Below are 281,124 nucleotides of genomic sequence, written 5' to 3'. Positions count from 1 at the left end.
CGCGAATGTTACCTGTAATCCATGGATTCTGGTTGGGGTATGTACGTACAGTCACTGTGGGGACGACATCCTCGATGCACTTATTGATGAAGCCAATGACTGATGTGGTGTACTCCTCAATGCCATTGGAAGAATCCCGGAACATATTCCAGCCTGTGCTAACAAAACAGTCCTGTAGTTTAGCATCTGCTTCATCTGACCAATTTTTATAGACCGAGTCACTTGTGCTTCCTGCTTTAATTTTAGCTTGTAAGCACGAATCAGGAGGATAGAGTTATGGTCAGATAAGCCAAATGGAGTGCGAGGGAGAGCTATGTGTGTGGGGTAAAGGTGGTAAATATTTTTTCCCTCTGATTGCACATTTAACATGATGATAGAAATGAAGGAAAACTGATTTAAGTTTTTCTGCATTAAAGTTCCCGGCCACTAGGAGTGCTGCCTCTGGATGAGCATTTTCCTGTTTGCTTATGGCGGAATACAGCTCATTGTGTGCGGATTAAGTGCCAGCCTCGGTCTGTAGTGGTATGTAGACAGCTACAAAAAATACAGATGAAAACACTCAAGGTAGATAGTGTGGGCTACAGCTTATCATGAGATACTCTTCCTCAGGCGAGCAAAACCTTGAGACTTCCTTAGATATCGTGCACCAGCTGTTGTTTACATACACTACCGTTCAAAAGTTTGGGGTCACTTAGAAATGTCCTTGTTTTTGAAAGAAAAGCAAATTTTTTGTCCATTAAAATAACATCAAATTGATCAGAAATACAGTGTAGACATTGTTAATGTTGTAAATGACTATTGTAGCTGGTAACAGCAGATTTTTTAAATGTAATATCTACATAGGCATATAGAGGCCCAATATCAGCAACCATCACTCCTGTGTTCCAATGGCACTTTGTGTTAGCTAATCCAAGTTGATCATTTTAAAAGGCTAATTGATCATTAGAAAACCCTTTTGCAATTATGTTAGCACAGCTGAAAACTGTTGTGCTAATTAAAGCAACAATAAAACTGGCCTTCTTTAGAGTGGTTGAGTATCTGGAACATCAGCATTTGTGGGTTCGATTACAGGCTCAAAATGGCCAGAAACAAAGCACTTTCTTCTGAAACTCGTCAGTCTATTCTTGTTCTGAGAAAAAAAGGCTTTTCCATGCAATAATTGCCAAAAAGCTGAAGATCTCGTACAACACTGTGTACTACTCCCTTCACAGAACAGCGCAAACTGGCTTTAACCAGAATAGAAAGAGGAGTGGGAGGCCCCCGGTGCACAACTGAGCAAGAGGACAAGTACATTAGAGTGTCTAGTTTGAGAAACAGACACCTCACAAGTCCTCAACTGACAGCATCATTAAATAGAACCCTCAAAACACCAGTCTCAACGTCAACAATGAAGAGGCGACTCCAGGATGCTGGCCTTCTAGGTAGAGTTCCTCTGTCCAGTGTCTGTGTTATTTTGCCCATCTTAATCTTTTCTTTTTATTGACCAGTCTGAGACATGGCTTTTTCTTTGCAACTCTGCCTAGAAGGCCAGCATCCCGTAGTACTCTACGGGATGCTGTTTTGAGGGTACTATTCAATGAAGCTGCCAGTTGAGGACTTGTGAGGCATCTGTTTCTCAAACTAGACACTCTAATGTACTTGTCCTCTTGCTCAGTTGTGCACCGTGGCCTCCCACTCCTCTTTCTATTCTAGTTTGAGCCAGTTTGCAATGTTCTGTGAAGGGAGTAGTACACTGCGTTGTACGAGATCTTCAGTTTCTTGGCAATTTCTTGCATGGAATAGCCTTAATTTCTCAGAACAAGAATAGACTGATGAGTTTCAGAGGAAAGTTCTTTGTTTCTGGCCATTTTGAGCCTGTAATTGAACCCAGAAATGCTAATGCTCCAGATACTCAACTAGTCTAAAGAAGGCCAGTTTTATTGCTTCTTTAATCAGAACAACAGTTTTCAGCTGTGCTAACATAATTGCAAAATGGTTTTCTAATGATCAATTAGCCTTTTTAAATGATAAACTTGGATTAGCTAACACAATGTACCATTGGAACACAGGAAGGTAGATATTCCATAAAAAATCAGCCGTTTCCAGCTACAATAGTCATTTACAACATTAAGAATGTCTACAATGTATTTCTGATCAATTTGATGTTATTTTAATGGACAAAAATTTGCTTTTCTTTCAAAAACAAGGACATTTCTAAGTGACCCCAAAATATTGAACGGTAGGTTAAGTATTTTAGGCATATCATGTAGATTAGGCCTCATGTAAAATCATTGTCAAAGCGCAATAAATACTGTTGCATGACGAACAAGTGCTGTTAGATTACATTATTGTTCTGCCTGTTTGGAAAAGTGTAAACAACACTTTAAATGCATTATTATCCAAATTTTGAAAGTGCGTGGGCGACAGAGAGAAACAAAATTGTGCAGTTTGAGGCCAAGTGGCAGAGAGTGATGGGGATATGAGCAGGTGGGTCTGGGCAGGTGTGATGTAGTTATCGATTGTATGTAAACGTTTAGTATTGTCCCCCCCAAAATTTGGTTCCCCTCCGTATCCTCGCTGGACACTCTTTCATTCAGTTTCTTCTTCACATCAGCAAAGAAGGATTCTGTGTTTCAGAAACTCAATTTAAATAGAGGAGCTACCACTTGTGGTAAATATAGGCAGTTTGTTTTTAGAATGATTTATTTCTGGTTTTCAAGGTACAGAAACCAACAGCATAGCCAAAAGCATAATCATCGTTCTAATTTCCCCTTGCCATAGTGTGGCGCAATGACAGAATGACACAATTTACCACAATCTGCCACCATCTACTACAAACATGTCACGGCATAAGTTTGAAACTTTTTATTGAGGAACCACTGTATGTAGCTAGTTATCTAGCTAGCTAGTTAATCATTATATGTGTATCATACATTTTACTGGTTAAACAGCAATCCTGCAGCAGCCCTCGCTTGTGGCTTGCTAGCTAGCTACAAACTGAACGAGACACCAGCCAGTTAATTTGAGCTTTTAGCTAATACCAATGACAAATGCTCCTCATATTGTCAATATGAGCATTTTATTTTGTTCAGTTATCAAAGACCACATTAATAATCTGTCAGTTTAAACTAGAGATATTGGCTGCGTCTCAATCCACCGCATCGCCTATGTCGGAATTACGAAGTTAATTTCACAGACTCATCTTAAACATTCTAAAATTTAAATGTAATTACCAACATAAAAATTAATTGTACACAGTTTCTTACCTTAAAAATGTTATCCTGGTCTCAAAGACAAAGCTGTAAAAGTTGTGAGAAACCTGGTCCACTGAACCAGGTTCAGTGGAGGCGAGGCACCTCCCGGTGGCAGCATTCACTTTCAGTCCCCTGAAAAACCCACAATTTTCTCTATCCTGCCAATGACGCATTGGCGTCAGTCATTACAATGGCAACTGAAGATGCCATAGTAACCATAAACCTCTCATAAACAGTGTTCAATATCAAAATCCCAAAATAGAGATGTTAAATGCACATGTTTAGTATTAGAGGATGGAATACATACAGCAGCATCATTGTCACCAGTATCTTGTTGCATCTGCAGCATTGACCATGCAGACTGCAAGTGGTTGTGATTCGTGGTAGAGCACAACTGCTCTCCTTGAGTGACAGGGGGCGGGAATGTGTGTGTGGGGAAGGAGAGAGGGAGATGACTCAAGTAGCAAACGGAGTAAATTATAAAAATTGACATTACATGGGGCAGAGCGGTGTAACACAGTCAACAAACCAAACAGGTCAAATTGACCTGTTTTTTAATATTGGGCAATATTGGGTCATAACTCCTCGTCCCCCCCTACAAGGACATTTTACACATTCTTCCTTTAATGAATGGTTTGGAATGCAAGGTGAATTATATATTAGTGAGTCATATCTGTGCAGCACATTCATCAGCCCCCCCTACAAACCCCTGCTCTACAGGTCCTGTGATGTAATGACTGTAACTCTATCTGTTTGTATATCTACCACAATAATGTGTTTTCCCCTACATGCAGAGCCGCCTCTAGCCTTTTGGGGGCCCTAAACAAGATTTGGTTGGAGCACCCCCCCCCCCCCCCCCCCCCCCCACAATGCCGCCACAACCTTTTTGTGGCCACCCTCTTGGCAGGAATATAAACTCAACATTCAACAATTTCAAAGATTTTACTGAGTTACAGTTCATATAAAGAAATCAGTCAATTTAAATTAATTAATTAGGACCTAATCTATGGATTTCACATGACTGGGAATACAGATATGCATCTGTTGGTCACAGATACCTTAATAAATAAGATAGGGCACATCCCAAGTTAAGCAGCGGTCTAAGGCACTGAATCGCAGTGCTTGAAGCGCCACTACAGACCCGGGTTCGATCCCAGGCTATGTCACAACCGGCCGTGACTGGGATTCTCTCTAGCGACTCCTTGTGGCGGGCCGGGCGCCTGCAGGCTGACTGGTCGTCAGTTGAACGTGTTTCCTCCGACACATTGGTGCAGCTGGCTTCCGGGTTAAGCAGGCGGGTGTTAAGGAGCGCGGTTTGGCAGGTCATGTTTCGGGGGACACATGATTCGACCTTCACCTCTCCTGAGCCCGTTGGGGAGTAGGCGATGAGACAAGATTGAAATTGGGAGAAAAGGGGGTTAAATACCAACAATAATGTTGTCTCACTCCTCTTCAATGGTTGTGCGAAGTTGCTTGATATTGGCAGTAACTGGAACATGCTATAGTACAAGTTGATCCAGACCATCCCAAACATTCTCAATGGGTGACATGTCTGGTGAGTATGCAGGCCATGGAAGAATTTGGCCATTTTCAGCTTCCAGGAATTGTGTACAGATCCTTGCGACATGGGGCCATGCAGTATCAAGCTGAAACATTAGGCGATGTCGGCAGATGAATGGCATGACAATGGGCCTCAGGATCTTGTCACGGTATCTTTGGTCATTCAAATTGTCATTGCTAAAACACATTTGTGTTCGTTGTCTGTAGCTGATGTCTGCCCATTACATAACCCCACCTCCACTATGGGGCACACTGTTCACAATGTAGACATCAGCAAACCGCTCGCCCACACAACACCATACAAGCTGTCTGCCATTTGTCCGGTACTGTTCAAACCGGGATTCATCCATGAAGCGCACACTTCTTCAGCGCACCAGTGGCCATCGAAGGGGAGCATTTGACCACTACGCCGAACTACAGTCAGGTCAAGAACCTGGTGAGGACAATGAGCATGCAGATGAGCTTCAGTGAGATGGTTTCTGACAGTTCTTGCAGAAATTCTATGGTTGTGCAAACCCACAGTTTCATCAGCTGTCCAGGTGGCTGGTCTCAGGTGATCCCGGAGGTGATGACGCCGGATGTGGAGTTCCTGGGCTGACGTGGTCTACGGTTGTGAGGCCGTATGAATGCACTGCCATATTCTCTAAAACAACGTTGGAGGTGGATTATGGTAGAGAAATTGACATTCAATTCTCAGGCAACAGCTCTGGTGGACATCCCTGCAGTCAGCATGCCAAATGCATGCTCCCTCAAAACTTCAGACATCTGTGGCATTGTGTTGTGTGACAAAACTGCACATTTTAGAGTGGCCTTTTATTGTTTAGATAGTTTAGATAGTTGGCCAGACTAAGTTACCGAGCAATCTATAAAATATTAACTGACATGGGCTAATTGAGTGACTGTCAGTGACATACATAACAAGAGGAAAACTTCTGATGCAACACCAAATTTCGAAATTACAACCTTGTGCACTCTACTATTCTAACTCCCAAGACCTCGACTGAGTCCCCCCCTCCCAATTTTTTACTCGTAGTGCCACCTCTGCCTACAGTATAGGCAGAGGTGGCACTGTCTGCATGTAAGCCCTACAGTAGCCTACCTGTTTGCAAATGCATTTTTTGGTTGTTGCATTGATTGTGACTTCATTATTAAACATTGTTCTCTTAATGTTAATTGCCCAGCGCAGTCAAAACGTGATTTTCCTGTATTTTATATACACTGAGAATACCAAACATTAGTAACGCCTTCCTAATATTGAGTTGTACCCCCCACCCCACTACCATACCCCGTTCAAAGGCACTTAAATCTTTTGTCCTGCCCACACCCTCTGAATGGCACACATACACAATCCATGTCTCATTGACTCAAGGCTTAACAATCCTTTAACCTGTCTCCTCCCCTTCATATACACTGATTGAAATGGAATTAAGAAGTGACATCAATAAGTGAAATAAGGGAAATCTTATTTTGAAAGTTACATATCCTGAAAGCTTGATTGCTGACAAGCAAAACATTTTGGGACTATGTTAACAATAGACTATTGAAACAAACACCAAAAGATAGTTTTTGGGTGGAATTTTCCTTTAAGGGCTCATAAGTAAGAATTTCAAGGTAAGGTTTACCTTTTGTATTCAGTGCATGTTACAAATACGATTGGATTTTGATTTGATTTTATGAGCAGTGTCATTTTTCCCCCCTGCCTTTTCTTCACCTGACAGTTTGATGCCCATCTGACACTGGCCCATCGAAACAACACCTAAACTATATCTAATCTAATTTCACACATATGATAATAGTGGTAGTTTAAAGACAAGATTACATTTACAATAGTCTGATGGGTGACTATATTATCAATTGGCTTGTGAATGAAGAAACATGACGAACAGCGCAGTGTGTAATTAACAAATATGGGAACAGAGCTTACCAAAAATCAACTTTTTCAAATCAACCTACAGTGGTTAATGCAGGTCAGATGTTTTGATTTGTAAAACCTATGGGAAAGAGCAGATTGTAAGGTTTCTAAAACACCTACATTTCTAAAACTATTCTATTTCAAATGTATTTTTTGTTGTTGTTGCTGAATAACAGCAATTCCATGCGTCCATGAGTTCCACACGTGAGGGGGGAGAGGGGTGTGGTTAGTAGACCCAATGATTCTGGTATACAGGAGGGCCAATGGAGGCCCTTCACCTTTAATGATGATGCCATTCCCAAAGGTGTCTCGCCACTCAGAAGGTGTTGATTAACAATAGCGGTGATGTCATTTTTTGGCAGTTTGTACTCATTTAGGCTCTGATCATGCATCTTTAAAGGGGAAATCTTTGATTAAAAAAATAACACCCCGCCACTTGTTTTGGAAAACTGAGGGATGACGCTGTAACAATGTAACCATTCTTCAATTTATAAACTAAGCTATGAATGCAAGGACTGAGCATCAATGAGATCAAAATGATAGTTTGAAGTTAAATTGAGCTGAACCCCTTCTTGATATGCCACACCTATCAGGTGGATGGATTATCTTGGCAAAGGAGATATGCTCGATAACAGTGATGTAATCAAATTTATGCACAACATTTGAGATAAATAAGCTTTTTGTGCATATGGAAAATGTCTGGGATCTTTTATTTCAGCTCTGGAACACCCTAACCCTAGCTTCATGCCCATTCTAACTCTAGCCATAACCCTAACCCTAACACTAGAATGGTATTAATATGTCCCCACATCTGTAATGGTAACACCAACCCTCAACCCTAACCATAACCCTACCCTTGTTGCAGATGAACCAAAAGCTCAATCATGTATAATACAGTATATTAAAATATAGGTCAATTTACATCAAGAACATGGAGAGTTATGCGTCTTGAACATCTTCATATTAGTTTAAACAGATTATATTTGTGCTCATATCATATAGCCCACTGAAGAAAGGTTAAAGATGGGAAAACAAATAGGAATATCAAACATCTGAGGTATGAAAATGTGATCAAACCTACATTTTACATTTGAGTAATTTAGCAGATACTCTTACCCAGAGTGACAATTAGTGGAAATTAATCGAAAAACAAGGCTATTAAAACATTTGCCATTTCCCCAGTCATTCAATAACGTAATCAGTGCAAACGTACTACACACCTTGTTGCATCTCAGATACAGATGGAAATCACAATGTAGAGACATGAACCAAAAACAGGTAAACATTTATATGCAACTCATTTGTAAAAGAGAAAGTATAATTATCACAATCTATCCTAGATTATGGGACAGTTTCACAGACCCAGATTTAATGAATCTGTCACGGCCGTCAAAAGAAGTAGAGCAAGGTGCAGCGTGGTGAGCATTCATATTCCTTTATTTAAGTGAATACGCCGACAAAACAATAAACACTACAAAATAAACCGTGAAGCTAAAGGCTATGTGCCATAAACAAAGTCAACTTCCCACAAAGACAGGTGGGAAAAAGGGCTGCCTAAGTATGGTTCTCAATCAGAGACAACGATAGACAGCTGTCCCTGATTGAGAACCCTACCCAGCAAAAACATAGAAATACAAATAATAGAACATAGAATACCCACCCCAACTCACACCCTGACCAAACCAAAATAGAGACATAAAGGATCTCTAAGGTCAGGGCGTGACAGTACCCCCCCCCAAAGGTGTGGACTCCGGCCGCAGAACCTAAACCTATAGGGGAGGGTCTGGGTTGGCATCTATCCGCGGTGGCGGCTCAGGTGCGGGACGCAGACCCCGCTCCACCACTGGCTCACCCCACTTAGGTGGCACCTCTGGTGCGTGGACCCTCTTTGCCGACCCCGGACTGGGGACCGTCGCTGCGGGCCCCGGACTGAACACTCTCGTTGCGGGCCCCGGACTGGGCACCGTCGCTGGGGGCCCTGGACTGGAGACCGTCGCTGGGGGCTCCGGCCTGGGGACCGTCGCTGGTGGCTCCGGACTGGAGACCGTCGCTGGTGGCTCCGGACTGGAGGCCGTCCCTGGAGGCTTCGTGCCATGACTCCTCACTGGAGGCTTCGTGCCATGGATCATCACTGGAGGCTTCGTGCCATGGATCATCACTGGAGGCTTCTTGCCATGGATCATCACTGGAGGCTTCGTGCCATGGATCATCACTAGAGGCTTCTTGCCATGGATCATCACTGGAGGCTTCTTGCCATGGATTATCACTGGATTGAGGAGACGTATGGGCAGTCTGGTACTTGGTGCTGCCACAGGGCTCACCAGGCTGGGGAGACATACAGGAGGATTAGTTATGGGCGCATGCACAGGACTCACCATGCTGGAGAGACATACAGGAGGCCCTGTCCTTGGCAGAGGCACCGGATACACTGGGCCATGGAGGCACACTGGAGGTCTCGAGCTTGGAGCCTGCACAACCCGTCCTGGCTGGGTGGTTATCTTCACCCTGCAAATGCGGGGTGCTGGCACTGGACGCACTGGGCTGTGCAGACGTACTGGAGACACAGTGCGCAGAGCCGGCGCAGGATATACTGGGCCGAGGAGACGCACTGGAGGTCTGGAGAGCAGGGCTGGCACAACCCGTCCTGGCTGGATGCTCACCCTAGCCCAGCAGATGCGGGGAGCTGGAATGTAGCGCACCGGGCTAAGAACGCGTACTGGAGACACTGTACACTCCACCGCATAACACGGTGCCTGACCAGTACGACGCTTGCCACGGTAAGCAGGGGGAGTTGGTTCAGGTCTCCAACCTGATTCAGCCAAACTCCCCGTGTGCCTCTCGAGCTTCCTTGCTAGCCGTGTTCCCTCGTTATGCTGCCGCTCTGCTTTCGCTGCCTCCAGTTCCTCCCGTGGACGGCGACTCTCCCCAGCCTGCCTCCAGGGTCCCTTACCGTCCAGGATTTCCTCCCAAGTCCATTAATCCTGAACATGCTGCTACTCCTTACCACGCTGCTTGGTCCGTTGGTGGTGGGAAGTTCTGTCACGGCCGTCAAAAGAAGTAGACCAAGGTGCAGCGTGGTAAGCATACATATTCCTTTATTTAAGTGAATACCCTGACAAAAAAATAAACACTACAAAACAAACTGTGAAGCTAAAGGCTATGTGCCATAAACAAAGTCAACTTCCCACAAAGACAGGTGGGAAAAAGGGCTACCTAAGTATGGTTCTCAATCAGAGACAACGATAGATAGTCCGGAGCTGTCCCTGATTGAGAACCCTACCCAGCCAAAACATAGAAATACAAATAATAGAACATAGAATACCCACCCCAACTCACGTGACAAAATCCAGGTGTGGATTTAATTTGGGTTTATAAACCTTCAACAAAAAATTGGATTTTATAAACAAAATTCAAGATTGCCCCTTTAATAACCTTGGATTAAGCGATATGGTATGTGATACATTTTTTTGATGAAGATTATTAACCAACCATCCAGGAATACTTTAGGCCAAAGTATCATTACAGTAAATACATTAAATACAACTGGGACGCTTATAAGAAATCCAGCCACGACTGTATACAGTGATAGAGTGAGGATTGGAACCAGGCGTGTGTAAAGATGACGAGACAAGTCCGGGGTTGATGAGTGAAGGGCGTTTGCCAGCAGTAGGTTCGGCAGCAGTTAGAAGGCCGGAGACGCCGAATGCCTGAGCTAGACAGGAGGGGGAGCCAAAGCGAGGGTGCCGCTGACCTTGGGGACAACCTCTGAGATGCGGTGCGGGTCAGTCGGGACGATGCCTGTGGGAGTCCCGAATGAGAGAACCATCCAGGATGTCTTGCGCCGGGAACTCAGCACCGCTCTTCGGGACCGTGCCCCTCCCAGTCGACCAGGTAATGGAGAAGCCCCGCACGATGCCGTGAGCCCAACAGGCTGCAGACTGAGTACGCCAGGGCCCCCTCGACGTCCAAGGGAGGGGGAGATGCATCATGGGGTACAGCACTAGCCAAGGGACCAGCTGCCACCGGCCTGAGGAAAGACACATGAAATGAGGGTGCGATACAGTAATTGACGGGGAGCTGTAATCTGTACGTCACCTCATTGTCTCTACCCAGGACTTTCAACGGCCCCACAAACCGTGGACTCAGCTTCCGGCAGGGCAATCGGAGGTGCAGGACCTTCGTAGAAAGCCAGACGCTGTCACAGAGGTGAAAGACCGGGGCCACACTGCAATGACGATCGGCCTGCGCCTTCTGCCGGAGGACGACGCGCTGGAGACGGGTGTGCACGATGTTCCATAACTCATCGGCGCGCGAACCAATCATTTACCGCAGGAGCCTCGATCTGACTCCAGTGCCAGGGTGCCAGGGCCGGCTGATAGCCTAGAACACACTGAAAGGTATTGAGGTTAGTGGAGGAGTGACAGAGGAAGTTTTGTGCAGCCCACTCCCCCGGCCGGTCCTGACAGTAACTACGGAGGTAACTACCCAGTTCCTGATTTACCCTTTCCACCTGCCCATTTGATTGGGGACGGTACATGGAGGTGAGACTGACCGTGACCCCCAGTCGTTCCATGAAGGCCTTCCAGATACAGGAGATGAACTGAGGACCATGGTCAGACACGATGTCCTCCGGTATCCTGTAGTGCCAGAAGACGTGAGAGAAGAGAGCCTCCATTGTCTGCAGGGCCGGATGGAGACCAGGCAGAGGAATCAAACGACAGGCGTTTGGAAAACCACTCCACAATGACCAGTATAGTGGTGCCCTTCCGAGGGGGGAAGGTCTGTGACAAAATCCATGGAGAGTTGGGACCAAGGTCATTGTGGAACCGGCAGCGGGTGGAGTTTGCATAGGGGAGGTGTCTAGCTCTGCGCACAGGTGGAGCAGGAAGAGACGTAAACCCGGACGTCCCAGGCCAAGGTGGGCCACCAGTACTTGGCGGAGAGACAGTCGATAGTATGGGCTACACCCGGGTGCCCCAACACAGGTGCTGTGTGTGCCCAGGAAAGGAGACAGTACCGCATATCAGAGGGCACGTAGATACACCCCTCTGGACAGTGGGCAGGTGAGGGCTCAATTCAGGACAGCGGAATAATGGGTGTCACTTTCTCCATCCGATCCTCTGTGTCATGCACCCGGGACAACGCATTGGCCTTAACATTCTTTGATCCTGGCCGGTAGGAGAGGGTAAAGTCAAACCTGGCGAAGAATAGGGCCCACCTGTCCTGACATGGGTTCAGCCTCGTCTCTGCTCAAATGTACTCCCAAGTTCCTGTGGTCCGTCCAGACAAGGAATGGGTGTTTATCCAGCCAGTGCCACCATGCTTTCAGCGCCTTCTTGACGGCCAACAACTCACGATAGACTGAAGAGTTTCAGAAGAAAGTGCTTTGTTTCTGGCTGTTTTGATCCTGTAATCGAACCCACAAATGATGATGCTCCAGATACTCAATTAGTCTAAAAAGGCCAGTTTTATTGCTTCTTTAATCAGAACAACAGTTTTCAGCTGTGCTAACATAATTGCAAAAGGGTTTTCTAATGATCAATTAGCCTTTTAAAAGGATAAACTTGGATTAGCTAACACAACTTGTCATTGGAACACAGGAATGATGCTTGCTGATAATGGGCCTCTGCACGCCTATGTAGATATTCCATAAATAATCTGCCATTTCCAGCTACAATAGTCATTTACAACATTAACAATGTCTAAACTGTATTTCTGATCAATTTGATGCTACTTTAATGGATAAAAAAAATGCTTTTCTTTCTAAGTGACCGGTAGCGTAGTTGTAACGGCAGCCTTCCCTCTCTTCACGAGAAGAGAGGGTGTAACAGGGATCGGACCAAGACGCAGCGTAGCTCGTGTTCAACATGTTTTTAATACGAAACTGTGAACACTTACAAATAACAAAATAATAAATGTGGCAAACCGATACAGTCCTAGCTGGTGCAGAGAAAACACAGAGACAGGAAACACCCACCCACAATCCCCAACACAAAACAAGCCACCTACATATGATTCCCAATCAGAGACAACACAAAACATCTGCCTCTGATTGAGAACCATATTAGGCCAAACATAGAAACGGACAAACAAGACACACAACATAGAATGCGAACCCAGCTCACGTCCTGACCAACACTAAAACAAGCAAAACACACAAGAACTATGGTCAGAACGTGACAGTACCCCCCTCCTGAGGTGCGGACTCCGAACGCACCCCCTAAAACTCAAGGGGAGGGTCTGGGTGGGCATCTGTCCGCGGTGGCGGCTCCGGCGCAGGACGAGGCCACCACTCCACCATTGTCTTTGTCCCCCTCCTTAGCATCCTTTGAGTGGCGACCCTCGCCCCCGACCTTGGCCTAGGAATCTTCACCAAGGTCCCCACTAGATTGAGGAGACAGCTCAGGACAGAGAGGTAGCTCAGGACAGAGAGGGAGCTCAGGACAGAGAGGGAGCTCAGGACAGAGAGGTAGCTCAGGACAGAGGGGCAGCTCCGGACTGAAGGGCAGCTCCAGACAGAGAGGCAGCTCTGGACTGAAGGGCAGCTCCGGACTAATGGCAGCTCCGGACTGAGGGGCAGCTCCGGACTGAGGGGCAGCTCCGGACTGAGGGGCAGCTCCGAACTGAGGGGCAGCTCCTGACTGAGGGGCAGCTCCGGGCTGAAGGGCAGCTCATGACTGAAGGGCAGCTCATGACTGGAGGGCAACTCATGACTGGAGGGCAGCTCATGACTGGAGGGCAGCTCATGACTGGAGGGCAGCTCATGACTGGCAGGCAGCTCATGACTGGAGGGAAGCTCATGACTGGCAGGCAGCTCTGGCAGCTCCTGACTGGCGGGCGGATCTGGCAGCTCCTGACTGGCAGGCGGCTCTGGCAGCTCCTGACTGACGGACGGCTCTAGCGGCTCCTGACTGATGGGCGGCTCTAATGGCTCGGGACAGACGGGCGGCTCAGATGGCGCTGGGCAGGCAGGCAGCTCAGATGGCGCTGGGCAGGCAGGCAGCTCAGATGGTGCTGGGCAGGCAGGCAGCTCAGACGGCGCTGGGCAGGCAGGCAGCTCAGATGGCGCTGGACAGGCAGACAGCTCAGACGGCGCTGGGCAGACAGGCAGTGCAGGCGGCGTTGGACAGACGGCCGACTCTGACCTGCTGAGGCGCACTATAGGCCTGGTGCGTGGTTCCGGCACTGGTGGTACCGGGCTGAGGGCACGCACCTCAGGGCGAGTGCCGGGAGAAGGAACAGTGCGTACAGGGCTCTGGATACGCACAGTAGGCTTGGTGCGTGGTGCCAGAACTGGAGGTACTGGGCTGGAGACACGCACCACAGGGAGAGTGCGTGGAGGAGGAACAGGGCTCTGGAGACGCACTGGAAGCCTGGTGCGTGGTGTAGGCACCGGTGGTACTGGGCTGGGAGGTGGCGCTGGATAGACCGGACCGTGAAGGGGTACAGGAGCTCTTAAGCACGGAGCCTGCCCAACCTTACCTGGTTTAATGCTCCCCGTAGCCCGACCAATGTGGGGAGGTGGAATAACCCGCACTGGGCTGTGTTGGCGAACCGGGGACACCATACGTAAGGCTGGTGCCATGTACACAGGCCCGAGGAGACGCACTGGAGACCAGACGCGTTGAGCCGGCTTCATGGCACCTGGCTCAATGCCCACTCTAGCCCGGCCGATACGTAGAGCTGGAATGTACCGCACCGGGCTAAACACATGTACAGGAGACACCGTGCGCTTTACATTTACATTTACATTTAAGTCATTTAGCAGACGCTCTTATCCAGAGCGACTTACTTTGCCACATAACACGGTGTCTGCCCGTACTCCCGCTCTCCACGGTAAGCACAGGAAGTGGGCGCAGGTTTCCTACCTGACTTCGCCACACTCCTCTTTAGCCCTCCCCCCCAATAATTTTTTGTGGTTTCTTCTCCGGCTTCCAGCCACGCTTCCGTGCTGCTTCCTCATACCACCGCTCCTGGGCTTTAGCTGCCTCCATCTCTTCACGAGAGCGGCGATATTCTCCAATGTTAGCCCAGTGTCCTTTTCCCTCCAGAATTTCCTCCCATGTCCAGGAGTCCTGTGTAACGGGCCGCTGCTGCTGCTGCTGCCCGTTGCTACGCTGCTTGGTCTGAGATTGGTGGGTGGTTCTGTAACGGCAGCCTTCCTTCTCTTCAAGAGAAGAGGAGGTGTAGCAGGGATCGGACCAACACGCAGCGTAGCCAGTGCTCAACATGTTTAATTAAACGATTAACAGAGAACACTTACAAATACAAAATAACAAAAAGTGGCAAACCGATACAGTCCTAGCTGGTGCAGAGAAAACACAGAGACAGGAAACAACCACCCACAAAATCCCAACACACAACAAGCCACCTAAATATGGTTCTCAATCAGAGGCAGGTGTTTTGTGTTGTCTCTGATTGGGAATCATATATAGGTGGCTTGTTGTGTGTTGGGATTTTGTGGGTGGTTGTTTTCTTTCTCTGTTTATCGTTTAATTAAACATGTTGAGCACTGGCTACGCTGCGTGTTGGTCCGATCCCTGCTACACCTCCTCTTCTCTTGAAGAGAAGGAAGGCTGCCGTTACAGTAGTTAAAAACAGCATGACTATTTAGTTCAACACATAATTACTATTTAGTTCACAACAGCATGACTATTTAGTTCAACACATAATTACTATTTAGTTCACAACAGCATGACTATTTCATTTAAGACAGCATGAATATTTATTTAACACAGCATTTTTTTGTGTGACCAACTTTTAATTTAGTTTAGTAAAAGAAATTCTGAGAGGGGGTTACAGGTACAAAAACAATCAAAGAAATGCGCACAAAGATAATCCCAACCTATTCCCCTCTCAGTCCCACTAGGAAACCACGTTTCCCACCCGCCTAATCGAAAAGTGGCTGGTTCTAACCCCGAGCTGACTCTGCGAAAAGTCTATTGATGTGGCCTTGAGCAAGGCACTTAACCATAATTGCTCCTCTAACTCTCTCTCTAGTTAAGAGTGTCTGCTAAATTACTAAAAGGTAAATTTAGTCAAGTATATTTGTTCAGGTCTCAATTGTTCCTTGACTAGCACCATTCAATTCTAATCTTATAACTTCTAACAGTAACTGTGTCCACTGGATATGAGAGAGTGAGGTAGTTGCCATCTGAGAGCCAAAACATTTTTCACAGCAGGGCTGCCTGCCAGCAGTAATCTTCTCTGATTGAGATTCAAGGGGCTATATTCGCTAAGTAACATAATAGATGCAAAGCACTGAATATTTAAATTCATGCACTTCAAAATGAATTGTGTAACTTTACCCCAGAAGCATTTAACTACAGGGCACTCCCACATCATATGAAGGAATGTGCATGTCTGATTTAGGGGACACAGTGAACAATTGGGAGTTGGGGTCAATTTCATCATAAAACGTTTAGTTGGTGCTAAATACAGTCTGTGAACAAACTTAAATTGTATAAATTGACGGATCGGGTTACGGAATGCCGAGGTCATATTTTTCCAGAATCTCTTACAAACAACATATTCTGAGCTGGCCATTGAAAACGTATGGTCCACAGATCTAATTGAATCTGAAGGGTTGTACATTTTCAATGGCCAGCTCAGAATATGTTGTTTATATATTATAGAGATGAGTCCTTTCGGGAGCCCAGATAATGTCTTTATAAATCCCATCATTGGATGGTTCGGTAGTTGGGTTTCCCAAGGGACTCGATAGGCCAGCATACCTGACCTAAGTCATAAATATAGTGTAGTGGATTTTTACTGTGTCTCTTTCTGCTTACAGTGTCTCACACTTGTCATACATATTTGACCTTTTGCATACTTAGAAATGCGCCTGTTGTAGACAGACAGGGTGTCTGAGGTTTGCTCTCACAAGGTTGGCTTGGCAGACGTGGAACAGGCTGAACGCCCAGACTCTGTAGTTGCCATGTATTCTTCTGGGCAGCCACTCTCTGGGAGCAAACACTTTGCTGAGAAAGAACACACTTGGCTATCTTTGTGTAACCCGTTGTGATAGTATAAATATGCTGAGGGGTAAGTACCTCAGAGTTTCTGACTAACTTGTACTGTGAAGTGCTGTTTGTAATCTCTCCGCTGGCGTGAATAAACATAAATGAATTTAATCTTGACTTTAGGGTCCTTAGTGGAAATTTCCACGACAACAGAAAAAAGGAGTTGCCTGGTAATGTGTATGTATTTTTCAAATCTTGGAATAGTCTCATACCATTACAGTCCATGATGTCAGTAAGGGTATGGATTCCACATTTGGACCATACGGGGGATACCAACGGCTGCCCTCCAGAGTGCAAGGCATGCAACATTGTGTAATATTGTAGTATTGGTATGCCATTTTTATCAGGTTTCAGGTAAGACCCAAGTGCAGACTGTGTTGAAGTAACAGTGTTTATTGTAACCACCGGCGCAGGCATACGACAGGTCAAGGCAGGCAGGGGTCGATAATCCAGAGTAGTGGGGCCAAGGTACAAGATGGCTGGCAGGTTCAGAGTCAGGACAGGCAAGGGTCAAAACCAGGAGGATGAGGAAAAAGAGAGACTGGGGAAAAGCAGGAGCTGAGACAAAACACTGGTTGACTCGAACAAACAAGACAAACTGGCAACAGACAGACAGAAAACACAGGTATAAATACACAGGGGATAATGGGGAAAATGGGCAACACCTGGAGGGGGGTGGAGACAAGCACAAAGACAGGTGAAACAGATCAGGGCGTGACAATTTTGATTCCCAGTTACATTTTTTTTCAATTTTGCACCAAATAAAAATTGTGTGAGCAAAAATAGGACCAAAGCGTAGTTTACATTATTTAAGGGATATATCAGTGAAGACCACCTCTTCCAGGACAATAGGAGACACCATATTTCTCTCTATACTCAGCCAGGGAAATCTATACTCAAAATGGGAAATGAATGGGATCCCTTAATCCAATCGCCGTGTTAGAATTCTAAAAATAACTTCATTACGACGTCCAGCTTAGGTATAGCGAGAGAGTACCCAAAAGCTGGGCGCAAATGACTAGTTCACATGTACGACAGATATATGAAATAACATCATAAAATGGGTCCTACTTTTGTTGATCTTTCATCAGAATGTTGTACAAGGGGTCCTTTGTCGGGAACAATCGTTGTTTGGATTTAGAACAGCCTTTTTCCCTCTCGATTTAGCAAGCACACTTGCCAAGTGGCGCGAATCTCTCCATGTCAACAAACGGAAGAGAACGGAACACGGCAAAACTCCCGAAAAAATTTCAATAATCTGATTAAACTATATTGAAAAAACATACTTTACGATGATATTGTCACATGTATCAAATAAAATCAAAGCCGGAGTGTGTATTAGTCATCCATAACGGCAGCTTATCAGAAGGCAAATCCAGGTCCCTGCTCGCGCTCTCCAGAAAACAGGAAACTGGTGACACGTCATGCCAAGAGCTATAATTCGAGGCCAGATCAAGTTACACACTCAATTTCTTCTCTCACTGCTTGTCGACATCTAGTGGAAGACGTATGAAGTGCATCTAAACTAATAAACATCAAGGACTTTAATAGGCAGCCCCTAGAAGAGTGCATCGATTTCAGATTTTCCACTTCCTGTCAGGAAGTTTGCTGCAAAAGGAGTTCTGTTTTACTCACAGATATGATTCAAACGGTTTAGAAACTAGAGAGTGTTTTCTATCCAATAGTAATAATAATATGCATATTGTACGAGCAAGAATTGAGTACGAGGCCGTTTAAATTGGGCACGATTTTCCCCCAAAGTGAAAACAGCGCCCTCTGTCCTCAACAGGATAAGTACAGATGGAGTCCTTCATTGGGTTCTTGAGAGGCAGCAGGGCTGATTTGCTTAGATACATTTTTATAACTTGAGATTAAGCTGAATTTATCTATGATCTTCAATGTGTTTGGGAGCAATTGAGATACATTGTATAAATATTGTAAAATATAATCTGCATATAATGAAATGAAGTGATCCATAGATTTGAGTGAAATTGCTGTTATTGCATTTGATTGACGAATTGTCTGGGCCAGGGGTTCCATGGATAAGAAGAATAGCAAAGAGGAAAATAGATAGCTTTGTCAGCTGCTTCTAATGATTCTGAATAGATCAGATATTGTCTGTTATAACTATGGCTGAGGGATTGGCATATAGTGTTTCAATCATATTGATGAAATTGGAGCCAATTCCCATATGTTCCAAGACAGACCAGAGATATGACAATTCTAGTCTATCAAAAGATTTTTCTGCATCGAGAGATAATACAGCACAAGGAGCTGTTGTTTCTGATGAAGCATCTAAGATATATAATAGCTGATGGAGGTTATCCGAGGATAAACGCTTTTTAACAAACCCGCTTTGGTCCGTGTGGACCAATTTGGGTAAGTAAGTCTCAAGACAGGATGAAAACATTTTGGAAAACAAAATGTGTTAATAAAGGATTGGGGGTGATATTAGTGCTGTATTCACATCTTTCCAAAAGTAACCTTTATAAATGGCTGTATTAATCATTTTGAGCAGTACAAGACCTAATTGATTCCAAAATGTTAAATAGATCTCAGGAGGATTTATTTTTATTTTTTAAATGCACCTTTATTTAACCAGGTAGGCCAGTTGAGAGCAAGTTCTCATTAACAACTGCGACCTGACCAAGATAAAGCAAAGCAGTGCGACAAAAACAACAACAGAGTTACACATGGGATAACCAAACGTACATTCACTAGCACAATATAAAAATATGTGTACAGCGTGTGCAAATGTAGTAAGATTAGGGAGGTAAGGCAATAAATAGGCCATAGAGGCAAAATAATTACAATTTAGCATTAACACTGGAGGAATAGATGTGCAGATGATGATGTGCAAGTAGAGATACTGGGGTGCAAAAGAGCAAAAAAATAGATAAAAATAAATAACAATATGGGGATGATTTAGTTGGGTGTGCTATTTACAGATGGGCTGTGTACAGGTACAGTGATCGGTAAGCTGCTCTGACAGCTGATGCTTAAAGTTAGAGAGGGAAATATAAGTCTCCAGCTTCAGGAATTTTTGCAATTCGTTCCAGTCATTGGCAGCAGAGAACTGTAAGGAAAGGCGGCCAAAGGAGGTGTTGGCTTTGGGGATGACCAGTGGAATATACCTGCTGGAGCGCATGCTATGGGTGGGTGTTGCTATGGTGACCAGTGAGCTGAGATAAGGCGGGGCTTTACCTAGCAAAGACTTATAGATGACCTGGAGCCAGTGGGTTTGGCAACGAATATGTAGCGAGGGCCAGCCAACGAGAGCGTACAGGTCGCAGTGGAGGATAGTATATGGGGCTTTGGTGACAAAACGGATGGCACTGTGATAGACTACATCCAATTTGCTGAGTAGAGTGTTGGAGGCTATTTTGTAAATGACATCGCCGAAGTCAAGGATGGGTAGGATAGTCAGTTTTACAAGGGTATGTTTGGCAGCATGAGTGAAGGAGGCTTTATTGCGAATAGGAAGCCGATTCTTGATTTAATTTTGGATTGGAGATGCTTAATGTGAGTCTGGAAGGAGAGTTTACAGTCTAACCAGACACCTAGGTATTTGTAGTTGTGTCCACATATTCTAAGTCAGAACCGTCCAGAGTAGTAATGCTGTTCGGGCGGGCGGGTGCGGGCAGAAATCAGTTGAAGAGCATGCATGTCACGCTTGTTGAAATGAGTGGACCAAGGCGCAGCGTGTGTAGAGTTCCACATTATATTTAATAGTGAAACTTACAACCAAAACTACAAAGAATATAACAAACATGCAGTCTTGCAGTGCTCAAGGCAACTATACAAAAACAAGATCCCACAAACAACAGGTGGGAAAAGGCTGCCTAAATATGATCCCCAATCAGAGACAACGATAGACAGCTGCCTCTGATTAGGAACCATACCAGGCCAACATAGAAAAGGAAAAACTAGACTACCTACCCGAGTTACATCCTGACCTAACCAAAAGAGAGAAATAAAAGGTTCTCTAAGGTCGGGGAGTGACAGTATCCCCCCCCCAAAAGTGCGGACTCTCTGGTGTGGGGATCATCGCCGGGAAGCGTCGGACCGTGGATCGTCGTCGGAGGCTCCGGACCGTGGATCGTCGCCAGGGACTCCGGACCGTGGGTTGTCGCCGGAGGAACCGGACCGTGGATCGTCGCCTGGAAGCTCCGGCCCGTAGATCGTCTCCGGAGGAACCGGACCATGGATTGTCGCCGGAGGAACCGGATCGTAGATCGTCGCCAGGGAATCCGGACTGTAGATCGTCGCCGGGGACTCCGGACCGTAGATCGTCGCCGGGGACTCCGGACCGTAGATCGTCACCGGCAACTCCGGACCGTAGATTGTCGCCGGAGACTCCGGACTGGGAACTCTCGCTGAAGGCTCCGGACTGGGAACCCCCGCTAGAGGCTTCGGACTGCGGATCGTCTCTGTAGGCTCCAGGCCGTGGATCGTCACTGGAGGCTCCGGGCCATGGATCATCACTGGAGGCTTCGGGCCATGGATCTTCACTGGAGGCTTCGGGCCATGGATCCTCACTGGAGGCTCCGGGCCATGGATCATCACTGGAGTCTCCGGGCCATGGATCATCACTGGAGGCTCCAGGCCATGGATCATCACTGAAGGCTTCGAGCCATGGATCATCACTGGAGGCTTCGTGCGTGGAGCTGGCACAGGACGTACCGGGCTGGGGAGACACGCAGTGGAGGCCGGGTGCGTGGAGCCGGCACAGGACGTACCGGGCAGGGGAGACGCACAGGAGGCCTGGAGCGTGGAGCCGGCTAAGGATGTACTGGACCGTGGAGGCGCATTGGAGGTCTGGAGCGTAGAGCTGGCACAACGCGTCCTGAACAAATGACCACCTTCGCACGGCAAGTGCGTGGAGCTGGCACAGGACGCACTGGGCTGTGAAGGCACACTGGGGACACAGTGCGTAGAGCCGGCGCAGGATATACTGGACCCTGGAGGCGTACTGGAGACCAGGAGCGCTGAGCCGGCACAATCCGTCCTTCACAGATACCCACTTTAGCACGAAACGTGCGGGGAGCTGGCACAGAACGCACCGGGCTGTGGAGGCGCACTGGAGACACGGTGCGTAGAACCGCAAAACATGGCACCTGAACAGTGACCAACTCCACACGGTGAGTACAGGGAGTTGGTTCTGGTTCCCACCTTGGCACGGCCAACCACCCCGTGTCCCTCCCCATTTTCTTTTTGAAGCTGCCTCTCGGGCTTCCGTCGTGGCCGCGAACCCCGGTGTCGTCGTTGTTGCTCCTTCGCTGCTTCCACCTGCTTCCCCGGCAGGCTTTCGTGTCTTGCCAAGACTTCCTCCCAAGTCCAGGATATTCTCTCCTCGACTTCCTCCAAAGACCAGAATGCCATCTCCTCCCGGGCACGCTGCTTGGTCCAGTTGTGGTGGGATCTTCTGTCACGCTTGTTGAAATGAGTGGACCAAGGTGCAGCGTGCGTAGAGTTCCACATTATATTTAATAGTGAAACTTACAACCAAAACTACAAAGAATATAACAAACGTGCAGTATTGCATTGCTCAAGGCAACTATACAAAAACAAGATCCCACAAACAACCGGTGGGAAAAGGCTGCCTAAATATGATCCCCAATCAGAGACAACGATAGACAGCTGCCTCTGATTGGGAACCATACCAGGCCAACATAGAAAAGGAAAAACTAGACTACCCACCCGATTCACACCCTGACCTAACCAAAAGAGAGAAATAAAAGGTTCTCTAAGGTCAGGGTGTGACAATGCATTTAGTTTTACTAGCATTTAAAAGCAGTTGGAGGCCATGGAAGGAGTGTTGTATGGCATTGAAGCTCGTTTGGAGGTTTATTAACAGTGTCAAAAGAAGGGCCAGATGTATACAGAATGGTGTCGTCTGCGTAGAGGTGGATCAGTGAGTCACCAGCAGCAAGTGTGACTTCACTGGTATATACAGAGAAAAGAGTTGGACCGAGAATTGAACCCTGTGGCACCCCCATAGAGACTGCCAGAGGTCTGGACAACAGGCCCTCCGATTTGACACACGGAACTCTATCTGAGAAGTAGTTGGTAAACTAGGCGAGGCAGTCATTTTAGAAACCATGGCTATTGAGTCTGCCATTAAGAATGCGATGATTGACAGAATCAAAAGCCTTGGCCAGGTCGATGAAGACGGCTGCACAGTACTGTCTTTTATCTATGGCGGTTATGATATCGTTTATGACCTTGAGCGTGGCTGAGGTGCACCCATGACAGCTTGGAGATTCAATCCAGCAATCTTTCGGTTACTGGCCCAATGCTGTAACCATTATCAATCAATCAAATGTATTTATAAAGCCCTTCTTACATCCGCTGATGTCACAAAGTGCTGTACAGAAACCCAGCCTAAAACCCCAAACAGCAAGCACTGCAGGTGTCAGAAGCATTGAACCTATTTGGTTAACTATAGCTAGCTATCACAATCAGTTTGTATTGCTAGTACTCTATGAATTGGGGTTATGGTTCATTGTTTAGCTAGCTAGCTAATGTTAGCTAGCTAGCTAACCCATCAAGTTAGCCAGGTGTGTCTGACGGTGATTACGGCTATCTATTGTATAATAATGCTAAAATATTTGTATCTGAAATGTGTCTTTCAGCATCAGTAGAACACGCCTGACTCTCCTCCACCAGTCATACAAGAAGAATGGTCTAATGCCTCCCATCAAAAAGAGAGCTGGCCCAAGCAAGCACAGGTTACACCTGAAGCATGAGGACTTGCAGCAAGTGGTGAACTTTATATACAACTACACAGAAGATAATGCAATAGTATTACCAGGACGCCACCCAGGACACAAACACTTTGGTGGATAGCTGCTGCCATCCCATGTGACAAAAGCAGCAGTGTGGCGTCTGTACAAGGAATCGATGACAACACTTGGTATGTAAAGCATAAACACGTTTTGATTATTTAATTGACCTCCAACATGATTGGCAATACTTTTATTGATCTCACATTGTTTCTGTATTTTCTAGAGGTATGTGTAGTCAGGCTGTCTTCCTTCAGGAATCTGTTGAGAGAATTGCTGCCCCACATCTCAATTACTAAGCCGAGGACAGACCTGTGCTGAACAAGCAGGAACAACTATCAGGCCTTCAGATCTGTCAGAAGCTGTTAAGTCAGCCAAGGAGAAGAAGCAAGAGCAGCATTTCCTGCTTGTTCAGAGTGAGCGGTCTGTCTACCAGAAGATGGTTGCTGACTGCAAGACTAGCTGTCAAGACTTGCAATTGTCTCAGGGGGCCCCTACTGAATCAGAAAACAAAGACATCAGAAGGCATTACAGCTTTGATTTTGCTCAACAAGTAAGCAACATTTCTCCTTTATACTGATTATGGACATAGATATATATATACATAAAAAAATGATATAAAAATATAATATACAGTACTGTGCAAAAGTTTTAGGCAGGTATGAAAAAATGCTGTAAAGTAAGAATGCTTTCAAAAATAGACATGTTAAATAGATTCTATTTACCAATTGACAAAATGCAAAGTAAATGAACAGAAGAAAAATATACGACCACCCTTTGCCTTCAAAACAGCATCAATTCTTCGAAGTACACTTGCACATAGTTTTTGAAAGAACTCAGTAGGTAGGTTGGCCCAAATATCTTGCAGAACTAACCACAACTGTGGATTTAGGGAACGTCAGGTGGTTCTCTCTCTTCATGTAATCCCAGAGAGACTCGATGATGTTGAGATCAGGGCTCTGTGGCGACCATACCATCACTTTCCGGACTCCTTGTTCTTCTTCACACTGATAGTTCTTAATGACTTTCGCTGTATGTTTGGAGTCATTGTCATGCTGCAGAATAAATTTGGGGCCAATCTGATGCTTCTCTGATGGTATTGCATGATGGATAAGTATCTGCCTGTACTTCTCAGTATTGAGGAGACTATTAATTCTGACCAAATCCCAAACTCCATTTGCAGAAATGCAGCCCCAAACTTGCAAGGAACCTCCACCATGCTTCACTGTTGCCTGCAGACACTCATTCGTGTACTGCTGTCCAGCCCTTCAGCGAACAGACTGCCTTCTGCTACAGCCAAATATTTCACATTTTGACTCATCAGTCCAGAGCACCTGCTGCCATTTGTCTGCACCCCAGTTCCTGTGTTTTCGTGCATAGTTGAGTTGCTTGGCCCTGTTTCCAAGTCGGAGGTATAGCTTTTTGGCCGCACGTCTTCCATGAAGGCCACTTCTGACCAGACTTCTCCAGACTGTAGATGGGTGTACCAGGATCCCACTGTTTTCTGCCAATTCTGAGCTGATGACATCTTCTGATTGCGAAGGGAAGTATGCTTGATGTGTCTCCTTTGCTGCAGTAAGTTTCCTTCGCCGACCACTGCATCTACGGTCTTCAACGTTGCCCGTTTCTTTTTGCTTCTTCAAAAGAGCTTGGACAGCTCATCTGTAAACCCCTGCCTGTCTTGAAATGTCTGCCTAGGAGAGACCTTGCTGATGCAGTATAACTACCTTGTGTCTTGTTGCTGTGCTCAGTCATGCTATGGTGTATGACTTTTGACAGTAAACTGTATTCTTCAACCTCACCTTGTTTGGCTGTTCCTCACCCAGTTTTATTCCTCCTACACAGCTGTTTCTGTTTCAGTTAATGATTGTGTTTCAACCTACATATTGAAGTGATGATCATTAGCACCTCTTTGGTATAATTGTTTAATCATACACCTGACTATATGCCTACAAAATCCCTGACTTTGTGCAAGTGTACCTACAAGAATTGATGCTGTTTTGAAGGCAAAGGTTGGTTACACCAAATATGGATTTGATTTAGATTTTTCCTCTGTTCACTCACTTTGCATTTAGTTAATTGATAAATATAATATATTAACATGTCTATTTTTGAAAGCATTCGTACTTTACAGCATTTTTTCACACCTGCCTAAAACTTTTGCACAGTAGTGTATATATATTTGGAAGGCAGGCAAATGCCTTTCACTGAGCTGTGTAAAGACAGACTGACAGGGGTGAGACAATTCATTTTAATTATTTTGTTGTTTGCAGGTGCACTATCCTTCTGACCCTATGCAGCCAGGTCCCATCTACTTTTTAACTCCTCGCAAGTGTGGCTTGTTTGGTGTTTACTGTGAAGGAATACCACAACAAGTCAACTACTTGATTGATGAAGGCTTGTCATCCAGCAAAGGCAGTAGCGCAGCCATCAACTACATGCACCATTCTTTCACCAACTACGGAGTTGGGGAAACATGTATGGACCTGAATTGTGATAACTGCAGTGGCCAAAACAAGAAAAATTTTGTGCCCTGGTATTGTGCCTGGCGGACCATGCACAAGCATCACCACAGTCTGGACCTTCACTTCTTGATCACAGGCCACACCAAGTTTGCTCCCCGACTTGTGCTTCGGCCTCATCAAGCAGCGCGTCAGAAAGACCAGAGTGAACACTTTGTCTGAGATTGCTGGTGTTGTGTAGGACAGCACTGTGACAGGGGTCAACATCCCACAGCTGGTTGGACTGGAGGATGGTACGGTGCTAGTGGAAAGCTATGGCTGGCAACAACATCTGACTCCGTACTTCAGGCCGCTGCCTGAAGGTCGCTGCCTGAAGGTGAATATAATTTTCATTGCATTGTATGAGGTTATTCTTCTTATCTAAACTTGGGAGGTGAATTGATGTTGTTGTAATGTCTTCTCCATTTTTTGTTGTTGTTATTTCCTGTTTTACAGCTTCGATGCTTTGGAGCCTGGTGTTATTGTCACCAAGGAGTGGTCGGACTAAGTCGGGACCAGGTTTCAGCTGCAGCGCAACGCTGACCTCCTTCCTCCATAGATGGAGGCAGAGCTATGGATGTGAGAGACGCAGACTCAGTCTTGACCTTTAAGTTAGTAGGTCTCTTCAGTATGTCCTATGATTGAATCTGGCCCAGGGGTGCAAAGGTGAACGGTAAGGCACTGGAATGACCCTCAAAGCAGGGTTCATACATAGTACATTGGGAAGTCAAATTCAAAGGACTTTCAAGGACTTTTTTAAATGGAGCATGGAGCATGGAGGCGCTACCAGGAGACAGGCCAGTACATCAGGAGACGTGGAGGAGGCCATAGGAGGGCAACAACCCAGCAGCAGGACCGCTACCTCCACCTTTGTGCAAGGAGGAGCACTGCCAGAGCCCTGCAAAATGACCTCCAGCAGGCCACAAATGTGCTGGTAGCGCCTCCATGCTCTGGACACTATGCTGACAGACACAGCAAACCTTCTTGCCACAGCTTGCATTGACCATCATCCTGGATGAGCTGCACTACCTGAGCCACTTGTGTGGGTTGTAGACTCCGTCTCATGCTACCACTAGAGTGAGAGCTCCGCCAGCATTCAAAAGTGATCAAAACATCAGCCAGGAAGCATAGGAACTGAGAAGTGGTCTGTGGTCACCACCTGCAGAATCACTCCTTTATTGAGGGTGTCTTGCTAATTGCCTATAATTTCCACCTTTTGTCTATTCCATTTGCACAACAGCATGTGAAATTTATTGTCAATCAGTGTTGCTTCCTAAGTGGACAGTTTGATTTCACAGAAGTGAGATTGACTTGGAGTTACATTGGGTTGTTTAAGTGTTTCCTTTATTTTTTTGAGCAGTGTATATATATATATATATATAGGGATGCAATGCGCTGTATCCCCACAAGGAAGCAACCCCAGTCTGTATAACACTTCAATATATTGCTCATTGTTCATTCATTGTGTGCTGGACTTGATGTGCTTCTCAAATAAGTCTTGAGACTCCTTGGCGGTGAAAAATGTGTGTGTTGTGTTTTGGAAGGTCAAGATGAGTTAACACAACATTTCATATAAAAACAACAATGTATTTGGCTCAATGTCCTATAAAACTGTGATTGTATCATCCACACAACTTCAATGATCTTACAGCCTTGGGGTTTGAGACAAATATCAGCTGCCCTCTGTCTGAAACCAGACTGACTGATACCAAGGAATACAAAGTTAACAAACATGTACAGAGATGGCTGTGGTGGTGAAACTATTATCATTATCATCAAAGTCTGTACTAGGTGAAAGTTTTGAGGTGTATAAATACATGTAGATCCACAGCACATTAAGGTTCTATGTATGTATGTATTGTCGTAGAAATTCTACACAGGGACACGCAAAGTCAATCTGAAATGAATCATTGTATATTAACAGCAAGCTAGAGAGGTCACAGTTAAACTTAGATACGTAAAGTACCGGTCTGAAATGAGCTCCATCGGGGAAGTCCCGTTAGATCTCTTACATACTGCTTACAGACATGTTACATAGGCATAGTTCATAAGGTTGGTCCCGGCATGTGTCTAGCACCGTCTCCTATCTTAACTTATAGAACATATTCTGGCGTTCCGCCAGATGGTCCTAAGGAGGGGTCATGTCCCCCCCTCATTTTTGTTATTTAAAAAAAATGTATTGAACCTTTATTTAACTAGGCAAGTCAGTTACGAACACATTCTTATTTACAATGACGGCCTACATATCTTTATCAAGCACAGGCAGGAACCAAGGATTATTTAACATTTTCAAGGCTGTCTCTTCACATGACACAATTTTCCATCACAGCATGTATGTATACATGTACAGTATGTACTGGATATGGGATAGGAGAGGCTACAGTAACTCTCACTGGTATATTTGCTTTGGATAGGCCTACTGCAGTCTCACCCATGTTCAAGTAAAATGATGTTATTAATAAATAAGGTTTTGGATTGTAATTGCTTTTGAATACTACACACCTGTGTCTGATGTGGTTTAAGAAAAGGACTGAGAGCAAGGCACATATTTGTCACAGTTCTTTTTTTTCAGGCTTTGGATATTTTTATTTTGAAAACAATTCTATTATTAAAGAGTCAGGTTGAAATATTTCACCAGAAATGATCATTCTAAACCTGCTCCTGAACCAACTGTAATAGAATGCATATACCATGGGATTAATAGTTGAATTCAAATAGCCAATCCAGATAAATGTTAAAAAGAAAAGTGGTGTGGTAGAGTAACTAATAAATTGATCAATGCTGTTGGAGACATGAAAGGGTGTCCAGAATTATAGAAATACCCACATAATGATAGCAAGTGTTTTGGTGGCCTTTTGCTTACAGAGTTATGATTGGTTGTACCCTGAATTAAGTGTGCCTGTCTCAGTGCTATAAGGAAAATATTTAGATACATGCTAATCTTCCCTACTCCTAGGATGTAGAATGAGATCACCGAAGCCAATGTACTCGACCATTTGATTTGAAGAAAGCACATCCTCCCTCACAGTGTTGTGGAAATATTCAGCCAATAATATTTCTCAGATACCAGAACTTGTGAATTCAAATAGACTTTATTACAAAGTAACAAGTCGAGCTGGCCCATGGACCAACTGATCTTTCCAGTCTCAGCACTCTCCTTTTATACAGTTTTACCCTTACATAACATACATAGTCCCTCCACTTTATGTAAATGATTAATACCCTTTAGCCTTTCACCACCATTATCTTTCAGTCTCACTTCTGACTTGTTTACGCCCACTTCTGACTTATTTATGCACATCTTAGATTATATTGGTGGCGTCCCCATAGTACTAATACATAAAATTATACATACATATGTTCCAAATATATGTGCATATCTAATAGTACTTAATTAATACAAACATACCTTCCTAATACAGGTACATGTCTAGTGGTGCCTTTAAATGATTTAATGTGCATGTCCAATGGTCATCATAAGTCCAGGCCTATGGTGCCTATAAATAATTAACCAATGTGCCTGTCCAATGGCCTTCACAAGACCAGGCATGACCCTAAACGGTTAAGTCTGTATTAACTCAGCTTTGTAAATTCACATGGATTCTGATTACATTTTGCGTACACGTGTCTAATGGTTAACCCGAAATTGATTCAGCTTACTACTTCTAAGAAACTGTACAGATACTGGAAAATCCCCGAAGTACTGGAAAATCCAATGTTGACAACAGTCAATATATTGATAGTAAAACTCCTCAATGCCCAAAATATTGAGCTCCAGAAATGCTATACCAAACCCTACTGTGGCAGGAACAGTCCATGTGAATACGATCATAATCACAACAACATGAGAAGTTATTTTAGTTCTATAATGGAGAGGGCGACACACTGCATAATATCGGTCAATAGAAATAAAAGACAAATTAAGAATGGATGCACTGCACAACATAATATCAGTACTGCTGTGGATTTTACAGAATACATCTCCAAAATACCAGCAGCTTTCCACTAAATATACCATGCTGGAGGCATCACTAATACCCCTAAGAGTAGGTCTAACACAGCCAGAGAGAGGATGAGGTAGTTGGTTGGTTGGGGTGTGGAGCTGTTTGAAGTGAATTATGGGGATGATTACAAGAAGGTTGCCACACACTGTGAGAACAGACATTGAGCCAAGGAAGAGATAAAGTAATACTTGTATTGTTTCAGGAAAGATTGATCTTTTGCAAGACCCATTCACTGATTCAAAACATAGAAGTATATCCTCAACAATATCAGTCTTGCTGAGACTGATTCCTGGTTCCATGGTCGTGGTTGAAAGAATCATATCATTATTGTCACATTAGTTATTAATATACACTTAAACATTAACTACAGAGTATTAGTTGTAAATTAATGACATTAGTCATGGTTACATTTTTTAAATTCAAATACTGAATTATAGTTGCACTTTGTTAATTATCCCATTAAGTTAACTGAGAAGATTGAAAAACTGCTTGTTTTTAATTAAAAAGTATTTCAATGTTCTTGATTTTCCAGATTGGATAATAAGATAAATAAGAGTACAGCAACACCTTCCATCACTGGATTGATGTACATTTTCTAGCCACATCTCACATTCATCACCACAGTGCAAACATTAATGCTAAAAGTGCAAACATTAAGGCTAAGCGTCGTTTCGACTTGAAGGGAGAAAATGTACTTACTGCTAAGTGATCACTTGCTACTGTAGTCACAGGTGCAGATGTGTGAATGGTGCTGAATCAAACACAGTTTTCTTAGAAGAATGATAGTGTTTATATACTTTTTGGGGCATATTTTTGGCACATCCCTTTCCATGCTGCCAACCACTTAGATTAGGTTATTTATGTACATTCAATTATATATGTTTTGTTGTCACATACACTGGATAGGTGCAGTGACATGTGTTGTTTCACAGGGTCAGCCATAGTAGTACAGTGCCCCTGGAGCAAATTATCATTAAGTGCCTTGCTGAATGGCACATCGACAGACTTTTCACCTTGTTGGTTTGGTTATTCAAACCAGCAACCTTTTGGTTACTGGCCCATCGCTCTAACCGCTAGGCTACCTGACGCCCTGAGAATTAATGTACAATGATGTGTAACCGACTGGCTCGATTGGATTTTATGTACCAAAATTTGAAATTGTGTTTTTATTAATTGGATAAAGTAGAGACAGAGCTAGAAAATTGTATATCATACACTACAGTTGAGAAACAACGGGGAAGTAATTATACTTTGAAAGTTGATAAATGTGTAGCCCCACTTTTGAGAAAATGGCCCTTGAATATTTTGGTACACCTACTGGAGAGCTCTTCTTTGTCTCCACCAATGCCTTAGCCCCACCCATCTCTTTAAGGATTCACATGTGAGGCCATGTGCTAAACAGTGAGTATGGTAATATACCAAAAAACAAAGATTTCAAGACTTAAGACTGGTTTATACTACATCTATCGACATGTCTGTAGCTATACAGTTGTCGCAGTGACATCATGAACATTTTATTGTCGTCTGACCATATCATATAGCTGACAAAGTTTTAACTTTAGCTAATTTGTATTAATTATTACAGGAAAATAAACTCACAACAAGATCATTATTTACAAGTTAATTGTGAAAGCTAGGCATTCTACCGGAGAACTTTAGAACGTAATGTTATATCGTAATTTGACTTTGTAGCAGGTCATGTACTTCACATTACCGTCTCTGGTAAACACACACTATATCAAATAAAATCAAAGTTTATTTGTCACATGCACAGGATTCAGAAGGTGTAAACAGTACAGTGAAATGGTTACTTGCATAGTGGAGTTTTTTATCTAGACACGTAGCTAGCTATCTAGCTAAATAATGAACCATAATTCAAACTTTTAACGTACTACCCTGCATGAATCTACAGGTAGCTAACCAACAAGGTTCAATATTAGCTAGATAGCTAACATTAGGCTATAACTAGCAATGCAAATGGCTCTGAGATACAAATAATATTACCACACAGATCATGCATGTAACGTTAGCTAGCAAGCCAGCCAGCTAACATGAGCTAGCTAGCTAACAGTACACTTTAACCTGCAATGAAAATGACTTTCTGACTAAATTAGAAACGTATAATGTCTAAAAATGTAGCTAGCTAGAACGCTTCTCCCTCTCTGTCACAGATGCCATGATTGCCCTTAGTTTGAAGATGTAATCCGGAGACAGGTGTTTTATACAACAGGCTTTTGTGTTTTCTTTTCGACTCCCTCCATGTTTGCAATCAAATGCCAGAATTTTCTCCATCTCCTTAGCTATCATACTCTGCTTCCGCCAGGCATTCCACTGATTTCAAACCTCAGTCTTTCAGAAAGTGGAGAGCCTTAGCAACACTTTTGCAGTTCTTCATGATATCTTTCAAAAAAGCCGTGTTAGAAAGGATTACCTACACGTACTGAACACCTCATGTTAAACAGAAGTGTGCCATATGGCAGACCAATCTGAACTCATCTCTTGGCATGTCCAGTCCATCCATTATATCAGCCAGTCATGACTAGCGGGAAGGTTCCTGACTTTTCGGTGGCTAAACCAATAAGGCTTGTAATTGAACAATTGTATTCGTATTTACAGATGGCATACAAGTTTGTTATTAAGGCACATGAAAGTTCACATGTTCCAGAAGGCATTTCTGCCAAGAAACGCATTTTGATAAAAAAAAATGTTTATGATCAAATACATCACCTGTGAAGAAGTTACACGTGACATACCCCTAGTTTCCTGTCCAAATTAGGTCAAAAATCATTTTGGGCATATGCACGGTCATAGCAGTCGCCAGGTCACAAATATGTAAAATGTTTTACTATTAAACCTTAAGGTGAAATTCAATGTACAGTCCTTTGGGGAGACTCTTTAACATTGCCCAGAGTTTCAAGTTTACATTAAGAATTTACCATTCTACAGAGGATGGAACTGCATCGAGAGAATGAAGGACCATGTTGAGGATGAATTTACTCCACTTCCTATTGCCACAGGAAGCTGAAACTCAACACATGGCATCCCTATAAGGTCATGATGAGTTGTATGCAAGAATGGTTAGCTAGCTCAATCGCTGTCCACAGGAGCGTCATAGTTATGAAAGGGCTATAGGTAACGCTTTTCTATGGATAAAAGCCCTTGTTCTATTTGGGACCAAGTTTTCACTGTGAAGCGTTAATTTCACATGGTCAGATGTCGACTTGCGTTCATCGGAATCATCTGCTGAACGATCCCATACGTGAATTGTGTTTCTAGCCTCAACCGTTCTAGCGTTGTCACTCGAAAGCACTTCAACTTTAGGGTTAGGGTCAGGCTTCAAGTGAGCCCTACCTTTTTGACATGTAGTGGGGGGAAAAGCAAATTAGGGTTATGGTTATGTCTAGGGTTGAGGCCCTAACCCTAGTTTTATGTCCATATTCTGGCTCAACCCTCACCTAACACTCAACCCTAACCCTCAACCATAACCCTAACACAAACTGAACCCACTGGCAGCCAAATTAATTGACTACTTCCTCAAATCCCATCTCACAAAGGCACCCTAGCTATCTTAAGGACACATACAGTGGCAAGAAGAAGTATGTGAACCCTTTGGAATTACCTGGATTTCTGCATAAATTGGTCATCGAATTTCACCTGATCTTCATCTAAGTCACAACATTAGACAAACATAGTTTGCTTAAACTAATAACACAAAATTATTTTATTTTTCTTGTCTATATTGAATACAAAATGTAAACATTCAGAGTGTAGGCTAATGATCTAATTGGAGTCAGGATTCAACTAACCTGGAGTCCAATCAATGAGACGAGATTGGAGATGTTGGTTAGAGCTGCCTTGCCCTATAAAAAACACTCACAAAATTTGAGTTTGCTATTCACAAGAAGCATTGCCTGATGTGAACCATGCCTCAAGCAAAAGAGATCTCAGAAGACCTAAGATTAAGAATTGTTGACTTGCATAAAGCTGGAAAGGGTTACGAAAGTATCTCTAAAAGCCTTGATGTTCATCAGTCCACAGTAAAACAAATTCTCTATAAATGTAGAAAGTTCAGCACTGTTGCTACTCTCCCTAGGAGTGGCCGTCCTGCAAAGAGGACTGCAAGAGCACAGTGCAGAATGCTCAATGAGGTTAAGAAGAATTCTAGGTTGTCAGCTAAAGACTTACAGAAATCTCTGGAACATGCTAACATCTCTGCTGACGAGTCTACGTTACGGAAAACACTAAACAAGAATGGTGTTCATGGGAGGACACCACGAAAGAAGCCACTGCTGTCCAAAAAAAAAAAATTCTGCCATCCTTACAAATCACTTAATGTAAATGTACATTACTGTATTGTACATACGCTGGTCATCTAGGTTTGTACCTGTAGACTTTCCATCACCATGAAGAAAAACAATGAAAATACAGTAATTGAGTAAATTGAGACATCAAGTGGTTCATGATGATGTGACGTGATGATGTGGCTCAGTTGGTAGTGCATGGCGCTTGCAATGCTAGGGTTGTGGGTTCAATTCCCATGGGGGACCAGTATGAAAATGTCACTATTGTAAATTGCACTGGATTGGAGTGTCTTATCAAATTTAAAAACAGACTGGACACAGGAGGCATCCATGCCCAGGGGGCTCTTGTACTCTAGCAGTGGGATGTTTGTTCTGAGGCAAACTACTTGTGGGTGAAGTCTCCATTCCCCCAAGGGCAGATTCTGACGTGACAAGAAGTCTGCCACCTTGTTCACCTTGTCTGTGAGATGAATGGCTTGTGGGGAAGCCAGATGTGGTAGGGCCCATATCAAGTTGTTGGGCCACCTGTAGGGAATGTACAGACCTTGTTCCCCCTTGATGGTTGATGTGGAACACTGTCAATGTATTGTCTGATCGTATCAGGACATGTTTGAGAACCGGCAGAAAGTGATTCAGGGCTAGGTAAACTGTCTGAAGTTCTAGCAAGTTGAGGGGCTCTTTCCTCCAGCGGGGGCACCACTCTCCTCGTATTAACCTGTGTTGCCACACTGCTCCCCAGCATGTTAGCGAAGTGTCTGTTGTCACTACCGTATTTTGGTATTTCTGTCTCGCCCAAGCAGAGGTCGTTGAACCACACTTGTAGTGGTCGTAAAGACAGCAGGCTTAACGGTGTCACCACGGAGGCCGCCGCGATCATGCTCATCAGTTGTTGGAACGTTCGTACCTTCACCAATGCATTCAACTGAAATTGTTGCAGAAGAAGAGGAATGCTGTCCACGCACTGAGAGGTTATACATGCCCTCATAGTGCGGGAGTTCAGAGCCATGCCAATTAAGGTGACCAATTGGCTTGGTGTGAAGTTGCTCTTTTTGTTGTTAACGGTAAGACCCAGTGCGGTGACTTGGTTCAGTGTCAGTGCTGTGCCCTCAGCCACACACTTGGGAGAGGGGCGCAGTTGAACCAGTCAACGAGGTAAGGAAGGATCTTGATCCGTGGTAGGTGAAGGGAGCTCAGGGCTGCGTCACGCATCTTGTGAAGATGCGAGGAGCCAGGGAGAGACCGAAGGATAATACCGCAAACTGGTATGCCTGGCCATTGAAGGTGAACCGCAGAAAACGGCTGTGTTCCGTTAACACAGGAACGTGAAAGTAAGCATCCTTTAAGTCCAGGAACGTGAACCATTCCCCTTTGGCTATGGTCTGGAGAACGTTGATCGTCCACAACATGTGAAAGGGGAGAACTTTTTACGAAAATATTGAACTGTTATAAATCTAGAACTGGACAGAAGCCTCAATCTTTCTTTGGAACCAGGAAATAGGTTGTGTAAAAGCCATCTTGCTGTTCTGATGCTTTTACTCTTGTGATCGCGCCCTTCCCCAGGAGGGATGTAATATCCTGGTTGAGGGTGCAAGCTTTCAGGGGTTCTGTGACTGAAGTCATTCGGATCCCTGAGAATAGTAGGGGCCGGTGTTGGAACTGTAGCCTGTACCCTTGTGAGAGGATCATCACCACCCATGGGTCTAAGGAGTGGGATGCCCAGTAGGTGAGGTGCTGCTGGGTAAATCGGACGACGGCCGAACCCTGCCATTCAGTTTCTGCAGATAGCGTCTTACTGTACTTGCTGTGGTGGGCGAGGGCCCACGGGTCGGCCCAGCATTGGTTTAGTGGGCTTTCCCTCTTTTGGTGGCCCTGGGTGGGCCCTGGCGAACAATGCCGGACGCTGGTAAATTATCTGTGAAAACCAGGCCCTCAACTCTGGCTAGCCACATTTCCCTCAGCGTCACAGGCAGGATGGAGCAGTTAACGCAGGAGTCAGAAAGGGCCTCATTCAGGTGGCCATCGCCTAGTCAGGCAGGGCACAGATCATGACCATCTTCTACTTGTAGTTCAGCTCCACGAGAGGAGCAGCAAATAAATTATAAAATATTTCTTATGCAATACACTGATTCATCAAATTAACTAATATATAGTAACCGAAGACTGCACAGCACCTGCAAAAAACATTTTGAGTGAGCCTAGCTATGACCACAGGGCTGGAGCAGAAGAGGTAACATGTTTAAATGTATGCTTATTTATGAGAAACATGCACAAATGGCCGTTGTTTGATAAGCCAAGCTGACAACACACGGTGGTAGCTATGTGGAGTTGGTCAGCTAGCTGATGACACACAGTGGCATCTAGGTTGAGTTAGTAGCATGCTAGCAATGCTAGGGGAGAGAGATGCCTAAGGGAGGCAATCCGAATCTCATGTCATACAGCTGCCTAGGCTAACAATCTTCCTAGATGTCAGGAAGTGACCCATTCAAGTTTTAAATAGTCGAGGGCCGAGTTGTGCCCGGTTGCCTCGATAACGAGCACAGCAGTGGAGGATATCTTGACAAGGTTAGCACTGGAGTACGGTGGCCAAGACAAACACTAGCTGGTGGGCTAAGTCAGCACAAGACAAGAAAGCCCAATATCCTCCGATTAAAGGTATAGGTAGGGAAGAGCAGTCACACAGCCTTGGAGGACGAATTTCACGCTCTGACCCACAGGTCACAGGGTGTTGGTGACAGACTGACAGTACACACAACTCACACAGAGTTTTGCTTACCCTACCGGGACCTGGGAAGATGCAATCCAAAAAACGGGAGCAGAGGAAACAGTCAACTTGCACGATATGGCTAAGCTTACATTTCTAGAAGAAATAAGAGACAGTGCGTAGTTTGACGTACGGTTTTATAGGAACCGCGGGGCACGTCCTACCACACTGTCACATCACCGGTGTGACTTTGTTGTTATTATTACTGGATCTGCGCGGCGCGGGAGGGATATGATTCATTCTTTCAACCGTACTGACGGTCTGAAAGGTATAAAGTAGAACCGCACTACACACAGCTTAATGGACCAGCGATGGGAAAGAATTTTGCTCTGGCCTATTGGAAAGGGGGGTGCCTAGTCAGTTGTACAACTGAATGCACTCAATTCAAATCAATTATTTGTCACATTTGCCAAATACAACAAGTGTAGACCTTACCGTGAAATGCTTACTTACAAGCCGTTAACCAACAGTGCAGTTCAAGAAGAGTTAAGAAATAAAAAATAAGAAAAATGAACATAACAATAACGATCTATATACAGGGGGTACCGGTACAGAGTCAGTGTGCAGGGTGCAGGTTAGTTGAGGAGGAGAGGACTGGACATGGGAGGACATCCTGGACGGCAAGGGATCCTACACATGGGAGGAGTCCTGGCTGGAAGGGATTGCCTCCCATGGGAACAGGTGGAGGCAGCCAGGAGAGCGGAGGCAGCAGGAAAGGGGAACCAGCGGTATTAGGGAACACGGCTGGCAAGGAAGCCCGAGAGGCAGCCCCTGATTTTTTTTGGGGGGGGAGCACACGGGGAGTACACGGGGGAGTGTGGCAGAGTCAGGTTGGACACCTGAGCCAACTCCCTGTGCTTACCGTGGCGAGGATGGGACTGGTCAGGCCCCGTGCTCTGGGGTGATGCTCACCGTGTCGAGGCGGGGCATTCACAGGCCGGTGTGCTCGGTGCCAGCGTCCCGTATTGCCGGGTGGAAGCTGGCATCCAGCCAGAACGAGTGGGGCCAGCTCTGCGCTCGAGACCGCCGGTACGCCTCCACGGCCCAGTGTATCCGGTGCCTTGGCCAAGGACAAGGCCTCCTGCATGTCTCCCCAGCCTGGTGAGTCCGGTGCCTTCTCCCAGAGCCAGGCCTCCTGTGTGTCTCTCTATTCCAGTGATGATCCATGGCAAGAAGCCTCCAGTGGTGATCCATGGCACAAAGCTTCCAGTGATGATCCATGGCAAGAAGCCTCCAGTGATGATCCATGGCAAGAAACCTCCAGTGATGATCCATGGCAAGAAGCCTCCAGTGGTGATCCATGACACGAAGCCTCCAGTGATGATCCATGGCACGAAGCCTCCAGTGATGATCCATGGCACGAAGCCTCCAGTGATGATCCACGGCACGAAGCCTCCAGTGATGATCCATGGCAAGAAGCCTCCAGTGGTGATCCATGGCAAGAAGCCTCCAGTGGTGATCCATGACACGAAGCCTCCAGTGATGATCCATGGCACGAAGCCTCCAGTGATGATCCATGGCACGAAGCCTCCAGTGATGATCCATGGCACGAAGCCTCCAGTGATGATCCATGGCACGTAGCCTCCAGTGAGGAGTTATGGCACGAGGCCACCAACCCGTCAGTCCGGAGCCTTCAGCGACGCCCTTCAGTCCGAAGCCTCCAGCGACTCCCTTCAGTCCGGAGCCTCCAGCGACGCCCTCCTGTCCGGACCTGCCAGAGTCTCCCTCCTGTCCGGAGCTGCCAGAGTCTCCCTCCTGTCCGGAGCTGCCAGAGTCTCCCTCCTGTCCGGAGCTGCCAGAGTCACCCTCCTGTCCGGAGCTGCCAGAGTCACCCTCCTGTCCGGAGCTGCCAGAGTCACCCTCCTGTCCGGAGCTGCCAGAGTCTCCCTCCTGTCCAGGGCCCGCTGCGAGGTTCCCCAGACCGGGGTCGGCGGCGAGGGTCCCCGCTCTAGAGGCGCCACCAAAGTTGGCCAAGCCAGAGGTGGAGCGGGGTCTGAGTCCCTCACCATAGCCGCCACCGCGGGGAGATGTCCACTCAGACCCTCCCATATAGGTTTAGGTTTGCGGCCGGGAGTCCGCGCCTTTGGGGGGGGGGGGGGGGGGGGGGGGGTGCTGTCACGCCCTGACTTTAGTTATATTTGCTTTCTTTATTATTTGGTCAGGTCAGGGTGTGACAAGGGGTGGTTTGTTTCGTTTTTGTATTGTCTAGGGTTTTCTTGTCTAGGGTTTTTTGTTATCTATGGGGATTTTGTATTGTCTAGCGGTTGTAGGTTTATGGTGGCCTGAGTGGGTTCCCAATCAGAGACAGCTGTTTATCGTTGTCTCTGATTGGGGAGCCTATTTACGTTGCCATTTTCCATGTTGGTTTGGTGGGTAGTTGTCCATGTTTAGTTGCCTTTGAGCACTACGTTGGCTTCACGTTTCGTTTGTTATTTTGTTAAGTGTTCTTTGTTGAATTAAAATATGTATTCCAATTGCGCTGCACCTTGGTCCACTCCTTTAAACGGCCGTGACAACAAAACAGTCTATGACTTGGGTGACTGGAGTCTCTGACAATTTTATGGGCTTTCCTCTGACACTGCCTAGTATATAGGTTCTGGATGGCAGGAAGCTTGGCCCCAGTGATGTACTGGGCCGTACTCACTACACTCTGTAGTGCCTTACGGTCAGATACTGAGCAGTTGCCAAAGCAGGCGGTGATGCAACCGGTCAGGATGCTCTCGATGGTGCAGCTGTATACATTTTTGAGGATCTGGGGACCCATGCCAAATCTTTTCAGTCTCCTGAGGTGGAAAAGGTGTTGTCGTGCCCTATTCACAACTGTCTTGGTGTGTTTGGACCACGATAGTTAATTGGTGATGTGCACACCAAGGATCTTAAACCTCTCGACCTGCTCCACTACAACCCCGTCGATGATAATGGGGGCCTGTCCGGCCCGCCTTTTCCTGTAGTCCGCGAACAGCTCCTTTGTCTTGCTCACATTGAGGGAGAGGTTGTTGTCCTGGCACCACACTGCCAGTTCTCTGACCTCCTCCCTATTGGCTGTCTCATCATTGTCGGTGATCAGGCCGACCACCGTTGTGTCGTCAGCAAACTTAATGATGGTGTTGGAGTCGTGTTTGGCCATGCAGTTGTGGGTGAACAGGGAGTACAGGAGGGGACTAAGCACGTACCCATGAGGGGCCCCTGTGTTGAGGATAAGTGTGGCAGATGTGTTGTTGCCAACCCTTACCACCTGGGGCCCGTCAGGAAGTCCAGGATCCAGTTGCAGAGGGAGGTGTTTAGTCACAGGGTCCTTAGCTTAGTGATGAGCTTTATGGGCACTGTGGTGTTGAACGCTGAGCTGTAGTCAATGAACAGCATTCTCACATAGGTTTTCCTTTTGTCCAGGTGGGAAACTGCAGTGTGGCGTGCGATTGAAATTGTGGATCTGTTGGTGTGGTATGTGAATTGGAGTGTGTCTAGGGTTTCTGGGATGATGGTGTTGATGTGAGCCATGACCAGCCTTTCAAAGCATTTCAGGCTACCGACGTGAGTGCTACGGGGCGGTAATCATTTAGGCAGGTTACCTTCGCTTTCTTGGGCACAGGGACTATGTTGGTCTGCTTGAAACATGTTTGTATGATAGACTCGGTCAGGGAGAGGTTGAAAATGTCAATGAAGAGTCTTGCCAGTTGGTCTGTGCATGTTTTGAGTACATGTCCTGGTAATCCGTCTGGCCCAGCTGCTTTGTGAATGTTGACCTGTTTAAAGGTCTTGCTCACATCGTCTACGGAGAGCGTGATCACACATTTGTCGGGAACAGCTGGTGCTCTCATGCATGCTTCAGTGTTGCCTCGAAGCGAGCATAAAAGGCATTTAGCTCATCTGGTAGGCTTGCGTCACCGGGAAGGTTGCAGCTGGTTTTCCCATTGTAGTCCATACTAGTTTGCAAGCCCTGCCACATCAGACAAGCATCAGAGCCGGTGTAGTAGGATTCAATCTTGGTCTCGTATTGACGCTTTGCCTGTTTGATGGTTCATCTGAGGGCATAGCAAGGTTTCTTATAAGCGTCCGGATTAGTGTCCCACTCCTTGAAAGCGTCAGCTCTAGCCTTTAGCTCGGTGAGATGGTGCCTGTAATCCATGGCTTCTGGTTGGGATATGTATGTAAGGTTTCTGTGGGGATGACATCGTCAATGCACTTATTGATGAAGCCGATGACTGAGGTGGTATACTCCTCAATGCCATTCGATGAATCCCGGAACATGTTCCAGTCAGTGCTAGCAAAACAGTCCTGTAGCGTAGCATTCACGTCATCTGACCACTTCCATATTGAGCGAGTCACTGGTAATTCGTTTTTGCTTGAAAACAGGAATCAGGAGAATAGAATTATGGTCAGATTTGCCAAATGGAGGGCAAGGGAGAGCTTTGTATGCGTCTCTGTGTGTGGAGAAAAGGTGGTCTAGAGGTGGTCCACTCCTTTCCCAGTTAAAGGCACTCTCTTTTGATATAATTCAATCCAAACTATCACAGAATATGTATGAACTAATGACAATGTATTGACATAATTTATCATAATGTGAAGTGCATTTTGGCTGTTTTAACCAAGTTTTCCTTGCTAAGTCTTTAGCTACAGTATGCTAGCTCTCGTCCTGTTAGCCATGTACACTGTGTTAGCTGTGTTGTTTTCAAACCTAGACGGTTTGACATTTTTGTTGAATTTGTAGGAGTGTGAGAGAAGCCACAAGTCAACTAACACGTCTGTGTGTGTTATTGGCTGTCCCAGGAATGTGACTGAATGTGTTGTCTATGGAGAATTTGTATTTGTTCTATGTAATTGTTATTGTACATTTGTATTTGAAATGGAACTCGTGTGCATTATGAAAGAAAAAAATACAAATACTATAAAATCAAAACAAAATGTATATAACAGACTGTTCAGCCACGCTCAAGGTCCTAAACGACATCATAACCGCCATCGATAAGAGACATTACTGTGCAGCCGTATTCATCGACCTGGCCAAGGCTTTCGACTCTGTCAATCACCACATTCTTATTGGCAGACTCAACAGCCTTAGTTTCTCAAATGATTGCCTCGCCTGGTTTACCAACTACTTCTCTGATAGTTCAGTGTGTCAAATCAAAGGGCCTGTTGTCCGGACCTCTGGCAGTCTCTATAGGAGTGCCACAGGGTTCAATCCTCGCGCCGACTCTCTTCTCTGTATACGTCAATGATGTTGCTCTTGCTGCCGGTGATTCTCTGATACACCTCTACGCAGACGACACCATTCTGTATACTTTTGGCCCCTCTTTGGACACTGTGTTAACTAACCTCCAGACGAGCTTCAATGCCATACAACTCTCCTTCCGTGGCCTCCAACTGCTCTTAAACGCAAGTAAAACTAAATGCATGCTATTCAACCGATCACTGCCCGCACCTGCTCGCCCGTCCAGCATCACTACTCTGGATGGCTCTGACTTAGAATACATGGACAACTACAAATACCTAGGTGTCTGGTTAGACTGTAAACTCTCCTTCCAGACTCACATTAAGCATCTCCAATCCAAAATTAAATCAAGAATTGGCTTCCTATATCGCAACAAAGCATCCTTCACTCATGCTGCCAAACATACCCTCGTAAAACTGACCATCCTACCGATCCTCGACTTCGGTGATGTCATCTATAAAATAGCCTCCAACACTCTACTCAACAAACTGGATGCAGTCTATCACAGTGCCATCCGTTTTGTCACCAAAGCCCCATACACTAGCCACCATTGCGACCTGTACGTTCTCGTTGGTTGGCCCTCGCTTCATACTCGTCGCCAAACCCACTGGCTACAGGTTATCTACAAGTCTCTGCTAGGTAAAGCCCCACCATAGCACGCGCTCCAGCAGGTATATCTCACTGGTCACCCCCAAAGCCAATTCCTCCTTTGGTCGTCTTTCCTTCCAGTTCTCTGCTGCCAATGACTGGAACGAACTGCAAAAATCTCTGAAGATGGAGACTCATATCTCCCTCACTAGCTTTAAGCACCAGCTGTCAGAGCAGCTCACAGATCACTGCACCTGTCATAGCCCATCTGTAAACAGCCCATCTATCTACCTACCTCATCCCCATACTGTATTTATTTATTTATATTGCTCTTTTGCACCCCAGTATCTCTACTTGCACATTCATCTTCTGCACATCTACCATTCCAGTGTTTTAATTGCTATATTGTAATTACTTCGCCACCATGGCCTATTTATTGCCTTAACTCCCTTATCTTACCTCATTTGCACTCACTGTATATAGACTTTTTGTTTTCTTTTGTTCTACTGTATTATTGACTATGTTTTGTTTATTCCATGTGTAACTCTGTGTTGTTGTATGTGTCAAATTGCTATGCTTTATCTTGGCCAGGTTGCAGTTGCAAATGAGAACCTGTTCTCAACTAGCCTACCTGGTTAAATAAAGGTGATTATTATTTTAATTTTTTTAAATAAACTGTTTTATGCTGATGGGATTAATGGAGTGTGAGAAGCCATACATCAACTAATACTGCTGTGTGTGTTATTGTCTGTCCCAGAAATAAAAAAAAGATTGCATGAACTCCAGTACCATCATGTCCATGCCTGCTGATTGGTTGCCTTGGAAAGGAGTTTGAACAGGAAGGTTACACAATGTATTGACTTCTGTGCATCAACATCCAATCTGTGGAGGTGGGAGAGAGGAAGGAGAGGTGGAGGTGGAGGTGGGAGAGAGGAGGGATGAGAGAGAGATAGAGAGAGAGAAGGAAGAGGGGATAAAGTTGACGTATGGCTTCTCACACTCCATTAATCCCATCAGCATAAAACAGTCTGTTATATACATTTTGTTTTGATCTTATAGTATTTGTATTATTTAGTTACGTCATGCCATAAAGCGAATTGAATTGAGAGAGGCAAATAGAGGGAGAGAAAGGAGGGAGGGAGACAGAGAACAGAGAGAGACAGAGAGGGGGATTAGAGAAAAGAGAGAGAGAGGGGGAAAGAGAGAGAGAGAGAGAGAGAGAGAGCGAGAGAGAGAAAGGGAAAGAGAGAAAGAAGGAGTGAGAGAGGAAGGAGAGAGGACGGAGAGGGTGGGAGTGGTGAAAGAAGGGGGATGGAGAGAGAAGAGGAGGGAGAGAGAGAGAGACAGTGGGAGGCAAAGGGGGGGAAAGAAGAAGGGAGAGAGAGGGAATGGAGGAAGGAGGAGAGAGAGAGGGGTGAGGGTGAAGGAAGGAATGAGGGGGAGAGAGAAAGGAGGGAGAGAAAGAGAGAGTCTGGGATAGGGAAAGAGGAAATAGAGGAAGTAATGAATAGGAGAGAGAGGGGGTTGAAATAAGAAGGGAGAGAGAGAAATTAGAAATGAGAGAGAGGGAGAGAGGAGGGATAAAGAGAGAGAGAGAGAGAGGAGGGATAAAGTGTGAGAGAGGGAGGGTGAGAGAGAAACTAGAGAGATGGAGAGGTAGAGAGAGGGAGAGAGAGAGGGAGAGAGAGAAGAGGGGGAGAGGGTGGAGGGGTGAAAGAAGTGGGAGAGAGAGAGAAGAGGAGGGGGCATAAAGAAGCAGTATAGAGAGGCAGAGAGAGGGACAGGTGAGGAGGGAGGGAGGGAGGGAGGGAGGGAGGGAGGGAGGGAGAAGGGGGTTAAGGTACAGCTATATAGAGAGAAAACAAACAAACCAATAAAGAAGCAGTATAGAGAGGCAGAGAGATGGACAGGTGAGGAGGGAGGGAGGGAGGGAGGGAGATAAGAGAGAGGGAGAGGGGGGTTAAGGTACAGCTATATAGAGAGAAAACAAACAAACCAATGCAAATGACCATCAATTACTTGAGGCATATCTATCTAGTGTGTGACCTTCATGACCTATGCTTTGAGGTACCCATGGCAACCACTTTATGGTATGGCCAGCAGATGTGTCTTCTACCATAGTAATGATTCTGGTAAACAGGACAAACCACAGGGCCCTGCTAGCACCTTTAATGACTTTCCCTTCAATGATGATCCCATTCCCACAGGTGTCTCGCCACTCAGGTGTTGATAAATAATGAGGATGATGTTTGTACTCATTTTGATTAGGCTATGATCATGCAACTGTTTTTGAAAACAACTGAGGGATGGGGCTGTAAAAATGTAACCGCTCTTCAATTTATAGAACAAGCTATGAATGCAAGAACTGACCATCAATGAGATTCAAATTATAGTTTGAAATTAAATTGAGTTTATCCCCTAACCCTAGCTTCATGTCCAGCCTAACTCTGGCATAACCCTAACACCAACTCTAGAATGGTATTACAGTACATTGTCCCTACAGCAGTAATGGTAACAACAATCCTAACCATAACTCCAACCATAACCCTAGAATTGTCAGACCCTGATCTGTTTCACCTGTCTTGTGCTTGTCTCCACCCTACTCCAGGTGTCGCCCATTTTCCACATTATCCCCTGTGCATTTATACCTGTGTTTTCTGTTTGTCTGTTCGTCTTGTCTCGTTCAAGCCTACCAGCATTTTTTCCTGTGCTCCTGTTTCTCGTTACTTCCTGTTTTCTAGTTCTCATGGTTTTTGACCATTCTGCCTGCCCTGCCCCTTACCCTGCCTGCCGTTCGGTACTTTTCAGACTCTGCCCTGGATTACTGCCCCTGCCTGCCCTGCCCCTGACCCTGCCTGCCGTTCTGTACTTTTCAGACTCTGCCCTGGATTACTGACCTCTGCCTGCCCTTGACCTGTCGTTTGCCTGCCCCTTGTTTTGTAAATAAACTTTTGTTATTTCGAACTGTCTGCATCTGGGTCTTATCCTGAGGTCTGATAAGAATGGTATACAATGTCCCTACATATTGCCCATTTATCAATTTGTTAATCTGTATATTATGTGCATTCTGTTGGTAAATTGTTATGAGACGTACGAAATGATATCAAGTGAAGTATTAAGTACAATCTGCAACAAAAGTATCACAGAAAACATCACACATTATCTCCTAAATGCAAACATGTTTTTACCATGTCATTTAGACATTTGTATTTATTATGGATCCCCATTAGCTACTCTTCCTGGAGTCTTTTTAAACATTTTTTAAAACATTAAATACTCAGGCCCCTACTCTACTACTAAATGAGGAGGTCAAAGGGGGATGAGTGTAACCAGTGTGAAATGGTTAGCGGGGTGCTCGCTAATAGCGTTTCAATTGGTGACGTCAATCGCTCTGAGACCTTGTAGTAGTTGTTTCCCTTACTCTACAAGGGCCGTGGCTTTTGTGGAGCGACAGGTAATGGTGTTTCGTGGGAGGCAGTTGTTGATGTGTGCAGAGGGTCCCTGGTTCGAGCCCAGGTGGGGGCGAGGAGAGGTTGCTTCACAGTCCCCGCTGTTCCATAAGGTGTACTTTTATCTGTTTTTTAAATCAAATTTTAGTGCTTGCATGAGTTACTTGATGTGGAATAGAGTTCCATGTAGTCATGGCTCTATGTAGTACTGTGTCCCTCCCATAGTCTGTTCTGGACTTGGGGACTGTGAAGAGACCTCTGGTGGCATGTCTTGTGGGGTATGCATGGGTGTCCGCTCAGCTCGGCTCATTCAACATGTCAATACCTCTCAAAAATACAAGTAGTGATGAAGTCAATCTCTCCTCCACTTTGAGCCAGGAGAGATTATTATAACATTATTAATGTTAGCTCTCTGTGCACATCCAAGGGCTAGCCGTACTGCCCTGTTCTGAGCCAATTGCAATTTTCTTTGTGACACTCTTTGTGACACCTGACCACACAACTGAACAGTAGTCCAGATGCGACAAACTAGGACCTGTAGGACCTGTCTTGTTGATAGTGCTGTTGAGAGATAGTGCTGTTGCAGAGCAACGCTTTATTATGGACAGACTTCTCCCCATCCTAGCTACTGTTGTACAGTATTAATATGTTTTGACCAAGACAGTTTACAATCCAGGGTTACTCCAAGCAGTTTAGTCTCTTCAACTTGCTCATTTACCACATTATTCATTACAACATTTTGTTAAGGTTTAGGGTTTAGTGAATGATTTGTCCCTATAACAATGCTTTTCGCATTTCAAATATTCATTGCCACCCATTCTGAAACTAACTGCAGCTCTTTGTTATGTGTTGCAGTCATTTCAGTCGCTGTGGTAGCTGACGTGTATAGTGTTGAGTCATCCGCATGCATAGACACACTGACTTTACTCAAAGCCAGTGGCATGTCATTAGTAAAGATTTTTAAAAGTAAGGGGTCTAGACAGCTTCCCTGGGGAATTCCTGATTCTACCTGGATTTTGTTGGAGAGGCTTTCTTTAAAGAACACTCTCTGTGTTCTGTTAGACAGTTAACTCTTCATCCACAATATAGCAGGGGGTGTAAAGCCATAACACATACGTTTTTCCAGCAACAGACTATGATCGATAATGTCAAAAGCTGCACTGAAGCCTAACAAAACAGCGCCCACAATCTCTCAGCCAATCATCAGTAATTTGTGTAAGTGCTGTGCTTGTTGAATGTCCTTCCCTATAAGCGTGCTGAAAGTCTGTTGTCAATTAGTTTACTGTAAAATAGCATGGTATCTGGTCAAACACAATTTTTTCAAAAAATATACTAAGGGTTGGTAACAGGCTGATTGGTCGGCTATTTGAGCCATTCTTAGGTAGGGAAATAACTTTTGCTTCCCTCCAGGCCTGAGGGCACACACTTTCTAGAAAGCTTAAATTGAAGATAAGACAAATAGGAGTGTCAATATTGTCCAATAATATCCACAGTAATTTTCCATCCATCAGTCCCCGTTGGCTTGTCATTGTTGATAGACAACAATCATTTTTTCACCTCATCCACACTTACTTTATGGATTTCAAAATGACAATGCTTGTCTTTCATAACTTGGTCAGATATACTTGGATGGGTAGTCTCTTTTGTTTGTTACTATCATGTCATGCCTAAGTTTGCTAATCTTGTCAATGAAAAAAATTCATTAAAGTAGTTGGCAAAATCAGTGGGTTTTGTGATGAATGAGCCATCTGATTCAATGAATGATGGAGAGGAGTTTGCCTTTTTGCCCACAATTTCATTTCAGGTGCTCCAAAGCTTTTTTTTTACTATCATTCTTTGTCATTTTTCTTTGCCTCATAGTGTAGTTTCTTCTATTTTGTATTCAGTTTAGTCACATGATTTCTGAATTTGGAGTACGTTTGCCAATCGGTTGTGCAGCCAGACCTATTTGTAATTTATTTTGCCTCATCCCTCTTAGCCATACAATTTTAAAATTCCTCATCAATCCATGGGGATTTAACAGTTTTTACAGTCATTTTCTTAATGGGTGCATGGATAAGCAATTTCATAACTTCGTCAAGTGCAATGTCTGGTTGCTCCTCATTACACACCATGGACCAACAAATGTCAACAACATATAGGAGTCACTACAAAACGTATTGTATGACCTACACTATATTAGGCCCAGCCTTTTGAACTTTAGTTTTCCTAAATATGGCTACTATGTTATGATCACTACATCCAATGGATTTGGATACTGCTTTCAAACAAAGTTCTGCAGCATTAGTAAACATGTGATCAATACATGTTGATGATTTCATTCCTATGCTGTCTGTGCCCTGGTAGGATGATTGATAACCTGAACCAGATTGCAGGCATTTTTACAGTTTCAAGCTTTCTCTTGAGTGGGCAGCCTGATGAAAGCCAGTCAATATTTAAATTACCCAGAAAATATACCCCTCTATGATATCACATACATTATCAAGCATTTCACACATGTTATCCAGATTCTGACTGTTAGCACTTGGTGGTCTATAGCAGCTTCCCACCAGAATGGGCTATAGCCATATTACTTAGCCATATTACTTCAACAATCCTCTCTAAGCTTTATAGAAACGTGGTTCTGGATATAAACAGACACACCTCCACCTTTGGCATTTCTGTATTTTCTGTAGATTTTGTCACAAGCCGGCTCATAGCCTGTGACAAAAATGAGGGGACACGAACAACAGGTATAGGCCAATTTAAAAAGGTTCTTTATTCTACAACAAACTATTAACTTAAACTAAGAAAAAGGAATGAGGTGTGGAAGTATCATAATGTAAGGTGTATGTAAAGTGCATGGATGCGTGAATATGTGTGTGTGAACATGACTGAGTGAAAACTATGCAAAACTACAAAGGAACAAACAAATCATGAGCATGCCTGGAGGAGCAGAGAGAGAGAGAGAGATAGAGGTGATTAGTGAAACAGTTTATAAATACCCTGAGCCCAGGTGACTCCAATCACTAACGACCCTCCTCTGCCTGCAGGAGGAACCGCCCCCTGCACTGCAGAGGAGGAGCCGTGACAATGTTATAACCATGTATTGCTACCACTGTATCATCAAGGTATTATCTAAGTGACTTCCGCCGAAGTTGGTCCCTCTCCTTGTTCGGGCGGCGTTCTGTGGTCGAAGTCGCCGACTTTCTAGCCATTGTGTCACGCCCTGCCATAGAGAGATTTTTATGTCTCTATTTTGGTTTGGTCAGGGTGTGATTTGGGTGGGCATTCTATGTTATTTTTTCTATGTTTTGTATTTCTTTGTTTTCGCCGGGTATGGTTCTCAATCAGGGACAGCTGACTATCGTTGTCTCTGATTGGGCACCATACTTAGGTAGCTTTTCCCCACCGATGCTTTGTGGGTAGTTATTTTCTGTTTTGTGTTTCTGCACCTGACAGGACTGTTTCGGTGTCGTGTATTCTCTTTGTTATTTCTGGTTAAGTGTTCAGTTTCAATAAAAGTCATGAACACTCACCACGCTGCGCTTTGGTGCGATTCCTCCTCATCCGACGACGACACCTGTTACAGAACTACCCACCACCAACGGACCAAGCAGCGTGGTATGGAGGAGCAAAGGGTTCAGGACTCCTGGACATTGGAGGAGATATTGGACGGAAAGGGACCCTGGAGACAGGCTGGGGAATATCGCCGTCCGAAAAAGGAGCTGGAGGCAGCCAAAGCTGAGAGGCGGCGATATGAGGCAAGGCAGCGCAGCAGGCACACGGGGAGATTGGCGGAGTCAGGCGATAGACCTGAGCCAACTCCCCGTGCTTACCGGAAGCAGGGTGGTACTGGTCAGGCACCGTGTTATGCGGTAAAGTGCACAGTGTCTCCAGTGCGCGCTCATAGCCCGGAGCGCTATATGCCAGCCCCCCGCAAATGCCATGCGAGAGTGGGCATCCAACCAGGGCGGATTGTGGCAACTCAGCGCGCTTGGTCTCTGGTGTGCCGTTTCGGCCCACAGTGTCCTGCGCCGGCTATGCGTACTGTGTCTACGGGGCGCTGGGACTGCTCAGTTCGTCCTATGCCTGCGCTCCACCCGTGCCGGGCTAAAGTGGGCATTGAGCCAAGTGGAGAGGTGTGAGTGGTAAGCACCAGATCTCCAGTGCTCCCCCACAGCCCGGTTCGACCTGTGCCTGCACTCTGGAGGGGCGGGGCTAAAGTGGGCATTCAGCCTGGAGGAGTGGTGCCAAGGCTGCGCACCAGCACCCCAGTGCTCCCGCACAGCCCGGTTCACCCGGTGCCTCCTCTACGCACCAGGCCTCCTGTAGGTCTCCCCAGCCTGGTGGGCCCTGAGGCAGCCCCACGTACCAGGCTGTCTCTGCGTCTCCTCCCTCCAGCAACGGTCTCCAGTCCGGAGCCTTCCGAGTCGCCCTCCAGTCCGGAGCCTTCAGAGTCGCCCTCCAGTCCGGAGCCTCCAGCGACGCCCTCCACTCCGGAGCCTCCAACGAGGGTGCCCAGTCCGGGGCTCACAACGAGGTTGCCCATTCCGGCGCCCGCTATGAGGGTGCCCAGTCCGGCGCCCGCTATGAGGGTGCCCAGTCCGGGGCCCGCCACGAGGGTGCCCAGTCCGGGGCCCGCTACGAGGGTCCCCAGTCCGAGGCCCGCTACAAGGGTGCCCAGTCCGGGGTCCGCTACGAGGGTCCCCAGTCCGGGGCCTGCTACGAGGGTCCCTAGTCCGGGGCTCGCTACGAGGGTCCCCAGTCCGGGGTCGGCGGCGAGGGTCCCCTCTCTAGAGGCGCCACCTAAATGGGCCAAGCCAGAGGTGGAACGGGGTCTACGTCCCGCACCAGAGCCGCCACCGCAGAGAAATGCCCAAACAGACCCTCCCCTATTGGGGAGTCCGCACCTTTGGGGGGCTGGGTTTGGGGGGGGGGGGGGGGGGGGGTACGGTCACGCCCTGACCGTAGAAAGCTTTTAATGTCTCTATTTTGGTTTGGTCAGGGTGTGGTTTGGGTGGGCATTCTATGTTCCTTTTTCTATGTTTTGTATTTCTTTGTTTTGGCCGGGTATGGTTCTCAATCAGAGACAGCTGACTTTCGTTGTCTCTGATTGGGAATCATACTTAGGTAGCTGTTCCCCACCGATGCTTTGTAGTTATAATAGTGGGTAGTTATTTTCTGTTTTGTGTTTCTGCACCTGACAGGACTGTTTCGGTGTCGTGTATTCTCTTTGTTATTTTTGTTTAAGTGTTCCGTTTCAACTTTGTTCCGGCCAACTTTTGATAACAGTCCGCCAGTGGCTGCTGCTCCCAGTTATGTACAGTGCACATGGAAAGTATTCAGACCCATTGACTTTTTCCACATTTTGTTATGCTACAGCCTTATTCTAAAATGGATAAAATAAATGTTTCCCGTCATCAATTTACACACAATACCCCACAATGACAAATCAAAAACAGTTTTGGGGAATTTTCTGTCCCTCAAGACAAAAAACAACCGAAATATCACATTTACATAAATATTCACAACCTTTACTCAGTACTTTGTTAAAGCACCTTTGGCAGCGATTACAGCCTTGAGTCTTCTTGAGAGTAACACTACACGATTGGCACACCTGTATTTGGGGGGTTTCTCCCATTCTTTTCTGCAGATCCTCTCAAGCTCTGTCAGGTTGGATGGGGAGCGTCGATGCACAGCTATTTTCAAGTTTCTCCAGTGACGTTCGATCGGGTTCAAGTCCGGGCTCTGGCTGGTCCACTCAAGGACATTCAGAGACTTCGCCCGAAGTCACTTGTGCATTGCCTTGGCTGTGTGCTTAGGGTCGTAGTCCTGTTGGAAGGTGAACTTTCATCCCAGTCTGAGGTCCTGAGCGCTCTGGATCAGGTTTTCAAGGATCTCTCTGTACTTTGCTCTGTTCATCTTATCCTGAATCCTGACGAATCTCCTGGTCCCTGCTGCTGAAAAACATCCCCACAGCATGATGCTGCCACCACCATGCTTCACCGTAAGGATGGTATTGGCCAGGTGATGAGCCGTGCCTGGTTTGCTCCAGATGTTACGCTTGGCATTCATGCCAAATAGTTCAATCTTGGTTTCATCAGACCAGAGAATTTTGTTTCTCATGGTCTGTGAGTCCTTTAGGTGCCTTTTGGCAAACTCCAAGCCGGCTGTCATGTGCCTTTTACTGAGGAGTGGCTTGCGCCTGGCCACTCTACCATAAAGGCCTGATTGGTGGAGTGCTGCAGAGATGTTTGTCCTTCTAGAAGGTTCTCCCATCTCCACAGATGAACTCTGGAGCTCTGTCAGAGTGACCATCAGGTTCTTGGTCACCTCCCTGACCAAGGCCCTGACTAAGGCCCTTCTCCCCCAATTGCTCAGCTCTAGGAAGAGTCTTGGTGGTTCTAATCTTCCTCCCTTTAAGAATGATGGAGGCCATTGTGTTCTTGGGGACCTTCAATGCTGCAGAAATGTTTTGGTACCCTTCCCCAGGTCTGTGCCTCGACACAATCCTGTCTCAGATCTCTTCGGACATTTCCTTCAACCTCATGGCTTGGTTTTTGCTCTGACATCCACTGTCAACTGTGGGACCTTATATAGACAGGTGTGTGCCTTTCCAAATCATGTCCAATCAATTGAATTTACCACAGGTGGACTCCAATCAAGCTGTAGAAACATCTCAATGATGATCAATGGAAACAGGATGCACATGAGCTCAATTCCGAGTCTTATAACAAAGGGTCTGAAAACTTATGTAAATAAGCTGTTTATGTTTTTTATTTTGTATAAATTAGCAAAGATTTCTGAAACTTGTTTTCGCTTTGTCATTATGGAGTATTGTGTGTAGATGATGAGGATAAAAAAATATATATTGTAGAATAAGACTGTAATGTAACAACATTTGGAGAAAGTGTGGGGGGGTCTGAATAATTTCTGAATACAAATGTATTTATGTATGTATGTACTAAATATGGGAGTGGAGAGACTACAGTATCTCATTAGTGAATATTGCTGGATTTGCTGTGGATAGGTCTACTGCAGTCTCCCCCATGTTCAAATAAAATGTTATTAAATTGCTTTTGAATCCTATAACCCTGTGGCTGATGGTTTAAAAAAGGACTAACAGCAAGGCAAATATTTGTCACACTTATTTGTCAGTACCGGTTTTGGACATATTTATTTGAACAATTGTATTATTGAACAATAGGTTTGAAATATATTTCCAGAAATGATCATTCTATACCCCTTCCTGAACTACCTGTAAAATAATGCATACACCATGGGATTCATAGTTCAATTCAAATATCCAATCCTTATAAATGTTACAGACAAAACTGGTGGGGTAAAGTAACGAATAAAGGGATCAATGCATTGGAGACTGTTGGAGATAAAAGGGTGTCCAGAATTATAGAAATACCCCCATAATGATACCAAGTGTTTTGGTGGCCTTTCTCTGTGATTTGCCTACATAGTTCTGATTGGTTGTACCGTGAATTGAGTGTGCCTTTCTCTGTGCTATAAGGAAAATCTTTAGGTAGATGCTAATCATCCCTACTCCTGGGATGTAGAATGAGATCACTGAAGACAGGGTACTCAATACTTGTGAAACAAAAGAACCACACAGGCAACATATTTATAGGAAAACTTCCAATTCCCCAAATATTGCACTCTGCTTCCTGATCTGCATGTCATGCTTTTCAGTCACATGATCCACTCTATGCTCTGCTTTACAGCAAAGATCCAATTTCAAACGGGCTCAAACCCGGGTACCTGCTGTTTAGTTCAACATCAGCCATTAGACCAAAAACTGTTTAGCTCAACAGCAGCCATTAGATCAAAGATGATTGAGTTCAAATAAAATCCAATGATACATTTTGTGTTCTTTATGAAAATGTATTCTAAGGTAGGCCTGTGCTACATTCAAAATATAATAAAATGTAAATAAAAGAGATAGAAAGGATTTATAAGTTAAACACAGTTACACGAAAAAGACCTGGCAAGTTTTGACAGCAGTAGAATGAGCAGAAGAGGTTTTGTCAAATGCTTCTCTTCATTTGCCTCCTTGAACACATTAACCAATGTGGCCACATTACTGTTTATGTTTTAAAAGTTAAGTGCATACTGTTCACACACAGTTTTGAATTATGTTAATGTAGCTTTACAATAGATCATGTAGTAGCAAATACATTTATATAGGAAGAATTTCTATTGAATATTTTCAATGTGACAATAAGATTAAGACATTTTCGAAACCAAGGATAAAACAGTGCATAGATGATTGGATTTGCAGTAGAATTAAAGTAACCCAGCCAGATTAACACTTCAAAGAGAATAGGTGGTGTGCTAAAGTTTGTGTATGGATCAACTATGGAATTAACAAAGAAAGGCAGCCAGCAAAAGATGAAAACACCCACCACAATGCCTAAAGTTTTAGCTGCTTTCCGCTCTGACCGTTTAGACACCACACCTCTACCTCCCTCATTGGAATTATTTTGGCTGTCTTCAATCTTCCTTAGATGTTCTTTTGCCACCAAAAATATTTTGGTATACAAACCCACCATTACAGAGCACGGAAAGAAAAAGGCTATCAATGTGTCTAGGGCGCCCCACAGAGCATTAAGGAAAAGATTACAACTTCCCAGGCAGTATATGGATGCAATGAATTCATCCAGTCCTCTTACATTTGCTTTTGAATATAGTAGGCAATAGGAGTACAATGCAGCAACTGCCCAACTGGCAAAAACCATGAGCCATGCAATTGGTATTGTAATCTTGGTGGAATAGCGAAGTGGACTGCACACAGCCTCATATCGATCTATGGCTATGAATACCAGGTGGAAAATTGAAACAGATGTGAGGAACATATCAAAACTAGAATGCAGCAAACAAAAAGCATCTCCAAAGTACCAGCAGCCCTCCACAGCCCTCATTGTACTAAAAGGCATCACAGTCACTCCAAGCAGCAGGTCTGCAACTGCCAAAGACATTATAAGCATGTTCGTTGGCGTGTGGAGCTGTTTTATGTGAGCAATGGAGATAATGACCACACCGTTCCCTAGAATAGTGACCAGCATACCTGAAACAAACAAAAAGTATAAAGCAATTTGAACTCCTTCACTGAAGATTTCTCTGGTGCAGGAGGCATTTGATTCTGGATAACAGAACATCTTTGGATCCAGATGTTGATGAGATGAGATATCCATTGCCAAAAACAAAAAGACATTCAAGTTAGAGCTGATCACTTGCTACTGTAGTCACAGGTGCAGGTGTGTGAGTGGTGCTGAATCCAGCACAGTCTTCTTAGAAGAATGACAGGGTTTATATACTGTATTGGACATATTTTGGTCACACCCCTTTCCCAGCTACCAGCCAGTTATAATAGGTTACATGATTTACATCTGTTTATATTATATGTGTATGTTCAAGTAATGTATACCAACAGTATAATAGTGTACAAAGATAATGATGTCATGAGCTCGAAGTTCATTTCAGCCACACAACACAGACTTACTGTTCCAGCAATAGGCACTAGGAGGAGACAAAGAACACTAGTCAACAAGGTGACAGGCACAAGTATCACAAGCATTGAAACACATTTATTTCAGGCAAACAGCTTTATTTGAAACAGGTTAAAAGCAGCGCTTGTTACATTTTCACTCAAGCTTTATAACTTTGAGTTGCATAACTGTCACATGTTACATCCCACAATAATTCATATATTTATTTGAACACACATCATACAATGTCAACTGAAACTTTACTCAGAATACAATGTAAATCTACAAGAACCCCTGTGAAAGATGTGACCACTGATGATGATTCTTAAAGCCCTCCTGAACCAAAGCACTTCTCCCCCAATTGCTCAGCTCTAGGAAGAATCTTGGTGGTTCCAATCTTCCTCCCTTTAAGAATGATGGAGGCCATTGTGTTCTTGGGGACCTTCAATGCTGCAGAAATGTTTTGGTACCCTTCCCCAGGTCTGTGCCTTGACACAATCCTGTCTCAGAGCTCTTCGGACTTTTCCTTCGACCTCATGTCTTGGTTTTTGCTCTGACATCCACTGTCAACTGTGGGACCTTATATAGACAGGTGTGTGCCTTTCCAAATCATGTCCAATCAATTAAATGTACCACAGGTGGACTCCAATCAAGCTGTAGAAACATCTCAATGATGATCAATGGAAACAGGATGCACATGAGCTCAATTTCAAGTCTCATAGCAAAGGGTCTGAATACTAATGTAAATAAGCTATTTATGTTTTTTATTTTGTATGAATTAGCAAAGATTTCTGAAACTTGTTTTCGCTTTGTCATTATGGAGCATTGTGTGTAGATGATGAGGATAAAAAAATATATATTGTAGAATAAGACTGTAATGTAACAACATTTGGAGAAAGTGTGGAGGGGTCTGAATACTTTCTGAATACAAATGTATTTATGTATGTATGTACTAGATATGGGAGTGGAGAGGCTACAGTATCTCATTAGTGAATATTGCTGGATTTGCTGTGGATAGGTCTACTGCAGTCTCCCCCATGTTCAAATAAAATGTTATTAAATTGCTTTTGAATCCTATAACCCTGTGGCTGATGGTTTAAAAAAGGACTAACAGCAAGGCAAATATTTGTCACACTTATTTGTCAGTACCGGTTTTGGACATATTTATTTGAACAATTGTATTATTGAACAATAGGTTTGAAATATATTTCCAGAAATGATCATTCTATACCCCTTCCTGAACCACCTGTAAAATAATGCATACACCATGGGATTCATAGTTCAATTCAAATATCCAATCCTTATAAATGTTACAGACAAAACTGGTGGGGTAAAGTAACGAATAAAGGGATCAATGCATTGGAGACTGTTGGAGATAAAAGGGTGTCCAGAATTATAGAAATACCCCCATAATGATACCAAGTGTTTTGGTGGCCTTTCTCTGTGATTTGCCTACATAGTTCTGATTGGTTGTACCGTGAATTGAGTGTGCCTTTCTCTGTGCTATAAGGAAAATCTTTAGGTAGATGCTAATCATCCCTACTCCTGGGATGTAGAATGAGATCACTGAAGACAGGGTACTCAATACTTGTGAAACAAAAGAACCACACAGGCAACATATTTATAGGAAAACTTCCAATTCCCCAAATATTGCACTCTGCTTCCTGATCTGCATGTCATGCTTTTCAGTCACATGATCCACTCTATGCTCTGCTTTACAGCAAAGATCCAATTTCAAACGGGCTCAAACCCGGGTACCTGCTGTTTAGTTCAACATCAGCCATTAGACCAAAAACTGTTTAGCTCAACAGCAGCCATTAGATCAAAGATGATTGAGTTCAAATAAAATCCAATGATACATTTTGTGTTCTTTATGAAAATGTATTCTAAGGTAGGCCTGTGCTACATTCAAAATATAATAAAATGTAAATAAAAGAGATAGAAAGGATTTATAAGTTAAACACAGTTACACGAAAAAGACCTGGCAAGTTTTGACAGCAGTAGAATGAGCAGAAGAGGTTTTGTCAAATGCTTCTCTTCATTTGCCTCCTTGAACACATTAACCAATGTGGCCACATTACTGTTTATGTTTTAAAAGTTAAGTGCATACTGTTCACACACAGTTTTGAATTATGTTAATGTAGCTTTACAATAGATCATGTAGTAGCAAATACATTTATATAGGAAGAATTTCTATTGAATATTTTCAATGTGACAATAAGATTAAGACATTTTCGAAACCAAGGATAAAACAGTGCATAGATGATTGGATTTGCAGTAGAATTAAAGTAACCCAGCCAGATTAACACTTCAAAGAGAATAGGTGGTGTGCTAAAGTTTGTGTATGGATCAACTATGGAATTAACAAAGAAAGGCAACCAGCAAAAGATGAAAACACCCACCACAATGCCTAAAGTTTTAGCTGCTTTCCGCTCTGACCGTTTAGACACCACACCTCTACCTCCCTCATTGGAATTATTTTGGCTGTCTTCAATCTTCCTTAGATGTTCTTTTGCCACCAAAAATATTTTGGTATACAAACCCACCATTACAGAGCACGGAAAGAAAAAGGCTATCAATGTGTCTAGGGCGCCCCACAGAGCATTAAGGAAAAGATTACAACTTCCCAGGCAGTATATGGATGCAATGAATTCATCCAGTCCTCTTACATTTGCTTTTGAATATAGTAGGCAATAGGAGTACAATGCAGCAACTGCCCAACTGGCAAAAACCATGAGCCATGCAATTGGTATTGTAATCTTGGTGGAATAGCGAAGTGGACTGCACACAGCCTCATATCGATCTATGGCTATGAATACCAGGTGGAAAATTGAAACAGATGTGAGGAACATATCAAAACTAGAATGCAGCAAACAAAAAGCATCTCCAAAGTACCAGCAGCCCTCCACAGCCCTCATTGTACTAAAAGGCATCACAGTCACTCCAAGCAGCAGGTCTGCAACTGCCAAAGACATTATAAGCATGTTCGTTGGCGTGTGGAGCTGTTTTATGTGAGCAATGGAGATAATGACCACACCGTTCCCTAGAATAGTGACCAGCATACCTGAAACAAACAAAAAGTATAAAGCAATTTGAACTCCTTCACTGAAGATTTCTCTGGTGCAGGAGGCATTTGATTCTGGATAACAGAACATCTTTGGATCCAGATGTTGATGAGATGAGATATCCATTGCCAAAAACAAAAAGACATTCAAGTTAGAGCTGATCACTTGCTACTGTAGTCACAGGTGCAGGTGTGTGAGTGGTGCTGAATCCAGCACAGTCTTCTTAGAAGAATGACAGGGTTTATATACTGTATTGGACATATTTTGGTCACACCCCTTTCCCAGCTACCAGCCAGGTATAATAGGTTACATGATTTACATCTGTTTATATTATATGTGTATGTTCAAGTAATGTATACCAACAGTATAATAGTGTACAAAGATAATGATGTCATGAGCTCGAAGTTCATTTCAGCCACACAACACAGACTTACTGTTCCAGCAATAGGCACTAGGAGGAGACAAAGAACACTAGTCAACAAGGTGACAGGCACAAGTATCACAAGCATTGAAACATTTATTTCAGGCAAACAGCTTTATTTGAAACAGGTTAAAAGCAGTGCTTGTTACATTTTCACTCAAGCTTTATAACTTTGAGTTGCATAACTGTCACATGTTACATCCCACAATAATTCATATATTTATTTGAACACACATCATACAATGTCAACTGAAACTTTACTCAGAATACAATCTAAATCTACAAGAACCTCTGTGAAAGATGTGACCACTGATGATGATTGTCAAAGCCCTCCTGAACCAAGTGTAAAAGAAAGCATAGACAATAGGGTTAAAAGCAGAGTTCAAATATCCAAACCAAACCAGGGTATCCCCCAACAGCGGGGGGATAGAGTACTGTATGAAAGGGTCAATGATGAGGCACAAGGAAAAGGGACTCCAGCAGATTAGAAACACTCCAACTACTATTGCCAGAATATTTGCCCCTCGTCTTTCTCTACGTCCAGAGTCTGCCTCTTTAAACTGACGAGATAAATCTTTAATGGACCTGGCCTGAGCCCTGGCAACCCAATATATCTTGGAATATATACAAATCAAGATCATGCCTGGGATGTAAAAACAGAAGGAGGATACTACTACAGCTGCCACTGGACTAAAGAACACCTGACAGCCTCCAATGCACTTGACATGTGTTTCATAGAAATCCTCCCTGCCTTTCAGATTGATCTCAGGGAAGATCATTCCATAAGCAAAAATGGCAGGGACCAGCCAACTGGTGGTGATCATGATCAATACAGTGTTATTGGTGATGATCAGTCTGTATGATAGTGGTCTGCAGACAGCAAAGTAACGGTCAATGGAGATGAAGGATAGATGGAAGATGGAGGATGTGCTCAGCATAATATCAGTGCTGGTGTGGAGCTTACACAGAAACCCTCCTAGGTACCAACAGCCCTGGACAGAGCGCACAGCACTGCACGGCATTACAAACACTCCCAGAAGGAGGTCACACACAGCCAGGGAGACGAGCAGTTGGTTTACGGAGGTTTGGAGCTGCTTGAAGTGTGCAATGGAGGTGATGACCAGAAGGTTCCCAATAACAGTCACCAGTATGGCCAACACCATCGATGTGAACATCGGAACCTGAATGCTCAGGGGTCGAGCAAACCTCACACACGATCCACTCAAAGACTCGTAGCAGAAAAGAGTCTGTGATTTCACAGTGCTGTTGAGGTTCGAAGTATTTGAGAAGTCCATTCCACCTGGTGTTTTAGGCCTAGAGACAAGGAACAATTTGATCACATCTTTAAATGTGTTTTTCAACATTTTTCATGTTTTCATCTACATTTATGTTTGCAAAAATTAACTGGACTTACGTTCAATGAAAGTTTTGCAAGAATTGTGTTACTGTAACAGACGGAACACTGAACTGCTAGTCGAAAACATTGTCTGAGTAGATTATTGGGCTTCTGAAAATACAAGACATCCTGCTGATAATGCTTCCCATCGGAATCCAGTTTATTTCTAAAAATAACACAAATGAGGACAATGCACTTGAGGGAAAAATGGCTATGGTAACACATTCCCATATAAATAGTAAGCCATTATTATCTTCATGAAATATTTACACATTTAATAAACACAGTTTTTATCAAACCTTTATACTATATATTTATAGTACGTAAATGTAATCCTGCAACTTGAACAACTACTTCCATACGTAACTAGTATCATCAACATTTTCACACACCAATAGTTAATGAAGCAAAATTATGAAAGCATCAAATAGTCATATGTGGTTCTTGTTTGAAAGGTCACAAAGAAAGAAAATAGTGTTGGAATGTCATCTTTCTTATTCTTGTTCCTTTGAAAATACAAAAAAGTAGTGTGACTAAAACCTCAAACCCATACTCACCTTAATATCTACAAATATTGTGCATGTATTTCATTAGTTCTCAGCAATCAATACCTCAATCCGTATTTGTCCATGGGAAGGACTCAGAACGAAAGGTGGTTGATTTTGAGCTCTGGTCAGGATCCTTTCAGCTGAGGGAAACAAAGAGACAAGTAAACACTGTAGTCATGTTGACTTGTTGAACAATTGGTTATGAAATGATGGTGTGTAATATAGATCATTCACATGAAAAGTTTAATCTCACCTAATCATAGTCAGCAAACCATGCACGACCTCCTTCAGTCTCAGGCTCTACGAGCACCTAGACTTTCCTCTGAGCATTATATAAACAGACGGATGCTGTTAAAGAGACGCCCCAAAATTGATCACAACAACATTTTGGAACTGTTTAGTATTCTGTCTGCTCCACAGCCAATGAAATCATGGTTTTATTCTGTGGAGACTCCTACTGTATGTTGTTCACTGTGTCTGATGAGTCCACATGATTCAGTTGGCAACAGATATTCAACAATTATGGGCCCAGTTGTAATAAACAATTAGCATTGTAACAATGCAGGATTGTGTGTCATAATCTGCCAAGATGGCAATCAAGCGTAAGCAAGGATAGCACATCTAATTCTTCAAGAATAAATGAGTTTACTTTATACTGCATGACCATGACCAAATTACAATTGAACAACAGAGGTAGTATGTGACCTCTATGACCTGTGTCATGGCAACCACTTTATGCCACGGCTTTCAGATGAGTCTTCTATCAAAGTAATGAGTCTGGTAAAAAGGGGGACAAATGCACGTACCAGAGGGCCCTGTTAGCACCTATAATCTGACTTCACCTTTAATGATGATGCCATTCCCACAGGTGTCTCGCCACTCAGAACGTGTTGATAAACAATTGTGGTGATGTCATGTTTGGCAGTTTATACTCATTTTGATTAGATTCTGAGCATGCAACAAAGAGGCAATGTCGAATTTGAAAAAACAACAAAGCTGACCCCCTGCCACTAGGGCTGTGGAAATGTAGACCCTCTTCAATTTAATTGAGCAGAACCCCTAACCCTAGCTTCTTGTCTAGCCTAACCATAACCATAACCCTAACCCTAACCCTAGTTAGCATTGGCTCGCGAAACTACCTCTAATTTCATTCATACTGGACACAGATACATAAAAATGATATCCACAAGTTAATCTCACTCTGGAAGTAGTTGAAGTGCCTAATTGCCAAAATCCCAAAGTATCAATTTAACCTACTATATGATATTAGCACAGATTTTACTTCAACAAATATAATCTGTTTAAAATAATATGAAGATTTTTCAGATGGATAATTGAGCATGTGCATGCTGTAAATGTAGCTACATTTTAATATACTGTAGTATACATTATTGTGTTTTTGGTTCATCTGTAACAAGTTTTCAGTTGTTTAAAAAAACATGTGTGACTTAGCTTTGTGTACCAAATAATTAAATAATATTCCAGGTTCTGATTCATTGTTTCGCAGCTCAAGCAGCAGGAATTATGTTGTTTATAAATGACATTGTGAAAACATGTGTGCATTAAGGTGATATTCATACCATTACAGATTTATGGACTTTGTGATACCATATAGATGATGTAATGCATTATAGATGACGCCAAGGGAAATACTGTACTATGACTATTGACTGTTTTTAGTGTCTCAAAACTATATTTGAGTGTTGTTGTTTCTTTTTATTGTTAACTATTATATCATTGTGGAGTGACACTAAAAGGTTCAATGCAGCCATTTTTAGCTCAATATCAAATAATTTCTGGGTAACAATGATGTACCTTACTGTGATTGATTTAAATTAAAATGGTCAAAAAGAACTTCTTACCGCAGAGCATTTTCTCAATCAAGATTTTTGCTAGGACTGTCTGGGAGTGGTCTGAGTGGGGAGGGGAAAACTGAAGGCTAGCTGTTATTGGCAGAGAGGTTTGGAACTCTCGTATTGGTTAACTAATAACTAATTATTAACTATTAACTCATTTGGAGATGTCACCAGGCAGGCCAAAACTCAATCCCATCAAAACAGAGATAAAAATGGCTGTATTGGGCCATTAAGAAATGTTTCTAACTCTACCATTCTGGGGAAGTAGATATAGGGCCTCATTGCCAAAATCATGAAGTATCCCTTTAAATATGGGAAAACAAACAGGAATATCAAACATCTGAGATACGAAAAACTGTTCAAACGTGCTACACACCCTGCTTGCATCTCAGATACAGATGCAAATCAGAATGTAGATACATGAACCAAAAAGGATAAAATGTATTAATAAATAGAGAAATAGAGAAATAAATACATAAATAGAATATATGACTCATTTGTGAAGTAGAAAGCATAATCATTGCATTCTAGCCTACATTATGGGCCATTTTCACAGACCCAGATTAATATGTGTATTGTATGCATGCTGTTGGTCAGTTGTTATGAGACAGAGGAAAATTAAGCAATATATCATGCGAAGTATAAAGTACGATCTGCAAAAATAGTCAAAATATCACAGAAAACATAACACATTATCAACACAAATAATATTTAAATAATCTTTAAATAATTTAAATAATATCTCGTAAATTAAAACATCGTTCCACCATAGATAACATAATTTATGCTGCTTGAGTTGCATAACAAATTGTATGTATGTACATACAGTAACAGTCAAAAGTTTGGACACACCTACTCATTCAAGGGTTTTTCTTTATTTTTACTATTTTCTACATTGTAGAATAATAGTGAAGACATCAGAACTATGAAATAACACATATGAAATCATGTAGTAATGAAAGAAGTGTTAAACAAATGAAAAAATATTTTATAATTGAGATTCTTCAAAGTAGCCACCATTGCCTTGATGACAGCTTTGCACACTCTTGGCATTCTCTCAACCAGCTTCATGAGGTAGTCAGCTGGAATGCATTTCAATTAACAGGTGTGCCTTGTTAAAAGTTAATCTGTGGATTTTTTTTCTTTCTTAATGCGCTTTAGCCAATCAGTTGTGTTGTGACAAGGTAGGGGTGGTATACAGAAGATAGCTCTATTTGGTAAAAGACCAAGTAGATATTATGGCAAGAACAGCTCAAATTAGCAAAGAGAAATAACAGTCCATCATTACTTTAAGACATGAAGGTCAGTCAATCCGGAACATTTCAAGAACTTTGACATTTTTGTCAAATGCAGTCGTAAAAACCATCAAGCGCTATGATGAAATTGGCTCTCATGAGGACCGCCACAGGAAAGGAAGACCAAGAGTTACCTCTGCTGCAGAGGATACGTTCATTAAAGTTAGCAGCCTCAGAAATTGCAGTCCAAATAAATGCTTCATAGAGGTCAAGTAACAGACACATCTCAACATCAACTGTTCAGAGGAGACTGTGTGAATCAGGCCTTCATGGTCGAATTGCTGCAAAGAAACCACCACTAAAGGACACCAATATGAAGAGGAGACTTGCTTGGGCCAAGAAACATGAGCAATGGACATTAGACCGGTGGAAATCTATCCTTTGGTCTGATGAGTCCAAATTTGTGATTTTTGGTTCTGAACGCTGTGTCTTTATGAGACACAGAGTAGGTGAATGGATGATCTCCGCATGTGTGGTTCCCACCGTGAAGCATGGAGAATGAGGTGTGATGGTGTGTGGGTGCTTTGTTGGTGACATTGTCAGTGATTTATTTAGAATTCAAGGCACACGTAATCAGCATGGCTGCCACAGCATTCTGCAGCGATATGCCATCAAATCAAATCAAATCAGATGTATTTATATAGCCCTTTTAACATCAGCTGATATCTCAAAGTGCTGTACAGAAACCCACCCTAAAACCCCAAACAGCAAGGAATGCAGGTGTAAAAGCATGGTGGCTAGGAAAAACTCCCTAGAAAGGCCAAAACCTGGGAAGAAACCTAGAGAGGAACCAGGCTATGAGGGGTGGCCAGTCATCTTCTAGCTGTGTCGGGTGGAGATTATAACAGAACATGGCCAAGATGTTCAAATGTTCATAAATGACCAGCATGGTCAAATAATAGTAATCACAGTGGTTGTTGAGGGTGCGACAGGTCATCACGGCCAGGTGGACTGGGGACAGCAAAGAGTCATCATGCCAGGTAGTCCTGAGGCATGGTCCTAGGGCTCAGGTCCTCCGAGAGAGAGAAAGAAAGATAGAAAGAGAGAATTAGAGAGAGCATACTTAAATTCACACAGGACACCGGATAAGACAGGAGAAATACTCCAGATATAACCGACTAACCCTAGCCCCCCGACACATAAACTACTGCAGCATAAATACTGGAGGCTGAGACAGGAGGGGTCAGGAGACACTGTGGCCCCATCCGATTATACCCCCGGACAGGGACAAACAGGCAGGATATAACCCCACCCACTTTGCCAAAGCACAGCCCCCACACCACTAGAGGGATATCTTCAACCACCAACTTACCATCCTGAGACAAGGCCGAGTATAGCCCACAAAGATCTCCGCCACGGCACAACCCAAGGGGAGGCGCCAACCCAGAAAGGCAGACCACGTCAGTGACTCAACCCACTCAAGTGACGCACCCCTCCTAGGGACAGCATGGAAGAGCACCAGTAGGCCAGTGACTCAGCCCCTGTAATAGGGTTAGGGCAGAGAATCACAGTTTAAAGAGGGGAACCGGGCCAGGCAGAGACAGCAAGGGTGGTTCGTTGCTCCAGTGCCTTTCAGTTCACCTTCACACTCCTGGGCCAGACTACACTCAATCATAGGACCTACTGAAGAGATGAGTCTTCAATAAAGACTTAAAGGTCATGACCGAGTCTGTGGCACTCAGTAAATCCTTAATCAGCCCTAGCCTTAACAGGAAGCCAATGCAGAGAGGCTAGCACTGGAGTAATATGATAATTGTTTTTGTTCTAGTCAGGATTCTAGCAGCCATGTTTAGCACTAACTGAAGTTTATTTAGTGCTTAATCCGGGTAGCCGGAGAGTAGAGCATTGCAGTAGCCTAATCTAGAAGTGACAAAAGCCTTTTCTGCATTATTTTTGGACAACAAGTTTCAGATTTCTGCAGTTACAAAGATGGAAAAATGCTGTCCTTGAAATATTCTTGATATTTTCGTCAGAAGAGAGATCAGGGTCCAGAGTAATGCAGAGGTCCTTCATAGTTTTATTTGAGGCGACTGTACAACCATCAAGATTCATTTACAGATTCAACAGCATATCTCATTGTTTCTTGGGACCTACAACTAGCATCTCTGTTTTGTACGAGTTTAAAAGTAAAACAGTTGCCTCCATCCACTTCCTTATGTCTGAAACACAGAGGACAAACCATCCACAGAGACAAATTGATATCTTTCAGACAGATAATATCTAAACCAGGAAAGAACTTTTCCATGTAGACCAATTAAGGTTTGTAATCTCTCCAAAAGAATGTGGTCATCGACGGTGTCAAAAGCAGCGCTAAGGTCTAGGAGCACGAGGACAGATGCAGAGCCTTGGTCTAAATCCAGACTGAAGCATTTCGTATACATTATTTGTATTCAGGAAGGCAGTGAATCCCCCATTTAAAAAAAATGGGGGATTCGATATAAGCAGATAGTTTTTTATATTTTCCGGGTCAAGGTTTGGCTTTTTAAAGAGGCTTTATTACTGCCACTTTTAGTGTGTTTGGTACACATACGGTGGATAGTGAGACCTTTATTATGTTCAACAAAGGAGGGCCAAGCACAAGAAGTAGCTCTTTCAGTAGTTTAGTTGGAATAGGGTCCAGTATGCAGCTTGACAGTTTAGAGGCAATGACTATTTTCATGAATGTGTCAAGAGATACAGGATTAAAAAACTTGAGTGTCTCCATTGATCCTAGGTCCTTGCCGTTCTGTGCAGACTAAGGACAACTGAGCTTTGGAGAAATATTCAGATTCAAAGTATGTCCGTAATTTGCTTTCAAATGATCATGATCTTTTCATCAAAGAAGTTCATGAATTTATCACTGCTGAAGTGAAAGCTATCCTCTCTTGTTGAATGCTGCTTTTTAGTTAGCTTTGCGACAGTATAAAAAATAAATTTTGTATTGTTCTTATTCTCCTCAATTAGGTTGGAAAAATAGGATGATTGAGCAGCAGTGAGGGCTCTTTGATATTGCACAATACTGTCTTTCCAAGCTTTCCAAAGAAGACTTCCAGTTTGGTGGAGCACCATTTCCGTTCCAATTTTCTGGAATCTTGCTTCAGGGCTCTGTGTTTTCTGTATACCAGGGAGCAAATTTCTTGTGACAAATGTTTTTAGGGGTGCGACTGCATCTAGGGTATTACGCAAGCTTAAATTAAGATCCTCAGTTAGGTGGTTAACCAATTTTTTTACTCCGACGTCCTTTGGTGCTTTTGCTGATCCTTGGGGTCTGAGCAGACTATTTGTTGCGATTGCAAACGTAATAAAATGGTGGTCCGATAGTCCAGGATTATGAGGAAAAACAGTTAGATTCACAATATTTTTTTACACAGGACAAAACTAGATCCAGGGTATTACTGTGGCAATGAGTAAGTCCCGAGACATGTTGGACAAAATCAACTGAGTTGATGATGGCTCCGAAATCGTTTTGGAGTAGGTCTGTGGACTTTTCCATGTGAATATTAAAGTCACCAAAAATGTTAATATTATCTGCCATGACTACAAGGTCCGATAGGAATTCAGGGAACTCAGTGAGGAACGCTGTATATGGCCCAGGAGGCCTGTAAACAGAAGCTATAGGCAGAATGTTTATGTTTGGAAAAATAACGTTCCCAAGGTAAACGGACGATTTCTCAGGCTCAGATATTAGAATATGCATAGAATTGACAGATTAGGATAGAAAATACTCAAATGTTTCCAAAACTGTCAAAATATTGTCTGTGAGTATAACATAACTTATTTTGCTTTTTTTTAAATCCCTGTTCCATAGCTTGCCCCTCCTCCATTTAAAGGCGTATCAACCAGATTCCCTTTCCAATGGCTTCCTCAGGCTGTGACCAGGCTTTAGACATAGTTTCAGGCTTTTATTTTGAAAAATGAGAGAGATTTATCATAACGCGTCAGGTGTCCTTTGATTAGTTCCTGCGCAGGAGAGATGTGGCTCGACATTTTCTTTCTCTGTAGTATTGAACAGTTTACCGTCCGGTTGAAATATGATCGATTATGTATGTTAAAAACAACCTGAGGATTGATTATAAAAACCTTTGACATGTTTCTGCGAACATTACGGATAATTTGGGGAATTTTCGTCTGCCCTTCAGGACCGGAACGAGCTTGTGGTTTTCTGAACATAACGCGCAAACCAAATGGCGGTTTTTGGTTATAAAACTAATCTTTATCGAACAAAAATAACATTTATTGTGTAACTGGGAGTCTCGTGAGTACAAACATCCGAAGATTATCAAAGGTAAGCAATTCATTTTATTGCTTTTCTGACTTTCGTGACCAAGCTAATTTAAGGCTAGCTGTTCTAGCTGTTCTTTTGTTCTTTGTCTAGTGATTGATAAACTCACAAACGCTTGGATTGCTTTCGCTGTAAAGCATATTTTCAAAATCTGACACGATAGGTGGATTAACAACAAGCTAAGCTGTGTTTTGGTATATTTCACTTGTGATTTCATGATTATAAATATTTTTTGTATTATTTTTGAATTTGATACTTTTTGGAATTTTCGTCTGCCTTTCAGGACCGGAACGAGCCTGTGATTTTCTGAACATAAGGCGCAAACCAAATGGCGTTTTTTGGTTATAAAACTAATCTTTATCGAACAAAAATAACATTTATTGTGTAACTGGGAGTCTCGTGAGTACAAACATCCGAAGATTATCAAAGGTAAGCGATTCATTTTATTGCTTTTCTGACTTTCGTGACCAAGCTAATTTAAGGCTAGCTGTTCTAGCAGTGATTGATACACTGCTTGGATTGCTTTCGCTGTAAAGCATATATTCAAAATCTGACACGATAGGTGGATTAACAACAAGCTAAGCTGTGTTTTGGTATTTTTCACTTGTGATTCCATGATTATAAATATTTTTAGTATTATTTTTGTAAATAAAGATCCATAAAAGGGATCCGTGCGGCAAGAAGTGATTTATTTTTTTTACATTTTTTGTCATGAATGTTAGCAACACCTCCACCTTTGCGGGATGAGTGAGGGATATGGTCTGTAGTGTAACCAGGAGGAGAGGCCTCATTTAATGCCGTAAATTAATCAGGCTTAAGCCATGTTTCAGTCAGGCCAATCACATCAAGGTTATGATCAGTGATTAGTTAATTGACTATGGCTGCCTTGGAAGTGAGGGATCTAAAGCTTCTTATGGAAAGGGGGCAGCATTTTCACATTTGGATGAAAAGCGTGCCCAGAGTAAACTGCCTCCTACTCAGTCCCAGATGCAAATATATGCATATTATTATTAGTATTTGATAGAAAACACTCTGGAGTTTCTAAAACTGTTTGAATCATGTCTGTGACTATAACAGAACTTATTTGGCAGGCAAAACCCCGAGGACAAACCATTCAGAATTATTTTTTTGAGGTCACTCTCTTTTCAATGAGTTTTCATTGGGAATCCAGATTTCTAAGGGACCTTCCTGCAGTTCCTATCGCTTCCACTGGATGTCAACAGTCTTTAGAAATTGGTTGAGGTTTTTCCTTTGAGAAAGAAAGAAGTAGCCCTGTTCAGAACGAGGGTCGAGTGAAGTGTACTGTTTGTTAGAGGCGCGTGACCAGAAAGCATGCTACACATTGTTTTCCTCCGGTATTGAACACAGATCATCCCGTCTTCAATTTTATTGATTATTTACGTTAAAAAATACCTAAAGTTGTAATGCAAAAGTAGTTTGAAATGTTTGGACAAAGCTTACAGGTAACTTTTGAGATATATTATAGTCACGTTGTACAAGTTGGAACCAGTGTTTTTCTGGATCAAACGCGCCAAATAAATGGACATTTTGGATATATATCGACGGAATTAATCAAACAAAAGGACCATTTGTGATGTTTATGGGACATATTGGAGTGCCAACAGAAGAAGCTCGTCAAAGGTAAGGCATGAATTATATCTTTATTTCTGCGTTTTGCGTCGCATCGGGAGGGTTGAAATATGATGGTCTGTGATTGTTTGCTGGGGTGCTATCCTCAGATAATAGCATTGTTTGCTTCCGCCGTAAAGCATTTTTGAAATCTGACACGTTGGCTGGATTCACAACAAGTGTAGCTTTAATTTGGTATATTGAATGTGTGATTTCATGAAAGTTTAATTTTTATAGTAATTTATTTGAATTTGGCGCTCTGCATTTTCACTGGATGTTGGCCAGGTGGGATGCTAGCGTTCCACATATCCCAGAGAGGTTTTAAGGAGTTTTGTTTTTGGATGTGAGGTGTTAGCACAATATCTTTCAAAAATGGGAGGAATGGAGGAGGTCTTTATTCCAGTGAAATTGCTAAGGCGAACATCGCCATGTTTAGTTTTGCCCCAATCCTGATCGATGCACAGACACGGTCTCAATGGGGAAGACTGAGCTGACTACACTGTCTGTGCTGGGGGCAGACTCCATTAAGCTGGCAAGCTGTCTAACAGCCTGCTGCCTGGCCTGCACCCTATCTTATTGTGGAGCTAGAGGAGTTAGAGCCCTGTCTATGTTGACAGATAAGATGAGAGCACCCCTCCAGCTAGGATGGAGTCTGTCACTCCTCAGCAGGCCATGTTTGATCCTGTTTGTGGGTGAACCCCGGAAAGAGGGAGGTTTTACAATGCCTCACAAAGAAGGGCACCTATTGGTGTATGGGTAAAAAAAAAGCAGACATTGAATTTCCCTTTGAGCATGTTGAAGTTATTAATTACAGTTTGCATGGTGCATCAATACACCCAGTCACACAAATATATTGTACAGGCGTCCTTCCTAACTCAGTTGACGGAGAGGAAGGCAACTGCTCAGGAATTTCACCATGAGGTCAATGGTGACTTTAAAACAGTTACAGAGTTTAACCAATTTGACAGAGCTTGAAGAATTTTGAAAATAATAACTGGCAAATGTTGCACAATCCAGGTGTGTAAAGGTCTTAGAGACTTACCCAGAAAGACTCACAAAGGTGATTCTAACATGTATTGACTTGTTTATTTGGGACAATTAAATCGATATTAATCCCACTTTGTAACAACAAAATGTGGTAAAAGTCAAGGGGTGTGAATACTTTCAAAAATTTGTGAAATTACATTATTTTATACTAAAACAATTGCTCAGAGAAAGCGATTTTGTTTATCAAGTAATATTAGTTTTTCTCAAAAAGGTTGGGGCCATAATTATTGACACCTGTAAAGATTCTTATGAATAAAGTAGTCAAAAGTTAAGTATATGGTCCCATCTTCCTAGCACACAATGACTACATCAAGCTTGTGACTCCAGTTGTGTTTCAGATTATTTTGTGCCCAATAGAAAATAATGGTAAATAATGTATTGTGTCATTTTGGAGTCACTTTTATTGTACAAAATAATATAATACATTTCGAAACACTACTACATTAATGTAGATGCTACCATGATTACAGATCATCTTGAATTAATTGTGAATAGTGATGAGTGAGAATGGTACAGAGGGTCAAAGATCATACCCCCCCCAAGACATGCTAACCTCTCACCCGTACCAATAACAGGGGAGGTTAGAATGTCTTGGTGGGGTATGATCTTTGACCCTCTGTAACATTCTCACTCACTCATAAGCATCTTAAGGGGTGTCAATAATTTGGACCCCTACATTTTTTTCAAAAAAAGTATTACTTGTTAAACTAAATCTCTTTCTCTGAGCAATTGTAGTAGTATAAAATAAAACTATTTCCCATTTTTTGGAGCATACTGTAGCTCAGTATTTTAATTATTTATTTTATACAGTAATTTCTGCTAATCTTTATCAAGGGTGTCAATCATTTCGAATCCCTCTGTATTTACTTGACACCCCTGTTTCAGACCCCACAAAATTATTGACACCCCTGTTTTCAATACCTTTCAATATCTCACCTTGCGAGGATAACATCGCAAAGCCTTTTTCTAAAATGTTTTATGAGATTAGAGAATGTGTTGGGTAGAATCTTAGATGATTCCTTAATACAGAATATTTCCATATCCTTTGATATCCTTTGTCTGTGCTTATGGACTGCTCCCTTCAATTCAAGTCCGGATACTGAGATGGCCATGTCAATAAACAATTTCTTTGTGGATTTTAGTATTTAGAGTTATTGTCTTGCTGGAAGATCCACTTGCGGCCAAGTGTCAATCTCCTGGCAGAGGCAACCAGGTTTTTGGCTAAAATGTCGTTGTACTTAATAAAGTTCATTATTCCGTTGACCTTGACAAGGGCCTTAGGACCAGCAGAAGCAAAATAGCTCAATAACCTCAAAGACTCAGAAGTGTGGCTCCTGAGTGGCGCAGCGGTCTAAGGCTCTGCATCTCAGTGCTAGAGGCATCACTACAGACCCTGGTTCGATTCCAGGCTGTATCACAACTGGCCGTGATTGGGCGGCGCACAATTGGCTCAGTGTCGTTAGGTTTTGGCCAGGGTAGGCTGTCATTGTAAATAAGAATTTGCTCTTAACTGACTTAACTGCCTAGTTAAATAAAACACTTTTTTTTATCACCACCATATTTTACAGTAGGTATGAGATACTTTTCTACATATGCTTCTATTTTTCAAGGCCAAACCCATCACTTGTGTGCGTGGCCAAAGATATCTACTTTCATTTCATTTGAACATAGCACTGGTTCCAATCGAAGTGCCAATGCCGTGTATCAAACTCCAGGCGGTGCTACGGTCAGACGACATGTTCATTTTAAAACTTCCACACAGTAGAGTGTTACTTCATAAAATTTATTAAAATGTACTTTATTGTTGCTTATTCATGGAAAATATTTTCAGAAATACCCAAGGGGATGTGTTTTGCCATTACAAAAGATGGTGAAGTACATTTTTCAATTCAACTCATCAATATGCAGATTTTTTCAATTCAGCACACAAGTATGATTTATTTTTATGGTGTTTCATACCCCACCTCTCAGCCATGCAGGTGGTGATATAACCACTCAACTCAGCACCACTGAGGATGATCAAACTTTGAAAAGTATAATTCCAATTTTAAAGTTTGTATGTGAAGTAATTAGTTCTTCCCTGTGTAAAGTAAGCAATTTTATCAATAATACCAGCAGAACTCTTCTGTGGACCCTACAGTAAATCACAACACTGCATTGTTCTCTATGGGGACTGGAGAGAGCCTGCTCTTTTACAGACATGATAAGGTCAATGATCAGAGAGATTATGTCATATGATATGATTGCCAATTTCATTTGCCACAAGGCCATCCAATCAGTTAGTTTACTTTCAAATATGGGTGATCCAAATGCACCTTGAGCCTGAACAATTTATATTTACTGATGTGGTAGTAGATTACACAGAATACACAGAACATCATTGCTCATCCCTTTCGAGTTACTAGGAATTTTATCAGATGACTCAAAATCTAAAGAAGAAACACTCATCATGGACACAACGTTTTTTTGTAGGTTATTTTTTGTGGCAAAGGTTATACTGTTGGTTAGATAAATGTGTGTAATGTACCTTGTGTATTGTTTAACTAGGTACAGTGCATTTAGAAAGTGTTCAGACCCCTTGACTTTTTCCTAATTTCATTATTCATTTTTATTCTAAAATATATATTGTTATATTGTTTTGTGTAGATTGTCCCTTGTCAATCTACACACAATAACCCATAAACACAAAGCAAAAACTGGTTTAAGAAATGTTTGCTAATTTATAAAACAAACTAAATATTATATTTGCACAAGTATTCAGACCCTTTACTCAGTACTTTGTTGACGCACCTTTGGCAGCGATTACAGCCTCGAGTCTTCTTGGGTATGATGCTACAAGATTGGCACACTTGTATTTGGGGAGTTTCTCCCATTCTTCTCTGCAGATCCTCTCAAGCTCTGTCAGGTTGGATGGGGAGTATCGCTGCTTAGCTATTTTCAGGTCCCTCTAGAGATGTTCAATTGGATTCATGTCCGGACTATGGCTGGGCCACTCAAGGACATTCAGAGACTTGTCCCAAAGTCCCTTCTGCATTGTCTTGGCTGTGTGCTTAGGGTTATTGTCCTATTGGAAGGTGAACCTTCGCCCCAGTCCGAGGTCCTGAGCACTCTGGAGCAGGTTTTCATCAAGGATCTCTCTGTACTTTGCTCTGTTCATATTTCCCTCGATCCTGACTAGTCTCCCAGTCCCGGACGCTGAAAAACATCCCCACAGCATGATGCTGCCAACACCATTTTTTAAATACATTTTTTGATTTCACCTTTATTTAACCAGGTAGGCCAGTTGAGAACAAGTTCTCATTTACAAGATACATGGCCAAGATAAAGCAAAGCAGTGCGACAAAAAACAACAAAACAGAGTTACACGTGGGATAAACAAAAGTACAGTCAATAACACAATAGAAAAATCTATATACAGTGTGTGCAAATGTAGTAAGGTGGTAAGGCAATAAATAGGCCATAGTAGCGAAGTAATTACAATTTAGCAAATTAACACTGGAGTGTTAAATGTGCAGATAATGATGTGCAAGTAGAAATACTGGTGTGCAAAAGAACAAAAAAAGTAAATAAAAACAATATGGGGATGAGGTAGGTCGTTGGATGGGCTATTTACAGATGGGCTGTGTACAGCTGCAGCGATTGGTAAACTGCTGATGCTTAAAGTTAGTGAGGGAGATATGTCTCCATCTTCAGCGATTTTTGCAATTCGTTCCAGTCATTGGCAGCAGAGAACTGGAAGGAAAGTCGGCCAAAGGGGGTGTTGGCTTTGGGGATGACCAGTGAGATATACCTGCTGGAGCGCGTGCTACGGGTGGGTGTTGCTATGGTGACCAGTGAGCTGAGATAAGGCGGAGCTATACCTAGCAAAGAGTTATAGATGACCTGGAGCCAGTGGGTTTGGCGACGAATATGTAACGAGGGCCAGCCGACGAGAGCATACAGGTCGCAGTGGTGGGTGGTATATGGGGCTTGGGTGACAAAACGGATGGCACTGTGATAGCCTAAATCCAGTTTGCTGAGTAGAGTGTTGGAGGCTATTTTGTAAATGACATCGCCAATGTCGTGCTTCACCATAGGGATGCTTCACCATAGGGATGGTGTCAGTTTTCCTCTAGACGTGACGCTTGGCATTCAGGCCAAAGAGTTCCATCTTGGTTCCATCAGACCAGACAATCTTGTTTCTCATGGTCTGAGAATCTTAAGGTGACTTTTGGCAAACTCCAAGCGGGCAGTCATGTGCCTATTATTGGATAGTGGCTTATGTCTGGCCACTCTACTGTACCATAAAGGCCTGATTGGTGGAGTGCTGCAGAGACAGCTGTCCTTCTGGAAGGTTCTACAGCCGTGTTTGTCAGACCATGAGACATCCCGAAAATCGGTCTTCTCACGAAAATGTATGTAGTGTTTTTGTGAGAAGGGGAGACTCTCAGGAACACGATTCTGTCCTCCGTTTTGCTCTAAGACCCCCACAAGTGTCACGGGACTTGACTGAAGGTAACCCATACAAATGAATGGAAGTATGGAGGTAGTTTTGTGTGAACTAAAATAAAGGGTTAAATATGTGTCCAAAAAACTAAAATATATCCTGAGCTTTCTTATATCTCCTAGATATAGGACAGATACTTCAAAACCTTATTCTTTATTAATTTGTTTTTGACTGTCTTTTTTGCCATTTTTGATAGTGTTATTGAATGTGTTTCTATGGGCTATAGCAGTAAAGATCAAATTCAATACTTTATCAAATCCTTTTTTATATATATTTTTTTTAATAAAATTCAAAACCTAATATTCAAAATCAAGTATCTAAATGATCCATGGTATGACCATCTTAAAACAATTTCCATATGTCAAGTTAGTACCCCCAAATATGTGTTTGTTATTCAAAGACATATGTAATGGTGTGATGCAATAGAAAGTGGCAAATTAGAGAATGTTAACTTGAGGCCACTCATTAGGTCAGTCCCTGTGTGCAGTTTTTCCAATGGTAAACTCTACCTCTGGCCCTCACCAGTCATGATGTTCACACCTTCCCAACCAGGGGACTCATTAACTCGTAACACAGCCAGATGTCTAACTGTCTGTTTTGACAACAGGGTGCATTAGCCACGTTTCAACCAACACAGTTGAATGAACAAACATCTAGTTTTGCTCTTGAAGCTGATCCTTCCCACAGGCTTTTTAAAAGTTGTTTGGACAACTTTGTGTATATTGCATCACTGAATAAATAAAGTGATATGTGTTCTATGGTTAATCAACAATGTTATCAATCTACACTTGATTTGCCTAACATAACAGAGTGTTTCCCATTTAACTAAATGTTCTAGCTCCATCTTTCAGTGCCAGGCAGCACATCATCCACAAGTATATGTCTGTATATGTTGCACATACATTTAACAGCAGCACAGTCAGTTCACTCTGGGAACCCCAAGCCCACATGCAGGACAGTTTGGCTCAGTTTATCCTAGAGACAACAGTGTCTACCCTCACATTTATCTTAGCCTAGCCTACTGTTAGCTGACCTTGGAAAACATTGCAAAGTATCATAGACAAGCATTAACAAACGGGAATCACACGGGGGAGTAAAAATCTAATCAAATCAAATTGTATTGGTCACATACACATATTTAGCAGATGTTATTGCGGGTGTAGCGAAATGCTTGTGTTCCTAGCTCCAACAGTGCAGTAGTATCTAACAATTCACAACAATACACAAAAATCTCAAAGTACATTTTTTTAAATTAAGAAATATATACTGTAAATATTAGGACGAGCAATGTCTGAGTGGCATTGACTAAAATATAGTAGAATACAGTATATACATATGTAAAACAGTATGTAAACATTATTACAGTGACCAGTGTTCCATTATTAAAGCGACCAGTGATTCCATGTCTATATACATAGGGCAGCGGCCTCTAATGTGCAGGGTTGAGTAACCGGGTGGTAGCCGGCTAGTGACAGTGACCGAGTTCGGGGCAGGGTCGACAATGGCAGGCCAGGTATAGACAATGGTCGCCTTCCCCTGCTCTGACGTTGCATGCATCAACCAATGGTTGCCTGCCTTGTCATCGACTGTGTCATTGACTGACAGATTGCTATAACATATGATCAGTGATGTAAAGTACTTAAAGATGCACTATGCAGAGAGCGCTTCATCATTTCCTGGTTGCTAAAATTTTACTCCATACTTTTTCCCTGACACCCAAACGTACTCGTTACATTTTGAATGCTTAGCAGGAGAGGAAAATGGTCCAATTCACGATGCACTTTTCAAGAGAACATCTCTGGTCATCCCTACTGCCGCTAATCTGGCAAATCTTTGTTTGTAAATGATGTCTGAGTGTTGGAGTGTTCCCCTTGCTATCCGTAAATAAATAAAAAACAAGAAAATTGTGTCCTCTGGTTTGCTTAATATAAAGAATTTAAAATGAGTTATACTTTTATTTTTGATACTTAAGCATATTTTAGCAATTACATTTACTTTTGATACTTAAGTATTTTTAAAACAAGAAAACTTTTACTCAAGTAGTATTTTACTGGGTGACTTTCACTTTTACTTGAGTCATTTTCTATTAAGGTACATTTACTTTTACGCAAGTATGAAAATTGGGTACTTTTTCCACTATTGCATATGTGGTTAGCTGATACTTAAAATACCTATCCAGGCGTTGTAAGATCAGGCATGCGTCAGCAACCCCTGGGCAAAGGAACGTGCCCATGGTCTTTTAGAATAATGATGATGCAATCACTGATGAATGAATGAAGCCTCTTCCATCTCTATAGATCACATTTGCTGATGGCTGATGCCTCTGTCCATCTATGAACATTGATTGGTTGTTTCTCTGACTTCTGTCCTATGGCTCTTCAAAAGTGCAGAGTGGACAGAAAACCGCATGATAAGAAATAGTGATTACAGTGGATTTACCCCCACTGATACCACTTCTCTATCATGTGGCTTTGTAAGTCCAAAGTGCATTGCCCAGTCCAGTACAAAAGGGGGGGATCTGTTACTTATTTAGGTGTGCAGTTAATAAGGTAGCCAGCATGCAGTGCATCTGGACCCTCTCCCTGCTTCAGCTAGTTGCCCTGTGGGCCAACGCAGCAGTGATCACTGAAAATGGCCTCCCCATCCTCTGGGACCAGGCACCCAGCCAGCTGTCAGAACTGACTCAGGTGGACAACGTGGTCACAATCAACCCCTGGAACTACCTGCAGAGGATGAGTCTGTATAGGACACTGGTGGGATCCACAGACAAGTACATGGCCTCCATGGGAACCAATGAGACTGACAGTCTGTTCTGGGGCCTGCCTCTGCAGATGGGCTGGAAACTCAGATCAGGTATGTTGGGCAATGATTAAGTTGCTTTGGAAAGCCAAATACAGTGGAGTCTGAAATGATTGACACCCTTGATAAAGATGAGCAATAATGACTGTATAAAATAAGTAATTCAAATACTGAGCTATATTGTATGCTCAAAAAAATTGGGAAATTATATTATTTAAACCAATGCAATTGCTCAAAGAAAGATGTTTAACAAGTAATACTTTCTTCTCTCAAAAAGGTATGGGTCAAAATTACTGACACCCTTAAGATTCTTGTAAATAAATATGTCAATTTTTTTTGTATTTGGGTGAAAGATCATACCCCAAAGACATGCTAACCTCCCCTGTTATTGGTAATGATGAGAAGTCATCATGTCTTGGGGGTATGATATAACATGCTAACCTCACCTGTAATTGGTAATGGGGAGAAGTCATGTCTTGGGGGTATGATTTAACATGCTAACCTCCCCTGTAATTGGTAATGGTGAGAAATCATCATGATTTGGGGGTATGATATAACATGCTAACCTCACCTGTAATTGGTAATGGGGAGAAGTCATCATGATTTGGGGGTATGATATAACATGCTAACCTCACCTGTAATTGGTAATGGTGAGAAATCATCATGATTTGGGGGTATGATATAACATGCTAACCTCCCCTGTTATTGGTAATGGTGAGAAGTCATCATGTCTTGGGGGTATGATCTTTGTGCCTCTGTAACTTTCTCATTCATCATTATTCACTATTCATTCAGGATTATCCATCGTCATGGTAGCATCCATATGTAGAAGTGCTCAGAAACATATTCTATTCTTATTTTGGAGTCACTTTTATTATACATGACACAATACATTATTTACCATTCATTTCTCAGCATTTTAATTTTTTATTTTATACAGTCACAAATCTTTATCAAGGGTGCCACTGTACATGCACATTGTTATGTAAACACTATATGCACATTGTTATGTAAACACTATATGCACAGTGTTATGTAAACACTATATGCACATTGTTATGTAAACACTATATGCACATTGTTATGTAAACACTATATGCACATTCTTTTTGTGGTGGTACAGTACACTAATCATGTTGACTTTGTTCTGGGGCAGGAGTGAATACGTTTCTCAAAGGTTATCATGTGGAAATGAAAAGCAAAAGTCATGTGACCGGATGCGCTTCTGTTCCTATAGGGCGGTTGGTTGACCCTACTGGCGCTACAACATGTGGAAAGGAAGGAGATCCCATGTGCATTTCTGCTAATAGCTGGTGGGCCTGTAAGTACAGTAGTGTTACACATATTCAACCATGCAGGCCATGTGTGTGGCCCTACATGTGCAGTTAAAGGTCCAATGCAGCCATTTTTTTTCATATCAATATCAAATCATTTCTGGGTAACAATTAAGTACCTTACTGTAATATCTTTCCATTAAAATCGTCAAAAATATACAAAAATGGCTTTTTAGCAAAAACAATTGCTAGGACTGTCTAGCAGAGGTCTGAGTAAAAATGAAAACTAGCTGTTATTGGCAGAGATGTCTGGAACTCTTTTTACTATACTGTAGATCTATTAACTAATTTACCTCTTGGTGATGTTACCATGGAAAGCCGACACTCCCGCACTTGCAAACCTGCTGATTTAGAAGGTCCTGTGTAGATTGTACTTTCAACGAGCAACTATCAGGAAATAACACTTTTTACTCATACTTTTACAGTGTTATTTTCATTAGCTGCTGTACTGGCCTTTAACATTTACAGCTTGTCAATAAAATGCCATTAGTAACCTCTCTGTCTGTCTCTGTCTGTTCAGGTGTGAACTACTACCTTTCAGTGATCCCGTTCCTGGCTGCTGTGCAGAAAGACGTGATTGGAGATGGTCTCATTCAGGTACAGGCACCAGCTGAGGCAGCAGAAGACTACTGCACCTCCTACACAGACTGCTCTACTAAGTACCCAGGCCTTATGGCCAAGTGGGAAGAATTCTTCCAGGTATTTAATGAGCATCTACTTTTCCTTTTTCCCTATAGGAGGCATTTTCCTTCTTGCCATAGGAGGCCAAATCTGTATGTACCTTTAGTTGTGTAAGTCACTATTCATAAGTGACTCATTGGTGATTTCATAGAATTACTTGTTGGTCTTGGTTTTTAATATGCTACCATTCCATTCTAGACTCTGAAAGACGTGAGTGCATCTGAGATTTCTGACTTTGAGAAAAGGGACCAGATTCTGGGTGTCTATTGGGCAGGTCAACAGCTCTCTTTGAATACTGCCTCAACCAGCTGCAAGGCAAAGTGAGTATTAACATACAGTATCATTCTGCAGGTCATCACCAGTTGTCAATGCGCTGTTTGTCTTCCTTCATTGTTGGAACTCTGACAACTAATTTTTGTTTCATTTAAACATATGATTCTCAGTTCAAACTGTATGCTCTGTCCTCCTATCAGCTTTTGCCTCAATCTAACAAAATAACATTATTGGATGCAATCACTTTGAGTCACAATTGAGTCCTTACTGTATGTCCAAATCAAACCTTTGAACTTTATAGGATGAGCTACTATTCCAGCCCAGAGGTTTCATTCGCCCAAAACTGGATGAACTCTGCAGACTACGTAGCAGCAACATACTTCCAGTCCAACCTGAATAACTCTGTGCTGTTCATGAGCCCTCTGCCCAGCAGGGTGCTTCAGGAGGGGGATAGCGCCCCTAACATAGCTGACCTCAGCAAGGAGGAGAACCACACCCTCTATATCTTCGGCTGGATGACCAGAATGAACAGGATTCTGAGTAAGTACTTTTAGTCTCCCAAGACAAACATTCAGAAAATATGATATTTTTTGCTTGTATGAAAAGTAGAGTGAAATATACATTTCAGAGTCAAATTGAGATGGTAGACAGATGCCAGTCTGTGACAATGTAGTCCAGGGCTCTTCAACCCTGTTCCTGGAGAGCTACCATCCTGTAGGTTTTCGCTCCAACCCTATCTAGCGCACTTCATTCTAATAATTAGCTGGTTGATAAGCTGATACAGGTTAGTTACAAATGGGGTTAGAGGGAAAACCAACCTACAGGAGGGTAGCTTTCCAGGAACAGGATTGGAGAACCCAGATGTAGTCTGTAGTCTCCCTCTAGTGGTGAAATGTATGAAGTGCATTTCAATTGAGAGATCTACAGTAACACATCACTTGCATCAGGTTACACCACATCCTTACACATTTTCCTGTTGTTTTCCTTATGACAGTGGGTTCTCTGGTGAGGATGTGGCGCTCGGCCATGTGCTCTGACAAGGCTCGGGAGAAGGGCCGGGAGCTCCTACAGGATCTGGTCCATGACCCTAAGTTTGCTGCTTCCACCTTCGTCTCCATTCTCAAAGAGATGACACGCAGCTGCTGAGGATTCAGCAAATCAGTCCGACACTCCAACTAGCTCAGTTTCAACCTGTCCCAAAGTTAGCATCAGATGCCATTCATAGTGATTCATTGTTAAACGTTTCTGAATACATTTCACACAGTAGTATTTACACATCCTGTGTTTTTGTAATTATTAATTTTCCACAGTAGGCAAATGTCCTTATTGATTAATGTACAAACAATTTATTTCTTGTATCATGAATATAATAATATATTTAAATGGAAGAGTGGCTCAGTATAAAGAGCATAATAGTACATATAGATATACATTTTGCTTGAAATATGAACATTACAGTGCCTTCAGAAAGTATTCACACCACTTGACTTTTTCCACATTCTGTTGTGTTTCAGCCGGAATTTAAAATGAATTAAATGTATACATTTTGTTCACTGGCCTACACAAAATACCCCATAATGTCAAAGTGGAATCATGCTTTTAGGCATTTTTACAAAAGTAATAAGTATTCAACCGCTTTGTTATGGCAAGCCTAAATACGTTCAGGAGTAAAAATGTGCTTAACAAGTCACATAATAAGTTACATGGACTCACTCTGTGTGCAATAATAGTGTTTAACATGATTTTTGAATGACTACCTCATCTCTGCACCCCACACATACAGATAATTGTAAGATCCCTCAGTCGAGCAATGAATTTCAAACACAAAGACCGGGGAGGTTTTCCATACCAAGAAGACAGTGAATGTTCCATGGCCAAGTTACAATTTAAATTTAAATCTGCTTGAAAATCTAATGGCAAGACCTGCAAATGGTTGTCTAGCAATTATCAACAACCAATTTGACAGAGCTTGAAGTATTTTGAAAATAATAATGGGAAAATGTTGCACAATCCATGTGTGGAAAGCTCTTAGACTTAACCAGAAAGGTGATTCTAACATGTATTTACTCAGGGGGTTGAATACTTATCTAATCAAGACATATTAGTGTTTTATTTTTCATGAATCTTTAACAAATTTTCACATTTTTCTTCCATTTTGACATTACAGAGTATTTTGTGTAGATCTTTGACAAAAAAAGTGACAATGAAATGCATTTTAATACCACTTTGTAACTCAACAAAATGTGGGAAAAGTGTGAATACTTTCTGAAGGCACTGTACAGTATATCTCACATGCCAACATTTGTATTGATCTTTACACTTAAACAATACGGGGGTAAACTTTGAGCTTGGGTTAGATATGTATTAGATAGTCATCAAAACCAATCATTCACTTCTATACTAAACCTGTTTTGCAGTCTGCATGGCATATGTGTTTTCTGATTTCTTCCTGTCTGTTATGTGAATACTTTGGTCATTCAATTTTCTCCTGATGCTGTCAAGTTCATCCTCATCAATGTATTCATAATCATGAGTGTATTCATCATCCTGTTCAATTGTATTGTTGTGAGGACTGTTTTCTTCAACGATGGCTGGGGAGAGAACATAAACACAGCAAGGCAAAAGAATCAAAGGCAAGATTTTGACAGAGAGATAAATATATTGCAGATCTATAAGCATTTTTATCCTCCTGAGGCCCAGCAATTAATTTTTGTCCTCTCTAGTGGATCAGTTCTTGGTCCGTATTTCTGAGGCCTTATAAGTAATGTCCCTTTGACAGGACATTCTGGGCTTTTCAATGATATCACATGTGTGGGGGTGTGACCTTGACAACTTTATCTTCCTAGTTCTTATAGAAAATGGCTGCAGTAAAAATTTGCACATTTGATGGAAATTTGATTCTCAAATTGTTTCTATTAAGTGAATACATCAGGAATAGTTAAGTGAGTTGTCATGACTATGTAATGCTTTTTTCACATGATATAATAGCTAAATAAGAGCTTATCAAGATATGTCCTTTGTAGTGGACACCCGGATACCATAACTATGTTTTCACCTACTGTACCCATTGACTGTAATGTTTTTTATATAAATATAATGTTATAAAAAACACTAATGTTTTTTATATAAATATATATATATATATTTTTTTAAATATATATATATTTAAAAAATATATATAATAATAATAATAATTATATATATATATACACATACATATACATACATATTTACGTCCTAATGACCACTACAGAGGACAATTTTGCACTTACAAAAATAGATAAATAACAACAACAAAAAATCTTGGAACACAACTTTTTTTCATAAAATCCCCAACATTTTTGGGGTGGGGGGGTCTCAGAAGGATATTGACAGTTGAGAATAAAGTTTAGTTGCAAAATAGTCTGCTGCAATATTTCATACTACTATCCCTCCAGCATGTTGAATGACATTAAATTAACAAAACTATTTTGATGGAATACAGAAACATAGACAAACCTTTTTGTGGGCCTGGTTTAGGCACTGCAACCAGATTTGTGTTGGACGTTTCATTTCTTGGTATAGAGGTGTTCTGTTCTGCACAATCAAATGAACTAGGGCTAGGCATGGCTGGTTTGGCTGTATGTGGGCTCTTCAATATAATAACACAAATCATTAGTACAGTAATCAATTGAATATAACTTTTTATTTAAATAAATCTGATAGCTAATGTTGTTGTGTTATAGATAATTTATTAATGCATAAAATATGGATGACTGATTCACCTTTGGAGAGGGGGGGCCTGGCTTCTTTGGCCTGGGAGGCTGCAGTTTCAATGTGTCTTCTAAGGGCTGTTGATGTCTCTTTGGTGGTCGAGGGGGAGGCAGCACACTGGCGTTGACGTACCTCCTCAGGGTAAAATAGCAGTCCTCTCCTATCTCCTCCACAGCCGAGCGGACAGCCTGGCCCTGGGTCGGCTCTGGGCCGCTCCACTGCTGCAGGAGCTGCAGGGTCATGTTGATGCGGTTGACAGGCACCTCCCAGCACTGGGCCAGGTCCGGGGTGGAGACAAGAAGGTAGGGGTCAGTGATCTCCTCCTCCAGCTGCAGCCCTGTGGCCCCAGCCAGGAGGTCCTCCATCACTGAGAGGTCCCTCATAGACACCTTGACGTTGAAGGGCAGGGAGAACCTGTGGCAGACCTCTGAGAGCATGTACTGCTTCTTGTCGTGGACCACCTCCACAAAGCCGCCGTCCAGACACATGGGGATCAGCACGGCCTCGTACTTCTTCCCCACCATCTTCTCACAGGCCAGGGCCTCCACCGTCTTTCTCCTGCCGCCGTAGATCACCTCACTGGTCTCCCTTTTGTGGACCAGGTACTGGTCTCCCACCAGTACTGAGGACAGACCCTCGTAGTCGGCCTCAAAGGCCCTGGTAGCCACCACGTGGAGCTGCTCCATGTCACTCTTGGCTACCTCTAGGTCATACGCTGTGGGGAACATCCGGGGCCTGCGCTTGAACCTGCCGTTGTAAGACACTGGAATGAGGAAGCGTCTTTGGGCCTCGCTGCGGATCTCAGACGCTAGGATCCTCTTGGTCTGGTAGGCACCGTGGACAATGACTTGCTTAGAGGACTTCAGGAAACCCAATTCCTCCTGAACTTGTGATGGTGGCTCTATGATCTCAGCCCTGAAGGGGAAGACCTCGCTCGGCTTGGCAAAGACATCACGGAGTGACAGAGGCTGCATGAAACAGGCACCGTCACTCTCCTCGGTTACGTCCAACACCTCAACGTCAAGGGTCGATGGGATGAAAACAACGTTCTTCCCAACTGTGAACAAAAATCAGATTATTTCTGTTTAGTATGCCAGCAAAAGTGAGGATGGTCTACTATAGGCCAAATATTCTCATTTAAGACTTTTCTTATAAAAAATGTTTTGCCAAAAATAAATACATAATGTATTACATTTTTAAAAATCAGATAATTTATCTCTGAAGCTCTGACATTAGTACATCTGTTTAACTTCTGGTTTGAAAAGTTTCATTTTTGTTGTGTTCTACAAAGTAAAAATTCATTGTAATTCCCTGACCAGAACGATGACTACTACACTTCAAAACCCCCCTCTATTTTCATGTCTGTGCTTCTGAAACCAAAAGTTAATGACCCAAGACCAGTGTACTGTAGTTGTCATGTTCATTAGTTGGCAGTATTACAATTTGTTCTCTTTAAATAAACCGAGATAAGAAAAATGTAATTATAATATGAAAAATACAGAGAATCATTGTGTGACTTTATTTTATCATGGTCTTCATTCCACATAATTGACGTAAAGTGAGAATATTAATGGGCTGTTTGTGTGACACTCACACTTGGACACAGTCTGGAGCTCGTAGACAGGTGTGAGAACCAGCTCTCCACTGTAGTCCTCTGGCAACTTAGACACCCACTTCTCCTTTGATGGCAAAGACTTGGCCCAAGTCACTGTCCTTTTCCTTCCTTTGGGCATTTTCCACTCCACCAGCTCCCTGAGGGTGTAGAACTGGTCGTCGGCACACTCATAGAACTCCCCAGTGTGCGAGAGCTTCACAGTGAAGATGTGCTTGGAGTCTTTCCGCGTGACCTCACACTCAACATGGCTGTCTCCGTGCTTCGTCCTAAGAGCAGTGAGTCTGAAGCTCTCCTCAGCATGGATGGTCCCCTCAGCCAGCTGTAGTTCCTCAGGGCAGCGGAACTCTGGCTGGCCCAGGCACTCAGGGCTGATACACACTGCCTCAACAATCTCCTGTATACTGGTGTATGGGCTCTTGTCGGCCACGATCCTGAAAAGGCCTGAAAATACAGGCAGGAAAAGCAATATATGACATTGTATTTATTGGTACAATGCACAAAACCATATGTTGAGAAGGTCCCTTTCTAACCCGAGAGAGAGGTTTGGACATTTACATGTATAACGTAAACTGCAGTACATGGCAATGTGGTGGGTAATCTCTTCGTTCGCAGGACTTTACCCTGCTAACGGTTCCAAATGTCCGAACTGAATTTGGTAAAAGGGATTTTATGTACTCTGCGCCATGGGCTTGGAACGCCTTACAAAATACTTTTAAACTGGAAGAACTTGTCCCGATTGTGTTTTTAAATGAGTGATGAAGAATTTTCAGACTGATTCCCTGACCTGTCAATGTTTTTTAATTTGCTGTTTTTGATATTGTTATACTCTTGTGAATTCTATGGTTTTTACTAAATTACTTGTAGTTTTTCATGTTGTCTGTCTGTAATTGTGTAATGACTTGGTGCTGCCTATCTTGGCCAGGACGCTCTTGAAAAAGAGATTTCAAATCTCAATGAGCCCTTCCTGGTTAAATAAAGGTTAAATATATATATATATTTTTTTAAATGGTAAAGGACAAGAATTAAGACAATTATTAAAACATTTAAATCTGAATATATGAATCCACATACGTTTTTATAAAGGAACAAATGAACAAAAAAACATTTAGATTTCATGTTCAAGGTACAGTTTAGATGTTTCGGGACTTACCTGGATAGTCGAGAGATATATCTACTGTCATAGATTTGGAACCCTCAGACTGAAGTTCCACATTGAGTCTGGTGACACTGATCCCAATGATCTTCAGGAGCTCTCCATAGGAGAAGCTCCACTCTCTTCCAAACAGTTCATACACAGAACCTGGTAGAAAGACATTTCAATGGATCTATTCTTTTGGCAATGAATGGACCTAAGTCGATGGTCTATTCTCCTTGAAGAGTAACAGATCCAAATAAGTAAGTACATAAGTAAAGGGTGGTAACTCTATAATTACTATGCATGAATAATTCATTTATTAAGAATTGAAAATTATTATTCATGAAAATGTATACATTTTACCAAACAATATTTTTTCAAAGCTCCAGTTAAAAATAATAATCGACATCAGGTATACGCTGAATTTTGTAACATGAAATACCTAATGTTTATATAATTGTATAGTAAAATACTTCATAGCCACTTTAAACTCAAATTATATTATATTCCAGTCCATTGAATAAGGACTTAAATTAGGGCTTCTTCAGTCTTACCTTGGAAATAATATCCAGATTGTATCTGCAGTACTCTAGGGAGAGACGTGGCATCAAGAGAGCGGGTGAACTTTTCCAATGTCATAGCCATCCTTTCCATTTGGACTCTGGGTGACCCAGACTATGTATACCCTAAAGGAAACCTAGAGAGGAGATGCCATCTTCTCCATGGATCAGCAAAAGGTTGACCAGAGGTTTTGGTATAACCTAAGTGCCAGTGCTTATACTTTAGTATGAAGGCTCTCTATATTCTACAGTGAACAATGCAACTCAGTGACACAGAGAGAGAGCAGCCATCTATGAGTCACTAGGGCTGCAGCAGGTGTAACAGGAGCACACACACTGCAGCCGGAAACCAGAAACAACTAACCACAACTCACTAAGTAGCTATGAGAACAACGCCACAGAACAATGATATATCAGTCACAATACCTATGATTCACATCACACCAGAAATGACACTTGTAAGTGTTTAGTGACTTGCAGTTCTGCAAAGCACTGGAAAACAGCAGTGTCTTCAGACAAAAAATATCTGTATCTAATATGTAGTGATCAGATTAAAACAATAAAGTGAATAGTTTGTGAACAGCTAACATATCACACATCACGTGACCAAACTATACATCATCTCACCTGTAATGATACTAACGATGTCTTACACAATGACATTTTATTCAAAGATGTTTTATTTTTTATTACAGCCAATAAGCCAACAGTTACGGACAAAATAATGTATGAAACATGACTAAACTCCACATGATAATGACTTGCTTCCTTTTCTCCAGGAGGTCCACTCATGTCCCACATCAGTATGGCTGGCTGCACACCTGCCTCTGCTGCGTTGGCTTACATCCTAATAAGCTGTATCTAATACTGATTAGAATTCCCGTTTTTTTCTCCGCCATGTTCCTTTTGTTTTTCCAAAATACCATTGCAGGTTGAGTGATCATCAGAAAAAAATATAACTATTTTATAGTCACCACATGACCTTCTGATATTCTATCTGCATGGGTAGAATTCACAAGCATTATTTTACACAAATAAACCACTAACATCACATAGAGAATAAGAACAAATTGAAAACAAGATATACTACTGAAATTGATTCTAATACTTAAAAACAACAATAAATGTTTACGTTTTAAAGTCATAGCTAGGTAAAAATGGAATGAAGATGATTGTTTTTAGCTTTCAAAAAATAATACAAGTAAACAATAAATACAAACAATATGCTTTATCCATATAGACATATTTACATAAGTCTTTGGCTTATGATTAAGATTTGCTACAAAATAAAACCAAAATGAGTCAGCCATCAGAGCACGATACAAACATTACTAAGCCAATGTCACGTTAGCACTTCTATTCATGTATAGAGCGCAGTATTTTTTCTTTCACATTTGTGATGGACTTCTATAGATATATATATTGTTCGTTGACAATAATGCTGATAATATAGAAGAAAAAAAAGTTTGCTTTTTTTGCATGCAACACCTTGGCATTAGTGTTACCCCTTCTACAATGGCTGCACATAAAAATAACTAAATCTGCAAAAGACATTGAAGCAAATGTGGCCTAGTGGCCGACATTTGTTTCTGTGGCACTGAATACGGTGAAGTACTGTACAATGGAGACATTTACAAACCACTCACATCATACTCCCAGTACAACTAGAAACATTAAAGATTTCTCAAAAAATCCCAAACCATCTATAGCAGTCTGTATGGGCTTAGTGAATGATGTCCGCCTCCACCCAATCTGTAGCGGTGGAATGGTTGCCAAGATCCAGAGTTCTGTTCCGTCCCGTCTTCTTGGTTAAGAGGTCTCGATGAACTCCAGAGCAAGGTCGTAGCAGAAGCGGTACTGATCCTGTTCAGATGAAAACACATCGAGTTAACCGCTGTGGTGCTAAACATGATGCTACACTACAACAGTATATGATGAACAATACAGTAATAACATGGTGATAACAAGTTTAATCACTACTGAAAGGCATTTTCAATTCTTAACATAAAAATATGTTCTCTATTCTCTGGCAGTGAAATTAAGAGGTAACTTTAACACAGGGCTGCATAGGCTGTGTAAAGGATGAGGCGAGGAGTCTTACATGTTAGCCCACAAACAGTTTATTTTATATACTCAACAGACTCTTCTGTTCACTTCTCAGTGATCCATAACATTATCATTGTTGGATAGTTTTGACAATATTGCTTGGCTAAAATGTATTTAAACACAATCTGCAAAACAAATCTAATGTGAGGTGTTGCTATCTGTTCTCTAATACCTCCATATTATTACCCGACTTCTCCAGTGAATATCACCAGAAATGAGAGGTGGCGTAGGCCTATGGTGATATATTAGCACCATAATGAGTCAGAGATACGTCTGTCTGAAACTCAGTTTGACTGATCTGGAGTCAGTTAGTTGGCCTGTCTTACCGGGCTGTCCACCATGTTGGGCTTGCTGTTCCTCAGGCTCTTGACTGCATGGAACACGTCCACCACATTCTGCCTCTTGATCATCTCACACACAATGCTGATAGCACAGAACATCCCACTGCGCCCACCTCCGTTTCTACAGCACAGGAACACAAGGGTGGAAGTGTGAGGTTGGCTGGGTGACTTTTCTACTGAACTGCCAAACTTGTGAAATATAATAGGTGGGTGCAGGTGGAAGAGAGATGATCAATTTTTTGTTGTTGAAAGCATGCATGTAGGTGTTAGTGTGTGGGAGTGGGGGTGGTAGTGGAGGGTGTGTGTACACTCACAGGCAGTGGATGATTGTGCGTCCCTCTCCCTCTTCACACTCCTCCTGCCACTTGTCCACCTGCAGTATGAGCTTCAGGAAGGAACGCTTTGATGCTGGGACTTCTCTGTGGGCTGCCCAGCCCAGGTACTGGAACTGCCTCACCATCAGATAGCCCTCCTGAGGCTGTGGGGAACACAGAAGCACACATCAGCAACAGCAGCCATTTTGGCTCTTACTCTCAACTTCATAGCATTATTCTCATCGAACCATCCACGTACTATAACCTTGACTGGTATCCTTACCTTGAGTTGTGTCTGAAGGCCCATAGTGACAAAATTCACAGCCAGGTACTATCATAATTAGCATCCTCCAAATTCAAGCATGTAAACAGACGATTAGATGTTAGCAAAGCTGCATTGCAAGCAGAAACTTTCTCAAAAGCATTTCCAACTAAGTTTGGTGGTTGGATGAGTTTGCAGGAATTTTGTTTACGTGCATAATACTGAAATAGTCGCTGAAATTGTATCACTCAAAACTCTGTTGTTTGCTGTAACATGGACAAAAAAGTTGTATTGTATTCCATTGGGCACACACACACGTGGATTGATTTAGCAGACGTGAACAAACTCACCGGTGGCTTGATGGAACTATCAGAGAATTGGAATTTTCAGATATTACTGCAAAATTAACCACATTCTCACGAGGAAGAAAACATGGACAGGTTCTTCATGAGTATCGACGCTACCAAACTTAGTTTGAAGTGCTTTTGAGGAAGTTTCTGCATCCAATGCAGATTTGCTAACATCGGTCCGTCTGTCAACATTCATGAATTCAGACGATGCTAATTATGCTAGCTCCTGGCTGTGGAAAAAGTAAACAATCGATTATTGTGGATTCTATCACAATTGGCCTTCAGACACAACTGAAGGTAAGGTGAATACATTATGGGATACTAGCTACTTACTCTAGTGAGGTTACATATTCTGAAGAGACGGCTGATGACGTCACAATCCATGGAGCAGGACATGCATTCAACTTGGACAGGACCGTAGCGAAGCATCCCCTCTTCAGGCCAATACTGAGGGCAGCCCTGATTGACAACAACAACCTTAGCAATGACATGTACAGTGGGGCAAAAAAGTATTTAGTCAGCCACCAATTGTGCAAGTTCTCCCACTTAAAAAGATGAGAGAGGCCTGTAATTTTCATCATAGGTACACTTCAACTATGACAGACAAAATGAGAAAAAACATTGTAGGATTTTTAATGAATTTATTTGCAAATTATGGTGGAAAATAAGTATTTGGTCAATAACAAAAGTTTCTCAATACTTTGTTATATACCCTTTGTTGGCAATGACAGAGGTCAAACGTTTTCTGTAAGTCTTCACAACGTTTTCACACACTGTTGCTGGTATTTTGGCCCATTCCTCCATGCAGATCTCCTCTAGAGCAGTGATGTTTTGGGGCTGTTGCTGGGCAACACGGACTTTCAACTCCCTCCAAAGATTTTCTATGGGGTTGAGATCTGGAGACTGGCTAGGCCACTCCAGGACCTTGAAATGCTTCTTACGAAGCCACTCCTTCGTTGCCCGGCCGGTGTCTTTGGGATCATTGTCATGCTGAAAGACCCAGCCACGTTTCATCTTCAATGCCCTTGCTGATGGAAGGAGGTTTTCACTCAAAATCTCACGATACATGGCCCCATTCATTCTTTCCTTTACACGGATCAGTCGTCCTGGTCCCTTTGCAGAAAAACAGCCCCAAAAGCATGATGTTTCAACCCTCATGCTTCACAGTAGGTATGGTGTTCTTTGGATGCAACTCAGCATTCTTTGTCCTCCAAACACGACGAGTTGAGTTTTTACCAAAAAGTTATATTTTGGTTTCATCTGACTATATGACATTCTCCCAATCTTCTTTTGGATCATCCAAATGCTCTCTAGCAAATTTCAGACGGGCCTGGACATGTACTGGCTTAAGCAGGGGGACACGTCTGGCACTGCAGGATTTGAGTCCCAGGCGGCGTAGTGTGTTACTGATGGTAGGCTTTGTTACTTTGGTCCCAGCTCTCTGCAGGTCATTCACTAGGTCCCCCCGTGTGGTTCTGGGATTTTTGCTCACCGTTCTTGTGATCATTTTGACCCCACGGGGTGAGATCTTGCGTGGAGCCCCAGATCGAGGGAGATTATCAGTGGTCTTGTATGTCTTCCATTTCCTAATAATTGCTCCCACAGTTGATTTCTTCAAACCAAGCTGCTTACCTATTGCAGATTCAGTCTTCCCAGCCTGGTGCAGGTCTACAAATCTTTTCTGGTGTCCTTTGACAGCTCTTTGGTCTTGGCCATAGTGGAGTTTGGAGTGTGACTGTTTGAGGTTGTGGACAGGTGTCTTTTATACTGATAACAAGTTCAAACAGGTGCCATTAATACAGGTAACGAGTGGAGGACAGAGGAGCCTCTTAAAGAAGAAGTTACAGGTCTGTGAGAGCCAGAAATCTTGGTTGTTTGTAGGTGACCAAATACTTATTTTCCACCATAATTTGCAAATAAATTCATAAAAAATTCTACAATGTGATTTTCTGGATTTATTTTTCTCATTTTGTCTGTCATAGTTGAAGTGTACCTATGATGAAAATTACAGGCCTCTCATCTTTTTAAGTGGTAGAACTTGCACAATTGGTGGCTGACTAAATACTTTTTTGCCCCACTGTACCTTCACTCAAACCTTAAGAACCGTATTCGAAAATGCACAATAATGACATTTGGAATCAGGGTCCACAGCAGTGAATGCAGGAGGGTGAGGTGGTCAGGTATTACCTGCGCTAGGTCAATCTCATTGAGCATCACCAGGGAAGTACAGCCATAGTCATACACCAGCCTCCAGAAGTCCTTGACTGTGTTGGGCAGAGGGTGCTGGGTTACGATGAAGGCTGCTGGCTGTCTGTAGCTCTAAGGTGGACGAAAGTCAACAAAGAACCATGTAACATCTAATAGCACTGAGTCTGCAGACATACAGAGAACACATACTAGAAAATATGGTACATCTGTCACAATGAACAATGTGTAGATATATGACCATGCAAGGAATGTGGAGAACTTTCACATTTGAATGACAAATGTATTCTGAAAAACAAGGTCAATCCTTGGGGTGGGCATGCTTCTAGCAACCTTATATCAATTCAATGAAGTTATGCTGACATACATCTTAATTAAGCCATGAAACAAATCCAGTATAGTTAGAAGCATTTCATTATTGAGAAGGGAAAAGTACAGAAATTACCTGGTATTCTTCTGACGGCTTAGTTAGAAAAAGTCCAAAAGTTTGTAAAACGTACGAGGAAGTGATTTAAAATTGCCCTCCAAATAAAAAAGCTCATAATCTGGCAAAACTCTGGTTCTCTGTGAACATGAAATACCATCTCCCAAGGTCTATGTCAAGACGTTTTTATTCATCGAGGTTTGTCTCATTCAAATACTAATTTCTAATTTCTATTGGAGTTCTAGCAAGGACTGAGAAGAGGATTTGAATTCAACCTCTTGCATAAAATATACTGTATAACACAGAAGAAAAAAGCATGGTCATGTTTAGTAAGGTCACCAACCACATTATCTCTGCTATATGCAATGTATTGCAAGGAGGGTACAGCTATGGGGTGTCTTCTCATCCTTCTATCAAGTACACATCTATGACAAGATGACTCCCAGAAGATGGATTCACTTTCTGGCACAGATCCTGATATCAAACCAAGATAATCCTGATCCAAGAGTTCTAATAGTGATGTAATATGTTGTAATATGAGGATACGGTTGTAATATGAGGATACGGTCGTAATATGTGGAGACTGTTGTAATATGTGAAAACTGTAGTAATATGTGAAAACTGTTGTAAAGTTACCAGCTGGACTATTGTTTGAACTAATAATAAAATATAATGTGGTTATACACTGCACTTGTTTCACTTACCCCGCTCTTCTATCAGACGGGTCAAACTTATTGGGGGGACATTTGATTTATTTGAAAATCCAAATGATTAAAAGCGCAAGTGTAATTTAGGTCCACATGAATAGCCATCTTGAAGAATAATGTCAGCGTGATATAGTTGAAGAGTTAGATGACCAAACATGTTTTTTTTTAAAGTATTAAAATGTAGCATTTTTTTGGTTATTTTCATTAACATCACTATTTGCAATGCCAGAAAAGAATAGAAGGATTGCCGAAAAATTTACTAAAAGCCTTGAGTACATATTAAAGATACAATGAATATCAGTCCTTCTATATTTTCCAAAAGAGTACAGAAAACAGAAGTATACACCTGGATTTGTCTCTAGCTTTCTGTCTCTAATACACATTCAGATAACATCTCGTTCACTTAGTAAGCCGAGTGAGTGTGTGTGTGTGTTTGCGTGTGTGCATACAGTTGAAGTCGGAAGTTTACATACACTTAGGTTGGAGTCATTAAAACTTGTTTTTAAACCACTCCACAAATTTCTTGTTAACAAACTATAGTTTTGGCAAGTCGGTTAGGACATCTACTTTGTGCATGACACAAGTAATCTTTCCAACAATTGTTAACAGACGGATTATTTTACTTATAATTCACTGTATCACAATTCCAGTAGGTCAGAAGTTTACATACACTAAGTTGACTGTGCCTTTAAACAGCTTCGAAAATTCCAGAAAAGGATGTCATGGCATTAGAAGCTTCTGATAGGCTAATTGACATAATTTGAGTCAATTGGAGGTGTACCTGTGGATGTATTTCAAGGCCTACTTTCAAACTCAGTGCCTCTTTGCTTGACATCATGGGAAAATCTAAAGAAATCAGCCAAGACCTCAGAAAAAAAATTGTAGACCTCCACAAGTCTGGTTCATCCTTGGGAGGATTTTCCAAACGCCTGAAGGTACCACGTTCATCTGTACAAACAATAGTACGCAAGTATAAACACCATGGGACCGCGCAGCCATCATACCGCTCAGGAAGGAGACGCGTTCTGTCTCCTAGAGATGAACGTACTTTGGTGTGAAAAGTGCAAATCAATCCCAGAACAGCAGCAAAGGACCTTGTGAAGATACTGGAGGAAAAAGGTAAAAAGTATCTATATCCACAGTAAAACGAGTCCTATATCAACATTACCTGAAAGGCCGTTCAGTAAGGATGAAGCCACTGCTCCAAAAACCGGCATTAAAAAAGTCAGACTACGCTTTGCAACAGCACATGGGGACAAAGATCGTTTTGGTTTGATCTCAAGACATCAGTCAGGAAGTTAAAGCTTGGTCGCAAATGGGTCTTCCAAATGGACAATGACCCCAAGCATGCTTCCAAAGTTGTGGCAAAATGGCTTAAGGACAACAAAGTCAAGGTGTTGGAGTGGCCATCACAAAGCCCTGACCTCAATCCCATAGAAAATGTGTGGGCAGAACTGAAAAAGCATGTGCGAGCAAGGAAGCCTACAAACCTGACTCAGTTACACCAGCTCTGTCAGGAGGAATGGGCCAAAATTTACCCAATTTATTGTGGGAAGCTTGTGGAAGGCTACCCGAAACGTTTGACCCAAGTTAAACAATTGAAAGGCAATGCTACCAAATACTAATTGAGTGTATGTAAACTTCTGACCCAGTGGGAATGTGATGAAAGAAATAAAAGCTGAAATAAATCACTCTACTATTATTGTGACATTTCACATTCTTAAAATAAAGTGGTGATCCTAACTGACCTAAGACAGGTAATTTTTACTAAGATTAGATTAAATGTCAAGAATTGTGATAAACTGAGTTTAAATGTATTTGGCTAAGGTATGTAAACTTCTGACTTCAACTGTACATGCATGTGTATATGCATTTATATACTATGTCTGTGTGTTTATGCGTGCATGAGGGGAGAGGACACTTACATCCATGAGGGCAGCATTGATGTAGTTACTGCTCTCCCCGTCGATAGTGATGAGGAAGGGCAGACAGCGGTCTGGAGGCAGCATGTCCATGAAGCGGTTCTTCTCGTGGTTCCTGGGGAGCAGGGCGATGCTGCAGTCCTCTGGCTGGGGCTGAGGGGTCACCGAGTTCAGTGTCTGAAAACAACACAAATAACATGAAACCACAAGTCAGGGAACATTGTTTGTCAGGAGACATGGGATATGTCCCAAATGGCACCATATTCCCTTTAGAGTGCACTACTTTTGACCAGAACCCTGGTAGTCCACTCTTTTGGGAATAGGGTGCCATTTGGGACGTAGCCATGATCTATTTCCCTGTTTTGATTGCCGTTTTTTATTGTTGTACGAGACATGAAAGCCTGAGGAGTTAAACAGAACTTTATGCCCCAATAAATATGGAAGGCCTCCGGTACCTGGAATTCATCTTTGAGGTGTGAGGAGTTGCTCTGTGAGTCTATCCTGATCATGTCGTAGTAAGCTGCTTTGTACTCGCAGGCAGGAATGGCCGTCTCGCCACACAGACAGGCCTCTAGGATGGCGTCATGGATGAAGATGTACTGCTCCTGTGGCCGGACCACAGACACACACTCAGCAAAGGGAAGGCACTGCATCTCCAGACAGTCCATACATACAGTAGCATGAAATGCACAGACGGACAGCAATGGTGAATGGTGTTAATGTTAATTGGCGAGGTGTGTGGCGGTGGGGTGGGCCTAGTAGTCACCTCAGTCTGTACCATGTTGATGCGTCTGGAGCGCAGGGCCTTCACACAGTTGTAGATGTCCACCACGCCCTCCCTCTCCGCCATGTCCAGCATGATGTCGATGACGATGTAACAGCCTGTGCGTCCGGCTCCGGCGCTGACCAGGGAGAGAGGGCAGCGAGAGGATCGGAAGGTGAGCATGGCTGCACAGCACTACACTTCAACAGCCTACATATCTAACCATTGTACAGTACACACAACATTGACGCTCAATCCATACACTTCCCCCCCACCCCCCCTCCCCCAATACACGTGTAAATATTGGACTATAAATTGTGTCTCCCTGTATTATACTGATGTTTATTCTATTCTACTGAGCCATTTACTTTATGTTCCTATTCTTATCTTGTATTATTTCTTATTGTTGTTGCATTGTCCAGAAGGAACCTGCAAGTAAGCACTTCATTGGACGATGTATACCATGTGTATCCTGTACATATGACTAATAAAACATGAAACTTGAACTGTGCACAAGACTAAATTGACAAGCGTGTGCATTGTTCAACAACATCCACAACAACCACTTCCTGCCAAGGGGCACGGTGAAATCGTATCTACAGTAGGCTAGCTGTGGTTGATAATATTGAAGCATGCTAGCTAGTCCGGGTGCACACTTCACATGTGAGAGATCAAAGAAAAGTGAATCGGAAGCACCTGTTTTCTCAGAATATCTGGCTGTGAGAGCGTAGAGGAAGTGACGTGTTAGGGGCTTACCTGCAGTGCACCACGATGGGCCCAGCGCTGGGGGGGTTGGAAATCTTGACCCGGCGGATGAAGGAGAGGAGGCCCGTGGCGTGGTAGGGCACTCCGTGGTCAGGCCAGCCAGTGAAATGAAACTGCTTCACCTCGCGCAGCTCGTTAAAGCCTCTCTGATGACAGAGAACATACAGGTTATTAGTTCACAACTGGTCTGGGTTCAGTCTGAATTCCACATTTGTAATATGTGTTGATTTTAAGGGCCAATCAAACAACAACAAAGTGGTGGATGTACCAATCCCAGATTGCCCCTAGGCGTGAGGAGTGGATAAAGGAATGACTCACCCTCTCCAAGGTGAACGTTCTGACCACATATTCAGCAAGGGGCTCCACTTCCACAAACGTCACTTTGAAATCACCATAGACCTCAGCATCATCGGGCCAGTACTTGTAACACTTCACCTACAAGAACATGAGTATTTAATTCATTTAAAACAAAAGACGTCTTTAAATACTACACACACATCAATACACACAATAGATGCCCAGGTATACAGTATGTAAGATTAATATATGAAGACTGATCAAGGGCCTACAGTACATTGGCCTCCTGTGCTTTTGGATCTGACAGTAATATGGCACTATCACCTACCCGTCCAACTTCCACGAGGTTGGTGACCATGACGATACAGGCAGACTGCTCTTGCCAGACCATCCTCCAGAAATCATAGACTGTCTCATGGACAGGCCCTGGACAGGACAACACAAATCCATCCATCAATCAATCAATCAATCAATCAACACAAATAAATACAATATGTGAACTAAATACAATACAATCTGATAACTATATGAGAATCAAATCATTCTTTAGGTGTGGGGGGGTACTTATTCTTACCTTGAGTTGCAATGTAATGACTTGGCCTCTGATACCCCTGAAAAGTGCAACATCACAATGTTAATATCATTGGGTAAGACTTTTATATCGTGTAGCAACAACAGCAGACTACTACATACCACACCGTGCCTCAACCCCAGCTTGGACTACATGAGATCAATCTTCATGAACGTCAATGGCTTTATGTGCTAATATGCACAGAGCTGTTCTCATGTATCCATTAATTCACTAATAGAAACGTTCAATGAGAGCACATTTCCTTGTGCTTTGAGTATCTGTCAATTAAATTGACATTTATTGCTTTGTGAAGCTCAACTCCGGTGTACTTTAATGCCAAGAATGTTTCACTATTGATTACTTCGTAGGAATTCTACATTATTGTAATTGGCTGCTTATTACAAAGTTCCTTTATAGAGTCAATAGGTCTAACACTCCAAACGATCCCTATCAGATTTGATCTGGCTGGGTACAGGCACAGTACGGGAGGCAACAAAAGAAAAACACAGGCGGCCACCATCTTGTAAATACGACAACCATTCCTATCGAGAACAATAGCACACAGATCAGGGATGTACACGTCGGGCATGAGGACATGTGAAATGAGAGAAGCTGATGAACAACAGAATGGCAGGATCAAATCAAAAAGGGGGGAGATGGGAGAACATCTCATGCGTTTCCGTGCAGATGTTGTTAGAAGTAACCAGAGGTGAACGAGGAGGGAGAGTGGGAAACATGAGGTGTGGTGAGGTCCCCTACAGTGATACTTACATCCCTGTACAGCCATATCTACAGCCCAAATCATAGGCAAGAGTGAAAGAAAGCACAACAATGTCAGTGAGTACAAGCACTTTGACTGAAGGAGGGAAATAAAAGCTGTATTCATATTGTTGACAAAGACATGCGTAGAAGGCCTCACATACGAGAGAAGGACGGTTGTGTCGCACACGTTCGCCAATGGAGGAGGCTGCGCCACTTACGTCAATGTAGTTGGCGTTGATGTAGTCAGAGGAAGGGTCGTCTTCCATTGGTTGCAGGATCACTCTAGAATGATCGTCTGTAAAACAACAGGGGTTAATAGGCTGGCTAGTTTCATTGACAGCAAGTCCAATCCAAATTATTCTTCCAAATTTCCTGAGATTAAGAGGAGTCAGGCAAGGATATGATAACATACCGATTTTATGGTTTGCCATTTTAATGAGCTCATTCCTAAAAGAGGACACTAGCCAAAAGGTCATCAACACCTAGAAACTTTTTTAGAAGTTAAATACAAGACTTACATGCAATGATGTTTCCATAGCGGTTCTTGGTTCTGTTAGTGTCTTTCTTTGCCACGTCCCAGGAAGCGGACTGGCCTTCAAAAAAACTCTGCATACCAAACAGAATGGAACAAAGTGAGTGAGGCTGATCAGAAAACACATTTAGCAAGTACGTACAACACTACTGTCTAGACGGTGGGTAAGGCACTGCAATATAATCAAAAGGCAGTTTTCTATTGACTTTTCTTTTGTATGTCTGTCGAAGAACCATCACTTCAAAGCTCGATGTCTGGCCTGTTGGGTCTCAGAAAACAATAGACACACAAGGTAGCAAAAGCGACAAATTCCCTGGCAACAATGTGGCCAATAAAAAAAGGGCTGGAGAGTAAATGCAGTGTGGGGTTTGATGCTCAAAACCTCTACATTTGGTCTTCACCAATGTGATCATTATCTAATACTACAACAGGACGTCACATTTAAACAGACACAATTCCACTTGAATGAACAACAGCACAATTGTGAAGAAATCTATGGGGAGATGACTATCAGAGCTGAGCCATAGAAGTCTTTGCCTGTAACTTTTTTCACAACACTCTAAACTAAGCCTTTGAACTTTCAAAGGCTGCAGAGCAAGAAACTGAACGTCCCTAAACCCCTGCAAGCAGTGTAGAGCGTCTCACTGGCAAACCGCCCGCTGACAGGAAACTCTCTCTGTGCAGGGCTGTGGTCGCCCATCCAGTCTACACAGCGAGCGGTGCAGAACTACGACAGGATGTGACATAATCCCTATTACATTTTAGCTTGTTCTTCACTGAAGGAAAATTGTATTTTTAAGAACCTCCCAAAAATGGAGTTGTATGTTTCATTTGAGCCAGATCAGAATTGTATGAAGTTAAAGGTGTGTTGACGGTTTGAATAGCAAGACTATGAGTAAGACTGTCTTGAGGACCACATTCATTTAGCTAAACTGTATGGTGGCCCTAAGGGTCTGTCACTTAATTTTAAAAGCTACTCTGCCATTTAGGACCACTGTAAATATGTTATGTTATAAGTATAGACTAGAGTCTTAGGGCCTTGTGTTATGTCATGGGTATACTGTAGACTAGAGTCGTGGGGTCTGACCTCATATTCCTCCTTGAAGCCGTAGCTGTCGGAGGTCTTCATCAGGTTTATGTGTTGGAGCAGGTCAGCCACCCTGATGGCTGGGTGCAGCTGACCGGTCTGGTAGGGCGACTCTGTCCCCTCACAGTGGTACCGAGGGACGTCCAGCAGCCGACTGGACTCTGCAGCAGCTGCTGCAGTGTGGTTCTCATCTGTCCAGTGAAATCACAGGCTTGTGAAGGACCATTATCATTCAACATCACAAACACTCACAGAGCACATATCTGACCTGTGTGCAAATCATGACGAATCCTTATTATAACCACATTGGGTGTGCTTCTCACAACATGGTTTTCTTGCAAAAATGGCAATGAACATAGCATTTTCTTTCTGGCAAATAACATGACTCCTGCCAGTACACTATGTATCTAAAGCAACTCCCCAGTGAAACAGCTAAGATGTGAGGGATGTAAGCCACATGGCAACTGGCAGTCACTGACGTGGGGAGTCAGCTTGGTGAGTGGAAAAGACGGAGGTTGATATAGCCGAGGAGTGGTGTGCCTGCCTTTCCTAGCAGACAAACAGACGGACAGACACAGGGGCTTCACTGAGAGGCAGTGTGAGGGTAGGACACTCTCAGGCCTGACAGGCACCATATGTGCCCTTTAATGTCTTATCTGAACCATGTCAAACCCTCAGACACACAGCCATTTAACAGCCTGCCTGGGAGACAGGAGATGAGTGTGTGTGTGTGTGTGTGTGTGTGTGTGTGTGTGTGTGTGTGTGTGTGTGTGTGTGTGTGTGTGTGTGTGTGTGTGTATCTGTGTGAGTGTGGCGCGAGTGTGTGTGGGTGTGCGTGTGGGAAAGTGAGGTGGTTGGCTGTTGAGTCCCAGGTTCTCCTCAGGAAGAATCTACACCCCTCTAAAGCCCAACATGATCTAGCGGCAATCAATCACATGACCTACTGAGCCATGAGCTGTACATCCTTCTTGCTTGGCTAGCTCCTGAGCTACTACCACCCCCCAGATGTAGGTTTAGGGGAACGTTAAGTCACGGTTTAAGGGCCTGTCAGTGGAGGGGAAGTTAGCTACTATTACGGACACACATCCATTTAATGGATAAATCATCCAGTATATGTTTTCTGGCAATCAATTTATTTTCATTTCATTGAGCACTTTGGGACACTTTCCACACACACTGGTCACATGCACTTACCGGTAATTGGCACTTTACAATTAGGACAGCAAGAAAAGAAAAAAACAAGAGCTTTTAGCTAGGTCAACAGTTAGCACACAGGGTTTGTAGTACATATATAATACAAATATATATATGCGCACACACACACACACACACACACACACACACACACACACACACACACACACACACACACACACACACACACACACACACACACACACACACACACAAATAAATATATATACAGTTGATGTTGGCAGTCTACATACACTTAGGTTGCAGTCATTCAAATTCGTTTTTCAACCACTCCACAGATTTCTTGTTAACAAACTATACTTTTGGCAAGTCGGTTAGGACATCTACTTTATGCATGACACAAGTCATTTTTCCAACAATTGTTTACAGACAGATTATTTCACTTATAATTCACTGTATCACAATTCCAGTGGGTCATAAGTTTACATACACTAAGTTGATTGTGCCTTTAAACAACTTCGAAAAATTCCAGAAAATTATGTCATGGCTTTAGAAGCTTCTGATAGGCTAATTGACATAATTTGAGTCAATTGGAGGTGTACCTGTGGATGCATTTCAAGGCCTACCTTCAAACTCAGTGCCTCTTTGCTTGACATCATGGGAAAATCAAAAGAAATCAGCCAAGACCTCAGAAAAGAATTGTAGACCTCCACAAGTCTGGTTCATCCTTAGGAGCAATTTTCAAATGCCTGAAGGAACCACGTTCATCTGTACAAACAATAGTACGCAAGTATAAACACCATGGGACCGTGCAGCCATCATACCGCTCAGGAAGGAAACGCGTTCTGTCTCCTAGATATGACCGTACTTTGGTGCGAAAAGTGCAAATGAATCCCAGAACAACAGCAAAGGACCTTGTGAAGATGCTGGAGGAAACAGGTACAAAAGTATCTATATCCACAGTAAAACGAGTCCTATATCGACACCTAAAAGGCCAGGAAGAAGCCACTGTTCCATAACCGCCATCGAAAAGCAAGACTACGGTTTGCAACTGCACATGGGGACAAAGATCGTACTTTCTGGAGAAATGTCCTCTGGTCTGATGAAACAAAAATAGAACTGTTTGGCCATAATGACCATTGTTATGTTTGGAGGAAAAAGGGTGACGCTTGCAAGCTGAAGAACACCATCCCAACCGTGAAGCACGGGGGTGGCAGCATCATGTTGTGGGGGTGCTTTGCTGAAGGAGAGACTGGTGCACTTCACAAAATAGATGGCATCATGAGGCAGGAAAATGATGTGGATATATTGAAGCAACATCTCAAGACATCAGTCAGGAAGTTAAAGCTTGGTCGCAAATGGGTCTTCCAAATGGACAATGACCCCAAGCATGCTTCCAAAGCTGTGGCAAAATGGCTTAAGGACAACAAAGTCAAGGTATTGAAGTGGCCATCACAAAGCCCTGACCTCAATCCCATAGAACATTTGTGGGCAGAACTGAAAAAGCATGTGCGAGCAAGGAGGCCTACAAACCTGACTCAGTTACACCAGCTCTGACAGGAGGAATGAGCCAAAATTCACCCAACTTATTGTGGGAAGCTTGTGGAAGGCTACCCGACACATTTGACCCAAGTTAAACAATTGAAAGGCAATGCTACCAAATACTAATTGAGTGTATGTAAACTTCTGACCCAGTGGGAATTTGATGAAAGCTGAAATAAATAATTCTCTCTACTATTATTCTGACATTTCACATTCTTAAAATAAAGTGGTGATCCGAACTGACCTAAGTCAGGGAATTTTTACTAGGATTAAATGTCAGGAATTGTGAAAAACTTTGTTTAAATGTATTTGGGTAAGGTGTATGTAAACTTTCGACTTCAACTGTGTGTGTGTGTGTGTGTGTGTTATATTATATATAGTGACGTGACATGACTGGAACGTTAGGGTGGTGGAGGTGATCACCAAACAACGACGACAGATTCGACTATAATACATGACCAACACCCAACACTGACTTTCTTACACATTTGTAAATGACTTTCTAGAGAGCTATGGCGAGACACACAGACACTTCTGCAGTGGGCGGGATCTAAGCTCGTGAGAACTGCTGCACTCTAGTGTAGAGACTATCTAAGCTGACATTTTTACTCATTAGCAAATTTGTACCTCTTAATTCTGCCCTAACATGATAGATTGAGTCACGGCTTGAACTGCACCCTTCACTTCCTATTACCAAGCCCAGCGTCAACACAGAGCTAAAATAAGATATTTTCACAGCAAGCACACTGGCCTGAGGGGGAATTTTAATTCCCCATCAAACTCAGGTTTTCAGTAAGCCGTAAAGACCCTCAGCAGTTGCTTGCTTGTTCTGTCAGTGTGGACTACACCGTATCTAGTGTCACCGTGTCTAACACTTTCCTTCCTGATGCCATGAGTGAACACTCATGGCATCAGGAAGGAACTCCATTACATAGGAACTCCATTACATAGAAACTGTCAGATGTGTTTTTTGACTCTCCACAGACAGTGACAAGTCCCAGAGAGGCTGAGGATGTGGTAAAATGGCACCAGCTCACAAAGTCTGACTCTAAGGACTTACACACAATAACAGGATGACTGGTTTCATTCTATAACAGTGTTATGTAGGAGGTTAATCTTCAGGTTGGGGCTCAGGTGAATGTATCTGTCATATATCAATCTTCACTTGAGTTTGAATTTGTTTTCCCTCTTCATCTCTACACCAATGCCCTGAGCTGGATTTGGAGCTTGTAGACAGTTGTAATGCATTCAGAAGTGTGAGTCTCTGATTGGGGTTTAGCTTCAATTCAACGGCTCATGGGTGGGTCCTAAACCCTGAAGTGTTGCTCATCTGTTCACTGGAGGACTGCCACGTCTCCACTCTACCATGGCTGAGGGCCAAGTGCTTTATACTGGCAGCCAGGGGAAATCTACAATCTGGAAACAATTCCTATTTTATCCCCTTTACTGGATAAGTGAATATGGAGGCCAGTCATTCTGACAGTGATACATTCTCAAGGCTACCATGAATTGTATGTGACTGACTACTCAGACCTAACACAGAGACAATAGTTTACAATGGAACGGCTACAGGTTTACAATGGAATGGCTACAGGTTTACAATGGAACGGCTACAGGTTTACAATGGGCGGCTACAGGACTGTGACAACGACATATGCATGAGGAACACAAGCCATGGCAGGGCAGATGACATAGCACCAGGGCCTCACCTAGCACTGCCGTTGGCACTAGTGGATCATTAGGCACTGTAGGGAAAAAAATCTTATGAGGAACATTCCAGAAGGCTTGAGTAAGCTGCAGCACACTACAGAATGATAAAATACCAGGGTCAAGATGAACAGAGCATAAGAATAGAAGTCATTCTACCAAAATATCCTGCGACAACGGTTCAAATCATTAATGGCATTTATTCAAATGTTGGGAATTTCCTTTTATGCATTTTAAAGTAAAAACATGTAAGGTTTAACTTAAGGCCTCTCTTCAGAGCCTGACTTATAGGACACTTCTCTGTGCTAAGGCCTTTTCCATTGTAAGGCAGAGGGGTTATCTAACTGTCAGAAGGCTGGTGGGAGGAGCTATAAGGGGGCAGGCTCATTGTAATGGAATCAATGGAACAGAGTCAAACACGTTTCCATGTGTTTGGTACCGTTCCATTGACTCCATTCCAGCCATTACAATGAGCCCCTCATCCTATTGCTCCTCTCCCATCAGCCTCTTCTTTTCTCACTGTCGGTAGGCTTTCTCACATGAATCATGTGTCTTTGGAGGGAGGTGTTCCCCAGGGATCTGCGGAGGGACTATTATACTTACATCTGTTGCTGAAGTTGTGGGAGTCCATGAATGTGACGGCCATGGGATCCTCAGTGTGGAGCGTGCTCTGATCAGCATAACTGCGGTCCATGGCATTCACCATGTGAGTCATTTCCTGACGAGTATTCCCAATGGCATCTTTGCGCTTCTTGGCCAGTTTCCTGAAGGATCAAACAAGCAGGTTTAAATATCACAAAAATACCTTGTTTTCAATTATTTACACACAGCAGGTAAGACTAAAGGGAAATAAATGAAAGAGAAAATCGTATCACCATGACAACAGACCATTGGTTTGGCTTCCACATATGGCCTTTTTAAAATTGTGTTTTCATCCAATAATGTGCAAACCCCACAAATACTGTGTTCTTAGGGTCAAGTATCATTAGGTACATACTGTAGCAGAAATATAGGGGAAATCCAAAAGGGTCCAATTTCAAGCATTGAAATCATGCAGTAGTAACTTCTGCTTCGAGGGGGAAAGGCATATGCTTCATGCTAAGGTGAGAGGTAGCCGCATCTCATCCCCAATCTGGGCTCTGACAAGACATTCTGAAAACTGGGGACTCACTGTCTGGTTGATTGTCTCATTATCATTTCCTCTGGACAGGAGTAGATAGGGTTTATAGATTAACGGGATTGATATACCAAATGGTTTGACCGATTTAACTGATTGTGTGCGCACTCCCTCATTGGCCCCTGGTTGAGAAAAACTGATTGAACACCTGCAAGACTGGGAGGCTTTTATTTCAAGGGCAATTACGACTGTGCCGGTTTCTCTACATTTGTATTGTAAAAAGAAGCACTGCGATGAAAACACATACCCACTCTATTCTATTCCTAGTTCCTAATTCCACTTTGCGAGCACCCTAAAGAAAGGTGCTGCAGTACAAATTATCCTCTGATTGCAGTTCGCAGTTAGATGAAAGCATTGAGATGAGGTTATTAAGGAGCCGCTCTAGTGAAATTGAAAGGAGGTCTCTTTGTACTAGAGAAGAGACAGATGGGTGGACAGCAGGAGAAAGATGTCAAATTGTATAATTTCATACAGTTCTAGTAAAATGACAATTATAGGCAGAATATACTCATTTCTGCCCATCATACATTTGAAGTGGGTCCAAAATAGGTATGCACAGCAGGCTCAATTTTATCAAGAGGTGTGAGAAAATGATCCAGTTCCCATGTTGTACCTTTTAAGGACCTTTGATAGTGGCAAACTGTGGGATACCTCTCTTTCCCGTTGGTAAAAACATTGACCATTGACCATTTTAAGGTTCATTATTGGTAACTTTCAGCTGTTCAATTATTCCAATTTAACAGGATATAATTGGCTAAATGTCCCCCAGGGGGGGCTAAGAAATCTGATATCCTAACATTGCTTGAAGGGACTATCCGAAGCCAGCATAAGATGTTCACTGTGCAGCTGATACAGTCTTTCATTTTCATGGGAGAGAGAGAGAGAAAAGTATTCTCAGTCTGGGGGAATAATCTCTGAAATTCTGACAAGACTCATTCACTTGAATTCACTTGAGGTTGAGTGTCAATTCTAGGTATGAAATGAAACATGATTGTGAGAAATACAAAAATGAGAGGAGTGGGGAGGTAAATGCGAGGCCGGTGTAGCATAAAAAAACCACTCACAGAGGCGAGGGTGAAATGGCAAGCATGTCGAATGGGAGAGCATCGGCAGACTTGTCAGGACAACAGATTGGGGAGTTTTATTTTTCAGCCCTTAGCAAGTGGTAAGCACCACAGTGTGGAGATGACTGTCTACTGTCTACAGCAGCATCACAGCAGAAGAACCTACACCAAACCAAAGAGGGAACCTTCTGCAACCAACATTCAGAGCAACCAATTGGAAAGGGCTTATGAAATATAAAAGACATACAACACAAACAGTGTGCACTTGTAGAGGCACACAGTTTACCCCGTATCCTTTCAATGGACAAAGGAGGTCCAGGACATGAAGAGTAATGAAATACATGAGTTACTGACATACATACAACCACATGCACGCAGATTGAATACAGGACACAAAGTGCAGCATTCTTTTTTCAAATAACACCGCTTTTGGTCATCATGACTTTGGTTTGGAGAGTGTTTCGAAGCATGTTTGAGCTGGTCAATGGCAATTGGTTCTGAGCGATATGGGTTTTCACTTGAAAAAAGGATACTGCATCTTTAAAACACTACATAACTAACCAAGGACAAGTGCACTCATTGTATTTTTCTTTTTTTCTGTTTTGTTGTTGTTTGTCTGTTTACTTACAGGTAATATGAGTAAGAATAGTAGCTCCTCCTGGCACGCAAATCAGAGACAGCAGGATGAAGAAATATTGGTGAATGCAAAGTGTGAATCAGTCGGATCAACAAAAGCAGAAAAAAGTGCAAGACAACAAAATTAAATCTCTATCAATTAACTTCATAATGTTAGAATTTCATTTTTACATGCATTAATTCAAATTGAGAAAATTATTTTCATTACAAATACGCAAATAGTTCATCTTTTTGTTCTGGTTGAATTTGGAATTGGGCAGAATCATTAATGTCATGCATTAAATACTGTCTCATTCACATGGACAGTCAGACAGTTTGAAGACTGGACTCACAAAACTATTGTCACCAGATTTAGGCAACAGTGATACATATGAAAAGATAAGTCTTGATAAGCATTGTGGAGAAACACAGCTGCAAAACAAATTGCGCCAAACTAAAGAACAAGCTTCTTGCTACCTGGAAAACAAGCAATGTCATGGACCACCATTTTAAAGATGCAGTATCTTTTATAGGTTCTGTTCAATAAGGGAACCACATATTCATTATTGTATTAGATCAATGAGTTGTGTCTTGCCCATAAGTATTGATCTCCTCAGTAACTAGTGTTTGTAATGTAATCATCAGATATCAACTCACAACTTTCCTAAATGAAGATGAAAATAAAAGTGTAATTGAAGATAATGTGCAAGTAAAATAAAAATAAAAGAAGCATACAAATGTGGCCACTGCGTGTATGTTTTGGCTTCAACCTCCGTTGTTTCCGTGCAAAGCAACTACGAGATTCCAATATCCACTTCATTAACTTGTATTGCTTTGTGTATCATTGAGTTCTACTCTACTTGGTCACCTGATTTTGGAAGAAAAGAAACTCGGTGCAACTAACAAGAGGAAGAGAGATTCAGACACACAGGGTCAGTGTGTGTGAGAGAGAGAAATAGACCTCTAATTATCTCTAGAATAAACCGATAGAGGATGTCTAGTTGATTACTACACCAGGGTGACTATAGCACCAACAACATTAACTACACTCAAGACACCCACAACACGTTAAGCTAACTAGTTCCAAAACAAATCTCCATTTTTTATTGATTTTCACAAGCTTTCTCTTTACATTGGGGACAAAGGGACATTGGTCATATTTCAGAATTCAATTACCATCAGTACTTTTAATCCATTCCAATGGGATTAGGAGTTTATGGCTCATTAGCACCCAAGGTGCCCCATCGCTCCAAACACCAGTCCTTTTTCAGGCTGAAATTACAAACCAGGAAGCGATCCAAAAACTCAAAAGTAGGCGCTGCAATTAACGCCAATGTCTTATATGAAAAGCATTCAATGAAATGAACCCCCTCCCACCTCTCTGAAAAATATTCTAAACCACAGGGAATAGATTCTATTACAAAACATGAACTACTATGCAACTACAATAGTACACCAGCACCAAACCAACACAAACCAATTGTTTGTAATACTGAACAAAGGGGTTTGAATCTGCCAGACTTACTGTAGAATACTTAATTAACTATAATTCAAAAGCCACTCCTTTAGATTTGATCCAGAAGAACATTGACGAAAAGTAACTTTCTTTCAATATCAGAGAAAGGGAAACTTAGTTATTATTACTCAAACCACACATCTGTCACTCACGACCAGAGAGAAAAGACTCACTTAATAACCTGATCTTTTCCTTTTATCTTCACAAAGGAAGCCTGTACCAGCTCCACTAAATCAACAATCCCCAGTGAAGAAAATGGAGGGAAAAAAGTGTGAGGGAAGGGAAAGGGGGGGAAAGAATGGAGCTAAGGAATGACCTGTGGCAGAATGAGCTTTCTCTGAAGTTGAAAGGTTATGGATCGGGTATGGAAGGGGGATGGCAGGGGAAATTAGGAGGGAGACGGCTGTAAATGAGCAGTGGTCATTAGGAATGATTCCTTAATTGGCAGAACATCTACAGAGACACAGAGGCTGCTCTGCCAATTAAGATTCATTTGAAAGCCTCACTCATCAGTAGTCACAGGCACCGCTTGACTGTCCAACACTGTGAACAGAACCACAACGTTACAGATATCTCTATCAGGAACAGGTGTATAAGCACCGCTCATTCATCAGTCTCATTCAAATTCACTTCTCCTGAACCCCACAGATGATAGGCACTAATGTCATTCAAGTTCATTGGGATGTGTTTGTTTAACCTGGATCATTAGATAATGTGTAGATCACTTTTGTGTAAATCTAACCTGAAAACACATTGGTTGAAAAAGCTTTCATCAATGACCCATGCATTGTATGTGGGTGTCAGAATATTTGTTAAATATGTGAGACAACAAAGATGTATTTTGTTACTTACAGTACATGGTAATAGTTCTATAGGGCGATTTCAAACTGTCATTCTGCTAAATGGCCACACGATGGTGCCATGTGTCATACAAAGAGAGAAAAGGTGCGCAGAGTAAGGGCTCCTCTCCACACATCTTTCCTGCTAAACTTGATCAGCATGTAGAGGTGTGCTCCGACTGAGGATAAATTATTTATTTTTTCCCTTTAAAACAATCTCAATTTCTTTCTAAAGTATTCATCACAGATGCTGGAGACAGTTCAGTTTGCCAGCATTCATTATAAAACCTTATCTGAAAAACTGAACAAAATCGATAGGAGATTCACAAAGTAATTACAGCGTGACACAATTTGCTCTCTCAAGGCCCCAAACACCCTGATCTCTACAACCTGCCTCCTCTGCATGACCCCAACTGAGTGTGTGTGTGTGTGTGTGTGTGTGTGTGTGTGTGTGTGTGTGTGTGTGTGTGTGTGTGTGTGTGTGTGTGTGTGTGGACATGTTTAACTATACTTGTGGGGAGCAGAAGTACTCACATGAATAGTAATAGTAAACAAACAAAAAAAATGACGCAACTGGGGACATGTTGACGGACCCCACAAGGAAAAAGGCTATTTCTAAGGGGTTTAGGATTCTAATTAGTATTAGGGTTAGATTTAGGGTTTAGGGTTAAGTTTAGGAGTTAAGTTTGGTTTAGGGTTAAGTTGATATTTGGGAGCTAAGGTTAGGGAAAATAGCATTTTGAATGGGAATCAATTGTGTGCCCCTACAAGGTTAGTAAAACACGAGAGAGAGAGAGAGGGAGAGAGCGAGAGTGTGTGTGTGTGTGTACACACCTGACTGACCAATTCTTCGTAGTAAAGCCTCCATGACTAAAAAGAAAAGTAGCATTTAGACAACATCAGAGGTTTCGGATTATATATTAGCCCATAACCTTCCAGAATACAGTCCATTCCCCCATAACTTGTCCAAGTAGGAAAATGTTAATGAATACTAACAGAAAAGTATAGTAGAGTAAAAGTATGTTGAGCTTGGACTTAATTCCACTAACAGTTAATAATGGATAGCACAGGAATTAATATATGCTCAATCCACTCTCTACTGGGGGCTGTTAGTTAGACAATTATTGACTTTGATGCATGTAGATGGTCAACACAGTCAAATCCTACAAAATAAAAGCCAGGAAAGATACGTATAGCTATACTGTAATTACCAAGCAGTAAACAAAATTCTGAATGAGTCTTGAATGAAGCAGCTCCAAGCATTACTGAGTGGGATGAGAAGGTAAGCGAGTGACAAAATGAATAAAACTTGAGGCTAGCACAAACTGAGCACAGCTCAATATTGTTGTTACAGTATGTATCCTGAATGCAACCCTCAACAAAAAGCTGCCCACTTTTTTTGTGGAAAAACAGCATAAAAGCAGAAATCTTAATAAGCTGCAGTGAAAAACCACAGTAAAACACATCGGAATACCTATTAAACTAAGACACCCCAAAGACTTCAAAGAAATGTTCCACCTCTCAGCAAAGAAAAGTCTATTAGTATTGTTCACCACTGGTATGCACTTGTGTGAGTTCAAATCACCTCCAAAACTCAGCAAAGCCAAATAGTCCTGGGTATGTTACACAGCTTTTCAGACCAGCCACTTCAGATATAAAGTTGAAATTCTCTGAACATTTCAAGAAAACCTGGGGAAATCTGTAAGCTCCAAAGTTCACTGTGCTACTCTGAGGGATAAGCCTTATGGGTCCTCCTCATCTAAGTCATGTCCAGTACCCTGCCTGCCTACCCTTGAAACTCAATCCAACTCTCTACCAAACCATGTTATGACAAACTCTGGTAACGCTGACTATGTAAGGCTGTTTTACCAGAGTTTGTCATAACATGGTCTTGACACTGCATAAACAATAACATACAATACTGTAGTCTCGTCTCCCCCTCTCCTGCCACCCCCCGCTCTCCTCCCTCTTCTCACCCCACGCTCTCCTCCCTCCTCTCACCCCCCACTCCTCCCTCCTCTCACCCCCCACTCCTCCCTCCTCTCACCCCCCTTCTCCTCCCTCCTTTCACCCCCCCTTTCCTCCCTCCTCTCACCCCCCCTTTCCTCACCCCCCCCCTTCCTCCCTCATTGGGTAGGCTGTCTAATAGTCCAGCCCAGCCTCTGCTGAGAGTCATGGTTATGTTGATGGCATGGGATGGAGTAGAGCGGTCTCATGGTGTGTAGGTATGCTATGCTAGCATAGAGCCAGTAACACAGTGTCTACTATTTACGACACTCCACTCACCTCTTCTTGACCAGAAGGATGGCCACCAGCACCAGTAGGATGAAAACCAGCACCCCAGCACTGATGCCAGCAATCTTCACCACCCTGTCTGTCTGCTTGGCTGGGTCCGGGATCACCTCTGGTTCCTCTGTAGCTCCTAGGTGACAGGTTAGAAACAAAGGTCAATTAATAGGGTGTACGTTTGTGGTAGTTCTGACCGTGAAATACAACAATTGAAAGGGCATAGTGCAAAAGTGAGTCTCTTCCAGCAGAACTATATACTTCCTTTGATCATAATGTTTGACCATAATGATTACTTCACTTGACCAGATGGTGGTCCACTCGACAGGGATTGGTTTTCCCATCACACATGATATATACACTTCACCACTTCATGAGGATGTCTTCCAGATTGAGCCATACCACAACATAAAAAGACAAAGACCAATACCCTATTCATATTTAAATACATTCAAATTTCCATTACCGTATACTATCTTTGTGCACTGGTTCTACACACACACTAATGTCCTGATTAAATTGGGTTTCTTGTAAATGCCTTTAGAATTTAATTTCTAATTATGTTTCATACCCCCATGGTCCCCACAAGATATTAAAAGTATAAATTCACTATCTGTGGTCTTTTAATATTTTCAAAAACTTCAAAGCCATTAACTACTGTAAAACATTGGGTTTGGCTACTCATTAGAATACAAAGAAAATAATATGATATCCTAGTACACAACATGTTATTTTCTAAACTGTTTACAAATAGGGGTATATGTAAATGTCAAAGGTGAACGAATACAAAACTATGTACCAATCATAAAAGTGAAAAAAAATCAAAATATCTCTACATTGATCATGTTGCCTCTGATGTATTGTATTATTTTGCTTTTGAGATATACAAACGCCATAATCCTCTTTTTAATGCAAAACACATAAAACCCCAAGTAAAGCATAATCCTTCCTTTTACTGTCTCCTAGCACTTAGTGAAATGCCCTTCCTACAGTAGACTGAGACCATTGCACAATTTCTAAAATGTACGTCATTTCTTGATGCAAGTCCTTTATCTCCTGACCCCTGCACTCCAACCTGCAGGGCAAATATGATGTCAAAGGATAATTATATCCCTATACAATGCTGAACCTAGTACTTCATTCATACAATAATGTAGTCCTTTTATATCAACAGCTGAATGATAACCAACAGCAGTGAAAGGAATGGAAGATATGACGACTCCCATCTCATCCATCCTCAGATCGAACAGAAGTTCTTTACGGAGACTGATACAATGGGATGCCTGGCACAGACTTTTATGCCTGGGAAAAGCCCATCTTCAACCAGCACTCAAGCCATTATTCCTCAGGGTCAATTGAATGGCCTAGTTTCTATCAAGGGAGAAAACAACAACAAACTGGCATCTGTGTCACTAGAGGGACCACTATTCTGTATTTCACTAACTCACCACCCTGGGGCAAGAACAATCTTCCGCAGACCACCACCTAAGACAGACTACCATCACTACCACACTACCAACCCCCCCATCAGAGAACAGGTTGTGATAACCTTTACAAATAGAGCGAACTGACTATTTAGCCTATAGCCTCCCGGGTGGCGCAGTGGTCTAGGGCACTGCATTGCAGTGCTAGATGCGCCACCAGAGTCTCTGGGTTCGCGCCCAGGCTGGGCTGGGTTCGGGCCCAGGCTCTGTCGCAGCCGGCCGCAACCGGGAGGTCCGTGGGGCGACGCACAATTGGCATAGCGTCGTCCGGGTTAGGGAGGGTTTGGCCGGTAGGGATATCCTTGTCTCAGTATGTAAAAAAAAATGTAATAAAATGTATGCACAATGTATGTAAGTCGATCTGGATAAGAGCGTCTGCTAAATGACTAAAATGTAAAATGTAAAATGTATTTCAGTTGGAAAGACTGTGCTGGAGTGTTTGGTGGTCCCATACTGTAGCTATCTTTATTCCTGAAACTAATCTGCTTTGCTCGTAAAACATCATCTGTAATCGGTGTGATCCCTAACATGTTGTGGATGGACGAAACCACTTTAGAGAGCATGTCTAACATCCACTAAAACACATCTAGGAACAGAAAGTTGGATGTACGTAGCAGAAAGGAGTCTCTGGGGCTTAAACCCAGATCTCTGTCAGTGTATGGGGGAGCTATAAAAGCGAGGGGGGCAGGTTCTTTGGGACTGTCTGTTGTGCTTGACAGTGAACCCCCCGGCTCCCGTGTGCCTCTCCAAATCTCTCCCTCTCGCTATCAGGTTGGAAGGAGACGGATGACTACAGAACATGTGTCCCAAAGGAGCGGGACAAACTGTCCTTGTCTCTCACGTTGTCACCTACTGGCCACGCCGCTGGCTTCAACACTTAAACACCTACAGCTACCATCCCTTCTCTCTGTTTGACAGCTCCTTCACCCTCACTTTAGCCATGCTATTGTAGCGGGAAAATGATGGTATAGAAACCATTTTCTGGTATTTAAGTCAGCTTCAAAAACATTCTGGAAAATATCAGCGAAATTAACTGAACAGACTAGATTGTTTGGATCGACTCAGAGTATGCCTGAACTTCACCCCATGGTGATAATAACCAAATAACCAAGTCATTGCTATGATAAAGCTATGTGTTTTTCTGCCAATGATTGCTTACCACTGCAGCGATATAATGGGACAAAGAGAAGATGAAAGAAGAGCCTTTGCCTCAGTCACAGAAATATGTCACCCTTTTTTCCTGTTTCTTTTTTAGATTGTAAAACAGCAGTATTAAATCATCTCATATCCAAATAACACACATTCTTCCACTCAATGCTTTACATGAAACAGCCAGACTATGCCATAAAGAGTACTATAACAAATGTAATATTGAGCGCAACAAGAAAAACAATAGCCTTGATAGCAGAGCAGGTTTCACAATAGATGTTGACACCAGTTAAAAGGTTATTAATCAGTTCTGCAGCCCGGTGTCAAATGTTTGAAGGTATTGCTTGAGACATCATCCCCATCTCGCCTCAAGAATACTTATGTTTCTGTTAGAGTTAATGAGATACATCCATGAAAAAATACCAGAGGAAAATCACATGGAATTGGATTACAACCATTTTGAAGATAAAACTCACTGCTTAAATGAAAATCTATTTTCATTCCTAATGGTAGGCTACACGGCGGAGCCCTTATCAAATTCTGTCTGGATTGGTTTGCCAACCTCCGGGCCAATGCGCTTCGGAGACGGGGAAAACAATTCATGCCAAACAGTACAACCAAAAAAACAACACCACTTTCATATCCAATTAAGTTAGAGCAATTAAGGTGGTTTTCAATTCAGAGAATGCGAGCACATCTGGCATAAAATGTATCAAGGATGGAAAGCGTGAGTGACTGAGTGAGATCGGCACAAGTGGGCAAAGACTACATATACTGTACTCCAAGTGGATACTGCATGGACACACACTGGGCTACTTGAATTTCTGAGCACGACAGAGTTCTGGGAAAAGGGTCGATTATTGTTAGGACTCTCAACATTGTTGAGAGAGGATGGAAAAATAGTGCGATATGTTTCATCATGGCTATGACAGAGATAACGCATTGGCCACATCAACACGCTCTTACAGTATGAAGTGACTTAACTGTGGATGATTTTTATTACTGTCACAATTATGTGTGCCCTTGTTGTCAGTGTCACATCAATTAGGGGTTCGGCGGTTTCATGACAGGGAGAAGGAGAATATCAAACGCTAAATCCGGTAATAATAACGAAATAGGCCGATATGAGAGTACAGTATGACCAACAGTACTGTCTCTCCGATCTTTGAAAGGCACAACAAATCCAACCCCTGGTGTGTTAATGCACAGCCAGCTGTTTAGGCATTATGAATACAACAGTTTCCATGTCTGATAATCTAATAGCATATGTGGGCAGATTTCTAAACTTGGCCTTTCAAAAAATCTTAACTGATTATTAAGCAGAAACATTAAATGCATAAATATGAGTCTAATTGATAAGCATAGTAATAAAGCTACAATTATATATGGTGGTAGTACACCCTTCGGGGTGACATCATCATTCCATCTACAATTGAAGTCAGAAGTTTACATACACCTTAGCCAAATACATTTAAACTCTATTTTTCACAATTTCTGACATTTAATCCTAGTAAAAATTCCCTGTCTTAGGTCAGTTAGGATCACCACTTTATTTTAAGAATGTGAAATGTCAGAATAATAGGAGAGAGAATGATTTATATAAGCTTTTATTTTGTTCATCGCATTCCCAGTGGGTCAGAAGTTTACATCCACTCAATTAGTATTTGGTAGCATTGCCTTTAAATTGTTTAACTTGGGTCTAATGTTTCGAGTAGCCTTCCACAAGATTCCCACAATAAGTTGGGTGAATTTTGGACCATTCCTCCTGACAGAGCTGGTGTAACTGAGTCAGGTTTGTAGGCCTCCTTGCTCGCAAACGCTTTTTCAGTTCTGCCCACAAATTTTCTAGGATTGAGGTCAGGGCTTTGTGATGGCCACTCCAACGCCTTGACTTTGTTGTCCTTAAGCCACAACTTTGGAAGTATGCTTGGGGTCCATGTCCATTTGGAAGACCCATTTGCGACCAAGCTTTAACTTCCTGACTGATGTCTTGAGATGTTGCTTCAATATATGCACATCATTTTCCTACCTCATGATGCCATCTATTTTGTGAAGTGTACCAGTTCCTCCTGCAGCAAAGCACCCCTACAACATGATGCTGCTACCCCCGTGGTTCACGGTTGGGATGGTGTTCTTCGGCTTGCAAGCCTCCTACCTTTTTCCTCCAAACATAACGATGGTCATTATGGCCAAACAGTTATATTTTTTGTTTCATCAGACCAGAGGATATTTCTCCAAAAGCAAAACGATCTTTGTCCCCATGTGCAGTTGCAAACCGTAGTCTGGCTTTTTATGGCGGTTTTAGAGCAGTGGCTTCTTCCTTGCTGAGCGGCTTTTCAGGTTATGTCAATATAGGACTCGTTTTACTGTGGATATAGATACTTTTGTACCTGTGTCCTCCAGTATATTCACAAGGTCCTTTGCTGTTGTTCTGGAATTGATTTGCACTTTTCGCCCCAAAGTACGTTCATCTCTACGAGACAGAACACGTCTCCTTCCTGAGCGGTATGACGGCTGCATGGTCCCATGGTGTTTATACTTGCGTACTATTGTTTGTACAGATGGACGTGGTACCTTCAGGCATTTGGAAATTGCTCCCAAGGATGAACCAGACTTGTGGAGGTCAACAATTTATTTTCTGAGGTCTTGGCTGATTTCTTTAGATTTTCCCATGATGTCAAGCAAAGAGGCACTGAGTTTGAAGGTAGACCTTGAAATGCATCCACAGGTACACCTCCAATTGACTCAAATGATGTCAATTAGCCAATCAGAAGCTTCTAAAGCCATGACATCATTTTCTGGAATTTTCCAAGCTGTTTAAAGGCACAGTCAACTTAGTGTATGTAAACTTCTGACCCACTAGAATTGTGATACAGTGAATTATAAGTGAAATAATCGGTCTGTAAACAATTGTTGGAAAAATCACAAAGTTGATGTCCTAACCGACTTGCCAAAACTATAGTTTGTTAACAAGAAATTTGTGGAGTGGTTGAAAAACGAGTTTTAATGACTCCATTCTAAGTGCATGTAAACTTCAACTGTATCTGTGATGTCATGTGGTGGATGGAAGCATTTCATTCCTAGCAAGCATAGCCTAGCATTTCTGAAACCTGATGCAGCTAAGCTGATTTCTTCAGGCATAGTGTTATTGATGGGTGCCTATAGAGTTAATAGTTAAGCACATGGTCAATACAAGTCACATCTGGCAAATTAGCATTAGCAGCCACCTTAGGCTGACATCCGAGATCATGCGATGTTTTGCCATTAGCAATATCTTCATATAGCTCTCCACTGAAAAACAGTAGGGTTTTGCTAGTTTCATTCCTCCTAGTTTTCATACCTTCTAGTAGAAATAAAGTTGTTGCTGGAGTAGGGTGGAACTGTCCTGATGACTTGATGGGACTATTGTACTACTTAGCCTAGCCAACTAACTTTTGAATGAGATACTGACGGTGAACTTACTGGCCATTTCATTAATTGTAGTAAGAGACATGGCCATAAGCACGTGAAATACTTGGCCAGTTACTCCAATGCACTTCGGAAAATGCATGTTCAGCATAAATGTTGTCCATAATCTATAATGCAGGTAATTTCAATAGTGCAAAGCCAGAGGACAGAGTCCATAAATCGCCAACCCATTTCCCTTCGATTTACGCCACAGATGAGCTGGCACTGTAGGAATTGTATCAATTTAATGGTCACTCCCTCTTAATCACTAAAAACCAACAGCATGGCTTTATGATAAAAACCAGTGAGCTCTCTCTCTCTCTGTCTGTCTGTTAAATCAGAAGGATTGGCCCTGCTAGCCCCCTGTTCTCACAGACACAAGCTGTTCACCAGAGCAAGGTGCTTTACAAGCGCACATATCACAAATAAATAAGCTTTCCTTAATTCCGCCTCAATCCAGATTCTCGCTGCACGACAATTCTCTTGGAAGATAAAGTGACACACGCGTTATCACGTAACAGTTCTTTATCTGAGCAAGAGAGTGGGCATTTATTGACTACTGGGAAAAGTGATTGAAATCCAACTGTAATGTATAGTCAATTAAATGAACTTCTTTTGTTGTACAAATAAGCAAAAAGAAAAGTCTTACCTTTTGTTGCAAGTCTCAGACATTGTGTTTTTGATTCCTGTGAAACAAAATAAAATAAAATAATACAAATAAGTTCAACATGAGAAACAGGAACAAACTAAATAAAAGGGAAACTAATGAACAATAGCAGCGTATCAAAGGGGGGTGGGAAAACAATGCTCCTCGATGTACAATTCAATTTTAAGACATATTTAAAACCCCAATAACCCAATGAGGGAACATTAGAGGGTCCTATTGGCTGACAGAGTGGTGTATATTCACCTTCTCCACACTGCTGACGGCCTGGAAGTAGATATTATAGTTCTTCCTGGGGGCGAGCGGAGGGTTCCAGAAGCCATGGTACGTCTTGTTGTCGCCCACCGTGAACGGAGAGGGTTCGGGAAGGTTCCCTGGTGGCAGTTCTGCCGCAAAGTAATAAGGCGAGCCACCACTGGAGGCACTGTGGAAGGGGACTGGGACCTGGTAGCAGTCCACGGAGCTGGCCTCCCTGCGTGTGCGATGTGGGTTCAGCTCCTCCACCACGATCTGATAAGCGCTGCGGAGGGACAAAACATCACAGGCAATCAGTCCCCACAAAACAACACAAGCAAACAAAGCCAGCTAGCCAAACAAAAGGCAGGCTAATCTTCAAGCAATCTCTCACTTCACGGAGCACAGAGAGGGCATGCCAAATGAGCTTAACTCTTGGAATGAGCCCTGGCTTGGCAACGTCGTACGCTACAGGCCCTGATATTTCTACCAGAGCCCCTTTATCTGCACATGGCCTTTAACTAATAACAATCCATTCTCTCAGACTGGGAGGCTGTAGAGAAACCCCCCTGAATGGGAGTTGATGAACCTCCAGTGAGAGTAACAGGTCAGGTCTCTCATTTGTATTTCAGAGTCACACTGCTGTGCTTCATCTCTCCCCCTGAGGGTCTTTGTTAATGTGGCGAGACATGCAAAAACCACAGTGCAGGGCAACTTATTAACACAGTGCCAGGGCAACTTATTAACACAGTACCAGGGCAACTTACTAACACAGTGCCAGGGCAACTTACTAACACAGTGCCAGGGCAACTTATTAACACAGTGCAGGGCAACTTATTAACACAGTACCAGGGCAACTTACTAACACAGTGCCAGGGCAACTTACTAACACAGTGCCAGGGCAACTTATTAACACAGTGCAGGGCAACTTATTAACACAGTGCAGGGCAACTTATTAACACAGTACCAGGGCAACTTATTAACACAGTACCAGGGCAACTTATTAACACAGTGCAGGGCAACTTATTAACACAGTGCAGGGCAACTTATTAACACAGTGCAGGGCAACTTATTAACACAGTGCCAGGGCAACTTATTAACACAGTGCAGGGCAACTTATTAACACAGTGCCAGGGCAACTTATTAACACAGTGCAGGGCAACTTATTAACACAGTGCCAGGGCAACTTATTAACACAGTGCCAGGGCAACTTATTAACACAGTGCCAGGGCAACTTATTAACACAGTGCCAGGGCAACTTATTAACACAGTACCAGGGCAACTTATTAACACAGTGCCAGGGCAACTTATTAACACAGTGCCAGGGCAACTTATTAACACAGTGCCGGGGCAACTTATTAACACAGTACCAGGGCAACTTATTAACACAGTACCAGGGCAACTTATTAACACAGTGCCAGGGCAACTTATTAACACAGTGCCAGGGCAACTTATTAACACAGTGCCAGGGCAACTTATTAACACAGTGCCAGGTCAACGTATTAACACAGTGCCAGGGCAACTTATTAACACAGTGCCAGGTCAACTTATTAACACAGTGCAGGGCAACTTATTAACACAGTGCAGGGCAACTTATTAACACAGTGCCAGGGCAACTTATTAACACAGTGCAGGGCAAGGAGAAGCCCCTTCACACACGCATGGAGCTGTAAACATGGCAGATCTACCTTCCTTCTGCATCCACAGCTCAGAGACCCATCCTAGACTTCACTACCCTTAGTTCCACTCAGAGAGCGCGACCCCTCCTCCCACCCTTGGTAATGACTGCCCAGGGGCGTATCTCTGTCCCCCCCGACCACCCTTCCCTCACCATTATCGCCCAAGTGCCCTGACAGCCATCTCCACATCCCTGACCTTCCATAGCTCCTATTTTAGCTCAAAGCACCGCAGATCTAAAGTACAAGTGACACTCCATAATGCCGGTCGCAGATGGACACAAAATTCGCTTCCACCAAAATAGGATGAGTGCTTGGGCTCTTTCCTCTACCCTGTACTGCTTGTCAATGACAAAATGTTACAAATTACCTGGGCAAATGGCCTGAGGCTCGCTATAATTCAATCTCTCATACACACCTTAACCAACCCTCTCTAAATTACCGCTACACAGACCTGCTGTGTGATTAGCCAATCGGCTTCCATCAGAGCTTGGCCAGTTTTACAGAGCACTGTCAAAATGAGTCAAATTAAACAATCCCTTTGATAACACACATCTTTGTTTCATTGATGCTCCCAAATCCTTCAAGCTGGTAAAAACATGACATAATCCTAGTCGTAGTATGTTTCCTCGTACTTTGCTAACACCACCCTCCATTGCATATTTGATATCTGACTATCCAATTAGTCTTTATGATATTTGTAACATTATACTGTACACAAAATCTGTATTCCAGAAAAAAAACACCCAAAAACATTTGCTCAAAATGAGAAGTGGGTGTGACATATTAGCTACAACTGCCACATATACTGAGTGAGTGCTTGTGAGAAAGAAATGCAGTCAGGTGGTTTTGTATTCAGGGCTGTTGTTCTTTCCCTTTCAATATGCAGCCCCTCCAATTTCACAATCAAAGAACAGGCCTGGTTGCATAATAGGTGATTTTACGGAATCTGAGCACAAAGAGTTCTCTCCAAATCCTCTTTATGACAAGTACCTTCAACTCCATCTCTGCCGATTGTGATAGAGGAGAGGAAATGAAAAGGCACAGGCCAACAATGGCCAAATCAAATGGAGATCGGCAGGGCCATGGACCTGAATATGTAAATTCCCGGCAGAGTCTCTGTAGACATTACCCAGTACTGCTCTCTCTATTTGTGGAATGTGCTACAGGGAGCGACAGGGAGGGACACAACACAAACTTCCTGACAGAGATGTCAGGTAAACAGATGGATGACCTTCATTAAAATGACTAGATGGAACTCTTGGACCAAAAAAAAAGCCAGACATGAGGTCTCTCACCTGATAGGGGCACCTTTGGCCTGAGCGGGCTTCAGTAGGACGGTGATGGTGGTGGCCGTTTCATTCAGAAACGCCTCGGACCCATCATACTCTTCCAGTGTTGGGGCTATGGGAAAAAGCACACCAGACAGACAAGAATTTAGTGCAAAATCACAGGAGGAGGAAAATTGTCGGTAATGGGGTGTAATATGTTGATGTCTTGAGAAAGGCATGCTCTATCAGGACACATTATGTTTAATGTTGAACTTGGCTGAGCTTTAATATAGCACTGCAAAGTAAAAAATAAAAATAAAAACAAAAATAATTCCCTGCTTGGAACATGTTTTCTAAAACACTTCTGGGAATTGCAACCTGACAAATTGACAATAGCAGTTTTGCCAAAACGCAGGAACTGCGTGATGACATCTACATTACGTACATGACATATCTTTGAAGTAGGCGCTTAGCGCAAAAAGCACCAGGCTCCTCTTATTTAAAGAAAGGATACTGGCCTCATTTTCCATTAAGGAAGCTTTCAGCTTCCATTCACCTGGTTAATTTGATTGATGTGGTTTGCATTATCATCTAATGAGGTCCTAGGCTGTCATTTCAACAGATTGCAAATACATCCTGGTCTAGGACATGTTGAGTCCTGCCAAGATTAGAGTTGGGAAAAATGTGTGCTTCAGAAAATTACTCCAACAGGTACAGAGAATCCAGATATTCCATTACGGAACAGTCTGACACGATCAAAATGACTGAGAGATCTCACTGCTGTGCTTAGTATCATGGTAGAAATTGCTCAGAAAACCGATAACCGAACCAACCCATAACCCAATCAATTTTTTTGTTACCCCATTCTGGTTACTTTGCTTCCTAGATGCTATTTGAACCTGCAGCGCTACCAGACCCTTTTTACCAAAACAACAACAGGCAGGAATGTAATAAGACAACAATTACATGATGCATCAATTTAATTTGACTTGATTAATAAACAATATTTGCTCTGGTAGCACTATTAATAGTCTAGCAGCTGTAACACTACAGCCATTATCCTGCATACATACTCTACCATACTAAGGATGATTCTCTTGGCCAGGTTTCCCTTATAAAATAGATCTTCTGACCTCAATGGGAATTCCTGGATAAATAAAGGTTAAATAAATGTACCTGAGATGTTGGTGGTGACGTTGAGTGTGGTCGGGGGGCCGAAGCCCTTGACGGTGCTGGCTCGTATGATGAACTGGTAGGTGGTGCCAGGGTGCAGCTGGTTAAAGACGTGGTGAGAAGTGTTCCAGGGCAGAGACACGATCAGAGGGGGGCGCATTATCGGCACTGAGGGGTCAAAGGACCGAATACCACTGTAGGCGATCTGTTAAGGGAGAGAGAGGAGAGGCACTTACAATATTTACCTAATGAGCTGTTGAAAAGTGTTCATGCGAATGGTTACAGACTTTCTGTAACATTATGCTGTGGTAGAAACTTTATCTGTGTTTAAGTAGGTGGAATGCACATACGTAGCAAAGTACAACAAATTAGAGTGTTTTTGACAGATTTTTCTGCATTGTGTATTGACTTGAGGTAGGGCTGGGCGATATGTACAAAATATCATGGTATTTTAACAAAATTGGACGGTATTTTTAGTTTTTGAATAATAAAAGTTGTACATTTGCTGTATGAGTAGTGAGTGATCCTAGGGTGGCACATACATTCTAAGTGATTTCAATGAGTCCTTCTCCATTCTGATTGTTTTATACTGTTCAATTCAACCAAAACAAATTTCAGCACTTTTATCATTCCTGCATTTCCTGCACTCAATTTCAGTGGTGGAAAAAGTACCCAATTGTCATACTTGAGAAAAAGTAAAGATACGTTAATAGAAAATGACTCAAGTAAAAGTAACCCAGTAAAATACTACTTGAGTAAAAGCATTTGGTTTTAAATATACTTAAGCATCAAACGTAAATGTAATTGATAAAATGTACTTAAGTATCAAAAGAAAAGTATAAATCATTTTTAATTCCTTATATTAAGCAAACCAGATGGCACCAATTTCTTGTTTTTTTTAATTTATGGATAGCCAGGGGCACACTCCAACACTCAGACATAATTTACAAACAAAGCATTTGTGTTTAGTGAGTCCTCCAGATCAGAGGAAGTAGATGACCAGGGATGTCCTCTTGACAAGTGCGTGAATTGGACCATTTTCCTGTCCCGCTAAGCATTCAAAATGTAACGAGTACTTCTAGGTGTCAGGGGAAATGTGTGGAGTAAAAAGTACAGTATTTTCTTTAGGAATATAGTGAAGTAAAAGTAGTCAAAAAGAAAACTACTTAAGTAGTACGTGAAAGTATTTTTACTTAAGTACTTTACACCACTGCTCAATTGAGATCATTTCCACACTGCCACGCAGGGCTGTACGATATGGGCAAATAATCTAGGACTTATCTTTAACCAAATGTTGCAATTGCGATTTGACTTGTAAATTAGAGCACAACTGTTGGAATAATGGAAATAGAATGACTATTCTTATTATATAGTGAGAATATAACAGTGGGCACTTTGAATAAAGAGTTGTTTGACAGGACAACGAATTAAAATGCAGGGAGGAGTTATTGTGACAGGGTAGGAACTAAAGTGTTTATAAGTGTTTCCTAGAGGACACTATAAGCTTTGGCTACATAGCATGTTTTCTCTTAGCTACTTCATGTAGATAAAGAGGAATATGCAAAGCAAGAATATGTTGATTTAGAAGACACGGTTGCACAAACAACATGATGATTTAGGTCTACACCATCACTGGTATTATCAGGCTGTATTAGCTAGTTACGTTTGCTCTTACTCAGTACATTTATTAGCTAGGTAGCAAGCTATTAGCATTTCACAAGATTTAGGGCAACTTGCTAAGAAAAGACAAACTAGCTGTTTGCGGATGTAAGAAACACAAACTAATAGTGTCATTATAGAACGCTAGTGGATTTATATTAAGAAGCAAAGTGAAAACAGCATTGTTGTCATGAACATTGTTGCATGTGCTGCATTGACCAAGCAGACTGAACGCAAGTGTCTAGTGGTTGAGGAACATCAAATGCGCTCCTTGAGTGACGGGGAGTGGCTAGGTCTGTGGAAAGTGGCACGGAGAGAAAGTGGAGAGAGATGACTCAAATAGCAAAGTAAACTATACAAATTGATATTACACATGGCATCACATTTAACAAACCAAACATTCAAATACCGGTATAGAAGGTAAAGTAAAAACCCAAACCGGTCCCTGCATCAATACCGGTGTATCATCAAATGCAGTATGCCGCCCAGCCATAACTCGAGGTACATATGGAATGCATATGGAAACACGTGTAAGCCTGAACTAAAATGTGTGATAATATAGTTGAGTATGTGACTTCCAATGGCATTTTTTGTGTCATGTTACATCAAATCAAATGTTATTTGTCACATGTGCTGAAAATAACAGGTGTAGACCTTACTGTGAAATGCTTACTTACAAGCCCATAACCAACAATGCAGGTCAAGAAATAGTTAAGAAAATATTTACTAAATAAACAAAAGTAAAAAAGTAACAATAAAATTACAATAACAATGCTTTATTCAGGGTTTACCGAGTCAATGTGCGAGGGTACTGGTTAGTCGATGTAATTTGTGCATGCAGGTGACTATGCATAGATAATAAACAGTTGGTAGCAGCAATGTAAAAACAAGGGGAGGGAGGGAGGGAGGGGGGGGGGGGGTCAATACAAATAGTCTGGGTGGCCATTTGATTAAATGCTCAGCAGTCAGATTGGGGGTAGAAGCTGTTAAGGAGCCTCTTGGACCTAGACTTGGTGCTCCGGTACCGATTGCCGTGCGGTAGGAGAGAGAACAGTCTATGACTTGGGTGACTGGAGTCTTGGACAATCTTTGGGGCCTCCCTCTGACACCACCTAGTATATACAGTAGCCGTCAAAAGTTTGGACACATTCAAGGTTGCCAAGAGTGTGCAATGCTGTCATCAAAGCAAAGGGTGGCTACTTTGAAGAATCTCAAATATAAAATATATTTAGATTTGTTTAACAATTCTTTGGTTACTACATAATTCCATATGTGTTATTTCATAGTTTTGATGTCTTCACTATTATTCTACAATGTATAAAATAGTAAAAACAAAGAAAACCCTGGAATGAATAGGTGTCCAAACTTTTGACTTGTACTGTAGGTCCTGGATGGTAGGAAGCTTGGCCCCAGGGATGTACTGGTCCGTACGCAATACACTATGTAGCTCCTAACAGTCGGAGGATGAGCAGTTGCCATACCGGGCAGTGATGCAACCGGTCAGGATGCACTCGATGGTGCAGCTGAAGAACTTTTTGAAGATCTGGGGACCCATGCCAAATCTTTTCAGTCTCCTGAGGGGGAAAATGTGTTGTCGTGCCCTCTTTACAATTGTCTTGGTGAGTTTGGACCATGATAGTTTGTTGGTGAAGAAACTCTCCACCCGCTCTACTACAGCCTGTCGATGTGAATGTGGGTGAACGTAGTCCACGATCATTTCTTTTGTCTTGCTCACGTTGAGGGACAAGTTGTTGTCCTGGCCCCACACTGACAGGTTTCTGATCTCCCTATAGGCTGTCTCATCGTTGTCGGTGATCTGTCCTACCACTGCTGTGTCATCAGCAAACTTAATGATAGTGTTGGAGTCGTGCTTGGCCACGCAGTTGTGGGTGAACAGGGAGTACAGAAGGGGACTAAGCACACACCGCTTAGGGGCCCCCCGTGTTGAAAATCAGCGTGGCAAGTGTGTTGTTGCCTACCCTTACCACCCCGGGGCAGCCCGTCTGGAAGTCCAGGATCCAGTTGCAGAGAGAGGTGTTTAGTCCCAGGGTCCTTAGCTTAGTGATGAGCTTTGTGGGCACTATAATCCACATTCCCTTTGATTATGTGGGTCAGTGTTCTCATATTCCTAAAGCTGGATAACACTTGAGAATTAAGAAATGTTTCTTCAGATTCACCACATTGCACACAAGCTATGAATCATTGTGGGTTATTAACTTTAAAAATACAATCCATTCAATGATGGATCAGTACACCTTCATACTGTATCTAAGAAGTACTGAAAATAGTATTTTACAACAGTAACATACAATGAGTTCCCCTTAAAACCCACACTCCCCTTTTAGAGTTACAGTATTTCCACCATCGTCCTGTATGAAAAAGGAACAGGACGTTTTTCACTCATCTGTGCTGGTTTCCAGAGGGACAGTAAAGATTAAAAAAACCTGTGAAATATGGTTAAGATATATACAAACCCCATGTGGATCCTAGACAGGCTTGTCTACCATCCAACCCCCCCAACTCTCCCTCCCCTCCCTCCCCTGACCACTCCCCCCCCACCTCTCGCCTCCCTCCCACCATCTCTCCCCACCTCTGCCAACCCTCCCCCTTTTAACCTCCCCGCACCTCTCCCCTCTATCCCCCACTTCCTCCTCCCCCCACCCCTCCCCTTCTCCCTGGCTCCCTCCCCCCACCTCTCGCCTCTCTCCCCCCACCCCTCCCCTTCTCCCTGGCTCCCTCCCCCCACCTCTCGCCTCTCTCCCTCCACCTCTCCCCTCACCCCACCGATCCCCTCCCTCCCCCCACCTCTCCCCTTCTCCCTTGCTCCCTCCCCCCACCTCTCGCCTCTCTCCCTCCACCTCTCCCCTCACCCCACCGATCCCCTCCCTCCCCCCACCTCTCCCCTCACCCCACCGATCCCCTCCCTCCCCTTCTCCCTCCACCTCTCCCCACCGATCCCCTCCCTTCCCCCACCTTCCCCCACCCTGGCCATAGTCCTTCATTACCTCATACTGAGTTATGATCCCATTGGGCTCCAGTGGTTCCTTCCAGTAAAGGAAGATCCGATCCTCAAACGGTGTGGCTTTCATGGACTGGCTTGGAACGGGGCCAGGCACTGCATTAGGACAGAAGACAGGAGGAGTAGGTCCTAATGCAATCAAAGGAAGGCCACAGTACTGTAATGAATCCTATTCTCACAGAGAGAGACACTCCTGAGCCTGTACGCCTGTAACGAGACCACTGACTGTTTTTACTTACAGCAAAGCAGCATGTTGAAAATGGCATAATAATGTAGAGCGCTGCGCGTGCGTTGAATGGGAGGCACTCGAATCCCCAGTGGTTTTTATTGAATTTGGACAATGAATTTACATGAGATTAGATAATCAAGGTGCAATATCCTTTCAAGAGCATCCTTTCTCTCTGTCATCTGCATGTTTTATGATCAAATTAGTCTCCTATAATTTGGAGGCTCTGTCCCTTTCACCAATAAAGCAAAGCCATCAGCCAGAGAAACCACAGCATGCCAGACCTCTCTGACATGAATTGTGATCAGTGAAAAATCTAGGTATTGAGTATAGAATTTCATATACACTATATACAGTGTATTAGGAAAGTATTCAGACCCCTTGACTTCTTCCATATTTAGTTACGTTACAGCTTTATTCTAAAATGTATTAAATTGTTTTTTCCCCTCATCAATCTACACACGATAATCCTTACTAAGAAAGCGAAAACAGGTTTTTAGAAAATTTGGCAAATGTACACACACACACACACACACACACACACACACACACACACACACACACACACACACACACACACACACACACACACACACACACACACACGCCTTATTTATATAAATATTCAGAGCCTTTGCTATGAGAGACTCGAAATTGAGCTCAGGTGCATCCTGTTTCCATTGATCCTCCTTGAGATGTTTCTACAACTTCATTGGAGTCCACCTGTGGTAAATTCAATTGATTGGACATGATTTGAAAAGGCACACACAGTCCCACAGTTGACAGCGCATGTCAGAGCAAAAACCAAGCCATGAGGTCCAAGGAATTGTCCGTAGAGCTCTGAGACAGGATTGGATCAAGGCACAGATCTGGGAACGGGTACCAAAACATTTCTGCAGCATTGAAGGTCCCCAAGAACACAGTGGCCTCCATCATTCTTAAATGGAAGAAGTTTGGAACCACCAAGACTCTTCCAAGAGCTGGCCGCACGGCCAAACTGAGCAATCGGGGGAGAAGGACCCGATGGTCATTCTGATAGAGCTCCAGAGTTCCTCTGTGGAGATGGGAGAACCTACCAGAAGGACAGGCATCTCTGCACCCCTCCACCAATCAAGCCTTTATGGTAGAGTGGCCAAACGGAAGACACTCCTCAGTAAGAGGCACATGATAGCCTGCTTGCAGTTTGCCAAATTGGCACCTAAAGGACTCTCAGACCATGAGAAACATCATCTGGTCTGATGAAACCAAGATTGAACTCTTTGGCATGAATGCCAAGCGTCACATCTGAAGGAAATCTGACACCATCCTACGGTGAAGCATGGTGGTGGCAGAATCATGCTGTGGGAATGTTTTTCAGCTGCAGGGACTGGGAGACTAGTCAGGATCGAGGGAAAGATGAACCGAGTAAAGAAAGAGATCCTTTATGAAAACCTGCTCTAGAGCGCTCACGACCTCAGACTGGGGCGAAGGTTCACCTTCCAACAGGACAACGACCCTAAGCACACAGCCAAGACAACGCACAATTGGCTTCGGGACAAGTCTCTGAATGACCTTGAGTGGCCCAGCCAGAGCCCGTACTTGAACCCGATCAAACATCTCTGGAGAGACCTGAAAATAGCTATGCAGCGATGCTCCGCATCCACCCTGACAGAGCTTGAGAGGATCTGCAGAGAAGAATAGGAGAAACTCCCCAAACACAGGTGTGCCAAGCTTGTAGCGCCATACCCACGACTGTAATCACTGCCAAAGGTGCTTCAACAAAGCACTGAATACAGGGTCTGAATACTTATGTAAATGTAATATTTTATTTGTTTTATTTATTTATACATTTGCTAACATTTCTAAAAAACTGTTTTTGCTTTGTCACTATGGGGTACTGTGTGTAGATTGATGAGTAAAAAAAACGATTTAATCAATTTTAACCCTGCAAAACAACACATTTCCCTGCACCTATCCGTTGTATGTTTTTTTTACTGACTGACAGCCTCCTCAATGCTGATGAAACCTGGCAGTCCCATGGGTCTCTACAGCTGCCACGAGACTGTTCTGCCATGGGGCTGTCTGCCTGCCTGCCTGCCTGGGCTGTGTTCTAGTCAAGCTGGGTTGGGGACATCCAAAGCCCTCTCCCTCACAGCATACAGACAGAGAGCAGAAGCGTTACCATGTCACATGACTGGGTGCTTGTCAGGCCTGTCTGTCTGAAGAGACGAACAAGGCTCTGGGTGGTGGGGACGCTTGTCTGCGGTCTACGGATCAGTCTTAGAAGAACTGTTTACGTGAACCTCTCTTCTCCTCTATTCGCCCCGCAGTCAGGCAAACTTATATATTTTTTAATCTATTGGATGGATGTCACTGAAACATCATCTTTTTCCACAACGAAAAATCGAGCATTCCTTTTCCTGTCTGATGCTGCTGAAAATGGGGTTGGTTTGACATGGGGGAAAAAAAGAGTGATTTTTCTGAGAGAAAACAATGAATACAATGAAAAGTCATACAAACCAATCTTAACAAAACAAACGGTAGAAAGGGGCAGTAACATGTACAGCATGAGCTGAATATCACTCAAACATCTAAGCTCTAGCTAAATACAGAATCTGGCATAAAATATCTAATAAATTCTGGTGGAAGCCCTACAGAGGGCTCGGTCATTTCACTTGCATTATCTCCTGGGTTTGTAAATCTCCTGAGATTTAAACAGATCCTCATCAAGAGACAACATTTCTGCCGGTGTCACAGGATACAGCTGGTCACCTGACTGCATTATTATAATGCTGAAGCGTTTAATGTGAGTTACAAATTCCAAGCTGCGACCAGTGCTGTTATTTCAGCCCTTGGTTAGCCTCTCCAGCTAGCATCTATTCAGAGAGCAGCAGGGAGAAAACGTGCTCTGCTTTGAAATGGCTAACTCAGCCCAGCTGTAGGAATCACAGGGGGCAGCAATAAGTATGTGTCAGTCAACTGGTTACAAACAGAGCGAGACACATCCATCTTTTCTAAATAAAGGAGTATTAGAAATACATTTAAAAAAGTATTCACACCCATTGACTTATTCCACATTTTGTTGCGTTACAGCCTGAATTCAAAATTAATTAAATAGATTTTTCTCATCCATCAACACACAATACCCCAGTACACATACCATCTTCATCTGTCTGGATGATGGTCTCGTCGCTCTCCTTGCGTCCTTCGGGGTTGGTCAGGATCATCTTGAGGCTGACATTGGTGTTGGGGGGCAGGTTGCCCACCACATGGCGTGGGGCCTTGGGGTCCATGTCCAGGCAGTCGGCCTTGGTCTGGTTGTTGGCATTGTAGTAACGGTAACAGATGGTGACGTTGAAGGTGTGGCAGCGGGTGATATTGTAGCCCAGAGACTCCCAGTCCACAGCGATGAATCTGGCCTGGGTCTCCGCAATCTTCAGTCTCTTCGGGGTCCGCATCGGCTCTGGAGGAGAGAAAGAAACACATGGTTAAAAATGTGCTCGCAATCTAGCGATAACTATGGCCAACATAGAATCACTGGTGAGACCAGTTTGTGTACAGTATCATCTGATTGGGGGACAGCATATACTACCACTAACATGTCTGTCACAAATGTGCACGGTTAGGCAGTATCAACACATCAGGTCTATTTGGATGCGCTGTCAAAGCGAGGAGTTGATGATGGCGCCCAAAAATTGTCCTTCAGCAGCACAGCGGCCAATCAACACAAAGCTCCTCTTTTCTTTTCCTCATCCCTGGTTCAGTACATATCCACAGATAAATAATGAGGTTGGTATGAGGAATGAATGTCAATGTACAGTAATAGAAAAGGAGTGAAACTAAATGAGCAAACGTGAACTGTGTGTCGAGCTGATGCTGGTGACCAGGAGGACACTCTCACAGCATTTTAAGAGCTTCTGAATTAGTCAATATATCACCCTGGGAGATAGTCAATATAATCCGACCCGCAATCCATCAAGCAACCACGGCATGCTGGATACTAATTACTCTAATAGTCCAATTTACCTGCGCGATTAAGGAAATGATGCAAGTAGCGCCTTTGTCTCACCGTGGCTATTTGCATTGTGGAGATGCAGCCAACACTGCAGCAAGGGCAGGACTTTAATAGGAACATGACTTAGACCACTGTATTTGTGTCTACTGTGCCAATGTCCTCACTACAATGCATTGAGTTTGCCTTTCTCTGTACATGATTATTGTGATAATCATCAATAATCACAATGAAGATTATTATCATGTTGATATTTGGGCTTAATAATAAAAAATACAACACATTTCCTGTCCATATATAAACATGAGTTAGTGGCCAGCTCTGAGGGATAAGGGGCATTCAGACAGATGTGTTCTAGTAGACAGCGGCCTAGCTGTCGTTAAAGTGCATGACCTAATATGTAGAGCTTGTGGAGGTAGAATCTCCACTAAGCCTTCCATACCAGTGAGCCCTGGTATCCTGCATACTCTGCAACACACATTACTTGAGTATTGGGGTAATGATTCTGCCATGTCAAGCCTGGGGGGGGGGGGGGGGGGGGGGGGTGTATGTGTACCATACAGGCTCTTGGCATGGCAGGCCATCCTCTGTGTAAACAGACCTGCCCTTATTCTGTTCAGTCTCATCTCTACGACCACTGCATAAAAAGAAAGATTGAAAAACAAAAAGTGAGTTAGGCCAAACTGACAAAAAGAGAAAAGGAGAAAGGTGAACTCTTGTTCACTAAATTACAGATTGTCTCTGCTGGGTGTAATCACCTGCACTTTGATGAGCGGGGCCCAGGAGAGCCCTTCCTTTCTAGTCTAATTAGAATGAAAAGCTCTGAATAAAGACTGGGGACTTGTTAACATGATCGTATAATGATTGTTAGCTTTGGGGGTTATTAAGAAAAAAAGCTCTCTACAACTTGATGTGCCATTGGAGAAATACTGGACCATCACTATTTCTTAAATTGCTTGTAAATATGTTCTGTTTTTATTGCATTGGAGTGTGTGCAGGGCTCCCTTGAAAGGTGGTCTTGGTCTCAATTGGATTCCCTGTTAAAAAAAACAGGGAATTTTTACAACCATACAGTGCATTCAGATAGTATTCAGACCCCTTCACTTTTAATTATTTTTTATTTTTTACTTGTTTCAGAAAACTAGGCATATGTTGCGCGTCACTACTTCACAGGCAAGCCATTTGAAAGTAAACTTTTTTGAAAGATCGAAATGTTTTTTTTGTCAGAAATGCCTTCACAGAAAAAGTTAGCAACCTTTCCCGTTGGCCATGATTGGCTGAGATAATGAGTGGGCTGGACATGCCAAGAGATGAGTGGCTTCCGTCTGGCCACTCCACCATAAAGGCCTGATTGGTGTAGTGCTGCAGAGATGGTTGTCCTTCTGGAAAGTTCTCCCATCTCCACAGAGGAACTCTAGAGCTCTGTCAGAGTGTCCATCAGGTTCTTGGTCACCTCCCTGACCAAGGCCTTTCTCCCCTGATTTCTCAGTTTAGCTGGGCGGCCAGCTCTAAGAAAAATCTTGGTGGTTCCAAACTTCTTCCATTTAAGAATGATGGAGGCCACTCTGTTCTTGGGGACCTTCAATGTTGCATAATATTTTTTGTACCCTCCCCCAGATCTGTGCCTCAACTCAATCATGTCTCGGCGCTTTACGGATAATTCCTTGGACCTCATGGCTTGGTTTTTGCTCTGAGATGCACTGTCAACTGTGGGACCTTATATAGAGAAGTGTGGGCCTTTCCAAATCATGTCCAATCAATTGAATTTACAACAGGTGGACTCTAATGAAGTTGTAGAAACATCTCAAGGATGATCAATGGAAACAGGATGCTCCTGAGCTCAATTTCAAGTCTCATACCAAAGGGTACGAATACTTATGTAAATAAGTGTTGTTGTTTTTTTATATACATTTGCAAACATTTCTAAAAACCTTAGTTCTGTTACAGCCATTTTGTTTTTGTTAAAATCGATTCAAATTTAGATTTTGTGTCACTGACCTAAACACAATACCCCATAATTTCAAAGTTGAAATTAACAAAACATTTAAAGCTAAAATGTCTTGAGTCAATCATTATTCAACCCCTTTGTTATGGCTAAATAAGTTCAGGATTAAAAATGACCTTAAGTTGCATGGACTCGTTCCGTGTTCAATAATAGTGGTTAACATGCTTTTTTAATAACTACCCCATCCATCTCTGTACCCCACACACAATTATGTGTAAGGTCACTCAATCAAGTACTGAATTTCAAGCACAGATTCAACCACAAAGACTTGTTTTTTTTCTTTCAATGCCTCACAAAGAAGGGCACCTATTGGTAGATGTGTAAAAAAAGCACCAGTGACTCTGCGTGATGAAAAAACGTTTGTTATTTAGTGGCCAGATTTTCTTAGAATGACCAGTGCTCGGAGGTAGGGGAATTGGTCCTGGGGTGGCCACAGGTTGGTTGTAATAGCCCAGGAGCAACTTGCTGACCTCCTTTCTTCTCTTGACAGCAGGGGCGCAACTTTCACTGGGGATGGGGGGACATGTCCCCCACATTCTGAAATTGCATTTTGGTCCCCTCCAGTTTTATCATTGGAATGTGATACAAAATGAGGCAATGGTGTGCTTTAGAACAATGCGGACACCTCCGAGCGGTCGGGTTGGCTGTTTTGAGTGTTTATCCGACTGGATAATTTAAATTAAAATGTTATTATTATGTCGCCCCCACTTCTAAAACCAAAGTTGCACCCCTGCTTGACAGTACAAGCATTTAATGAATTAAATTAAGTGCTTCCCGATCTGGTGTCATGATAGTTCAACACAACTTTTTCTGTGTAGAGCCAATTCACACTTATTCAAAAATAAGAGCGGAAACAAAAGCAATGGAGGGGAAAAAAAGAAGAGGGAAAAGAACACGAGGTCAGAGACACTCATCTCCCACAGGTCTGTTTCACCTGTAACAAGTCATCATCTGGCTGTCTGTCACTCACGGGGAAACACACACACACAACATTCCGGGTGAGCCAGTGACAGCTTGCCATTTCGGGAACATTTTCGCCTGGCAAAGAAATAAGTATTACATCTCGACAGGTCCTAAGAAGGCACATCGGAAATGAATGGAACGAATAAGTCAGGGCATTTCACCCCTCATAATAATACTGCTTGTAAGTCTGATCAAGAGCAAAATCATTTCAAAAGCGAGACGAGAAGCCAACAGTGAGAAATGGAGAAAGAAAGAAAGAAAGAGAGATAAGGTCATTCTAACAGAAGAATCAGAGCATTCAGTCATGACATGTTATGATCAGGGAAATGTTTCATCGCCAAGTGGACACCAGGATATACGCACGCTGTGAACTCCGTAACGACAAAATTATTTGGGATAAGCCTGAAATGAGCCCTCTATCGGAGAGAGAGGCAAAGCCAAAGTGGTCATTATCAAAACATGACAGTGTCTCATCTGCTAGTCAACCTGTTAGTATGCCCCCAACCTACATGATGACCTGACACCCAGCTATTCCGTTTGGGGTGAGAAGATAAAAGAGCGGGGAAAAATACATGAAAGTACCAGGGAAGAATAGAAATGGATAGATTCCTGACATCCTCCATCAATTAAAATGTCAACCAGGCAAAAATAAGTTGTGGGTAGAAATTAATTGCTTCTGACTTCCCATGCCACATCAACTTTTAGCACATGCGTACACACAAAGAAGCAATAACATTTGCACGGCAGACAATTACCTGTCCCACCGTCTCGGTCTCCCCCCACTCCCCTTCTCTCCTCTGTGCTGTTTATTCTACCACCCAGGCCCATAATTAACAATGGGTATACCCTTCAGAGCTGATCAATAACCGTGAAGTCCTGCATTAACTTCACAGATTAGGCAACCCCCCCTCTAATAAATTTCATCGTTTCCAGCAGGATCAGATGCTTAAATCCCAGTGCATTTTTCAAGGCTTAAATTAAAATGAGATATATGGTCCTGGGAGAGGCAAGGTGCCAGAGTGATTAGGAAGGTGTGCCCACTCTCCTTTTTCAGCATGGATTCAAGCTGCAGCCTCTCCTAACAGGCCAGGTTGAAAGACAGGTGGGTCCACTTACTAAACAGGCCAGGGCCCTCCTTTGACCCCGCAATTCAAACACACATTTCTCCTCTGACCCTCCTTGCACTAGCCTTCCCTTATCTTCCTTTATCTAAAGCTCACTGAGTGGATGGAGTGAGGGGGGTGAAAGAGGAGAGAGGGGTGGGGGAGTCTGGAACGTGGCCATTTGGGATCAGGCCCAGCAATGAGGAGACGTTGGCGTTGTCCCTGGATCTTTAATTGCTGTGACAAATCAACCATTGATGTTGAAAACAGAACCAATTGTTTACACTGCTCGCTCTTTGTGGCGAGCAACAATGCATTCTTCGTTTCCACTGGGTTCAGCGGAGAGAAAAAGCAACATTTGCATACAGAGAGGTAAATATTGCTCTACAGAGTGTTTACATGATACAAAAGCTTGTCTGAAACACCTGATTAAGTGCATAAAGAGGACAGCAATCAATCATAATCAAATAAGCAGTCAGCAGACTCCATAATGGCAAAGAAACCTAACTGAATATCATGTATTGATTTCAGATTTTCACTCCTTATTTTGCCACTTCATTCCATTATTTGTTTTGCCAATCAGATTAGCAGGGCAATGATCGCATTATAAGAGAGTTTAAGAATATCTCACCTGTTAGGCTAAATGACCATGAGGATGCGACATGGCATGTCTGATGGTTCAAACACATTACACACAGGGGACCCGGACTATGACAGGACAGACACTGTACTTCCTGCTGGATGGCAAACAGTGACTCTGCCAACCAGGCTCCATGGACCATGATTGATGTTGACGATATATTGGCTGGAAAGTGCAACGTAATACACTTCTGTTTTCTAGCTTGGCATAGCCGGACTGTTAATGCTCAAGGCCGTAGAGAAGAAATTAGAGAATCAAAAAACGTTTATCTTGTTGTTATGTGCAGTTATGCATGTAGTCGGTGTAGAAATGTTCAACAAAGGTGATAAGTAATGTCAATCAAATCTCTAATTGTGTACAGCAGACACCAGTTGCAGGGAGGGAGGGAAATCTCTTCAAATTTATCTGAGAGTTGTTCTAGAAACGAACATTCTAGGAACGAACACCAAATAAACGTGGACCACACAACAGGTGCTGTCATCGTTGCACAAGAAAACAAGGCACCCATTTCTCCTGTTTGTGGGCAGAACAGGCAGATTAGATATTTAATTGCACCAGAAGTCTCCTGTTTGCGCAAAGATTGCTCCTTCTCTGCTTCCCAACGTCACTCAAAGTAAGGCCGGTCTTCCACACTGCTCCACCACTATCTCTCCCAGACTCCACCGGCTTTCATATGAAATCGACAGCTAAACCTTTTGGAGCAGAACGGCTCCTTTATCTTCTCGAATGGAAATAATGTGAGCCAGAGAGACGGCTGTGGCTTGCACGGAGTTGCGGCTCTGCAACACGTCTTGTCTGTCACTCTTATCATTACAAGGGAAAAAAGTAAATGAAACAGCCCAAAAAGAATGTAATTGGGGATTAGCCAGACAAATTGTAGCTTGTGTATATCAAATGGAGCTGCTAAACTTAGCAGAAGGTTTTGCCCTTTGACCACCCTGCTAGAGAGAGGGTTGCGCATGATCAGGCATAATCGGCTGATTTGATCGTGATGGTGACAGCACACAGGGATAAGATCACTGAGGGAGGGGAAATGGCACAACAGGGTCTGGAGCTTACACACTTCAAATCGCTGTAGGCCTTGCTACCTGAGTTTGGAAGGTCACAAAGATGTACCTAAAAGTCAACAACAGTACAACTGAATAGGAATTCCCCTTTCAATGGATTTTCTTAATTTTCCACTATTTTCTACATTGTAGAATAATAGTGAAGAGATCAAAACTATGAAATAACACATATGGAATCATGTAGTAACCAAAAAAATGTTAAACAAATCACAATACATTCTTCAAAGTAGCCACCATTTGCCTTGATGACAGCTTTGCGCAGTCTTGGCATTCTCTCAACCAACTTCATGAGGTAGTCACCTGAAAAGCATTTCAATTAACAGGTGTGCCTTGTTAAAAGTTAATTTGTGGAATTTCTGTCCTTCTTAATGCATTTGAGCCAATCAGTTGTGTTGTGACATGGAAGGGGTGGTATACAGAAGATGGCCCTATTTGTTAATACTATGTCAAGAACAGCTTAAATAAGCAAAGAGAAACGACAATCCATCAATACTTTAAGAAATTAAGGTCAGTCAATCCAGAACATTTGCAAAAACCATCAAGCGCTATGTCTCTCTCAAATATCAATATGCCTTGTATACTGTTGTTCAGGCTAGTTATCATTGTTTTGGTTTGCAATGGACCCCGTAGTTCCACTCTCCATACCTCTGATACCTCCTTTGTCCCACCTCCCACACATGCGGTGACCTCACCCATTGAGACCAGCATGTCCAGAGATACAACCTCTCTTATCATCACTCGGTGCCTGGGCTTGCCTCCGCTGTACCCGTGCCCCACCATACCCCTGTCTGCACATTATGCCCAGAATCTATTCTACCACACCCATAAATCTGCTCCTTTTATTCCTTGTCCCCAACGCTCTAGGCGACCAGTTTTGATAGCCTTTAGCCGCACCCTCATCCTACTACTCCTCTGTTCCTCGGGTGATGTGGAGGTAAACCCAGGCCCTGCATGTCCCCAGGCACCCTCATTTGTTGACTTCTGTGATCGAAAAAGCCTTGGCCTCATGCATGTCAACATCAGAAGCCTCCTCCCTAAGTTTGTCTTACTCACCTCTTTAGCACACTCTGCCAACCCTGATGTCCTTGCCGTGTCTGAATCCTGGCTTAGGAAGGCCAGTTCTCGATTCTCGGGCCGACTCTTTTCTCTGTATATATCAATGATGTTGCTCTTGCTGCGGGCGATTCCCTGATCCACCTCTACGCAGACGACACCATTCTGTATACTTCTGGCCCTTCCTTGGACACTGTGCTATCTAACCTCCAAACGAGCTTCAATGCCATACAACACTCCTTCCGTGGTCTCCAACTGCTCTTAAACGCTAGTAAAACCAAATGCATGCTTTTCAACCGTTCGCTGCCTGCACCCGCACGCCCGACTAGCATCACCACCCTGGACGGTTCCGACCTAGAATATGTGGACATCTATAAGTACCTAGGTGTTTGGCTAGACTGCAAACTCTCCTTCCAGACTCATATCAAACATCTCCAATCCAAAATCAAATCTAGAGTCGGCTTTCTATTTGGCAACAAAGCCTACTTCACTCACACCGCCAAACTTACCCTAGTAAAACTGACTATCCTACCGATCCTCGACTTCGGCGATGTCATCTACAAAATAGCTTCCAATACTCTACTCAGCAAACTGGATGCAGTTTATCACAGTGCCATCCGTTTTGTTACTAAAGCACCTTATACGACCCACCACTGCGACCTGTATGCCCTAGTCGGCTGGCCCTCGCTACATGTTCGTCGTCAGACCCACTGGCTCCAGGTCATCTACAAGGCTATGCTAGGTAAAGTGCCGCCATATCTCAGTTCACTGGTCACGATGGCTACACCCACCCGTAGCACGCGCTCCAGCAGTTGTATCTCACTAATCATCCCTAAAGCCAAAACCTCATTTGGATGCCTTTCCTTCCAGTTCTCTGCTGCCTGCGACTGGAACGAATTACAAAAATCTCTGAAGTTGGAGACTTTTATCTCCCTCAACAACTTTAAACATCTACTATCCGAGCAGCTAACCGATCGCTGCAGCTGTACATAGTCCATCTGTAAACTACCCACCCAATTTACCTACCTCACCCCCCATACTGCTTTTATTTATTTACTTTTCTGCTCTTTTGCACACCAGTATCTCTACTTGCACATGATCATCTGATGATTTATCACTCCAGTGTTAATCTGCTAAATTGTAATTATTTGATTTATTGCCTACCTCCTCATGCCTTTTGCACACATTGTATATAGATTCTCTTTTTTTCTATCATGTTATTGACTTGTTTATTGTTTACTCCATGTGTAACTCTGTGTTGTTGTCTGTTCACACTGCTATGCTTTATCTTGGCCAGGTCGCAGTTGCAAATGAGAGCTTGTTCTCAACTAGCCTACCTGGTTAAATAAAGGTGAAATAAAATAAATAAAATAAAAATAAAACTGGCTCTCATGAGGACTGCCACAGGATAGGAAGATGCAGAGTTACTTCTGCTGCAGAGGATAAGTTCATTAGAATAACCAGCTTCAGAAATTGCAGGCCAAATAAATGTTTCACAGAGTTCAAGTAACAGACACATCTCAACATCACCTATTCAGAGGATACTGTGTGAATCAGGCCTTCATGGTTGAATTGCTGCAAGGAAACCACTACTAAAGGACACCTATAAGAGGAGACTTGTTTGTGCCAAGAAACACGAGAAATTGACTTTAGACTGGTGGAAATCTGTCCTTTGGTCTGATGAGTCCAAATTTCAGATTTTGCGTCTCAAATCTGCGTCTTTGTGAGATGCAGAGTAGGTGAACGGATAATCTTTGCATGTGTGGTTCCCACTGTGAAGCATGGAGGAGTTGTGATGGTGTGGGGGTGCTTTGCTGGTGACAATGTCTGTGATTTATTTAGAATTCATGGCACACTTAACCAGCATGGCTAACACAGCATTCTGCAGCAATACACCATCCCATCCGGTTTGCGCTTAGTGGGACAATCACTTGTTTTTTCAACAGGACAATGACCCAACACACCTCCAGGCTGTGTAATGGCTATTTGACCAAGAAGGAGAGTGATGGCCTGGCCTCCACAATCACCCGATCACAACCCAAATGAGATGGTTTGGGATGAGTTGGACCGCAGAGTAAAGGAAAAACAGCCAACAAGTGCTCAGCATATGTGAGAACTCCTTCAACACTGTTGGAAAAGCATTCCATGTGAAGCTGGTTTAGAGAATGCCAAGAGTGTGCAAAGCTGTCATTAAGGCAAAGGGTGGCTACTTTGAAGATTCTAAAATAATAAATATATTTTTTATTGTTTAACACTTTTTTGGTTACTACATGATTCCATGAGTTATTCCATAGTTTTGATGTCTTCACTATTATTCTACAATGTAGAAAATAGTAAAAATAAAGAAAATCCTTGAATGAGTAGGTGTGTCCAAACCTTGACTGGTACTGTATGTTTTTCAACATTTTTTAAAATGTATTACAAATGAAAAGCTGAAATGTCTTGAGTCAATAAGTATTCAAACCCTTTGTTATGGCAAGCCTAAATAAGTTCAGGAGTAAACATTTGCTTAACAAGTCACACAATAAGTTGCATGTCTGCAATAACAGTGTTTAACATGATTTTTGAATGACTACCTCATCTCTGTAACCCACACATTCAATTATCGGTAAGGTCCCTCAGTCCAGCGAGGTTTTCCAAGAAGGGAACCTATTGGTAGATGGGTGTATCAATACACCCAGTTAAAACAAAGATACAGGTATCCTTCCAAACTCAGTTGCCGGAGAGGAAAGAAACCTCTCAGGGATTTCACCATGAGGCCAATGGTGACATTAAAACAGTTACAGAGTTTAATGGCTGTGATAGGACAAAACTGAAGATGGATCAAAAACATAGTTACCCCACAATACTAACCTAATTGACAGAGTGAAAAGAAGGAAGCATGTACAGAATAAAACAATAGTTAAAAAAAAATGCATTCTGTTTGCAACAAGCCCCTGAAGAACTACTGTAAAATGTGAGAAAGTGTTATGTTAGGGGCAAATCCAATAACGCATTACTGAGCATCACTTTCCATATTTTCAAGCATAGTGGTGGCTGCATCATGTTATGGGTATTTTTATAATCGTTAAGGACTGGGGAGTTTTTCAGGATAAAAAAATTAATGGAATGGAGCCAAGCACAGGCAAAATCCTAGAGGAAAACCTCATTCAGTCTGCTTTCCACCAGACACTGGGAGATGAATACACCTTTCAGCAGGACAATAACCTAAAACACAAGGCCAAATCTACACTGGAGTTGCTTACCAAGAAGGCAATGAATGTTAAAGTTTTTACTTATTTATTTATTTTAATCTATGGCAGGACCTGAAAATAGTTGTCCAGCAATAATTAACAAACAATTTGACTGCGCTTGACGAATTCTGAAAATAATAAAATAAAAATGGGGAAATATTGCACAATCCAGGTGCGTAAAGCTCTTAGAGACTTAAGGCGTCAGCATGCTTCAGTTCAGCTGGCGCTTAACTGAACTTGGCAAGCTGAACTGAATGAGTGTCCTCGCACACTCCCTTAAAAGAACTTCCCTTAAAATTTTTGAAAAAAGCGATATTAATACTGTTTGTCCATTTTGAGATGCCGAAGCCAGTATATACTTCCTGAAAATGGTCAGAATTAATCTAAGATAGATTTATTGAGTTATCATACATTTTTACAGAGGAGATCTTAGTAGCGCAATTTTAAAAGTAACTAAGGTGTTTGGTGCAATATTTTTGAATGAAAACATCTGCATGAAAACGAGTCATCTCGTTGAATAACAAAAAAGTACTTTAATGACAAATCCCTACAGTTGACCAATCACCGACGAAGGGGCGTAGACTTAGTCTTGCCTCCAGAAAAAAAACTGGTTAGGCTGGGAAGCATGTGGACGCCTTTACCCTGAAAAACTCACAGGCGTAATCACTGCCAAACATGCGTCTACAAAGTATTGACTCGGGTGTGAATACTTACGTAAATTAGACATTTCTGTATTTCATTTCTAAAAACGTGTGTTCACTTTGTCATTATGGGGTATTGTGTGTAGATGAGTGAGATAAAAAAAATATATATATATTTTGAATTCAGGTTGTAACAACAAAACGTGGAATAGGTCAAGGGGTATGAATACTTTCTGAAGACACTGTATATTACTCCTCAGTGAAGCCGGCTGACGCACTCTCCCCACTGCCGCGTGTGCAGCTCTTGCCCCTTCTCAAGGAGACAAGGGAGAACAAAGCCTAAGGACGGTTAGCAGAGAAACAGAGCATTTGCAAGAATATGTCCCCAACAAAGCAATCTGAGAATCACTGGAATTGTGTTCACCCTATTGAGGTTGATCTTTTGCCCCTTTGTTGTGATGCTTTTTATATCTCAGACTGCAGATGCCTAGCAGAGTGTTTTCCACTTCTTAAAACAGAGATATTTTAAAAGGAGCCCCAGTCATCTGGTTTTAAATGAAGATCTGACAGTCACCAGCGAGAGGGTTCTATATGATTCAACTACAGTGCAAATGACTATGTCCATCTCTCTGCTCTTGTGAGTCAATACAAAAAAGTGGGATGAGCAATAAAAAGTGGGAGGCATTTCATCTAATTAATAAGAATTGTCAGGTCAGAAAGCTAAATGAGAATGCTACTTGTAGGTGCAGAAGTCTCTTCACTCCTGGTGAGCGACAGACAGACAGACAGACAGACAGACAGACAGACAGAGCGAGAGAGTGTCTCTCTCGCTCTCCCTCTTTGTGGTCTTCCTGACATGACTGTGACGAGTGGGGGGATTGAAAAGATCGCTCGTGATGAAATCAACTTGGGGCTAAGCTGGCCTTTGGAATAGAGGCATTAATAATGTTTGTTGTTTCCTTCATTTACCTCTCCATTAGGCTGGCCCCGGCATCATTTAGGTGCTCTCCGGGGGCGACCCCATTGATGTAGACCTTCCAGGGACGAGGCGGTGGCCAAATCAATAGCCAGCTTCCCACACATTTCCCATTATTCCTTTTCCCATGCAACCAACACAGAACTTCCACTCCACAATAAAGCTTAGCCAACATATATTTTCTACCACACATCACTGACATGGTGATACAGAAGGGGTGAATCCAACATCATTTATTTTTAATAGCTGCTCAAGTAGCTCCCTATGGACTGCTGAATGCTGAGGCGAACACTGGGATGCACTAGACGCTAGGGCTTTCTAATGTGCTTTGCTCCATAAACCTCTGGTGGCTAAGACATTACATATAGCTAATGGCGCGTACATTACTTAACGGAGAGAAATATACAAACCCCACAAAAAACACATCAATATCAACCGGGGAGAGGAAAGAGGAAAACTGAAAACTCTTTAGAGGATACAAGTGTATCACACCTTGCTCTGAAGAAAGAGCATTTAAAAGAGAACTGTTTGTTGAACCTTCCACTCAGAGCCTGTGTGTGTGTGTGTGTATATGTGTGTGCGTGCGTGCGTGCGTATATGCATACATGTATGTATGTTTGCGTGAACACAGACATATACTACAAATATCTCCTTCATAAAGCTGGGTATGGTCAGGTTATAACTCCACCAAGGTGCTGAAGTCTGTCTGTACCTGAGGCTAAATATAAACTCTTGAGTTTCCTCGTTTTTCTTCAACCTGAAACAACTGTCATCCACTCCGGTTATTACATCTACTCCGGTTATTACATAGAGGCTGCTACAAGATGTCTGATGCCTTAGTAGAGAACGCCGTGAACACCTGTAAACCAATTACAACTGCCAAATGAGCTTGGCTTTACTGATTCATTCGTAATGGGCATAGTCATCTGTTAATTACCCAACTGAAATTAGCCAATCATTTAGGCCCCTCTTTCCCAGACATAATAGGAACGTTTTTCATTTGCATGAGTTTAAAACCAGTGTGTTTGTTTTATCCCCCCTCAGGCTCTTTAGAAGTCAAGGTTACTGAAACTCAAACCAACATTTACAGCCTTGGTTCTTTGCTTACAAATGCATTTGCTCTTATTTACACTCTAAAGTGTCTACTAGTGCACTACAGCTTAAGTTTAAGGAGTGGGAATACATTCCAGTATATCTAACCATCTCCACATTACTGCCCAGCATCTCTATCTGCATATAGCTATTAAAATATTGATCACGGAACAAACATAAATGAAAGCTGAGAGTGTGAAGGGGTGTGTGTGTGTGTGTGTGTAGGGTGGGGGTGATGTCACTTGTTAAATCCACTTCAATCAGTGTAGATGAAGGGGAGACAGATTAAAGAAGGATTGTTAAACCTTGAGACATGGATTGTGTATGTGTGCCATTCAGTGGGTGAATGGGCAAGACAAAAGATTTAAGGTGCCGTTTGAATGGAGTATGGTAGTAGGTGCCAGGCTCATCAGTTTGAGTATGTCAAGAACTGCAACGCTGCTGGGTTTTCCCACTCTCAACAGTTTCCCATTTATATTAAGAATGGTCCACCACTCAAAGGGCATCCAGACAACTTGACACAACTGTGGGAAGCCTTGGAGTCAACACGGGCCAGCATCCCTGTGGAACACGTTAGACACCTTGTAGAGTCCATGTCCTGGCCAATTGAGTCTTTTCTGAGGGAAAAAGGGTGCACAACTCAATATTAGGAAAGTGTTGTTAATTTTTTTTTACACTCGGAGTATATCAACTAGTTTCTGTAATTGATAATGTCCACTGTAAAACAAGGTAAGCATTCTCTGTATCACTTGTCAGCCCCTCTGTGTGAAGTCCACCTTGGACATACAGTAAATGGTGGTCCTAGAACACTAATCTTCTGTCAGCCATATCCCACTTCCAGATGGAGAACGTCTGTTCCTGGTTCTACCACGGCCCTATGGCTGGAGAGCCCCATCAGGGCTGCTTCTCCCTGGAGCTCCCTGGGTCATAATCAACCACATAGCATACACAGTGTGGAAATATCTCACCCTTCACTAACCATGAACTATTTCATCCACAAACGCTAACATGATGTGTGATCATGGCTTCAGATTTGAATCTGCATGTGTTTTGAAGATGTGGACTGCTTCTTAAATAGACTTGTTTATCCCAAACTTGCAGAGTAGAGGAGGAGGAGGAGGAGACCGTAATCATTTTGTTGCCTTGCTGACAGTGGTCACTATGAGGACACAAGATTTCCTTCACCTGCAATCAACCAATTTTCCATTCATTTTCTGTGTAAGCCATTTCCAGGGGCCGGGCACGCCACCATTCAGACTAACCTCCCAGTCCATCCCAAACTTGATTACAATCCACCTTTTATTCTCCTCAGAAAGGTTACAATAAATCACTTCTTCGGGAGAAGGAGAAGATAGAAGAAAAAACACCTTGTAGAAAAGATCATAAAGGAACAGAGAGCGTTGCCTCCGCTGAAAAAAACGAAAACAAATTCTCACTACTCCTACCGGGGAAATGAAACACTGTGTGTGTCACTCGAGTATCATATCAATTACCCACACAGTTACCACTAGCACTAGAGAAATTGTATTAAAGGAGGGGGCGGATATGATTTTCATCCTCGTGATCTTCTGTACCGAACAAAGATTTTCAATCAACAGAATCAGAGTAGGGCTTTCTCTGGATGAAGCTGGAAATAAGAGCACCATTTGGTACTACACCTTCTAACATGGAAACTATTATGAGATATCTAATGGAGTACATACTCTACAGGAAGATAGGAAGAGATTAAAAAAACAAGGTCATATTTCAGTTTTGCATTTGAAATTACCTAAACTTTTATCTGCATATTCATTTCCACCAGTAATGAATGATCTGTGTTTTTGATATCACCAAAGGTAGACTGAAACATGCATCCAGGCTATACATAACTTTCACGTTCTGAGACTACAGTACTTCAGTGTGTTTGTGCGTGCCTGCGTGTGTGCTTATGTACTCAAAATAAATGTTTGGAGGGGGTATTCTGTGCTACTGTGAAGACATGGCCACCTCATGTGTTTTGATTACACGCACAACCCTTTTTGCTTGCGTCAGGCATACGACCTGACAAACTACACTACTACGGAGTGGATGTGAAATGTTTGTACATATTAAGTCACTGTGCCCAGCCATTCAAAACACAGCAGTCACTAGACTCGCTACTTCCAAGTCACTGACAATTAATCTAATGGCTTCTGAGGAGGTTTACAGCCCCAGGACAAGCAGAAAGCTGCTCCACTGTCACTACCCCTACACATTCCTCCATGAACTTCCACCCATTACGGAGAGTAGGTCCCTCTTTGACCGTGGCTGATAATGGGTGTAGTAGTTTAACAACAGCAGGTACAGTAAGACTTAGCGGTGAAATATGAGGTCTATTCCCATACAATGCCATTTACACAGGAGGCTGAGTGATCCATACATCCCTAAATAAACAGCATCACCACAAATCACTGGGAGAAAGGAACCAGATAAATCCTTAAAACAAGCCCAGGCACAGATGACCCAATGTTGGCAAGAGCAAAACGTTAGGTAGGGCAGTGCATTCCATCTCTGTCATCTTTTATTCATCTCAAAATGTGATGGATGACTACAGGGGCTAAGTGAGTACTAAAGTATTACGTGGACGGATAACTACTGTCTATGTAGAGTCAATCTGATTAATGGAATTACCTACTGTACAGTGCATCTCACCTCAGATAACCAAGTCCCAAGCAAGTACAGGTAACTGCCAAAAAAAGAAAAAACAAGTAAATGAGTCATACAAAATACAATATATTGAAAGCAGGTGCTTCCACACAGGTGTGGTTCCTGAGTTAATTAAGCAATTAACATCCCATCATGCTTAGGGTCATGTATAAAAAAGCTTGGCAGGCCATTATTTTGGCAACCATGGCTATAAGAAGAGATCTCAGTGACTTTGAAAGAGGGGTTTCAAAGGAGTCTAGGATGTGTGTGTGTGTGTGTGTATTACCAGTTCTCAACCCAATTGAACACTTATGGGAGATTCTGGAGCGGCGTCTGAGACAGTGTTTTCCACCACCATCAACAAAACGCCAAATTATGGAATTCCTCATGGAATGGTGTCACATCCCACCAATAGAGTTCCAGACACTTATGGAATCCATGCCAAAACATATTGAAGCTGTTCTGGCGGCTCTTGGTGGCCCATTGCCTTATTAAGACACTTTATGTTACGGTTTCCTTTATTTTGGCAGTTACCTATAGCTAGTACCTCATCTTACAGAGCATATTGATGTGGTATGGTATTAACCACAGCAGAATGGTAGATGAGTTGAGTATCATAAACACTGGAATGGAAATTCTCTAACTACAAGTCTATATTCCTGTGATCTTTAATTGTACTGAAATTGCAGTAGTCTGAGGAAGACAGAATGAAAGCGGGAGAAAGAGCCAGAGGGAGGGTGGAGAAGAGAGAGAGAGAGAAAAAGAAAGAGAGGGAAGAGGTGGGAGGAGACTAAGAAATCGCCAGGTACTAAAGCTCAAAAGCCACACATTCGTCCCATTTTCCTTGTTTGAAATTCATATTGCAGAGCCTGTGAGGAAGCTGATAAGCAGTCTAAAGGAGTAGAGTAAACACACATCCTTAGATCTAGTACAGGTGGATATACTGTAGGTAAATATCATTAAAGACAAACAAATGTATCACAGTTCACTAACAGGCAGTCAAAACAATATGCAGAGTAAAGGTTTTATGGGGAAGTTCTGGGTAGTAATGATTTAGCAATCTACATTCAATAACACATGTACTATTATTCTGGCAACTGGTGCATGAGGCACATACATGTTTCTGCACAATATCATAGAGGTATTGACATTCATTCCTATTTATGATGTACCAGGAAGGCCGCCCTGTGTTCATCACGTCCGGAGTAAAGAGATAGATCATGTTTTTGTCTCAACATAAAAAGCGAACAATGTGTGGCTGGATCACAAAAATCTTCCTGAACGGAGCAATAAATAAGTCATTTACATTTAAATAACATTTCCGTCTCACATACAGATAATCTGAGCAACTTCATAATGTTTGTTGAAAGGAACTGGGGTCCCACTGACAAGTCTCGTTTATGCTGCAGAAGGCACCGGGCCTAACTGTTGAACAAACATTAATCACTAATCGCCTTTATCTACTCCACAACACCGTCTCGCGTACCACTGTTAGGGAGACCTCGGCATGCTGCGTGGTGCACCAGAGCCAGGGCCATCCCTGGCAAATCATTACTACCGCCTATTTAAAAGGCCTCAGCCTGGAAAGATGAGATAGTCGGGAAAGCTGCCGCAGGGCATTGGGACAATTGCTCAGCTTTATACATTTGTGGACGGACACTTGGTGGAATGACTGTTGTTATTTCACAAGAATGAGTGATACCTCCCAGGCATGCTCCTATGGCAGGGAGAGAGAATACAGAGCTTCCCTGCAGTTTAACTATTCAAAAAGAGGCTTTCTGAGGATAACCACCTTTCATAATGGGAATCCCTTTCATAATGGGAATCCAAAGAAGGGACTGTATCACCAATAATACAATTTCATTTGCTCAGATATGAAAGTATGGATGTGGTGAAAGTAGATGGAATAATATCATACTTTGTTTTTGTTGGAAAAAACAACAACATTTACAAGAAATATTTGGTTTGAAATGTTGAGATGTTTTCTCTGGACACCTGACCAATAACAAACAATCAATTCTCTCATCATGAGAACTGCTACTTACCAGCTCCTTCCATGTCAATTTTTTGGTACAGTGTATGAATGTGATTTATTTTAGCTGAGACAATAACATTGCATATTATGCTTTTAACAAAAGCACAAAATCATTCAATAGTGTCTGTTACTTTAAGGCAAAGCAAACCCTTCTGTTTCAGCACAAGGACAAACTAAATGTTCAATTAATGGTTTTAATTTACTTACGGCTCAGAATTGATTTCAGTTATCCAAGTGTGTCTAACTGTGTGTATGAGAGAGCATGTCTGTATGTGTGCACTCTAATCTACGCTTTAAATTAATGCTGGGAAATGAGGGGACATTAGCATCCTCTCGGAGTGGGGACTGTGTACTGTGGGTCATGTGTTGATCTTGGCCTGCAGCCATTGAGGCCTCTTCTCTGGACAGAAAGCATCGCGAGGGCACACACTTCAATCTAAAGAGGGCTACAGGTAAGGCCTGTGTTGTAATAAATGTATTTAATGTAGCCCAGGTCTCTGAGTAAATATAAACAATCACAGAGAGATACGACAGGTCAAAAGGCTTTTTTTTCACCTTTATTTAACCAGGTAGGCTAGTTGAGAACAAGTTCTCATTTACAACTGCGACCTGGCCAAGATAAAGCAAAGCAGTGCGACACAAACAACACAGAGTTACACATGGAATAAACAAACATACAGTCAATAATACAATAGAGAAAGTACAGTGTGTGCAAATGAGGTAGGCTAAGGGGCGTGAGGTAATAAATAGGCCATAGTGGCAAAATTATTACAGTATGGCAAAAGCCTGTCCCTTGTGGCTCAGTTAATTCCCACGGGGTACCAGCACAAAAAAATATATAAAAATGTATGCACTCACTACGCGTCTGCTAAATCAGGATTTCCAAAACTCGGTCCTGGGGCAGCCCCTGGGTGCACATTTTATAAATTAGTCCTTCAATGCCGTCTAAAATGCTGCTGACCAGCTCTCAAAGACAGAGCAAAGCGTCTCCCGATTCCCTTGTGTTTTCACTTTACTGAGAGTTCTCCAATTAATGACGCACTGCACACCCTAAAGCCTAGCCCACATTCTGGCAAAATAGATGTGCTGCTGCTACTGGTGCTTAGGAGGACACTTTCCTCTGGCTCCTTACACTCATTAGATCCATTTAAGACCCATCGACATCACAGTGTCACACACTTCTGCTATGTGACTCTAAAACAGGGATGGGCAACTCCAGTCCTCGGGGGCCTGATTGGTGTTACACTTTTACCACAGCCCCAGCTAACACACCTGTCATGCACCAATCTGATTTCTGGCCATGCAACTTGTGTCTGAACGGTCAAATCAAATGTATTTGCCCTCAAGTGGTTTTTAGACTCTTATTTGGCATTACGTGTTGCTTGCTAGCTGCTCTATTGACAGTTTGACAAAAACATGTGGTAGCTAACTAGTTTGTTAATTGTTTACAAACAAATTAGTAAATGTGCTCAAAAGCTAAACAGCTACCTAGCTAGTTGATTGCTGAGGCTAGACAAAAAGGACTAGTTTTGAAAGCTGGATCATCTTATTCTTTGAGGCTTTAAAAGTGTTCTTACACTATTATTTTGAACATTCAAAGCAACTGCGGAACATCCATGGCAGGCATTGCTGTCCCCATAGTTTGCTACTTAACTTCTGAGTGATAAGAAGCATGAGCACCACCAATCAGCCTTAACCACTGTGCACACACCCGTCATTACTATGACAACTAGCGTAGCCATGTTAGCAAATGACTGCTGTCTGAACAAAAACAAATCTGTATTGAGCATTATGGTCTGCAGTGTGAGCAAGGCTTAAAAATGGTCTGGACTACTGTTTTTTCTGTTCTACATAATAATTAATTGCACCCACCTGGTGGTCCAGGTCTGAATTAGTCCCCAGTGGAACGGGCTTCGAGGTCTAGATTAGAATTGGAGGGGTAATTGGAATGATATTTACAGTTGAAGTCAAAAGTTTCCATACACCTTAGCCAAATACATTTAAACTCAGTTTTTCACAATTCCTGACATTTAATCCTAAAAATTCCCTGTCTTAGTTAGGTCAGTTAGGATCACCACTTTATTTTAAGAATGTAAAATGTCAGAATAATAGTAGAGAGAATGATTTATTTCAGCTTTTATGTCTTTCATCACATTCCCAGTGGGTCAGACGTTTACATTAGAGGTCGACCGATTAATCGGAATGACCGATCAATTAGGGCCGATTTCAAGTTTTCATAACAATAGGAAATCGGTATTTTTGGACACCGATTTGGCCGTTTTTTTTTTTTTTTTTTTTACACCTTTATTTAACTAGGCAAGTCAGTTAAGAACACATTCTTATTTTCAATGACAGCCTAGGAACGGTGGGTTAACTGCCTTGTTCAGGGGCAGAACGACAGATTTTTACCTTGTCAGCTCGGGGATTCAATCTTGCAACCTTACAGTTAACTAGTCCAACACTCTAACCACCTGCCTCTCATTGCACTCCACGAGGAGCCTGCCTGTTACGCGAATGCAGTAAGAAGCCAAGGTAAGTTGCTAACTAGCCTTAAACTTATCTTATAAAAAACAATCAATCAATCATAATCACTAGTTAACTACACATGGTTGATGATATTACTAATTTATCTAGCGTGTCCTGAGTTGCATATAATCGATGCAGTGCGCGTTCGCGGGAAAAGGACTGTCTTTGCTCCAACGTGTACCTAACCATAAACAATGCCTTTCTTAAAATCAATAAACAGAAGTATATATTTTTAAACCTGCATATTTAGCTAAAATAAATCCAGGTTGGCAGGCAATATTAACCATGCAAAAATGTGTCACTTCTCTTGCGTTCATTGCACGCAGAGTCAGGGTATATGCGATGATAATAAACGTTTTGTTTTCGAAATTATAGTTTCCGGATTCGACCATATTAATGACCAAAGGCTCGTATTTCTGTGTGTTATTATGTTATAATTAAGTCTATGATTTGATATTTGATAGAGCAGTCTGGCTGAGGGATGGTAGGCAGAAGCAGGCTCGTAAGCATTCATTCAAACAGCACTTTCGTGCGTTTTGCCAGCAGCTCTTCACTGTGCTTCAAGCATTGAGCTGTTTATGACTTCAAGCCTATCAACTCCCGAGATGAGGCTGGTGTAACCGATGTGGAATGGCTAGCTAGTTAGCGGGGTGCGCGCTAATAGCGTTTCAAATGTCACTCGCTCTGAGACTTGCAGTAGTTGTTCCCCTTGCTCTGCATGGGTAACGCTGCTTCGAGGGTGGCTGCATGGGTAACACTGCTTCGAGGAGAGGGATGGAAGCTATACTGTTACACTGGCAATACTAAAGTGCCTATAAGAACATCCAATAGTCAAAGGTATATGGAACACAAATGGTCTAGAGAGAAATAGTCCTATAAATACTATATTAACTACAACCTAAAACCTCTTACCTGGGAATATTGAAGACTCATGTTAAAAGGAACCACCAGCTTTCATATGTTCTCATGTTCTGAGCAAGGAACTTAAACTTAAACTTTTTTACATGGCACATATTGCACTTTTACTTTCTTCTCCAACACTTTGTTTTTGCATTATTTAAACCAAATTGAACAAGTTTCATTATTTATTTGAGGCTAAATTGATTTTTATTTATGTATTATATTAAGTTAAAATAAGTGTTCATTCAGTATTGTTGTAATTGTGATTATTACAAATAAATAAAAATAGGTAATTAATGGGTATCGGCTTTTTTTGGCCCTTCAATAATCGGTATCGGTATCGGCGTTGAAAAATCATAATCGGTCGACCTCTAGTTTACATACACTCAATTAGTATTTGGTAGCATTGCCTTTAAATTGTTTAACTTGGGTCAAACATTTTGGGTAGCCTTCCACAAGCTTCCCCCTTCCACAAGCTTCCCACAATAAGTTGGGTTTGTAGGCCTCCATGCTCACAAATGCTTTTTCAGTTCTTCTGCCCACAAATTTTCTATGGGATTGATGTCAGGGCTTTGTGATGGCCACTCCAATACCTTGACTAAGCCATTTTGCCACAAATTTGGAAGCATGCTTGGGGGTCATTGTCCATTTGGAAGACCCATTTGCGACCAAGCTTTAACTTCCTGACTGATGTCTTGAGATGTTGCTTCAATATACCGTCATAATTTTCCTGCCTCATGATGTCATCTATTTTGTGAAGTGCACCAGTCCCTCCTGCAGCAAGGTACCCTCACAACATGATGCTGCCATCCCCATGCTTCACGGTTGGGATGGTGTTCTTCGGATTGCAAGCCTCCCCCTTTTTCCTCCAAACATAACGATGGTCATTATGGCCAAACAGTTCTGTTTTTGTTTCATCAGATCAGAGGACATTTCTCCAAAAAGTACGATCTTTGTGCAGTTGCAAACTGTAGTCTGGCTTTTTTTTATGGCGGTTTTGGAGCAGTGGCTTCCTCCTTGCTGAGAGGCCTTTCAAGTTATGTCAATATAGGACTTGTTTTACTGTGGATATGGATACTTTTGTACCCGTTTCCTCCAGCATCTTCACAAGGTCCTTTGCTGTTGTTCTGGGATTGATTTGCACTTTTCGCACCAAAGTATGTTCATCTCTAGGAGACAGAACGCGTCTCCTTCCTGAGCGGTATGACGGCTGCGTCGTCCCATGGTGTTTATATGTGGGTACTATTGTTTGTACAGATGAACGTGGTACCTCCAGGTGTTTGGAAACTGCTCCCAAGGATGAACCAGACTTGTGGAGGTCTACAATTTCATTTCTGAGGTCTTGGCTGATTTCTTTTGATTTTCCTACGATGTCAAGCAAAGAGGGACTGACTTTGAAGGTAGGCCTTGAAATACATCCACATGTACACCTCCAGTTGACTCAAATTATGTCAATTAGTCTATCAGAATGACATAATTTTCTGGAATTTTCCAAGCTGTTTAAAGGCACAGTCAACTTAGTGTATTAAACGTCTGACCCAATAGAATTGTGATAGTGAATTATAAGTGAAATAATCTGTCTGTAAACAATTGTTGGAAAAATTACTTGAGTCATGCATAAAGTAGATAAAGTAAAGTCCTAACCGACTTGCCAAAAGTATAGTTTGTTCACAAGAAATGTGTGGAGTGGTTGAAAAAATAAATTTGAATGAATCCAACCTAAGTGTATGTAAACTTCCGACTTAAACTGTAGATCCATGTAGTGGCAGCACAATACAGTATCCTCAATGGAAAGACTTTGATTTGAGTCATGCATTAGCATACAGAGTAGAATACACTGTCTTTAATGGATGGCAAAGAGAGCAAGCGATACCAGAGAGATTGAGTAAGGAGGTGAAGAAAAGATGAAGATAAATATATGGATAAAAACTCAAATGAAGTTGCTTGGGGTTCTCCATAGACAGGGCACCCCAATCAATTACTGGGCTGTAAATAACACATGACCTACAGAGCTGACCAATGTCACAGACTTTCTCTCAAACTATCAGGGGCAACTATAGAAGCAAAAATACACAAAATAAATAAACTCAATTTTTAATCATACAGAACACTGCCCTCCATTGGGGGGCATTTCTTGAGCCGGCAGATATAGCGTCATGACACATTAAATCCATCTTAATTGATATGAATTGTTCCCCCTCCTAATCCCTTTCCAGTGCCTGGTGTGGAATGAGACAGGACAAATGGCTTTGCTTTGTAGATATCCTTCTTTATCATGATGAAATAAAAGCTGGCCTCCTTCCTATTGTAGAGTAAGCATTCCTGTGTTTGCATCATTATATGCTGAGAAGCACTGAACAGCTACACAATTAATAATAATCAACATACAGTCAAAATGGTTTGTAAGGCAGCGGGAAAAAACACAACAAATACAAAAACATCCCCTCGAGTCACAAAGCAGGATTATTCGGAGGTGCTCGTGATTAAAAATGGAGTAAACAAGCAAATGAGAGGATTTATAGATAGAAGATCCCACATTATTTTCCCAGAGCTCCAGCAGTGTTGCAATAATTGAGAACACTGGCCAGGGGACTTGGAAAAGTTAAGGAAGAGAGGTGCTTCCTACTCAAAAGAGGTGATTACACAGTTGCCTTGGAGGAGAAACACGACATCCACCTCCTCTGCTGACAGTGAGTCTTATTGACAAAAGGATGGACTTGTTTTTATGCCAGGACTGAGCTATGTATGGTATGAAATATTAGATGTAACATGAGAGGAACAACACAGAGAGGAAACTCTATTTACCACCCATGCCAAACAGGGTGCATTTAAATAATACATCAGAGTCCATGCTTCAGCAGTCCTGTGTGGATTGTCAAAGTGTCGGAACAACATTCCTTATGATGCATCTTCTACCCCCTCAGCCTCCCATTTCTTTGACTCCCATGTTGGGGGTGGAAAGAGTAATGCCATGCCTATCACAGGAGACTCTCTGGAAACGCCTGAGGTAAGGAAAGTCATCTACCAACTTCCTGTCCCTTGCCATTCACTGGTTGACAGTCATTTATCAAACTAATTTGGCAGTTGGAATGCATTTCCTCTCCCCTTTGAATCTCTCAAACCCCAAAATATCCTTTTCCAGTAGGGAGTCACACCAACACATGCACAACTCGAACACATTCTCTAGAGTATGATCCCAAATGGGACCGCTACCACTAGGACAACGACCAGCTATTATTAATATGACTAAAGTACAACGACTAATGTTTTGATCATTCCACACACAGTGGGTCTCAATGTTTCTCTCTCACATTCTGATACTGTATCATCGTGTGCATTTATTACACAAATATCCCAATCTCAGCTTCCAGTGCCTTTTAGAATTTCTGGGTATTTTGGCAGGATGATCGTGTGAAAGCTTCCCCTGGCCCATGGACGACCCCACCACCAGTGGTGTCAGTCTCACTACAGGCAAGTTCATGGGCAACAGGTAAGCTAACGTTATAGGGATTAAGCCTTATAGACGGACTAGTACCTCTGAGGTAGATCAGTAGAAACAGGTGTGCGTGTGTGTGTGTGTGTGTGGTTATTTTCAAAGGTGTCAAGTGGAGAGTACAGACTGAGTACCTAGATCAATAGTATTAATCCCAGTGTACTCCAGGATGTTAATAACATCAATGGGAGCCATAATCACACCATTTTCCAGGAACAATCATTCACACGGCAAAACAAACTAATCTTTATTGCTTTAAGGGTTTTTGAAATGAATGCAGAACTCAAATAATCATTGGCAGATAAAATTAGATCCCTTAATAGTATTTCTGGCTGCAGGGCCCCAACAAAATCAATATCTAAGACTGAGCATTGATAATATGTGAAAAGTCAATGTTCATATGGGGGTGGAGGCTTGTGTGTTTGTACCTGAGAGGAAATAGACCTCACTGCATCACTAAACACAGCCGTTGTGGTGAAAATGTTTGTCGTGAGACTCCTAATTGCCGGTCCAGTTGGCTTTCAGCAAATAGATGCTGACAATTAGCGAAAGCATACACCAAATCAAACACCTTGGCAACACATTAGCGAAAAGTGGAAAATTCCTGAATGAATGCGTTCATTTCAGATCCACAGGACAGGTTGAACTGTTGACCTTGGCTCTACTTAGGATGTTATTGGCTCTACTGTTCATCTGAAGGGCTGCCGATGACTTAATTGAAATTGCCTCAATAAAAGGCCTGCCACTGCAAACGTCAGCTCAGAGAGGTCATTTTGTACACCTTTTTTTCTGTGTAATCAGCAATATGATGGTCAGCCACTCGTGGTCCTCTATTACCTTTACTAATTGGATTGGTTTCTTGCCATGGGTGTGACGTCCCGACTATCACACTGACTGAGGTCCTTGGAGAAAACACTGGGGGAGTGGTGCTGAAACACCTCCCTGATACACAGGCTTCTGTTCTGACTATCAGGCAAAGGGAGCCTGACACTATAGCAGTTACTGGACTGTGGATACATCAGCCTCAGCTCAGCCCAGACACGGGATCCATCCCAAATGACACCGTTCTCCCTATTTAATGCACTACTTTTGACCTGCGCCCATTGGGGATCCCATAGGGCTCTGGTCAAAAGTAGTGCACTAAATAGGGAAGCGGGTGCTATTTGAGATGGATCCATGGCTACACTTGCTCCATCCCAATGCGCTTCAACGTTAAGGGTGGTATTACTGAAGCCCAGAACTCGTCTATCTGGAGGAGCGAGGCTAATGTAAATGGCTGAGGACCAAGCAGCACGCTAGCTGGTGGTGCTGCAGAGTTAATTGCTTTTTAAACTGGCTTCAAGAGATTATACTAGCCTGTGATGCTCTGAAAGCACAACTTGTTCAGACATGTAAAACCCTTAACTTAGTCTACAATTTCCGCTGACCTGCGGAAATCAAATTAACATAATGCAAAAATCCCAATCAAAATCCGTATGTTTAAGCTAGAGATGAGCTGCGTCTCAATCCACCGAAACCGCCCATATCGCCCTTCCACATCTGCTTTAAAAGGTGGCAGACCTAGAGCGGTGTGTCAGACCATGAGACATCCCGAAAATCGGTCTTCTCACAAAAACGTATGTAGCATCCGAACAAGATGGCTTTCTCTGTTCTTCAAGGATCTGTTCCATTTAGTGACTATGTTATTCAATGCATTTCTAATGGCTAATAGCAGTAATGCCAAATTCAATGTTTCATCCAATATTTTTTTTTACAATAGCTAAATGATCCTTGGTATAACCATCTTAAAACAATTCTACATGTTAGCTTAGACCCGGGTTAGACAGGGCTTAGACTCTAGAGGGTTAAAACCAAATCAGGTCGGTTACAGATGGCAAGATTTTTAGAGAGGCTGAGGTGCTAGTACAAATGCATGAGTACAGGCAAATCAAAGCCGTATGGTGCATTGGCGTACTAAGAGCATTCATTTTCCCTGCCTGCCTGTCATGCAGGAAACTGTTCTAGCGCAAGTGTCAGCTTAAAAACTCTACCACTTCCTCTATACTCAATACAGTGTTTCCTGTTTGAATTTAAAAAGGTGACAACATTTTAACACTCTCCGGTGAAACCACCACAGGGTATTTGGAACCGAGTGGTCTGTTAATTTCATTATACACAATCTAATTTCCAGCAGAGGAGTATTTTGAGCAGGCAGCGGTATGGAAACCACATTAGGTCCTTGGAGCATAGAGTGAGGTGGACTGCTGAAACTGTCTTTTCAATAAGAAACTGGTCCAAATGAAGCCTCTGCTCACTCTGCCAATCATGGAGCACATATTGAGTAACTTAACATTCATAGCTCAACATGAGCTTATGACGATGAGTTAAATCTTATATTTCAAATCTCCAGTTGAATGTATGCTTTAAAGTCCCAATGCAGCTATTTTTATAGCAATAAAACAAATTCTGGGTAACAATTAAGTACCTTACTGTAATAGTTCTCCATTAAAATTGTCAAAATGAAATGTTTTGCTAGGATTGTCTGGGAGTGGTCTTTAAAGCGGGGAGGGGAAAACAAAAAAATTGAGGTTATTGGTAGAGAGGTTTGGAACTGAATTTGTTATTGTTCTATTAACTTATTTACCATCTGGTGATGTCACCAGGCAAGCTGAAACTCAACTTCTCTCTACTTGGCAGTGCTTATATCAGGAAAATGGGGGACTTGCGGGTTAGTCTATGTGGTTTCAGGCAGTCAGGGGGAATTAAGTACAGGTGGGAACCATGGTGGTGCATGACATCTGCTTAATGTACTGGGACCCATGACAACATGGTATGAATGCCACCCCCATAAAAATCAACCAGACACTAACGGACCCACCCATTTTAACACTGCTACAATAGTATTAGACAAAATGGTGGGGAAAGAGAAATATCAGGAACGAAGTCTATACAGCAATAAATGGTGGCAGGAACATGCACCAGCACTTACTAACTTACATTTCACGGCCTTGGAATTGTTTCTTTGTTAACAGTGAAGCATGGACAAATGATCAATAAGTTATTTTGCTGAAATGGCTTGACATTTTTCAGAAATAAATCACATGGGGAGCATGCGGAAAAATATAAATACAAATACAAACGCAAACTCTCTGGGGAGAGGTGCCTTGAGCATTTTCATAATGCGTTCGCTCACCCTGCAAATCAGGAAACGTGAGATTGACTGCGGGCCACCCCACCTCTCTGCTACCCAGGAGCACATGTCATTTCCATTGTCCTTTTTTCCCTTATCATAATAGTATGAGTGAAAATAAACTGAAGTTCACAGAAAAAGGTTAAACAATGCGACAGGAAGTTTATTTTATTTTTGTAGGAGGCGAAGACGTACATAATACAACAGGATGTTCAACTTCCACTGTCCCCTGTCACGTAACATACACACTGTCCCCTGTCACGTAACATACACACTGTCCCCTGTCACGTAACATACACACTGTCCCCTGTCACGTAACATACACACTGTCCCCTGTCACGTAACATACACACTGTCCCCTGTCACGTAACATACACACTGTCCCCTGTCACGTAACATACACACTGTCCCCTGTCACGTAACATACACACTGTCCCCTGTCACGTAACATACACACTGTCCCCTGTCACGTAACATACACACTGTCCCCTGTCACGTAACATACACACTGTCCCCTGTCACGTAACATACACACTGTCCCCTGTCACGTAACATACACACTGTCCCCTGTCACGTAACATACACACTGTCCCCTGTCACGTAACATACACACTGTCCCCTGTCACGTAACATACACACTGTCCCCTGTCACGTAACATACACACTGTCCCCTGTCACGTAACATACACACTGTCCCCTGTCACGTAACATACACACTGTCCCCTGTCACGTAACATACACACTGTCCCCTGTCACGTAACATACACACTGTCCCCTGTCACGTAACATACACACTATTTGATTGTCACCCGTCATGTAACTTTTGTACAACATCCCTAATGACGTCTTCCAATCATTCAACTTGATTCCAGGTAAAAGCTGGAAAACACTAGCTGAAATGATGCCTTACATTAAAATCGTATTTAAATTCAACTATTAATCTCAAAAGGAATTTTAGGGGAAAAGTAGTCTAATTTAAAAGCCTCTATGGCATGCATACAGGACATAATAAAAATCCCTGGGCGATATATCCTGTATGTATATATTAGACTAATATTTGAATGTAAGCCCAGTAATCAAAATGTGTTCTGCTGTGACCACACAGACGCTTGGTGCCTACATCTCTCAAATGTGCTATCTAGTCACCGAGGGTGCCTTTTGCTGTGGATATTAGGATCTATATTAAACTAATCTTTCAAACTAATCCTACCTTTTTTGATAGGTGGGAGAGTGCAGTGAGATTTCAGAAAAACTCAGGGGAAATGGAAGATACTGATAAAAAAGCTTCTTGTATTACCATAAACACACAGTATAATACAATCCTGCCAATTCCATGGGCAGAGCATAATTCACTTGGTCAAGGAGAAGATTATTATGACTGTCTATGATGGATGAAGGCAGAGAGATACAGTGCATTCACAAAGTATTCAGATCCCTTGACCTTTTCCACACTTTGTTACGTTCCAGCCTTATTCTAAAATTGATTAATTAATTTTCCCTCATCAATCCACACACATTAAACAAAAATTAAAAGTATTCAGACCCTTTGTTATGAGAGTGGCCAGACGAAAGCCACTCCCCAGTAAAAGGCACATGACAGCCTGCTTGGAGTTTGCCAAAATGCAGCTAAAGGACTCAGACCATGAGAAACAAGATTCTCTGGAAAATTGAACTCTTTGGCCTGAGTGCTAAGCATCACGTCTGGAGGAAACCTGGCACCATCCCTACGCTGAAGCATGGTGGTGGCAGCATCATGCTGTGGGGATGTTTTTCAGCGGCAGGGACTGAGAGACTAGTCAGGATCAAGGGAAAGATGAATGGAGCAAAGTACAGAGAGATCCTTGACAAAAACCTGCTCCAGAGCGCTCAGGACCTCAGACTGGAGCGAAGGTTTACCTTCCAACAGGACAATGACCCTAAGCACACAGCCAAGACAACGCAGGAGTGGCTTCAGGAAAAATCGCTGCGTAGCAACGCTCTACATCCAACCTGACAGAGCTTGAGAGGATCTCCCGAGAAGAATGGGAGAAACTCCCCAAACACAGGTGTGCCAAGCTTGTAGCGTCATACACAAGAAGACTCAAACCTGTAATTGCTGCCAAAGGTGCTTCAACAAAGTACCAAGTAAAAGGTCTGAAAACTTATTTAAAAAATGTCTAAAAACCTGTTTTTGCTTTGGAATTCAAATCAAATTTTATTTGTCACATGCGCAGAATACAACAGGTGTAGTAGACCTTACTGTCAAATGCTTACTTACAAGCCCTTAACACACAATGCAGTTCAAGAAAGAGTTAAGAAAATATTTTCTAAATAAACTAAAGTAAAAAAAAATGTAAGTAACACAAGAAAATTACACAACAATAATGAGGCTATATACAGGGGGTACCGGTACCAAGTCAATGTGTGGGGGGTACAGGTTAGTATACGTAATTTGTGAAGTGAATATGCAAAAATAATAAAAAGCGAGTAGCAGCAGCGTAAAAACAAGGGAGGGAGGCGGGGTCAATGTAAATAGTCCAGGTGGCCATTTGATTAATAATTCAGCAGTCTTATGGCTTGGGGGTAGAAGCTGAGCATTTTGGTCCTAGACTTGGCGCTCTGGTACTGCTTGCCGTGCCGTGGATTATGGCGCATTTAGATTGATGAGGGGAAAAAAATATTGAATCCATTTTAGAACAAGGCTGGCTGTAAGGTAACAAAATTTGGAAAAAGTCAAGGGGTCTGAATACTTTCCAAATGCACTGTACAGTAGACATCTCCTTGTAAGCAGCCTACAGGGCTGTACCTAAACTATATCCCCTGAAAATCTCCCTCTACACCCTGACAGTAGTCAAGAAGAGTAAAAGCAAAACTGCAGAGTCTGCCCTCTGAATGTCAATCTGGGAATACAGCTGGTCTATTCACTCCTGAGCACCAGGCAGGGGAATAGATGGATAGTGTCTCAGGCTGATGGACAGGCAATGCCCAGAGTAATGAAACACTGCATACATTCTGCATCATTCTTAATAACCACTTTCCATCTTCAGATTCCTTCTTCGAACACAACCACTCCACTACGTGCTCCCCCATATAACTTCTTTATCTAGTCCTGGCCTTGTTGGTATGCTGCTTAATACAGATGCCATGGCAACCCAAGCGTGTGGGTATCACGCCGCTCTGGCAGAAATGATTGAGAAAACCTTTTGCAGGTTTGTCATCATGGACCCCAGGGTAAATACTGGAAAGGATTGTTCTGAAAAGCATGTTAGTTTATTTCCTTAGATCTGAGAGGAACTCTTAGTGAGTGACAGCCATGACACTACCTCCACCAGAAACCGTGTTTATTTTTCCTGGCTTTTCCAATTATGTTTTATAAGAAGGCCCCAGGCAATTATCTGTATGCAAATATCACAGAGCAGTGAGACATGAAGAGAGGTAACAGGGAGGGGAAAAGACAGAATGAAAAACAATTGCGGGGAAAAAAGGAAGAACGGAGATGGAGACTTACCGGCACACTTTGTCCTGGTGATGAGAGGTGGTCCAGGCTGGCCGGTGCCCCCCTCCCCTGGTCTGGTGAGCAGCACACGGATCTCGTACTCTGTGTCTGGGTCCAGGTGCCACAGCTTGTAGTTAGGGGAGTTGACAGCATGGGTCTCTATCCAGATCCCTGATGTCATACGATACTCCACCTCCTTCAGAATGATGGGGCCGTCCCCGAATATGGAGTTGGCATTGAGCTGGATCAGGAGGTAGGTGGGCCCCACGCCCAGCAGCTGAGGGGGTGCGATAGGCCGCGGGGGTTCTGGAGGACACAGGGGGGAATCAAAGCATATGGCTTAGAATAGCATGCACCTAAAAGCGTTTCAATTTCTAACTTATCTATTTATGGCAAAATATTTCCACATCTGTGTGTTTTATTGCAAATTATTTTTCAAAAATAATTTGACTCTTTCCTCCAAATTGGTAATCAACCTAATAAGATTTGTGTCATTGTCAGACCCCCAATGAACTAATCAGCATCAGCAACATGTTTAAGTTAGAATCGTCTTATTTTTCATCCCTGAGCTAGACCGAGGGCGCCAAACTATCAAACACTCAGAATAACCAGATGGTTCGCCTTCCAGTCAGTCTGGATAGGTTTGGAGTCTGGCCCAGAGCATCCTGGACTAAACTGCAAAAAGTTAACTCTAAGCAAGCCTAAATATCTTATATTGAGTAATAATTAACTTAAAATTAGTGGGGGGGGGGGGGGGGGGTTTGAACCAAGCTAAATTATCTAAAGTCATTGTCAGATACATTTAGCTTATTTGAACTAAAATAGGCTTAATACAAGTAATTTATCTTATCTTATTTCAAGATATTTTACCACAATTTTTTTTACCAAATTACATTTACTACATTCACCATTCTCACTGCAATGGAAGCCAATGAAACCCTCCCCTTAGAGAGTTAACTAACTAATGGAAGCGTCTTGTGTAATGTCTGAATAAACATACTGAGGGACATGAGCAGCCATTCTCATGTCATTCCATCACTTTAAGACCAATATAAGGCCTGTAAAGGGTCTGATGTTTCTTTATGAAGAGTGCTGGCAGACTACAGCCCATAAGGAGACGTGTTGTCCTCTCAGACGGAGTTGGTCTCTGGCTCTGCACGTCACACAGGCCTCTTTTTCTCTCTCCTCTCTCCCTGTCCAGATGGCTGTCGGCCGATTACTTTGTTGCAGCTAATTCAACAGCAGCGGCAATACTCAGAGATCACAGCAAGTCCAATCTGACAGTCAGTGTACTGGTGCTGTCCCATCCTGCCTATATTATCTTTGTGAACTCACGTTACCATCACAAAGTCTGGTATTCACACTTCTGCATAAAGTACCTTTTATTAATGTCCACCTGTTCACCCTCCACTTAATCATCTGTTAATCATATACTGCGGGTGGTACATGTATTATGACACTGTTAGTCTGAGATGGAATCCAGTCCTTTGGTTCAGCCAATCTGAAGTGACCTGTGCTTTTGTCTATGGAACCTAACAAGTATCTACAAAAAGGCCCTGTTCAGGTTTTAGCCCTGCAGGGCATACATATAAATATTTTGTTAATGAGACATATGTGTATTTTCTTGAATTAAGCCCAACAGAAGACGATAAATTAGAAAGTCATTGTTTTGCTTTTTTGCATTATTAATACCCAGGTGGATGTAACACTATAATAAGCTGGTTAGTAGTGTATGTTGGTGGTGATTATAGCGTCCCAGCAGAACACACAATACCTGAACCCAGGGACACTCCCCTGTAGAGGGTTCCCTATAGTTTTTAAATGTGTTAGCTTCCTTGTTTTCTAAACAAATTCATCTCTCTCCATCTCAGTAGTTAATGAGACGCGTGCCGCAAAAATGATTTACGAATTAGGCTAAGCTGGAAAATAAAATAAACCAACAACATAACAGCATTTGAGATGGACACAACTATGGTGGGCCTATTGCACTAGTGCCAGAAAGCACATATGAAAATGCATGTTAAATGTACAGTTCTGTCGGAAAGTATTCAGACCCCTTGACTTTTTCCACATTTTGTTACATTACAGCCTTATTCTAAAATGTATTATATAAAAACATTTTCTCACCAATCTACACACAATACCCTATAATGACAAAGCAAAAACAAGTTTTGAACATTTTGCAAATGTATAAAAAAACAAAAACAGAAACACCTAATTTAAATAAGTATTCAGACCCTTTGCTATGAGACTCAAAGTTGAGCTCAGGTGGATCCTGTTTCCATTTTCTGCAGCATTGAAGGTCCCCAAGAATACAATGGCCTCAATCATTCTTAAATGGAAGAAGTTTGGAACCACCAAGACTCTTCCTAGAGCTGGCCCCCCAGCCAAACTGAGCATGTGGGGGAGGAGGGCCTTGGTCAGGGAGGTGACCGAGAACCCGATGGTCACTCTGACAGAGCTCTAGAGTTCCTCTGTGGAGATGGGAGAACCTTCCAGAAGGACAACCATCTCTGCAGCACTCCACCAATCAGGTCTTTATGGTAGAGTGGCGAGACAGAAGCCACTCCTCAGTAAAAGGCACATGCCTGGAGGAAACCTGGCACCGTCCCTACGGTGAAGCATGGTGGCAGCATCATGCTGTGGGGATGTTTTTTAGAGGCAGGGACTGGGAGACTAGTCAGGATCGAGGGAAAGATGAACAGAGCAAAGGACAGAGAGATCTTTGATGAAAACCTGCTCCAGAGCAATCAGGACCTCAGACTGGCGAAAGGTTCACCTTCCAACAGGACAATGACCCTAAGCACACAGCCAAGACAACGCAGGAGTGGCTTCGAGACAAGTCTGAATGTCCTTGAGTGGCCCAGCCAGAGCCCGGTCTTGACCCGATCGAACATCTCTGGAGAGACCTGAAAATAGCTGTGCAGCAACTCTCCCCATCCAACCTGACCGAGCTCGAGAGCATCTGCAAAGAAGAATGAAAGAAACTCCCCAAATGCAGGTGTGCCAAGCTTATAGCGTCATACCCAAGAAGACTCGATGCAGTCCCTGCCAAATCCCTGCCAAAGGTGCTTCAACAAAGTACTGAGTAAAGGGTCTGAATACTTATGAAAATGTGATATTTAATTTCATTTTATTTTTTATAAATTAGCAAACATTTCTAAAAAATGTTTTTTGCTTTGTCATTATGGGGTATTGTGTGTAGACCGATGAGGAAAAAAACTATTAAATAAACTTTAGAATAAGGCTGTAACGTAACAAAACGTGGAAAAATTCAAGGGGTCTGATTACTTTCAAAGGGCACTGTATTTCTACTTTTCCTTTTAAGGTCACCTCAGGACTTGGGCTACAGGTAGCCTAGGGTTTAGAGCGTTGGGCCAGTAACATAAGGTTCTAATACCCAAGCCTACAAGGTGAAAAATCTGTCGATGTGCCCTTGAGCAAAGCACTTCAACATAATTTGCTCCAGGGGCACTATACTACTATGGCTGCACATATCCAGTGTATGTGACAATAAAACATATTTTAGTTTTGTTTGAATTCCTGAAACTCTTTTCCTGGTAATTTTATTGGGTCAAAATACTGGATAACTAATAGACAACTAAAAACAAACCAGAAACCTTCACAATATATTTGATCAAAAACAATTAATTATTGAAGCCGCTGATGTTTATTAGGTAAAAGTAGTTTTCCAAGAAAACAAACCAACCCCATCAACGGAAAAAATAGAAAGAGGAAAAAGGCCATTTAAATGCAGAGGCAATTGCCAATATAATTTGTACTTGTACCTGTAGGCGAGGACCATTCTCATTTCATTAAGATGTTTGGAGGAAACGGCGTAAACACAATAGAGGAGGTCTGGAGTAACTGATACACAAAATGTCTTCTTTCAACTAAAAAACTATAAATACGTTTCCAATAAAATGCACAGCAGCATGCGGAAGGTTTTAGGCATGGTAGGCAGGCTGACTCTCCCCATTTAGGGCATCATAGCGGAGGAGTGAAGATAGAGCTAGTTGGGCTGAGCAGGTAGTTGGGTTGAGCAGGTAGTGTGTGTGTGTGTGTGTGTGTGTGTGTGTGTGTGTGTGTGTGTGTGTGTGTGTGTGTGTGTGTGTGTGTGTGTGTGTGTGTGTGTGTGTGTGTGTGTGTGTGTGTGTGTGTGTGTGTGTGTGTGTGTGTGTGTGTGTGTGTGTGTGTGTGTGTGTGTGTGTGTGTGTGTGTGTGTGTGTGTGTGTGTGTGTGAGTGAGTGAGTGAGTGAGTGAGTGAGTGAGTGAGTGAGTGAGATGCAGAGGAATCTTTCATCAACTGGCATTATTGCTTCTCCCCAAGCAGCCCATCCATCATGTGTGTGGTGACAGTGTGGAATGATATCGCCGAGCCCTCGCATTACTGCTCCTTGAACCTTGTCTCATCCATCTCTCACATCCTTCAGCAGGCCACGCTAATAAACATCCGCCTTTCAGTCGCACAACTTACTGACTGGCCAACCTGCAGCTCAACTCTGCTGTGACTGGTCTAACCCAGCCCCAAGCAGCCCTGGCTCCGGAGCCATTCTAATAGTAATTGATTTTCATTTATTGCAGATATAGTCGACAGTCTCCAAGGCAGTATGTTGATAAAAAAAACAGTGGGAGGAGAGAGAGAGCTACAGCAACTTAATTTTATGCGGGAGGAAACGCTCGGGTCCGCTCTGGCTTTTTTTAAAAAGCTAAATGACAAGATCTGAGAAATGACAGTGACAGGGCAGGCCTTGGAACAACAAAGCGCACGCAGCAATCTCCATCTGACTGATGCTGTTACAGGACACAGAGGAGTGATCCCTTCCACCATCTGTCTCCCCCACCTTACCTCCAGCACGCAGACACTGTTTGGGCAGGCGGTATTAGGCTATCATCTACAAGGTGACAATCATTCTGCCTCTCAAGCCCTGTGGTTAACCAGCAAACATAGTCCACAAGCCCTCGTGGCTTGGAATCAATCCAGTTTCATATTCATATCCTTACAAAAATATGTTCCTTTCTTGGTGTTTCTCTTTTCTGTGCATTCCAAGTTCTTCCTTTGGCATAATTATGAGGCTTCATCAGAGTTTAACAATCTCTCTTTGAGCCTGGGGTTGTCAAGCAGGAGCCTTTCTTCAGTGTGGGATGAGCTGGCAGTTATCAAGTTTGAATCTACTTTTAAGCAGAAAATATCTCCCAGCCTGCTCCTCTGCTGACAGTCGTGTCTGCCACCAATCAGCCAGTTTGTTTACGGCAGGGAACCACACTGTCCCCCACACATACACACCGGGGGAGATGACAGCACACTATCTACACAACAGTTATTAAAGTGTACACACACACACACACACACATACATGCACAAGAAGACAACAGACTAGAACCCCTTAGATTAAGTACATATTTCACATGGTTTCCTGATCATAGAGCCTTGGATAAGATATGAAATTGAAATACCATATTGAAAATTGCACCTAAGGTCACCTCAGCAATCATTTCAATAAGCCGTAAGAAATAACTTTAACGATCAAAGCCGTGAACGGGTTGCTTTCATTTGTTAAAGCAGAGCTCACCAGGCATGTTTGTTTTAGGCTCTGTTCCAATGAGCAACCTTGTCAATAAAGTTTAGTTTCTACTAGGAAGGGGGCAACATGATTACTCAAAAAGCTCTGGGAGCCACGCATACCTCATGACAAAGTCAATTGTGCGCCACAGTGTGTTGTTTCTCTCTCCGCTGGGGGACACATAGTCAATAGTTCTTCTGTGAAAGGAATTTGCCACTGAAATTTTCATTTGTTACAAAGGGAACCAAAATAGCCGGCAGCATCCTCTGTCACTTCGGCTTTGGCAGAGCAGCCACTAATAAACTACTACCCTTAGGTCATAAATGACAATGGGCAACTCCATGCCAGCTCTCATTATGGGCCTCCCATATCAATGGCCCCAAAATTTCCTTTAAAATTACCATCTTTCGGATCCGTGTAGCAGGATGTCTGCTTTCAAGCGCTAGTGAGATATTGGACCTGTCAGTGCAGTTAATGTTGAACTACCTTCTAACACCAGGGTTCTGGGACCCTCTGGCCCAAGTTAAAAATAAGATTTGCTTTACCGATGCAAAAAAAAAAGGCCTCCCCTTCCTCTTGGTTGGGGGCGGAGGTAGGAACTTTGAAGAAGCCAAGATTGATTGTCTGCACTAATTCTTTGTGTGGCTGGAGATATGCAGAGCGGCTCAGAGAGAGAGAGAACGACGTCTCCTGATTATGAGGTGTCTGTTGAAGCATGGCTGGGAGCCAAGCCTCTCTGCTCTCTCCACTGACCGCATCTGAGAAGCATTTCCACAAGCAGACTTCAACTTGTGTAATTATTCTCCCTTTTGGTGATTCTCATTTGAATATCCAAATAATATTCAAATTCCTCTGCCTGAATAAACATATGCTAGTTGTGTGTTCCATCACATATTTATTTTTGATATCTGCATAATGCTTATGGAGGAATATTTTTGGGGTTTTGCAACTGAGTTCAAAACTACAATTGCCAAAACTGATCTACACTATTTATTGTAATCAAATACTTTACAATCAGTCAAATAAATATGGTAGATTTATGAGGTAATAATCAGATGCGCATGGATGAATTATACCAGGATATCATCTGATGAGGACACACATACCTCTGACGATGAGTCCTGCGAAGTTGGACACACCAGATCCTCTCTCTGACTGGGTGACACATCGGTAAAGGTCTTGGTCCAGACTAGTCACTTCCTTGAGTCTGAACGAGGCAGCGAACCGCCTGTGGTTGATGTTCTTAGTCGACGCCACGGGAATGTCTTCCCCATTTCTCCTCTGCAAGATAAAAACAACAAGGAAAACATATGTGTTTGCGCTTATTGGAAGGACGTGGCATTAAATCGGGAAGATGACGAATTACTTATCAAATCTGGAGTTATTTATTAAAAACAAAGTTTGTATAATCTTTCAAACATCAAGGATGCGTCTAGCTGATACATAAAAGTGTATCTCGGCGGGAAACAATGAATGGGTCTGTTAAAGCACCACTTCCTCTTAGAGCTTATCATCACTGGGATCGTTATCAGACAAGTTTGGTGTCAACAGCAGTGCCTCATTTACATTTTCACCTCCACAACCGCCGGCACCGAAAAGGTCACATCGCCTCTCTCACTTTTCCACCCAGTCATCCATGAGAGGAGTTCTCTTATTCCCTCCCTACCTCCTTCTCACCTCCATCCCTCTCTCGCTCTATTTCTGTGGGTCTTATCAGTTCCCCCTAGGCTCTAGGGAGGGCTTAGATCATGCCCTCACCTAAAAAGAAATTTTCCCGCAGCCCTAGCTGACAAAATAGATTTTACTGCATTCTTTCTTAACCTGTCTAGGATCAGCGTGGCGCTAGCGGCACACCCCCCCCCCCCCCACTGAAAAACCAGTGCCGCGAAATTCAAAAAAAATATTTTTTTTAAATATTTAACTTTCACACATTAAAGTCCAATACAGCTAATGAAAGACACAGATCTTATGAATCCAGTCAACATTTCCGATTTTTAAAATGTTTTACAGGGAAGACACAATATGTAAAGATGTACATCTATTACCTAAAAACACATTAGCATAATCCACCATCTTTTATTTGTCCACCAACACCAGTAGCCATCACCAATTCGGCTAAACTAAGATATTTATAGCCCCTAACCAACAAAAAAACTCATTAGATGACAGTCTGATAACATATTTATGGTATGGGATAGGTTTTGTTAGAAAAAAGTGCATATTTCAGGTATATGGCATAGTTTACAATTGCACCCACCATCACAAATGGACTAGAATAATTACAATGAGCAACGTGTTTACCTAACTACTAATCATCAAACATTTCGTAAAAATACACAGCATACACGAATCGAAAGACACAGATCCTGTGAATACAGACAATATTTCAGATTTTCTAAGTGTCTTACAGCGAAAACACAATAAATCGTTATATTAGCTTAGCACATAGCAATTAGCAGCCCAGCATTGATTCTAGCCAAAGTGAGCGATAAAAGTCAACATCGCCAAAAGATATTAATTTTTTCACTAACCTTCTCAGAATTCTTCCGATGACACTCCTGTAACATCACATTACAACATGCATATACAGTTTGATCGAAAATGTTTATATTTAGCCACCAAAATCATGGTTAGACAATGTGAAATGTAGCTCAGCTGGTCAGAAAATGTCCTTGCGCCACTTAGACAGTGATCTACTCTTATACATAAATACTCATAAACGTGACTAAAAATATAGGGTGGACAGGGATTGATAGACAATTTAATTCTTAATACAATTGCGTTATTACATTTTTTAATTTATCCTTACTTTTCAATACAGTTTGCGCCAAGCGAAGCTACGTCAAAAAACATGGCGTCCTAAGCCACTGAAAAGATTTGGCATGGGTCCTCAGATCCTCAAAAGGTTCTACAGCTGCACCATCGAGAGTATCCTGACTGGTTGCATCACTGCCTGGTATGGCAACTAGAGGTCGACCAATTAATCGGAATGGCCGATTAAATCGGGTCCGATTTCAAGTTTTCATAACAATCGGAAAATCGGTATTTTTGGGCGCAGATTTGACGTTTAAAAAAAAATAATTACACATTTATTTAATCTTTATTTAACTAGGCAAGTCAATTAAGAACACATTCTTATTTGCAATGACGGCCTAGGAACAGATTTTTAACCTTGTCAGCTCGGGGGATCCAATTTTGCATTGATTACATTGCACTCCACGAGGAGCCTGCCTGTTAGCGAATGCAGTAAGCTAAGGTAAGTTGCTAGCTAGCATTAAACTTATCTTATAAAAAAACAATCAATCAGTGACTGTCATTGCTCCAATGTGTACTTAACCATAAACATCAATAACTTTCTTAAAATTAATACACAAGTATATATTTTTAAACCTGCATATTTAGCTAAAAGAAATCCAGGTTAGCAGGCAATATTAAACAGGTGAAATTGTGTCATTTCTCTTGCGTTCATTGCACGCAGAGTCAGGGTATATGCAACAGTTTGGGCCGCCTGGCTCTTTGCGAACTAATTTGCCAGAACTTTACGTAATTATGACAACATTGAAGGTTGTGCAATGTAACAGGAATATTTAGACTCATGGATACCACCCGTTAGATAAAATACGGAATCGAATAAAAGTTTTGTTTTCGAGGTGATAGTTTCTGGTTTAGTCAAGGGTATATGGTTTAGAGAGAAATAGTCGACGCGTTATAATTTCTGTAATAACTTGCGGCTGAATTTGAAAGGGGTTCCTTCGTTATTTTACCGTTCATGTCTTCCATAGAGAATGTCTTGATCTACTTCAAATAAGGTCTGTGTTTCGTGCAGGCTTAAACCGCCTCGACGTTTTGATACCAATGTAAATCTCACTAGGATAAGGTAACGTTTGTCAACATATTTTCATAAATCCACTATACAAATGTTTTTATCTTCGCTTATAATTAGCCAATATTGATCAGAGTTACCTTGTCCTATGGATATCTACACAGTTATCTACACAGTTATAAAATTGGCACGGTGATGTCGGTAGACTCGACAGCCTTGGTTTCTCTAATGATTGCCTCGCCTGGTTCACCAACTACTTCTCTGATCGAGTTCAGTGTGTCAAATCGGAGGGTCTGTTGTCCGGGCCTCTGGCAGTCTCTATGGGGGTGCCACAGGGTTCAATTCTTGGACCGACTCTCTTCTCTGTATACATCAATGATGTCGCTCTTGCTGCTGGTGATTCTCTGATCCATCTCTACGCAGACGACACTATTCTGTATACTTCTGGCCCTTCTTTTGACACTGTGTTAACAACCCTCCAGGTGAGCTTCAATGCCATACAACTCTCCTTCCGTGGCCTCCATTTACTTTTAAATACAAGTAAAACTAAATGCATGCTCTTCAACCGATCGCTGCCTGCACCTGCCCAACATCACTACTCTGGACGGCTCTGACTTAGAATATGTGGACAACTACAAATACCTAGGTGTCTGGTTAGACTGTAAACTCTCCTTCCAGACTCACATCAAACATCTCCAATCCAAAGTTACATCTAGAATTGGCTTCCTATTCCGCAACAAAGCATCCTTCACTCATGCTGCCAAACATACCCTTGTAAAACTGACCATCCTACCAATCCTCGACTTCGGTGATGTCATTTACAAAATAGCCTCCAAAACCCTACTCAATAAATTGGATGCAGTCTATCACAGTGCCATCCGTTTTGTCACCAAAGCCCCATATACTACCCACCACTGCGACCTGTACACTCTCGTTGGCTGGCCCTCGCTTCATACTCGTCGTCAAACCCACTGGCTCCAGGTCATCTACAAGACCCTGCTAGGTAAAGTCCCCCCTTATCTCAGCTCGCTGGTCACCATAGCAGCACCTACCTGTAGCACGCGCTCCAGCAGGTATATCTCTCTGGTCACCCCCAAAACCAATTCTTCCTTTGGCCGCCTCTCCTTCCAGTTCTCTGCTGCCAATGACTGGAACGAACTACAAAAATCTCTGAAACTGGAAACACTTATCTCCCTCACTAGCTTTAAGCACCAGCTGTCAGAGCAGCTCATAGATTACTGCACCTGTACATAGCCCATCTATAATTTAGCCCAAACAACTACCTCTTTACCTACTGTATTTATTTATTTATTTATTTATTTTGCTCCTTTGCACCCCATTATTTCTATCTCTACTTTTTTCTATCTCTACTTTCTTTCTTTTTTTTTACTTGCTATATTGTATTTACTTCGCCACCATGGCCTTTTTATATTTTTATTTATTTATATATATATTTTGTTTGCCTTCACCTCCCTTATCTCACCTCACTTGCTCATATTGTATATAGACTTATTTTTCACTGTATTATTGACTGTATGTTTGTTTTACTCCATGTGTAACTATGTGTTGTTGTATGTGTCGAACTGCTTTGCTTTATCTTGGCCAGGTCGCAATTGTAAATGAGAACGTGTTCTCAATTTGCCTACCTGGTTAAATAAAGGTGAAAAAAATAAAAATAAAATAAAAATGTAAGCCTACACAAAACACAGACCTTATTTTAAGTGAATCGAAAAATATTCTATGGAATAAATGAAGGAACCGCTTTTCAGATTTTGCTAGGTGTCATGGGAACTATGACTCGCACTTTGGTTGTCAATTCTTACCATGCCCAATATTAAAATAGGATTTCCTGCATATAGAAATTAAAGTTTTTGTTTTCAACATTCATCACAGGTAACTTAAACTCTATTTTTATTCAAACAGTTGAGAGTATTTGTCTCCTAAGCAGACTCTTAAGTATCATTGTCACTTCAGAGCTGTGTGCGTATTTATGTATTATATTAAGTTAAAATAAAAGTGTTCATTGTTCATTCAGTATTGTTGCAATTGTCATTATTACAAAAATGTGTGTGTGTGTATGATATATATATATATATAATATCATTTTTATATATATATATATATATATTATATATATATATATAATATCATTTTTTTATATATACATATATACATATATATACATATATATATATATATATATATATATACATATATACATATATATACATATATATATATATATATATATATATATATATATATATATATATATATATATATGTATATATGTATATATAAAAAAATCGGCCGATTAATCGAAATCGGCTTTTTTTGTCCTACAATAATCGGTATCGGCATTGAAAAATCATAAATCGGTCGACCTCTAATGGCAACTGCTTGGCCTCTGACCGCAAGGCACTACAGAGGGTAGAGGTCGACCGATTAATCGGAATGGCCGATTAATTATGGCCGATTTCACGTTTTCATAACAATCGTAATCTGCATTTTTGGATACCGATCATGGCCGATTACATTGCATGCCACGAGGAGAATGCATGGCAGGCTGACTACCTGTTATTCGAGTGCCAAGGTAGGGCGCTAGCTAGCGTTAAACATATCTTATAAAAAACAATCAATCTTAATATAATCACTAGTTAACTACACATGGTTGATGATATTACTAGTTTATCTAGCTTGTCCTGCGTTGCATATAATTGATGCGGTGCCTGTTAATTTATCATTGAATCACAGCCTACTTCGCCAAACGGGTGATTTAACAAGCGCAATCGCGAAAAAAGCACTGTTGTTGCATCAATGTGTACCTAACCATAAACATCAACGCCTTTCTTAAAATCAGTACACAAGTATATATTTTTAAACCTGCATATTAAGTTAATATTGTCTGCTAACATGAATTTATTTTAACTAGGGAAATTGTGTCACTTCTCTTGCGTTCTGTGCAACAGAGTCAGGGTATGTGCAGCAGTTTGGGCTGCCTGGCTCATCGCGAACTGTGTGAAGACCATTTCTTCCTAACAAAGACAACCAACTTCACCAAATGGGGGATGATTTGAGAAAAAAACTGTGAAAAAAGTACAATTGCATGAACGCACCTAACCATAAACATCAATGCCTTTCAAAAAAATCAATACACAGAAGTACATTTTTTTAAAACCTGCATATTTAGTTAAAAGAAATTCATGTTAGCAGGCAATATTAATTAAACTAGGAAAATTGTGTCATGTCAGGGTATATGCAACAGTTTGGGCCGCCTGGCTCGTTGCGAACTAATTTGCCAGAATTTTACATAATTATGACAAAACATTGAAGGTTGTGCAATGTAACAGCAATATTTAGACTTATAGATGCCACCCGTCAGATAAAATACGGAATGGTTCCGTATTTCACTGAAAGAATAAACGTTTTGTTTTTTCGAAATTATAGTTTCTGGATTTGACCATATTAATGACCTAAGGCTCGTATTTCTGTGTGTTATTATATTATAATTAAGTCTATGATTTGATAGAGCAGTCTGACTGAGCGGTGGTAGGCAGCAGCATGCTCGTAAGCATTCATTCAAACAGCGTTTGCCTGTAGTTCTTCGCAATTGTTCAAGCATTGCGCTGTTTATGACTTCAAGCCTATCAACTCCCGAGATTAGGCTGGCAATACTAAAGTACCTATTAGAACATCCAATAGTCAAAGGAATATGAAATACAAATGGTTTAGAGAGAAATAATCCTATAATAAACTACAACCTAAAACTTCTTACCTGGGAATATTGAAGACTCATGTTAAAAGGAACCACCAGCTTTCACATGTTCTCATGGTTCTGAGCAAGGAACTTGAACGTTAGCTTTTTTACATGGCACATATTGCACTTTTACTTTCTTCTCCAACACTTTGTTTTTGCATTATTTAAACCAAATGGAACATGTTTCATTATGTATTTGAGACTAAATAGATTTTATTGATGTATTATATTACGTTAAAATAAAAGTGTTCATTGTTTATTCAGTATTGTTGTAATTGTCATTATTACAAATATATGTATATAAAAAATAAATTCGGCCGATTAATCGGTATCGGCTTTTTTTGGTCCTCCAATAATCGGTATCGGCGTTGAAAAATCATAATTGTTCAACCTCTAACAGAGGGTAGTGCGAACGGCCCAGTATATCACTGGGGCCAAGCTTCCTGCCATCCAGGACCTCTGCCATCCAGGCAGTTTATTTTTTATTTTTTATTTTACCGTTATTTTACCAGGTAAGTTGACTGAGAACACGTTCTCATTTGCAGCAACGACCTGGGGAATAGTTACAGGGGAGAGGAGGGGGATGAATGAGCCAATTGTAAACTGGGGATTGTTAGGTGACCATGATGGTTTGAGGGCCAGATTGGGAATTTAGCCAGGACACCGGGGTTAACACCCCTACTCTTACGATAAGTGCCATGGGATCTTTAATGACCTCAGAGAGTCAGGACACCCGTTTAACGTCCCATCCGAAAGACGGCACCCTACACAGGGCAGTGTCCCCAATCACTGCCCTGGGCAGGGCAGGGCAGTGACAGAGGAAGGCCCTAAAAATTGTCAAAGACTCCAGCCACCCTAGTCATAGACTGTTCTCTCTGCTACCGCACGGCAAGCGGTACCGGTAGCACCAAGTCTAGGTCTTAGAGGCTTCTAAACAGCTTCTAGCCCCAAGCCATAAGACTCCTGAACATCTAGCCAAATGGTTACCCAGGCTAGTCACTAACTTCTTATGGTTAGGGGCAGTATTGTGTAGCTTGGATGAATAAGGTGCCCAGAGTAAACTGCCTGCTACTCAGTCTCAGCTAAGATATGCATATTATTAATAGATTTGGATAGAAAATACTCTGAAGTTTCTAAAACTGTTTGAATGATGTCTGTGAGTATAACAGAACTCATATGGCAGGCAGAAATCTGAGAAAATATCCAACCAGGAAGTGGGAAATCTGAGGTTTGTAGGTTTGCCTATCCAATATACAGTGTCTATGGGGTCATATAGCACTTCCTACGGCTTCCAATAGATGTCAACAGTCTTTAGAACCTTGTTTGAGGCTTCTACTGTGAAGGAGGGGGCAATGGGAGCTGATTGAGTCAGGGGTCAGGCAAAGTGCCACGAGCTCACTCAGGCGCGCCCCCATGAGAGTTAGCTGCGTTCCATCGCATTTCTACAGACAAAGGGATTCTCCGATTGAAACATTATTGAAGATTTGTTAAAAACATCCTAAAGATTGATTCTATACATCGTTTGACATGTTTCTACGAACTGTAATGGAATTGTTTGACTTTGTCTGGCCTGCGCGTCATCAATTTGGATTTTGGAACTAAACGCGCGAACAAAAAGGAGGTATTTGGACATAAATTATGGACGTTATCGAACAAAACAAACATTTATTGTGGAACTGGGATTCCTGGGAGTGCATTATGATAAAGATCATCAAAGGTAAGTTAATATTTATAATGCTATCTCTGACTTCTGTTGACTCCACAACATGGCATCTGGTATCTGTCCAAAATCACCGGATGTTTTGGAGGCAAAACATTACTGAACATAACGCGCCAATGTAAGCTAAGGTTTATGGATATAAATATGAACTTTATCGAACAAAACATACATGTATTGTGTAACATGATGTCCTATGAGTGTCATCTGAGGAAGATCATCAAAGGTTAGTTTTTAATTTTATCTCTTTCTGCTTTTTGTGACTCCTCTCTTTGGCTGGAAAAATGACTGTGTTTTTCTGTGACTAGGTACTGACCTAACATAAATCAGATGGTGTGCTTTCGCCGTAAAACCTTTTTGAAATCGGACACTGTGGTGGGATTAACAACAAGTTTATCTTTAAAATGGTGTAAAATACTTGTATGTTTGAGGAATTTTAATTATGAGATTTCTGTTGTTTGAATTTGGCGCCCTGCCCTTTCACTGGCTGTTGTCAAGTCGATCCCGTTAACGGGATCTCAGCCGATCTCAGCAGTAAGAAGTTAATAGCTCTACCTACATATAAATACTACCTCAAATAACCGGTGCCCCAGCACATTGGGTACCACTCTGTATTGGTACCCCCCTGTATATAGTCTCGCTATTGTTATTTCACTGCTGCTCTTTAATTACTTGTTACTTTAAACTATTATTCTTATCTGTATTTTTTTTTTTAACTGCATTGTTGGTCAGGGACTCGTAAGTAAGCATTTCACTGTAAGGTCTACACCTGTTGTATTTGGCACGTGACTATTAAAATTGGATTTGATTTGTTCAGTGGCTAGCCCTGCTCCCAATCCCAGTCCATACCTGCAGCCACAGCCTGTTGTTCACGGTATCCCGGCCGGTGGCGATGCACTGGAAGGTGGCGTTCTGCCCGGCGTTGACTTCCACATCTCCCAGGCGCAGGAAGTGAGGCGATTTATCTACGGGGAAGAAAACAATTACAGCAGTCATAAACACAGCGCACACGACATGATCAATGCAGCCCTGCGGTTTCCCAGCACCCCCCTTTCCTCGCCATGTCAGACGGCAAGTCCTAATAACTACCTCATCTGTCACACAAACACAGCCAGAGCTGAGTGGGTGAAGTGGCTACTGGTAAACACTTTCAATAAACATACACCACTGCTGTGAACAGCCTGGATTATTACAATACACACTTGCACCTCAAATCAAAAGATACTAGTGTTCTAAGAGGGCTGTGGGACAACAGGAAAAATAAAAGGAAACCTATGTGGTAGGTAACCTATGGAAATAAAAGACCCAACAACAACATTAAACTAACATGAGAAGGATGGAGTCTTTTTTGGAAGAAAGAATATTAACAAGCAGAGTTTTGATCTGGACAGCTAAATTATTCATGGTGATTTGGAAGGTTGGCAGCCCAGATGCTGCGTGGTAGTCTGGAGCGGTGCCAGCAGTAATTGAGCACACGTAACTAGGAGGAACGTTTAGGAAACAGCGCTAAACTCTGTCTGAACACAACAGGACCAAAACGGTTGTCTGGCATCACACTGTTGTTAATGTCCAGGGATCCTCGTTACAGATTACCTAACGAGCCAAACGATGGCTTGGCTATTCATACTTTGAATACATTAACTATGACTTTATCAATGTATAGAAACACCATGTTTTTCTCTCTGCAACTAGAAAGACATGTTCAAGTTTAAAATTGCTGCATTTAAAATGAATTATCTTTCTTCGATTTGACTTTGAGAAGGAAAACTCAGTGCCTGTAGTTGTTCTTGTATTTTTTATTAGTGTTTTGGAGTGATTCTGAATTTAATTGTATTCTATAATCAAGCAGTGAATTCAAGTCACAGCCGGAGGGTAATCCTCCAAATTTCCCTTTATACTCTGCAGGAAAAACTGATTAGGCATATTTTATGCACATACCATACATACAAAGAGACAGCATTGTAGACTGCGAGAGCACTACAGTGTGAGATCGAGGCCATTGTGGAGAGAGAAGAAAAGAGGAGATAATCCAATGGACTAGTGATAGGACCTTAGAAAAAGACCCAAAAATAGTGATTTAACTAATTTGACTCTAGGGACTATTGCTAAAATAGAGACTGTAAATTACTGTGTCCAATGGTTTGTCAGCTTGGGTGAGTGCTTAGCTAGTTCATTATCATCAGTGCAATGGGTGGATAGAAGCTGGGTGGTTCAGTACACACTAATTTCACACAGAGCTTCGTTAGAGATCCATCCTAGCGTCAGTGCTGCTGAAGAGCTGCAGGCTTCTCTTGAGACAGGGATCAGGAAGAGGCCATGGTGCAAAGGAAAATGGCATTTGCTGATTATCCCCTGTTGGTCCCAATCAAGAGCATTTGTTACTGAAGAGCAACCATGCACTTACTAGGACTATGATTGCTTTACTATAGCACTCACTAAACACTCCAAAGTAGTACATGGTTGAATGATGGAGAGGGAAGGGTAATTATTATTTAATTATTATTGTTAAATCCAACAGAAATGACCCTCTGGAGTGACGCCATTAGCAGATTATCTCCAAATTAGCCTGGGACGTACCAGTCCCCTGAGTCAATCCACTTACCCCGCTGCCAAATGAGGGGTGGCTAGTGCTCAGTACTGCTCACTGCTCAGATAATTTCTCTGGATGCAGCTGTCAATTTAAATGAATGCTGTTACTGTGGAGGCTAGGGCTGTGTCCAAAATGGCATGCTATTCCCTTCATAGTGCACTAAAGGGCTCTGGCCAAAAGTAGTGCACTATGTAGGGAATAGGGTGCCATTTGGGATGCAGCCTAGGAGGAGGTAGCAGGACAGGATGCATGACTGGACACACTGGACTGCACCAGTCTAGGCCTCAAAGGGTGTAGGGTACCTAAACCAGCCAATTTACCCACCATTTACAATTAACTGTCACAACTAACCATGGTGGTTAGTTTTATAAAGGTTTGTTACACTGTTCAAAAGGATTACAGTCCTAGTTAGGAGCTCTCCTCAGTGAAGGTGAAATCACTACCCCTGTGGTTGCTGGTGCTCCTAATTGGGATATCTTTACATTCTTTAATGTTAATTATTTTATCATCCTGGATAGACTATAGAACTGAGGGAATTGTAAAATCCAAATATCTCAACGTTCAGGTTGGACCCCATCGACGTGTAAGAGTGTGAATACAAAGCAAACAACTGTGGACATACACACACACACTTCTTTGTTTAAAATTACATTAAGATTCAATAATGGAAAGTCTATTCTTTCTAATGGCGTCTCAGATTCTTGGCATCTGTAGAAACTGTCGGAAACATGCATAACTGTGTCTTGGTCTCTGGATGAAAATTGAGAAATCCACAAAATATATTTAATGGTCAGGTTATCAGGAAGCCAGGGATTTTTTAAGGTTAACGTTCAAGTACCTCATTGTGCTGAAGTGGGTGGAAGCCAGCTATTACAACCCATAAAGCCATGCTGAGAGAGCACAATTATCCTTTATTACACGGAAGATTCATTTATTAGTATATTTATTTATTCCCTCCTGCGCCGACACTGATGTTTTCAAATGCAGGTCAGCCCACTTTATTATCTTTCAGCAGCAAACCTTGCTCACCTCATCCTTCCCCTCTACCAGAAGGTCACCTTCTTATCTTCATTTGCGGAGCAACAAAAAACCCATCAGCAGCAATGCAGGAGTGTCTGGTAATTACTGCCTGTGTAATGACTTACCACATGGATAGCTCAAAACCTGGATGTCATCAATCGCAATGAAGCCGGTCTTCCCGTCCGAGACCTCCGCCTCAAATATGACCTGTCAGAAAGAGAGAGAGAGAGAGGATGTTAACAACATTTATTTCCATCAAGTTTTCACAGATTGATCCCCAATGCTCCATCATTCTGTCCAGGACACTTGTAGGTTCCGACAAGAAGCTGTTTGGTACATCCGCTGTGGGCACTTTATGGTGACGTGGGATGTGATCGTAAACTGAAATCAGTCTTGCACACAGATGGGAAAAAAGGACCAGTTGTGTGGGCAGAACATATGGTACAGCCTTAATAGGTTGACACACAATGTAAACCCGAGTTTAATGTGTATACCTTTGTGTGAGGGCTAGCAGGCAATGTCTTACATGCATGGCAGTTTTCAAATGCTGCTCCCACAATACAAATTGATGGATGGGCCTCTGCGGCCCACTCACCAAAAAGGTGGTTATTTGTTGGAATGTACCCAGCTTTTACAAAAGAAAAAGACAGAGTCCGTCAACCTTATCTGCACTTAGGATATATCAAACTGGCTCACATGGTGACGTTCTATTCTGGACACATAAGTATGCCTAAGTGTTGGAGGGCCAACGAGAACAGATGTACATTTCTATAAATGGTCAATTGAAAAGGTTTTGCCTCCACTTGAAGCTGATTCTAGAAAATAACCCTTCAACATTGTGCACTTTGTTTTTCACAGAACACAACCTTAAATTCATCTTTCTTAGAATTCACAATGTACTACATCTATTGTGAGATCTAAAGTACAATTTACAGCTGAATCCTGATCCCCTGAATGTCTAAGCATGACTTTCAGCAAGAAAAGAGAGAGACAGAATAAACATTTACAATAATAGTTGTAAGGCTGCCAGCTGCAGCCTAGCTCTAGCCGAAGGATGGGCAACTGGCAGCCATGTGACGCCCCTTTTGTAAGCCTGCGGGTGAATTCCCCACCCCACCCCCCAAAAAAGGCTCAACATACTGTTTTAGTATTTATCAGGATCCCCAATTAGCTTGTGCCGAGGCAGCGGCTACTCTTCCTGGAGTCAAAAAGGAAACACAACAAATAAAATACATAATATATTTAAATATACATACATACACTGTAGCACTACATTTACATTACAATTTAGCCATTCAGCAGACGCTCCTCATCCAGAGTGACCCACAACTAGTGTATTCATCTTAAGATAGCCAGGCAAGACAACCACACATCACCGTCGTATCACATACATAATACAATACATAATGCAAAGTAAAACACAGTCCCCGTTGTGTTGTTCTTTTTTCTGTTTTTTTAATATGGTTTTATTGCAAGCTTGAGTTACCTGCGATGGCAGGGGGTTCCATTTAGTCATGGCTCTATTTAATACCGTTTGTTTCCCAGCCTGTTCTGGACAAGGGGACTGTGAAAAGACCTCTGGTTGCATGTCTTGTGTGATACCGATGAATGTCTGAACTGTGTGCCAACTGCTTGAACACAGTTCGGTACCTTCAGCACATCAACACCTCACACAAAGACCAATAGTGATGCAGTCAATCTCTCCTAAATTTTGAGCCAGGAAAGATAAGCATGAATTTCATTGACATTCGTCCTCTGTGTACATCAAAGTGCAATACGTGCTGCTCTGTCCTGTGACAACTGCAATTTGCATATGTCCTTCTTTGCCGCACCTGACCACATAACTGGGCAGTAGTCCAGATGCGACAAAACTAGGGCCTGTAGGACCTGCCTGCTTGACTTAGATGTCAAGAAAGCAGAGCAAGAATAGTAGAATACACAAGGTGCAATTTTGAAATGTGGTTTTGCATCAGTAGTTTTACTCTTATGTCAGTCACTGACAGTCACTCAATTAGCCCATGTCAGCAAAACAAATGTAGGTTGATAAGTTAGTCTAGCGGCCAGCTATCTAAACTTGTAGTAATCATGGTCGAATTACTGACGGGGGGCCCCATTTGTATTTGATTTGTGTTTATTATGGTTCCCCACTAGCTGCCAAAGCAGCAGCTAGTCTTCTGGGGGTCTGGCAAAATTAAGGTAGCTATGCAATTTAAAAAACATTACAATACATTCATAACAGATTTCACAACACACTTGTGCCCTCAGTCCCCTACTCCACTACCACATATCTACAACACAAAATCCACGTGTACGTGTGCGTAGAGTGCATATGTTATCATGTGTGTATACATGGGTTTGTGCCTGTTTGTGTTGCTTCACAGTCACCGCTGTTCCATAAGGTGAATTTTTATCACTTTTTAAAATTTCATTCTACTGTTTAACTTCTTGCGAATAGAGGGGGTGCTGTTTTGCATTAGCATAATTTGCACTACAGATTAAACGGCTTCCTACTCAATTCTTGCTCGTACAATATGCATATTATTATTATTATTGGATAGAAAACACTCTCTAGTTTCTATAGCCGTTGGAATTATGTCTCTGAGTGAAACAGAACTCAATCTACAGCACTTTTCATGATAGCGAGTCAGATTTCAGACATCTTGGCACCTGATCTGGAGTCAGTTTAAAGGTCCGTGGAAATGCTATGGAGAAACAGACACTTCTTACGTCTTCCCCTGGATGTCAGTGCGTGATGACGCTTTGAATGGAGTCGATTGCGCAATCAGTGCCTCTTTAAGACACCAAATAGCGGAAGTAGCTTCCCTTTGCTGCCTGCGCCTGGCGCAAGAAGGACGTCGGACCCGCCTCCTTCCAACCTTTTGTTTAGCCAGTAATATTTCTCTGGTCATGTTTTTACTCGTTAGAGGTGTTAAAAACATCATAAGGTAGTTAATTTAAACCGTTTTATAGCAATTTATATCCTTTTAGTGCGATTTTGAGGCATTTATTTCTGAGACACTTTGAACCGCTGGGCACGTTTCCAGTTCATGCCGAACGTTAGCGGGCATTTCCACATGGCAAGAGGACAGCTTTTGACCAAAAGACGATTAGACCCAAGAAAGGATTCTTTGCCCAAGATTCTGATGGAAGAACAGCTCACAGTAAGAACAATTTATGATGATAAATCGTGTTTCTGTCGAAAAATGTTAAACGCTTATGCCGCCATTTTGTTTTGTATAGCTTCGCTTGGCGCAACCTGTATTGAAAAGTAAGGATAATTTAAAAAATGTTTATCAGCGATTGCATTAAGAACTAATTTGTCTTTCGATTCCTGTCAACCTTGTATTTTTTAGTCAAGTATATGATTAGCTATTGATTAAACTAGATCACTCAAAGATGGCGACCGACATTTCCAGGCTTGTTTTGCTACTATTTTCATTGTATAACCACGTTTTTTTATGGCTAAATATGCACATTTTCGAACAAACTCTATATGTATGTTGTAATATGATGTTACAGGAGTGTCATCGGAAGAATTCTGAGAAGGTTAGTGAAAAAATTAATATATTTTGGATGATAACGATATCGCTCTCTTTGGCTTGAATTCATGCTGGGGTAACGTTTGCATATGTGGTATGCTAATATAACGATTTGTGTTTTCGCCGTAAAACACTTCGAAAATCTGAAATGTTGTCTGAATTCACAAGATCTGTGTCTTTCCATTGCTATGTGCTGTGTATTTTTAAGAAATGTTTTATGATGAGTAAATTGGTAATACAAGTTGCTCTCTGTAGTAATTCTAGTCGCTTTGGTGAGATTTGTGATGGTGGCTGCAATGGCAAACTATGATTTATACCTGAAATATGCACATTTTTCTAACAAAACCTATCCTATACCATAAATATGTTATCAGACTGTCATCTGATGAGGTTTTTTCTTGGTTAGTGGCTATCAATATCTTAGTTTAGCCGAATTGGTGATAGCTACTGGTGTTGAGAAAAAATGGTGGACAAAGAAAAAGTGTCTTTTGCTAACGTGTTTAGCTAATAGATTTACATATTGTGTCTTCCCTGTAAAACATTTTAAAAATCTGAAATGGTGGCTTTCTTCACAAGATCTGTATCTTTCATTAGGTGTCTTGGACTTGTGATTTAATGATATTTAGATGCTACTATTTAATTGTGACGCTATGCTAGCGATGCTAATCAGTGTGTGGGGTGGGGGGGGGGGGTGCTCCCGGATCCGGGGTTGAGGCTCGTTAGAGGTTAAATCAGTTACTTGATGTGGAATAGAGTTCCATGTAGTCATGGCTCTATGTAGTACTGTGCACCTCCCATAGTCTGTTCTGGACATGGGGACTGTGAAGAGACCTCTGGTGGTATGTCTTGTGGGGTATGCATGGGTGCTAGTCGATTAAATAAACAGTTCGGTGCTTTCAACATGTCAATACCTCTCACAAATACAAGTAGTGATGAAGTCAATCTCTCCTACACTTTGAACCAGGAGAGATTGACATGCATATTATCAATGTTTGCTCTCTGTGTACATCCAAGGGCTACCCGTGCTGCTCTCTTTTGAGCCAATTGCAAAAGTCCCTCTTTGTGGCACCTGACCACCAACAGTAGGTGCGACAAAACTAGAGCCTGTAGGACCTACCTTGTTGATAGTGCTGTTAAGAAGGTAGAAGGTACTGAACAAAACATATAAACGCAACATGCAACAATTTTACTGAGTTACAGTTCATGTAAGGAAATAAGTAAATGTAAATAAATTCATTAGGCCCTAGCCTATGGATTTCACATGACTGAGCAGGGGCGCAGCCATGGGTGGGCCTGGGAGGGCATAGGCCCACCAACTGGGGAGCCAGACCCAGTGAATCAGAATTACTTTTTCCCCACAAAAGGGCTTTATTACAGACATAATTCTAAATTCATGGCTTAAGTCTGAAGAATTTACCGTGTTAAATGAGGCCTCATGCCCTGGTTACACTAGTGACCATATCCCCCGTGCATCCCGCAAAAGGCGGAGGTGTTGCTAACACGATAGCAAATTTCAATTTACCAAAAATAAGATGACGTTTTCGTCTTTTGAGCTTCTTGTCATGAAATCTATGCAGCCTACTCAATCACTTTTTATAGCTACTGTTTACAGGCCTCCTGTCAGAGGACAAAAATCAGTTAACCTGTTGAGGATGGGGGCGCTGTTGAGACTATTTATGCTAATCGTGTAATTTTTGAAACGGCTTCCCACAAAATCCTTGATCGTACAATATGCATATTATTATTATTATTGGATAGAAAACAGTCTATAGTTTCTATAGGAGTTGAAATTTTGTCTCTAAGTGGAACAGAGCCCATTCTACAGCAATTTCCCTGACATGGAGTCAGATTTCAGAAATTTTGGCCACTGTTCTGGAGTCAGTTAAAAGGGCACTGTTTTTGCTATGACTATACGGACACTACTTACGTCTTCCCCTGGATGCCTTTACGTGATGACGATTTCAATGGGGTCGATTGCGCGTTCACAGGCCCTACAAATTAAAAAACCCTGTAGGTAGGAGCTCCTTTGCAGCTGCGTAATGCGCGTGGAGGACATCGACCTGCTATTTTTCCAAGCGTTAGTTTAGCCTGTTATATTTTTCCGGTCATGTTTTTACTCGTTATAGGAGTTAAAAACATCATAAGGTAGTTAATTTAAAGCGTTTTATAGCAATTTATATCCGTTTAGTGCGATTTTGGGACATTTATTTCTTTAACGCTGTGAATAGCTGGGCACGCTTTCAATTCATACCGAACGCAGTTGGCATTTCCACATGGCAAGAGGACAGCTTTCCACCAAAAGACGATTACTCCCAAGAAAGGATCCTTTGCCCAAGATACTGATGGAAGAACAGCTCAAAGTAGGACATTTTTATTATGATAAATCGTGTTTCCGTCGAAAAATTTTAGTGGCTTAGGACGCCATGTTTTTTGACGTAGCTTCGCTTGGCGCAAACTGTATTGAAAAGTAAGGATAAATTAAAAAATGTAATTCCGCAATTGTATTAAGAATTAAATTGTCTATCAATCCCTGTCCACCCTATATTTTTTAGTCACGTTTATGAGTATTTATGTATAAGAGTAGATCACTGTCTAAGTGGCGCAAGGACATTTTCTGACCAGCTGAGCTACATTTCACATTGTCTAACCATGATTTTAGTGGCTAAATATAAACATTTTCGATCAAACTCTATATGGATTGTGTAATATGATGTTACAGGAGTGTCATCTGAAGAATTCTGAGAAGGTTAGTGAAAAAATTAATATATTTTTGGCGATGTTGACGTTATCGCCCACTTTGGCTAGAATCAATGCTGGGCTGCTATGTGCTATGTGCTATGCTAATATAACGATTTATTGTGTTTTCGCTGTAAGACACTTAGAAAATCTGAAATATTGTCTGTATTCACAGGATCTGTGTCTTTCGATTAGTGTATGCTGTGTATTTTTACGAAATGTTTGATGATTAGTAAGTAGGTAAACACGTTGCTCATAGTAATTATTCTAGTCCATTTGTGACGATGGGTGCAATTGTAACCTATGCCGTCTACCTGAAATATGCACTTTTTTCTAACAAAACCTATCCCATACCATAAATATGTTATCAGACTGTCATCTGATGAGTTTTTTTCTTGGTTAGGGCTATAAATATCTTAGTTTAGCCGAATTGGTGATAGCTACTGGTGTTGGTGGACAAATAAAAGATGGTGGATTATGCTAATGTGTTTTTAGGTAATAGATGTACATCTTTACATATTGTGTCTTCCCTGTAAAACATTTTAAAAATCGGACATGTTGACTGGATTCACAAGATCTGTGTCTTTCATTAGCTGTATTGGACTTTAATGTGTGAAAGTTAAATATTTAAAAAAAAAAAAATTTTTGAATTTCGCGGCACTGGTTTTTCAGTGGGGGTGGGGGGGGGAGTGCCGCTAGCGGCACACTCATCCTAGACAGGTTAACCACCTAACTGAGGAACTAAATTTAACCTTGCGCAATACCCTAGATGCAGTTGCACCCCTAAAAACTAAAAACATTTGTCATAAGAAACTAGCTCTCCGGTATACAGAAAATACCCGAGCTCTGAAGCAAGATTCCAGAAAATTGGAACGGAAATGGCGCCACACCAAACTGGAAGTCTTCCGACTAGCTTGGAAAGACAGTACCGTGCAGTATTGAAGAGCCCTCACTGCTGCTCGATCATCCTATTTTTCCAACCTAATTGAGGAAAATAAGAACAATCCAAAATGTATTTTTGATACTGTCGCGAAGCTAACTAAAAAGCAGCATTCTCCAAGAGAGGATGGCTTTCACTTCAGCAGTAATAAATTCATGAACTTCTTTGAGGAAAAGATCATGATCATTAGAAAGCAAATTACGGACTTCTCTTTAAATCTGCGTATTCCTCCAAAGCTCAGTTGTCCTGAGTCTGCACAACTCTGCCAGGGCCTAGGATCAAGAAAGACACTCAAGTGTTTTAGTACTATATCTCTTGACACAATGATGAAAACAATCATGGCTTCTAAACCTTCAAGCTGGATACTGGACCCTATTCGGACTAAACTACTGAAAGAGCTGCTTCCTGTACTTGGCCCTCCTATGTTGAACATAATAAACGGCTCTCTATCCACTGGATGTGTACCAAACTCACTAAAAGTGGCAGTAATAAAGCCTCTCTTGAAGAAGCCAAACCTTGACCCAGAAAATATAAAAAAAATAAAAAAAATAAATAAAATCGGCCTATATCGAATCTTCCATTCCTCTCAAAAAAAATTGAAAAAGCTGTTGCGCAGCAAATCACTGCCTTCCTGAAGACAAACAATGTATATGAAATGCTTCAGTCTAGACCCCATCATAGCACCGAGACTGCATTTGTGAAGGTGGTAAATGACCTTTTAATGGCGTCAGACCCCATCATAGCACTGAGACTGCATTTGTGAAGGTGGTAAATGACCTTTTAATGGCGTCAGACCGAGGCTCTGCATCTGTCCTCGTGCTCCTCGACCTTAGTGCTGCTTTGATACCATCAATCACCACATTCTTTTGGAGAGATTGGAAATCCAAATGGGTCTACACAGACAAGTTCTGGCCTGGTTTAGATCTTACCTGTCGGAAAGATATCAGTTTGTCTCTGTGAATGGTTTGTCCTCTGCCAAATCAACTGTAATTTTCAGTGTTCCTCAAGGTTCCGTTTTAGGACCACTATTGTTTTCACTATATATTTTACCTCTTGGGGATGTCATTTGAAAACGTAATGTTATCTTTCACTGCTATGCGGATGACACACAGCTGTACATTTCAATGAAATATGGTGAAGCCCCAAAATTGCCCTCACAGCCTGTGTTTCAGACATAAGGAAGTGGATGGTTGCAAACCTTCTACTTTTAAACTCGGACAAAACAGAGGTGCTTGTTCTAGGTCCCAAGAAACAAAGACATCTTCTGTTGAATCTGACAATTAATCTTGATGGTTGTACAGTCGTCTCAAATAAAACTGTGAAGGACCTCGGCGTCACTCTGGACCCTGATCTCTCTTTTGACGAACATATCAAGACTGTTTCAAGTACAGCTTTTTTCCATCTATGTAACATTGCAAAAATCTGAAACTTTTTGTCCAAGAATGATGCAGAAAAATTAATCGATGCTTTTGTTACATCTAGATTAGACTACTGCAATGCTCTACTTTCCGGCTACCCGGATAAGGCACAAAATAAACTTCAGTTAGTGCTAAATACGGCTGCTAGAATCCTGACTAGAACCCCAAAATTTGATCATATTACTCCAGTGCTAGCCTCCCTACACTGGCTTCCTGTTAAGGCAAGGGCTGATTTCAAGGTTTTACTGCTAACCTACAAAGCATTACATGGGCTTGCTCCTACCTATCTTTCCGATTTGGTCCTGCCGTACATACCTACACGTACGCTACGGTCACAAGACGCAGGCCTCCTAATTGTCCCTAGAATTTCTAAGCAAACAGCTGGAGGCAGGGCTTTCTCCTATAGAGCTCCATTTTTATGGAATGGTCTGCCTACCCATGTGAGAGACGCAGACTCGGTCTCAACCTTTAAGTCTTTACTGAAGACTCATCTCTTCAGTAGGGCATATGATTGAGTGTAGTCTGGCCCAGGAGTGTGAAGGTGAACAGAAAGGCTCTGGAGCAACGAACCGCCCTTACTGTCTCTGCCTGGCCGGTTCCCCCCTCTCCACTGGGATTCTCTGCCTCTAACCCTATTACAGGGGCTGAGTCACTGGCTTACTGGTGCTCCTCCATGCCGTCCCTAGGAGGGGTGCGTCACTTGAGTGGGCTGAGTTGCTGATGTGATCTTCCTGTTTGGGTTGGGTTGGCGCCTCCCCTTGGGTTGTGCCGTGGCGGAGATCTTTGTGGGCTATACTCGGCCTTGTCTCAGGATGGTAAGTTGGTGGTTGAAGATATCCCTCTAGTGGTGTGGGGGCTGTGCTTTGGCAAAGTGGGTGGGGTTATTTCCTGCCTGTTTGGCCCTGTCCGGGGGTATCATCGGATGGGGCCACAATGTCTCCTGACCCCTCCTGCCTCAGGCTCCAGTATTTATGCTGCAGTAGTTTGTGTCAGGGGGCTAGGGTCAGTCTGTTATATCTGGAGTATTTCTCCTGCTTATCCGATGTCCTGTGTGAATTTAAGTATGCTCTCTCTAATTCTCTCTTCCCTTCTTTCTCTCTCTCGGAGGACCTGAGCCCTAGGACCATGCCTCAGGATTACCTGGCATGATGACTCCTTGCTGTCCCCAGTCCACCTGGCCGTGGTGCTGCTCCAGTTTCAACTGTTCTGCCTGCGGCTATGGAACACTGATCTGTTCACCGGACGTGCTACCTGTCCTAGACCTGCTGTTTCAACTCTCTAGAGACAGCAGGAGCGGTAGAGATACTCTCAATGATTGGCTATGAAAAGCCAAGTGACATTTACTCCTGAGGTTCTGACTTGTTGCACCCTCGACAACTACTGTGATTATTATTATTTGGCCATGCTGGTCATTTATGAACATTTGAACATCTTGGCCATGTTCTGTTATAATCACAGCCAGAAGAGGACTGGCCACCCCTCATAACCTGGTTCCTCTGGGTTTCTTCCTAGGTTTTGGCCTTTCTAGGGAGTTTTTCCGAGCCACCGTGCTTCTACACCTGCATTGCTTGCTGTTTGGGGTTTTAGGCTGGATTTCTGTACAGCACTTTGAGATATCAGCTGATGTAAGAAGGGCTATATAAATAAATTTGATTTGAAATTTGACAAATTCTCCTCAGCACACACACCCTCCCCCTCAGATGATCCCGAATGTGAAGAAGCCGGATTTGAAGGTCCTGGACTGGCGTGGTTACACGTTGTCTGCGGTTGTGAGACCAGTTGGACATACTGCCAAATTCTCTAAATAAAATGACGTTGTGGCGGCTTATGGTAGAGAAATTAACATTAAATTCCCTTGCAACAGCTCTGGCGGACAATCCTGCAGTTAGCATGCCAATTGCACACTCCTTTAAAACTCTGTGGCACTGTGTTGTGTGACAAACTGCACATTTTACTGTCCCCAGCAAAAGGTGCACCTGTGTAATGATCATGATGTTCAAATCAGCTTCTCGATATGCCACACCAGTCAAGTGGATGGATTATCTTGGCAAAGGAAAAACGTTCACTTACAGGGATGTAAACAAATTTCTGCATAGAATTTGAGAGAAATATGATTTTTGTGTGTATGTTGGGGATGTTATATTTCAACTCATAAAACATGGGACCATCATTTTACATGTTGAGTTTATATTTTTGTTCGGTATAGAATTGCAAGAAATGAATACTAAAACATCTATTTTTTTCTCTCCTCTGTCAAGACGATGGCCGCTCGAATGTCTTGCTTGCAAGGTGGGGAAAACAACATTTTGCTTAGCACTAGGGCCGGCTCTGACTACATCTTGGTATGGATGTGGGGACACAGACCCGCGAGCCACTATGGCAGACCGGCAAGCCACTGCACCCCCCCCCCCCCCCCCATGATGAGTATTTTGTGGCCCCCAACCCCATCAAAGTTGTCCATCCCTACTCTAGCTTAATGATGGTATTTAGCTTTTAGCTGAGATACATATCCTTTTAAGTGATCTCCCTCTTAAAACTTCTTGCGAATATAGGGGGTGCTGTTTCGACTTAGCATAAATCGGTCTCCAGATTAAACGGCTTCCTACTCAATTCTTGCTCGTACAATATGCATATTATTATTATTATTGGATAGAAAACACTCTAGTTTCTATAGCCGTTGGAATTTTGTCTCTGAGTGAAACAGAACTCCTTCTACAGCACTTTTCATGACAGGGAGTGAGATTTCAGAAATCTTGGCCCCTGTTCCCAGGTCGGTTGTAAAGTCCCTGTAAATGCTATGGAGAAACAGTCTTCCTCTGGATGTCAGTACGTGGTGACGCTTTGAATGGAGTCGATTGCGTAATCAGGGCCTCTATAAAACACCAAATACCGGAAGTACATTTCTTTTCGTCTCTGCGCCTGACGCACGATGGACATCGGACTTGCCTCCTTCCAAGCTGTTGTTTAGCCAGTAATATTTCTCCGGTCATGTTTTTACTCGTTATAGGTGTTATAAACATCATAAGGTAGTTAATTTGAACCGTTTTATAGCAATTTATATCCGTTTAGGGCGATTTTATGGCATTTCTGTGTGATGCACTTTGAGGAGCTGGGCACTTTGAGTGCATGGTGAACGTTAGTGGCCATTTCGACGGGACAAGAGGACATCTTTCGACCAAAAGACGATTAGACCGGAGAAAGGATTCATTGCCCAAGATTCTGATGGAAGAACAGCTCATAGTAAGAACTATTTATGATGATAAATCTTGTTTCTGTCGAAAAATGTTAAACGCTTATGCCGCCATTTTGTTTGGTGTAGCTTCGCTTGGCGCAACCTGTATTGAAAAGTAAGGATAATTAAAAAAATGTAATTCAGCGATTGCATTAAGAATTAAATTGTCTATCAATCGCTGTCCACCCTGTATTTTTTAGTCAAGTTTATGAGTATTATGTATAAGACTAGATCACTGTCTAATATGGTGCCCGGCATTTTCTGACCAGCTTGGCTACTTTTCTCATTGTCTAACCATGATTTTGGTGGCTAAATATGCACATTTTCGAACAAACTCTATATGTATGTTGTAATGTGATGTTACAGGAGTGTCATCTGAAGAATTCTGAGAAGGTTAGTGAAAAAATTAATACATTTTGGTGGTGATAATGCTATCGCTCTTTTTGCCGTGAATCAATGCTGGGGTAATGTTTGCACATGTGCTATGGTAATATAACGATTTATTGTGTTTTCGCTGTAAGACACTTAGAAAATCTGAAATATTGTCTGGATTCACAGGATCTGTGTCTTTCAATTAGTGTACACTGTGTATTTTTAAGAAATGTTTTATGATTAGTAATTAGGTAATACACGTTGCTCTCTGTATTTTTTCTAGTCGAGTTGTGACGGTGGGTGCAATTGTAAACTATGATTTATACCTGAAATATGCACATTTTTCTAACAAAACCTATCCTATACCATAAATATGTTTTCAGACTGTCATCCGATGAGGTTTTTTCTTGGTTAGTGGCTATCAATATCTTTATTTGGCCGAATTGGTGATAGCTACTGGTGTTGAGAAAAAATGGTGGACAAAGAGAAATTGTGATTTTTGCTAACGTGGTTAGCTAATAGATTTACATTGTGTCTTCCCTGTAAAACATTTTAAAAATCAGAGATGATGGCTTGAATCACAAGATCTGTATCTTTCATTTGGTGTCTTGGACTTGTGATTGAATGATATTTAGATGCTACTATTTAATTGTGACGCTATGCTAGCTATGCTATTCAGCTTTTTTACTGGTGGGGGAGGTGGGGGGTGCTCCCGGATCCGGGTTTCTGAGGCAGTAGAAGTTAATGCATACGACATTGGCTAAACAAATCTTAAGCCAGCACCTGCGATAATTCCAATGTGAGAATTATGGTACAACTTTTGAAGGAAGCAGTGGATCTAAGTACAGTCAGTGCAGCCATGGGAATCTGCCACAACCCCCCCCCCCCCCCCCCCCTCCACAACTAGTGAAAATGGGCAGATGTACTGTACTCAGTTAGCAGATTTTTCACTCAATACCATGATCTTATTAGAGCCTGGTCTTACAACATAGATGAACAACAACACCTATTAGTCTTTGGGGTACAAGGTGATAGAGTAGCCATTTCCAAACTATCGAATGCAATTTTCAGTTGTCACAGTAAAGAGAAGAGGCTGGACATCATTGAAAATGGAAGTTGAGAACAAACAAAAAAACTCTGCTGTGACACCCTGCGCTGGAGCAATTATCTTAACCGAGCTAGCTGCAACAGGCTAGCCCTTATATCACCCTGCCATAAACCAGTGAGCTCTCCTCACAGCATCAGCCCCCTGACAGCTCTTTGAAAATAACTATCTCTGAACCCCTCCAGGTGGGGAGAAGACGGTGACATATTCACAACACAGGATGACAGCCAACGGAATAAAAACACTCAGAGTGGATACATGCAAATTGGTGGATTACATTTGTTCATCCCATTTTGATTTGAGGAACTAAGGAGTTTACTCAGCAACCCTGTGATAAAGTTCAATTATCCCAAAATGTCTCCACACAATAAGTCAATACAGACAAAATGAAAGGTCTCTGAAAGGTGAAATACACAGCAAACTCAAATCAAATGATATTTGTCATACGCTTCGTAAACAACATTTGTAGCTGTAATCATCACATACGCTGCTGCTACCGTTTACCATCTGACACTTTAATCCTAGTTAGGCCGGACAAAGTTGAATTACTGTTTATCCGATGCCCCGCCTCACTTTTCTCCACACACCGAAAACATAAAAATCAGATGTGTTATTTTTTGGGGCCAATATAAGAGGCTTTTTGTTTATAATACACTGTCCGCTCTCCCAAGTTGATACCCAAGAGACCAAACAGCCTCAGATCATGTTCAAGCCTCAGATTGGACAGTGAAACACACAGGCTGTGAAACCTGCAGGCCACGTGCAGATGTTTCATTTCTCTCTCATGCTGTCATGGCTGTAGCCAGCGCAAATTCCTACTATTTATGTGTCCAGGTTAAATGTGGGACGTACCTCATTATAAACAAACATTCGGTTAAATTCATGGATATTGCATAATTTTCAGATCTATTAGAAGCGATTAATAGACGAAACAACAATGTAATTCAACCAATTGACTGGCCAGAGATCAGGGCATTCATCGGCAAAGAGCAGGGCAAGCTGATAGTATTTTGGACAACCAAATTGAACTCCAAATGAAATCAAGTGTGTCAGCTGTATGGTGATTTGCGATTCATAACTTACATTTTAACGGTACTACCAGTAGTAGTAGACCAACCGATAACACCGCGAAGGAATGCGTTTGAAGTGATGATTAGCCGCCGAGAACAGCTAACATGTCCAGCAAGGTACATCGCCAGTGGCACGCACACACTTCGTGCAGATTAGCAGGTGGGGGCTTTTCGTGGCAGCCATACGAGACAAGGTGGATGTGGTGAGCGAAGTTACTGGGCTTGAATTTAGTCACGCTTTCTCTATATAGATTGAAGCTTCTAATTGTGCATGTTTAAAAAACATTTTTTATGATTAGAGGTTATACTCTGTGGCTGGATTTATGTATTTTCTTCCAATGTTACATTCATTTGGCAGACGTAACTTGATTGACCCTCTTTCTACAAGGCCTAGTCTATGAGAGGCCTAATCATATTTGTATGAATATTTTGTTAATGCCTAGGCAATAAAGATGCATTCAGGTAATTAACTCATTATAATGCATCAACATTTTAATTTGATTACAATTATTTATTGTCAATCACTCTTCAATTTGTTAAGCTATACAATAAAGTAGATATATGAACTGATAATACATTCATACATTACTTATTTTTTAAATATAATTTTTGATTATGATAGGGTGTATAATAGAATGCAATATTCTATGTGAATAATGTTCATTAATGTTAATTTGTGAATTAATAATAATAAATCTGACTGGTCAATTGTGAGTCGGGCTTGTGCCAAAGAGGGCAAAAAAACCTGAAATAGTATTTTTTTAAACATTATAATTTTTAATCCAACCACAGGAGCCCGCTCTCAATGTTCAAAATACACCAGAGAGCATAATGTATTCACAGAGGATCTATAGTTTATTAAAAAAAATAACTGTTGATTAAGGTATCACAAGCACATGCGGGTATCTGCAAAATAAAGGAAACACCAACAAAGTGTCTAAAAAAAAGTGTCTGCCTGGCCTGATGACGCCTGGCTGTCCCCAGTTCACCTGGTCGTGCTGCTACTCCAGTTTGAACTGCTGTGGGGACTTGCTTCCATTCAGCAACAAATAGCATTAGTGAGGTCGGGCACAGATATTGGGCAATTAGACATGGCTCGCAGTCGGTTCCAATTCATGCCAAAAGGTGTTCGAGGGGGTTGAGGTCAGTGTTCTCTGAAGGCCAGTCAAGTTCTTCCAAAACAATCTTGACAAATCCTTTCTGTATGGACCTTGCTTTGTGCACGGGGGCATTATCATGCTAAAACAGGAAAGGGCCCTCCCCAAACTGTTGTCACAAAGTTGGAAGCACAGAATCATCTAGAATGTCACCCTATGCTGTAACATTAAGATTTCCCTTCACTGGAACTAAGGGGCCTGAAACATGAAAAACAGTCCCAGTCCATTATTCCTCCTCCACCAAACTTTACACTATGCATTGGGGCAGGTAGCGTTCTCCTGGCATCCGCTAAACCCAGATTTGTCTGTCGGACTGCTGAAGCGTGATTCATCACTCCAGAGAATGCGTTTCCACTGCTCCAGATCCAATGGCGGTGAGCTTTACACCACTCCAGCCGACACTTGGCATAGTGTATGGTGATTTTAGGCTTGTTTGCTGTGTTACGCACGCCTCTAAAAAGAGGGAATGCAACTCCCTGCTGCAACCCAACTCTCCATGAAGCGAAAGAGGTATGGACAATAGGTGCGAGAAAGCACGACAAAGGCAGAATTTACCGTTACTAGGATTTATTTCCTACACGGTAATATGGGGAAAAGGGGCTGGACGGAACCAAAGGAAAGAAAGTAAATATCTAACCTGCCTACACACTTAACTTACCTAACTTAGCACCACCTGGTGCCCTAACAAAAATACAGGGGGTGGTCCGTCCAGGTCTTACCTAGTGTGCCTAGACATTGAATATACTACGGGTATATGTATGCCCTCGGGCCTCTTGCCTAAGCACTCCCAAAGTGCCTTCTCCTTCCCCCCTGGGAACTAATGATACAGAACAACAAACAATTTCAATAATCAAAACAGTGCGTCCTAAAACATATAACAGACATAACCAATCAGCTCCCTCAGCAACAACTTACATAGTACATACCAAATATCTTTGAGAAACAACCAACACTTTATCACTATCAAATTCTCCAGAAAAAATCTCTCTCTAATCATTTCTCTTTTCTTCTGAACAGAACACTGGCTTTTATATCTTCTGGTGGCAATGGTGATTAGAGTCAGCTGCTTATTGACGAGGGGGCGGAGTCAGCTCCAATCATCAATTAGCCTGGGGTCGACCAATCAGCTGGTTGGGGAGGCTTCCAGGAAGCCATCTCCTGAAACACACACACTCAAATACAACACAGAAACTGGGGAACGTAACATGTGGCTGCTCGGCTATGGAAACCCATTTCATGAATGTTTCCGAACAATTATTGTGCTGACATTGCTTCCAAAGGCAGTTGGGAACTCGGTAGTGAGTGTTGCAACCAAGGACAGACGATTTTTACATGCTTCAGCACTCAGTGGTCCCGTTCCGTGAGCTTGTGTGGCCTACCACTTCGTGGCTGAGCTGTTGTTGCTCCTAGACATTTCCACTTCACAATAACAGCACTTACAGTTTCCCGGGGCAGCTCTAGCAGGGCTGAAATTTGACAAACTGACTTGTTGAAAAGGTGGCATCCTATGACAGTGCCACGTTGAAAGTCACTGAGCGCTTCAGTAAGGCCGTTCTACTGCCAATGTTTGTCTATGGAGATTGCATGGCTGTGTGCTTGATTGTACACACCTGTCAGCAACGGGTGTGGCTGAAAAAGCCAAATCCACTTATTTGAAGGGGTGTCCATATACTTTTGTATATATAGTGTATATAGATTGGAAGTAGCAAGGAGGAGCTATATATACTGTAGATTGGAAGTAGCAAGGAGGAGCAAGCTATATAGATAGCAGTTTGTTTATCTGGGTTGTGCTGATGACATTTCATATCGTCATCTGCCTCACCTAAAGCCCATTCTTGTGGGAAGCTGCTAGACCACCAATTGCTATTAGTCAGTATATAACATGTGAAATGCTTGACAGAGAGCAGTATATTTTCTGGGTGATTTAAATATTGATTGGCTTTTATCAAGCTGCCCACTCAAGAAAACGCTTCAAACTGTAACCAGTCAACCTACCAGGGTAGTTACAAACAGCACAGACATGAAATCATCAACATGTATTGATCACATCTTTACTAATTCTGCAGAAATTTGCTTTAAAGCAGTATCCAAATCCATTGGATGTAGTGATGACAATATAGTAGCCATATCTAGGAAAACCAAAGCTCCAAAGGCTGGGCCTAATATAGTGTATAAGATGTCATACACAAAGTTTTGTAGTGATTCCTATGTTGTTGATATTTGTTGTGGTGTGTATTGAGGAGCAACCAGACGCTGCACTTGACACATTTATGACATTTCTTATTCCAGTTACTAATAAGCATGCACCCATTAAGACAATGAATGTAAAAACGGTTAAATCCCCGTGAATTGATGAGGAATTGACATATTAAGTTAAGAACAAATTCTTATTTACAATGACGGCCTACCCCGGCCAAACCCAGACGACTCTGGGCCAATTGCGCGCCACCTTATGGGATGTGATATAGCCTGGATTTGAACCAGGTACTGCAGTGACGCCTCTTGCACTGAGATGCAGTGTCTTAAAGATGCAGTGTCTATTACATGTTTTCGCTTTCTATTATTTCTCCATTTTATTTTTCTGCTTTGTTGGGAAGGGCCAGTAACTAAGCATTTCACTGTTAGTCTACACCTGTTGCGTACGAAGCATGTGACAAATAACATTTGATTTGAGACTGCAGCTGGGCTGGGCCTACATGGAGCCTGCATGCGCTGCACATACAACTATGATGTCAGCAACTCCTGCCATCCCAGCCGGTTGTGTGTGTGTGTGTGTGTGTGTGTGTGTGTGTGTGTGTGTGTGTGTGTGTGTGTGTGTGTGTGTGTGTGTGTGTGTGTGTGTGTGTGAGAGAGAGAAAGGGGGGGGGGGGGTAGCTGTAATAGATTTTCTGCTCAATATTACCAATTTGTTCACTGTGATTGTAACTTGTAACCCAGTTCTATCAAATATTCATACTAGCCACTTCTGTGGTCTGCAAGTGAATAATACATACATATATTTACATTGTGAGCATAAACATTTGGTTGTACAGACCTACTCCAAGACATTCTTTCTTTTTCTCTCCCTTTCTCTCAACCAGAGAGAAATACAATCCACTGATTACAGAAAGAGCTTTGATTATCAATATTATCACATAGGCAACCAACACAAGTAGGAATATCAGAAACTGATACTCAACTGCCAAAACTCTTTCAACAAACTACGTCCGTGACGTGGAAATATACAGCAAACATTGTCAGAGATGCAAACACACACATCTGTCTGCCAGGCACCCACTCATCCCCCCATCAGCTGGGTGATGTGATATTTGCCGTTCTCTTATCGCCTTACCTGCCAGAGATAAAGGCCTGGGGTGGAGAGGAGGAGAGAGGGGAGAAAGAGGAGAGAGGAGGGAGGGAGGAGAGAAGGAGAGGAGAGGCATTCTGCTGGAGGAGCTACACAACCCTCCCCCAACTGCATTTATTCCGCTGATCATTACCACAGCGCTCACAGAGTAAACATTGTCAGAAGAAATAAAACAATTGATACAAATGTGATGAGGGAAAAGCCTTTTATTTCAGCGGGAGTAGCCCGGGAGACGTCATTCATCACGTCTACAGGGGGAGAAAATAAAATATGTGCCGAAATGTTTGCCTTTAAGGAAAGATGCAGCACGCTGTTTTGAGGCCTCCGGTGGGATGTGATCTTTCTCCTCCAGGATGGCCCATTAGAAGCAATATATTCTGCCTTCAGACTCCCACCCATGATTCCTCACAGGGCAGTTCATAGGAGGCACATCCCTCATAGTTGAAGAGTAATCTCTAGCTTTATGTTATCAATTTCAATGTATCATTTCACCCGCCGGCATTCGAGCCCATTACTTTATTACGGCAGAGAGCCCCGACAATAATGAAGTAAGGGCTTCTGAGAAATGAAAACATGTTTTGAGGTACAAAAGTGAGATTCTACCTTACTAACATTGATTGTTTCAGTATTCAGATCAATAGCCGGGGCCAAATTAGAGTGATTACACTCGGAGAGATTAAGTCTGAAGCATGATGAGAGGGAGGGGAGACACCTGTGGTACGTGTAGATGTTCACTCAGATTGTAGCTAACTGAGAACAAATTCCTGACCAAAATCAAACCACTAAACCAGGGATAGGATATCTAGCGAATATAGAACCAACACTGACCACAATGGAAGAGCCAACTCAAGTCTTTCAAAGGGCTCAGGCTCATTTCACTTCAATAAGAATTAGACTCTAGAATCCATAGCGAGTGTGGCTCTAATCATGTTAATCATCTTAAGAGTGTGTCATTAACACTGATTAAATGACCCTAATGGATGTATTGGATAGCTCTGCTCCGGCTGGGGAAAGCCCTCGGTGCAAGAATGCAATTTAACTCAATGTAGCACAGTCAGCACCTTCCAAGAGGTCAAATATGGACCGTTATGATAAGACCTGTTATTTTTACTCGACAGGAGGGCTGTATTCATACACACACACAACCTTCTGCCAGCCATCTATAGGTTCACACTCAGTCAGAGAGTCAGGATAGAATCTGAGTTGGGAGGGCAGAAAGCCAAGATAATGAGGAGGAACGTGGGGTGGAGGTGGAACGACCTTAACAAGAGATGCCAGCCCTCAGCCTTCAGACCTCAACCCTCCCCAACAATGCGTCCTTCCTTTTCCACTCACACACATTTGCACAAACCAACCCCCACCCATACCAAGTGTACACAACCAGGAGTGGCTTGCCCTCTCGCACACTTGTGACTCACACTCCTGTAAGACCTCACTTGCCACTCCATTAATTAAAACTGTTCCGAAGACGCGCACACACCCCTGAAGACAACTAGAGTGGAGGGTTCTGGACCGCAGGTAAGACCATTTAGGTCAGTATCCATGGAAATTAGTCAACATTGTCTGAAGAGACACACAAATACTATATTGACACATAACATTTCACTAATGTGTGCTCAGCTGCAAACGTTACATTCTGGCATAATGCCTGACAATACCTTAACACTCCCCAGACAGGATGTAAACTCACTTCTAACTTATTATTAACCATTCCTTATGACATGTTTAATTAACCCTATTTAGTCATTTATTTAAATGTGCATGCCAGAAATAAAGACCTATTATTAAGGTAAAATCACATGATTTTCTATAGTAACAGACAATATTTATGCACAAAATGACCAGCTGTCAAATTTGTGTCTGGTGTCATCACTCCAATCAAAGGTGACAAAGACCACAAAGTTCAACGTGATGTGGATTCAGAGAAATGCGGACAAACATAAAATAAACAGCAGCCTCAGAGAGGGAAAGAAAAAGAGCGAGAGAGAGAAAGAGAGACAGAGAGAATGAGAGAACCAGAAGAAACATGCTGGCACAGGCCCTAGCTTCATTAGTTTCTCACCTCTGATATTAGAGGCTATTCATTATAATGCACTGCTCTCCTAAATGATCCCTAATCCCCTGTGTGTAGTCTAATTTACAGGATAAAATGTCTAAGCTTGCTCCGCTCTCTGCAGGGGGTGCGGGACCGGGAACTGGGGCTGTCGGGGTCTATGAGGGGTTCCATTTACACAAGGCCTTTACCAGCACACCTTTTGGAAGAGAGCAGCTCAGTGGGAGACACAAAATGTCCTTCAGCAGGAGAGGAGAAATGGGTTGATGAGTCACCCACTAAATCTCGGGCCTACGATTATTTTATTTTTTACCCGAATGTGGTTTATACAGTTTTAGTAGGCTGCCTTTGTAAAATAGCTACAGTTATGAATCAACACTGAAAAATACTCAATTGATGAGTTGATGATGGATATATGGATGGACCCTTTTTAAAAGAAGAATTCTTGATTGAAAAAATTGAGAATCTGCATGTGTGCAGTGACCTTATTACAGAATGTGCTTAACTTAAAAGATATAAAAGACGTAATGACTACTTGTGACCAGCAGAGGCAACCAAATATAATGAAACAAAGACACAAGCACGCACACCTGTGGCCAAGCCTTTTTTTCTCTCTCCCTCAATCACTTCCTTTTAATAGCTCACTCCAATGTAAGTACACCTACCTTATCTTTTCAGATGCTTTATCAAATGAAACATTTCATAACATGCTTATGGAATTGAATGGTCCTATTTCACCTATCATCTCTCACTACACTACTATTCTGGTATTACAGTAAAGTGTCCTCACAGACGCATGTGGAAACACGGGAGTGTCCAATTACACTAGCCAATGTCAGCATGACAGGTCATTACATCTCTAGCTCTGACACCACGGGCAAAGGACACTAAAAAAACTAAAATATGATTATAATAATAAGAATACGCACCAGCCACTTAAAATTCCCCATCACTCCTAGATGACGTGTTGACCAGAGTACTGAATCATTCATTCCTTCCAATTAGTGACATGACAGGCCACAGGTTTCATTAACCACACAGAGAGAAGAGGCGACAGCAAAATGCAAACGAAATTGGCAGAGAAAGGGAGGTGAGCTTACTGAATCAAATCCCATTCCAAAAGGCAGATAAATAAAGTATCTGAAGAGCGAAAGGAGAGGGGAACAGGAGGCGAGAGGAGAGAGTACATGGCCATTTGATAATTGCAAAGGTTCTCACTAAATCTAGCCCAACGTCTTTAGCTTTCAAAGTCTCTGCTCTTATCAATCGACATGCATTCTGAATATTTCAAATCAGTTTTCAGTCATTTACGGTCAATGTACCCGTCTCGCATGGCTACATTGGAGGGGAACTGCAAGGGAAATAAAACCTGCCTCTGCTTATGTTATAAGCTGCAGCAGCAGGAGCTATTAGCAGGACTGTGAGGATAAAGAACCTGGGTAGCACCCTTGTTTCTCTTTCCCAGCCTTTGAGAGGTATAGCTCTGGGCAGTTAGGATTGTCATCCCTGAATACCTCACTGAGAACCCATACTTAGGGCTGGGATGTTAGGGTTGTCAGACCGGCTTTAGATGGCACAGAGTGATATGCAGCTATCCTGCTGGGCCCCTCCAGGCGTACACAGCCACACACATTGCCTGTGTGCCCCCAGCATCCACTCCTGAATCCTGAGTCCGGGTCAACACTGATAAATCAGTGACCTAGCCTAAGCTCAACTCAGCCAGATTGCTACAAGACAAGCCCTCATTAGTGTGTGTGTTTGCATACATGCATGTGTGTGTGTGTGTGTGTGTGTGTGTGTTATTGGACTTATTAGTACCAGTCATTCATTATTTTAACCAACACTTTATCACACCAACACAAGTGCAAAACAGTGCTGTAGGTCTTCTTCACCTCTCCAGACCTCCTCCTTAACCATCCATTCTCATTACAGAGCTGGATACTTTGTGATACAGCCTGGTTCGATTCCAGTCGGGATTGAGAGTCCCATAGGGCGGCGCACAATTGGCCCAGCATTGTCCGGATTAGGGTTTGGCCGGGGTAGGCCGTCAATGTAAATAAGAATTTGTTCTTAACTGATTAAATAAATAAAATACTTGAGAGCTTTGCTTATCAGTTATACATCTGACTGTAAGGAAGGATTAATGATATTAATCTAAAGAGATTAACAATCACTCCCCAATTTACACTCCCCCTAAAAAAGGTATTTACAAGGCCTCCTGAGTGGCACAGTGGTCTAAGGAACTGCATCGCAGTGCTTGAGGCATCACTACAGACCCGGGTTTGATCCCAGGCGGTGTTGCAGCCGGCCACGACCGGGAGACCCATGAGGCAGCATTGGCCCAGCGTTGTCCGGGTAGGAGGAGGGTTTGCACCATCGCGCTCTAGCAACTCCTGTGGCAGGGGCGTGCATGGGCGTGCGTGCGTGCATGCTGACACGGTCGCCAGTTGTACTGTGTTTCCTCTGACACATTGGTGCGGCTGGGTTCCGGGTTAAGCGAGCAGTGTGTCAAAAAGCAGTGCGGCTTGGCAGGGTCGTGTTTCGGAGGACGCATGGCTCTCGACCTTCGCCTCTCCCGAGTCCGTACGGGAGTTGCAGTGATGGGAGACATACAGCCAATAGGTCTATCTCCATATCATTGCTACAGAGGCCTTGATCTAGGATCAATCCCCCTGTCCATGTAATCTTATTTATTTTGATCTAAAAGTAAAAACTTATCCTAGATCAGCACTCGTACTCTGAGATATTTGATATGGCCCCAGATGGATACTTATAGCGTTTTACTCTATTTTATTTATATTATTAACTGGATTTTTGGGAAAGAGCTTTCAAGCAAGCATTTCACTGAACTGTTTTACACCTGTTGTATCCTGTGCACGTGGAGAACAAACTTTGAAACTTAATAGGTATTGCAAAGGTGTAGTGAGTCTATGTACCTGATACTCGTTAGGCCAGAAGGTACTGACAGCCAGCTCAGCCCGGAGCCAGTCCTTCCCGGTGTAGCTGGTCACATTCCAGATGGGATTAGCTAGGGGACCTTTGTTAACCTTCACCAGGATGTTCAGCGTCCCCGGGCTGGAGCCATCTTGGGTGTACAATAAGTAGTTGAAGTCAATACAGTGGGTGTCGTTTTCCTTCATTACTGGCAGCTGAATGCGGGCCTTCTCTCCGGCATCGTGCTGGGAGGAGTCCACCATCATGTAAGAACCTGAGGGGGGATAGGAGAAAGAGAAGATGGGGCATTATAGGACATGGAGAGAAGAAGGGCCTAGAGTCAGACTCTCAACGAGCCAAGGCTTACCCACTCCACTTTAAGTGGTCCAATCCCACTGGGCACACACTGGTTGAATCAACGTTGTTTCCACGTCAATTCAATTAGATTACGTAAAACCAACGTGGAATAGATGTTGAATTTACATCTGTACCCAGTGGGATGTTTCTTAGTAGACAACTTTGAGTAAAGACCAAACAAAGAGAAATGTTTCAAAGGACATTTAATTGATTGAATAATGTTTGATCCACTAAATGAGAACAAATAAGATTATTTTTTGAAAATGTACATGTAGAGTTCAGTGCAGGTCACTTACCTTTGAAGGAACAAACTACACTGAACAAAAATATAAATGCAACATGTAAAGTCCTGGTCCCATGTTTCATGAGTTGTAATAAAATATCCCAGAAATGTTCCATATGCACAAAAAACTTTTTTTTCTCTCTAATTTTGTGCACAAATTTGTTTAAATCCCTGTTAGTGAGCATTTGATCCTTTGTCAAGGAGGATAATTTCTGTCTGTAAATAAAGTCCTTTTGTGGGTAAAAACTCATTCTGATTGGCTGGGCCTGGTTCCCAAGGGGGTGGATCTATCCCCTCTAAGGTCCACCCATGGCTGTGCCCCTGCCCAGTCATGTGAAATCCATAGATTAAGGCCTAATGAATTCATTTCAATTGACTGATTTCCTTATGTGAACGGTAACTTAGCAAAATCTTTGAAATTGTTGCATGTTGCGTATATATTTTTGTTCAGTATATAATCAAAATCCATTTTGCTGATATTCCCTTAAGCAAGACACCAAGGCCTCATTTCAAAACCATTCGTCACAAAAACAGTACACCTGTTCAACATTTTCAGGCCTGCCAAATCAATGAATCCAATTCAAGCTCAGTTCTAATGATTCATATTGCAACAAAACTCTGACACAACATTGTGTGTATAGCTCTAAGCAAAGATACATTTGTAAGAAATCTTTTAGGAACCCATCTGGCAGTGTTTTATATGTGCTGTGTTTTTTTTTAAATGAAGATGATTTGCTGTGAAGTGGACGATATTTTCAAGACAGTGGTTTGAATGATTTATCTGCTTACATCTAGGTAGGGCGAATACACAGAAAACAGGAGGGTCTTTGGAGTGATGCAGTAGTATACAATACCAGTCAAAAGTTTGGACACACTTACTCATTCAAGGGGTTTTCATTATTTTTACTATAAAATAAGTGAAGACATCAAAACTATGAAATAACACATACGGAATCATGTAGTAACCAAAAACGTTTGAGATTCTTCAAGGAAGCCACCCTTTGCCTTGATGACAGCTTTGCACACTCTTGGCATTCTCTCAACTAGCTTCATGAGGTAGTCACATGGAATGCATTTCAATTAACAGGTGTGCCTTGTTAAAAGTTAATTTGTGGAAATTGTTTAATTCTTAATGCGTTTGATCCAATCAGTTGCGTTGTGACAAGGTAGGGTTGGTATACAGATGATAGCCCTATTTGGTAAAAGACCAAGTCCATATTATGGCAAGAACAGCTCAAATAAGCAAAGAGAAACGACATCATCACTTTAAGACATTAAGGTCAGTCAATGCGGAAAATTCCAATAACTTAAGTTTCTTCAAGTGCAGTCGCAAGAACCATCAAGCAATATGATATGATGAAACTGGCTCTCATGAGGACCGCCACAGGAAAGGAAGGCCCAGAGTTACTTCTGCTGCAGAGGATAAGTTCATTAGAGTTATTAGCCTCAGAAATCTGCAATTAAATGCACTTCAGATTGCATGCCAAACAGATGCTTCACAGAGTTCAAGTAACAGACATCTCAACGTCAACTGTTTAGAGGGGACTGCGTGAATCAGGCCTTCATGGTCGAATTGCTGCAAAGAAACCACTACTATCAAACAAGAAAATTACATAACAATAACGAGGCTATATACAGTGGGTAAGATAAGATAGCAAGACTAACTACATTTTCAGATAATAGATTTTTCTAATGTTGACAATCATTTTCATTTTAAGTTAAAGTGTACTGTTAGCTAGCTAGGTAACATTAGCTGGCTGGCTCGCTAGCTAACATTATGTGTATGATCTTATTATTCGTATCTCAGAGCCATTTGCTTTGCTAGTTATAGCCTAATGTTAGCTAGCTAACGTTGAACCTGGTTGGTTAGCTACCTGCAGATTCATGCAGGGGGGTAACGTCATGAGTTGGGATTATGGTTCATTGTTTACCTAGCTACATGTCTTAACAAAAGACTCCATCCACTATGCAACTAACCATTTCAATAGAATGTCACTGCGACAACTGTTGTAGACGTAGCTGGTAAATTCGCTCTGGTTATCTACTCTGATTTCAGAGCATTCTCGTCTGAGTGTGCCAGAGCGCAGAATAACTGACGAATTTACAAAACCTCAACACCCGTTGAATATGGCCGGTGTTAGTAAACGTTGGCAAAAAAAGCGTAAATTGTTGCCAGAAGCACAGTTGCAGTCACCAACGCTCTGGATAAATTAAAACAGCACAATCAGCTCTGCTAGGGTGAGTAAAATGGTCAGTGTGCTGTTCTCTCATTTGTGTCTGGAAGTAGCTAGCAAACTAGCCAAAGTTAGCTTGGGTGCTTGACTGCTGATGTTGGACAGAACGCTCGGATCAACCCTTAAAGAGATGGGTGGGGCTAAAGCTTAAGAGGGTGTGAACAACGCTGAATGGGTGTAGACAAAGAAAAGCATTCCCGAATAGCTAATTGTTTAAAAGGTATACATTTCCAAACATTTCAATTGAAGACCTTTGAAATGTTTTGTGCTCAAAGGCAGGTTTTGTCATTGGGAACAATGGGAGTTTGACTGTTCAAGGTTTGTTTTTGGAAAACATACAAGAAAGCCTTCCTCCCCAAAGCTAGGCGGTCGGCCTTCCCCTCTCAACACCCCCCTCCCCCTCTCTACACCCTCCTTTACGGACTGTTCAAGGCCAGGCAGGTGTTTCTCATCAAGGTATAAAATAAACATGAGGCCTAAAAAAAACATGTCTGTTTCTCTCATGCGTTACTTCTTTATGATAGAGCGATCAGCAAGCTGTTAGAGGAAAAACTAAAGAAATGGCAACAGAGCTACAGTCAAAAGGTGTTGGCAATTCTATTTCGCAAAACTATGATTTATTTATTTATTTCACTTTCCCACTAAAGCTCAAACAAAGGAAGTCCAAAGTTGAACAAGATCAATACTTTTTTGTTCTGAGAGGGAAATAATTGTACAGCAATAATGAAAGTGGGAGTAATGGGAATACTTTTCTAAACAGCGTTTGAAATCAGCATTGATTCATGTAGATTGAAAACAAACAAATTCACCACCTTTCTTCTGTTTGTGCCTCCAATAAAACTTGAACATGATAGTTTGTCACCTCTGAATTACACAGTCTAGTAAATATATTTTGTCTGATTTATAACTGATACCACATTTGATTTCAGAAGAACCACTTCGGCCCCTTAGAATAGCGTTTTTTACTTGAGGCATGACATCCATGACAAACCAAGATCAAGTAATGTCTCAACAAAGGCGAAATCTGTTAAACCAATCAATGACATCAGGGCCAGAACCCTTCTCAGATTTATAAGCAGTGTTTCAGGATGCAGCTGGGTCCACTCTTAAACCACGGCTGAAAACACCAGAAACCAGGCCTCCACTCAACTGCTGCTTTACGACAGATTACAAACCCCCATTCTCTAAAAAGCAACAACCTGCAATTAAGATCAGTTGAGTACAGCGCTGCTCTGCCACAAAGCACTGGTTTCTCAATGGTGTCAGGGGAGGGAGTGCCACAGACTGGTGCTGCGGTGGTATTCCTCTGCAGAGCTCCAGAACATTGGATCTGATAAAGCCTTTGGCCTGGGGAACAGGGGAAGGCCTAAGGCCTCAGTCTACATCAACTCTGGACCAGATAAATTCAGCTGAAATATGAGATTCTCAAAAGGTAGAACAGCTCATTCACTTCAGGGGGGGGGGGGGGGGGGGGGGGGTGATTAAGTTCTTGATCATAATTCAACCTCCACAAAGAATGAATTTATGTCAATTTAATTTACTTCTGAAAGTTGTTTAACTTCTCTTGGGTAGGGGGCAGCATTCGGAATATTGGATGAAAAGCATGCCCAAATTAAACTGCCAGCTACTCATCCCCAGAAGATAAGATATGCATATTATTAGTAGATTTGGATAGAAAACACTCTGAAGTTTCTTAACCTGTCTAGGATCAGCGTGGCGCTAGCGGCACACCCCCCCCCCCCCCCACTGAAAAACCAGTGCCGCGAAATTCAAAAAAAATATTTTTTTAAAATATTTAACTTTCACACATTAAAGTCCAATACAGCTAATGAAAGACACAGATCTTGTGAATCCAGTCAACATTTCCGATTTTTAAAATGTTTTACAGGGAAGACACAATATGTAAAGATGTACATCTATTACCTAAAAACACATTAGCATAATCCACCATCTTTTATTTGTCCACCAACACCAGTAGCCATCACCAATTCGGCTAAACTAAGATATTTATAGCCCCTAACCAACAAAAAAACTCATTAGATGACAGTCTGATAACATATTTATGGTATGGGATAGGTTTTGTTAGAAAAAAGTGCATATTTCAGGTAGATGGCATAGTTTACAATTGCACCCACCATCACAAATGGACTAGAATAATTACAATGAGCAACGTGTTTACCTAACTACTAATCATCAAACATTTCGTAAAAATACACAGCATACACGAATCGAAAGACACAGATCCTGTGAATACAGATAATATTTCAGATTTTCTAAGTGTCTTACAGCGAAAACACAATAAATCGTTATATTAGCTTAGCACATAGCAATTAGCAGCCCAGCATTGATTCTAGCCAAAGTGAGCGATAAAAGTCAACATCGCCAAAAGATATTAATTTTTTCACTAACCTTCTCAGAATTCTTCCGATGACACTCCTGTAACATCACATTACAACATGCATATACAGTTTGATCGAAAATGTTTATATTTAGCCCCCAAAATCATGGTTAGACAATGTGAAATGTAGCTCAGTTGGTCAGAAAATGTCCTTGCGCCACTTAGACAGTGATCTACTCTTATACATAAATACTCATAAACGTGACTAAAAAATACAGGGTGGACAGGGATTGATAGACAATTTAATTCTTAATACAATTGCGTTATTACATTTTTTAATTTATCCTTACTTTTCAATACAGTTTGCGCCAAGCGAAGCTACGTCAAAAAACATGGCGTCCTAAGCCACTAAAATGTTTCGACAGAAACACGATTTATCATAATAAAAATGTCCTACCTTGAGCTGTTCTTCCATCAGTATCTTGGGCAAAGGATCCTTTCTTGGGAGAAATCGTCTTTTGGTGGAAAGCTGTCCTCTTGCCATGTGGAAATGTCAACTGCGTTCGGGATGAACTGAAAAGCGTGCCCAACTTTTCACATCGTTGCAAAAATAAATGTCCCAAAATCGCACTAAACGGATATAAATTGCTATAAAACGCTTTAAATTGACTACCTTATGATGTTTTTAACTCCTATAACGAGTGAAAAGATGACCGGAGAAATATAACAGGCTAAACTAACGCTTGGAACAAGTGCGCGCCGGTGTCCTCTTGGCTCATGACGCAGCTCCCAAAGAATGACTAGCTTCAGGGTTTTTTCATTTGTAGGGCCTGTGAACGCGCAATCGACCCCGTTGGAATCGTCATCACGTAAAGGCATCCAGGGGAAGACGTAAGAAGTGTCCGTATAGTCATAGCAACGACAGTGCCCTTTTAAATGACTTCAGAACAGTGGCCAACATTTCTCAAATCTGACTCCATGTCAGGGAAATTGCTGTAGAATGGGCTCTGTTCCACTTAGAGACAAAATTTCAACTCCTATAGAAACTATAGACTGTTTTCTATCCAATAATAATAATAATATGCATATTGTACGATCAAGGATTTTGTGGGAAGCCGTTTAAAAAATTAGCCAAATTAGCATAAGTAGTCTAAACAGCGCCCCCATCCCCAACAGGTTAAACTGTTTGAATCATGTCTGTGAGTATAACAGAACTTCTTTAGCAGGCAAAACCCCGAGGACAAACCATTCAGATTTATTTTTTTGAGGTCACTCTCTTTAATGAGGTTTCATTGAGAAACCAGATTTCTAAGGGACCTTCTTGCAGTTCCTACCACTTCCACTGGATGTCAACAGTCTTTAGAAATTGGTTGAGGTTATTCCTTTGTGTAATGAAGAAGTACGGCCATCTTGAATCAGGGTCACTTGTTGTGTCCTGTTTTTAGAGGCGCATGACCAGAAGGCTAGCTACAGTTTGTTTTAATCCTGTATTGAACACAGATCATCCCGTCTTCAATTTTATCGATTATTTACGTAAAACAATACCTAAAGTTGTATTACAAAAGTAGTTAGAAATGTTTTGGCAAAGTTTACAGGTAACCTTTGAGATATTTTGTAGTGACATTTCACAATTGGGAACCGTTTTTTTTCTGGATCCAACGCGCCAAATAAATTGACATTTTGGATATATATCGACGGAATTAATCGAACAAAAGGACCATTTGTGATGTTTATGGGACATATTGGAGTGCCAACAACAGAAGCTCGTCAAAGGTAAGGCATTAATTAAATTTTTTATTTCTGCGTTTTGTGTTGCGTCTGCAGGGTTGAAATATGCTTCTCTCTCTTTGTTTACAATGGTGCTATCCTCAGATAATAGTATCGTTTGCTTTCGCCGAAAAGCCTATTTGAATTCTGACATGTTGGCTGGATTCACAACCAGTGTAGCTTTAATTTGGTATCTTTCATGTGTGATTTAATGAAAGTTAGATTTTTATAGTAATTTTTATAGTAATTAATTTGAATTTGGCGCTCTGCATTTTCTCTGGCTTTTTGCCAAGTGAGACAGTAGCGTCCCGCCTAAACTCAGATTTTTGGATATAAATATGAACTTTACCGAACAAAACATACATGTATTGTGTAACATGAAGTCCTATGAGTGTCATCTGATGAAGATCATCAAAGGTTAGTGATAAATTTTATCTCTATTTCTGCTTTTTGTTACTCCTCTCTTTGGCTGGAAAAATGGCTGTCTTTTTCTGTGACTTGGCTCTAACCTAACATAATCGTTTGGTGTGCTTTCGTCGTAAAACCTTTTTGAAATCAGACACTTTGGCTGGATTTACAACAAGTGTATCTTTAAAATGGTGTAAAATATTTGTATGATTGAGGAATTTAAATTATGGGATTTCTGTTGTTTTGAATTTGGCGCCCTGCAGTTTCACTGGCTGTTGACGAAGTGGGACGCTACCGTCCCACATACCCTAGTGAGGTTAAGAAGTGTGAGCCAACAGTTTATAAAATTTCATGCATTATGTTTGACTCAAGTAAATGAGCATACCACTCATATCCAACACCATACAGACTTTTCAATATTGCGCTGCAGATCAAAAGCAGATGTTTATGCCTGGTGGTGTTTGTAGTGAAAACCCGATAGCCATTCACATCAGAGCCGCTTTGTTCGAGCTAACCGAACACAATCTCCTCTCCTCTTTATGTCAATGTATACAGTTCATCACAAGGTGTCAAAGCAGCTGGAGTGTCTCTCTCTCTCTCTAAATGTTTTCATCAAGAGTCACATTTATTTAGTTTCCAAGCTATAGCACACAATATTTTACATATAGCAGGTTTTTAAAGGACCAAAGAGGGTCTGCTTCGTGTTGAAATTTTTGCCATGGGGAAAAAAACGCAATACTGGTATCATCACAGCCCTAGAAATGGCACCACAGCTTCCAGTAAACAGTCACTTTCATAACTAAGGATTTCAGGGGGTTTAAAAAAATTCTTAGAAGTCGCCAAAGTTCCGCCACATGTCTTCAACAGGCACAACCACAGAGTTTAAAATTACAATGAAGAAAATAGGGATAAAACAGACAATAGTACTCTACCAACAAAACTACACACAAAACAACTTGTACTGCAGTTTACTACCCAATAACACGAAGTCATAAAAACAATTTCCCCAGCTAAGTGGAGCCTTGTAGTGTTGGCAGACTTGGCACACTGTTTCTGTTCCAACTGTAAAAATCCTACTTATTTTCCATCCTTCCATCCTTCTATCCAATTTTGCTGTTATATCAGCGTTCATGCAGAGATTAGTTATGTTTTGGAAAGCATATAAAAAACAACCCAAGAAAGACTAAATGGGAAGAATATCGTTGCTAGATTTAGACAATACAACCTAAAATTGAATATAACAGGGTATAATTTTATTTCCTATTACTTAACAAGTACTCATCCAAAGGCGGAATATTGAAAAAAATATGTATTTTAGAGCAGAGCTTTCAACTTCACATCAATGTCAGGTATCCAGAGGATGAATGCCAGTCCACAAGATGGCTGTCACCCAAATGGCCTCAACCGCAAGCAGTACAGTCACGTGAGTTACAAAGGAAACAGAGATAAAAATATTCAGCCAATTCAAAACATGCTTCTTTTTTTAAAGGGACTCTACTCTAACAGTGCAAAAAAAGCAGGCTTCACCTCGTAATACACTGCTCTGCCTCACATTAGGGATGAGCCTGTATTGACAGGGGAGATGTAGGTCTACCCAGGAGCACCAGTACTCAGAGAGAGAGGCATGGGGTTTGACATAATGGTGCAGTCAGTGTTCTACACCCACTCAGCATCTCCAATGGGAGGCTAAATAGACCTACAGGGGCTGACACTGGCACAGGACTGAGCCAAGCCTGAGCCGAGCCTAACCGCACCAGGGCCAAGCTATAAGCACAGCTCCAAATTAATATTGATTGCGGGAGTCTCAAGCATTTGTGGTCTTCAGAAAGATAAGGAAGGAAGGTTTCTGCGTGGTAAATAGCACTTGTTATCTTCTCATGGGAACTCCCTGATGGGTTTGCTTTTCATCCTCCCTGGCTGAGAAAGTATGTTAAGCTACTTTATGATAAAGCTTATTTCATTTGCGAGATCTGGTTGCTAGCTGGAAAACATAGGAGGCTCATTTATTTATTTATTTACCGTTATTTTACCAGGTAAGTTGACTGAGAACACGTTCTCATTTGAAGCCACGACCTGGGGAATAGTTACAGGGGAGAGGAGGGGAATGAATGAGCCAATTGTAAACTGGGGATTATTAGGTGACCATGATGGTTTGAGGGCCAGATTGGGAATTTAGCCAGGACACCGGGGTTAACACCCCTACTCTTACGATAAGTGCCATGGGATCTTTAATGACCTCAGAGAGTCAGGACACCCGTTTAACGTCCCATCCGAAAGAGGGCACCCTACACAGGGCAGTGTCCCCAATCACTGCCCTGGGGCATTGGAATATTTTTTAGACCAAAGGAAAGAGTGCCTCCTACTGGCCCTCCAACACCACTTCCAGCAGCATCTGGTCTCCCATCCAGGGACTGACCAGGACCAACCCTGCTTAGCTTCAGAAGCAAGCCAGTAGTGGTATGCAGGGTGAAATCATGCTGGAGCTCTGTTTGCTTCGTTATGAGGGGGGGAGTGGTCCTTCAGTCAACCTCATGTCCTTTCACCTATTAATATAGAGGATCTCAGCTAGAGAACCCCTCACATTCTTCTCAGGCAACCACAATGTGGGAATATTCTAGTTAGTCACTACATAGGTCTCTCTGAAGTAATTGATTATCCAGCCCATTTACAAGGGGGGTTTACAAAAAGGTGAGGATTTTTTGGCTAGCGAGATAATCATTCCACCTGCTTTAGTTTACGCTTGAAGTCATGATGAATGAAACAACGATTTTCTCTCATTATCACTGCTATAGCGAATTTTCAAACAAACCCGACAGGCCCGGTAATGGAACTAATTCCCATTGGAATGGAAGCCAACTCATGCCTCCTCTTTAGATTAAATGAACATCTGCTATAATGTTCGCTGCACCGTCTCTACCTGAGAAACTAGGTGATTAAATGTAACTGACATAGTTAAGCACCACAGAGGAACAAAGGAAAACTACTGTGTCATCCTCCAACAATGGTAGGACAAAGATCCTCAGAGCCAGAACTATCACTGTTAGACATGTTATATGCTATTGCTTTTTCCTCATGCCATCTTTCAACACTACAGTGACAAGTGCAATGTAGTTCTGTCCCATAATAAATTCCTCAAATGTCTTAACTGCGAGAGAAGTTTAACCAGATATTTCTGGTTTCCGGTCAAGTCGTGTTGTAAAATGTGCCCAGCCATCATTTTTGGACCAGACAAAGGCATATGACAGCCTTATTGTGGAACATTGTAATGAGACACAACCTTGTTCAGACAATCTGCTGATTACCTTCTCTGTTCCCTTGCATGATTAATTACCTTCCGTCTTATTAATTGGGAAATTTTGCTGAAAGTGAAATGCTTTAATGTCCTATGCACATCACTCCTGTCTGAATGCAAGTGATTACGCTGTGGAGAGGTGAATAGGCAAGGTCGCAGGGCCCATGCTCTCCACGTACTCACAACGCCGCCTTCCCTGATCTTATTTAAAAGCCTTCATTATTCCGTGTATGACAGTGTTCAAACCTAACTAGAAATTTTGCTGCTGAGCACAAAGCTTTTTCTCTCTACCCGGGAAATTAAAAAAACTTTTTCATTACAATTGTGAAAGGTTGGAATTAAGACTCTATTGTGAGAAGTAACAAAGACAGAAGACCAGAAGGCCCTGAGATTAATTTCCTTCTATCTATTCATTGTTTCACATTCCTTCCTTCTCTCCAAAAGGAGCTGCTCTCTGCATTTCCCTCATTAGCTACACTTACTCTGGTCAGTTTACAAATTAGCCAAACAGTCTACTTCCCTTGTTGGAAGCACTAAATAGATGGCCCTGCACATTTAGCTGCAAATATGAGTCTAAAAAAACCTCTGTTGGTTTTTCTACATAGCAGGTGTTGGGAACCTGGTGTGGTGGCCTTGATCGTGTTTGCCTAATGAACAACCAATATTCATTAGGTTTGTGGACATGGTGGCAGAGTTAGTCTCACCTTGGGGCAGTTCAGATGACAAGTATGGCACTTCCTGTGCGCTGACATGGGTCCAGTCAAAGTCGTCATAGGGATCCTGCTGGTAGTCACACTGGGCTGGGCCATCGTCAAATGTACAGCCACCTGGAAGGACAAAAACATGAGTTAATTTACTTGGTTAACCCCCTATTGTCGATTAATAACATTGTTTATTTTATTAATTTACAACAGCTGAGCCGAGTGGTTCCTCTGAGCAGTGGTAGAAAAGGTACTCAATTGTCATACTCGAGTATAAGTAAAGATACTTTAATAGAAAATGTCTCAAGTAAAAGAGAACGTCACCCAGTAAAATACGAGAGTAAAAGTCTAAAAGTATTTGATTTTAAATATACTTAACTATTAAAAGAACATGTCGTTTATAAAATATACTTAAGTATCAAAAGTAAAAATCATTTTAATTATTATAATATTTTTTTTACCGATAGCCAGGGGCAGACTCCAACACTCAGACATAATTTACAAACAAAGAATGTTTGTTTAGTGAGTCCGCCAGATCAGAGGCAGTAGGGATGACCAGGGATGGTCTCTTTATAAGTGCGTGAATTTGACTTTTTTCCTGTCTTGCTAAGCATTCAAAATGTAACGAGTACTTCAGGGAAAATGTATGGAGTAAAAAGTACATTATTTTCTTTCGGAATGTAGTGAAGAAAAAGTTGTCAAAAATATAAATAGTAAAGTATAGATACCCCAAAAAACAACTTAAGTAGTACTTTTTTAAAAGTATTTTAACTTAAGTACTTTACAACACTGCCTCTGAGTACCAGGCAGTATAGGCCTTCTATCCCCCTTCCTACCCAGATTGAGTCTCCTCTGTTGGGCAATTCAGCATGTGCTAAGATCTGACAAGTGAGTAAGCATGAGGAGGCCAGGCCACCAGACAGCTCTGTCACACAGCTCTCTCCTTTTTGAGTTTCAGGCATAACTTGGAGCCAGTCATCTGTGAGATGGTATGCAACAACAAAGGCCCTCCTGCAGGCCCTGTCTGGAAGTCGACATGTCAGAGGCCCTGAGCCGAGCAGAGTGGAGAGGAGAGACAGGCCTCTAATGACTTTGACATGGGTGCCTGATACATGTAGCCAATTCCACCTGAGGTCACTGGTGGCTTATGGGAAGAGATACTCATTCCAAGTTCTCTAGATGAATCATAGCTTGTTGCCGGAGAAGAGTGAGGAAGAATAACGCCGAACACAATCCTCTGAGTGTTCTAGCAAGCTATGAAACTGAACTGCCAGGTCTGTATTTAATGGTAAAAGTTGAACATGGGTAAGTGTAGGTTAAAATCCCAATGACCGGAAAGGCGCATATCAATGACCCGTACCTCTCTGCTCATTACCAGGAGAGAGTTCTTCACAAATGGAAAAAGGTCACCCTATCTGGGTACAACCGCTGACCTTTCAAACCTCAGTGATGGCACAGAGAAACATCACCATTTGCATTTTAATTCCACGACAAAAACAGATGCTAATTAACACTGGCTAACAGAAGGTTATAGCTAAAATAAAATGATGTTCTAATTCCCACAGGAGGATGCACTGTGTTTACTAAGATATCAGAACCTCAAATGAGGTTCTCATTTGAAACTCCAGTCATCCAGAAACTCCAAACATCAAGCGGACACTCAGAATTGAAGTTAACATTGACTCATCTTTCTTTTTTTATTTCTTTTTAATTTTTATCCCATTTTCTCCCCAATTTTCGTGGTATCCAATCACTAGTAATTAATACCTTGTCTCATCGCTACAACTCCCGTACGGGCACGGGAGAGACGAAGGTCGAAAGCCATGCGTCCTCCGAAGCACAACCCCACCAGCCGTACTGCTTCTTAACACAGCGCGCCTCCAACCCGGAAGCCAGCCGCACCAATGTGTCGGAGGAAACACCGTGTACCTGGCCCCCTTGGTTGGCGCGCACTGCGCCCGGCCCGCCACAGGAGTCGCTGGAGCGCAATGAGACAAGGATATCCCTACCGGCCAAACCCTCCCTACCCTGGACGACGCTATGCCAATTGTGCGTCGCCCCACGGACCTCCCGGTCGGCCGGCTGCGACAGAGCCTGGGCGCGAACCCAGAGACTCTGGCCACCCGGGAGGCATTGACTCATCTTTCCAAGGGTTAATTAAAGTGGGGTGGAATAAACCAAAGAGATCGACTAGGCTACATCTTAGCAATGAGAACAAATCAAAGCTAGAGTCACTTCCAGACAGGGTGTCCCTGGACATCATTTCCTGAGTAATACAGGAATTTACCATTGACAAAGAGGAAAATCACATTACAGAATTAATAACTTTATAATTTATCTGCAGATGATCGATGTCTGGCGCTCAAAAATCATTTGTAACAGTATGCAAATCAAATGAATGGCTCTTCAGATATGCGATTCGGTTCCCGACTTTCACCAAAAAGAGCCGTTCAAATATAGGCATACGTTCTCAAATGACCCAGCACTATTGTTGCGCAGCTGTTCCTAAACCATGCTTGAAACTCCGGTTGTAACTGAATTTGTAAAACGATGATATTCGTGCAATTGAAGGAGTAAATAAATAAAATGGTCGCAATGGAAAACAGGGACCCCACCCTTTTTTAACAAAGGCCCAAACTACTTTAAATACATTTTCCAAAACTGCTTTCAAAGTGTTTTCCCGCGATTGCATTAAGAATGGTTCTGCATTGACTGCTTGTCAGAATACATGTTTCCCTCCCTATCATAACTTGAATGTGCCTCGAAATTAATATTTCTCTCACATAGAACACACAACAACAAGTCGACTAGGTAAATAGGTCAAATATTCTACTATGGGGTTGTCTGATTTTGTTTTAATAATATTATATGCTAAAAATAGTAGCACTGGAAAATGACATCCTGAGTGATGGAGTAAAGGCTTTGAATTACTTAACAGCAGCTACAGTAGGTTACACACCGCTGTCTGAATTGAGCGCCGCGGCGCATTCTAGGCTATTTAATTCCTTTCATCTGTACATCGGCCTGTCAGTAACAATGATGCATGTCAGTTCAGTGCATACAGCGTAACGGGTTAAATCAAATTTGGGAATATTTACTGAACAAAAATATAAATGCAACACATAAAGTGTGGGTCCCATGTTTCATGAGCTGAAATAAAAGATCCCAGAAATGTTCCATATGCACAAATAGCTTATTGCTCTAAAATGTTGTGCACCAATTGTTTACATCCCTGTTAGTGAGCATTTCATTATTTGTCAAGATAATCCATCCACCTGACTGACAGGTGTGGTATATCAAGAACCATGATCATTACACAGGTGAACCTTGTGCTGGGGACAATAAAAGGCCACTCTAAAATGTGCAATTTTGTCACACAACACAATGCCACTGATGTCTCAAGTTGAGGGAGCGTGCAATTGGCATGAATCTACTTTATGAGAGTACTATATGTTATAGTGAGTTTGAAAAATCCATGAAGAGGAGAGGGTCTGTTGGATGTATGGCACTGAGGGACTAATGTGTGTGAAAGTGTCTGCCCACACACACAGGCAGCAGAGCCACCCTCCAGCCCACGTCTTAGCAAACACCTTCTCTCTCTCTCTCAGTGTTCTGCCAGTAAAACCAGTGTGCCACCCCACCGCACAATCTGCAAGCACACCACACACACACACACACACACACACACACACACACACACACACACACACACACAGCCATCTGACAGTCTCTGGCACCTGAGCACTGTGCATCTCTGGCCAGGCTATTCTGGTAGACTTGCAAGCATTTATAATCTATGTCTAGAGTCGTGTTCTGGTCTTCTGTTTAATTTACTGACACTAAACTAAAAACTTTAGGATATCAATATAAACCCTCCATGTGTTGACAAAACAGAGTTTGGACCATTGATTAACAAAGCCCAGGTAGACGCTTGTCATCATTGAGGGTAAACATTTTTTTTAAAGCCTCAATGACAGTCACCTGCCACTCGCTCTGCATTCCTTACAAGCTGACTACACCACTCGCGTCGCAAAATACATTTAGAAATCTAAATTATTCAATTATTGCGCACGCCAATGAGCGTCTGCGTTGCCAAGGGCTAAAATAGAAGTCAGTTCTATTTGTGACGCAGATCGCGCTGCATGTCCTGCCTCTCCCATCTCCTCATTGGTTTATAGAAGCATGTACCCATGTGCCATCTCCTCATTGGTTATACCCACGTGGGTGACTGAAAGACGAACGAGGTCAGTGGCGGTAATGCACCTAATTTATGAAAGTTGCCAATCGCAATATAAAGTCAAGAGAAGAAAATGCCTAGAAGGAGGAGAGATGACTAGAGATGATTCGGTTGACCGTTTTATGTGTGGATTAATTGTCGGAGTAGAGGACCTTGTGCATTTCAGGTAAAATAACAACTCAATGCTTATAACCCAGGACAAATTAGCAAGCAACAGCAAGCTAGCTAAATAGGAAAAATTAGCTAGCAAGTGCAAGCTAGCTAAATTGCCATAAATGTATGCTTTTCGACCTGTCACCAAATTAATGTAATTGGTTCAGAGTTGGTTTTGATATTTTAACCTGCGTGTCGTGATCGCATTTGGTGTAGGGGGACTAAATACATTTATGCACGATGGCGCACGTGCACAGCTGGTTTGGGTTCTGTGTTATGCAAACATACATCACAGGACAGGGGTGTTATAATTGCATAAAATCACAGGACAGTGGTGTTATAATTGCATCAAATCACAGGACAGTGGTGTTATAATTGCATCAAATCACAGGACAGTGGTGTTATAATTGCATTAATAGCTGGAGAACAACTAGCTGCTATGAAATGAGTTGTAAATCCCCTCTGTCTTCTGCAAGGACAGCAACGAGATGATTTGCATACTAATCTAGGGATTCAAATTTGGAAGTCTGCTAATGAAATAATAGTATGCGCTTCATTTACATAATAAAATAATTATTGTGGCTGATAAACCTCAAGAGCGAACAATGTTGATAAAAAGGGGTTAACAGCTCTATCACAACGCACACATAACATATACTGTAGCCGCTTGACACCGTTTGTGTGAGGGATATAGGGACAAACTGCTGGCAGTTATTGGGCAATGTAATACAAGCCTCATTCTTGGGAATAAATATTTATGACCATTAAAGGGACTAAGTTAATGCAGGGTTCAGCCAAACATTCAACGCACTGAGAACATTAAAAGAGTCTAAATAAGGCAAAACCTAGACATTCATATAGTCTACTAAAAACGTTACAAAATCAATTTTAATAAAGCCAACTAACAGTGTAGAAAACACAGAGGAAAAAATAATCTGTTGAACTACACTGAACAAAAATATAAACGATATGAATCTGTTGGTCACAGATATGTTTTTTTTTTAAAGGTACGAGCGTGGATCAGAAAACCAGTCAGTATCTGGTTTGACCTCCATTTGCCTCATGCAGCGCAACACATCTCCTTCACATATAGTTGATCAGGCTGTTGATTGTGGCCTGTGGAATGTTGTCCCACTTCAATGGCTGTACGAAGTTGCTGGATATTGGCGGGAACTGGAACACACTGTCGTACACGTTGATCCAGAGCATCCCAAACATGCTCAATGGGTGACATGTCTGGTGCTTCCAGGAATTGTGTACAGATCCTCTCGACATGGAGCCGTGCATTATCATGCTGAAACATGAGGTGATGGTGGCAGATGAATGGCACGACAATGGGCCTCAGGATCTCGTCACGGTATCCTTGTGCATTCAAATTGCCATCAATAAAATTCAATTGTGTTTGTTGTCCTTAGCTTATTTCTGCCCATACCATAACCCCTCCGCCACCATGGGGCACTCTGTTCACAACGTTGACATCAGCAAATTGCTTGCCCACATGACACCATACACGCGGTCTACCATCTACCCGGTACAGTTGAAACCGGGATTAATCCGTGAAGAGCACACTTCTCCAGCATGTTAGTGACCATCGAAGGTGAGCACTTGCCCACTGAAGTCGGTTATGACGCAGAACTGCAGTCAGGTCAAGACACTGGTGAGGATGACGAGCACCCAGATGAGCTTCACTTAGACGTTTCTCACAGTTTGTGCAGAAATTCTTTGGTTGTGCAAACCCACAGTTTCATCAGCTGTCTGGGTTGTTGGTCTCATATGATCCCGCAGATGAAGCAGGATGTGGAGGTCCTGGGCTTACGTGGTTACACGTGGTCTGCGGTTTTGAGACTGGTGGGACATACTGCCAAATTCTCTAAAATGAAGTTGGAGGCATCTTATGGTAGAGAAATTAACATTACGTTCTCTGGAAACAGCTTTGGTGGACATTCCTGCAGTCAGCATGCCAATTGCACGGTCCCTCAAACCTTGAGACATCTGTAGCATGTTATCCCCAGCACAAGGTGCACCTGTCTAATGATCATGCTGTTTAATCAGATACTTGATATGTCACACCTGTCAGGTGAATGGATTATCTTGGCAAAGGAGAATTGCTCACTAACCGGGATGTAAGCAAATTTGTGCACAACATTTGAGAGAAACAAGCTTTTTGTGCAAGACAGTATTATTGACAAATAATAAAATGCTCACTAACAGGGATGTAAAAAATTGGTACACAACATTTTAGAGGGAATAAGCTTTTTGTGCATATGGAACATTTCTGGGATCTTGTATTACAGCTCATGAAACATGGGACCAACACTTTACATGTTGCGTTTATATTTTTGTTCAGTGTAAATTGAAAACATGAATTTTTATCTCATCTAGATAAACAAATCAACTCTGAAATGTTCTACTGAATAATTGTCACAATAAGATTTAACTGAGGGTTAGTCATGGTAGAATATTTTGTCAGATCCAACTACATAAAAGCCCTTTTAAATCACATCGAGCATATTAAATATGGACACTGAAAAATATACTAATGTGATTGTATCACAAAGTGGGGTCAATATGCTGTCAACTGGACAATTGCAACATTCCAAAACAATTTTGACCTCAAACTTCACTGCTGTTTTCAACAAAACATAAATGACTACTGTGCCATGAAAACAGTGAAAAGGTTTAGTCAACCTAGACAAAAAGTTGTAAACTGGACACGAATCAAACAGCTTCATTTGAAACACTCTCCAAAGCCCACTGTCTGACATTGAAAACACCAAAAGGACAGTATTTTTGATCAAATCCTGATGTATGACCTTGCTTTACATGATAAAAGGTGAAATGGCTTAAAACTTGATACAAAGTGACATTTTTCTGCCTCTACAAACATTACAGGCCCATTTACTTTATATTCTCTATCTGACCATCGCACCTCAGTGCACTGCGAGTGCAGAGCTGCCATCAAAAGGATGGCCCAGATAAAGGCAGGGGGAGCAGAGCACACCTCAACTCACTTTTGTAAAACAAGAGTGTGACATTGGCAGGAATTCAATTACGCGGGCCCCAAGATGAGGGAGGAATTCTACGCCACTGCCCTGCAAAGCCCAATTCAAACCCATGAATGAAACATGAGTTTGTCAAAATATTTTTGTCCCAGTTTCCTTTTTAGCCTTTTCCTCCTCTGTGGCCCTGTGATGATGCATTAGCCACGATGCTTCACCTTCCGTTTCAGCTGAATCGGGAGATTTCATTCACTGTAAACATGGCGCCTGTTTGAATCCCAACTAATGACCACCCCTACGATTCATCCCGCGTTCTGACACGCATAGCTTTGCACTTTTTCCCTGTTCAAAATGTCATGAATTGAATAGAAATCTGCTTCTACTTATTCTGCTGGCAGAGGGCGTGGAAAACAACAACCATGGCGTATGGCTTCCCCCGGTTAATGAGGTTGAGCGCTGGCCCAGGCCTGTTCAGATGCCACAACATCACTGTGGACGACGAGTGGGATATGGCCTGGGCCTTCTGGGCCACCATTGAGTCAAACTCAGTTCTACCTACGGTTGTCATTAGTTCCTACAAAATTGGCTATATCGTATGTATGAAATGTATGAAAACAAACATTTGGTCTAAATTTAAGGTTAGGCATAAGGTAAGGTTTAAAATCAGATTTTAAGAAGAGAAATAGGCGGGGTTTCTGACTTTGTGGCAACTACTGACGACCCAGTTCTACCTGAGAGAGCCAGGACCGCTGAGGGCTCACAGCTGTAGTTAACTCAGAAACCCCACAGTGGCCACTCTGCAGGGAGGCAATACAAACAGCCATGAAACCAACCTCTCCCGAAACTCTCCTACTGAGGATGGCTGGAGCCACTGATAGCTTCCAAAAGAAGTGCTAGGTCACTCCCCTGAGTGGTGTGATGGCAGAGAAAGTCACAAATCACAGGACTTGGAAATTGAAAATAGGAGAGAGGGAGAGGGAGAGGGAGAGGGAGAGGGAGAGGGAGAGGGAGAGGGAGAGAGAGAGAGAGACGCTCCCTGACTCAATTATTGTGAGTTAAAAGAAAACGGATTCTCTCAGGGGTTAGAAATGTGAATATATTCACAGTGGGCATTGGGGGGAACAGCTCACTTCCTCAGTACCCCTAAGCCAACTGACACAGAGAAGAACACTGTAGCAGTACAATAAGCAGCTGTAACTGGAGACCAACAGGCCCTCTGGAAGGATCTGGGTTTATGAGGGCTTTACACAAAATTATCTGTTGGACTTAGACATTGGATCTATTTCTAATAGCCTAGGGTTAGGGTTAGTCTTCCAGTTAAACATGATGTGTTTCTTGTAGGAGACATTTGAAAACTAAGCCAGATAAGATGACACAATATACAGTAAGTGTGGGGTTGCGGTTATCCTCTCTCCTAAAGTATAACCTTGTGATACAATACAAGAGTCTACTGGTGAAAGCCCACACTTAAATAAAAAGGGAACTTCAACAGCAGCACACCTTATCAGGTACCATTTCTACATCTTTTGGACATGATGGCAAAAACTAAAGACTACTTGACGAAGAGACAATAATAGCCAAATCAGTCACCTCACATCTTTTAAAACAAAGCCACCGTCTCCCCAGTCCTTTTTTATCCCTTCAGGTCCTGCAATGTTACTTTATATACGTTGCTGTAAAATGTATTGTTCCTTCAGTTAACCTGCCCCTCTCTAACACCTCCACCCCTATTATGCAGCCTGTTACAAAGAACAAAGGAAAGTGAACCGGCAGCCGCATATAATAATAGAGAAAGTGTGGGCTGCACTGTTCTCGTGTTCTTGGACACACATTGTGTGAATCCCTCTCTGCTCCTGGTTCAAATGCTCTGTAGTGACTTCCAACAAGCTTATCTAACAGATAGGGCTGCACAGTTTCTTTTTTCATGGGGAGACAAAGTCAGAATTTTCGAGAAGCGCCAAATGTCAAGATTTGAATGTTAATAAAGATCTATGATATGGAGACAAGAACCTTTCCATAACCGTTTGCCTGATGGCATAACCCCAGCACGTCTCCAGCTTTGTCTTGCTCTTTGCAGTGGCTGGCTGACGCCTCAGAGCAAACAAAACCAAAACGCTCACTTGGAAATGCTAAAAGGGGCAAGTAGGGTTGCTCACATTGTGTATAAGACATTTACCTTCATTTCAGAGGTGTTTACATTAGAGAAAAAGCTTTTTGGAAAAAGGGAGCAAAATGATAGACTGTGATTTGGACTGGGATTGGCTATGATCTACCTTCACACAGCATCGCAAAGCTTTCAGAAGAGGAGTGTTTTCTTTAGATCAGATGGATGGGGGAAATTGCAAACAATCTAGTGTGGTCCAAATGTGCTGAGTTAAACAGTCCTCCGCTGTTGTGAGGCGCACAACTGTAATCCCTGCCCTGCCCGGCAGACTGTTAGCCCATAATACTGGGTTGGGATATTAGCATGAACACCTAGCTACACAACAACCACAGTGAAAATGTCATGGTTTCCTATGATGGGTATTAGGTTTAAATGCCACAATAAAATAGGCAAGAGGGTGAAATTAGCACCATGTTTGAATACAGTGTGGTATTTTTCAATCATATTGATTGACAAATTTAGAGCGGACTCAAATGGCTGATGTAGATTTTTGGTATTTTGGTTTCCGTGCTTTTACATGTTTGAAGAGCCACTTAACCTGAATGAGAAGCAACAATATTCATTTAAAACAAAGTTAACGGATTCATAAGTCCAATTAGTGTTGGGATTTCAGATATCCTCAAGCAACCTCGAGGCTTCTAGCCAAGAGTGACTATACAACCCTTTTGAGGTAGCATTTAAACATAAAAACGTGAAACTTTCTTGGAATGAAAGCATGCAGAACAGCAAACATTTAAATTGCCTACACCATCTGAGACAAGAATTCATAATAAGGTGTTTGTTTATTTTGAAACTAAAAGTAGGGGGACTTAGCAGATCTTAGAGGGTTTAGGAAACTTTGCGGGACAGGTCAAAATGTCTAGGGATGTGAAGTCAAATAGTATATTTTTCAGCCCGAGGTTAGGCTTAATGGACATTTTATATGTGGTTGAACTGTCAGTGATTGGTGATTGGTGGAGGTGGAACCGCATACCCCTGGTAACAGCATTAAGTTGTAACAGTGTTAGACTTTAGGACAGACGGCTTCCACTTTTTAACATCAAAATACTACATTTGTTTTGATGTTTAAATATTTTGTTGGAAGAAATACTTGGTTTTAAGCTCTCCGAACAAATGACAAAGGAAATTGCTACTGCTACTGAGTCAAAACTCAGCACAGCACGAACAGGTCAAAACTCGCTTGGCATCACTGCCATTTTACAAAATGGAGGCCCAAAATAAATGCAGCGATTAAACAGTGATGTGAGAGAAAAGGTTTGTATTGTCCCATCCAGGGCCAGGACAGACATTTCTAGTCAGGCAGCAGTTTTACAGCCTCGTCTGCAGGAGGTGATAAGCCTTTAAAATGTCCAGAGCTCGGCAGGAGGCCTAGACACTCACACCCCGGACCACACTGCCAAAGCCCCTTCACCACAAACCTCCATTCTGAAATAGCACACCCATTCTAAACATGAGCAGGCAAGGCTTAATGGTGCATTCCGTCAACATAAGCACACCCTAGGGTTCACCTGTTTAGATAAAGGTTAGGTCGGGATAGAGCGATTGAGGGAACAGAGAGAGAGGAGGACAGTGGGAGGAGAGAAATTCAATCCAAGCTCAGCAGAAAATACGTGCCTGAATTGATGCACAGCAAACGCTCGCATTGCAGGCTAATAGAGCGGTTGAGGTGACATAATGCAGACCCCCCTGACTGCAGCTCACGAGTGCTCTTTCCTCTGGCACAGCATTTCTGTTGTTGATCTGCTGCTGTTGTGGCTTTTATTCAGGTTGGGGACATGACTTGACAACGCCACAAAGAACCCCCTGTAACAGCACAAACTTGATAGTGAAGCCTGCCTTTCATGCTGCTGAGAGCCAAGCCAAGCCTCCCGTTAACCATTTCCAGCACACACACAAAGAGACAGTGGGTAGAGCGATCTGCTGGCTGGCTCCTCTTTAGAGAGGAGCGCTCTATCGCTGCAGTGAAGTACCTTCAGAAAGTATTCATACCCCTTGACTTACTCCACATTTTGTTGTTACAGTCTGAATTCACAATGGATTGAATAAATAAAACATCTCACCCATCTACAGACACCCCATAATGACAAAGTGAAAACAGGTTTTTAGACATGTTTGCAAATGTATTGAAAATTAAATATAGAAATATCTAATTTACATAAGTATTCCCACCCCTTTGCTATAATACTCCAAATCGAGCTCAGGTGCATCCAATTTCCTTTAATCATTCTTGTCACTACAACTTGATTGGAGTCCACCTGTGGCCAAGTCAATTGTTTGGACATGATTTAATAAGAAACACACCTGTCTATACAAGGTCCCACAGTTGATGTCAGAGCAGAAACTATACCATGAAGTCCAAGGAACTGTTCGTAGATCTCCAAGATGAGTAATGAGGCATATATCTGGGGAAGGGTATAAAACTATTTCTCAAGTGTTGAAAGTTGAAAGCACAGTGGTCTCCATCATTGGGAAATGGAAAGAATATGGAACTACCCAGACTCCGCCTAGAGCTGGCCGTCAGGGAAGTGATCAAGAACCCAATGACCACTCTGACAGTGCTACAGAGTTCATTGGCTGAGATGGGAGAACCTGCCAGAAGGACAACAGTCTCTATAGCACTTCACCAATCTGAACTTTATGGGAGAGTGGCCAGACAGAGCCACAGCTGAGAAAAAGGCACATGACAGCATGCCTGGAGTTTGCAAAAAGGCACATGAAAGACTCTGTGGTCTGATGAGACACATTTTTACTACTTGGCTTGAATGCAAAGCGCGTTGTCTGGAGAAAACGGGGTACAGCTCATCCCTAACGTGAAGCCTGTTGGTGGCAGCATCATGCTATTGGGATGCTTTTCAGCGGCAGGGACTGGGAGACTGGTAAGGATAGAGGGAACAATGAATGGAGCCAAACACGGGCAAATTCTTGATTAGAACCTATTTCAGAGTGCAAACGACCTTAGACTGGTGTGAAGATTTACATTCCAACAGGACAATGACCCCAAGCATACAGCCAAAGCAATGCTGGAATGGCTTCAGAACAAGAATGTGAAAGTCCTTGAGTGGCCCAGCCAAAGCCCAGACTTGAATCCCATTGAAATATAGCTGACTTGAAGATAGCTGTTCACCGGCGCCCTCCATCTAAATTAACAGAGCTTGAGAAAATCTGCAAGGAAGAATGGGAAAAAAATCCCCAAATCTAGATGTGAAAAACTGATACAGACGAGATGACTCAAAGCTGTAATAACCGCCAAAAGGTGCTTCTACAAAGTATTGACTCAGAGGTGTGACTACTTACAGTTGAAGTTGGAAGTTTACATAGACTTAGGTTGGAGTCATTAAAACTCGTTTTTCAACCACTCCACAAATTTCTTGTTAACAAACTATAGTTTTGGCAAGTCGGTTAGGACATCTACTTTGTGCATAACACAAGTCATTTTTCCAACAATTGTTAACAGACAAATTATTTTACTTATAATTCACTGTATCACAATTTCAGTGGGTCTGAAGTTTACATACACTAAGTTGACTGTGCCTTTAAATAGCTTGGAAAATTGCATAAAATGGTGTCATGGCTTGAGAAGCTTCTGATAGGCTAATTGACATCATTTGAGTCAATTGTAGGTGTACCTGTGGATGCATTTCAAAGCCTACCTTCAAACTCAGTGCCTCTTTGCTTGACATCATGGGAAAATCAAAAGAAAAATCAGCCAAGACCTCAGAAAAAACATTGTAGACCTCCACAAGTATGGTTCATCCTTGGGAGCAATTTCCAAACACCTGAAGGTACCACGTTCATCTGTACAAACAATAGCATGCAAGTATAAACACCATGGGACCACGCAGCCGTCGTACAGCTCAGGAAGGAGAGATGAACGTACTTCGGTGCGAGAAGTGCAAATCAATCCCAGAACAACAGTAAAGGACCTTGTGAAGATGCTGGAGGAAACCGGTACAAAATATTCTATATCCACAGTAAAACGGGTACTATATAGACATAACCTCAAAGGCCGCTCAGCAAGGAAGAAGCCACTGCTCCAAAACCGCCATAAAAAAGCCAGACTACGGTTTGCGACTGCACATGGGGACAAAGATCGTACTTTTTGGAAAAATGTCCTCTCGTCTGATGAAACAAAAATAGAACTGTTTGGCCATAATAACCATCGTTATATTTAGAGGAAAAATGGGGATGCTTGCAAGCCGAAGAACACCATCCCAACCATGAAGCACATGGGTGGCAGCATCATGTTGTGGGGGTGTTTTGCTGCAGGAGGGACTGGTGCACTTCACAAAATAGATGGCATCATGAAAAATTACGTGGATATATTGAAGCAACCTCTCAAGACATCAGTCAGGAAGTTAAAGCTTGGTCGCAAATGGGTCTTCCAAATGGACAATGACCCCAAGCATACTGCCTAAGTTGTGGCAAAATGGCTTAAGGACAACAAAGGAAAGGTATTGGAGAGGCCATCACAAAGCCCTGACCTCAATCCCATAGAAAATTTGTGGCCAGAACTGAACAAGCGTATGCGAGCAAGGAGGCCTACAAACCTGACTCAGTTACACCAGCTCTGTCAGGAGGAATGGGCCAAAATTCATCCAACTTATTGTGGGAAGCTTGTGGGAGGCTACCCGAAACGTTATGCCCCAAGTTAAACAATTTAAAGGCTATGCTATCAAATACTAATTGAGTGTATGTAAACTTCTGACCTACTAGGAATGTGAAGAAATAAATAAAAGCTGAAATAAATAATTCTCTCCACTATTATTCTGACATTTCAAATTCTTAAAATAAAGTGGTGATCCTAACGGACCTAAAACAGGGAATTTTTACTTGGATTAAATGTCAGGAATTGTGAAAAACTGAGTTTAAATGTATTTGGTTAACGTGTATGTAAACTTCAGACTTCAACTGTATGTAAATGACATATTCTGTATTTCCTTTTCAATACATTTGCAAATATTTCTAAAAACATGTTTTCACTTTGTCATTATGAGAAATTGTCAGTAGCGCATTCGTAAAGTATTCAGACCCCTTGACTTTTTCCACATGTTGTTACGTTAGTCTTATTCAAAAGATTCTCATCAATCTACACACAATACCCCATAATGATAAAGCTAAAACAGAAATGCCTTACTTACATACGTATTCAGACCCTTTGCTTTGAGACTCGAAGTTGAGCTCAGGGGCATCCTATTTCCATTGATCATTCTTGAGAGGTTTCTACAACTTGGAGTCCACCTTTGGTAAATTCAATTGATTGGACATGATTTGGAAAGTCACACACTCCTGTCTATATAAAAAGATCCCAATGTTAACAGTACATCTCAGAGCAAAAACCAAGCCGAGGTCAAAGGAATTGTCCATACTCTGTTGATGAATTGAAAGTGTCTGATAGACTCATGCAAAAGGCTGCACATCGATCTCTCTTTGTACAGCAGGTTATCTTACAGACTCAGTACACGTGGCAAGGAAACTCATCTGAATTAATCTGACACCAGTAACTTCCTATTTCATCCTTTTTTAGCAGCCCAACACTACAGTAGCTCATCCTGTTTAGACTTGGCCCTTTAGTGGAGCACATGAGTACAAGTGAGAACATAACGTCCTGAGTCATGAGCATATTGGAGTGGCTGAACTCTAGTTTGAGTTTAGTAATATCAGGGGAGTGGAGGGATGGATTTGGTGCCAGGCCACCTTGTACCCATTAAGCTGAACAATATTTCAGGCTGGCTGAGGATTTTAGGGCTTATACTCCAGGATCCACCGGGCCAGGTTTTACACTATCTCCACCAAACAAACACTTGGCAGCACCACTGCCAGAGCTGCTGAGCTAGGTCGATAACGGCCGAGCAGCCTGCTGATGCTCCGTAGCATAGAGTCATTTATTCATTGATTGACAAGAGCAGTTACAGTGCACTAATTTGTGCTCCGAGGACAGGAAGTCCATTAAGGCAGCATCAGTTAAACAATGATCAGCAACCTCCGATATCACACAGTGTATAAAACAAGTGGACACAGTGATGGAACAGACCACAGGCATGCTCGTTGGTACCGTTCAGAGACTCAGCCAGTTGTGCCAGTTGTAATTCCAGACTATTCAGAAAAATCAAAAGTCAAACATTTCATATTTTCATATTTGAGATGGCAGGTTATGAATGCAAAGGAACATCATAAATGATAGTAGACCTTTACAGCAACCATTAACATGATCCAGTCAAATAAACCATTAATGACCTCTTGGGTGGATTAAGTAATAAATAATATGGAGACAATACAGGTTCGGGAGGGGTGCTCACCTTCAGTTGTAAATGTGGTGAAACGTCACTTAGGGGCAGAAAAAGCGAAAAACTCTGCTTTCAAAAAGATCTGAGCCACCTGGCATTCCTGGTTAAATTAGGACAGGGAGTTTTAACAAACTTTATGGCTATCATTAAAGAGCTGGAAATAGTTTGCTTTACACTTAACATACATGAATCACCAGCAAGAGAAGAGGAGGGTAGAAAGTCAGCTCTCCCTCATCTATGGCTGGCTGTGTACGGGAGTGGCTCAGGGAATTTGCAGGGGCATCTGGGGTCTATTGTGCAGTGACAACGTGAGACGAGGATATGAGTCCAACCCGTCTGACTCATTCAGTGTGTGTGAGACATTCAGGTAAGAGGACGCAGCCTCGGGGCAGAGACACACAATACCTCTCCATTTAGTCACCAGAGGCACTGTTGTTCTGTGATTACCCCCCAACCCGCACCGCCTCATATGCCCATTTTCAAAGGGAAGAGTACTATTACAATGCTATTGAGAGTCCGCTCAAGGGGCTTTGGGCCTGAAGAAGTTAGCTGCACCACGGCTCTTTTTAAAGCTCTGTCCCTCCACATTATGATAATTTGTGGAGGCACCGAGGCATACACGTCCGTCCTCAATAACATCACCTTGACCTTGAGTCCAAGGCAATTAGCAGCTGATGAGCAATTTTAGACCACGGCGATTATGAGTAAAGGGTAGAAAATAATTTAGGATCATTACTATGAATGTTACATATTCTGTAAAATGTTCTATAGGCTTTCCGAGGCTACTGTTCTGGAAAGATGCATTTCGTTGGATGTTTGTTCACGCATCCATACATAAATACTATAGGCCACAGCTAGAGGGATTCACTTTGTGGGGCCATTGGTGTAAAAAAATCCTCCATGCGGAGCCTCCTCTGCCTCCAATACCTTTCATGTATTTCCAGGCATGAAGCAATCCCATTGCACAGTTGCCTGAGGACAGCCACAGAGGCTTGACGGACAACCCAGATATAAGAGGAAACCACCCAAGGGCTAGACATTCAGTCCAAAAAGCTATTTACACTTAGCCATTGTTGGAAAGGATTTAGCCTCCTCCTGGCATTAAACACACACACACTTTCAGTTCATATGGCCTCAAATGCAACCCACAGTGTTATCGGATTGTGTTCTACTGTTCTTATACAGCATGTATTGAAACTAGCCGGTGTACGGTCTTTGTTCATTTTCAAGCAGTATGATTTCGATTCCAGCTCGTGCTCCAGGAGAATTCTGCAAATCTCTCTCCCTACAGGACACTGGCAATGACCAGGCGTAATGCAAAAAGAAAGCCAAAATAAATTCCTTCACCCCTTTTTTCTCCCCAATTTCGTGGTATCCAATTGGTAGTAGTTACAGTCTTGTCTCGTCGCTGAAACTCCCGTACGGACTCGGGAGAGGTGAAGGTCGAGAGCCATGCGTCCTCTGAAACACAACCCAACCAAGCCGCACTGTTCTTGAAACAATGCCCATCCAACCCGGAAGCCAGCCGCACCAATGTGTCTGAGGAAACACCGTACACCTGGCGACCGTGTCAGCGTGCACTGCGCCCGGCCCACCACAGGAGTCCCTAGTGCACGATGAGACAAGGATATCTCTGCCAGCCAAACCCTCCCTAACCCGGACGACGCTGGGCCAATTGTGCGCCACCCCATGGGCCTCCCGGTCCCAGCCGGCTGCGACAGAGCCTGGACTTGAACCCAGAATCTCTAGGGGCACAGCTAGCACTGCGATGCAGTGCCTTAGACCACTCCGCCACTCGGGAGGCAATTAATCATCTATTTAATATAATTTGACTTCAAATACCCATACAGAGTCAGCACCAAAGAGTCATGTATGCGATATGAAATTATAGCAAGTCAAATGTCATCAGCACAACTCCGATAATCACACTGCCAACTATATAGCTAGCTGCTCCTTGCTACTTCCAATCTATATAGCTAGCTCCTCCTTGCTACTTCCAATCTATATACACAAAAGGTATGTGGGCACCCCTTCAAAATAGTGGATTAGGCTATTTCAGCCACACCCGTTGCTGACAGGTGTATAAAATAGAGCACACAGCCATGCAATCTCCATAGACAAACATTGACAGTAGAATGGCCTTACTGAAGCACTCAGTGACTTTCAACATGGCACCGTCATAGGATGCCACCTTTCCATCAATTCAGTTTGTCAAATTTCTGCCATGTTAGAGATGCCACGGTCAACTGTAAGTGCTGTTATTGTGAAGTGGAAACGGCGCAGCCGCGAAGTGGTAGGCCGCACAAGATCACAGAACAGGACCGCCGAGTGCTGAAGCGTGCAGCGCGTAAAAATTCTGTCTTCACTCACTACCGCGTTCCAAACTGCCTCTGGAAGCAATGTCAGCACATGAACTGTTCGTCGGGAGCTTCATGAAATGTGTTTCCAAGGCCGAGCAGTCACCATTGGAGTCACCGCCATTGGATCTGGAGCAGTGGAAACCCATTCTCTGGAGTGATGAATCACGCTTCACCATCTGGCAGTCCAATTAACGAATCTGGGTTTGGCGAATGGCAGGAGAACGCTACCGGCCCGAATGCATAGTGCCAACTGTAAAGTTTGGTGGAGGAGGAATAATGGTCTGGGGCTGTTTTTCAAGGTTCAGGCCCCTTAGTTCCAGTTTGGGGAGGGCCCTTTCCTGTTTCAGCATGACAATTGTTTTTTTAAATTTTTAAAATGTAACCTTTATTTAACTAGGCAAGTCAGTTTTGAACAAATTCTTATTTACAATGACGGCCTACCGGAGAACAGTGGGTTAACTGCCTTGTTCAGGGGCAGAACAACAGATGTTTACCTTGTCAGCTCGGGGAATCGATCCAGCAACCTTTTGGTTACTGGCCCAACGCTCAAACCACTAGGCTACCTGCCGCCGCCGTACACAAAGCAAGGTCCATACAGAAATGGTTTGTCGAGATCGGTGTGGAAGAACTTGACTGGCCTGCACAGAGCCCTGTCCTCAACCCCATCGAACACCTTTGGGATGAATTGGAAAGCTGACTGCGAGTCAGGCCTAATCGCCCAACATCCGTGCCCGACCTCACTAACGCTTGTGGCTGAATGGAAATAAGTCCCCACAGCAATGTTCCAACATCTAGTGGAAAGCCTTCCCAAAAGAATGGAGGCTGTTACAGCTGCAAAGGGGGGGACCAACTCCATATTAATGCCCATGATTTGAGATGTTCGACAAACAGGTGTCCACATACTTTTGGTCATAATGTGTAGCTTATCCTTGCTACTTCCAATCTGTATAGCTCATTGTTGCTACTTCCAACAATAAAGCACAAAAAAATACTTTATTTAGAGGTTGAGGAAGACACAAACACCATGCCTTTTGGCAGCACAAACAGAAATGTCAAGTTCCATTAGTTCCATTAAATTGGACAACTAAAGAGAGCCCTGTTTCTCTATAAGAAAGACAATCAACCTTCTGGTAGATGGGTGCAGGGGCATGATGCCCTAGTTGGCCTGCGTTCTGTCTCTGTGCGTCTCCTCAGTGAATAGTGGTGACAAGCCTCTGGTCACATGACAACAAACAACGTCTGAATTGTCCATCCCTTGGATAATTGTCCAGTCCACAGAGGAGAAAATGTGTCCAGCCTCAGCCATGCATGAAGCTTTTTTCCTCTAGAGGAGGACTAGGAAGCTGAGAATTAAGGGCACCTATACACATATTTTCCATACACAATTCAGTTGTTCAAAGTGTGCTCTTGGTTAATTAATTGGCACTGTGTCAATTTCAGCTGGAACAAGCGCACCGTGGGATGTTGTCTGAAATAAAGAGACTTGTTCTGAATATGCCTCTCAGACAGAATGTTTATACACACCACTACAGTACTGGTTAATATTCACTTGCATGGCGAAATGGACCTCTAAATATTATTGAGAATGGAAAAGCCTTCCGATTACTAATGGGCATTTTTATATAAGGTGAGGAAGCACATTTGGCTGAATAAAATATATTTCTTCATAAAAAGTGAAGTCCGATTTCATTATAGATCAAATGTATTCTACTCTCCTCTCACTGTAACCATAGAAATAGGCGTTTTAAAATAAAGGTCAGTGGAGTGTTTAACATGGCCTGATTCTCTGTGAAAAAACACTTAGAAATGTCATTAAATAACACAATTTGATCATTTACTGGAGGCATTTCCATCTAAAAGAAGTGATGGGCTGCGGACACAGGGAGAGAATATTTATGTGATTTAACTGTTAGAACACAATGTATTCTGAATGAGGAAATAGCTTTAGGGCCTTACTGTAGACTCTAGGTGCCTTAAAAAAATAGTTATATTATGAAGTGGGAATGTCAAGAAGTGCAACAGTCCCATCATTTTTAGTCCCTGTACATTCTACACCTAACATTCTATATAAGGAAGCACTGTCCAAAAAATATAATTATTGAAAGTTTGAGGAGAAGACCGCTGACCACATAAAAAAACAGCCCGCCATGAAACAGCTGAGCTAATGCAGTCACATAAGATTCATCTCTAGGTCTGGGTTTCCCCGGCACAATTACAGTGTACTGTATATTGTTTTTCTTAGTAATAAAATAAGAGCTAGCTGCTTCACTGTGAGGAGCACGGCTGGCTGAAAGAATACATGGATATCCTTAGAGCTTATATATGAAGTCCAACTACACTCATCAACCTCCCATCCCCATCTCATCAGTGCCAGTTCAGTGGTGATGATGGTTTCTCGGTGAGCTGGATATCAATACATCAAGCTGTCACAGGACTGAGCCACCAGGCAACCTGCAGGATGTACTCTATAATGGCTGGTCAACGCCACCACAAGAAAACCCCAAAGGTTGAGACCTCAATTTCTCCTGATTCAGTGATGCACTAATAACCACAGTGATGTTCCCTTTCTCTCAGACACCACCTGCACCCTCACCTGGCTACACCATGCTTTGTAAGCTATATTCAGACCAACTCCTTCTTACTCTATTCAATCAAATCAAACTTTATTTGTCACATGCGCCGAATACAACATGTGTAGACCTTACTGTGAAATGCTTATTTACAAGCCATTAACTCATTCTTGAACTGCACTGTTGGTTAAGAAAATATTTACCAAATAAACTAAAGTAAAAAATTATTAAAAAGTAACACAATAAAATAACAATAACAAGGCTATATACAGGGGGTACCGGTACCGAGTCAATGTGCAGGGGTACAGTTTAGTCGAGGTAATTTGTACATGTAAGTAGTCGTGAAATGACTATGCATAGATAATAAACAGCGAGAATCCAGTGGCCATTTGATTAATTGTTCAGCAGTCTTATGGCTTGGGGGTACAAGCTGTCAATGAGCCTTTTGGACCTAGAGTTGGCACTCCGGTATCGCTTGCTGTGCAGTAGCAGAGAAAACAGTCTGACTTGGGTGACTGGAGTCTGACAATTTTGGGGGTTTTCCTCAGACACAGCCTAGTATATACAGTTGAAGTCGGAAGATTACATACACCTTAGCCAAATACGTTTAAACTCAGTTTTTACAATTCCTGACATTTAATCCTAGTAACAATTCCCTGTTTTAGGTCAGTTAGGATCACCATTTTATTTTAAGAGTTTGAAATGTCAGAATAATAGTTGACAGAATGATTTATTTCAGCTTTTATTTCTGTCATCACATTCACAGTGGGTCAGAAGTTTACATACACTCAATTAGTATTTGGTAGCATTGCCTTTAAATTGTTTAACTTGGGTCAAAGGCTTAGTGTAGCCTTCCACAAGCTTCCCACAATAAGTTGGGTGAATTTTGGCCCATTCCTCCTGACAGAGCTGGTGTAACTGAGTCAGGTTTGTAGGCCTCCATGCTCGTACACGCTTTTTCAGTTCTGCCCGCAAATTTTCTATGGGATTGAGGTCAGGGCTTTGTGATGGCCACTCCAATACCTTGACTTTGTTGTCCTTAAGCCATTTTGCCACAACTTTGGAAGTATGCTTGGGGTCATTGTCCATTTGGAAGACCCATTTGCGACCAAGCTTTAACTTCCTGACTGAGGTCTTGAGATGTTGCTTCAATATATCCATATAATTTTCCCTCCTTAATGATGCCATCTATTTTGTGAAGCGCACCAGTGCAGCAAAGCACCCCCACAACATGATGCTGCCACCCTCGTGTGTCACGGTCGGGATGGTGTTCTTCGGCTTGCAAGCATCCCCCTTTTTCCTCCAAACATAACGTTGGTCATTATGGCCAAACAGTTCTATTTTTGTTTCATCAGACGAGAGGAAATTAATCCTAAAGGTATGATCTTTGTCCCCATGTGCAGTCGCAAACCGTAGTCTGGCTTTTTTAAATGGTAGTTTTAGAGCAGTGGCTTCTTCCTTGCTGAGCGGCCTTTCAGGTTATGTCGATATAGGACTCGTTTTACTGTGGATATAGATACTTTTGTACCTGTTTCCTCCAGCATCTTCACAAGGCCCTTTGCTGTTGTTCTGGGATTGACTTACACTTTTCGCACCAAAGTACGTTCATCTCTAGGCGACAGAACGCGTCTTCTTCCTGAGCGGTATGACAGCTGCGTGGTCCCATGGTGTTTATACTTGCGTACTATTGTTTGTACAGATGAACGTGGTACCTTCAGGTGTTTGTAAATTGCTCCCAAGGATGAACCAGACTTGTGGAGGTCTACAAGGTCTACTTTTTTCTGAGGTCTTGGCTGATTTCTTTTGATTTTCCCATGATGTCAAGCAAAGAGGCACTGAGTTTGAAGGTAGGTCTTGAAATACATACACAGGTACACCTCCAATTGACTCAAATTATGTCAATTAGCCTATCAGAAGCTTCTAAAGCCAGAACATAATTAACCAAAATTTTCCAAGCTGTTTAAAGGCACAGTCAACTTTGTGTATGTAAACTTCTGACCCACTGGAATTGTGATTCTGTGAGTTATAAGTGAAATAATCCAACAATTGTTGGAAAAATTACTTGTGTCATGCACAAAGTAGATGTCCTAACCGACTTATCAAAACTATAGTTTGTTAACAAGAAATTTGTGGAGTGGTTGAAAAATGAGTTTTAATGACTCCAACTTCCGACTTCAACTGTAGATCCTGGATGGCAGGAAGCTTGGCCCCAGTGATGCACTGGGCTGTACGCACTACCCTCTGTAGCGCCTTATGGTCGGATGCCGAGCAGTTACCAATGGAATGAGCAATAGAGCTCAGTTGGGGGAGCAAAAAAAATATTTTTTTACTTACTCTTTCGGTTTTTTAGATTATGCCCCTGTACTTTGCATGTGAAGCGGAGAAATGCAGATTAACATGATGAGTGTAGGATCTGATTCCATTTCCTGCATGGGCACTTGGAGGAGAGTTCCTGGGGCAGAGAAAGTGCCTCTGGTGAAGTAAAGCCATCAGGGTCATTAGAGTGAAGATGCTATTTGCGGTCCGTCTTCTGGGAGTTGGGGAAGGGGGGGGGGCTGTGGGCCATCTGGTTAGACCCCCTGTTCACCACCCTCCAGACCCAGACGCATATAGCCACCCCACACCACACATCACCCACTGGACAGCACAGTACCGAGTCGGGCATGGAGGAGGGCAAGCTGCGGTGGAGGACCAGTGTATGGAGTAGGGCACGGAGACGAGCTGGAGACCAGCTGCCTCTTACCCTCAAATAATGTTGATATAAAATATCAAATTACAGGAATTTATGACTATGCTTCAGTTCAGGATCAGTGACTGTACTTTGCAGATAAAAGTATGCAAATGTTATTGTTCTGTAATTTATACCATTAACATAACCAGTTGTCTAAAATGCAACGGTTATGGTAAGTCAAATGGCTTGTGTCTTCAAATGGCAGGAGTCTAAGTGATGGTGACCAAGGCACAGAGGGTTCGATCCATCTGCATTTAAACACGTGACCCCAGGCCTCCTCTCCAGTATGGCTCTATAAATCACAGAAAGAGAGCATCAACAATGCCGAGCCAGGCTGATGGTATAATGTCCACTGAAATCTGCACAGGAGGACGACGCATTGAGGTGACAGCCTCGGCCCACACCCCCTCTCCACTGGTGTCACCATGCCAGTGGATCAACAGCCATGGGAGGTGAACTTAATGAGGGCACCCATCAAAGCCAACTAAAAGGTTTCTTATCTCCAGAACCTCACCTGTTCAGTTCAGACACTGGCTACACCCATAAGACAACAACACTTATGATAGCACCTGAGGCATTAAAACATGTCAAAAACTACAGCAGGGCCTGATGCGGCAATTCTGACATTTTACAATGCAATATGCAATGATTTTGTCTATATTATGCAATAAATATGCAGTGAACGGTGGAAATTGCGAGCCCTCTTTTTGTAGCACGGTGATTGGTCAGTTTTGGGTCAATGATTTGACTGTTTTATGTGGAAATAGTACGGTGATTGGTCAGTTTTGGGTCAATGATTTGACTGTTTTATGTGGAAATAGTACGGTGATTGGTCAGTTTGGGTCAATGATTTGACTGTTTTATGTGGAAATAGTACGGTGATTGGTCAGTTTTGGGTCAATGATTTGACTGTTTTATGTGGAAATAGTACGGTGATTGGTCAGTTTTGGGTCAATGATTTGACTGTTTTATGTGGAAATAGTACGGTGATTGGTCAGTTTTGGGTCAATGATTTGACTGTTTTATGCGGAAATAGTACGGTGATTGGTCAGTTTTGCAAGCCCTCGCATAATATGCAGAAAATTATTGATTTAGCAAAAAAGGTTGAGATCACAGAATCCTGGATCATCTACCACGGCATCACTGGGACTATATCCTAGGCTAGTAAGACACTATAGGGCAGAGCGGCGAGGACACTCATGCCCACTACACTTCCTGACAGATCCAGTTCACAGAGCATCATGGGATACAGTTGAGTGATCCCGGACAGTTGAGTGATCCTCCTCCCCCAGTTTTGCACCAGTGCAGTACCAGAACGACCCACGTACCACTCCATCGCATTACCTTAGTTCTCAGCAAGACATTTCATCCTGGTTTTAAAATGGGGCGTGGGGATACCCAACACAAACAGTGTGGGTCTTCAGTCAACAGGAGGGGTATAGCGCTGTATGGAACAGACATGACCTCCATCTGCCTCCTTGTGACTAATAACACATCCAGCCCTGAGCACACCCACATGCTACATCCACACTCCCATGTGCTGACCCCAAGCCTGTTGCTCCAAAAACGGCCATTCTGTGCATTCTCTCTCACTCAATGAAATTTGGCCAGCCAATGTTACGACAAAAACAGTTTAAGGGATATCGTGCGTAAAGTGATGTACTTTTACATCAACATGTGGTTTAATTAGCTGATGAGATTAGTAAAAAGGAGTATTGTAACAGGCAGATATAAAAAATACATTAATATACTGAATAACTGCCCTTTACTCTGTGATGCTAATCACGGCAACATCACGAAATAGTACATGATGTTAACTGGTTAAGTTAATTAATATTCAAGACCATCCAGTAACGGGTAGAATCGAACAGAATATAAAAACTAATTATGAATTAAAATGTTAATGTTAAAATGTCAAGATCAACTCTAGAGTAGAACAGTAAACCTGATTTAAAAAAAACATTGACAAAACTACTTTAGGACTTTAACTAACTGCTTTCATTTCAATTAGCCTGTGATCTCCTTTCATTTGGGTAACAGCATCTGATGACTCGGCATTGATGATTGATTAAAGAACCTCCTCTTTCACTGTGAATCAGAGTGAGTGACCTGCGTCATCAATTCATCTTCATTTCCACAGAGTAATTGACTACTGTCAGCCATAGGTTCAGCCATGCTAACGACAGCACATAGCCAGGAAGGCGGAATGCAACACGCAGTCAGAGATCGTCCAATTACTATGACTACATGTTTGAATCCTGACTGGTAATGATTCAACTCATCTTAATAAAACAATATCCAAACTCCCCCAACTCTGTTTCTCCATCAGTGACACCATGGGCAAATGTGTGTCAAAGTTTAAGTGTGTCACCTGTCACAATTACTTCTGTGGGAATGGGGGGGGGGGGGGGGGGGGGGGTTGTGTATATGTCCAATACAGCTATAGACGGATCCTCTGAGCAATGCCATTACCCTGAAATACCTCTATAAAATGTTCTTTCCTACTTCATCATATGAATCTGCAGCGATCCTAGAGATAAAGTGGTGGCTATTGACCCCACTAACACATCTGTGTCACTCAAGTGGGGTTAAAAATAAGTATTCATACTCAGACAGAGCATGCACATACCTCCATGACATATAATAAACTACAACATGGATGTCTGGAGCATAGGTACTATAAAAAAAGTCAAAATTTTTGTGGCATGTTAGGCAAAATATAAACCAGAATGATGGTTGAGTTGCAAAATGACTTGAGATTTGGGTTTCTCACTTTCAAAAGTTAATATTCTGTGTTTCCAGAGTGGTGCAGCGGTCTAAGGCATTGCAGTGCTAGAGGCGTCACTACAGACCTGGGTTTGATCCCAGGCTCTGTCACAACCAGCCGTGATCGGGAGTCCCATAGGGCGGTGCACAATTGGCCCAGCGTCGTCCGAGTTTGTCTTCTCGCATTAATATTTTTATTGACTGGTATATGCCCACACCATTCTGTTGTTGGGGTACACCCACACCATTCCAACACAGAAAAAGCTGATTTTTACCATAATACATTTTTTGTAAGGAAAACTTCATTTATATTGTAATTAATTATAGGTCATATTTCATGGAAATCTGGAAACACTGGACAGTTGATACCCCCTGTCCGGAGGTATCATCGGATGGGGCCACAGTGTCTCCTGACCCCTCCTGTCTCAGCCTCCAGTATTTATGCTGCAGTAGTTTGTGTCGGGGGGCTAGGGCCAGTTGGTTATATCTGGAGTACTTCTCCTGTCTTATCCAGTGTCCTGTGTGAATTGAAGTATGCTCTCTCTAATTCTCTCCTTATCTCTTTCTTTCTCTCTCTCGGAGGACCTGAGCCCTAGGACCATACGTCAGGACTACTGGGCATGATGACTCCTTGCTGTCCCCAGTCCACCTGGCCTTGCTGCTGTTCCAGTTTCAACTGTTCTGCCTGCAGTTATGGAACCCCTACCTGTCCCAGACCTGCTGTTTTCAACTCTTAATGATCGGCTATGAAAAGCCAACTGACATTTATTCGTGATTATTATTTGACCATGCTTGTCATTTATGAACAATTTGAACATCTTGGCTCTCTCTAATTCTCTCTTTCTTTCTCTCTCTCGGAGGAACTGAGCCCTAGGACCATATGTCAGGACTACCGGGCATGATGACTCCTTGCTGTCCCCAGTCCACCTGGCCTTGCTGCTGTCCCAGTTTCAACTGTTCTGCCTGCGGTTATGGAACCCCTACCTGTCCCAGACCTGCTGTTTTCAACTCTTAATTATCGGCTATGAAAAGCCAACTGACATTTATTCCTGATTATTATTTGACCATGCTTGTCATTTATGAACATTTTGAACATCTTGGCCATGTTCTGTTATAATCTCCACCCGGCACAGCCAGAAGAGGACTGGCCACCCCACATAGCCTGGTTCCTCTCTAGGTTTCTTCCTAGGTTTTGGCCTTTCTAGGGAGTTTTTCCTAGCCCCCGTGCTTCTACACCTGCATTGCTTGCTGTTTGGGGTTTTAGGCTGGGTTTCTGTACAGCACTTCGAGATATTAGCTGATGTACGAAGGGCTATATAAAATAAACTTGATTGATTGAGTTAATTTAAAGCAAATCTACATCTCCAAAAATACTCTTCAGCCACAGAGCAATTCAACCGGCCGTTTTCCGCAAAGTAAGATGTGGCATTTTGTAGATTCTGTGGACGTTTCAGGAGGTTAGAGGTTAAACTGCGGGTAATTAACATTCATTGTGGGCTTCGAATTGTCAAAATATGTGAGTAAGCAGCAGAGCCAGAAACACTAGCAGACCCTCCACTTACAGAGTCATCACTGTCTATTAGATTAGCCTTTAAATTCAGGGCCACACTGGGCTGGCTGGGGGATTTACACAAGGGTGTCTTGTGTATACTGAAGCGACACTACACCATCGCTGCCTGCATACACACAGAGCCACAGAGATCATTGGCCTCAGTCATAGAATTACATATAGATTATTATTATTATTTTTTTTTTAAGTAAATTATAGGATCCCTATAGAGAGAGATGCATAGATCATATATGTATATAGAGCATAGTTTATGGACAAAGAACAAATAATTCACAAAATACGTTTTTATCTATTACCAGAGGCTTTGATTGACAGTTTTTTTGCAGGCACTATGAGGGTTTATTAATCAGAGCTAAATATTAACACATTCTTTGTTTGAATACAAATATAATTGGATAGCATATATAATTGAATGTTTTTGTAAAGGTAACACTTTGACAATGTCCAAACCAAAGTAAAGTCAGACATTCTTTTCTTTTGAGATCTTTCAATGTGCTTCAACGTCTATAATAGTTTAACCACTTGAGCGAAAATATATGTTGTGTTGAAAATCGCCGTTTGATAGCATAACTGCCATCCGCACTCCCTGGAATTTGCCTCTGGTTCTGTGTTGGCAATCACTAACACAATTTCCTTGAGCAAACTGTGTGCCGCAGTGTATGCCCAGTAAAAAAGATGAACTACCTGGGGTCAAATGTCACAATACAAAGATATTTGTAATTACGCATTGCATTTGAGGTGGCAATCAAATATTATTAGAGACCTGGAAATATGTGAGAGGAAGTCAAGTTTTAGCCATCTCGGTTTATCACTTCCTCCACCTACAGGAAGGTGATAGGAAGGCCTTTTCCATCACACTAGTTAAAACAATTTGGTGATACATCAAGCAGGAGAAAAGGGGGGAAATCAATCAAAAGATCTGGGCTAACCGCCCTTGACAGAGTTTCTGACGGGGATATGAAGGATCACATATACAGGGGCTGCGAGAACAGACCTCCAACTTCCCTGCATGCACCCTGGTTCCACGCTGGAAGACTCTGTCACCCCGTATCATCACCACAGTTCAGACAGCCTCTTCATTAAGACAGCCTGTCAGGCCTGGGAGTCCACAGTCTTACAATTAAATACCTGCCAAGACGCATCACTGTAAACAACATGGCACAAACTACTCAAAAAAAGCCTACTATGACACGCAACGCACATGGGTAAATGAATTGAGGTCTTATTAATGAAAGTGTTTCCTTTGTGTGATTAAAACCCCCACACATAACAGGTTCTGGGCAAACGAGTTGGTAAGGACGAATCATAGGAATACTTGTATTGATAAGGATGAACAAAAAAGCTGAAGTATGTAAAACTCTACACACAAAACTACAAAATGTAATTTTCAATGTCAAGCCTATGGTGCAAAGTATTTCAGTGTTCAGAGTCCTCCCCTCAAACCCCTCTCTATCAAAGGAGAGATTAGTGTTCTTGGTTCTGTGCTCCTTCGATTGACACAGAGTGACTCTGGCCCACAACACACAGAGTGACTCTGGCCCACAACACACAGAGTGACTCTGGCCCACAACACACAGAGTGACTCTGGCCCACAACACACAGAGTGAATCTGGCCCACAACACACAGAGTGGCTCTGGCCCACAACACACAGAGTGACTCTGGCCCACAACACACAGAGTGACTCTGGCCCACAACACACAGAGTGACTCTGGCCCACAACACACAGAGTGACTCTGGCCCACAACACACAGAGTGACTCTGGCCCACAACACACAGAGTGACTCTGGCCCACAACACACAGAGTGACTCTGGCCCACAACATACAGAGTGACCCTGACCCACAACATACAGAAGTGGACAAGAGCCAAGAAGGCACACAGACACTTTGGGAAGACCTGATAAGCTGCATGGCTAGGGAATGGGTTTTAAACCACCCTCCCCCTAAAATCAACTTGCCATGACGTGTTCATACAGGGAAACAGTGTTTTCTTACCATGAAAAAGCAATTTGGGGAGAAAACATTGAAATCGGAAGCCTCCCAAGTCATGACAAAGAGGGATTGAGGAACAGATTACAGAGTAAAGATCCTCAGTTATGTACGATTCATCATAATTCCCCAACACTTCTGCTAATCTACTTCACTGAGAGGACAACTGTGATCTTGTATCCTGAACCATGTCCTGTTTCTGAGGAGAGACTGTGACTAAACCATGTGCTCACATCAAAGACCCAAGACGATCATAGCACTGACAGGTTCAGGTGGCATCCAAAACCAAGCTACTTGCAAAGGATCTGAGAAAGAGTTTAATCTGTCACCAAAGTCCTCTGCCACATCCACTTACATAGGAGTTCATTCAGACCCCTTGACTTTTTCCACATTTTGTTACGTTACATTTTATTCTAAAATTGATTAAATTGTGTTTTTCCCCTCAATGTACAAACAATACCATGACAAAGCAAAAATGACAAAGCAGAAACAGGTTTTTAGAAAAAAACTGAAATATCATATTTACATAAGTATTCAGACCCTTTAATCAGTACTTTGTTGAAGCAGCTTTGGCAGCGATTACAGCCTCAAGTCTTCTTGAGTATCATGCTGCAAGCTTGGCACACCTTTATTTGGAGAGTTTCAGCCATTCTTCTCTGCAGATCATCTCAAGCTTTGTCAGGTTGGATGGGAAGTGTCGCTGCACAGCTCTTTTCAGGTCTCTCCACAGATGTTTGATCGGGTACTGGCCGGGCCACTCAAGGACATTCAGAAACTTGTCCTGAAGACGGTCCTGCGTTGTCTTGGCTGTGTGCTTAGGGTCGTTGTCCTGTTGGAAGGTGAACCTTCCCTCCAGTCTGAGGTCCTGAGCACTCTGGAGCAGGTTTTCAGCAATGATGCTTCACTGTCGGGATGGTGCCAAGTTTCCTCCAGACATGACACTTGGCATTCAGGCCAAGGAGTTAAATCTGATTTCATCAAACTAGAGAATATTGTTTCTCATGGTCTGAGAGTCCTTTAGGTGCCTTTTGGAAAACTCAAAGCGGGCTGTCCTGTGCCTGTCCTGAGGAGTGGACTCGTCTGGTCATTCTACCATAAAGGCCTGATTGGTGGAGTGCTGCAGAGATGGTTGTCCTTCTGGAAGGTTCTCCCATCTCCACAGAGGAACTCTGGAGCTCTATCAGAGTGACCATCGGGTTCTTGGTCACCTCCCTGACCAAGGCCCATCTCCCCCAATTCCTCAGTTTGGCCAGGCGGCCAGCTCTAGGGCGAGTCTTGGTGGTTCCAAACTTCTTCCATTTAAGAATGATGGAGGCCAATGTGTTCTTGGGGAACTTCAATGCTTCAGAAATGTTTGGTACCCTTCCCAAGAACGGTGCCACGACATAATCCGTCTCGGAGCTCTAGGACAATTCCTGCAACCTCATGGGTTGGTTTTTGCTCGGACATGCACTGTCAACAGTGGGACCTTATTTTGACAGGTTTGTGCCTTTCTAAATCATGTCCAATCAATTGAATTTACGACAGGTGGACTCCAATCAAGTTGTAGAAACATCTCAAGGATGATCAATGGAAACAGGATGCACCTGAGCTCAAGTTCGAAGAAGACTCAAGGCTGTAATCGCTGTTGAAGGTGCTTCAGCAAAAGTACTGAGTAAAGGGTCTGAATATTTATGTAAATGTGACATTTCAGTAATTTTTCTTTTAGAAATTTGCAAACATTTCTACAAATATTTTTTTACTTTGTCATTATGGGGTTTTGTGTGCATATTGATGAGGAAGAACATTAATTTAATCTATTTAAGAATAAGGCTGTAACATAACAACATCTGGAAAAAGTTAAGGGGTCGAAATACTTCCAGAATGCACTGTATGTCAAGCATTAGTGGTTTTCAGTTTTAAGCTCTGTGACAAGTAAACATTTCGAACCAGCAATGACGTTAGAAAAGCATTGGCTCACTTTGGACTTTTCTTGGCATTTGTTTTATGTGTTTGACAACTCAAACTGGCGCAAACAATACGGTTTGAGCAACAAACCTTACCTTCAAGCTTGACGTTGCCCAGACAGAGAATGAGAAAAGGAAGAAGCCAATTTCCTGATTAATCTAGTGCAAAAGTACTCTGAGGAGGGCAAGTCAGTGAACAGTGAGTGATTTTCCTAATGACACTCCGAGGTTAAATGTGGGCCAATGTTAATGGAGAGTGGAAGCCCAGGCACAGAAATGCCAGGACCCTGGAGCGTTACTTCTCTGAACTTTGCTCTAATTTATCACCTTCTTAAAACAGTTTGATGCTTTCCATTTCTCTACCTCAGATTTTTTTCTGCACTAATGTTTTAACCTCTTAATAAAAGACCCTGACAGAGAAGACAAACTCTCACAGACAAAAAACAAGGATAAAGACAGCCTCATGAGAAATACCTAAAAACTGTTGTTTTTTTAAAGATGACTTGGAATGCCTTAAAAGTAAAAATGTTCCTATTTCCACATACAGAACAAAGGAGCAAGGTCAAAAGGATTGCTGAATTGGCAGTCCACAAAGAGGTATGCTGAATTGAAACAATATACATGAAATATTCCCTTCTCTGCTTCTCAGCTCCTCTGTTGCTTGTTTTCAGCCTTTAGGAGGGGTAGGAGAAACAACAGTCCAATGTTATCCATTGAGAAGAAACACCCCATTGGAAAAGGCTTTCAAGAATTAACATATAAACAGAGCTAGAAAAAAATACACTGCTTTCAGGATTATATTTCAAATAGAGCTGTGAAAATAGTAATTTTTTATTCCATCATCATCGACACACACAGTATGAGCTACCTTTGAAACATTGCATTAAGCGTGGTAGAGCCATTGTTTTCCAAGCGACATAATTCTGATTGGGTAATCCGATTGGGCTTCTCCCAAGCAGCAGAATCACAGCTATTTAACCCTCATCTCTAGGCTGCTGTAGATGTTCACATTTCTTCATTAGAGATGGACTGCCATGAGATAATCTTAACCTGCTGGGTTACCTTGACCCTATCAAAGTTCTCAGCTGGATGTAAATGATGTCACTGAGAAACATGGGATGAACTTCCAGCACCCGCACCTCCATTCAAAATACTAATGAGGCTTTAAGCCAAGGTGCGTCTGACAGCTTCAAAATCAGTCCCATGTTATGTCAGATGAGGATAATGTACATGTATGGGCTAGGAACCTCTATTATTTTCCACCTTATTGTATCTACAATCAAGTTGTCATGTCTCCAGAATAAAGGTTAGTCTATCCCAGAAATATACAGTGTTCGGTCCTTCAAAATGGCTGGCTTTACCCAAATGATCCTGTTATTTTCAGTTCAAACTCACAGAGCTGGTTAACCTAAACCACATGTAGGGGGGAAGTCCTGAGTGGACCTTGGGAACACAAATACTGGAATCAGTTGGGGGCCTGTTAGGAATTGCATGGAGAGAAGTGTGGGGGAACTACTTTTCTCGAACGTCGTCAAATATACCACACAAGAGGGGGAAAAATAAACTGAGGCCTAGGACACAAACATCCCATGGGCTCTGTTATTCATACAGTAAGCATATCTCTTCTGGACATAACTCACCAAGACAGACTATCTTAACTTAATCTACATCAAGAGCACATTCTTCCTTGTCCAGTTTACTGCTTCTGACTAACTGTGCACATCATTTACCAAGATCTATCATAACATTTGCCTTGAGGCAAAACTTGAAAAAGTCCATTAATAAAGGACTTTCTGTATACAGCTATGAGTGGGTGAGTGGGCTAATCTAGGCAATGCTCCATAAATAAGTGTGTGGGCAAGGAAAGTGCTGGGGGTGTCCTGGGGGGGGGGGGGGGGGGGGTCTGCTTAACATCAACACAGAAAAAAGACTGGGGGGGGTGGGAGGGGCCACAGGGGTTATGATTCAAATCTATATCATTAACATTAATTTGCGCTGCCTTAACAACCAAATCCTCTTTTCTGAAAAGCCTCCCTATTAAATTCAACAAATAACACAACAAAAGTGATCATGAGGATCATGTGTAGCTTAAAGCTTTGTCGTCTGGTTTTACAAATGACAGTAAACAGATTAAGTATATTAACAACGCTATTTATTTTCTTGGAAATAATGATACATTGAGTAAATAAAGATGAAGACCTGTCAAATATCAAATGCTACATAATAAATTACAATTGGTTTGTACTGTTAACTTTACTTTTGTAAAACAATCCAGACAATTATAGTGCCAGACAGACATGTACTGAGGGGTGAAACATGAAGCCTCTCAGACAGAAAAGGCAACAGTGTTCTTTCATTATCTGTTTTCAGCCCTGAGCTGATTTGGCTGTGGGAGAATTCCACTTTAATATGAGGCTGAGACTTCATTCCTCAGGAGGTTTCAGACACAGATATAGAGCCGTTAAAAGGCAGATGATATTCAGACTACTGATTGATTGATTTATTGAAATTTGACTCCACCTGAGAGACAGATAGGAGGACGGAAGTGGTGGTGGGGTAGATCACTGTGTGTCAATCACACACAGCAGCTCCGTGCTGTAGAAGCATGTCGACTACACACACTCAACCATTAACTACAGACATGTCTACAGAAAGAAAAGTCATTCACAAGGAGCAGACGGCATGGCATTCAATAGGAATGAGCATTTGCAATCGGAGGTACTGAGCTTGTATGTAGGTCATATTCAGTAATTCAATATCTCCAAATGGCTATAAAGTAAAGTAATCTGATCACAGTCAATTATTGGACCGTCTTTTCCACACTGCCACAAATAGTCTCCTACACTTTAGCTATAAGCATTTGAATTAACTAGTCAACTGTGAAGCATTTTGTTGTTCGCCCCACTAAATGCCAAATTTTAGACAATGGGCATATATATATGTTGGTTGCCTGTATACTGCAGTCGTGACTCGAAGTAAAAGTGTGAGGTAGGACAGGCTGAATGTCTGTTTTGAATCATCAGACACTGACTGTGGAATAACGTTGTTCTTTCTCACCAGCATGTCTGTGAAACCTGTCAGATGCACCTCTTGCACGGCATGCTGTCTGAGAAACACAGGCCAGTATAAAACACTATAACACAGTAGAGTTTAAGACCATGCATGGAATACACTTCGTCCAAATTGTATGTGGAGTCAATGAGAATAATTTTAAGTGATTTAAACAGGGTGTGCCAGTGGTTTCCGCACACAGATCCTCAAAAGGTTCTACAGTTGCACCACTGAGAGCACATTGACTGGCTGCATCACCGCTTGGTATGGCAACTGACCATAAAGGTGCTACAGAGGGTAGTGCGTACAGCCCAGTACATCACTGGGGCTGAGCTCCCTGGCATCCAGAACCTATATACCAGAGGCGTCCGGTTGAGCAATGTAGAAAGAAGTCGCACAAGGTCTCTTCAACAACTTTTGTAAATAATCCTCAATTTCGCCTAAATTCATACTTCTCATGACCTCAAAAGTCATTTTTATTACCCAGTAAGCGTGTACCTAAGTTAGCATGAGAAAACAAGTCACACGCTTTGGAAAATCAACGGAAACAACGTCACATTCCACCAAATCAACTTCAGCTAAAATGGCTACCACCCTATCTTCACTGAAGGCGATATGGTTAACCAAATAACACTGGAGATCCTTGTCAGAGAGCTGGCGAAATCATGTGAAAGTTAGGCCGTATGGCTGGCTGCACTGGCTCCAATTCAGGCAACCATGGAAACCATCCAGCGTTCTGTGGTATCTTACGCTACCACACTGGCCGAAGTTGAGGCCGGGCTGTCAGGCCACAATGACCAACTCACTATGCTGGAAACCAGGCTTGACGATGTGGCCGCCGCAAACAAGTCTCTGCAGCTACAAGTGGAAGATTTGATTTCATGTTCAAAACGCCAGAATATCCACGTGATTGGACTGCCAGAGGATTCTGAGACAGGATATCCAACCCAGTTCATGGCGGAGCAGTTCAAGGAAGTTTTGGGCAATGAGGCTTTTCCCAATCTCCCTGAACTCGATAGAGCCCACCGCAGCCTTGCACCAAAACCTTGCCCGGGTGGCCAACCGCGTCCCATCATAATGCCAACCGCGTCCCATCATTGATACAAAGAAAAGGAGCTCGTTCTTCGGTGGGCAAGGGAACATGGCGACATCACTTTCCAAGGCCACAAGATCAAGTTCTACCAGGATTTCAATTCTAGCTTGGCGAAGAAACAGGCTGCATTCAACAACATCAAGTCCACTTTGTACAAGAAGGGTTTCCGCTTTATCCTGCCCGACTCCATGTCACCTTTAATGGCGAGGTCCATTTTTTTGAAAATCCTGAAAAAGCTGAGTCTTTCTACAGACAGCGCATACATTGAATGCCTGAATTGGGATTATTTCTCACCTGCCTGTATTATGTGAGTAACGTTAGTTCTGGTGACCGTGTGGACACTAGGCTACATACATCTATGGCCATCTATCGATCCATTTCTCGTTAAACAATCCTATGCTAAAGCGTGCTAGCTACAGTAGGTATGTTTGAAGCAGCACATAACTCGTTTCTGTTATTGACAATGACATACTATACTATCTCACTGCTCTTTAAACTTATAGTGGATCTTGTTTAGTTTCTTCATCAAAGACAATCGCTGTTAAAAGCACAGCATTTTGATTTCTTTAATTTTACTAAGGCTTTGAACTTGCTGCTCCACTAATGGCAATCTACAGCCTACATTGCAGTTTGGCATCCTTTAGGTCATTTTGGATACCAATGTTACTAGCTAGTTAGACACCGATCCTGTCCACCAATATTTGTGTATATACATTATTCATTTGGGATCTGCTTGATATATACAATTTTTTAATTGCATTTTTTACTCTTTATTTTTATGGATACTCTGAACTACCGTGGTTTATGTTGGCCATGATTGGTGATGTTGGTCACTGACAGGTCCTGAGTTACATTCACTTTATCTTGGACTCCACTACGACATTGGAGTCTTAATACTATCACTCCTCTCTTCCAAATTGTACTCTTGTTTAATTGTTGCACTAGCTGAAGAGTTTAGACCCATGGTTCGTTTGCTTAATTGTACATATCCAAATTGCTAGTTGTCCGTTTGTATACTTTTATTGAATTGTTTCCTCCTAACAACGTTTAACAATTTAACAATACAGGGACAGACACTTTTCATAGCCTACTGGTTAATTTAAAACGTTTCTCATTACTCAGCCCTGTGGCAACACCTAGCGGACTACATTCATTTTATGGCCATTGAAATACCACCGATCGCTGTTAACATTTTTCAATAACTGAAGCTGAAGTTTATACTCGTTGTTTAAAGTGTGACCGAAACCCAAAATGTACACTTGCCTATTGACATATTTAATTTTTTAAAATTACATTTAAGTCATTTAGCAGACGCTCTTATCCTGAGCGACTATCCAAGGGCGTATGTCACTTCTTTCCTAGGCCGGTTTGACCTCACTGCACAATTGATTCCAAGATGGTGTAGCAGTGTAGACGTGTTTTTGTTTCGTCCTCTCGTGTACGTTTGTATTTTTCGTATTTCTTGTATATATATATATTTTTTAATCTATCTCTTTTCGATTTTTAATTCGATTATACCTTCCGGTAACCTACCTCACCCAATGTGATACGGAATCACTATTATTTTTTAACTTTGGAACACATTCAATAACCCCCAGTAGCTAACCAGCTAATCAGCTACAAGCTATTTAGTCATTTTTAGCCGCTGCTAGCAGCTTTTACCTTCTGCACAGACACCAGCCCTGTTATTAGCCTGGATATTACTCACCAATTTACCAACATCGGACTGTCTCTCCACAACAACGCCGGATTCCTGCCGTAATCCCTGAGCCACTACTTCTGATCCTCACAGCTAGCTTGCAGCTAGGGCCACTGCCACGAAGCTAGCACCAGTTAGCAAATACAATTCTACAATACCTCTTTCGCCATCCGGCTTGGATTCTCTGTTGACACGACCACGTCTGGTCTGCAGACGAATACCCCATCCGTTGTGCCCTCAACCGGCCTCCGTCTGAGCAGACCCCCTCCGTCTGAGCAGACCACCCCCCGGGCTACTAACTTTAAACGCTGCGTGCTAGCGTAGTGGCGGCATCCCTGCTCCATCTATGGCTGCCCCTTGGACACTATGATCACTTGGCTACATAGCTGATGCCTGCCGGACTGTCCATTAATTCACGGTACTCCATTCTGTTTATTTGTGTTTTATCTGTCGGCTCTGTGTTTTAACTCAGGCTCTGTGTGTAGTTAATCCGACCCTCTCTGCCTAGTCGTCACCATTTTTACCTGCTGTTGCTGTGTTAGCTGACTAGCTGCTGTTATCTCACCTGTTGTTTTAGCTAGCTCTCCCAATCAAGACCTGCAATCACTTTATGCCTTACTGTATGTCTCTCTCAAATATCAATATGCCTTGTATACTGTTGTTCAGGCTAGTTATCATTGTTTTGGTTTGCAATGGACCCCGTAGTTCCACTCTCCGTACCTCTGATACCTCCTTTGTCCCACCTCCCACACATGCGGTGACCTCACCCATTGAGACCAGCATGTCCAGAGATACAACCTCTCTTATCATCACTCGGTGCCTGGGCTTGCCTCCGCTGTACCCGTGCCCCACCATACCCCTGTCTGCACATTATGCCCAGAATCTATTCTACCACGCCCATAAATCTGTTCCTTTTATTCCTTGTTCCCAACGCTCTAGGCGACCAGTTTTGATAGCCTTTAGCCGCACCCTCATCCTACTACTCCTCTGTTCCTCGGGTAATGTGGAGGTAAACCCAGGCCCTGCATGTCCCCAGGCACCCTCATTTGTTGACTTCTGTGATCGAAAAAGCCTTGGCCTCATGCATGTCAACATCAGAAGCCTCCTCCCTAAGTTTGTCTTACTCACCGCTTTAGCACACTCTGCCAACCCTGATGTCCTTGCCGTGTCTGAATCCTGGCTTAGGAAGGCCACCAAAAATTCTGAGATTTCCATACCCAACTATAACACTTTCCGTCAAGATAGAACTACCAAAGGGGGAGGAGTTGCAATCTACTGCAGAGATAGCCTGCAAAGTTCTGTCATACTTTCCAGGTCTATGCCCAAATAGTTCGAACTTCTAATTTTAAAAATTCATCTCTCCAGAAATAAGTCTCTCACTGTTGCCGCCTGCTACCGACCCCCCTCAGCTCCCAGCTGTGCCCTGGACAACATCTGTGAATTGATCACTCCCCATCTAGCTTCAGAGTTTTTTCTGTTAGGTCACCTAAACTGGGATATGCTTAACACCCCGGCAGTCCTACAATCTAAGCTAGATGCCCTCAATCTCACACAAATCATCAAGGAACCCACCAGGTAAAACTCTAAATCCGTAAACATGGGCACCCTAATAGACATTATCCTGACCAACTTGCCCTCCAAATACACCTCTGCTGTCTTCAATCAAGATCTCAGCGATCACTGCCTCATTGCCTGTATCCGCTATGGATCCGCGGTCAAACGACCACCCCTCATCACTGTCAAACGCTCCCTAAAACACTTCTGCAAGCAGGCCTTTTTAATCGACCTGGCCCGGGTACCCTGGAAGGATATTGACCTCATCCCGTCAGTTGACGATGCCTGGTCATTCTTTAAAAGTTACTTCCTCACCATATTAGACAAGCATGCTCCGTTCAAAAAATGGAGAACTAAGAACAGATATAGCCTTTGGTTCACTCCAGACCTGACTGCCCTCGACCAGCACAAAAACATCCTGTGGCGAACTGCAATAGCATCGAAGAGCCCCCGCGATATGCAACTGTTCAGGGAAGTCAGGAACCAATACACGCAGTCAGTCAGGAAAGCAAAGGCCAGCTTTTTCAAGCAGAAATTTGCATCCTGTAGCTCTAACTCCAAAAAGTTCTGGGATACTGTAAAGTCCATGGTGAACAAGAGCACCTCCTCCCAGCTGCCCACTGCACTGAGGCTAGGCAACACGGTCACCACCGATAAATCCGTGATAATCGAAAACTTCAACAAGCATTTCTCAACAGCTGCCCATGCCTTCCTCCTGGCGACTCCAACCTTGGCCAACAGCCCCACCCCTAACCCCCCCCGCTGCTACTCGCCCAAGCCTCCCCAGCTTCTCCTTTACCCAAATCTAGATAGCAGATGTTCTGAAAGAGCTGCAAAACCTGGACCCATACAAATCAGCTGGGCTTGACAATCTGGACCCCCTATTTCTGAAACTGTCCGCCGCCATTGTCGCACCCCCTATTACCAGCCTGTTCAATCTCTCCTTCGTATCATCTGAGATCCCCAAGGATTGGAAAGGTGCCGCGGTCATCCCCCTCTTCAAAGGGGGAGACACCCTGGACCCAAACTGTTACAGACCTATATCCATCCTGCCCTGCCTATCTACGGTCTTCGAAAGCCAAGTCAACAAACAGATCACTGACCATCTCGAAACCCACCGTACCTTCTCCGCTGTGCAATCCGGTTTCCGAGCCGGTCACGGGTGCACCTCAGCCACGCTCAAGGTACTAAACGATATCATAACCGCCATCGATAAAACACAGTACTGTGCAGCCGTCTTCATCGACCTGGCCAAGGCTTTCGACTCTGTCAATCACCATATTCTTATCGGCAGACTCAGTAGCCTCGGTTTTTCTAATGACTGCCTCGCCTGGTTCACCAACTACTTTGCAGACAGAGTTCAGTGTGTCAAATCGGAGGGCATGCTGTCCGGTCCTCTGGCAGTCTCTATGGGGGTACCTCAGGGTTCAATTCTCGGGCCGACTCTTTTCTCTGTATATATCAATGATGTTGCTCTTGCTGCGGGCGATTCCCTGATCCACCTCTAAGCAGACGACACCATTCTGTATACTTCTGGCCCTTCCTTGGACACTGTGCTATCTAACCTCCAAACGAGCTTCAATGCCATACAACACTCCTTCCGTGGCCTCCAACTGCTCTTAAACGCTAGTCTAACCAAATGCATGCTTTTCAACCGTTCGCTGCCTGCACCCGCACGCCCGACTAGCATCACCACCCTGGACGGTTCCTACCTAGAATATGTGGACATCGATAAGTACCTAGGTGTTTGGCTAGACTGCAAACTCTCCTTCCAGACTCATATCAAACATCTCCAATCCAAAATCAAATCTAGAGTCGGCTTTCTATTTCGCAACAAAGCCTCCTTCACTCACGCCGCCAAACTTACCCTAGTAAAACTGACTATCCTACCGATCCTCGACTTTGGCGATGTCATCTACAAAATAGCTTCCAATACTCTACTCAGCAAACTGGATGCAGTTTATCACAGTGCCATCCGTTTTGTTACTAAAGCACCTTATACGACCCACCACTGCGACCTGTATGCCCTAGTCGGCTGGCCCTCGCTACATGTTCGTCGTCAGACCCACTGGCTCCAGGTCATCTACAAGGCTATGCTAGGTAAAGTGCCCCCTTATCTCAGTTCACTGGTCACGATGGCTACACCCACCTGTAGCACACGCTCCAGCAGGTGTATCTCACTGATCATCCCTAAAGCCAAAACCTCATTTGGACACCTTTCCTTCCAGTTCTCTGCAGCCTGCGACTGGAATGAATTGCACAAATCTCTGAAGTTGGAGACTTTTATCTCCCTCAACAACTTTAACCTGTTGAGGACAGAGGGCGCTGTTTTCACTTTGGGGGAAAATCGTGCCCAATTTACATGGCCTCGTACTCAATTCTTGCTCGTACAATATGCATATTATTATTACTATTGGATAGAAAACTCTCTAGTTTCTAAAACCGTTTGAATTATATCTGTGAGTAAAACAGAACTCCTTTTGCAGCAAACTTCCTGACAAGAAGTGGAAAATCTGAAATCGATGCTCTCTTGTAGGGGCTGCCTATTAAAGTCCTTGATATTTATTCGTTTAGATGCACTTCATACGTCTTCCACTAGATGTCGACAAGGAGTGAGGGAAGAAATGGAGTGTGTAACTTGATCTGGGCTCGAATAAATGCTCTTTGTATGACGTGTCACCAGTTTCCTGTTTTCTGGAGAGCGCGTCAAGGGACCTGGATTTGCCTTCTGATAAGCTGTCGTTATGGACGAATAATATCTCCGGCTTTGATTTTATTTGATACATGTGACAATATCATCGTAAAGTATGTTTTTTCAATATAGTTGAATCAGATTATTGAAATTTTTTCGCGAGTTTTGCCGTGTTCCGTTCTCTTCCGTTTGTTGACATGGAGATTCGCGCCACTTGGCAAGTGTGCTTGCTAAATCGAGAGGGAAAAAGGCCGTTCTAAATCCAAACAACGATTGTTCCCGACAAAGGACCCCTTGTACAACATTCTGATGAAAGATCAGCAAAAGTAGGACCCATTTTATGATGCTATTTCATATATCTGTTGAACATGTTGTGCTAGTCGTTTGCGCCCAGCTTTTGGGTACTCTCTCGCTATACCTAAGCTGGATGTCGTAATTAAGTTATTTTTAGAATTCTAACACGGCGATTGCATTAAGAACTAGTGTATCTATCATTTCCTATACAACATGTATTTTTTAGTTTTGTTTATGAATAGTTATTTGGTCAGAATATGTGTGTCAGAAAAAGTGTCAGAAAAATATCCGGACGTTGTGGGAAAAAGATGCTACGTTAGCACAATGTATAACCACTGATTTCAGCTCTAAATATGCACATTTTCGAACAAAACATAAGTGTATGTATAACCTGATGTTATAGGACTGTCATCTGATGAAGCTTATCAAGGTTAGTCAAAAATTATATATCTTGCTGGTTTATTCGCTATCGCTAACGTGCCTATTGCTATCGCTAACGTGCCTTGATGAATGAATGCGGTAGTGTGGTAGGCTATTGTAGTAAGCTAATATAATGCTATATTGTGTTTTCGCTGTAAAACACTTAAAAAATTAGAAATATTGGCTGGATTCACAAGATGTTTGTCTTTAATTTGCTGTACACCATCAATTTTTCAGAAATGTTTTATGATGAGTATTTAGGTATTTGACGTTGGTGTCTGTAATTACTCTGGCTGCTTCGGTTCTATTTCTGACGGTAGCTGTGATTGTAGCTGCAATGTAAAACTGGTTTATACCTCAAATAGGCACATTTTTCGAACAAAACATAGATTTATTGTATAACATGTTATAAGACTGTCATCTGATGAAGTTGTTTCTTGGTTAGTTTGGTTTGTTCTTGGTTAGTTAGGTTGGCTTTGTGCATGCTACCTGTGCTGTGAAAAATGTCTGTCCTTTTTTGTATTTGGTGGTGAGCTAACATAAATATATGTGGTGTTTTCGCTGTAAAATATTTTAAAAATCGGACATGTTGACTGGATTCACAAGATGTGTATCTTTCATTTGCTGTATTGGACTTGTTAATGTGTGAAAGTTAAATATTTCTAAAAAACATCTTTTGAATTTCACGCTCTGCCTTTTCAGTGGAATGTGGGAGGAGTTCCGCTAGTGGAACGCCAGTGGTAGACAGGTTAAACATCTGCTATCCGAGCAGCTAACCGATCGCTGCAGCTGTACATAGTCCATCGGTATATAGCCCACCCAATTTACCTACCTCACCCCCATACTGCTTTTATTTATTTACTTTTCTGCTCTTTTGCACACCAGTATCTCTACTTGCACATGATCATCTGATGATTTATCACTCCAGTGTTAACTTCTTGACACTAGGGGGCGCCATTTCGACTTTGTAATAAATTGTTCCCAAATTAAACTGCCTCATACTCAATTCTTGCTCGTACAATATGCATATTATTATTACTATTGGATAGAAAACACTCTCTAGTTTCTAAAACCGTTTGAATTATTTCTCTGAGTGAAACAGAACTCATTCTGCAGCACATTTCCTGTCAGGAGTGAGATTTCAGAAATCGAGGTCCCTGTTCTGAGGTCGGTTTATAAGTCCCCATGTAAGCCATCTGGCTACATGCACTGCATACGCCTTCCTCTAGATGTCAGTAAGCGGGGAGAATTTGAATGGAGTGTATTGCGCAATCTGGGCCACTATAAATCATCATGGAACGGAAGTACCTATTCTTTTCAACTGGGCATCTGGGGCAAGAAGAAATCACAATGGCGTCCTGCAAACGCTTTCGTTTTAGTAGTTCTATATCTCCGGTCATGTTTTTATTCGTTATAGGTGTTAAAGACATCATAAGGTAGTTAATTTAAACCGACTTATAGCAGTTTATATTAGTTTATTGCGATTTTCCTGGATTTCTTTGGGACGCGCTTTCACTAGTTGGGCACCTCTCCAGTGGGTGGCTGTCGTTAGCTGCTATTTAGCATTGAGAAGAGGACATCTTTCAACGAAAAGACGATTGTTCTGGAGAAAGGACACCTTGCCCAAGATTCTGATGGAAGCTCGGCAAATAGTAAGCAATCTTTATGTTGTTAATTCGTATTTATGTTGACAAATGTCAAATAATAATTCCGCCATGAGACCGGTGCGGTCTCGCTTTAGCGCACGCTGTATGCTTGAAGTAACGTTAATTTTAAAAATGTAACCCAGCGATTGCATTAAGAACTAATTTGTCTTTCAATTGCTGTCCAACCTGTATTTTTTTAGTCAAGTTGATGAATAGTTTTCGATTAGAATAGGTGCCTCTCCAAGATGGCGCCGGACAGATTTCTTGAAGTTTTGGCCACTAATCACATTGTATAACCAAGAATTGTACCGCTAAATATGCACATTTACGAACAAACTCTATATGCATTGTGTAATATGATGTTATAGGACTGTCATCTGAAGAATTCTGAGAAGGTTAGTGAAAAAATTTATATATTTTGGTGGTTTATACGTTGTCGCTATTTTTTTGCCTTGAATCAATGCTGTTGTGATGTTTGCTATTGTGGTAAGCTAACATTGGCTGGATTCACAAGATCTGTGTCTTTAATCTGCTGTACGCTGTGTATTTTTAAGAAATGTTTTATGATGAGTAATTAGCTAATACACGATGGTCTCTGTAGTTATTCTAGTCGCTTTGGTGAGAGTTGTGATGGTGGCTGCAATGGTAAACTCTGATTTATACCTGAAATATGCACATTTTTCTAACAAAACATATGCTATACAATAAATATGTTATCAGACTGTCATCTGATGAAGTTGTTTCTTGGTTAGTGGCTATTTATATCTTTATGTGGTCGAATTTGTGATAGCTACTGATGGAGTAAAAAAATGGTGGAGTAAAGAAGTGGTGTCTTTTGCTAACGTGGTTAGCTAATAGATTTACATATTGTGTCTTCCCTGTAAAACATTTTAAAAATCTGAGATGATGGCTTGATTCACAAGATGTGTATCTTTCATTTGGTGTCTTGGACTTGTGATTTCATGAACATTTTATTATATGATATCCCTGTGGCTTTAGGCTAGGCTATGCTAGTCAGCTTTTTTGATGGGGATGCTCCCGGATCCGGGTTTGTGAGGCGTTAGAGGTTAATCTGCTAAATTGTAATTATTCGATTTATTGCCTACCTCCTCATGCCTTTTGCACACATTGTATATAGATTCTCTTTTTTCTACCATGTTATTGACATGTTATTATTGTTTACTCCATGTGTAACTCTGTGTTGTTGTCTGTTCACACTGCTATGCTTTATCTTGGCCAGGTCGCAGTTGCAAATGAGAACTTGTTCTCAACTAGCCTACCTGGTTAAATAAAGGTGAAATAAAAAAATTCAATAAAAAATAAAATAAAAATGTAGGGTAATCAACGAATGCTGAGTAAGAGAGAATTCCTGCTGCTCATCTCGTTCATAGTGACGAGTTTAGGATTTGTATTTTTCCCTTTTTATTTTTTGAAGGGTGTTGTACTATCATTTTAATTTATGTTTGGGATGGTGGGGAGGGGTACTTTTACTTTTTTTATTCAGATGTTTTGCTCATGCTGCTCCTTTCTCAATCTCTTTTTCATTTGATTTCTCCTCTTATACAGATTAATGTCTAGTTCAACAACAAGTCAAGATGGGCTTCCAATCAAACTTTAGGGCTTCCAATCAGACTGGTGACATGGACCATTTGCGGTTATGGGGGACAAATTAAGCGCTCCAGAGTATTTTCACATCTGAAGAGCCTGAATACTGATATCGCATTTCTTCAAGAAACGCACCTATGTGTTAACAACCATACTAGGTTGCGTAAAGCATGGGTTCGACAGGTTTTTTATTCTAATTTTAACAGAAAAGCCAGGGGAACAGCAATAGTGATTCACAAACGAGTAGTTTTCACCCTCACAGATAATTTCAGATCCTGGAGGACGTTATACAATAGTTAGTAGCACCCTCTTCCAAACCCCTGTAGTACTTGCGAATGTTTGCTCCCCTAACTGGGATGACACTATATTTATGACATCTCTTTTAGCCTCTCTCCCTAATCTTGACACCTCATCTTCGGCGGGGACCGGGTTATTGGGTTATGGGTTATATATGGGTTATTGAACCAAGACTTGACCGGTCTAATCTCAGAACACTTACTCCTTGCGGGATGGCAAAAGTTCTTTCTACATTCATGACCCAAATGGGTTGTGTTGATCCATGGCACTTCCTCCACCGGTCACAAAATACCTACTTTTCTCATGTTCATCAAGCCTACTCACGCATAGACTACTTTTCTCATGTTCATCAAGCCTACTCACGCATAGACTACTTTTCTCATGTTCATCAAGCGTACTCACACAGACTACTTTTCTCATGTTCATCAAGCCTACTCACGCATAGACTACTTTTCTCATGTTCATCAAGACTACTCACGCATAGACTACTTTTCTTATGTTCATCAAGCGTACTCACGCATAGACTACTTTTCTCATGTTCATCAAGCCTACTCACGCATAGACTACTTTTCTCATGTTCATGAAGCCTACTCACACATAGACTACTTTTCTCATGTTCATCAAGCCTACTCACGCATGGACTACTTTTCTCATGTTCATCAAGCCTACTCACACATAGACTACTTTTCTCATGTTCATCAAGCCTACTCACGCATAGACTACTTTTCTCATGTTCATCAAGCCTACTCACGCATAGACTACTTTTTTAGATAGAGCCCTTCTCCCCTCAATTGAAACTACAGAATATTCTGCGATAGTGATTTCAGACCATTCCCCCCACATTCTGGACTTAGCACTTACTCCGAATGCAAAAAAACAGTCAAATTGGAGATTTAACACAACTCTATTGTCTAACAAAGAATCCTGTGACTTTATTTCGACCAATATAGATGTATTCATTCAAACAAATAAAAATGATGACACCTCCCCTTCTATTCGTTGGGAAAGTTTCAAGGCTGTGTTATGGGGAAAGATAATTTCTTACAACGCTCATTATGTCAAACAAAGAAAACTGAAACATCAGGAATTGGTAGACTCAATCTTGGAAAAAGACCGGCAATATTCAACTTCACCATCCCCTGAACTACACGCAGAGAGGCTGAAACTTCAAACTCAATTTAATCTTCTTCCCACTGATAAAGCAGAGTTTCTGTTACAACAAACAAAGGGGACGTACTACGAATATGGTGACAAGGCCAGTCGCCTTTTGTCACACCAATTTAAACGCCAGTCCACATCTCATCTTCTCTCTCGGGTATATGACTCCTCCCATAATTGTACAAGTGATCCCTCTAATATTAATTCAACTTTCATGTCATTTTATTCGAACATCTACAAATCCGAACCCCCATCAGATAATACGGCTATGGACAACTTTTTAGATAACTTGGATATCCCATCCATTGATATGGACATGAGTAAAGTTCTGGACAACCCTCTGCAACTTTACGAGATAACAAAGGGTCTAAAGTTAAAACCTTTTCTCAATAGGGGTGCTGTTTGCACTTTGTAATAATTTCGTTCCCAAATTAAACTGCCTCGTACTCAATTCATGCTCGTACAATATGCATATTATTATTACTATTGGATAGAAAACACTCTCTAGTTTCTAAAACCGTTTGAATTATATCTGTGAGTAAAACAGAAATCGAGTTGGAGCAATTTTCCTATGAGGAAGTGAGAAATCTGAAATCTGCAGGCTGTTCTGAGGTCGGTTTATTAATTTGCATGTCTTCTATTGGTTGAGATGCACTGCATACGCCTTCCCCTGGATGTCAGCGAATAGTGAGAATTGAAATAGAGTTGCTAGGCAGATCTGAGGCCTTATAAATGGGCTGGCAACGTGGGGTCCTCCCTTTATTCTCTTCGCCATGAAGCAAAACAGACCTCAGGATGGCGTTCTACAAAGCTCCCGTTATAGCCCTTAGATATATCCGGCTCTGATTTTATTCGATATAGGTGTTAAAGACATCATAATGTTGTTATTTTAAACCGAGTTATAACAGTATATTGCGATTTTCGGGTATTTATTTGTGCTGCGTTCTAGGGAATTGGGTACGTCTGGTCCACATGGCTAATGTTTACTGCTAATTCCAACGTTGAAGACGACAATCTACAACCGAGCAACGATTCTTTTGGAAAAAGGACAACTTGCCCAAGATTCTGATGGGAGCTCATCAAAAAGTAAGAACTATTTATGATGTTAATTCGTTGTTCTGTTGAAAAATGTAAAACTCATATTCCGCCATTAATTTCGGTGCGGTCTCGCTTTAACTCACGCTGTATGTCGTAGTAACGTTAATTTTAAACATCTAACACAGCGATTGCATTAAGAACTAATGTATCTCATTTGCTGTCCAACCTGTATTTTTTAGTCAAGTTTAAATTTAGTTACTGATTAGATTAGGTGCCTCTCCCAAGATTTCTCCCGAGATATTGTTGGCAGCTTGGCTACTATTCTCATTGTATAACCACGATTTGTGCCGCTAAATATGCACATTTTCAAACAAACTCTATATGTATTGTGTAATATGATGTTATAGGACTGTCATCTGAAGAAGTTTGAGAAGGTTAGTGAAAAAATGAATATCTTTTGCTGGTTTATTCGTTATCGCTATTGTTGGCTTGAATCAATGCTGTTGTGTGGTTGGCTATTGTAGTAAGCAAATATAATGCTAAATTGTGTTTTCGCTGTAAAACACTTAAAAAATCTGAAATATTGGCCGGATTCACAAGATCTTTGTCTTTCATTTGCTGTACGCTGTGTATTTTTCATAAATGATTTATGATGAGTATTTAGGTAATTCACGTTGGTCTCTGTGGTTATTCTAGTTGCTTTGGTGAGAGTTGTGATGGTGGCTGCAATGGTAAACTATGATTTATACCTGAAATATGCAAATTTTTCTAACAAAACATATGCTATACAATACATATGTTATCAGACTGTCATCTAGTGAAGTTGTTTCTTGGTTAGTGGCTATTTATATCTTTATTTGGTCGAAATTGCGATAGCTACCTATGCAGGAAAAAAATGGTGGACAAAAAAAGTTGTGTCTTTTGCTATCGTGGTTAGCTAATAGATTTGCATATTGTGTCTTCCCCGTAAAACATTTTAAAAATCAGAAATGATGGCTGGATTCACAAGATGTGTATCTTTCATCTGGTGTCTTGGACTTGTGATTTAATGATATTTAGATGCTAGTATTTACTTGTGACGCTATGCTAGGCTATGCTAGTCAGCTTTTTTACTGGTGGGGGTGCTCCCGGATCCGGGATTGTGATGAAGTAGAAGTTAATGCAAAGTAGCAAGGCCCCAGGCCCTGATGGCTTCCCCGTTGAATTTCATTTGAAAAAATCTGATCAACTCAGTCCTTGACTATTAGATATATTCACCGACTCATTATCACAGGGCCACACAAGTCATAGACTGTTCTCTCTGCTACTGCAAGGCAAGCGGTACCGGAGCGCCAAGTTTGGGTCCAAAAGGCTCCTGAACAGCTTCTAACCCCAGGACTGCTGAACAGTTCATCAAATGGCTACCCTGACTATTTGCATTGACCCCCTTTTTATTTGCACTGACTTTCTTGGACCAGCTCTATGCACACTCAATGAACTCTACCCAGACACTCACACATACTACACTGATACTCCAACACTACACTGATACTCTAACACACACAGACTACATACGCTCACACACATGCATATTGACGCCACACACACACTTTCACTGCTGCTACTCTATTTATTATCAATCCTGAATGCCTAATACATTTTACCCCTACCTACATGTACATATCACCTCAACCACCTTGTACATTGACTCGGTAGAAGTACTAGATCTCCTTAAACACTCCAACCAGAACAAAAAAAGCCAAAATACCAAAAATCTAATCTATCAGAGGTTTCCTTTTCTCTCCCACTCTCCTCTTAGAAAAAGTCCAGTCAGCTTTCAAAAGAAGCTTAAGGGCAGGCATCAGAATAGACCACCAGAAATGCCATTACGGATTTAATCTCCAAAATGCTGTGATGACAAAGACTGGGGATAACTGGGGTCTGAGACATTCACTGGGGCCCGGAACACAAACAATTGCAGAACATCTCTCCATGTCCCAAATACCAAGTAGACAGGAGCATGATGCATGCTCAGAGCAGAGACACACTGTCCTCCCATGCAGAGCTTCAAGTGCAACTCCACGAGGCCTTTCTTGTCTTGCGTGTTACAAAGGGCCTAGAGCCCGTGTTGTAGTGGGCCTGAACAGGAATGAAATGCTCCTATTAGTCCAGTTCAGAATACATCTGTCTGAGTGGGCACCTCCTGGGGCCAAATAAACACTTAGAGCCCAGGGCCTTGGAAAAACCACAGACATTTGATGCTGTATGGTAAAAGGGTCATTGGATGCGTTATTCAAGGAGGTAGGCCTGTGTTTAACACATCTGTCGGGTTTAAAACAAGAACAAACTTGCTTATTAATTCGTAATCCCGGGAAAAACTGGCAGATGGATAACATGCTGACAAAACATTTACAAGTGCAAGTCTGAATAAATAAATAAATAAGAGAAATGATACGGAGGCTGCTGATTTTGAGGAAAACTACATTTAAAATCCATACCGTTGCAAAATCACTTGACACATTTTGTCAGGTATTGATTCACCATGCATAATCTAAAGCTTCAGAAAATGAAGGGAACAATACCTGGCTGCAAATAGATTTTGTTGAGGCTACACATAAAAAAAACATACATTTCTCTCGCAGGTGCTAAGATAAGCAACTTCTCTCACTGTCGCCTAACCTGTAGTCTAATAAAACTAAGATATAAGACTCCTTGTGCTGCTCTGAGTCGTCAGCAACTTCCACTCTTAGAGGAGTCTTATTGTTATTGAATAGAAGGGGGTAGATGTTCCTCTGTATTGCCTCACTCACTAGACCATGGTCTACCATGACCTATGTTTTACTGAGGGGGCATGGTCATTTTACAAAACCATGTTGCCTTTTTTAAACCAGACCAAGATGGAAACACTGGACAAAGCATGCAGTAAACATGTTCTTGGGAAAAGTTGTGTGCATGAAAAACTGGAAGCTGAGATGTAGTGAAGGATACCCCATTAGGCCTTGGAGCAACTGAAAATACTCACTTTCCTGTGCCCAAGTCACAAAGATCAAAGACAAAGGTACTGGAAATAAAAGTATTACAATTAATTGTTTGTCAGATCAACCAATAAGAATGAGGTTAGGCTTGTTCTTGCTAGTGCTGACTGACCATATGAAAGCCTGAATAGTGTTCTTCTAATTAGGGGTCCATTTTGAATACATCTCACCCAGTAACAGCTGTTCCTCTCCTGCAGCGTCTACCTTTTGGTTAATGGCCATCTCTCCCAAGAGTCATTCGCACCTGATTTTCTGATAGGTGAGCAAATAAATGAGTTTGCTACTCTGTTACTTAGGCAACCACAGAGATATTACAAAGCAAATACTAAATGGTAACTGCAGATAAATATAATTTAAAAAGACTCTGTAACTACTGGAGTTATTTCATGTTATTGTACACACACATCACAACTAAATGAATGTGTGGTATTTGGCCAACTTCATGTGAACTGTAGCCAGCAAAGGTTTGAAAAGTGTCTATTTTACAAGAAAGAATCGAGTTAACCTCTTACATGCAGTGGTTTATTGTTCCAAATCGTGTGAGAGCAGAACTAGCCTTTTCTGGAGAAAGGGCCATTAACAGAGCTACAGTGAGACAGCTGCACAGAGACCATATTGCGCATTCAAGGTGGCATTGTACAACAGCCAGGAGTCATCAGGTCACATTGAATCAGGACAGGGGCTCCTGTCGAACAACAGCACAGCTCAGTAACTCACCCTTCACCGGTTGTCCCATTTGCGCTGCGGCCAGATGGAAGCAACAGAAAATATATAAGTGGATTAGCACACCGATTTGTGTCTTTTCATCGCAGAGCAGCATTGCTTTATGAAATGTAAAGTGATCTTCTAGTTCATTTCATAATCTCATAATTTACGAATCAATCTCCAAAATGTGTAATTTGCCCATTTGTCATCCTGTTTTTTTGATTACTCTAATGTATTAATCCATGGTTAAGACTTTCTGATGAATATAAACAGCTGTACGCCCCCCCCCCCCCCCCCCCCCCCGTGGTGAATTAATCTGATGATGCAGGTAAGGAATGTGTGTATGCGCTTTGTAGAGAAATAGTTATAGAGGCCTCTGTTAATCAGCAATAAAAAGGGGTATAGAGGCAGTGGCTAATGATTATGGGCTAAATATCTGAACAAATCAGATTCTTAAAGGGGCAGTGCATGAGATTTTACAGTTTCACTTTATGATACTTTTTTATTTAACCTTTATTTAACTAGGCAAGTCAGTTAAGAACAAATTCTTATTTACAATGACGGCCTACCAGGGAACAGTGGGTTAACTGCCTTGTTCAGGTGTGAACGACAGATTTTTACCTTGTCAGCTCGGGGATTCGATCCAGCAACCTTTCGGTTAATTACCCAACACTCTAACCACTAGGCTACCTGCCGCCCCTTCCACACTATGAAGTCGAAATAACACTCTGAAATTGTGAAAATTATTATTAAAATCCCCCTTTTTCTGTAAGAGCTGTTTGGGGGGGAAATCCTGGAATTTCATCCTGTTTAGGTGGAATGTAGTTTTTGGCCCAGATCATGACCTCACAATCAGATCTAGTTAATCATGACTAGTCATATTTTATTTGCATATGTATCTTCCTACTATGAAGGTGTAAGCGGGTAGGCTCTAGACGATCCTATCTGCCAATCAGGGCTATGTAAGTAAATAAATAAAAATATGTATTAACAGGCCAACAAGATCAGACTGAGCTTCATTTTTTTATGGCAAAAGGAGGCTCAGGGAAATACATTTTAAAATGTTTTAGTTATTTTCATGAACACAGTCATTTATTAGACATACCATGATGATACAATTTTTAAAAGACTGCATGGAATGGGTATTTCAAAAACGTGCTAATTCTTTCAAAACTAAGAGAGACAGATTGCAATGCAGATGAGAGATCAACTATTAAAAATAAATCCTAAGTGATTGGGACTTCGAGGAAATTGAATTTACATATATTTAAAATGACAGATTTCACAGGTTTGGTTGGAATTAACAATTTAAATGTTTATAGACAACAGGACTCCACCTCCTGCTGTTTTTCCAAGGCCCCTGGGACAAGGTATGAGAGGAGACGTCAACAGTATCGGATTTCATTTACACAAGAGAAAAAAATAATATGTTTGACCATTCCAAATAGTCTAGTAGTAAGCGTATACATTAGACTACAAGAAATAAGTCGTTTGAATTAGTGGTTTAACCATTAAATCTGGTTGTTTATTTGAAGAACTTATTGAAGAACAACAGTTTTGTCAATGAAGGTGAAAAGCGAGGAATACAAAAATAAATGTAAACCTGAGAGTAACTTTGTAATTCTGTATTGTATGGTTCCATCTCCGTTTTTATTGTTGCTCATTACTGTACAACCATACCATGCCATATTTCAGGTAACATGATCGAAGTGTCCATACAGACCAATTCAATGTTGTGATCAAACAGAAATCATGGATCCGAGAACTTCTCAAATATGCTACATACGGATGCATGCAACCACGAAAGGATGGTCTCAAATACTTTCGTTCAAGGACCAGTCAACATTCTGGGACGTAACCGTATATTTTCAACGCAAATTTGCTCTCTATTAGTCTACCTGCAATAAAGCCACGGCAGGAATCGGACCCGATTTAGGAGTATTGATTCGAGAAACATTCTCAGAAAGATTAACATAATTTGCAAAGGTATATTTTGCATATAACTTTTTTTCTGGATCAACAAAATGTAACAACGCACACCTTGATTTAAATTACTCCAACTCAAACATTACCACCAACTTTCCTCTGCTCCGCGTCTATAATTTCTTTCACATAAAGGTTTAAAGATCCTTACCTGTCGTGAATTGAGCCCCAACGCTTAGAATTGAAAAGTAGAGTAGTATGAAGCCAAGTCTACACGTATCCATGTTTGTTTACAGAGTTTTTTAAAGTTTTAAAGCAGTTCGAGACGCGAATTATTCCTGTGGATTCCAGCGCTCCATTCTCACCGCTTCACTCTCGCGGACAGCCTACTTTGTTTCTCCGTGAGTGGAAAGAAAGTCCATGACGTCAGTATTGTCCCCTATTCAAACGGTTCTGCTCAGACTAGGTGCTCTGAGATCGACTGCAGGCTCCCCCTAATGTCGGCAAAGCGCTATAACCGCTTAGGTTGCATGCGTCTTTTTCTCTCCAACGGAACATAAAGTGTGTCCAGTTGAATTTCGGTTGCATTAAATTGTTGATTAACCTGAATTTAATGAGTATGTTGCCTATGGAATAGTAGCTCCAAGAAATGCATTCAGTAAAAACTGAACATCACTTGTGACCAATCCACAAGGACAGTGTCACTTATCACCAATATATAATTCATAGAGAGTGGTGCACGAGTGCCACTATGTTCCACCTGTTTACTGGAGGGGGGAATCATAGATGTGTCTCATGAAAAGAAAAGGGGAGGAATTAAAGTTGCAGAGTGAGCTGTTTTGTTATTGGACGGGTAGTATACTTGTAATAACTCAGTAGAATCCCTCTGTAGACACTATAGGGACTTGATTTGAATTGTAAATATGTGTTGCAGATTAAGCAGATATCAAACCTCAAAATCCCTGATTACAGTAGCATACCAATCACGCAACAGCAGCAATTTACTTAACTCTCCCATTAATTCATAGGAAGTACTTATCTCTATGTATTGGTCACTTTTAGGAGACTTGAGGATGACTGCTGACAATTTGCTGCCTTCATGCCTTCATGGGTGTCAAGTCAGTCTGATAGTGACATGATAGAGAGATGTAAGGAGAGAGGAAATGTAACCTGATTGTATTTAATCTGGGCTTATAATTATACACCATGGACAGTGAGTCTGTGAGTCTGTCAGACTAGGCTTACCATACTTGATGCTCAGTTCAGCTCTGCTCCAATGAGACTCACTGACTCTTCAGGGAGGGTTTGAGAAGCAGGCCTGGCTGCCATGTAAACAGCTGAGATCAAACTGCTTCTGCATCTCCCTGCGAAGGGTGGGTGGGCCGAAGAGCCTTTGGATGGTGCCAAACTCAGGTGTCAGAAATGTTTGGACAGCATAGTCAGCTCTGCTCTTGCCTTGCAACACTTACCAAATAACCCTGCTTTGCTCTTTCTGAAACACACAGAGGAAAACTATTTGGATTGACGAATCGAGATGGGGAAAAGAAAGAAAGAGCCAAGCAGACAACACAGTGAATGTGTTAACGGTGCTCAAGGTTGCAGGTCAGGCCTCGGTATTCGCTAAATAAAAGGGCAAGAAACATAAACCAACTCTTCAAACATCCCTTTTGATAGAAAGAGTGTAGAGTTCTAGAGGGCTGTAGGTAGGCCATGCTCATTAAAATTGCTATTTTCCTCACTGGGAAAATTCAGACGAGCAGTCATAGATTAAATGATTTCACATCCAGTCAGCAAGCAAATATAGGCTAATGTTTGACTTTTCAATCAATTAATTGACATGAAATAATTAGTAATAAGACGGTAGTAATGAGTATTTACAGGTAGTTCAGCTGTACGGTAGCCTCAAGACTAGCTGAAGAACAGCAAATATGGGCAGGCTACTTTATTTCTGTGACAACATTCATGAGATTTGGATGGTTACTGCTTTGTTTGACATGACATGGTGCATTTCAATGGGCTTGTTTTATTTCCCAGACTGATATGCAGGCTCATGGCTATTTGAACCACTGTTTTCAAGCATGATGTGTAAAGAATGCATGGCTGGATGAGCACAACAGACCACACCCTTCAGAATGTCACAATATGTTATACACAACAAAATACAGTATCATAGAATTCTCCGCCTGAAATACCACAAGGCATTTCAGCACATCATCAATGAGTTGACAATGAGTTGAATGTATACATTTGTTGTATTGTATTTATGATAATTTGGAGCAAAGTAAAATTCCTTTTATATAACAATAAATAATAAACAATAATGTGACTGAACTGATTAAAAACCGGAGCCTCCAGAGTCGAGTAACAGTATGACTTTAAACCGTCCCCTCGCCCCCACACGGGCGCGAACCAGGGACCTTCTGCACACATCAACAACAGTCACCCACGAAGCGTCGTTACCCATCGCTCCACAAAAGCCGCGGCCCTTGCTAAGCAAGGGGCAACACTACATCTAGGTTTCAGACCAAGTGACATAACTGATTGAAACGCTACTAGCGCGTACCCGCTAACTAGCTAGCCATTTCACATCCGTTACACTCACCCCCCTTTCAACCTCCTCGTTTTCCGCAGAAACCAGTGATCCGGGTCAACAGCATCAATGTAACAGTATGACTTTAAACCGTCCCCTCGCGCCGACACGGGCGCGAACCAGGGACCTTCTGCACACATCAACAACGGTCACCCACGAAGCGTCGTTACCCATCGCTCCACAAAAGCCACAGCCCTTGCAGAGCAAGGTGCAACACTACTTGTAGGTTTCAGAGCAAGTGACGTAACTGATTGAAACGCTAGTAGCGCGTACCCGCTAACTAGCTAGCCATTTCACATCCGTTACAGTCGCACCAAAGCAGTCCAGCTGTAAGACTTTGACACGGAAACATAAATACTCCCAGTAATAACAGCAATGTTTATGAAGAAAAGACATGTCAATGCCAACCATTTTCTCAACATCAATCTTAATCATATTCATTTCCTTTAGTCGTTTGTCGTGTTTGTTTCATCTCTAAAGTAATCTTGTTTCATATCTGTGTTTGTTGTCTTTTTACATTGCTTTTGTTTACATTCTGATGCTTTCATACCCAATCCTTATGATTACGTGGCAGGTAAGCACTATGACCAAGTATTTGCATTTTAAGGATGACATAGTGGTTGAGACAGCACCCACACACAGACACACTAGCAAATGCATGCAGGCACAAACTTCACAACGATTGAATGAACATGTACATAAAAATGACAAATGTCTTAAAAGGAGTATACATGTAAACAGCATAGGGATGAATAATTACTCCCCATAGACTTGCTGGACAAGTATGTTAATGTTTTATTACAGTGACTGACTGGTGTGTTCAGACATCCAAGGAGGATGTCACAGATATGTAATATGTTTTCACAGCAACATAAGATAATGTTTTGAGGCAATGAACATACACTAGTCAAAGGATCAAGATGTTTATCTTAAGAACACGGTGCTGTTGAATTTCTAAAGAAGTCTACACTTACAGTTGAAGTCTGAAGTTTACATACACTTAGGTTGGAATCATTAAAATGCGTTTTTCAACCACTCCACAAATGTCTTGTTAACAAACTACAGTTTTGGCAAGTCGGTTAGGACATCTACTTTGTGCATGACACAAGTCATTTTTCCAACAATTGTTAACAGACAGATTATTTCACTTATAATTCACTGTATCACAATTCCAGTGGGTCTGAAGTTTATGTACATTAAGTTGACTGTGCCTTTAAACAGCTTGGAAAATTCCAGAAAATATGTCATGGCTTTAGAAGCTTCTGATAGGCTAATTGACATAATTTGAGTCAATTGAAGGTGTACCTGTGGATGTATTTCAAGGCGTACCTTCAAACTCAGTGCCTCTTTGCTTGACATCATGTGAAAATCAAAAGAAATCAGCCAAGACCTCAGAAAAAAACTTGTAGACCTCCACAAGTCTGGTTCATCCTTGGGAGCAATTTCCAAACGCCTGGAGGTACCACGTTCACCTGTACAAACAATAGTGCGCAAGTATAAACACCATGGGACCACGCAGCTGTCAAACTGCTCAGGAAGGAGACACATTCTGTCTCCTAGAGATTAACATACTTTGGTGCAAAAAGTGCAAATCAATCCCAGAACAACAGCAAAGGACCTTGTGAAGATGCTGGAGGAAACAGGTACAAATTATCTATATCCACAGTAAAACGGGTCCTATATCGACATAACCTGAAAGGCCGCTCAGCAAGGAAGAAGCCACTGCTCCAAAACCGGCATAAAAAAGCCAGACTACGGTTTGCAACTGCACATGGGGACAAAGATGGTACTTTTTGGAGAAATGTCCTCTGGTCTGATGAATCAAAAATATGACTGTTTGGACATAATGACCATTGTTATGTTTGGAGGGAAAAGGGGGGGCTTGCAAGTCAAAGAACACCATCCCAAACGTGAAGCATGGGGGTGGCAGCATCATGTTGTGGGGGTGCTTTGCTGCAGGAGGGACTGGTGCACTTCACAAAATAGATGGCATAATGAGGTCTGAAAATGATGTGGATATATTGAAGCAACATCTCAAGACATCAGTCAGGAAGTTAAAGCATGGTCGCAAATGGGTCTTCCAAATGGACAATGACCCCAAGCATACTTCCAAAGTTGTGGCAAAATGGCTTAAGGACAACAAAGTCAAGGTATTGGAATGGCCATCACAAAGCCCTGACCTCAATCCCATAGAAAATTTGTGTGCAGAACTGAAAGAGCGGCTGCGAGCAAAGAGACCTACAAACCTGACTCAGTTACACCAGCTCTGTCAGGAGGAATGGGACAAAATTCACCCAACTTATTATGCGAAGCTTGTGGAAGGCTACACGAAACGTTTGACCCAAGTTAAACCATTTAAAGGCAATGCTACCAAATACTAATGGAGTGTATGTAAACTTCTGATCCTCTGGGAATATGATGAAAGAAACTAAATCTGAAATAAATCATTCTCTCTACTATTATTCTGACGTTACACATTCTTAAAATAAAGTGGTGATCCTAACTGACCTAAGACAGGGAATTTTTACTAGGATTAAATGTCAGGAATTGTGGAAAAACTGAGTTTAAATGTATTTGGCTAAGGTGTATGTAAACTGTAGGTGTGTATAGTGCATTTAATCACCCAGGGGAATGGAGAAAACATCCTGCTGTTGGAGGTGTAGTAAAGCCCCTTGGTGTTGGCTCAGTGTGGTGTGCACAGTCGTGGCCACAGACAGGGGGCCTTGGGGCGAAGTTGGACCAGGAACAGAGTTATATCCCCCACAACAGAGCCCTGGAGGAAATAACACAGGCATAGAAACTGGGAATCAGACACTGTGGTAGCCAGGTGCTACAGCAAAAACCAAGCCCTCTCAATTAAATCTCCAACCGTCGCTGGTTATTACAGAAAAGTACTATATGTGTTTTTTGTCTTAGAATACATTTTTCTGATGTGGAGTGTTACTCAGTGCTGTCAAGTGAGTAATTAGTTAGACTTATAAATATGTAATTGGATATAGGATCATGGAACATTTATTAATTTAACCAACATTTTTGTGAAGCCTCTCTCCTTCAATTCTAGCAATGGACACGTATGAGTGGATGACCTCATGTCCTCAATGGCAGGTCTCCTGAAATGACTTCAGCCACCTCTCTGGCTCATAATGAAAACCAAGCCACTGTATGTATCATCAATCACACTTGATCCAAGTCTCCAAGAACCCCCAGGAGGAGACCTGACTGACAGGTACACATAGGAGTAATAAAGAAGACTAACAGTGTCACAGAAGCGAAAAGAGAGTAGGAACACAAAGGCCTGTTGTGTAGCTTTATGTCTCTGTGTCAAGCTTTCCTTTATCAATGTAATTAATGGAGCTGTGGTATGACCCTGTGATTGCAACCCTAGCTCAGATCTAAATTAATTTGTATCGCTAAAGCATAATCTAACATTCTCAGAAATGATTGTGGCGGCATAAATGTGCTAAATTATTTTTTTTAACAAGGGTTATTAAAACAGTCGTAAATGCGCTCGCCTGTACTGGTACCAGACTTTACGGGAACGATGGAATTCCTGGCCAAAATTCCTTTCGACTTCTAAAAATACATGATCTTACTAGGCCTATTTGCCATTGACTGTATTGTATACAATTTATAAAACTAGACAAAGGATACTCTTTGCTCTACCCTTGATTTATTGGTGTGTGTAATGTGCTTTGTCTCTTTTTAGTTTGTCGTTTAATTGCATTTGATATTGATCTAGCATTCCAAAAGTTGGGAAAGTTAACTTGTCCTTTGTAGTTTATTTACTGTAATTCTTTTATGTCAGCGGTGTCAATCTCTCTGATGCAGAATGGTGTCATAAGAGAAATCCAGTTCCTGTATCCTATCTGCCAATTGGCACAGCTGATGGTGAATAACAATGACCTGCTGATCTTGTAATGGGTGTGTCTGTGATGATGCTCAGACGAATTGCCTGAAATAACATTATCACGATGCTTATATACATTACAATGTGTTCCTATCCCACTGAGCACAGACGTCAATTCAACATGTATTTCAAGTTGGTTCTACTTAATTTTGTTGAAATGACGTGGGAACAACGTTGATTCAACCAGTGTGTGCCCAGTGGGATATCTCCACACAATCTACAGCACGGAGGACTGAAGGAATTGACAAAGACGGGCCTACAGCATTGGCAGGTAATTTGATGCTGAGATAAGTTGTTAGCTCTCTGCTCTTGTATTGATTTCCATCTACAGTGGACAGCGTCACAGATAGCACACTTCATTACCAAACCTTTAATCATACAGAATTCATTAAACAGCATTACTTTACAGAGAATATAAATGCTGCTCAGATAATCAAACTGTGTGAAGGAGTCACACTAGAATATGCTTTTGCATCTATAAAACTGACCATAGCAACAGCTAACGCTCATTACCCCAGTCCAGTGCAGCACCCAGAAAGATTGTGTTCTTCCAGAAGAGATCTCACATTATACTGGAAGAGTCCAAGGTTTCCTACAATGTCTCTCTATAAGAGGCAGTCCAACTGTCCACACTTCTCATGTTCACATTGTTAATGATCTCAACCTGTCCTTTCAAAAGCTGTAGCGGATTCTCTTTTAAATGCAGCTTCTATATTCTAATATTCAAGAATATAACTGTTCCTAAATTAGAGTTTCATCACCATGACCACATACCAGGAATGAGACCATTCACATGGAATTGGTGGAGTGTGACCTGTGCAATTAATAATGCCAGAAAAACATATTGAGTAATAGCAGTGAGAGTGATCTTACACAAAAAATGTCCAGCTCTATTTCCTATCCTGCATAATTGGAATACAGATCACTCCAAATATCAACCACAAGCCTCTAAAAGAGTGTAAGAACTACTACAATAAATTCTCAATGACCTTCATTAAGGTAAGTAAGAAGCACAACACTGCACATATATAGTTTACACTTTGTCCCTCACTATAATAATGTAAATACCAGTGTTGTGTTCGAGACTACTTAAAGCGAGACTGATTCAAGACCAAGAATGGAGCAAATCGAATCAAATCAAATGACATTTTATTGGTCGCATGCAGAGTCCGAGTCAAGACCGCGACTGGGAAGGACCATTTTTACAAAAACATATGGAAACTTCTGCCTTCTTGAAGGCCAACAGTTCACTGCGCAAAAGCAAGCAGTAGTTTCCCCACGGTCTTGCTAGCTAGCTTTTTTTGTTGGCTAGTTTGCAGCGGCTGCAGCAGGTGTTATCAAATAGGATGTTGTCACTAATTTGTTAGCTTCTCCCTTTTCAAGAATAATTTTCAACAAGTTACGTTTTAAATTATCATAATCTGGTGAGTGGAACTGTGTTTTTTATTGCAGCATGCTTACTGTTGTTAGCTATCTCTTTGAAAATAACTTACGTGTGTGAAACATTGTTGCATTTAAAGTGGAACTGACAGCATTTTAGCAACATGAAATCTTGTTACAATCTGTTCATATACACTCCCAGGAAGAATATGACACTTTAAAAATAAAAACCTGACAAGCGAACACTTAGATATGGTCATTTTCACGTTTTCATTAATTCTTAGAATGTTTGGGAATTACGTATACTAAGGCATTTGTGAAAATTCTATAGTGATATAGAGTTCGAAAGCGGCTGTGCGTTTGGACAATTAATAGACACTGCAGGAAATAAAACCAAATAAAAGCATCTGTCTTGTCCAGGACTGGAGTCTACTCAGACTGGTGCGCTATAACCAGTCAGAGCTTCAGTACCCAGCTAGCAATGAGGAAATGGTACAGCCCTCTTCCGGGTGTCGGACTCGGCCTGGAATCAAAATGAATGACTGCCCAGAAACGTCCCAAGTACATCGGGTTGTTTCCGTCTACCGGAATTCAGCCGACTTTGCCGGCTTTACCAAAATTTGGCCCGATGCAAATTTTAATAAATCTATGCAAAATTACCCGATTTAGTAATTTTGAATATTACTATTATACATTTTATTCATACAAATTATACCCATCCACCCCAAAAACTGTTATGTCAGAGGAAACACGGCACACCTGGTGACCACGTGTCAGCGTGCATGGCCTGGCCCGCCACAGGAGTCCCTACAACGCGATGTGACAAGGACATCCTGGCCGGCCAAACCCTCCCCTAACTCGGGCGACGCTGGGCCAATTGTGCGTCGCCTCATGGGTCTCCCGGTCACGGCCGGCACGGGTATCGAACTAGCATCTGTAGCAACGATGCAGTGTTTTAGACCGCTGCGCCACTTGGGAAGCGCCATCCATAAAGTTTTTAATGCTTATCAATTGCCTTGCACAAAGTATCAAAATACTAAAATACTACTTAAACAGAACTCTTAAAGAAATTAATTTAAATGTTATTTGTATTTTTTGATCACAGAAACAATGACAAAACATGGGAAAATAAATAAATAATGAAATGTTAATTTTATAAAGCAGCCCATTTAATCATCTGCCAGAGAGTAGCCCCAATCGCCCCGAGACCCAAGTAATACATTTGGGCCAGATAACTCACCG

At 42.2% G+C, this 281,124-nt stretch overlaps 6 protein-coding genes and 1 pseudogene across 28 annotated transcripts; 1 reads left to right on the top strand and 6 right to left on the bottom strand.

The window, feature by feature from the left end:
- Positions 1–11,005: 11,005 nt before the first annotated feature.
- LOC129817122 (trace amine-associated receptor 8b-like) lies at positions 11,006–30,329 on the bottom strand (annotated as a pseudogene).
- A 23,886-nt stretch (positions 30,330–54,215) lies between these two features.
- On the bottom strand, positions 54,216–55,578 carry LOC129817935 (trace amine-associated receptor 13c-like). The gene has a single exon (XM_055873534.1). The coding sequence runs from the start codon at positions 55,508–55,510 to the stop codon at positions 54,476–54,478; it is 1,035 nt and encodes a 344-aa protein (XP_055729509.1). The 5' UTR covers positions 55,511–55,578; the 3' UTR covers positions 54,216–54,475.
- A 2,122-nt stretch (positions 55,579–57,700) lies between these two features.
- Positions 57,701–59,063, bottom strand: LOC129817934 (trace amine-associated receptor 13c-like). The gene has a single exon (XM_055873533.1). The coding sequence runs from the start codon at positions 58,993–58,995 to the stop codon at positions 57,961–57,963; it is 1,035 nt and encodes a 344-aa protein (XP_055729508.1). The 5' UTR covers positions 58,996–59,063; the 3' UTR covers positions 57,701–57,960.
- Positions 59,064–59,418: 355 nt separating this feature from the next.
- On the bottom strand, positions 59,419–61,700 carry LOC129817933 (trace amine-associated receptor 1-like). 3 transcript variants are annotated; one of them, XM_055873531.1, is made up of 4 exons: positions 61,488–61,501; positions 61,298–61,374; positions 60,705–60,797; positions 59,419–60,604 (listed from the first exon to the last, which is right to left on the bottom strand). In XM_055873531.1, the coding sequence occupies exon 4, from the start codon at positions 60,583–60,585 to the stop codon at positions 59,548–59,550; it is 1,038 nt and encodes a 345-aa protein (XP_055729506.1). In that variant the 5' UTR covers positions 60,586–60,604; positions 60,705–60,797; positions 61,298–61,374; positions 61,488–61,501; the 3' UTR covers positions 59,419–59,547. The 3 variants fall into 3 exon arrangements, with proteins under 3 accessions (XP_055729506.1, XP_055729504.1, XP_055729507.1); XM_055873529.1 differs by lacking the exon at positions 60,705–60,797 and having other exon boundaries at positions 61,488–61,700; XM_055873532.1 differs by lacking the exon at positions 61,488–61,501 and having other exon boundaries at positions 60,705–60,852; positions 61,298–61,376.
- A 16,626-nt stretch (positions 61,701–78,326) lies between these two features.
- On the top strand, positions 78,327–82,170 carry LOC129817528 (protein LEG1 homolog). Its single transcript, XM_055872898.1, has 6 exons — positions 78,327–78,661; positions 79,845–79,928; positions 80,462–80,640; positions 80,821–80,942; positions 81,197–81,435; positions 81,890–82,170. Exons 1-6 carry the CDS (start codon positions 78,367–78,369, stop codon positions 82,039–82,041), a joined length of 1,071 nt encoding a protein of 356 aa, XP_055728873.1. The 5' UTR covers positions 78,327–78,366; the 3' UTR covers positions 82,042–82,170.
- Positions 82,165–88,058, bottom strand: LOC129817529 (protein THEMIS-like). Its single transcript, XM_055872899.1, has 6 exons — positions 87,953–88,058; positions 87,414–87,563; positions 86,243–86,704; positions 84,660–85,705; positions 84,394–84,526; positions 82,165–83,486 (listed from the first exon to the last, which is right to left on the bottom strand). Exons 1-6 carry the CDS (start codon positions 88,050–88,052, stop codon positions 83,296–83,298), a joined length of 2,082 nt encoding a protein of 693 aa, XP_055728874.1. The 5' UTR covers positions 88,053–88,058; the 3' UTR covers positions 82,165–83,295.
- A 562-nt stretch (positions 88,059–88,620) lies between these two features.
- LOC129817527 (receptor-type tyrosine-protein phosphatase kappa-like) lies at positions 88,621–272,453 on the bottom strand. 21 transcript variants are annotated; one of them, XM_055872878.1, is made up of 37 exons: positions 272,217–272,453; positions 270,095–270,118; positions 218,052–218,174; positions 206,671–206,942; positions 182,892–182,973; positions 180,006–180,121; positions 170,966–171,140; positions 164,308–164,601; positions 132,409–132,711; positions 129,030–129,139; positions 124,369–124,570; positions 123,220–123,325; positions 120,258–120,531; positions 119,997–120,033; positions 113,268–113,403; positions 111,816–111,851; positions 108,640–108,669; positions 106,374–106,534; positions 105,773–105,808; positions 102,561–102,572; positions 101,367–101,557; positions 100,266–100,353; positions 99,909–100,042; positions 99,757–99,774; positions 98,989–99,025; positions 98,743–98,840; positions 98,436–98,552; positions 98,109–98,263; positions 97,368–97,491; positions 97,045–97,194; positions 96,593–96,766; positions 93,982–93,999; positions 93,519–93,650; positions 91,665–91,790; positions 90,720–90,883; positions 90,391–90,526; positions 88,621–89,821 (listed from the first exon to the last, which is right to left on the bottom strand). In XM_055872878.1, exons 1-37 carry the CDS (start codon positions 272,287–272,289, stop codon positions 89,768–89,770), a joined length of 4,518 nt encoding a protein of 1,505 aa, XP_055728853.1. In that variant the 5' UTR covers positions 272,290–272,453; the 3' UTR covers positions 88,621–89,767. The 21 variants fall into 21 exon arrangements, with proteins under 21 accessions (XP_055728853.1, XP_055728851.1, XP_055728850.1 ...); XM_055872876.1 differs by having other exon boundaries at positions 97,356–97,491; positions 98,436–98,546; XM_055872875.1 differs by having other exon boundaries at positions 97,356–97,491; positions 272,217–272,452.
- Positions 272,454–281,124: the final 8,671 nt, after the last annotated feature.

Source organism: Salvelinus fontinalis, chromosome 20 (assembly GCF_029448725.1).
Source record: "Salvelinus fontinalis isolate EN_2023a chromosome 20, ASM2944872v1, whole genome shotgun sequence".
NCBI lineage: Eukaryota > Metazoa > Chordata > Actinopteri > Salmoniformes > Salmonidae > Salvelinus > Salvelinus fontinalis.
This window is presented reverse-complemented; position numbering and strand designations above follow the sequence as displayed.

What these genes read in the sequence shown, in the direction of transcription:
- LOC129817935 (XM_055873534.1), bottom strand. Translation starts at nt 55,510, where the DNA reads ATGGATATCTCATCTCATCAACATCTGGATCCAAAGATGTTCTGTTAT.
- LOC129817934 (XM_055873533.1), bottom strand. Translation starts at nt 58,995, where the DNA reads ATGGATATCTCATCTCATCAACATCTGGATCCAAAGATGTTCTGTTAT.
- LOC129817933 (XM_055873529.1), bottom strand. Translation starts at nt 61,317, where the DNA reads ATGGACAAATACGGATTGAG. An exon ending in ATGGACAAATACGGATTGAG is followed by an intron (nt 60,605 to 61,297) that starts GTATTGATTGCT and finishes CCTTGTCTCTAG; the next exon opens with GCCTAAAACACCAGGTGGAA.
- LOC129817528 (XM_055872898.1), top strand. Translation starts at nt 78,367, where the DNA reads ATGCAGTGCATCTGGACCCTCTCCCTGCTTCAGCTAGTTGCCCTGTGG. An exon ending in AGTGGGAAGAATTCTTCCAG is followed by an intron (nt 80,641 to 80,820) that starts GTATTTAATGAG and finishes ATTCCATTCTAG; the next exon opens with ACTCTGAAAGACGTGAGTGC. An exon ending in TCAACCAGCTGCAAGGCAAA is followed by an intron (nt 80,943 to 81,196) that starts GTGAGTATTAAC and finishes TGAACTTTATAG; the next exon opens with GATGAGCTACTATTCCAGCC.
- LOC129817529 (XM_055872899.1), bottom strand. Translation starts at nt 88,052, where the DNA reads ATGGAAAGGATGGCTATGACATTGGAAAAGTTCACCCGCTCTCTTGAT. An exon ending in ATCTGGATATTATTTCCAAG is followed by an intron (nt 87,564 to 87,952) that starts GTAAGACTGAAG and finishes TCTTTCTACCAG; the next exon opens with GTTCTGTGTATGAACTGTTT. An exon ending in TAAACCAGGCCCACAAAAAG is followed by an intron (nt 83,487 to 84,393) that starts GTTTGTCTATGT and finishes TTCTCTCCCCAG; the next exon opens with CCATCGTTGAAGAAAACAGT.
- LOC129817527 (XM_055872875.1), bottom strand. Translation starts at nt 272,289, where the DNA reads ATGGATACGTGTAGACTTGGCTTCATACTACTCTACTTTTCAATTCTA. An exon ending in ACGAAGAATTGGTCAGTCAG is followed by an intron (nt 108,670 to 111,815) that starts GTGTGTACACAC and finishes TTTGCGTGCCAG; the next exon opens with GAGGAGCTACTATTCTTACT. An exon ending in GAACGTTCACCTTGGAGAGG is followed by an intron (nt 98,264 to 98,435) that starts GTGAGTCATTCC and finishes CTCTGTCATCAG; the next exon opens with AGAGGCTTTAACGAGCTGCG.